Source organism: Homo sapiens, chromosome 1, assembly GCF_000001405.40.
Source record: "Homo sapiens chromosome 1, GRCh38.p14 Primary Assembly".
Lineage (NCBI taxonomy): Eukaryota > Metazoa > Chordata > Mammalia > Primates > Hominidae > Homo > Homo sapiens.
In genome coordinates, this window is record NC_000001.11 from 27,886,982 (window position 1) to 28,138,654 (window position 251,673).

The window sequence follows — 251,673 nt, forward strand, 5'->3', positions numbered from 1 at the left end:
GGATCAAATGAGATAATCTTTGTAAACCATTTAGTACAGTGCCTAGCACATAGTAAACATTCAACAAACATGCATCATTATTGAGCAAGATCGTGTAGCTGTTCTGTCTCCAAAGCCTATACTCTTTCCACCCCTCCACAATGTTTCCTAGTCACGGAATACATCCCAGTGTTAAAAATATACCATATCCCTAGACTGTGGAGATAGAGTATACTGACTGGTTGGTGGGCCTCCCTGTCTTTAGTGGAGATAATACAAGCCTTTGTCCGTGCAGAGACTAACCCAGTTTTCAGAGGCAGTCAAGGCCCGTTCAGTGAGACAAGACCACAGGCCACATTTCCTCTAAGTAGTGGGACTTTGGTTTATGGACTGATGCGGTCACAGACAGCAAAGGCAGGAAACAGACAAAGAGATGAACTGAGACTCCAGCTGAGATGGGAGCCTAAAGAGGGTGAGATGCCCACTTCCTGGTTTCTAGGCATCGCCCCTGGGTGTGTCCTTCCTTTGCTTAACATCTCCCTGGGCTGCCTGGACTCGCTGCACTTTTTAGCCTCCAGGCCTCCATACTCCAGCATGGAGTTCTCCAGGTGACTACTGAGTGGCTCCTACAGGCTGCTGGGCCAGTCACCAGGATCTGACATCCCATCCTCATCTGCCCACCAGCTCCCATGCCCTTCTCCAGAGAAGTCAACCTGCGCTGCAAAGGAGGACCCTGAGGAAGAGAGTACCATAGGGAGAAGCAACAGGCAAGAAAGTCAGACAGAAAGTTCCTCCTTGGCACAGAATCCGGAGGGGCTAGGGTGATGCACAAAATGCCAATAGTTTTCATTTCCACATTTGCATTTACTCTTGGCACAAAATTGAGCAAGATGAGTAACAAAGCCACAAAAGCAGGGGTAAAAGAGGGCTACCAGTTCCTATAAAATGGGCTGAGTAGGCCAGGTGCAGTGGCTCACACCTATAATCTCAGCACTTTGGGAGGCCGAGGCAGGTGGATCATGAGGTCAAGAGATCAAGATCATCCTGGCCAACATGGAGAAACACCATCTCTACTAAAAATACAAAAAAATTAGCTGGGCGTGGTGGCATGTGCCTGTACTCCCAGCTACTTAGGGGGCTGAGGCAGAAGAATCGCTTGAACCCGGGAGGTGGAAGTTGCAGTGAGCCAGGATCGCGCCACTGCACTCCAGCCTGGCGAAAGAGTGAGACTCCGTCTCAAAAAAAAAAAAAAAAAGAAAAAAAAAAAAGGGCTGAGTAGCCAAATGCTGCAGTGAGAAAAATTTCACAGCAGCGAACGCTGGGCTTGAAAGCCACACCTGTGACTGTTTTCTCTTGTTTGTTGAGATGAAGTCTCTCTCTGTGGCCCAGGCTGCAGTGCAGTGGCACCATCTCGGCTCACTGCAACCTCCGCCTCCCAGGTTCAAGTGATTCTCAGACTTCCAAGTAGCTGGGACTACAGGTGTGTACCATACCCAGTTAATTTTTGTATTTTAGTAGAGACGGGGTTTCACCATGTTGGCCAGGCTGGTTTCTTTTTTTTTTTTTTTTTTTTTTTTGAGATGGAGTTTTGAGCCCAGGCTGGAGTGCAATGGCACGATCTCGGCTCACCGCAACCTCCGCCTCCCAGGTTCAAGCGATTCTCCTGCCTCATCCTCCCGAGTAGCTGGGATTACAGGCATGAGCCACCATGCCGGGCTGATTTTGTATTTTTAGTAGACATGGGGTTTCTCTATGTTCGTCAGGCTGGTCTTGAACTCCTGACCTCAGGTGATCCTCCCACCTCAGCCTCCCAAAGTGCTGGGATTACAGGAGCCACCACGCCCGGTCAGCCAGGCTGGTTTCTAACTCCTGACATCAGGTGATCCACCCGCCTCAGCCTTCCAAAGTGCTGAGATTACAGGCGTGAGCCACTGGGTCTGGCCGTTTCGTCAGAACAATGAGGATTAGCAGGGATCCAACTAGAGGTAGATACCAGCCTCAGAGTGCATTTATTTTCTTTACCCCTGGAATAAGCCACAGGGTGGTGGGGTGTTATAATGGGACTAGGGATTCCCCCTAGGCAGTGGTCTCCAAAGTGGGGAGCACACAGCCCTAGGGAAACACAAGATGATCACTGGGAGACAGAAAGTAATTTTTAGCACATCCCTTCACATTTTTTAATTTATTTAGAGATGGCACGTCTTGTTATGTTGCCCAGGCTGGTCTCAAACTCCTGGCCTCAAGTGATCCTCCTACTTTGGCCTCTCAAAGTACTGGGATTATAGGTGTGAGCCACTGTGCCTGGCCCCATATTGATTTTTAATATTCTTTCTCATTTCTACCTTTGAATGATTATATTTAACATACCAATACAGTAGTAGACATAAATAATTGCTAAACAAATGACTATAACCTGGAGATGGATGCTCAAAAACTTATCAATGGGTTGGACTTCCCTTCCGCCAACTGCATTTTTAAAAACAAATCTATTAATCCACACCAGATACTAATTCTTAGTGGCCTTCCTCTAGTTAAACCCAATAAAGTAGTACTATTCTCCAAGGAGCCTCATTTCCCACCTGTATATGTAGGGATTCTCCTATGAGCAGGCTGGACCCATTGCTAGGCCGTGACACTGGTGGTTTCTAAGAACCTGGGTCACACGGCTATCTCAACAATGGGCCAAGAGAACACTGTACATGTGACCTATCAGGTGGACCACAAATGCCCAAGATGCAAGTTTGTCCTGCCTGAGCAGAGCAGAAGCTCTACAAAGCCTGGAGTTTCATTCTGAGAAGTGGCCTGGCTGGCTCTCCTGCCTGTGCTCATCCCACAGGTCCCAGCAGCGGTCAGAAATCACACAACCCCCATGAGACTGTGGAAATGGCAAGATGGCAGGGAATCCAGCACCACTGAGCAACTATTCTGTGCTGCTGGGAATGCTGAACCAGCCTGTCCCGTGACGCCAATCTCTTATTGTGCTTTATATTCCTAGTACCTGACCTACGGGTTGATACAGCAGGTATCCAATAAGCACTAAATTAACAAGCAGTTGTTAATTGCTAAGTCGTCATCTGATTTTTATCAAAAGAAAAAAAAACCGGTCAGGCTCACGCCTATAATCCCAGCACCTTGGGAGGCCAAGGTGGGCGGATCATGAGGTCAGGAGATCGAGACCATCCTGGCTAACACGGTGAAACCCTGTCTCTACTAAAAATACAAAAATTAGCTGGGTATGGTGGCATGCGCCTATAGTCCCAGCTACTCGGGAGACTGAGGCAGGAGAATCACTTGAACATGGGAGGCGGAGCTTGCAGTGAGCTGAGATTGCACCACTGCACTCCAGCCTGGGCAACACAGCAAGGCTCTGTCTAAAAAAAAATAAAAATAAAAATAAAGAAAAAAGAAAACCACTTCCACCTACAAGTACTGCTACCGCTTTGCCCATTTGAGGGCACCCAGCTTCATAACTAGAAAGAGAAGTTTACCAACCATAAAAGTATCCCGTCATATATTCCAAATTCAAATACACGATTTTACTTGTTTTTAGTCATTGTTCTTTGAGAAAATAACCAAGAAGGAACACACTTGCAAATGAACATGCTGGCTGAGTTTTACACATTTGCATAGTTCCGCAGATGTTAACAACTCTGCATGTATAGAAAACAACCATACATTCATCCACTGTTAGAAACCAAGTAGGTGGAGCCTTCTCTACACAGCTGCTAGATCTCATTTAGAAACAGAGTTAAAGCAGAGAATTCTTTTTTTTGAGACAGAGTCTCGCTCTGTTGCCCAGGCTGGAATGCAGTTGTGCAATCTCGGCTCACTGCAAGCTCTGCCTCCCGGGTTCACACCATTCTCCTGCCTCAGCCTCCTGAGTAGCTGGGACTACAGGCGCCCACCACCTTGCCTGGCTAATTTTTTGTATTTTTAGCAGAGATGGAGTTTCACCGAATTAGCCAGGATGATCTCGATCTCCTGACCTTGTGATCTGCCTGCCTCGGCCTCCCAAAGAGCTGGGATTACAGGCGTGAGCCACCGCGCCCGGCCAGAGAATTCTTATTGGGATGTTACGTCTCACTAACTTTATCTCAAAATTGGTTCTTTTATTCAAGATGTAGATTACTTTCAGGAGTTGTCAAAAACATCATTGAACTAGTTTCTTTTTCTGTAAGAAACAGCCAATCAAGTTGGCCAAAAAATGACCATAGGCTTTTGGAAAGTCTCATCTTGAGGCCAAATGGGTAGCTATTTGATTCAGTTACATGATCACACACTGCCAAAGAGTCAACATTAAAGTCCATTATATAATCCCTTTAAATGGCAATACTAGATTTAGACGCTTTACAGACTATGTTTTTTTCAATCTTCACAACAAACCCAGGGGAAATAACGTTTTCTTTTTGTAAATGAGGAAATGGAGGTTCTCAGAGCTGACATAGCCTGCTCAAGATTCTAACTAAAAAGTGGGAAAGCCAGAATTCAAATCCAAGTTTCACTATGTTACACTGCCTCAGATGATAAAGTGGTCATTACACTGCTCAGAAAGAAAAACGAGAATTTTTACAAGTTACTACAATAGAACTGTTTTATTAAACATATGACTGTATTTATTTTGTACAAAATGCAGTAACACTTCTTCTTTTCCTCTGCCCCTGGAGGCACTACCGCAGAACTTCATGTTCACAGAAACACACGTCATGGCAAGTGTGTCAAAAAGTCATGACAAGCAGGAAAGTGCAATTCTGAAAGTAATGCCACACAACCAAAGTGGGAAATGAAAACAGGCAGAGGCCAGCAGGTTTCTCGGCTAGGGCTCTGCCTATAACGCCCTGGTCCTGCTCATCTTTCAGCAGTAAACATTTTAAGAAGAGAAACTCCTGAGCACTATGTAAGTACTCTCCTGGTAGCATCCTTCCAATTCCATCTATCTTGATGTTGTAACAAGCTTATTTGTAACTTCCTCAAGAAATCCCACCCTGGATTGCATCCCTGTCAATTGCCCATCTCCCTCTGAGCTTCAAACAAAACAAAATAAAACAGAAGAGCAGTAAGTTTCAAAAGGAAGTCAGAGGAGACATTTGATAGATGAAACCTACTTCCTAGAAGCCCCCTGGCCAGACATATGCAGAGCTGGAGACAACAGATTGTGAAACTAGGTCCAGCTGTAAAATATCTCAGGTACCCAGTTAGATCCAGTTATTCTGCATCTGTGGATTTAAAATGGTCATCATCCACAGTAGAATAGATGTGCCCCTCATTGCTCAGAAAATCCACAGCTTGCCTAGAAAGAAAGAAGAAAAAAAAAAGGTCATTTTCAGGCCAATTCAGAAGGAAACTGCCTTTTGGATATGGCCAAATATGCAAACTTCGCTTATCTCCCAACTTTCTACCTTAGCTAAGAATTCACAAGTATTCTGCACATAGAAAGCTCTCACAGGGAGAAATGCCAGTAAAATAGCAAAACAGAGCTTATTCATGGAGACAATGGCTATTAGGGCTGTCTTGGATCCCTCTCCCAAATTGTGCAAAGGAAAGACAACAGGGCCTCACTTAAATACAGTCTAAGCAGGAAAACAAGGATCTAAAGCTGTAGTCACACTTGCACACAAAATCTCCTAGTAGAAACCACTGTCTTTAAAAGTCCCCCTTTTCCAGCCACACACTGAAACCCCGTTGGTCCCTCTCAGGGAAGTAAAGTTGTGGGAAGCAAAGGAAACACTCTGAAACCTTCAAACCCTTCAAGGTCCTCAGGGTTAGTGTCAGTAACGTATTTAATAGCCACAATCTACAGAGCACCTAAGTAACAGCAGTTCTCTACCTCATCAGCACGCAACTCTGAGATAGGAATTATTATCCTAATTTTACAGGACAGGAAATGGAATCAGCCCTGAGCATTTCTTATCTATCTAGGCCTGGCAGGTCAATTGATTTATAGTAACAAATAACTATCACAAGCACCATAAGTCAGTTTGTTTGATTGGTTTACTACACTGGAATCAGGAGGCTGCTTGTCTAAGATGGAATCAGGACAAGGGTGTTGGAAGGACTGATTGTTTAATAAGGTACAGATAGCCTAATACACTCATGTCCACAATGGGGACAGTAACAGCAACAGGACTGTACACCTGACGACCAGGAGCTAAGGACTTCCTTCCTCCAGTCTAAATCCCATAATGAAATCAGGTCAACTTTTTGCTCAGAATTATTATATATCCCTCACATATAGTGGTCCTTAGTGCTTGCTGAATGAGTGATGTGATGGGTAGCACCATTTTGGCCCATAGTCTTTTTCCTATTTTTCCATAGCTGAACGATTTCCATTCTGCCAACAGGGTTGCAGTTAAGTTTTTTTTGTGTGTGTGACAGTCTCACTCTGTCATCCAGGATGGAGTGCAGTGGCACAATGATGGCTCACTGCAGCCTTGACTTTCTGGGCTCAAGCGATCCTCCCACCTCAGCCTCCTGGGTAGCTGGGACTACAGACATGCGCCACTGTGCCCGGCTAATTTGTTTTTATTGTTTTTGTAGAGACAAGCGTTTCGCCACGTTGCCCAGGCTGGTCTTGAACTCCTGAGTTCAAGCAATCTGCCCACCTCAGCCTCCCAAAGTGCTAGGACTACAGGCATGAGCTAATGCCTGGCGAACTTTTACTTTTTTTTGAGATGGAATCTCGCTCTGTCACCCAGGCTGGAGTGCAGTGGTGTGATGGTGGCTCACTGCAACCTCCGCCTCCTGGATTCATGCGATTCTCTTGCCTTAGCCTCCGGAGTGGCCGGGATTACAGTTGCGTGCCACCATGCCCGGCTAATTTTTGTATTTTTAGTAGAAACGGGGTTTTCACCATGTTTGCCAGGCTGGTCTCGAACTCCTGACCTCAGGTGATCCACCTGCCTCGGCCTCCCAAAGTGCTGAGATTACAGGCGTGAGCCACCATGCCCGGCTGCCAAGTTTTACTTTTTAAACCCACTTCTCACTATCAGGAAACCCTTGTGAGGTGAAATAGGTACAATGCCAGAGCCTGAGCTCATGAAAATCAAATACTTACTTGATTGAGGATACAGACATGTGTTTCAGCTGGTTCTTGAGATCCTGAAAGTTCAACCCTTCAGGTCTTGGACAAGCCTTAATCAAATTCAACACCTGAAGATTCAAATCAGAAAGATTTTAGCAATTATTTTGGATCAGCCTCCCCTTTGCAAACCTGAGTCCCTTTATAGAAAAGAAATGAACCAGGTACTTAAACAGTCGTAGCTCATTAAGGAAGTAACAAAATTTAAGACTATCTGTGTTTTGTATTTCTGAAGCCACTCTGGTGGAGGTTACCTGGTTTTGGGCCACAGTGAGGCCATTTGCTGGCATGAAGCTATTCCCACCAAAGTTCCCTGCTTCACTCATTCCTGGATTGCTGATAGGTGCTCTCCCTGCTGAGGGCTGAATTAAGAAATAAGTTAGCAATATTAGAAAATCCATCAAGTTAAACAGTCTTTACTACTTAAAATAGCTCGTTAAGCAGCTTACAAAAAACAATTTATAAACAGTTTCCCAGTTTATAACACTGCTTACATTGGAGTGGACAGCTATTATCTAATGAGTATTTCACAGGAAGATAAAGTAACTCCCCGAAGCACATAAATATCAAAAAGAGAAAGATACTCTTGGCTCCTTTTGTTTGTGATGTCAGACGAACCAGAGAAGAGTAGCAGCAAGAAGAAAATTACCCAGAGTCTGCTATTTTGGTATCCATGGAGCCCAATCATTCAAGCATTCACTGAGTGTCAATAGGCATGAAGCACCACAGGCAGAGAAAAGGAGACACAGTCCCTATCGTCCTCTCTTTCTTTCTTTTTTTTTAACCACCAAATTCTTAAAATGCTCTGCAATCACTATTTTCATTTCCTTTCTCCCCAGTCACTCCTCAGCCCACCATATTTGGGTTGTCCCCCAGTACACCTCTGAAACTGTTTTCACCAAAGTCACCAAAGACTTTTCAACCAATTATCCAAAAGTCTCTTTCAGTCCTCCTAATACTTGACCTCTCGGAAGCAGACACTGCTGACCACACTCCTCTTGAAATGTATTCCTCCCTGGGCTTCTTGACACCACATTCTTCTGGTTCTCCATCTGCCTCTCAAACTGAACCTTCTCAGTATCCCTCATTAGCCTCTTCTATCTGTCTCCCAAAAAGCTGACAGTGTCCCCAGGATCTCATCCCAGACCGCCTCCTAGGCCACAAATCCTCATTGCCAGCCGGACTGCTAACCGGATGCCAACATGGTGAAACCCCGCCTGTATTAAAAATACAAAAATTAGCTGGGTATGGTGGTGCGTACCTGTAATCCCAGATACTGGCGAGGCTGAGGCAGGAGAATTGCTTGAACCCGAGAGGCGGAGGCTGCAGTGAGCCGAGATCACGCCATTGCACTCCAGCCTGAGTGACAGAGTGAGACACTGTCTCGAAAAAAAGGGCCAAGCGTGGTGGCTCATGCCTGTAATCCCAGCACTTTGAAAGGAGGCTGAGACGGGCAGATCACGAGGTCAGGAGATCGAGATCATCCTGGCTAACACGGTGAAACCCCTTCTCTACTAAAAATACAAAAAATTAGCCGGGTGTGGTGGCAGCCGGGTGTGGTGGTGGGCGCCTGTGGTCCCAGCTACTCGGGAGGCTGAGGCAGGAGAATGGCGTGAACCCGGGAGGCGGAGCTTGCAGTGAGCCGAGATCGCACCACTGCACTCCAGCCTGGGCGAAAGAGCGAGACTCTGTCTCAAAAAAAACAAAAACAAAAACAAAAAACCCAAATAAACAAAATTTTAAAAATTTGAGTAAAGGTAATCCTTACCATGGCCTCCAAAGCCCCATATAATCTGGGCCCTGCCTCCTTGCCTACAACCCTCTCCCTCTCCCCTGTCATTCACTTCACTCCAGACACTGGCCTTGCTGGTTTCAGAGATGTCATGCTTACTCCACACTCCTGGCTCTTGCACATCCTAGTCCCTCTGGTTTAGAATGTTCCTCATCTAAAATTGTACCATTCTTGTTCCCTCCATCAGCCTCTTCTCCTGTTTTATTTACTTCAGAGCACCTATATAACTACCTAAAATTATACATATATTTTTGTTTATTACTTGTTTCTCCCAAGAATGTAAGTATATAGTGTTCACTGCTATACTCGAATGCCGACTAGAATGATTGGGACTATCAAATCAAAGTAGGCGCAATAAATATTTTTCTTTTTCTTTATTTTTTTTTGAGACAAGGTTGCTCTGTTGCCCAGGCTGCAGTGAGTGGCACGATCACAGCTCAATGCAGCCTTGACCTCCTGGGCTTAAGTGATCTCCCAACCTCAGCCTTCCAAGTAGCCCATCTAATTCTTTAATTTTTTTTGTAGAGACAGGGTCTCCCTATGTTGCCCAGCGTGGTGTCTTGAACTGGGCTCAAGTGATGCCCCCACACCAGCCTCCCAAAGTGCTGAGATTTCAGGCCATGAACCACCACACCTTGCCCTGAGGGCTTTCTAATACTACAGTCAACTCTAGTTTTGCATGGTCCTAGATGGACTTGTCAAAGTGAATTCACACAATGGAAAATACTAGGGAGAAATTTCAATATGAACCAAGAAATATAATTTCAGGGAAAAAATAATAATACATAATTTTTCCTACTTAGCCAGTAAGTTGGAAGGAAGACAGCAAAATGCTGTCCTGAAGGGGACTACTCTCTGAGTATGCACTGACAATCCTGGAGCTAAGAGCTATATAAGAGCTAAGAGCCTATAATTACATGTCTACACCTGAGGGTTGTCACAGGCCTCAGCTGTCCAGGCCAGTGGAGTCAGAGGAACTCCTAATTCTGAGAGAAACATGAGTGTTTCATCTGGAATAAAATACAATGACAAAGCTAATGGAGAAAGTGTTCTGAGGACTTAGTGATGTCTTTCTCTGGCTCGGCCTTCAAAATATCAAGGAAATCAAAGCTGGAACACAAAAGTAGCCTGTGTTCTTCCAGGGAAGAGAAAAAGCTAGGAAAGCGAGACTACTCACCTGGCTGTTGGCTTTGCTTAGTACCATGTGTGCATTGATCACTTCCAGAATATGTGTGGTGAACTCATTCATATCCTCCAGGGGCATGATCTTAAAGGCTACCAGGCTCTTTTTGTTCTATTAAAATGAAGGAAAAAAATGTGAATAAAATATGAACATACATTAATTTCAGGTCAACACTGTGGCTCTTTCCTTGGTTATAATATTAATATTTCACCAATATGAGAAAAATGTTATATACTCTCAGAGGTATTCCAAATATGGTCAAACATGAGGAGAAAAAAAACTAAAACTAATAGCTAAGGGACATTAATAATTTTCCCAAGATTGCATAACCAAGCAAAATCTAGACTCCTGACTCCGAATCTAGTGTTCTCCTTTCTCCAACTAATGAACGCCACAGATAGCAATTGTAGAAGGAGATTCTGTTCTTTCTTTACCATTCTGTTAATTTCATGTTAAGGTTAAAAAAAAAAAAAAGAAAAGTTATTTCCTTTTGAAGAGAGTAAGAAATAACTTCCCATTAAACAGGGAGACTTAAGTATTTTAACTATCCAAAAGCCATGACATGAATCTAGAAACTGCTTCATGCAAAAACACTTTAACTGTTATTTTATTCTGACTTTACCTGAAAAGATCTCAGGTGGCCTGCCACTTTCACATATGTTTCTGGAGGAACCACAGTGTTTTCACTGCTGGTGTCCTAACATAAAATACAAACATGTCATTAAAGTTTTAGTGATGCTGGTAAAAGCCTCTTTAACGTTTCTATATTATGTATAGAAAGAGAAAGTTACGAAGTAGAAGAGTTAAAGGATCCTAAAATGGCATTAAGTAGTTTGCCCTGCCTTTTACAACTTATTTTGTAAAACCAGGAATTAGAATAAAAATATCTCTAAAGGTAATTATCAGTTCCAAAGTTCTGTAGCACATCATAAAAAAGCAAACAATTGTGACACTCTCGTTCAAGCTCTTAGGCACACAATTTTCTTTTTTCTTTTTTTGAGAGGGAGTCTCGCTCTGTCACCCAGGCTGGAGTGCAGTGGCACGATCTTGGCTCGCTGCAACCTCCGCCTCCCAAGGGAGGGTTTGAGTAATTCTCCTGCCTCAACTTCCCCAGTAGCTGGGATTACAGGCGCCCGCCACCACGCCCGGCAGGCACACAATTTTCTGGTGGATATACTTATTGGCAAAGCAATTCTACTTTTAGGAATTTAAGGAAGTAATTAAGAACATGCATTAAGATTTAGATTTATCATAGTATAGAATATTAAAAATTTTAAAACAACCTAAATATCCAACATAAAGTACACATTTCTATATAATAGGATACTCCACACTGTTGCAAATGATAACATAGAATTCTATTTACTGCCTGGAAAAACAAGTCATGATACATGGAAAAAAGCTGATTTCCCATTTGGGACAATACACACTAAACTGTTTATAATGGTTGACTAAGATAATTAAAAACGATTTTAATACTTATCAGTTTCCTAGAATATGCACACATTATTTATAAGAAAAATACATTAGCTGATTTTTTTTTTTTTTTTTGAGACGAAGTGTCTTGCTCTGTCACCCAGACTGGAGTGGAGCGGCATGATCTCGGCTCATTGCAACCTCTGCCTCACAAGTTTAAGTGATTCTCCTGCCTCAGCCTCCCAAATAGCTGGGACTATAGGCGCCTGCCACCACACCTGGTTAATTTTTTTGTATTTTTTTTGTATCTTTAGTAGAGACGGGGTTTCCCCATGTTGGCCAGGATGGTCTCGATCTCCTGACCTCATGATCCACCCGTCGCGGCCTCCCAAAGTGCTGGGATTACAGGCTTGAGCCATCGTGTCCGGCCCATTAGCTGATTTTTAAAGTTCTTTTCTGACTACATAAAATGTATTACTTTAAAAAAAATTGAAAATATATCGGGGTATATGGACTCACACCTGTTATCCTAGCACTTTAGGAGGACAAGGCAGGAGGATCCTTCGAGCTCAGGAGTTTGAAACCAGCCTGGGCAACATAGTGAGACCTCGTCTCTAAAAACAAACAAAAAACTAGAAAATATATGCTTAAAAATAAAAACTCTGGCCAGGTGCAGTGACTCATGCCTGTAATCCTAGCATTTTGGGAGGCCAAGGCGAGCAAGTCACTTGAGGTTAGGAGTTCGAGACCAGCCTGGCCAACGTGGTGAAACCCTGCCTCTGTTAATAATACAAAAAAAAGGGTGGGCACAGTGGCTCACGCCTGTAATCCCAGCTCTTTGGGAGGCTGAGGCGGGCGGATCACGAGGTCAGGAGTTCGAGACCAGCCTGGCTAACAGGGAAACCCTGTCTCTACTAAAAATGCAAAGATTAGCCAGGTGTGGTGGTGGGTGCCTGTAGTCCCAGCTACTCGGGAGGCTGAGGCAGGAGAATCACTTGAACCCAGGAGGCAGAGGTTGCAGTGAGAGACTGTGCCACTGCACTCCAGGCTGGGCAACAGAGCAGGACTCTATCTCAAAAAAAAAAAGAAAAAAAAAAAAAAAAAACCACACAAACAAAACAATTGTATTCCCATATACAACATTTTGAATCCACTTGAGAAAAGATCTCTACCTCAACTCCTTTTATCAAAATATATTCCATGTAGATCATAGGTTTAATTATAATAAAAGAAACCATAGAAATAATATGAACAATTTTTTTCTTTTTTTTTGAGACAGAGTCTCGCTCTGTCGCCCAGGCTGGAGTGCAGTGGTGGGATCTCAGCTCACTGCAAGCTCCGCCTTATGGGTTCACACCATTCTCCTGCCTCAGCCTCCCTAGTAGCTGGGACTACAGGCGCCCGCCACCACGCCCGGCTAATTTTTTGTATTTTTAGTAGAGACAAGGTTTCACCCTGTTAACCAGGATGGTCTCGATCTCCTGACCTCGTGATCCGCCCGCCTCGGCCTCCCAAAGTGCTGGGATTACAGGCGTGAGCCACGGTGCCCGGCTTTTGTATTTTTAATAGACAGGGTTTTGCCACATTGACCAGGCTAGTCTTGAACTCCTGACTTCAGGTGATCCACCCGCCTCCGCCTCCCAAAGTGTTGGGATTACAGGCGTCAGCCACCGAACCCAGCTGAGATTTATTTATTTGGTTTTTTGATAAGGTCTCGTTTTATCATCCAGGACGGATTACAATGGTGGGATCTCGGCTCACTGCAGCCTGTGCCTCCCGGGTTCAAGTGATTCTCCTGCCTCAGCCTCCTGAGTAGCTGGGATTACAGGCATGCACCACTGTGCCCGGCTAGTTTTTGCATTTTTAGTAGAGACGGGGTTTTACCTTATTGGCCAGGCTGGTGTCAAACTCCTGGCCTCAAGTGATCCACCTGCCTCAGTCTCCCAAAGTGCTGAGATTACACGCATGAGCCACCGCACCTGGCCAACAGCTCTTTTTTAATCTGAAGTATATATTGGGTGGCTGCTTAAGATTTTTTTTTTTTTTTTGAGATAAGGTCTCGCTCTGTCACCCAGGCTGGAGTGCAATGGCACAATCTGGGCTCACTGCTACCTCCACCTTCAGTGGGGCAAGTAACAGCAGATGTGGTGGAAATAGCAGGAGAACTGGAATTAGAAATGGAGCTTAAAGATATAACTGAATTGCTGTAACTTTATGGTAAAACTTGAGTGGATGAGGAGTTGCTTCCTTTTTTTTGAGACTGAGCCTCACTCTGTTACCCAGGCTGGAGGGCAGTGGCACAATTTTGGCTCACTGCAACCTCCATCTCTCAGGTTCAAGTGATTCTCCTGCCTCACCCTCCCGAGTAGCCAGGATTACAGGCATGTACCACCATGCCCAGCTAAATTTTTTATTTTTAGTAGAGACGAGGTTTCACCATGCTGGCCAGGGTGGTCTCAAACTCCTGACCTCAAATGATCTATCTGGCCGCCTGGGCCTCTCAAAGGAGTTGCTTCTCATGGATGAGCAAATAAACTGGTTTCTTGAGATGGAATCTCCTCCTAGTGAAGATGCTGTGAACATTGTTAAAACGACAATAAAGGATTTAGACTACTCCATAAGTTTAGTTGAGAAAGCAGTAGCAGGGTTTGAGATTGAATCCAATTTTGAAAGAAGTTATACTGTAAGTAAAATGCTATCAAACAGCATGATATAATATCGAGAAATTTTATGTGAAAAGGAGACTCAGTTACTCAGGCAAACTTTGTTGTCTTATTTCAAGAAATTGCCACAGCCAGCTCAACCTTCAGCCAACTACCACCCTCCTCAGTCAGCAGCCATCAACAGTGAGGCAAGAATGTCCACTAGCAAAAACATTATGAATTGCTGAGGGTTCGGATAACTGATTATTACAATTTGTTAGCCATAAAGTTTTTTTTTTTCTTCTTTTTTTGAGAGACAGTTTCGCTCCTGTTGCCCAGGCTGGAGTGCAATGGCGCGATCTCAGCTCACTGCAACCTCCACCTCCTGGGTTCAAGCGATTCTCCTGCCTCAGCCTCCCAAGTAGCTGGCATTACAGGTGCCCACAACCACACCTGGCTAATTTTTGTATTTTTAGTAGACAGGGCTTCACCACATTGGCCAGGCTGGTCTTGAACTCCTGACCTCAGGTGACCCTCCCGCCTCGGCCTCCCAAAGTGCTGGGATTATAGACGTGAGCCACCGCGCCCAGCCACCATAAAGTATTTTTTAACTAAAACAAACAAACAAAAAAAACAAACTTTGGGACTAGTAGAAGCTTCCGAAAGGTAAACTAGAAAAAACTGCACAATTTATTTTTCAAAATTATTTCTTTTTGAGATAGGGTCTTCCCATGCTGCCCAGGCTGGTCTTGAAATTCTGGCCTCAAGTGATCTTCCTGCCTAAGTCTCCTGAAGTGCTAAAGTTACAGGTGTGAGCCACTGTGCCTGGCCTCATTATAAGAGGTCACTATAATCATTTTCAAGTTCTTGCAAACAAAAACACTGTTAGGGGAAGGGGAATCAAAGAGAAAATTTACAAAAACCCCACAAATTGACATTAAACATAGTAAAAAAAAAAATACATATATATGGCTAAAACCAAAGAAATACACATAAAAAAATGACAAAATTTTCACTGAAAAGACTATTTTTTTCTGAGATGGAATATTGCTCTGATGCCCAGGCTAGAGGGCAGTGACGCAATCTTGACTCACTGCAACCTCCATCTCCCAGGCTCAAGCAATTCTCCTGCCTCAGCCTCCCGAATAGCTGGGACTACAGGCACGTGCTACCATGCCCTGCTAATTTTTTAATTTTTTTTATTATTTTTACGTATACTTTTTTTTTTTTTTGAGACAGTCTTGCTCTGTTGCCCAGGCTGGAGTGCACTGGTGTGAAGATCTCCGCTTACTGTAACCTCTGCCTCCTGGGTTCAAGCGAGTCTTGTGCCTCAGCCTCCCGAGTAGCTGGGACTACAGGCGTGCACCACCATGCCAGACTAATTTTTTTATTTTTAGTAGAGACTGGGTTATACCATGTTGGCCAGGCTGGTCTCAAACTCCTGACCTCAGGTGATCCACTCATCTTGGCCTCCCCAAAGTCCTGGGATTACAGGCATGAGCCACCGCACCTAGTCAAAAAGACTATTTTTTAAAACAACTATCACACTGGCAAAAATTTAAGACAAAAACCCATTGTTATAAAGGGTATGGAGGATAGGCACAGAGGCTCACACCTGTAATCCCAGCACTTTGGGAGGCTGAGGTGGGAGGATTGCTTAAACCCAGGAGTTTGAGACCAGCCTATTTCTTAAAAAAAAAAATGTTAAGGGTATGGAAACTAACTGGGCACTCTCATGCATGACTGAAGCGTAAACTGGTACCTTTAGAGAAGACAGTACAAAAATGCAAAAACTAAGATGTTAAAAAAATGTCAAATGTGTATTTCCCCCCAGAAAACCTACTTTTAGGAATACATCTTATGATTATTTTATTTTTTTGAGATGGAGTTTTGCTCTTGTTGCCCAGGCTGAATGCAATGGCACGATCTTGGCTCACTGCAGTCTCTGCCTCCCAGCTTCAACTGATTCTCCTGACTCAGCCTCCCGAGTAGCTGGTATTATAGGTGTGTGCCACCACGCCCAGCTAATTTTGTATTTTTAGTAGAGATGGGGTTTCACCATGTTGGCGGTGCCGGTCTTGAACTCCTGACATCAGGTGATCCACCTGCCTTGGCCTCCCAAAGTGCTGGAATTACAGGCGTGAGCCACGACGCCTGGCCTTACGATTATTTTATAATCATGAAGAAATGTATGCAAAGATACTCACTGGAGCATTGTATATAATAGCAAACGACTGAAAAGAAGTTAAATGTTGTTCCCTGACTGGGTCCACTGTTAAGTAAGGGATGATGTATTCTTATAATGGAATCGGTGGTCATTTAAAATGATAGATGTAAATCTTTACAGATAACATTAAAAAATCAGTTCTTGGCTGGGCCATGGTGGCTCAAGCCTGTAATCCCAGCACTTTGGGAGGCTGAGGCAGGATCACCTGAGGTCAAAAGTTCGAGACCAGCCTGGCCAACATGTTGAAACCCCGTCTCTACTAAAAATACAAAAATCAGTTGGGTGTGGTGGTGCACGCCTATAGTCCCAACTACTCGAGAGGCTGAGGCAGGAGAATCGCTTGAACCCGAGAAGCAGAGGTTGCAGCGAGCCAAGATTGCACCAATGCACTCCAGCCCGGATAACACGAGTGAAGCTCAGTCTCAAAAAAAAAAAAAAAAATCAGCTCCTCACCAGGCACGGTGGCATCAGCCTATAGTTCCAGCTACTTGGGAGGTTAAGGCCAAAGGATCACTTGAGCCCAGGTTTGAGGCCAGCCTAGGCAGCAAGCCAAGACCCTGTCTCTATTTAAAAAAAAAAAAAAAAAAAAAAAAGGCCAATGGCTCATGCCTATAATCCCAGCACTTTGGGAGGCCAAGGCAGGTGGATCACCTGAGGTTGGGAGTTCGAGACCACCCTGACCAATACAGAGAAACCCTGTCTCTAATAAAAATACAAAATTAACCAGGTGTGGTGGCACATGCCTGTAATCCCAGCTACTCTGGAGGCTGAGGCAGGAGAATTGCTTGAACCTGGGAGGCGGAGGTTGTGGTGAGCTGGAGATCGCGCCATTGCACTCCAGCCTGGGCAACAAGAGCACAGCTCCATCTCAAAAAAAAAAAAAAAAATCAGTTCCACAACATAATTTTGAGTGAAAAGAGCAAATTACTTAGCAGTTGCATAGCATATTATCCCTTCTACAGTAAAAGAGGTATGTGGACACCTGTATGTACATATATGCAGAGACAGATGTCTGAAAGGGTATTTTCCAAAATGTGTCGTAATAGTAGTTCTTTAAGAGACATGAGATGTCAGGTGATTTTTTAAATGGTTTATAAGCAAGCATAGTGCATTTTATATGAACAAGTAGTATTAGGTATCCATAGTATCTACCTCCCTGCTTGATGGCAGGGACTGTGTCTACCTCATTCTTTTTATACCTGGAACCAAGCACAGTCTAGTTCAGAATTGGTACTCCAACAATAACTGCTGAATGAATTATCCTTTATTTTTCTGAGAAGGAAAAAATTTAAAAATTACATAACTACCAAGTTATTTCTCTATAGATAACTTGTGGTTTTTGAAGGAGAACCGCATTTTTTTTTTTGAGTCAGTCTTGCTCTGTTGCCCAGAGCAACAGAGCAGTGCGCAATCTGCTGGAGTGCAGTGGCGCAATCTTGGCTCACTGCAACCTCTGTCTCCTAGGTTCAATCAATTTTTCTGTCTCAGCTTCTGGGTAGCTGGGATTACAGGCACCCAGCTCATTTTTGTATCATTAGTAGAGATGGAGTTTCATCACGTTGGCCAGGCTGGTTTCAAACTTCTGACTTCAGGTGACCCGCCAGCATTGGCCTCCCAAAGTGCTGGGATTACGGGCGTGAGTCACCATGCCCAGCCTAAAACAGTCTTTATTATCCAAATTTTCTGTAATGAATGTATTTCAAAAACAAAATACAAAACACCAAGAGGCCTTCTGCACAATTGAAAAATAAAAGGATAAAAAGTATATACTGTATTTCAGTCTATTTTATCCATGTTTATAAAGACACTTATATATATGCTGCTTTGTAAAAATTGGGTCAAATCCTGCATACCACATTGTAATATGCTTTTCTCAACAATTTATGGCAAACACTTCTTTGTGGCAATACACGCTTTTCTGTATCATTTGTAGTATGTTATAAATGTGTCATGGTTTACTTAATAATCCTTTATTGCTAGTATTTTGAGATTGCTTTATTTTTATTTATTCATTTTGAGACAGAGTCTTGCTCTGTCGCCCAGGCTGGAGTGCAGTGGCATGATCTCGGCTCACTGCAACCTCTGCCTCCCAGGTTCAAGCAATTCTCCTGCCTCAGCCTCCTGAGTAGCTGGGATTATAGGTGCGCAGAACCACGCCCGGCTAATTTTTGTATTTTTAGGAGACGGAGTTTCACCTGTTGGCCAGGCTGGATTCGAACTCCTGACCTCAGGTGATCTGCCTGCCTTGGCTTCCTAAAGTGTTGCGATTACAGGCGTGAGCCACTTCACTGGCCTAAATCTTTGTACCTGTCTTTAATTCTTTCCTTGATGTAAACTCCTAAGCTGTGGAGTTCTGCTAGGTCACCACTGTTTGTCTTTTTTTGTTTTGAGGCGCAATCTTGGCTCACTGCAAGCTCCGCCTCCCAGCTTCATGCCATTCTCCTGCCTCAGCCTCCCGAGGAGCTGGGACTACAGGCGCCTGCCACCACACCCGGCTAATGTTTTGTATTTTTAGTAGAGACAGGGTTTTACCGTGTTAGCCAGGATGGTCTTGATCTCCTGACCTCGTGATCCGCCCACCTCGGCCTCCCAAAGTGCTGGGATTACAGGCGTGAGCCACCATGCCAAGCCAAAAAGGAGCTTTATATTAATTAAAAATTTAAATGTTTGTAATATGTTGCAAATATTTTCCACATTCATTTAAACAATACTTATTCCAGGACCACTATGTGACTAGCACTGCTCTAGGTGCTAAGGCTACAGCGGTGACCAAGATAAAAATCTTTGTTCTAGGCCGGGCGTGAGGGCTCATGCCTGTAATCCAATCACTTTGAGAGGCTGAGGAGGGTGGATCACCTGAGGTCAGGAGTTTGAGACTAGCCTGGCCAACATGGCAAAACCCCATCTCTACTAAAAATACAAAAAATTAGGTGTGGTGGCGGGTGCCTGTAATCCCAGCTACTTGGGAGGCTGAGGCAGGAGAACTGCTTGAACCTGGGGCCCAGAGGCTGCAATGAGCTGAGATTGCGCCATTGCACTCCAGCCTGGGTGACAGCACAAGATTCTGTCTCAAAAAAAAAAACCAAACAAACAAACAAACAAAAAAGCAGGGGCTGGGTGTGGTGGCTCAAGCCTGTAATAATCCCAGCACTTTGGGAGGCCAAGGTAGGTGGATCACAAGGTCAGGAGTTCAAGACCAGCCTGACCAAGATGGTGAAACCCCATCTCTAGTAAAAATACAAAAATTAGCCGGGCGTGGTGGCAGGTGCCTGTAATCCCAGCTACTTGGGAGGCTGAGGCACAGGATCGCTTGAGCCCGGGATGCGGACGTTGTAGTGAGCCGAGATTCCACCACTGCACTGCCTGGGCGACAGAGTGAGACTCTGTCTCAAAAAAAACTTTGTTCTAATGGAACTTAACATTCTACTGTCTCCTGTCATTTGACTTTTAATTCTGTTTTTGGTATATTGGGAAGGTATATAGTCAAATCTACTAACCTTTTACTTTAGAGTATCTGTCTTTGATGTCTTTTTGTATTATTTTTATAAGAAAAAACTTTAAAAAGACTAAAAAAGTTCAACATCTCCACAGTTCCAAAGTAACCCCATCATGATTCAAAAACAGCCACTTACATCTGTGTCAACCCACTGGCGAACGTCCATGGGTGCAGCTGTCATGTCATCTATTTTGTAAACAATGTTGGTTGGAGCCTTCTCTGCATGTCTGATGATCCCCACAATAGTGACCTAGGTTAGAAGAAACAAAGAAAAAAAAAAAAGGTCTGGTTCCCCCTGAAACCAAGGCTACATTTTTGTATTTTTTAATGAAGTCTTATTTCATTCTTTATTATGAGTAAGTGATTCTTTCACAAATTATTTGACATACCTGTGAAATCTCAACATTCCCAATTCTGAACACTTCATCAACCAAAGTGGCAGAAAGCAGCTGAGATATAGTACAGGGCACAATGTGCTGGGCTCGGGCTCTCTGAAAAGAAAAAACATGCAAAATTCAATTAAGAAAGTAATAACTACCACTCATTCAACACCTGCCATGTGCCAAGTACTTTAAATATATTAGAACATTGAATTTCAAAACAAATCTCATTATCCTTGCTTCAGAGAGATGGAAACCAAGGTCATATAGCAAACCAATACCACACTTTTAGAATCCAAACCCAGGTTTGTCTAACTCCAGAGCTCCTGCTGAATAGATACACATGTTGCTCTGAGAATTCACCAAAATGAATAGGTCAGAGTGGGGGACAGGATAAGGAAGAATGACCTGCTGCTGCCAGAACAGACCTTCAAGAGGAAACCCCAGCTTTAGGGTGTAGACAGGCTGGTGCTGCTGTTCAGGTCACTGACAAAATGAGATGGTATTGGGAAAAGGTTTGAGAAATGACTAATGGAGACAGGACTTTGGAATTGCTTGTAGGTCTTGTGATGAACTGTAAAAGGTAGAAGAATAGCTTCTTGTAGGACAGATTTTTTGACTATCAAATGGAGCTCCTGGGGAAATGGAGTAAGAGCTTGGCCATGTTGGACATCTTTTTAAATTTTTTTTCTTTGAGACAGAGTTTCGCTCCTGTTGTCCAGGCTGGCATGCAATGGCGTGATCTCAGCTCACTGCAACCTCCGTCTCCCGGGCTCAAGCGATTCTCCTGGCTCAGCCTCCTGAGTAGCTGGGACTATATGTGCCAGCATTTTGCATTTTTAGTAGAGATGGGGTTTCACCATGTTGGCCAGGCTGGTCTGGAACTCTTGACCTCAGGTGATCTGCCCACCTCAGCCTCCCAAAGTGCTGGGATTACAGGTGTGAACCACTGCCCTCGGCCAAATTTTGTTTTGAGATGGGGTCTTGTTCTGTCACTCAGGCTGGAGTGCAGTGGCATTACAGCTCACTGCAGCCTCAAACTCATGGGCTCAAGCAATCTTCCTGCTATAGTCTCCTGAGTAGCTGGGACTACAGGCACACCACCACATCCAGTCAATTAAAAAAACATTTTTTTTTTTGTAGAGATGGGGTTTTGCTATGTTGCCCAGGCTGGTCTTAAACTCTTGGTCTCAAGTGATCCTCCGACCTTAGCCTCCCAGTGTTAGGATGACACACATAAACCACTGTGCTGGACTCATGTTGGACGTCTTAGGGGGAAGAGGCAGGATAGGGTAGGCAGAACAGTATCTAGTGAGCACACTCAAATTATATCTTTTTTTTTGAGATGGAGTCTCACTCTGTTGCCTAGGCTGGAGTGTGGTGGCGCGATCTCAGCTCACTACAACCTCAATCTCCTGGGTTCAAGCAATTCTCCTGTCTCAGCCCCCCCGAGTAGCTGGGATTATAGGTGCACGCCACCATGCCCAGCTAATTTTTCTATTTTTTTCTAGAGATGGGGTTTTGCCATGTTAGCCAGGCTGGTCTCGAACACCTGACCTCAGGCAATCTGCCCACCTCGGCCTCTCAAAGTGTTGGGATTATAGGCGTGAGCCACCGCGCCAGGCCCAAATCATATCTTAAAGCAGCCAGACAACAGTGTAAACTTATTTTTGCCTACCAGTGGCAAGAGGTAGTCTGGGTAACATGAAGATGAATATGATGGGACAGGATTTACCCTCAACATATTCCTAATCTAGGGGAGGTACAAAGGTAAACAATAAACCTGATCTTGATACACTGTAAAATGAAACATGCCATGTGGGACCTCAGAAAAGCTTACTGGCAAAAGAGGGAGGCTTTAGGCTGAACTCTGAAGCACGAGAATTTCAACAGCGAAAAAGTAGCAGGTAACAGGCTGAGGGCAAGTATGTACTCCCAGTCTCCTAGAGGGAATATGTACAAGGCACAAAAACGATGAGAGCTCTTCCTGTCAGAAGCCAAGAGGAAGTGGACCAATACCTGTACTACATGGAAGACTTAGAACACAGTAGACTCTTGGCCTTCATGGATTTAGCAGTCGCAACTCTGACCTGAACATCCACGACACTGCCAATATTTCATTTTGCTGAAGCATGATTGTGAATGGTGAGTATTGCCACAACAGGATAAAGCAAGCTCAGTCAACCGCTGGCACATATGCCACAAAAGGCAGCAGCCAAGCTTGAGGGTTAAGATTGTGGCTCTATTCTCAAGAGCAGCTGCTTGGCCAGGCGTGGTGGGTAACGCCTGTAATCCCAAGGCCGAGGCGGGCAGATCATTTGAGGTCAGGAGTTTGAGATCAAGCCTGGCCAACATGGCGAAACCCCATTTCTACTAAAAATTTAAAAAAAAAATTAGCCAGGTGTGGTGGCGCATGCCTGTAATCCCAGCTACTGGGGAGGCTGAGGCAGGAGAATCACTTGAACTCGGGAGGCGGAGGTTGCAGTGAGCCGAGATCATACCATTGCACTCCAGCCTGGGCAACAGAGACTCTCCTCAAAAAGAGAAAAAAAAAAAAGAGCGGTCGCTCTTGGTCACATGTATTAACTCATTTGTACCTCGGTTTCCTCATCTGCAAAACTAGGAATGATATTATAAAAATTACATGGTAAAGGACTCAGAATACTACCCAGCACAAAGCACTCAATAACAAATTTTAGCTATTATTATATTAGCTATTGTTCCTCATTCTTTACATTTGCAATAGCTTTTAATAACAACGTTGACAGGATCAACTTTTTCAATTTTACTTTATGGTATTTTATAGGTAAAGTTACATGCTATGTTAATATTTATAGTCTTAAAATTTGCAGGGGTCCCAGGATTTACCTCTCACAAACTACTATATTTCTGTTTTTACCTATCACAGCTGAGATTTTCATTGTATCTTCAGCATAAGAAAACTTAAGAACCAGTAAGGTAAAGTGGCAAGAACATGAGGTTTGGAGCCAGAGAGTCCTGTAGACCCATGCTCAAATCCCAGCTCCAAAGTCCTGGACACATGACCACCTTTTCTGAAAACTGGGGATATACACCTCTTAAGTTGTAAATGAGACACATAACATATATGAAGTGCTAATACCAATCTCTACATGTAGTAGATGTTTGACAAATATTATTACCTCTCAGGTAAAAATGTTACATATAGGTAACAGTTGAGATGTTAACAATGCCTTCAAATTCATCTCAAATCAAGTATTTATTTTTTATTGAGCATATATTTTATGTAGGAATTGATCACAAGGAATTCCTAGTCTGCTCCAAAGAGGTTCACAAAGTGTCAATAAAAATATGCTTAATTTTGGAAAAACAAAAACAAAAACACTTTCAAACTAAAAAAATTTTCATAGCTGACTATGAACCACAGACTACTCTGACAGTACTTCAGGAAAGTACCATTATTACAGATTAAAATTGGGTCGCTATTTGAAACTTCACATGGTTCAATCATATTGAACAAATACATAATCAACAGGAAACATTTTGGATAGAGTTCTTTATCACCCAGGGATGGTGCTGCACACCTGTAATCCTAGCTACTTGGGAGGCTGAGATGGGAGGATCCCTTGACCCCTGGAGTTAAGAGTCTGTGGTAAGCTATGACTGCACCACTGCACTCCAGCGGGGGTGAAAGTGAGACGGTCTCAATTTTAAAAGAAAAAAAGAATAGGGCGTTTACCTAACTTTTAACTGTGGAAAATACTAGATTTAAAAACAAAACAAGGCCAGGCGCAGTGGCTCATACCTGTAATCCCAACACTTTGGGAGGCCAAGAAGAGCAGATCGCCTGACGTCAGGAGTTTGAGACCAGCCTGACCAACGTGGCAAAACCCCGTCTCCACTGAAAATACAAAAATTGGCCAGGAATGGTGGCATGCGCCTGTAGTCACAGCTACTCGGGAGGCTGAGGCAGGAGAATCGCTTGAACCCAGGAGGTGGAGGTTGCAGTGAGCTGAGATTGTTCCACTGCACTCTGGCCTGGGCAACAGAGAGACTGTCTCAAAAAAAAAATAAAAATAAAAACAAAAAGACTGTCCGGGTGTGGTGGCTCATGCCTGTAATACCAGCACCACGGGAGGCAAGGGTGGGAGGACTGCTTTAGCCCAAGAGTTTGAGACCAGCCTGGGCAACATAGTGACACCCTGTCTCCACAAAAAGAAAAAAAAATTCAGAGACTGGGATTGAGTCTCCAACTTACAAGCATTATTCTCTGAAAAGCTATCTTAATACCCAGCTTTTAGGAATTCTGAGATAAAAATTATAATAACCAGAATGGAGAAAAATAGTTAAGCTTGGGAAGAAAAGATGAGAACCAATCATCTACCTTGTTTTCTCCTTCACAACCTCAAGAAAATCAGAATAGAGAATTAAAGTCCCTTGAGATCTTCTAGGAAAGAGAAAACTACAACAGGGAGAAGTTGCTGCTCATCAGATGTTGGATTTGTTCAGCATCATGTGCGTACTGTCTGATTCTAGTTCCTTACTAGCTATGTAAGCTTAGGCAGTCCCTTAATATACCTGAGTCTCTGTTAGTATGCTGGAATAAACAATAAATTCCTTACAGAATTACATAAAATAATTTATATGAAAGTTATAAAGCGGCCGGGCACGGTGGCTCACACCTGTAATCCCAGCACTTTGGGAGGCCGAGGCGGGCAGATCACGAGGTCAGGAGATCAAGACCATCTTGGCCAACATGGTACAACCCTGTCTCTACTAAAAAAATACAAAAAACTAGCCGGGTGTGGTGGCGGGCGCCTGTAGTCCCAGTTACTCGGGAGGCTGAGGCAGGAGAATGGCGTGAAGCCGGGAGGCAGAGGTTGCAGTGAGCCCAGATTGTGTCACTACACTCCAGCCTGGGCGACAGAGTGAGACTCTGTCTCAAAAAAAAAAAGAAAGAAAGTTATAAAGCAATGTCCAAATATACCAGAATATCATTGAGTTTTTTAACTTGCTTACACTGAATCTTAACATATCTGAGTGATTCCTAAAGAGAAGTCAAATTAACCTCACATTTATAAAATGAAATTGCAGTTGTTAAATGCAAACTCAGCTGGGAATGGTGGCTCACACCTGTAATCTCAGCACTTTGGGAGGCTGAGGTGGGTGGATTGCTTGAGGCTAGGAGCCTGAGACCAGCCTAGCCAACATGGCCAAATGCCACCTCTAAAAAAAAAAAAAAACACAAAAATTAGCCTGACACCGCAGTGAACATAGGTAGTACCAGCTGCTAGAGAGGCTGAGGTGGGAATGATCACTTGAGGCATGGAGGTCCAAGCTGCAGTGAGCTGTGATCACACACCACTGCTCTCCAGCCTGGCAGAGACCCTGTCTCAAAAAAAAAGGCAAACTCATTTCAGAGTGACTAAACATTTAGACAGCTTTCTATAGATTGTTTTCCTACACATTGCCTTACTCATCAATTCTCAGAACCACCCCGTGACATGAGTACTACCAGTATCATCAGATGAGAAAAACCAAGGGCCACAGCCTTCAAGATGCTTTCCTGAAGTCACAATGCCAGTTAAAAGGCAAGATGGATTCTGGAGCCCCCATGTTCTGGCTCCATAGCCTGTATTCTTTGTATATAATATTAAGTCTCACAATGACATTTTAAGGTATGTTAGCCCCTCTTCACAGGGGCAAAACTGACTCCCAAGCCAGTTAAGAAATGTGTCCAGTGACACCCTATAAGTAAAGCAGCACGGCAACGGCAGAACACACGTCTATGACTTCAAAGACCACATTTCTTTTTTTGAGACAGTCTGCTCTTGCTCTATCACCCAGGCTGGAGTGCAGTGGCATCATCTTGGCTCACTGCAATCTCTGTCTCCAGAGTTCAAGCGATTCCCCTGCTTCAGCCTCCCTAGTAGCTGGGATTACAGGTGCCTGCCACCACGCCTGGCTAATTTTTGTATTTTTAGTAGAGACGAGGTTTCACCATGTTGGCCAGGCTGGTCAGGAACTCCTGATCTCAGGTGATCCACCCGCCTCAGCCTCCCAAAGTGCTGGGATTACGGGCGTGAGCCACCGCGGCTGGCCCAAAAACCACACTCCTGATGTCGCCTCATCCCATTTAATTTAAAAGCGACTTTGGGCCGGGCTCCGTGGCTCACGCCTGTAATCCCAACACTTTGGGAGGCTGAGGCGGGTGGATTACCTGAGTTCGGGAGTTGGAGACCAGCCTGACCAACATGGAGAAACCCTGTCTCTACTAAAAACACAAAATTAGCCGGGCGTGGTGGCACATGCCTGTAATCCCAGCTACTCGGGACGCTGAAGCAGGAGAATCGCTTGAACCTGGGAGGCGGAGGTTGCGGGGAGCCGAGATCGCGCCATTGCACTCCAGCCTGGGCAACAGAGTGAGGTTCCATCTCAAAAAAAAAAAAAAAAGAATGTAAAAGAGACTATTAATATAAGTTCAGGCCAGGAGCAGTGGCTCACACCTGTTACCCCAGCACTTTGAGAGGCCGAGGTGGGAGGATCGCTTGAGCTCAGGAGTCGGAGACCAGCCTGGGCAACATAGTGAGACCCCATCTCTATTTTAAAAAATAAAAATAAATTTAAAAACCAAGTTGAGGGCGTTCACACAAGACTGATTCATTAGCTACACTGATCAATTTCAAAATAAGGCCAACGACGGGAAAAGCCAGGGAAACAGGAGGTGGAAAATTTGGCAAGATTTCATTTCTGAAACTTACAGCACTTAATTATAAGAGATGCAGATAATAATAGATCATTATCGCATCAGTTCACGTTGAAATCTTCCTTCAAAGCATAAAGTTTCTGTCATAGATGACTCAGGGACTTCAGGACAGGATAAAACAAAACTAAATACTCCTTTCAACCTACTGATTTCTTTTCGGCTTGAGAAGGTGCGGGCGATCCAAAGCCCCCCGGGGACTGCGTGTAGCCGCCGGCTCCCCCGTATGAGGAGCTGCCATAGCTTTCGAATCCACCTGTTTTGAACAACAGGATTAGTGCCTGTGCCACGTCCCACGCCTCCGAGAAACCCGCAGGCTCCCGGAGGCTTCGCCCCTTCAAACACTGCCCGAGTCTCCCTAACCTTCCTCGCCGCCTTCCTGCGGGTGACCCCCAAACGCCCCAGCTCCGCTCCCGCCCTTCCTCTCCCGCTACCACACGCCTCTCGGACCCTAGGCTCGCCCTCTTGCTAAAACCTCCTGCGATTCTCTTCCTCCTCCACCCCGCACCCCCATCATTACTGTTCCACATCTTGGTCACGATTCTCCGCAAAGAGGCCGAGAAGGTGCGGGTCTGGGGGAATAGCGGAAAACCACAGAACGCGGCCGCCACTGCGCCGCTCTGGCTACTTTTCTCTGGCACCACAAACGCCTTCCCGCGAATGGCGGAGCCAGTCAGCTCCCGGGGTGCTCGCTTCAGCCAATCGGTGCTCACGGATGCTACGCTTGTTCCTGTCTCCTCTGCCCATGCTCCAGAAAACGCGTACTGCGCTCCCAGTTGGCTCCAAAAGCCTCCGCGGCCATCTTTACGAAGGGCAAAACCCTCCGCACTAGCGGAAGCAAGGGGCTGGCAGAGCGGTATCGCAAGAAATCAACCAATCAGAACAATACTACCGCGACGCAGCGCCGTGTGATCCCACCCTCGTCAAGTGCGCGACTTCTGCCGTCACTTCCTTTGTTCGGCGTGCTCAGGTTCGCGCCAAACTATCACCAATCAGACGACGCCTTCATCTAAAGGGCTGTAGCGGAGTTTTGGCTTCGGTGTTTCCCACCCACGGTCGTGCGGGAATTGCGCACCTCAGGGACTCGCAGCACTAGCCTCACAGCACCGCGTGGAGTTGCTTGTTCTTTTACATAGGAGGTCACATTCTCTTCGTGTAATGCCACCAATGGTGCCGATTCTCCCCAGTGGGGCTGTGAGAAACCTACGCCCTCTTGCCTATGACAGACTTGTGAAAGATGTGAGGGTGGTGCCCCTCGTCCCGCACCTGTCCCCATCCCAGTCTCATCCAGGCTTGGCCTCTCCAGTCATTTCGACCATTTTTCATAATTCTTCATATAACGTGCCTCCCATAGGGAGTGGAACATTTTGTCAGTTCCTTCCTCAAAATACTCATGCATTGTTAGAATTTTATGTTCATTTATGTATTTAAGAAAAATTAGCAGGTGCTGTGGCTCATGCCTGTAAACCCAGCAAATGGGGTCTGAGGCAGGAGGACCGCTTGAGGCTGGAAGTTTGAGACCAGCCTGGACAACATAGTGAGACCCTCTCTCAAAAAATATTTTTAAAAATTAGTCTGGTGTGGTGGCAAGTGCCTGGGGTCCCAGCTACTGGGGTGGCTAAGGTGGGAGGATCACCTGGCCCTGGGGTGTCCAGGCTGCAGTGAGCTGTGATGCTGCCACTGCACTCCAGCCTAGGTGGCAGAGAGAGACTGCGACTCAAAAAAAAAAAAAAAAAAATAGAATTGTTTATGCCTTCTTTGTTCCTGGCCCTGTGCTGGCCACTGGGATTCAATGGTTAAGTAAGATAGACATGGCCTTTGGGCTCCAGGACTGTGTGTTTTTTTCTTCTCTTCTTTTTCCTTTTTTTTTTTTTTTCGGAAACTGAGTTTTGCTCTTGTTGCCCAGGCTGGAGTGCAATGGTGCGATCTCACCTCACTGCAACCTCCGCCTCCCGGGTTCAAGCGATTTTCCTGCCTCAGCCTCCGGAGTAGCTGGGATTACAGGTACGTGCAACCACGCCCGGCTAATTTTTGTATTTTTAGTAGAGACGGGGGTTTCGCCATGCTGGTCAGGCTGGTCTCGAACTCCTGACCTCAAGTGATCCACCCACCTTGGCCTCCCAAAGTGTTGGGATTACAGGCGTCAGCCACTGCACCCTGCTTTCTTCTTTCTTCTTCCTCCTACTCTTCACTTTGACATTCAGAGCACTGGGCAGAAATCGCATCGCGTGTTTTAATTAAACAGATTTCCCTGGTTGCCTCCTCTCCACCTCCCTCCTGCCCCCTCCCCTTTCCTCCCACCCATCCCCCTTCCTCCCCCAACTCCTTCCCCCTTCCTTTTTTTTCTTTTTCTCTTCTTTTCTTTTTCTTTCTTTCTTTTTTTTTTTTTTTTTTTTGAGACAGAGTTTCGCTCTTGTTGCCCAGGCTGGAGTGCAATTGCCCGATCTCGGCTCACTGCAACCTCCGCCTCCCGGGTTCAAGCGATTCTCCTGCCTCAGCCTCCCAAGTAGCTGGGATTACAGGGATACGCCACCATGCCCGGCTAATTTCTTTTTTGTATTTTTAGTAGAGACGGGGTTTCTCCATGTTGGTCAGGCTGGTCTTGAACTCCCGACCTTAGGTGATCTGCCATCTCGGCCTCCCAAAGTGCTGGGATTACAGGCGTGAGCCACAGGCCTGGCTTTGTGTGTGTGTGTGTGTGTGTGTGTGTGTGTGTGTGTGTAAAACAGGGTTTCACTCTGTCGCCCAGGCTGGAGTGCAATGGCGCGATCTCTGGGATTACAGGCCCAGCTCCCTCCCCCTTCCTTCTTTTTTTCTCCACCTCTCTCCTCCTCCTCCTCTCTCCCCCTTCCTCCTCCTCTTTCCTCCTCCACCCTCCTCCTCCTCTCTCCTCCTCCTCCTCTTTCCTCCTCCACCCTCCTCCTCCTCTCTCCTCCTCCTCCTTTCTCCTGCCTCAGCCTCGTTCGTAATCCTTCTGGGATTACAAACCCAACTCCCTCCCTCCCTCCCTCCCTCCCTCCCTTCCTTCCTTCCTCCTTCCTCCTTCCTTCCTCCCTCCCTCCCTCCCTTCCTTCCTTCCTTCCTTCCTCCTTCCTTCCTCCCTCCCTCCCTCCTTCCTTCCTCCTTCCCTCCCTCCTTCCTTCCTTCTCCCCCCCTCCCCTTCCTTCCTCCTTCCTCCCTCCTCCTCCTCCTGCTTCTTCTCCTCCTTGTCCTCCTTCTCCTTCCTCCTTCCCCTTCCTCCTTCCTCTTTAAAAATAAATCAGATGGTGGCGGGTGCCTGTAGTCCCAGCTACTCGGGAGGCTGAGGCAGGAGAATGGCGTAAACCCGGGAGATGGAGCTTGCAGTGAGCCGAGATTGCGCCACTGCACTCCAGCCTGGGCGACAGAGCAAGACTCCGTCTCAAAAAATAAATAAATAAACCAGAAACAGCCAAGTGCAGTGGCACACCATACAGTCCCAACTACTTGGGAGGCTGAGGCTGGAGGATTGCTTGAGCCCAGGAGTCCGAGGCTACAGTGTGTGATGATCTTGCCTGTGAATGGCCAGTACACTCCAGCCTGGACAAGGGAGCAGGAGCCTATCTCTTAACAAAATAGAAAACAGAAAGAAATTAAAATGTCTTAAAATATAACACAATGCCAAATATCGAAATCAGACTTTCACCCAGGATTTCAAGACCAGGGTGATCTGATAAGTCAAATAGAGGAGTCAGTTCTCAATCAGTGCTAAAGTAATTGGTATGTACTCTGTGTGTGGATGTGGTAGTAAACTCATCTCTTAATTTAGTTTTGTCAAGTTGAAGTCTTCCTGTCACATAAAAGTAATTTCTGGGAGGTCTTCCACTTCCCTCTCCAGGCAGGTTGTACACTTTATTCCCAGACTGGGGGCTGTCAGGGAAATCTAAAGTAAGACTGAGAAGAAGAGAAATCGTCGTCTTTTTTTTTTTTTTTTTTTGAGTCAGGGTCTTGCTGTATTGTCCAGGCTAGAGTGTAGTGGCATGATCACAGCTCACCACAGCCTTGACTCAACCTCCCTGGTCTCAGGTGAACCTCCCGCCTCAGCCTCTTACATAGCTGGGACTACAGGTGTGCACCACCACACTTGACTAATTTTTGTATTTTTTGTAGAAACGGGGTTTTGCCATGTTGCCCAGGCTGATCTCGACCCCCTGGGCTCAAGTGATCCGCCCAGCTCAGCCTCCCAAACTGCTAGGATTACAGGTGTGGTCCAGCTGAGATCATCCTTTAAGACCAATCTGGTGACACACCCATTAGGATTGCCACTATTAAACAAAATAGAAAACAACAAATGTTGGTGAGGATGTGGAAAATCGAAACTTTTGTGCACTGTTACTGGGAATGTAAAATGGCACAGCAACTATGGAAAACAGTATGGTGGTTCCTCAAAAAATTACAAATAGAATTACCATATGACCCGGCAATTCGACTTCTGTGTCTATACCCAAAAGAATTGAATGGGAGAACTTGGAAATATTTGAACACCTGCGTGCATAGCTGCATTATTCATGATATCCAAAGGTGGAAGCAGACACATAAAAGGATAAACAAAACAAAATGTGGTATAGATATACAGTGGATTAATATTCAGCCTTAAAAAGGAAGGAAATTCTGAGACATGTTACAATGTGGAGAACCTCAAAAACTGCAAAGTTAAATAAGCCAGTCACAAAAGGACAAATATTATCTGATTCCACTTATATGTGGTACCTTGAGTAGTCTAATTCATATGCACAGAAAGTCAAAGGGATACAAAATTAACCAGGCATGGTGGTGCCCACTTGTAATCTCAGCTACTTGGGAGACCTGAGGTGGGAAGATGGCTTGAGCCCGGGAGGTGGAGAGATCGCGCCACTGCACTCCATCCTGGGTGACAGAGCCAGACCCTGTCTCAAAACAACAACAACAACAACAACAACAACAACAACAACAGCAACAAAAGAGTCAAATAGTGGTTGTAGAGGGCAATAGATAATTAGTATTTAATGAGTAAAGAATTTCAGTTTGGGAAGATGGAAAAGTCCCAGAGGTGGATAGTGGTGATGGTTGTACAGCAACGTGAATATATTTATTGCCACTGAACTGTACGCTTGAAATGGTTAAAGTCCTAAGTATTAGGTTATATATATTTTACCACAATTAAAAACTTTATTGTTTTAAAGAGAGAGGAAAAATTAACCCAATCTGCTCTTTGTTGAGTACGTACCACCTGCCAGGTACATGCGTTATTTGCTCTGCTAAGTGTTTAATATATGTCTCAATGTTTTAGACCTGCCATTTTAACCTCCAATGTCATTTTGCCTCCATTTCATAAATATACATATTTTAATCAGATCTGACCCAATATTGGTGAATTTCCATTTATACTTAATTCTCTGTTCAATATTCTGTACACTGTAAGTTACCCATTTCCAATTTTTGCCATTTTAATTCTGCAGAAATCATTTTTGTGGAGTATTTCCTGGGCAGAGTTTACAATGAAAATTTATTTCATCAATAAAAATTAGATCCCGATCAAATTTTACAGATTTTTTACATCTGCCACTGTCATTTTATGGGTGCTCCTTATTTGTATGAAGTATAATTTGATTTGGAGTGATTTTTTCTTTTTTTTGAGACAGGGTCTCACTCTGTCACCCGGACTGGAGTGCAGTGGCACAATCTTAGCTCACTGCAACCTCTGCCTCTCATGCTCAAGTGATTCTCCTGCCTCAGCCTCCTGAGTAGCTGGGAGTACAGGCATGTGCCATCACGCCCAGCTAAGTTTTTTTTTTGGTATTTTTAGTAGAGATGGGATTTCACCATGTTGGCCAGGCTGGTCTCAAACTCCTGACTTCAAATGATCTACCCATCTCGGCCTCCCAGAGTGCTGGGATTACAGGCGTGAGCCACCATGCTCGCCCAACTTTTTTTTTTTTTTTTTTTTTTGAGAGGGAGTCTCCTTCTGTCGAGCCCAGGCTGGAGTGCAGTGGCATAATCTCAGCTCACTGCAACCTCTCTCTCCTGGATGCAAGCAATTATCCTGGCCCAGTCTCCCAAGTAGTTGGGATTACAGGTGGCTGCCACCACGCCCGGCTAATTTTTTGTATTTTTAGTAGACACGGGGTTCCACCACATTGGCTGGTCTCACACCCCCAGCCTCAGGCAATCCACCCGCTTTGGCCTCCCAAAGTGCTGGGATTACAGGTGTGACCCACCACACCTGGCCTGGGGTGATTTTTTAAAATAGTTTTCAATGTTAAACACATGTGATTTTCCAAAAATTTTTTTGGTCTAAGGTAATTTTACTAGATGGAGTTTTAGCTGTTTTCAGTTTTAAATTACACTGATTATTTCTACCAGTAATACTCATTATGAATGGATAATACTGATAGAATTACTTTCAATATCAGAGAGTGGAGCAGAACATTTCATTCACAACTACATTTGTTCCTCAGTATACAGAAGGGATCAGTTCCAGGACCCCCAGTATACCAAAATCTGCCCATACTCAAGTCCCATAGTTGGCCCTGTGGAACCTGCTAATATGCAAAGTCAGCCCTCCTATACTAGGTTTCGTGTTCTGAAAATACTATATTTTCAATCTGCAATTGGTTGAAAAAAATCCGTAAAAGTGGGCTGGGGCTGGGAATGGTGGCTCATGCCTATAATCCCAGCACTTTGGGAGGCTGAGATAGGTGCATCATGAGGTCAGAAGTTCAAGACCAGCCTGGCCAACATGGTGAAACCTCGTCTCTACTAAAAATACAAAAAATTAGCCAGACGTGGTGGTGGACACCTGTAATCCCAGCTACTCCGGAGGCTGAGGCAGGAGAATTGCTTGAACCCAGGAGGCAGAGGTTGCAGTGAGCAGAGATCCTGTCATTACACTCCAGCCTGGGCAACAGAGCAAGACTCTGTCTCAAAAAAAAAAAAAAAAGATAATAATAATAATAATAAGTGGGCCAGGCGCGATGGCTCGTGCCTGTAATCCCAGCATTTTGGGAAGCTGAGGCTGGCGGATCACTTGGGGTCAGGGGCTTGAAACCAGCCTGGCCAACATGGTGAAACCCTGTCTCTACTAAAAATACAAAAAGATTAGCCGGGCGTGGTGGTGGGCGCCTGTAATCCCAGCTACTTTGGAGGCTGAGGCAGGAGAATTGCTTGAACCCAGGAGGCAGAGGTTGCAGTGAGCTGAGATTTCGCCACCGTACTCCAGCCTGGGTGACAGAGAGAGACTCCATCTCAAAAACACAAACAAACAAACAAACAAACAAAACCCATATAAGTGGACCTGTGCAGTTCAAACCTGTGTTGTTCAAGGGTCAACTTATTGTTCAATGCTAAATTTATTAAACTCTAATAGCTAATAAAACTTGAAATCAAGGCCGGGCGCGGTGGCTCACGCCTGTAATCCCAGCACTTTGGGAGGCCGAGGCGGGTGGATCATGAGGTCAGGAGATCGAGACCATCCTGGCTAACAAGGTGAAACCCCGTCTCTACTAAAAATACAAAAAATTAGCCGGGCGCGGTGGCGGGCGCCTGTAGTCCCAGCTACTCGGGAGGCTGAGGCAGGAGAATGGCGTGAACCCGGGAAGCGGAGCTTGCAGTGAGCCGAGATTGCGCCACTGCAGTCCGCAGTCCGGCCTGGGCGACAGAGCGAGACTCCGTCTCAAAAAAAAAAAAAGAAATCAAACCTTTGGGTATTTAAACATTGTTTACACATTTAATTAAATATGCTTAAAATTTTAAAGTGCAATTAAAGTTTTAGGATGGCTGATTCTTATAAATACTTCAGATATCTTAAAGAGCAGACAAAACATACAGAAACAATGGTTTACTGGGAAGCTGGTGAGGTTTAAGCTTCAGGGCCCCTCACTTGCACAGCCTCTTCCAAGGGTCTACATTCATACTTACTTTTGTATCTTACTTTGCATTCTTTTTCTTAAAGAAAGCCACCCAAATTATGTAAGCTTCTGGCCACACAAAATCTAGATCCTCATGTCCCATACTTCTTTGGATCCTTGCTTTATTTATTTTGTTATCCTCCTAAGGCTTCTGTACCATTATTTATTTATTTATTTTGAGACAGAATATCACTCAGTTACCCAGGCTGGAGGTGCAGTGGCAGAATCTCAGCTCACTGCAGCCTCAGCTTCGCAGTCTCAAGCCATCCTCCCACCTCAACCTCCCAAGTAGTTAGGACAACAGGTGTGCACCACCATGCCCAGCTAATTTTTATAACTTTTTTGTAGAGATGGGATTTCACCATGTTGCCCAGGGTGGTCTGGGACTTCTGGGCTCAAGCAATCCGCCCACCTTGGCCTCCCAAAGGGCTGGAATTACAGGCGTGAGCCACCACGCCTGTCTGAAAATACTTATTTTTTAAGGTTAGACGTTTACATTTCTTTTTCCAGTTCAACATAGCATGTTGCTATACTTTATATTTGTCACAATGACAGATGAATTGTGGGTGTTTTCTAAGATCTTGGAGTAAAGATCATTACACTGGAAAAGGCATGGGATCTGGGTGTGCCTCTGGCAAAAAGGGTAGGGTCAAAGGTCCTGCTTTATTTACTTAATCTTCATGATCACCAAATGAGGGAAGCAGTATGTCATCCGCATTTTACAGGTAAGGAAACTGCCCCCCAACCTCTTCCACATACAGCCACAAGTAGAAAATAATGTTTGCATGGTACATTGGATTAAACACAAGACACTGGCTGGGGCCAAAGGTACAAGGTGACCATTAGTCCTGGTTTGCCCAGGACTTCCCCAGTTTTGTTTTGTTTTTTTTTTTGAGACAGAGTCTTGCTCTGTTGCCCAGGCTGGAGTGCAGTGGCGCCATCTTGGCTCAGTGTAAGCACCGCCTCCCAGGTTCACACCATCCTCCTTCCTCAGCCTCCTGAGTAGCTGGGACTATAGGTGCCCGCCACCACGCCCGGCTAATTTTTTGTATTTTTAGTAGAGACAGGGTTTCACCGTGTTAGCCAGGATGGTCTCGATCTCCTGACCTTGTGATCCGCCCACCTCAGCCTCCCAAAGTGCTGGGATTACAGGCGTGAGCCACAGTGCCCAGCCAACTTTCCCAGTTTTTAAGTGAAAGTCCCAAGTCCCATATTCCAGAAGCCTCCTCACCACCCAGTCCCAGTTGAACTAAGACGGTTAGTTACCCTGGTCGGGGGTTTCTGGCTGACCTATGGATGAATGTCTTACTGTTCCTGTAACCTTTGGGTGCTGTAATGGTGTGCCTGACCACTCTGGTGAGACTGTCATCAGCCTAAGGTCACAGAGCTAGTAGAGGGAGGAGCTGGAGTTGAACCCAGTTCTGTGTGACTCCTGAGCCCAACTCTTTTTAGAGACGAGGTTTTGCTGTGTTGCCTAGGCTGGTCTTGACACCTGGCCTCAAGTGATCTGCCAGCCTTGGCCTCCCAGAGTGCTAGGATTACAGGTGTGAGCCACTGTGCCCAGCCACTATGTATAATTTTAAAGAGTACTCTAGGAAGAGGTGTACCCAGGAGGACAGATGGTAAGAGAGACACCTACAAAGAAGTGACAGTGCCCAATCTAAATGTCATGCTAAGAACTTAGGATTTTTTTTACCATTTGACCCAGCCATCCCATTACTGGGTATATACCCAAAGGATTATAAATCATACTGCTATAAAGACACATGCACACGTATGTTTATTGCGGCACTATTCACAGTAGCAAAGACTTGGAACCAACCCAGATGTCCAACAATGATAGACTGGATTAAGAAAATGTGGCATATATACACCATGGAATACTGTGCAGCCATAAAAAATGATGAGTTCATGTCCTTTGTAGGGACATGGATGAAGCTGGAAACCATCATTCTCAGCAAACTTGCAAGGACAAAAAAACCAAACACTGCATGTTCTCACTCATAGGTGGGACTTGAACAATGAGAACACATGGACACAGGAAGGGGTACATCACACACCGGGGACTGTTGTGGGGTGAGGGGAGGTGGGAGGGATAGTATTAGGAGATATACCTAATGCTAAATGATGAGTTAATGGGTGCAGCACACCAACATGGCACATGTATACATATGTAACAAACCTGCACGTTGTGCACATGTACCCTAAAACTTAAAGTATAAAAAAAAAAACTATATGGTCTTAGAGAGTCAAGTTAAATAAATTTGAAAAAACTGCATTATTAAAGATTCACTATTCATTTTTGCATAAGAGCTATAAGATGTTTATGCAAAATATAGCAATAATTTGTTTAATGCATAATATCTTTGTTCATAATAAACTTTTATTATATAGGCCTAAAAAGTTTATTGTTTCCTAGAAGACTATATTAAGATGTTTCTGCAACAAAGGTCTGTAACAGATTAGTCTTTCTGACTTTTCTTCTACCATAATGTACATTAATTTAATTTTCATGATCCTTAGAAAAATCTATTTTATGCAACTGTTATTTTAAATTATGTGTGGGATATATTTAATAAATGATAAGATTGTGTTCATTTAAAAATTTATACAAAAACAGGTTTTGGAAAATTACCAGTCAAAAATCAATATAGGCAAATGGCACCAGGCAAGAAAGGCAACACATATTTCTTTAGTCATAGGTTTTCCAAATGAAGTTGCTTAACAGAAGAATCTGTGCAGCTCTCCGGTTGTTAGAATGATAAAATCAAAACTATTTGTCAGAGAAATCCCTGAAAGATCTAATTTTTGAAAATGTTAGAAGAGAAAAAGAATCAAGTTTGTAGCATGATAAAAAAAATTAGCTTAGAACACACAAAATTCACATTCTTAATAGTGAGTTTATAAAATACAAATATATATGTATATAGATGATCTATATTACATCCTTTTTTAAAAGGTATGAGAGATTATTCAGAAATAAACACTTCTAAAGGGTAAAATTTATTTGAAGAAACTATGTAACCTACAACCATATATATCTGTATATATAAAATATAGTTATGCACATTTTATATATATAAATATGTGTGCGTATATATGTAAAGTGAGTGCGTAATGTGAATTAACTAATGTCATAAACAAACTAAAATAAGAAAAAAAAAACAAAAAACTTAGGATTTTTTTTCCCACAGCCATGAGGAGCCACAGGTTTTTGGAGCAAGAGAATTACAAGATCACTTCCAGATTGAGTGAGGCAGAGTGAAGGAGTGTGGAGAGGCCGGGAACTGCCTGAGACTAGAGGTAGGGAGATCTGTTAGGAAGCTGGATTAACAGACCCAGGTAGCAATGACGCGGACCTGCACCACGGCCGAGGGAGTGGGAAAGAAAGGGGCAGAGCAAGCAGAAGGCATAGGAAGGGGCAAAGCTTTGGGTGTCTTCAAGTCATTAATTTTTTTATTCATCCAGACTTACTCATTCCACCATACATTTATTTGATGAATATATATTCAGTGCCAGGAGCTGTGCTAACCCTCAAGTGACTCTAGTTTTGAATCTGGGTGAAATTCTGAAATGGATGAGGAGAAATAGAGTGGAACAGAAGCAGGTTTCTTCAATTAATGTTTGGCCAGGCCAAGTTTGTCAATTGTGGACAACTTAAGAATTTCTGAGATTTTTAAGGACCAGCCATCACAAAAAGCCGAGATAAGAGAAGACACTAATAGATGGTATAATTTGAGGCCTCCCAGGTTTCATCACTACTTATTTTTTATTTTTATTTTTTTTTTTGAGACAGAGTTTCACTCTTGTTGCCCTGGCTGGAATGCAATGGCACGATCTCGGCTCACTGCAACCTCCGCCTCCTGGGTTCAAGCGATTCTCCTGCCTCAGCCCCCCGAGTAGCTGGGATTACAGGCATGCGCCACCATGGCCGGCTACTTTTGTATTTTTAATAGAGACGGAGTTTCTCCATGTTGGTCAGGCTGGTCTCAAACTCCCGACCTCAGGTGATCCACCTGCCTCGGCCTCCCAAAGTGCTGGGATTATAGGCGTGAGTCACTGCGCCTAGCTCACTACTTATTCTTTTGAGCAGTCACTGCTGCTGCAAAGGGGAAAATTTGAGTAATTATTCAGTGATCTTTTCACTTTCTTTTATTTTTTATTTTTTATTTTTTTCGAGGTGGAGTCTCACTCTGTCACCCAGGCTGGAGTGCAGTGGCACAGTCTCGGCTCACTGCAACCTCTGTCTCCCAGGTTCAAGCAATTCTCCTGCCTCAGCCTCCCCAGACCTAGGATTACAGGCGCCTGCCACCACGCCCAGCTCATTTTTTTGTATTTTTAGTATAGACGGGGTTTTGCCATGTTGGCCAGGCTGATCTCAAACTCCTTGACCTCAGGTGATCCACCTGCCTTGGCCTCCCAAAGTGCTGGGATTACAGGCATGAGCTATGGCACCCAGCCTGATCTTTTCACTTTCCTCCTCCAAAACCTTCAGTGGCTCCCCATGAACTGTATGAAAAAGTTCAAGGTTCTTAGAATGGCACGCAAACTGAGCACCATCACAGTTATAATTTTAATTTGTCTGCATGACTCTGTCAAAGCCTGTTTCTCTCACTAATCTATAATCGAGTTTTGTTCACCATTGTATCACCAGCACTTGTCACAGTTCTTGGCACATAGAGGCTGCTTAATAAATGGATGTTGAACAAATGTTAAATGCATGAGTGAATGAATGCAAAAGAGCAAAGTGCCTTTGCCTGGGCTACAGGTCAGCAGTCAGAGATTCTGTCCTGGTCTTCTGTGGACTTGAACCCCAAGTCAACCACAGTTGCAGCCTGGCTTCCCAGAGGCTCTGAGGCCAGGAATGGGCAAAGGTGATCAGCACCTGAGGGCTTTCCCTTCCTTCAAAGGCTTTGCCACCAGGGTGTTTGTTTTATATGATGCAAACTAGAAATAAAATCCTAAGTCCCACCCCGATCGAACGGACCCCTCTTGGCCACGGGGACTCCACAAAAACCTTAAAAACTGAATTCCTGGCCATGATGACACACTTCATTATACCCGCTCCCTTTTGGAGTCAGGCACAACAACTGACCAGCATAAATGTTAAAATAGAGATGGTAAGACTGATGAAACAGACTCTTTGTGGCAATAAGATACCAAATTATAAACAAGATCTAGGGCCATGCCAGTCAAGGGTTAAGTCATGCCAGCATGCCATCAACCTGCTACATAGCATCTTATCATCATTTAAAACATTCCTTTCTGGTGGGGCGCCGGGGCTCACGCCTGTAATCCCAGCACTTTGAGAGGCTGAGGTGGGCAAATCACCTGAGGTCAAGAGTTCAGGACCAGTCTGGCCAATGTAGTGAAACCCTATTTCTACTAAAAATACAAAAATTAGCCAGGCTTGGTGGCAGTTGCCTGTAATCCCAGCTACTCGGGAGGCTGAGACTGGAGAATTGCTTGAACCCAGGAGGGGGAGGTTGCAGTGAGCCAAGATCACACCACGGCTCTTCAGCCTGGGTGACACAGTGAGACTCCGTCTCAAAAAAAAAAAAAAGTAAAACGTTCCTTTTTGCTGACTTCAGGTTTTAGACAGAACCTTACTCCTTTAACCAAGTGCAAATTAAAGAATCTCTGGGCCGGGTGTTGTGGCTCACGCCTGTAATCCCAGCACTTTGGGAGGCCGAGGTGGGTGGATCACCTGAGGTCTGGAGTTCAAGACCAGCTTGGCTAACATGGTGAAACCTTGTCTCTACTAAAAATACAAAATTAGCCAGGCATGGCGGCACATGCCTGTAATCCCAGCTACTTGGGAGGCTGAGGCAGGAGAATCACTTGAATCCGGGAGGTGGAGGTTGCAGTGAGCCGAGATCATGCCACTGCACTCCAGCCTGGGCAATAAGAGCGAAACTCTGTCTCAAAAAAAAGAATCTCTGGGTGGGTTGTGGTGGCTTATGCCTGTAATCCCAGCACTTTGGGAGGCCAAGGTGGGCAGATCACTTGAGCCCAGGAGTTTGAGACCAGTCTGAACAACATTAGTTGAGTGTGGTGGTTTGCACCTGTAGTCCCAGCTACTTGAGAGGTTGAGGTGGGAGGATTGCTAGAGCCTAGGAGGTAGAGGTTGCAGGAGGCAGAGGTTGCAGTAGGGCCACTGCACTCCAGCCTGGGCGGCAGAGTGAGACCCTGTCTACAAATAAATAAATAAATAAAACTATAAGCCCCTGTTTTAAGATATCCTGCCTTTTCAGACCAAATCTATGTATACCTTCCGTGTATTGACTTATGTCTTTGCCTGTAACTCCTGCCTCCCTAATGTGTATAAAACCAAACTGTAATTCGACCTCCTGGGACCACGTACTCAAGGATTCTTGGGTTTGTGTTTCCACTGGGTGTGGTCACTCATATTAACTCAGAAAAAACCTCTTTAAAATACTTTACAGAGTTTGGTTTTTCTACTAACGTGCACTACTGAAGTTATAGGACAAAAAGGGATACAACAAAAACATGAAGAGCCCTTGCTTCTTGTCAGCTTCACACAACATGTCTTTTTTTTGAGACAGGATCTCACTCTGTTGCCCAGCCTGGAGTGCAGTGGTGATCTTGGCTCATTGCAGCCTCAGCCTCCTGGGCTGAATCTATCCTCCCATCTCAGCCTCCCAAATAGCCGGAACTACAGGTGCGTGCCCACAACTGGCTAATTTTTAATTTTATTTATTTATATATTTATTTGTAGAAATGGAGCCTCTCATGTTGTTTAGGCTGGTTTTGAATTCCTGGGCTCAGGCTATCCTCCCTCCTTTGCCTCACAAAGGGCTGGGATTACAGGTGTGAGCCACTGTGCCTGGCCAACATGCTTTTCTCTTAAGAGTGGTGGGGATTTCCTGGAAATTACAGTTGCCAAGAGTCAAACAAGTGGTTTGGGCAATTTGAAGAAGAGGGGCTGTTTTGTAGCTAAGAAGGCAAAGTCCAGACCCCTCGGATTTCCCTCTTCAGTTACCTCTTTCAGCAAACCCAGCACAGGCGCCTCCAGCTGGTCAGGCCCAGGAAGAAGCACTGCCATTGAGTCAAAGGCTCCTGACAGAGCACTGAGTGGGGGCTTAGCTCCCCACCCCCACCCCTGCTTCCACTCTGAGCCCTGGCTGTGTCTGTCTGGGATGGGGGCATCTTTCCTTTTTTATTTTTTTTTTTTAATATATATATATATATTTTGCCCGGGTGCGGTGGCTCATGCCTGTAATCCCAGCACTTTGGGAGGCTGAGGCGGGTGGATCACAAGGTCAGGAAATCGAGACCATCCTGGCTAACACAGTGAAACCCTGTCTCTACTAAAAATACAAAAAATTAGCCCGGCGTGTCGCGGGTGCCTGTAGTCCCAGTTATTCGGGAGGCTGAGGCAGGAGAATGGTGTGAACCCGGGAGGTGGAGCTTGCAGTGAGCAGAGATCGCACCACTGCACTCCAGCCTGGGCCACAGAGCAAGACTCCATCTCAAAAAAAAAAATTAAAATTAAAAAAAATAAATTTTTTAATTAATTAATTTTTTTTTTCGGAGTCTCATTCTGTTGCCAGGCTGAAGTGCAGTGACACGATCTCAGCTCACTGCAACCTCCAACTTCTTGGTTCAAGCGATTCTCCTGACTCAGTCTCCAGAGTAGCTCGGATTACAGCCACCCGCCACCATGCCCAGCTAATTTTTGTAATTTTAGTAGAGATGGGGTTTCACCATGTTGGTCAGAATGGTCTCGATCTCCTGACCTCATGATCCGCCTGCCTCGGCCTCCCAAAGCGCTAGGATTACAGGTGTGAGGTCACCATGCCCAGCCTATTTATTTATTTATTTATTTAATGAGATGGGCTCTTGTTGTGTTGCCTAGGCTGGTCTTGAACTCCTGGGTTCAAGCAATCCTCCCATCTTGGCCTCCCAAAGTGCTGTGATTATAGGTGTGAACCACTGTGCTCGGCTGGAGGCATCTTTTTCTAATTCACACAAAGGCCTAGAGGAGTCCCCTTTTCTACATTCACAAAGATATCTTATTGGTTACTGGTGGTGGTGATGATGGCGTCTTCAGGGGACACTGACCAAAAAGCTGAGGTATTTAAAAGAAGCCCTTGCAGGCCTGGTGTGGTGACTGATGCCTGTAATGCCAGCACTTTGGGAGGGTGAGGTGGGCGGATCCCTTGAGCCCAAAAGTTTGAGACCCACCTGGGTAACCCAGCCAAACCCCCTTTTTGCTAAATATACAAAAATTAGCCAGGCGTGGTGGTGTGCGCTTGTAGTCCCAGATACCTGAGAGGCTGAGGTGAGAGGATTGCTTAAGCCTGGGAGTTCAGGGCTGCAATGAGCCATGATAGTGCCACTGCACTCCAGCCTGGGTGACAGAGCAAGACCCTGTCTCAGAAAAAAAAAAAAAGAAAAGAAGCCCTGCATGCAGTCAAAAGCTGAGTAAGACTCCAGCACCCCTCAGATGGGCTTATGAGGAGCTCCTGTGCCCTCCCAGAACTCTCTCCCTTGTTCCAATTTCAGGTGTAACCATTGCCAACTGCCTGCTCAGCCCTGGGAGCACTGGCTGCCCTAGACTCCTTGCCTGCCCTCCTTCCCCACCAGTCCCATAGGTTACCTTCCACGCATACCTCGACATGCCCTAGATTATAAATCAGGCCACAGGCTCAGGGGCAAGAAAAGTCACACGGCTTTATTTTCATTAAATCAATAGCAGTGGGTCTCTGAGCTTTCTTCCCTCGGGACTGGCAGAAGATTCAGTCTCAGTGATTATTTTGATGCCCCTCATTTCCTTGGGGTGACCTAGGCCCTAAACAGAAATGGGGCTTTAGTCTGTAGTTGTTTGTGGACATAATATACTCATCGGCTAAGGCTACACAGTTCCTAGGGGCTGGAAATTCTGCTGCACCTCTGACCCCAGGGACTTAGCTAGGCCAGGAGCCTTGTGGTTGATTCATTTGTGCAATGCCCATGTTTTCAGCTGAATGTAAGCCCTGTGAAGGCAGAGGCTTTGCATTGTTGCATTGTTCACCACTGTCTTTTTTTTCTTTTCTTTTTCAGACGGAGTTTGCTCTTGTTGCCCAGGCTGGAGTGCAATAGCGTGGTCTCAGCTAACTGCAACCTCCACCTCCCGGGCTCAAGCAAGTCTCCTGCCTCAGCCTCCCGAGTAGCTGGGATTACAGGCATCTGCCACCACATCCAGATAATTTTTGTAATTTTAGTAGAGATGGGGTTTCACCATGTTGGCCAGGCTGGTCTTGAACTCCTGACCTCAGGTGATCTGCCTGCCTCGGCCTCCCAAAGTGCTGGGATTACAGGTGTGAGCCACCGCGCCCAGCCTGTTCACCACTTTCTAGACATCCAATATTTATTGAACCCAAGTAAATGTCCAAGGACTTCCTGTCTGAGAATCTGCTACCTTCCAGGGGCAACCTGAACTCTTAAGATCCAGCAACGTCTGTTTGCTGCCCTGGCTATGCCAGTCTCCCCTCTCTTATGACTGTTCCCTCCCTCCTTTCACTACCCCCTCTAGGAGGTCAGAGGACACACCCTGGAGGTAGCTGTCTCCAAGAAGCTGTGGCTTTCTACTCTGCCACATCCTCCTCCAAGGGAAGGGATCTTTGCTACCTACTTAGAATGGGGTTTAAAAATACAGTTAGAGGCCAGGCGTGGTGGCTCAAGCCTGTAATCCTAGTACTTTGGGAGGCCGAGGCGGGCGGATCATGGGGTCAGGAGTTCGAGACCATCCTGGCCAACATGGTGAAACCCTGTCTCTACTAAAAATACAAAAAAATTAGCCGGGCTTGGTGGCGGGCACCTGTAGTCCCAGCTACTCGGGAGGCTGAGGCAGGAGAATGGCGTGAACCCGGGAGGCGGAGCTTGCAGTGAGCCGAGATGGCACCACTGCACTCCAGCCTGGGGGACAGAGCCAGACTCCGTCTCAAAAAAAAAAAAAAAAAAAATACAGTTAGAACAGGAACTACTCAACCAATTACCCAGCCACAGCCTCTTCAGTTCCTCCCTACTACTAGTTACCAGTTCCTAAGCGTAGCCCCTTACAGCTTTTCACCAAGACTTCTGCTATGGTTTAAATGCTTGTTCGCTCTAAAGCTGGTGTTATAATTGGTTACCATTATGGAGGTATTGGGAGGTTGGACCTTTAGAAGGTGATTGGGCCATCAGGGCTCCACTCTCATGAGTGGGAGTAATGCTGTTACAAAAGGGCAAGTTTGGTCTTCTTTTGTCTTGGCCCTTTGCCAAGACATGCCATGTGAGGACTCAGCCTTTCTCCTCTCCAGAGGATGCAGCATGCAAGGCATCATCTTGGAAGAAGCGAATGGCCTTACCAGACACCCAGCCTGCTGGTGCCTTGATCTTACACTTTCCAGCCTGCAGAACTGTGAGCCAATACACTTCTGCTCTTTATTAAATACTCAGTCTCAGGTATTCTGTTATAACAGCACAGAAAGGACTATGACAACTTCCCTGCCTTAGCCTCCTTGCTTGCTGGTTTCCCCAAAAATCCATCTTCCACAGAGCCAGTGCATCTTTCTAAAATGCAAATTAGGTTGTGTCTCTGCCATAGCTCCCCACAGCTCTCAGCTCAAACAGCTGAGCACAACCTGGCTCCTGCCTGCTTCCCCAGGCTTAGCACCCCAAGCCCAATATCACCCAACTCAGCTCTCTGGGATGATTCAGCTCCTTCTGCCTGGGATACCCTCCTCCCCAGCTTTCTCCTTTTCCTGCTAACTCCTACTTGTAAATTAAGGTTAAGCTGGTGGGACAACCATATCTTACGTGCTTTGCCATGCAAAACAACAGGAAAGACCCAAGACCACCTGAGAAGTCTTCTTCCCCAAAAGTCAAACCTGAATGTCATCAAACCCTTGGCTGTAACTATCAGTTTACAGGAAATATGGGGGACAGAGGAATATGTTAAATGACACCACCAGAAAGGAATCAGCCAAATCCTCCAGAATGTGGGAAATTCACAGGACAAAGAACAAGGAAAAAATGGGGAGAGGGCAGGAGAGCTACAAATTAAGGGAGACTTAAGAGACACATCTACCAAATGCAATGTGTGGACCTTGTTTGGACCCTGATTTGAAAGAACCCGCTGTAAAAAAAAAAAAAAAAAAAAAGAGACATCAGGGAAATTTGGTGACATCAGGGAAACTGACCACATATCTGCCTGGTGGAAGTAAGGAATTACTGTTTTTCTTTTTCTTTCTTTTTTTTTTTGAGGTGGAGTCTCGCTCTGTCGCCCAGGCTAGAGTGCAGTGGCACTATCTCGGCTCACTGCAAGCTCCGCCTCCCGGGTTCAAGTGATTCTCCTGCCTCAGCCTCCCAAGTAGCTGGGATTACAGGTGTGAGCCACCACGCCTGGTGGAATTACTATTTTTTTTTTTAGATCTGATAATGTGTTAGAAAAAGAGAGTCCTAGCCGGGTGCAGTGGCTCACGCCTGTAATCCCAGCACTTTGGGAGGCCAAGTTGGGCAGATCACCTGAGGTTGGGAGTTTGAGACCAGCCTGACCAATATGGAGAAACCCCATCTCTACTAAAAATACAAAATTAGCCAGGTGTGGTGGCGCATGCCTGTAATACCAGCTACTCGGGAGGCAGAGACAGGATAATCACTTGAACCCGGGAGGCCGATTTTGCGGTGAGCCGAGATCCTGCCATTGCACTCCAGCCTGGGCAACAAGAGTGAAACTCCATCTCAAAAAAAAAAAAAAAAAGAAAGAAAGAAAAAGAGAATCCTTACCTTTTAGAGATAAATACTGTTTACGTTCAAGATGATATGATCACTGGAATTTAACATCATACAGTGAGGGCCAGGTATGATAGCTCACACCTGTCAGCCCAGTGCTTTGGGAGGCTGAGGTGGGAGGATCACTTGAAGCCAGGAGTTTGGGACCAGCCTGAGTAATGTAGTGAGATGCTGTTTCTAAAAAAAAAAAAAAAAAAAGCCAGGTGAGGTAGCGAGTGCCTATAGTTCCAGCTATTCCAGAGGTTGAAGCAGGAAGATAGGAAGATAGCTTGAGTCCAGGAGCTCGAGGCTGCAGTGAGCTATTATTATCTTGCCACTGCACTCTAGCCTGGGTGGCAGAGTGAGACAACCCCCTTCTTTTTTTTTTTTTTTTTTTTTTTTGAGACAGAGTCTTGCTCTATCACCCAGGCTGGAATGCAATGATGCAATCTTGGCTTACTGCAACTTCTACCTCCCAGGCTCAAGGGATCCTCCTGCCTCAGCCTCCCAAGTAGCTGGACTATAGACATGTATTACCATGCCCAGCTAATTTTTTTATTTTTTGTAGAGATGGTGTTTCACTATGTTGCTCAGGATGGCCTCAAACTCCTGGGCTCAAGCGATCCTCCTGCCTTAGCCTACCAAAGTGCTGGGATTACAGACATGAGCCACTGCACCCAGCCTGAGACACTTCTCTAAAAAAATACATAAATAAATAAAAGTTAAAATAATAAAAAATTTTAAAAGTTGTTTAAATAGGGCCGGGCGCGGTGGCTCATGCCTGTAATCCCAGCACTTTGGGAGGCCGAGACGGGTGGATCACAAGGTCAGGAGATCGAGACCATCCTGGCTAACACAGTGAAACCCCGTCTCTACTAAAAATACAAAAAAATAGCCGGGCGTGGTGGCGGGCGCCTGTAGTCCCAGCTACTCGGGAGGCTGAGGCAGGAGAATGGTGTGAATCCGGGAGGCAGAGCTTGCAGTGAGCTGAGATGGTGCCACTGCACTACAGCCTGGGTGACAGAATGAGACTCCGTCTCAAAAAAAAAAAAAAGTTGTTTAAATACATAAAATAATCAAAAGTGAGTATAGATGAAATAAGAGTGGCCATAAGTTCATAATTACTGAAGCTGGAGGAAGGTACTTGGGGGTTCATTACACCATTCTCTCTCCTGTTTCTGTTTGACTGTTTCCATAATACAATGTTAAGAAAGGATTAAACGTGTCACCCCCTCCTAGAAGCCCTCTCACATTCCTCAGTCTGAATTAGATCCCCCTTTCCGGGGCTTGCCAATACACCTGATGTGCTGACCGGCAATTCTGTTGTTTGCCCCTCCCTCTTGGGGGCAGGGGCTGCACTGGCAGGAGAGGTGTGGCTTCCACTTAAGGGTCCGGTATGCCTGCCTCCTCGGGCCAGCCCAGATCATACCCTGCTGGGCAAAGGAGGAAGAGCCAGAGGATCCAGACGCCTTGGAGGACTTGGAACACCTGTAACAGGACAAGGAGTTCTGCTCAGGCACGTGGCCACAGAAAACTACTTAGGAAGCCTGTGGTGAGAACAACAACAGTGCCTGAGAATCCCACGGCTCTGGGGAAGTGAGCCCCGAGGATGAGGCTGCTCGCCTGGCTGATTTTCCTGGCTAACTGGGGAGGTGCCAGGGCTGAACCAGGTACAGCACTGGGAATGTCTGCTATGCCTTTGTTTTGTACTGTGAACTCTGGGGCTGCGGGAAGCTGCTCGCAGCCAGCTTGAAGGTGCTTCTAAAGATAGCAAGGCAGGAGCTAGGCAGGGAGGCAGGTGGGGAGAGCTAGTGGGCCTTAGCAAGTGCTGTTTGAGGCTGAAGATTTTAAGTGGAGGCGCCAGCTGGCCAGGGAGGGACACCGACATTGCGAAGAGGTCTGGGTACGTGAGAGCTAGCTAATTAGTAGAGGTAGGAGGTGGCAGGAAAGATTCGTGGACTCATTCAACAAATGAGGTCCTTTCCTGTACCATACGTTATTCTAGGAGCCAGGGATATATCAGAGAAGAAAAGAAAGTCCCCGTCTCAATGAAGAATTCCTTCATCTGGGGAGAAAAAAACAAACCACACGAACAAGTAAAGTACGCAGCATTGGAGGAGATGATAAGTGTTATGGGGAAAATAAAGTAGAACAGGGAAGGCGGGTTGTGGGGAGGGGGTACTTACAAGACGTCCAGAGAAGAGCTGTCAAATCAGGTGACACTCAAGTGGAGCCTTGAGGCAGTGAGTGGGGGAGCCACATGGGTGTCCAGAACATTACAGGAAGAGAGGACAGTGCACGGGGTCTGAGGTGGACACACAGGAGATGTGCATGAGGAACAGCAAGGAAGCCCGCGTGGCTGAAGCAGGGTGGGCAGGACAAGTGGGGGTGAGGTTGGCAGATGGTGGGGTGGGGCAGGTGCCAAATCATGGATAGCCTCGAAGACTCTCTTGAGGACTCAGACATTTTTCTTTCCACGTGCCTGTAGATAGGAAGGACGCAGGCTTTTGCTCAGGGTGAAATGGGATGTCATTGGAGGGTTCTAGGCACAGGTGTAATCTATTCTGACTTCTGTATGTTTAAAAGGACCCTTGAGGCCAGACGCAGTGGCTAACATCTGTAATCCCAGCACTTTGGGAGGCTGAGGAGGGTGGATTGCTTGAGTCCAGGAGTTTGAGACCAGCCTGGGCAACATAGCAAAACCCTGACTCTACTAAAAATACCAAAAATTAGCTGGGTGTGGTAGTGGGTGCCTGTAGTGCCAGCTACTTGGGAGACTCAGCTGGGAGAATTACCTGAGCCTGGGAGGTTGAGGCTGCAGTGAGCTGTGATTGTGCCACTGCACCCCAGCCTGGGTGACGGGAATGAGACCATCTCAAAAAAAAAAAAGAAAATGAAAGAAAAAAATTCTCTTTATAGCCCCTCTGAAGTAGGTGCTAATATCATTATACCCATTTTGCAGATGAGGCAAATGAGTCTCAGAGGGGACATTGCACTTGCTGAAGATCTCCCAGCTGGGAAATGGCAGGACAAAGCCTGTGCCTGGCTGTACTATGCTTCATGTCCTCTTGGGATGGTGGGGTTTAGAGGTACTATTTTTTTCTCTTTTCTCCAAACTTGCTGGAATGTATTCCTTTTAAAGTAAATTTAAAAGGAATTCCGGGCCGGATGCGGTGGCTCACGCCTGTAATCCCAGCACTTTGGGAGGCCGAGGCGGGCGGATCACGAGGTCAGGAGATTGAGACAATCCTGGCTAATACGGTGAAACTAAAAATACTCTACTAAAAGTACAAAAAATTAGCCAGGCGTGGTGATGAGCACCTGTCGTCCCAGCTACTTGGGAGGCTGAAGCAGGAGAATGGGGTAAACCCGGGAGGTGGAGCTTGCAGTGAGCCGAGATTGCACCACTGCACTCCAGCCTGGGCGACAGAGTGAGGCTCCGTCTCAAAAAACAAACAAACAAACAAACAACAACAAAAAAAGGAATTCCGCAGCACCTGTAAGGTTTTTCCAACTCCAGGTGTCTTCCTGAAGCACAGGTGGATTCTGAGACAGGGGATCAGACAGCATCATCCCTGCTTTGCATTAAACTGTGGGATTTCTGCCTCCACTTTCCTTAGCCAGGAGCTTGGGTGGATGCCAACTTGCTGGCTCCTTCTCCTCCTACACATGTCCTGTGTAACATTTCGCTCCTTCCTCAGCTTCTAACTGCAGAGAAGCAGACAGGTTCTTCCCCTGTGGGTTAGCTTGGTAGGAAAACACTCCCTGGAAGGCCAGCCCAGGGCTGAGGGAGCAGGACCAGGGCAGGAATGGTAACACCTACCTCTGGAGCTATTGTGAACAGAGGGTATTCACTGTAGGTGGTCCGTAAATGTAGGTTTTAACAAATGAACTCCATGGGTTTTGGAGGGCCTCCATTTACAAAGGATGAATTACAATTGTGTTTTGGGGCTAATGCTAGCCTTAATAGCAAAGGACTGAAATAGAGACTGAGACCATTGTGTGGTGTGGGTTATAGGCAATAACAGACAAAAGCCACTGAATCACAGGAGTCAGACTAGGAGGGCCTTCAGGGAACCTCTGTTCAGTACTTTCATCTTATACTTGAGGAAACGGAGGCTGAGGGGCAGTGTGGCCCAGGGAATGAGTCCTAAGGCTGCCTTGCTCACCCCACAGCCAGGTGCTCTGTATAAGAGAACTCTTTTACCTGCACAACTGAGGCAGGAGGTGGGACTGGACTCCAGAGGCAGGGCTTTGACACCAGACCAGATTGAGGACTAGCTAAAATACGGCCTGGGCAAAAGCAGTTTTCAAACACACCCAGCAGTGTGGCATGTCAATTTACCTTTGCAATGGCAACACCCAGGAGTTACTGCCCCTTCTATGGCAGTAACCCAATGATTTAAAAGTTACTACCCCTTCCCTAGAAATTTCTGCATAAATGCCCCTTAATCTCCAGGCAATTAAAAGTGGGTATAAATGTGACTGCAAAACTGCCCTGAGCTGCTACTCTCTGCCTCTGGGGTAGCCCTGCTCTGCAGGAGCAGTCATGGAGCTGTACATCACCTGTTCACCAAAGCTGTTTGCTTCAACCTCAAGCTTGCCCTTGAATTTTTTCCTGGGCAAAGCCAAGAACCCTCATGGGCTAAGCTCCACTTTGGGGCTCACCTGCTCTGCATCACAAGCATCCCTCTGCTGGGTGCATTCTAATCCTCATTTTATAGATGAGGAAACTAAGGCTCAGCTCTGAAAATCCCTTGCTTAAGTTGCCACTGCCTGTATGGAAGAGCCAGGATTCAAAATAAGATGTCCCTGATTGCAGGTTTCATGCATGTCCTTGCAGAAATAACTTACTGCCTGAAGCCAGAAAACTTAGGTCCTACCTGTGGTCCTGCCTTTGAATACCTGTGTGACCTGCAACCTTTATTTTACTGTTTATAAAATAGGGATGTTAGCAGAGGAGAGATTAAATGTGATGGCCTTAAGTGAGATCATGCCAGGTACATTGTAAAATGTTGTAAAAGTTTAAGGAGGCATACACACAGATGGTCCCTGACTTACGAAGATTCCACTAAGCTGTATGATGGGGCGAAAGCCTTAGGCATTCATTAGAAACCACACTTCGAGAAGCCATACAACCACTCTGTGTTTCACTTTCAATTCAGTATTTAATACATTGCAAGAGACATTCAACACTTAATTATAAAATAGGTCTGCATCAGATGATTTTGCCCAACTGTAGGCTAATGTAAGTGTTCTGAGCTCCTTTAAGGTAGACTGGGCTAAGCTACGATGCCCTTTGGTAGGTTGGGTGTGTTGAATGCATTTTTGACTTATGATATTTTCAATTTTGGGGGACGTAGCCCCATTGTAAGTCAAGGAAAACCTGTATATATCTCCAAGGCCATGCTGGTAGGTGGTGGCAGAATATAGTGCACTGTGATCATTTCCATTCTGACGTGCTCGGCATCCCCGGTCTGCCGCTCACTCGCTCAGTTTCCTCATCTGTAAAATGAGTACATCTTAGGATGCATTTCATAATGTTGTCATGAGGCTGCATGGATAGAGTGTGTGGCACAGTGTCTGGCATTCAGTAGGTGCTAAATGAATGGCAGATGCCTTCCTGCCCCCCTGTCTCCAACCATAAGGGAACTCACCTTCTAGCCATTTTAAGAACTTAGGTTTTATAAATGACTATGACTATGGGAGTTCTCCCCACCCCTATCACAAATCATACTAAAAAGATCCCATATCATGTATGATTTTAATTTTTTTATCTTATTTTTCTTTTTTGGAGACAGGGTCTCTATCTGTTGCTCAGGCTGGAGTGCGGTGCTGCAATCATAGCTCAAGGTAACCTCAAACTCCTGGACTTTAGGGATCCTCCTGCCTCAGCCTCCCAAGTACGGAGAAATTAAATTTCTTTTTAAAAAGTAGCTGAGTGTGGTGGCATATACCTGCATTCCTAGTGTGGTGGCTCATACCTGTAATCCTAGCACTTTGGGAGGCCGAGGCAGGCAGATCACTTGAGCTCAGGAATTTGAGACCAGACTGGGCAACATGGCAAACCCCACCTCTACAAAAAAGTACAAGAAAATTTGCCAGGCCTGGTGGCACGTGCCTGTAGTCCCAGCTACTTGGGGGACTAAGGTGGGAGAATCAGTTGAGCCCAGGAGGTTGAGGCTGCAGTGACCCAGGATCACACTGCTGCACTCCAGCCTGGGTTTTTGTTTGTTTGTTTTTGTTTGTTTGTTTGTTTGTTTGTTTTTGTAGAGGCACGGTTTTGAACTCCTGGCCTCAAGTGATCCTCCCACTTTGGCCTCCCAAAGCACTGGGATTACCGGTGTGAGCCAATGCATGTGGCCCATGAGATTTTTAATATTGCTTTTGAAATGAATTGTTGATTTTGATGACTTACTTGATATTTGTAATTTTTGTCTTTCCTGCACTTTTAGAGTCAATGCATTTTTTTCCAAGTCTCAGATATTTCTGTGGGCCTTGCAGAGCTATGAGGCCTTGGGCCCTATGTCTGTTGTCCCTAGTGAGCATAAAGGCCTGGTGATCCCCTTTGGTGAAGGAGGAGGCGGGCCAGGACACTTTTTGCCTGCCCAGGGACGCGCTGTGCCCACCAGTCCTCCTCTTAGAGATGGTCATCTGGGGCAGACAGGCTCTATCTTCATCTTGTTTCCCTTCAGATGTCCTGCCTGCCCTGCCCCTGCACTTTACCTGTGGACAGTAGCCAAGGACACGCTGGGGCTGGCTGGGTAGAACGTGGCCACTCCCCACCTTGTCCTGTCTCTCATGGTGAGAGGGGGCCTTGTAGAACCCCCCAGGAACCAAATGTGGAGTAACCACTGCTTCCCATTTATGAAATCATCTCACATTTCTCATTTTAATTCTCACGAGGGCCCCAAGGGGTAGGGGGCGCTGTTATCTTGATTTTACAGAGGAGGAAACGGGCCCAGGGGAAGGTTCCGCTGTTCACACAGCTATGGGGTGGTGCAGTAGGACTCCCTCCCAGGTCTGTGGCCTCAGCTACTCACTGTACTCAATACCAAATTTATTTATCTTCTCAGTAATAAATGAATAATAATGATAGCTGAGATTGGTGTACCTTTCTATAAAACTCAAGTTATAGATGAATACTGTCTTACTGTAAAAGGTCCAAGCAGTGCGAATGTAGAAAGCCTCTTAACTTTAACAAGATCCCCAGTGAAGCATCTGAACAGTAACATTTGAGAAGTTCTGGTCTAAAGGGTAAAGCATTAAAGTACCCAGGCGCCCACACCTCCCCAGTCTCACTCCTGGCCCAAGGGGTAATTGCAGGTAACGGTATGGTGCGTTGGGATTGTCCTCTATGAGCCCTTTCTCCTTCACTATCTTATTTGATGCTCACTGAGAGGCAGGCCAGATGTCAACATCCTCTAGCTCAGTGAGGCCTGGTGGCTTGCCCAAAGCCCCTAGGCAAACACATGGAAGAGGCTGGATTAGAAACCAGATCTCCCACCTCCCCATCCATGGTCCTGACATGCTAATTAGAGCTTAATTATTTTGATGTAGGGCCTGGAAGCTGATGGATCCCATATTCTTATGGAAAGCATGTATTTATTATTACAGCCACCTTCTGGGCGGCGGGGGGTTCCAAGTCAACAGGCATGACGACATTGTGTCTCAGCTTTGGGGTCAGAGAGGTCTGGGTTTGAGCCTTAGTTTGCTTATCTATGCAGTGGGCATAAGAATCCCTATCTCACAGACTGGCTGCCAGGATGAAATAAGACCAGTGTATGAAAGTCTGGGCACCTATCCAACACTGTCTGAGTGCCTACAATTCTAACTGGCCTCCCCACAGCCTTGTTCATTCATCGAATGTGCATTTGCACGTCTTCCACGTCCCAGGCACCCTTCTAGGCACTGAGGACATAGAGGTAAACAAGACGGGCTTGGTGCTCTCATGGAACTGACATTGTAAACAGGGAAGATGGACAATAAGCAAGCCAACAAGGTAAGTTCACATGTGATAGTGCTCTGAGAAAAAGGAAGCTGGGGAAGAAATAGCGACCAGACAGGCAGGAGAGGTGGCACTTGAGATGAGGTGGTCAGGGGAGTCTTCTGAGGAGGTGACCTTGGGGCAGAGGCCTGAATGAGGAGGAGGCAGCCGCATGATGATGTGGGAAGATTGGGCGAGGCCATGGCGTAGTCAGGGAAGAGGCCCTGTGAGGAGAAGCAGCTTGGCTGAGGGTGGTGGGTTGGGCTGAGCTGACAAGGTCGCTGGGATCTGCACTCCCACAATGAGGAGGCTGGACCCCAAGGAGTTGGAGCTGCCCACCTGGACCCCAAGGAGGTGGAGCTGCCCGCCTGGACCTCTGGCTCTCTCCACCATTCTGTCCACTAGCCTGGCCTCTCCTGGAGTCAGCACACACACATGCACACACACAGACACACACGCACACACACATAAACACACATGCATGTACACACACCCTTCAGCAGTATGTGCCAGAGAGGCTGGAAAGTAGTTTCAGTTCTACACACTGGCTGGAAAACGACAACTGACAGGTGAGATGAGGAGTTTCTGGAGTGGAGAAATGTTCCTGAATACTTTGAGGGCTGACGTCAAAGGGGCCAAACTGCTCAGTGTTTGTAGTTAACTGAGAAAGAGCCAGCTTGAGGCAGGGGAATAGCCTCTTTCTCTGTCTGCAGAGGAAGCGCAAGGACCATGTGCCCAAGAGAAAGGCAAAGGGCCTCCCCCAACATCCATCCTGGCCAGCCTGGCTCCGGGCTTGGAAGCAGGTGAGAGCCACTCACGGTCTCAGCTCAGGGACTTGGGATGCCCAGCAACTCTGCCCACCAACTAACTGGTATGAGGCAGTTCATTCCTTTACTCTGGCTTGGGGTTTTGTCACTGTATTCTTTTTAATTTTTTTGAGACAGTCTTGCTGTGTCGCACAGGCAGGAGTGCAGTGGTGCAATCTCGGCTCACTGCAACCTCCGCCTCCTGGGTTCAAGCGATTCTCCTGCCTCAGCTTCCCAAGTAGCTGTAGCTGGGATTAAAAGAGTGTACCACCATGCCTGGCTATTTTTTTGTTTTTTGTTGTTGTGTTTTTTTTTGAGATGGAGTCTCGCTCTGTCGCCAGGCTGGAGTGCAGTGGCACAATCTCGGCTCACTGCAACCTCCGCCTCCTGGGTTCAAGCAATTCTCCTGCCTCAGCCTCCTGAGTAGCTGGGATTACAGGCGTGAGCCACTGTGCCTGGCTGAATTTTATTTTCTGTAGAGACGAAGTCTTGCTTTGTTGCCCCTGCTAGTCTTGAACTCCTGGCCTCAAGCAATCTTCCTGCCTTAACCTCCCAAAGTGCTGAGATTACAGGTGTGAGCCACTGTGCCACCATGCCTGGCAGGAATATATTAGTGATCACAATATGTGTGGAAAGGTTAAATTTTCCCCATTATAAACAAAGGCTCAGTTTGGATAAAAAATAAAAATGTGGGAATATGCTGTCAACAAAAAGACCCATCTAAAATAGAAAGGCACTGGTTTTTAACCCCTTTCACAATCACATCTTCCTGGGAGGGATTGGAGCCCAGAGATCCCCATCATTTACCATGTGATCTTAGGCATGTTGACCTCCAGACCTTAGTTTCCTTATCTGTAAAGTGGGATAATGTTCCCAGGGCTCTGCGGAGAACACTGTAACAATGCATGTGGGAGGGATAATGATTTGCTTAATCAGCCATTTACACTTTAGTATGAATGTGTTTCACATCCTTTCCTGAGACTGTTTAGATCAGGAGAGGTGGGGAAAAGCTCAAGAGCATCTGGGAGGGAAAGTCAAGGAGTGAGGGTCAGGGGCCAGCCTTTATCTGCAGGCTGTCCACTGAATGTCCTGTGGCCTGGGTGGGGCCCTGGCTATCCAACCCTGAGATCAAAAGAAGTCCAGTCTCCCAGGCCCAGACACAGCTTCTTGGGGCCAGTGATGTTGACTTGTGGCTCTAGGTGACACAAGAAATGGGGGAGGAAGTGATTGCAATAGCAGAGGGTGAGGAAATCCTGGGCGTCATTCTTGTTTTATCGAGAAACAGGATGAACAGAGGCCAGATCTGCTCAACCCTCCTTCAGTAAGCAGTCATTGAAACAACTTGTGCTGGCCAGGTGCGGTGGCTCACGCCTGTAATGCCAGCACTTTGGGAAGCTGAGGCGGGCGGATCACCTGAGGTCAAGGAGTTTGAGACCAGCCTGGCTAACATGGCGAAACCCCATTTCTACTAAAAATACAAATACAAAAAAAAAAAAATTAGCTGGGCGTGGTGGCGCATGACTGTAATCCCAGCTGCTTGGGAGGCTGAGGCCAGAGAATCACTTGAACCCAGGAGGCAGAGGTTGCAGTGAGCCGAGATTGCACCATTGCACTCCAGCTTGGGCACAGAGCGAAACTCTGTCTCAAAAAAAAAAAAAAAAAAAAGAAACTACTGTGCCAGGCCGTGTTGGGTTCGCATGAGAAGTCTACTCCATCTCACCTGTTTCTTTGGATTCCTTTCTCTTTATTACACTGTGAAGTTTTTTGCCACTTCAGCCTCCTTTGGTCGGAAACTGAGTCTAGGTTTCGGTCAATCACCTCAGCAAGCAGGACCACTCCCAGCTGCTTGAGCCACACCTTGGATCCAGAATCACCAGCAAATATACCTACCAGAGGAGGTCAGCCCGATCTGAAGTGGCGTTCCTTTTTCCCTGGTCTAGTACTCTTATACTCACTTCCACATGTAGTCCCCAGGTTTTTGCTGTTTTTGTTTTGTTTTGTTTTGGAGACAGAGTCTTGCTCTGTCACCCAGGCTGCAGTGCAGTGGCATGATCATGGCTCACTGCAGCCTCCACCTCCTGGGCTCAGGCGATCCTCTCACCTTAGCCTCCTGAGTAGCTGGGACCACAGGTACATGACCCCACACCCGACGAATTTTCTAAATTTTGTGTAGAGATGAGGTCCGCCTATGTAGCCCAGGCTGGTCTTGAACTCCTGGCCTCAAAGAATCATCTTACCTTGGCCTCCCAAAGTACTGGGATTACAGGCATGAACCACTGCACCCGGGCTTTGCTGGTATTGCTTAGCAAGGTTTTCCAGCTCATTTGGTGTGTAAGCCTTTTCCATCCAGGTCAGACTTTTTTCTTTTTTTTTTTTTTTAATTTTCCAAGAAATTCCAGGACAGGTCAGATTTTCATATGTAGTTATATTTCCCTGCAGCATGAGAGGATATGGCTCTAGTTAATGGGCTTAGAAAAGTGACATAGCCCAGGTCACACAGCTCCTAAGTGGCTCAGAGCCTGAGCACTTAACCCATACCCTCTCCCGCCTTTGCTTTAAAACAAGCCCCCTCATTAGAATGCCTGAGCTCTAATGTTGTGGCTGCCCATCCAATGTGGGGAGGAGGACGGGGCCTTGCCAAAGGTCAGCGCTCAGGGATGGAGCTGAGCCTGTTCTGTGCTCTGCTCAATGTGTCCCTGGGCAGAGCCAGGCCTGTGGGCCTTTTCTCTGAACCCGGGGTGCTCAGAGAAGACTTCCATTTGCCTGTGTAACGCCCCTGCCCCAGCCCAGGGCTCCCCTGGACTTCCTTGCTTCCAGGCTGAGAGAGAGACCAGCTTTGAAGGAGGATGTTTTTTCCCCTGCAGGGAAGTTCTGGCACATCGCTGACCTGCACCTTGACCCTGACTACAAGGTATCCAAAGACCCCTTCCAGGTGTGCCCATCAGCTGGATCCCAGCCAGTGCCCGACGCAGGCCCCTGGGGTGACTACCTCTGTGATTCTCCCTGGGCCCTCATCAACTCCTCCATCTATGCCATGAAGGAGATTGAGCCAGAGCCAGACTTCATTCTCTGGACTGGGTGAGTACAGTTGAGGTGGCAGCTACCCTTTGCCAGGCATCTGCTATGTGCTACATACCAGTCTGGCCCTTTGCCCACATTATCTCCCTTAATCCTCACATCAGTCTCACGTGAGGCTGAGGAACCTAAAGCTCAAAGGAATTTTGTAACTTGCCCGGGGATTCCTGAGTCCAACTGATTCCACAGTCTGTGTCCTCGACCTCCATGTCTCCTGGCTGTGGCAGAACGCAGCTCTCAATCAGGCTTTTGGACGTGGTCCTGGCATGCCTGGGCACCCGGAGAGTGTCCAGGTTTTAAGCTATGGGTGGACACTGGAGCCATTTCCCCTGGGGCTTAGGGACTCTAAGTCTGAGAGGTCCAAGTGCAGGGAGGGAAGAAGTTATGAGGGCTGAAGGTGGCCCAGCCTGGGGTCCTAGTGTCCTGGCCAGCTGCTGGCCACCCCTGGGCTGCCCAGTGGTCCTGGATTTTCTCACCAGTCAGAGCTCTGCTCTACAGAGTGACAGCTTGAGGGCCGATCCCACTCAGCCGCAGAGACCCAGTTTCTGCTTCCTGTCCAAGGTTGCTGCTCTAATTCCTTCAACTTTCCTGGGAACTTGCCTCCTTATCATTCAAGATTCCCCCATTCCGGCTGGGTATAGTGGCTCATGCTTGTAATTCCAGCACTTTGGGAGGCCGAGGCAGTGGATCACCTGAGGTCAGGAGTTTGAGACCATCCTGGCCAACATGGTGAAACCCCGTCTCTACTAAAAATACAAAAATTAGCCTGGCGTGGTAGTGCACGCCTGTGGTTCCAGCTACTCGGGAGGCTGAGGCAGGAGAATCGCTTGCATTTGGGAGGTAGAGGTTGCAGTGAGCCAAGATCACACCACTACACTCCCAGCCTGAGTGACACAGCAAGACTCTGTCTCAAAAAAAAAAAAGAAAGAAAAAGAAAAAAAGATACCCCCATCTCCTCGCTTGCTCCCTCACTTGGCAGGGCAACAAGTCGTGCTCAGTTGTGGGGTAGATGCTAGGGATCTGAGATGATGGACACCCACACTTGGCTCCAAGGAGCTCACGTTCTTGTGGGCAATGCAGACAAACCCATTGACCCTACCCTTACATCCAAGCAAGGAGAGAGAGTCACCTGGGGGGATGTGGGAACTTCACAGGGCACATGATCCCATCTGGCAGGATTAGGGGAAGGACATCCTGCAGGAGGTGGTGGAGCAGGGGAGCTCTCGAGGAAGGCTGGAAGGAATTCTGACTTTGCGCTCCCTCTACCAGCCTCAGTGGACACTTCTATAAGGCAGGGTGAAACCCATGATGCCCCTAGCTGTGATGTGGTTTGTGGGTGTGACCAGGAAGGACCCTCAGATGAACCTGCCAGGCTGGACACATAAGAAGACATGTGACATTGTCTCAGGAGGGGCCTGGACAGCTCTGGCTTCCTTGGGCTCAGGAATCAATCTAAGAAGAGAGTGAGATTTGGTCCATGACCTTGGGCCTGCTCCCTTGAGGGGAGCTTCTGATTTCTCCGAGAAGGGAGAGCATGTGTAGCATTCAGACAGATGGGATCCCTCAGGAAATTCATGATCCTTTAACAGATGCACATTTTTTTTTTTTTTTGAGATGGAGTTTCGCTCTTTTTGCCCAGGCTGGAGTGCAATGGCGTGATCTTGGCTCACCACAATCTCCGCCTCCTGGGTTCAAGCGATTCTCCTGCCTCAGCCTCCCGAGTAGCTGGGATTACAGGCATGCGCCACCACGCCCGGCTAATTTTGTATTTTTATTAGAGACAAGGTTTCTCCATGTTGGTGAGAGTGGTCTCAAACTCCCGACCTCAGGTGATCTGCCCGCCTCAGCCTCCCAAAGTGCTGGGATTGCAGGCGTGAGCCACTGCACCCGGCCACAGTTGCACCTTTTTTTCCTGGGAAATCTCTGAGACCTTGAAGAGGTACACAGCATCAGATGAGAAGATCTCTAGGACCCTTTACAATTCTTCAATTATAATAAAATTTGACTTCTAAGAGAGCTGCAGTCCCTTTGAGGATGGCCATTAGAAATTAGGTATGTTTTACTACTCAGGAGGCTGAGGCAGGAGAATCGCTTGAACCTGGGAGACGGAGGTTGCAGTGAGCCGAAATTGCGCCACTGCACTCCAGCCTGGGTGACAGAGCGAGACTCCATCTCAAAAAAAAAAAAAAAAAGAAATTAGGTGTTTTTTTGTTTTTTTTTTTTAAGATGGAGTCTCGCTCTGTCGCCCAGGCTGGAGTGCAGTGGTGCGATCTCGGCTCACTGGTGCCCCCTACCACGCCTGGCTAATTTTTGTATTTTTAGTAGAGACAGGGTTTCACCATATTGGCCTGGCTGGTCTCGAACTCCTGACCTTATGATCCGCCTGCCTCGGCCTCCCCAAGTGCTGGGATTACAGGCGTGAGTCACCGCCCCCGGCCTAGGTGTGTTTTTTATCAGACAGAATTAGATTCTCTAACCTAGAAATTAAAAATATGAAATTTTGTCCCTGTGTCTTTGGGTTTCCGGCCTGTCCCCAGGGAGTTTTCAGGGCAAAACAGCCCCTCTTGCTGCCCTAATGTGGGTATCAGAGACACTATAGGATGCAGTGGCTGTGAGCATAGACTCTGGGGCCAGGCTGACTGGGCTCAAATCTTGGCCCCACCACTTTCTAGTGGTGTACACTTAGGTACAATTTTTCCCCCGTGTCTCTGGTGCTTGATTTAGGATAGGCAAAATTCTTAACTTTTCTGTGTCTTGGTTTCTTTATCTGTCAAACGGGCCTAAACTAATAATAGAATTTACATTGCAGTGTTATAATGGGGAAAAAATTAGTGGCTGTGGCAACAACACACAGAAAGTGCCTGGCAGAAAGTCAGCCGGTGTGAGCTTCTAGCAGCAGTATTAATACTATTATGCTAATTAGTTTCCCTGGGGGAATACCTGGGCAGCAGAGGCCCCAGGATTTTGACTGTCCGGACGTCTCCCCATCCCTACACTCCACCTGCCACCATTCTCCTCCCCTTGCCAAGCATTTCTAAGGTGGACCCAAGAATTTTGATTCATGGCATGAAGGGCACAGTGGTCCCAGGGCAGAATCAGTATCTGCCCTGGAAAAGATCTGAACCCTACACTTGAAGCCAGCTTCAAACTCCTTTGAACTCTTCTGGAAAGGAACAGAATTCAGAGATGGCTTCTCAACCCTGAGCTCCCTCGGGGTTTGCAGATGGGACTGGAACTCCAGAGCTTTCCTCTCTAAATAATAATATTCATTACAACCTAGCAGCTACTCTTACTGTACTATATTATGTATATAATTTTCCTCCTTGATGGATACCTAACAAACACTCTGTGAGTAAGAACTGTATTATCCCAACATTACAGATGAGTTAATAGAGGCTCAGAGAGGTTAAACAGCCAATCAAGGGACCCACAGCAGGAAAATGGCAAAGCCTAGTTCTCAGCTCTGTCCCATCTGACTCCACTCTAGCCTGGCCATTCCCCCTCAAGGGGACATCTGAGGCCCAGGTCCATAGGTTTTCCTCTCACTGCAGAGCTGTCCCTTCCTTTTCTTCTGCTGCTTCCTGAGTTGCCTGCCCCAAATTGGCTTGGTGGTGTTTTGTAGTGATGACACGCCTCATGTGCCCGATGAGAAACTGGGAGAGGCAGCTGTACTGGAAATTGTGGAACGCCTGACCAAGCTCATCAGAGAGGTCTTTCCAGGTAAGACTGTGCCATCAGTCCCTCCACAGTGTTCTCGGAACTCTAGGCACTGCCTGGCACAGTGGGACAACAGCAGCAGCGAGTGTCCTGGCTGACCTTCATCCATGGACAGCGATGGCTGTTGGCCAGGTCTTCATGGTGACCATTTCTCACCTTCCTAACAAGCCCGAAGGCAACATGCAAGCCCATGGGCCGGTGGATACACACAGAATCCTATCAAAGGAAATGCCCAGCCTTTCACTGACTTCTGCTCCTGCCTATCTCCAGACTCATGAGCCCTTCTCCAGGTGTCTAGAGTTGCACACAGGTGTCGTCCCTGGGTGAGTCTCACACACAGCCCTTGTGTCCTGCTCTGGAGTTGGCATCCATCACCCTCAAACTGTCCTGGCTGCCAGGGCCTCTGGGAAATGCTAATTTCCAGCCAAGGTGCTGTTTCTTGTTGCTTCCAAGGACTTCAGAGTCTGGCAGAGCAGGCAGGGACTGGGGGTGAGTGAGGCAGCAGCCCTACGGGACACTATAGGGTGAATAGGGTCTGCGTGCCCCATCTGATGGCCCTTGCAAATGTTTTAAAGCAGTCTGCACCGAAAACAACATCCTGGAGGCTAAATCTGGCTGCCAGGCTGCCAACTGGGCGCCTGAGAAAGCAGCCCATAGCCCCCACCCCCACCTTTTTTGGGTTCCAGTACCTCTGCCCCCTCTAAAGATCTTCATCATGGGTCCCAGGACACAGATATGGAGTAATAATAAAAATAAATAATGGCACTAGCAGCAGTTACTCTAGATCAAGTGTAAAGGGTCAGGCTGGCTCTAAGAATATTCAAGCCTTAGCTCCTTCACTGTCACCATAAGCCTTGGGGGAGGTGCTGTGACCTCAATTTTACTGATGAGGGAGGTGAGCCTTAGGGTTAAATAAACTAGTGAAGGTCACATTTACTTAAGAGGCCCAAATCCTGGTGTGAGCACTGCCCTTACTGTCTGTTCCCGCTGCTTCCTTTCCTCAACAAAGTCAATCTAGGCAAAGAGATGCCTGGATGCTTCCAGGTTATCTAACCCAGCCAACCCAAGTCAGGCTGCTTGGTTTCCTTTGTCTTCCAGCAGGGGTCAAACCAGGACATTCCCCTGACCCCAACAGCAGGCACCATTATTCCCAATGTATAGAAAAGGAACCTGTGGCTCCGAGCTAGTCGGTTCCGAGGGAGGGACTCAAACTCAGATCCAACTGGGAGTACCTCTCCTTTGCTTCACATGGGGCTTCTGGAACACAAGTCAAATAATGAGTAAGAAAATGCTTCACTGACTGTTTTGTTTTTTGAGAGAAGGTCTTGCTGTCACCCAGGCTGGAGTACAGTGGCACAATCAAGGGTCACTGCTGCCTTCATCTCCCAGGCTCAAGCAATCCTTCCATCTCACTCTCCTAAGTAGTTGGGATTACAGGCACACGCCACCACGCCCTACTAATTATTTTTATTATTTTTTTATTTTTTTAAGGCTGAGTCTTGCTCCGTCGCCCAAGCTAAAGTGCAGTGGTGCGATCTTGGCTCACTGCAACCTCCACCCCCATGGGTTCAAGTGATTCTCTTGCCTCAGCCTCCTGAGTAGCTGGACTCTAGGCATCCACCACCATAGCCAGCTAATTTTAGTATTTTTGGTAGAGATGGCATTTCACTATGTTGGCCAGGCTGGTCTCAAAGTCCTGACCTCAAGTGATCCGCACGCCTTGGCCTCCCAAAGTGCTGGGATTACAGGCGTGAGCCACTGCGCCTGGCCTGTTTTCAATTTTTGTAGAGATGGGGTTCTTGCTGTGTTGCCTAGGCTGGTCTTGAACTCCTGGGCTCAAGTAATTCTCTCTCTTAGCCTCCCAAAGTGTAGGGATTACAGGCATGAGCCACCATGCCTGGCCTATTGACTATGATTTAACACAAATGTAAATTATAAGATTTTGTAGTTTCTACTACACTTGCATGTTTATTGAATTTCCTAATATCCAAGATGCCATTGACTGAAAGATGCATCATTATGTATAACTAAGAAAAAACAGCTACCAATTATAATCTGACACAGCGCTTTCTCATGGCCACACCTCACTTTTAGAGATGGTACTATGAGAACAAATTGGAAGAGATGAAATGAAGGTATTATCTAGCTGAGAATTCTAAAAACACAAGTCAAGCAGAACACTCCCATCTTATAGATAACTAAACTGAAGTACAGAGAGGTCGAGTAAGTGGCCTAAGAAGAGGAAGGGACTGAAACTCGAGATTCAGGGTTCCACATCATGTGTTCTTCCTGCTGTGTTCAACTTTACCCACCAGAGTCAGCTGTGAACACTGGTCCTCACCTCATCAGCACAGCCAAGTGGTTGACAACACAGGCACGCAAGGCAAACAAATCCAGGGCCCTGGGCCAGGTGCAGTGATCATATGCCTGTAAACCCAGCACTTTGAGAAGCTAAGGCTGGAGGATCGCTTGAGGTCAGGAGTTTGAGACTGGCCTGGGCAACATAGCAAGACCCTGCTTCTACAAAAAATAAAAAAAAATTAGCTGTGTGTGGTGCTGTGTATCTATACTCTTAGCTACTTGGGAGGCTGAGACAGGAGGATCACTTGACCCCAGGAATTTGAGGTTACAATGAGCTATGATCGTGCCACTGCACTGCAGCCTGGGAGGCAAAGGAAGACCCTGTCATGCAGGGCCCAATTCTAGCTCTGGTATGGTTTAGCTGGGTAATCTCATAAAGACTCAGTCTGCTCCCTGTGAAAAAGGAAAATAATGGTACCTGTCCACAGGGTTGTTATGAGGATTAAATAAGGTAATTCATTCACTCATTTAGTCAATCAACAAATAGTTATTGAGCATCCACTATGGGTGAGACACCATTCCAGGAGTAGAAGACATGGCAATGAACAAGACACCAGGTCGCACCCTCATGGAGCTTATGTTTGCAAGGAGCTGGGCACACAGAAGCAGTGAAAACACAGGAGTGAGTCCCTCCCTTCTCATAGGGATTTTTTTTTTTTCTTAAATGGATTCTTAATGGCTGCTGGCATTTACTTTAGAGAGGTGAGGTTTTTCTAGGCAGTTACAGTGATGCGTTTTGACAACCTCCTACTTTGGCAGAGTTCTCAGCATTTCCAGGTCTTGTCGGCTGTACAGGGCAAAGGGTGTGTTAGAGATATTTCCCAACTGGAATGGGAGGCTCCAGCCTCCCTCATTTGTTCCAGGTCACTCCCTGTGATAGACTAAGCTCATATAAGGGCCCAGCCCTGTTCTGAGTCCAAGAGTTATTTTTGTTGATTGTCAAATATTTATTGAGCACCGATTAGGTGCCAGACACTGAGCATAAAATAAAAACAGAAATGAGGCTGTTCATGTGGAGGAAATGAGTCTAATGGGTTCCCCTACACCTCCAGGCCTCATTCACAGGCCCCTTCCTCAGGGAGGCCTCCCCAAACCCACTCCTACCCTCTGTTATTACTCCCATAGCAAGTGGCCATTCCCTTTCTGTGACATCCCTTACACCTCTACTCAATACCTGTCAACCCTATTGAACTGCAGGACCTCTGGGGCTGGAAGCCTGGTTTCCAGTTCTATGCATTGGCTCATAGTTGGTGCTCAATAAGATACTTGCTGACTGCATGGATGAGTGAAACTCCTAAGGCCTCCCAGAGTGACGCAGACCCTTTCCCTAACAGTAAGATGATCTGGAATCAACAGGAATTGGGAACACTAAATTACCAAGTGGCTGATGACGATCGGACTCATTTAGACCTAGTTTTCCCCTTCTCATCATCTGCTGCTTTCCTTCTAACTAGGAAACTTTCTGCTGGGAATGGGTTTAGGGACTGTGATGAAAGAACCCACTGCTCTTCCCTCCAAAGTCTAAGCAAAGTTCAGTCAGATTCTATCAAATGTGGGTTTCCTATCTGTGTCTTTTCCTCATCTGTGCTATCGCTCTTCCCCTTGAGCTCTGATGGCCAGTGGCCAACAGAAAATGATTAACTCCCCCGAGTGCTTTTGCATATATATTTTGATATTTCACCCTTTCTTCCTAGATACTAAAGTCTATGCTGCTTTGGGAAATCATGATTTTCACCCCAAAAACCAGTTCCCAGCTGGAAGTAACAACATCTACAATCAGATAGCAGAACTATGGAAACCCTGGCTTAGTAATGAGTCCATCGCTCTCTTCAAAAAAGGTACCAACACCACCTGCTCCTATCAAGAGCACTTACTGTATGCCAGGGTCTGATCTTCGTCTTCACAACAACCTCTTAGAATAAGTACTGATTTTATCCCCAATTTACAGATAAGGAAGCCAGGGTCATACAGCTTAGAAAAGGCAGTCTTGGGAGCAGACTCCAGAATTAACTCCAAAGCCCTTCCTCTAAACCCCACGACACTGATGATGCTCCTAAGTTCATATTTATTGAGCCTTTACTGTGTGCGAGGCACTGCCCTCTCAGCCTGGTCCTAGACACTTCACAACAACCCTTGGAAGGAGTGGTTTCATTTCCAGCAGGTTTGAACCTTGCCACCACTGACACCATGGGCTGGATAACTCTGTCGCAGACAACTGCCACGTGTGTTGCAGAATGTTGCAAACACTCACTAGAGTGATACCCTCAGGAACACCCCCAGCTGTGACAACCAAAAATGTCTCAGACATTGCCCAGTGTTCTCTTGGGCCAGAAGCACCTGGTTGAGAATGACTGGTTCAGAAACACAGCCAGCCCAAGGTGACTTTGACCCTACTCTTCCCTTTCCTCGGTCTCCTGCTGTTGGGACTCCCCAGTGGTTAAAGCCGACCAGAAGCCTGTGCCACAGAAGCCTGTTGATTTAGTCCACATAGATCAGCTCTTGGAAAAGACAGCTGAGCAGTGAAGGGTCGACAGTGGATCTGGATGGGCAAACACACATCACTGTTAGTCTCACTATGCAGATAAGGAAACCGAAGTATAGAGAGGTGAAGTTACTTTCCCAAGTTGCACAGCGAATGAGTTCCAGAGCCAGGAATTGAATCCAGGCCGCCTGGCTCCAGAGCCTCTGATCTTCCAGATTGATGTCCCACCCATGGGAAAGATGGGAGGGGAAGATGCAACGGAAAAAGAAAGTGGGACATTGAGGTGGAAGGGGCGGAAGCCTGTCTGGCCAGAGGTGGGGGCCTCCTTCATATTGTCCCTGGCTGTGACAGGTGCCTTCTACTGTGAGAAGCTGCCGGGTCCCAGCGGGGCTGGGCGAATTGTGGTCCTCAACACCAATCTGTACTATACCAGCAATGCGCTGACAGCAGACATGGCGGACCCTGGCCAGCAGTTCCAGTGGCTGGAAGATGTGCTGACCGATGCATCCAAAGCTGGGGACATGGTAAGAGGCCCTGCTTCTTTCTTTTCTCATCTGGGGTTATTTCCTGCACAAGTCTCCCGCTTGGCACAAACTCACCCACCCACCCAAAGATGCCCATATCCCAGAGGGTCCTTTATCAGCCCGGCACCAGCAGAGGGCTTCCTCCATCCTCACCACAGCCCTGTGTGCTGGGATCTGGAGCCCACTGCAGATGAGGACCCTGAGGCTCATAAAGAGTGGTGACGGTCCCAAGTCACATAATAAGTGACGAAGCCCAGACTAGAAGACCAGACTCCAAGTCCAGTGCTCTTTCCACTCCCACCACATGCACAGCTGCAGCCAGTACTGTGTGCCAGATCTCCAGGGGATGCCCTGCCCTTGAGTGTGTCCAGCTAGCCTGCTGGCCTGACAGCTCCTCAAGGACTGGCTCAGTGTCTCATTTGCCCAAGTCCTTGCACTGACCAGCCCATCCCAAGAGGATCTCACAGCTGGTGCCCATGAGCATGCACTATGCCAACATTGGGCACGTTGTTTAGGACATTATGCGGATGATCTCAGGTAGCAGAACTATGGAAACCCCGGCTCAGTAGCGAGTCCATCATTCTCAAAACCCCACCAGCTATGTGCTATTCCAGATGAGAAAACAGCAGCTCAGAGAGGTGATACACAGCTGGTGTCTAAGCTGCAGTCTGACTCCAAAACTCATACATTTAACTCTGTCCCCTGTTCTAACTCCTGCCATGGTGGCCAAGTGCCCAGGTGTTGTCAGATGAGTGACTCAAGGAATGTAAGAAACGAATGCACATTACCGTGTAGCATATCACACAACCACGCAAGAATGGTTTCGTTGCAGTGTTCAAGCTCTCCAAGAGAAGAGTAGTCTTTGAAGGATTAGGAAAGCTTCATGGGGGAGGTGCTCTTTGAAGTGTGGGGAGGATTTACAGAAGTGAAAAGGAGAAGGGTACTCCAGGTGGCAGGCACAGAGGTGGGAAGGTATGTGGTGCATTCATTGCAGGGCACAGGGAGAAAGTGGGACATGGAATCCGGGAGGCCTTCAGGGAGGAGATACATTTGGGCCTGTCTACCTGCCTTTGGGGCAATTTGCAGGTTTTGAGAAGTAGAAATGAGGGTCTGGAGAGGGCATCTGTGAGCCTCTTCTGGGAACCCCTCCCTTGTAGGTGTACATTGTCGGCCACGTGCCCCCGGGGTTCTTTGAGAAGACGCAAAACAAGGCATGGTTCCGGGAGGGCTTCAATGAAAAATACCTGAAGGTGGTCCGGAAGCATCATCGCGTCATAGCAGGGCAGTTCTTCGGGCACCACCACACCGACAGCTTTCGGATGCTCTATGATGATGCAGGTATTCAACCTGGAGGGCAACTGCCAGCTCCCTCCCTCCTTCTCTCCCCAGACCCGCTCAGTCCTGCTGTCTCTCTCCTGACAGGTGTCCCCATAAGCGCCATGTTCATCACACCTGGAGTCACCCCATGGAAAACCACATTACCTGGAGTGGTCAATGGGGCCAACAATCCAGCCATCCGGGTGTTCGAATATGACCGAGCCACACTGAGCCTGAAGGTCAGGAGTCCTGCGGAGGCCAGAGGAGGAGGGTGGGAGGGGCTTAAATGCATCACCACCTTCCCTCACTCTCAGCTTATCCACCTTCCCCTGACCACTGAGCCTCAGGAAGGTTGAGCTCCTTCCACCCTTCTCCAGCTCAGGATCAGAACCCTGGAGGCACCTGCCACCGAGTCAGGGCAGTGCCTCACCAAGTCACCTTTTCCCCTGGATGACTGTCACAGCTTCATACCTGGTCTCCCTGCCTCTGGCCCTGCCCTGCTATGGCCCATCCGCTACACAAGAGAGAAGAAACTAATCTCCTATAGCACCACTTTCATCTTGTCTCCGTCCTGCTCAAAAACCTTCAGTGGCTCCCCAGTGCCTTCAAGATAAAGTTGTGTCTCCTTGACCTAGTACTCAAGGCTTCCCACAGTCTGACTTCAAGCCCATTGTCCACATTTTCCGTACACAGACGAGGCTCCAGCCCCTAATTCTTTGGGCAGTCCCTCACCTCGTAGGATGAGCTTGTGGTTGTTGAGATGAAAAATATTATTCCTTTATTTATCCAACAAAATGCATTAAGTGTGTGCCATTGGCCAGGCCCTGTTCTAATCTCAGAAGATATGTAAATTTAAAAACAAAGTCACCCCTCTCCTGGACCTGACATCTTACAGGAGAGGGACAATAAATATGTAGAATTAATTATAGTACTGAGAGAAGGGCTAAGGAGAAAATCAAAACAGTGAGGCGACAGGGTGACAGCTATGGGAGGTGTGTACTGTGTTAGATAGGTGGGAAGGGGAAGTGTCCACATAAGGTGCCATTTGAGTTCTGAGTGTATTGAGGGAGGGAGCCCAGTGGGTATCTTGGGGAGGTGGAGGGAACAGCAAGTCAAAGGCCCCGGGGTGGGAATGTGCGTGGTAGGTTAGGGGAAGAGCACGGAGGCCATGTGGCCACAGTAAGAGGCACAAGGGGAGAGTGGGAGGGGAGGTCCGATCTTGCAGGCCTCCATGAGGACTCTGGATTTGGAGGGTTTTGCGCAGAAGAATGAAATCCTGTGACTTATAATTTTATGGAATCATCATGTCTGCTGTGCAGGGAACAGGCTGTAGGGGCAGGTGGGGGAGCAGTGAGGCCGTTTGGAGGGAAGGACAAATCCCAGATGACAGGATAGTAGCTTGCCCAGGGTGGAGGCAGTGAGATGGTGAAAAGTGCCAGGTCCCAGATGAATTCTGGATGCAGGATTTGCTAGAGTGGATATGAGCTGTGAGAAAAAGGGACGAATCCAGGAGGCTTCCAAGGCTCTTGGCCTGTGCAACGGTAGGCTGTGGCTGCCGATTACTGAGATAAGTGGCAGGGTGATCAGGCTTCGGAGGGTCAGTCAGAGGTCTTGTTTTGGACCTGTTACCTTTGGGAGGGCTAAATGGCATCAAGTGAAAGTGGACAGGGAAGGGGCAAGTTGGAGCTTGAAGAGGTGAGGATAGAGATGTGATCTGGGAGTGGAGAGAGGACATTTAAAGCCAACGACTGCATGAGCTAACCCAGGTCCTTGATTCTAGTAAAGGTAGATTAAGAAGAGGTCTGAGGGGTTTAAAGAGTGGCCTGTTGTCCACATGGGCACTCCAAGGGTCTGAGCAAGGGGAATGGCAGGCTGCACCATCACCCCCTAACAGGCCCTCCATTCTCCTCAGGGAGGGAGTCAGCCCTGAGCTTGAATCCTGGCTCCACCACTCATAAGCTTTTTGATCTTTTGACCTCTGTGCCTCACTTGCTTCATCTGTAAAATGGGAGTAACAGAACCTCGCAGGGTTTGAGGAGGACTACATGAAATAATGGAATGTTCCTGGCACAGAGTGGCCATGCATACGGGCAGCTCCTCTTACCCCGTCTGCAGTGGCCTGAAGCAGGTTCATAAATGTACCTGGAACCCGCTGGACTGATGAACCCTGCAGAGTCTAGCCGTGAACATGCACCTGGGTCCTAGGAGTCTACAGTTCATAATCTCTCTCATGCTTAGTGTTGCTCTTTTTATGTTGCTTTTATCTATTCATTATGTAAATATTTACTGAGCGTCTTCTATGTGTACCCTAGCATGGTGGGACCTGGGGTAAACCTGGGGTCCAATCCTGCTACCACTGAATACCTGTATGAATACCTGTATGACCCTGGCCAAGTGAATTAACCTCTTTAGGCCTCAGTTTCCTCATTTGTGAAACCTAGGTAATAAGCGCAGTTACCTCATTCGATTCAGAGGATGTCTGCCAAGCACAATGGGTGCACAGCTAAGTGCTCAATAACTACTAGTGGTCATGGTCACTGCTCTAAAGAACTTGGGGGCAAATGCAAGGTGCAGGATGGGGATGGAAGCAGACAACTGCTCACAGCCGGTCTACCCCAAACCCTTTTTCCAGGACATGGTGACCTACTTCATGAACCTGAGCCAGGCGAATGCTCAGGGGACGCCGCGCTGGGAGCTCGAGTACCAGCTGACCGAGGCCTATGGGGTGCCGGACGCCAGCGCCCACTCCATGCACACAGTGCTGGACCGCATCGCTGGCGACCAGAGCACACTGCAGCGCTACTACGTCTATAACTCAGTCAGCTACTCTGCTGGGGTCTGCGACGAGGCCTGCAGCATGCAGCACGTGTGTGCCATGCGCCAGGTGGACATTGACGCTTACACCACCTGTCTGTATGCCTCTGGCACCACGCCCGTGCCCCAGCTCCCGCTGCTGCTGATGGCCCTGCTGGGCCTGTGCACGCTCGTGCTGTGACCTGCCAGGCTCACCTTCTTCCTGGTAACGGGTAACGGGGGCAGCGCCCAGGATCACCCAGAGCTGGGCCTTCCACCATTTCCTCCGCGCCTGAGGAGTGAACTGAAATAGGACAACCGAATCAGGAAGCGAAGCCCCAGGAGCTGCAGCCATCCGTGATCGCGCCACTGCACTCCAGCCTGGGTGACAAAGCCAGACTCTCTCCAAAAACAAACCAGAAACAGAAAAGAAATGACGACCCAAGACCCCCCTACAAGCATACTTCTTTTGCGTATTATGTTTAACTCACAAAACAAAGCTCATCATGCGTTTGATTCTGTGTTGTGTTCCTTTTCTTTTCTTTTGAGACGGAGTCTCGCTCTGTCGCCCAGGCCGGAGTGCAGTGGCGCTATCTCGGCTCTCTGCAACCTCTGCCTCCCGGGTTCAAGCGATTCTCCTGCCTCAGCCTCCTAGCTGGGACTACAGGCGCGCGCCAACACGCCCGACTAATTTGTATTTTTAGTAGAGACGGGGTTTCGCCATGTTTGCCAGGCTGGTCTCGAACTCCTGACCTCAGGTGATCCGCCCGCCTGGGCCTCCCAAAGTGTTGGGATTACAGGCGTGAGTCACCGCGCCCGGCCTCTATTCCCTTCCGTATGGAAATGAGGTTAACTCATTTGCAGGAACCTAACGCCCGCCCTCCCCCGACTCGGATCGCTGGCGTGAACCCAGCGGCCCCGTGCTCTCCGGGTATCCCTGGATCGAGGCGCACGCGTTGTTGCAAAGTCTCGCACTTAGGGATTAGAATGTGCCTTTGCGTTTCGTTTTGTTTTGCAACAATACAGGTGTGAGGGATCGCAGCCCTGGTCCAGGCTCTAGTCTCCCCGCCCTCTCGCTTTCTTGGGCCTCCGGGCGCCTCAAAGGTAAAACTAGGCCATTTGAAGCCTGCGAAGCGAAGGGCAGTCGGTCTTCAGGCCTAGCGGGCTTGGCTGGGCTGGGTCGGTGGACCCCTGGGCTGGCGGCGGGAGCAGAGCATCGAGCGGCTTTTAGCTGGGGTTCGGGCGGAGGACCTGGGACAACCGCGGGCCTCGCTCCTCCCCGGACGGGGCGGGACGGGGAAGTCCCGCCCACCAGGCCCAGGCCCCGGGCCGCCCCGAGGGCTGCGCCCACCTCCTTCCTGCCTCGGCAACCCCGGGCCCTGAGGGCAGGCCCCAACCGCGGAGGAGCAGGAGAGGGCGGAGGCCGGCGGGCCATGCCCTGGTCGTCCCGCGGCGCCCTCCTTCGGGACCTGGTCCTGGGCGTGCTGGGCACCGCCGCCTTCCTGCTCGACCTGGGCACCGACCTGTGGGCCGCCGTCCAGTATGCGCTCGGCGGCCGCTACCTGTGGGCGGCGCTGGTGCTGGCGCTGCTGGGCCTGGCCTCCGTGGCGCTGCAGCTCTTCAGCTGGCTCTGGCTGCGCGCTGACCCTGCCGGCCTGCACGGGTCGCAGCCCCCGCGCCGCTGCCTGGCGCTGCTGCATCTCCTGCAGCTGGGTTACCTGTACAGGTGAGTGCTTCGCCCCGGGAGGGGAGGAGTGTCGGAGCCCAGCACCTCCGTCAGCTGGGTCACCTGTACAGGTGACACGCCATATGCCGGGAAGGGGACTGGGAGAGGGAACCAAGTCCTGTGGGCGCCTGGCCTACAGGTGAGCGTGCAGCCCTTTACGGAAAGGGAATCCCGGTAGACTGCCTTCATTCTAGCCCTAGCTTTCCTGGCACAGGCGAAGAAACTGAGGCCCAGGGAAGAAAGGGAGGCGCATGGGCTTTGAAGTCGGACCTCTCAGGGATCCACTTCTGGCTTTGCCCCCTCTCGCCTCACTTCTGCATTTCTCTGAGCCTCAGTTTCCTCCTGCGTAGAAAGGAGGTAGTCACCCTGAGACAGGTGTGACGGGCAGGCCTGTTGTGAAGAGTGAGCGAAAGAATGAGAAAGTGCCTCGCACAGTGCCTGGCCTGTAATGGCAGGGGCTGCGGACTCAGTTCAGCATCCCATGTTTCAGCATGGGCAGGGCCTTGGGAAGTCACTGACCTCTCAGTGGGGCTGTTTGGTTGCTGTTCCCATTGGGATGGGGATAGCGCCTGCCCGTTTGGTGAAGATGCAGTGAAATGACATCTGTCCACTGCCCTGGCTCAGAGTGAGCACTCAGCAACCTCAGCTGGCTTCTTGACCTGGGCCTCCCTGGGAGTTTCAGCAGCCCTGACCCCACCACAGCGCTTGCCCCTCACAAAGGCCGCCTCTCACCCTGTCTGCCTGGTTGTATTCTTCCCCCTGAAACTTGGCTTCCCACCCCAGACCCAGCAAGAGGGCAGAGATGGCCTCTGACTCATCCATGCCCATGGAGCCAGCCAGGGCTGGGCATAGGCTGGGTCCTGGAAAATGTGTGTGGATTCTGCTCCTTTTTGGACCTGGTGGAGCCTCGTAGAGATGGGAAAACAAACCCAAGGCTCAGAGGCATGCGACAAAGTCAGGGCAGAGGGTGGTGTGGGTTGGGATGGGGTGGCCAGGGCCAGGATCTGCTCTTGAATCCGTTTTTACAAACTCTTGAGATCTGGCCTTGACAAAGCCACACGGAGTCTCCAGGAGTGGAAGAGAGGAGCTTTGAATGTGGCAGTTTTGCCTGAGGGATTATAGAGACATCAGAAAACCCCGGGTGGGCATGAAGGGGTGCAGTTGTTAAGTCCTGGGCAGGCCTCCATGAGCCGTGAATCTGTAACTACCTTATGCATCTTTGTGGCCAATATTTCTGCTGAGCTTGAGTCAGACAGACTGTACTAGCTTTGGCTTTGGAAATGGGTCTCTGTTCCTGCCTGTGAATTGGCCGAGGCAGGGGTCCCTGCTAGGTCACTGGGGACCATAGGCAAAGGCTCCTGCTGAGGGAGAACCCCAGCCTGTCCTGCCTGCCTGCTCCTCAGTGTGTTCTTGTGTCCTTCCAGGGGAAGTGACAGTACATGTCTGGTGAATGAGCTTGTGATGAGTGAACGGGGTTCTCTCCCAATAGGCAACTGAGAGCAAAGTTCTGGGTGGAGGGTCCTTGGTGCATCCTCCACTTACTCTTCATGCCAGTGGGTACCCCAGACCTGTCTGTCCAAACTCTGGACTCTCTTAACTCCGCCCCAATCTCCATCCTTAACCACTCAGGGCCAGCCTCTTAAATGGGATCCCTCCTTCCAATCTAACCCTCCTCCAGCCCCTCCCCTGTGTGGCCGGGGCAAGGCAGAGTCTGATTCCATCTGGCCTGTGCCCAGAAGTGCCCAAGAGGCAAATGTCCTCTTGCCCACAGGACCCCAGGAGATCTTGGGCACACTAAAGTTTGAGAACTACTGCCTCAGGCAACTTTATAGCATGCCTTTCCAATTCAGGTTTGGATCCAAATCCTCATTCCAGTACTTATTAGCTGCTTATAATTTTTTGTTTGTTTTTTAAAAAGAGGTAGGGTCTGGTCAGGCTTGGTGGCTCATGCCTGTAATCCTAGCAGTCTGGGAGGCTGACGTGGGTGGATCACTTGAGGTCAGGAGTTTGAGACCAGCCTGCTGAACATGGCAAAAGCTCATCTCTACAAAAATTAGCCAGGTGTGGTGGCGCATGCCTGTAATCCCAGCATCCCAGCTACTCTGGAGGCCGAGGCAGGAGAATCGCTTGAACCTGGGAGGTGGAGGTTGCAGTGAGCCGAGTTTGTGCCACTGCACTCTAGCCTGGGCGACAAGCGACAGATGTAGACTCTGTCTCCAAAAAAAAAGAAAAAAAAAAAGAGAGAGAGAGGCAGGGTCTCTGTTGCCTGGGCTGGAGTGCAGTGGCACAATCAATCATGGCTCACAGTGGCCTTGAACTCCTGGGCTCAAGCTGTCCTCCTGCGTCAGCCTCCTGAGTAGCTTGGACTACAGGCTTGTACCACCACGTCCAACTAATTAAAAAAAATTCTTTGTAGAGATGGGGCTTGCTGTGTTGCCCAGGGTGGTCTCAAACTCCTGGCCTCCAGTGATCCTCTTGCCTTGGCCTGTCAAAATGTTGGGATTACAGGCGCGAGCCACTGCACCCAGACCTTATTAGCTTCTTGATCCTGTTTCCCCATCTGTAAAATGGGCTTTTGTGAGAAGTAAACAGGACAAGGTTTGTGATGAGCTTGGGACAGTGCTTAGCCAGCGGGAGTAGAAGGTGTATTGATCCCCATTTTTGCTTTTTTGTTTTTTTTGAGACGGAGTCTTGTTCTGTCGCCAGGCTGGAGTGCAGTGGCACGATCTCGGCTCACTGTAACCTCCGCCTTGCAGATTCAAGAGATTCTCCTGCCTCAGCCTCCTGAGTAGCTGGGACTACAGGCGCGCACCACCACACCCAGCTAATTTTTTGTATTAGTAGAGACGAGGCTTCACCATGTTAGCCAGGATGGTCTCAATCTCCTGAACTCGTGATCAGCCCGCCTCAGACTCCCAAAGTGCTGGGATTACAGGCATGAGCCACCACACCCGGCCTCGATCCTCATTTTACAGATGAAACAAGTTCAGTGAGGTTAGGACATTGCCGAAGGCCCCATAGCATGGATGTGAGGAGACAGGTTGGAGCCTGTGTCCACTCATTAGATGGGTGGGAGGCTGAGGAATTCACAGGACACTAACCTGGCCCTCTGGGCATTTGTGTGTGGTGCCTAGGTGCGTGCAGGAGCTGCGGCAGGGGCTGCTGGTGTGGCAGCAGGAGGAGCCCTCTGAGTTTGACTTGGCCTACGCCGACTTCCTCGCCCTGGACATCAGCATGCTGCGGCTCTTCGAGACCTTCTTGGAGACGGCACCACAGCTCACGCTGGTGCTGGCCATCATGCTGCAGAGTGGCCGGGCTGAGTACTACCAGTGTGAGTGAAGGCCTGTGGCTGGCCCCCCTGTCGTGGCTTGGTGGGGGGTCTCTCAAATGTTGGAACTGTTTTTAGTCTTTTATAAAGGCTGCTTAGAAAACAGGAGAACAGGCTTTAGTCAGGCAGATCTGGCTTGAAACCTAAAGTCACTCTACAGCTGTTTGAGTTTGGACAAATGCCTTGACCTCTCTGAGTATGTTTGTTCTCATCTGAAATATGGGCTTAAATCCTCCTGCCTCATAAGGTTGATGAAAGGATTAAATGAGGTGATGCAAAGAAAGCCCATTTCCTGGTACATAAGTTCCTGGTACAGAGTCTCACTCTGTCATCGCCCGTAGTGGAGTACAGCAGCCTGATCATGGCTCACTGTAGCCTCCACCTCCCAGGCTCAAGTGATCCTCCTGTCTCAGCCTCCTGAGTAGCTGGGACTACAAGTGTGTATCACCATGCTGGCTAATTTTTCTTTCTTTTTTTTTTTTTTTTTTTTGTAGAGACGAGGTCCCACTTTGTTACCCAGGCTGGTCTTGAACTCCTGAGCTCAAGTAACCTCCTACCTCAGCCTCCTAAGGTGCTGGGATTACAGGTGTCGCCCACTGTGCCTGGCCCACAAGTCTTAATTGTAATTTTTATAATTTTGAAGATAATGAAGTGTGTAAGGTGCCTGATACAGCATAGGTAACTTTTTAGTTAAGAAACAATTTCATACGTTGGGAGGCCAAGGTGCACAGGTCGCTTGAGGCCAGAGTTGGAGACCATCCTGGGTAACATAGTGAGACCTCATCTCTTCAAAATTTTAAAAGAGAAACAAGAAACAATATATTGAATGCCTTCATCCAGTCAGGTTTTCATTGTGCATCTCTTCTGTGCCTGTTACTGTGCTGGGGACACAGCAGTGAACAAGATGAACCCAGCCCCTGCCCTGCCAGGATGATAGACTAAAACAAGTAGCTACGGTTGAGTGACTGGAAAAGGGAGAGGCAGGGAGCAGAGGATCACAGGGCCCCCTAAGCATGGGTGAAGTTTACAGTGAGGAGCTTTGGGAGGGTTTTTGCATGAAAGGAAAGTGACTTGCCCATTTCCACAGACCTGGACAGTGGCCAAGCTAAAGAGGGCCCCCACTCACATCCGACTCAGGGTCCAAGCCTTCCCCTTTGCCTTCCTCCACCGCTGCCATAAATGCCACAGCCTCTCAAGAAACCAGTCCTCACTCTACCGTCACTCGCTGTGTGACCTGGAGAGCCTTCCTGTGGAAGATGGAGGTTGGACTCGATCTCCAAGGGCCCTTTCGTCTTGCTAGTCTGAGTCTATATATTGATTGAAAAAACAATAATAGCGGCTGTCACAATCGAGTGCCAGCTATTAGCCAGGCCCTGTGGGAAGCACTTACAGTCATCATTGCTCATGTTCACAGCAGCCCTGTAGGTTTGTGCTATATTGATCTTCATTTTTAAAGAGGTGCAGAAAGGTGAGTGACTTGCCCTGGGTTACTGGGCACTCACTGGGCACACGTCTTTGTCTGTTGAGGGTTGGGGGTGTCTAGAACCAGGGCCAAGTGCAGACAGTCTGCACTGTGAGTGTGGCAGGGGGTAAGGGGGCGAGACAGATTTTCCCTACTTTTTATTTAGCAAACATCTCTTTCGCTGCTGTTATGTGCCAGGTACTGGGCTGCTGGGGGATCCCAAGTGAGCAGAGTCTGTTTTCTACCCTCGAGGAGCCCAGAGATAAGGAAATAGATAATTACTGTGTGATGAGACTCCAGACAGAGGTGGGTGGCATGTTACAGGGATACCTGACACAGCTGAGTGGGTGGCATGGGGTCAGGGTGGGTGACTCCCGGGGCTCTTCAAGCTGGGGCCTGCGGGGTAATGGAGGAGTAGGCCGGGGAAGTGGGGCCTGTGCTTCTGGCGACCTAACATCCTGGGCAGAGCTTGTCAAGGTCACGGAAGGTGGCATGCTGGGCAAACTGGAAGAACATCAGCCCTGCTGAGACCTGGGCAAGGCTAATGAGCACAGATCTGTTTCCAGGCTAGGAGTGGGTTCTGGGCGCCTAATAGGTTCCCAGTAAACATCTGTCGAATGACTGCGGTGGACGGGGACAGGGGAGGAAGCAGTCGGGAGACGTGCCGGTGCCACTTCCATCCCTCCCTGGAGGCCCTTGTGCTTCTGCTCCAGGATTGGCAACCAGGAGGTGGGATAGGACCCCTGTTGTAAACTTCTGGATCTTGGAAAATCAAGGTTAGGGGTCAGTCCGATGGCCTCTGGTCTTGGAGGGGAGGGGAGGGGAGTGGGGAGACCTTCTGTCCACACAGCAGGGACATCTCTCCTGGCCCTGAGGGCAGCTTTAGCCAGAGCCTGTTGCCACCCCATGGGATTTTCTACTCCCTTTTTGAGACTAAGAAAGACGGAACTGAGACTGTTGATTTTTAGACACAAGGAAGGCTTGTGTTCTTCCCAGAAAGAAAGGGTTATGGGGCCCTGGAAGATGCCCAGGATGCAGCCAAGGCCCAGGGGTGCTGAGTGCTGGGTGGGCCACAGGTCACATCCTCTCATCTTTGACAAATACCACCCGGATAGCACCTACGCAGCAAAGCGCTGTGGTGAGGGGCAGGCTCTATATTAGGAGTCATAGCTTTGTTTTTGGTTGTGGGAACTCACTGGGTCTTCTCTAGCTGCAGATTTGCCTTCAACAAACGAGGGATTCTAATACCTACCCCAGGGTTGCTGGGAGGGCCCCCACGGTACCTGTGACCGCTGGGGAGTGCCAAGCAGGCTGGCCCCAGGACTCACTGTTCCCTCCTACTCTTTGCAGGGGTTGGCATCTGCACATCCTTCCTGGGCATCTCGTGGGCACTGCTCGACTACCACCGGGCCTTGCGCACCTGCCTCCCCTCCAAGCCGCTCCTGGGCCTGGGCTCCTCCGTGATCTACTTCCTGTGGAACCTGCTGCTGCTGTGGCCCCGAGTCCTGGCTGTGGCCCTGTTCTCAGCCCTCTTCCCCAGCTATGTGGCCCTGCACTTCCTGGGCCTGTGGCTGGTACTGCTGCTCTGGGTCTGGCTTCAGGGCACAGACTTCATGCCGGACCCCAGCTCCGAGTGGCTGTACCGGGTGACGGTGGCCACCATCCTCTATTTCTCCTGGTTCAACGTGGCTGAGGGCCGCACCCGAGGCCGGGCCATCATCCACTTCGCCTTCCTCCTGAGTGACAGCATTCTCCTGGTGGCCACCTGGGTGACTCATAGCTCCTGGCTGCCCAGCGGGATTCCACTGCAGCTGTGGCTGCCTGTGGGATGCGGCTGCTTCTTTCTGGGCCTGGCTCTGCGGCTTGTGTACTACCACTGGCTGCACCCTAGCTGCTGCTGGAAGCCCGACCCTGACCAGGTAGACGGGGCCCGGAGTCTGCTTTCTCCAGAGGGGTATCAGCTGCCTCAGAACAGGCGCATGACCCATTTAGCACAGAAGTTTTTCCCCAAGGCTAAGGATGAGGCTGCTTCGCCAGTGAAGGGATAGGTGAACGGCGTCCTTTGAAGCAGGATCAGACCCAGCCAGCAGAGATGGAGAGTGACTCTGTTGGCAGAAGGCAGGCGAGGATAAGCTAACGATGCTGCTGTGGCCTCTATGCACTCAGCAAGAGCGGGACGCCTGTGCTGGGCCGGGCACCAGGGATGGTGCTGAGTCGGGCAGAGGCCTCCTTTCAAGGAGTTCACAGTGAACAAGATGAGAAGGGCTGGGCCCTGGAGGGTCAAGAGCCCCAATTATGTACAAGACACTTTGGGAGGAAAGAAGACTACCTTTTCCCCCTGCCATTGGTATAGCTGGTGCCCCAAAACTTCCACCTCCCTCCCTGGCTACCTCTAAAATGACTGGTATAGGTGCTGCCCCACCCCTTAGCTCCCCTATCCTGGGCTAGGAGGCCACAGGGGCTGTCCTCTAGAATTCTTCCTTCCCTCCCCCACACCATTCATTCAATTCATGAAACAAATCTTTGCCAAGAGCAGTTTATGTGCCAGGAACATCATTCTGTCCTTGCAACCTGGAACAAGACCAGCTACCAGCCTAGCTTCATCCGCTACTTGCACCAACCAGTCCCGGGTTAGATCCCAAATGCTAGAAGCCAGGGATGCCCAACTCTGGGTGGCCCCAGTCAGAACCTCTGGGATCTCAGTGAAGCTGGCCTGGCCTCTGCTCCTGCTCTCAAGGGGCTGCTTTTCAACCAAGAGCCTTGTGAGCCTGGTCTGAGCCTTGCACAGCCACTGAGTATTTTTTTTGCCTTAGCCAGTGTACCTCCTACCTCAGTCTATGTGAGAGGAAGAGAATGTGTGTGCCTGTGGGTCTCTACAAGTGACAGATGTGTTGTTTTCAACAGTATTATTAGGTTATGAATAAAGCCTCATGAAATCCTCCAACCTAGTCTGTGTCATCAAACGAAATCCCCTATGGAGTTCAGAGCCTGAACTGGAAGAGATCAGGGACATAAAATCTACCTCTCAAAATCAGTCAAGGTCCACGAACAGAGAGAGGGCTGGCTTAGGTGGGGTTTCTCAACCTCGTGTTTGAAGTTTCAGGAGCTGGTGAGCCAGCGTGGGGTAGACAGCTCAGCTGGAGATCAGAATCCAGATCTGGGCTGACTTAGTGCATCCTCTTCAACACCAGCTCTGCTGCTGGGCCCAGCAGGAGTGGCCACAGACACATTTAGGGCCAAGAAGTGAATATAGTTGCCTGGTGAAGAAAGGTCTTTTTGCTGGGAGCTCTGAGAGGTTAAGTGATGAGGTGCCTCAGGGGATGTGGATGTGGTGGGTGATGGTGCTGGGGAAGTGGAACCTTTTGCTGTTCTAGGAGGTCCATGGTTTGGAGAAACGGGACAGAAAAGTCAATTGAGATAGAGAAGAAAATGTTCTAGTCACTGCTGTGATGGGATCCAGGATAGTCTCAGCTCTGTTACTATTCTGGTGGAGACACAAAAACCAGGATAAGTAAAACATTTAGTATATCAGATAGTGTTAAGAAGTGCTAAAAGAAAAAGGGAAAGGGATAGGGAGAGAGAGTAAGTATTTGTGTGTTGGGGGTGGGAATTACAACTTTGTATAGAATGGCTGGGGAAGGCCTTCCTGCAAAACCGGTAAGCTGGTTAGCAGTGACTTGGGTGTGGCCTATAAATGTCACGAGAAGGAGCAGAACCTGGAGTCACTGGTAGCTTGAACCACTGTGGTGGAAGGAATGATGCAAACAGAATTCCACCGGATGAATAAGCACTTGTAACCACTCTGTTGGCCTGGAACTAAAGATGACCCAGAGATGAAGGGTGGGGGCAGGGAGAGGATCTGAGATGATGCTGGTGACTTTTACATACAAGCAATGGTTAGAGGCAGAAAGGATCCTGCAGATCATCCTGTCTAGTGATTTTCAGGCTTTTGAATATCATGTACCTATAAAATGGCCAACATGGTTGCAACTTAATTTTAACAAAAAAGGGCATTAAAAACTACCACCATTTGGCTGGGCATGGTGGCCCACGCCTGTAATCCCAGTACTTTGGGAGGCCAAGGCGGGTGGATCACCTGAGGTCGGGAGATCGCGACCAGCCTGACCAACATGGAGAAACCCCATCTCTACTAAAAATACAAAATTAGCCAGGCGTGGTGGCGCATGCCTGTAATCCCAGCTACTTGGGCGGCTGAGGCAGGAGAATTGCTTGAACCCGGGAGGCGGAGGTTGCGGTGAGCCAAGATCGTGCCATTGCACTCCAGCCTGGGCAACAAAAGCAAAACCCCGCCTCAAACAAAACAAAACAAAACAAAACAAAAAACTACCACCATTTATTTTCATCATCTCATAAAAGGATGTACCAATCTTAGAACAAAGACCATTCTTCTAATTGAATACATGTAAACATACACACACACCTGAAATTGCAGGAAGAGATGGAGATGTTTATCTACTCTGTGCTTGAAATCAATGCCTCTAATATTTGTATTTATAACTGAGTAGGGATATAGCAGCTAACGCGTTTGCTTCAACTAATGTGCACCTAATGAGGAAAACATTTAATAACTAGAATAGGCAACTTCCTCTTTTCTGGGGAATTTTTGGAAAAATACATCTTATAGTCTGACATGTATGGTACTTGGAAGCTAGAACCCAATTCTGATTTCCTTCATTGGACTAAAAGGCAGAAAGGCTTTGTGACTGTTTTCCAGACCAGAGGGATACAGCCAGACCCAAATCAGAGAAATGAAATGAGAAAAAGTAGTTGATGTGACAGGAAATCAGGGCAAATCAAATGAGGTTTGGTATCAGTTTGTCAGTTTTATCGCTTTTGTGGTTTAAGTGCAGTGCAGCAAGGTACTGATTTCTCTCCTTAATAAATTTCAGCATATTTGGAAGTGAATGAAATCTTTTCTCACTCCAGTTCTAAACTTTAAAAGCAATATATTTTAGAAACAATACATTCTCCCATACAAATTATTTTAAAATATTTTCCCATGTATATTTATACCAAATGGTTTGTTCTTACTTTTTTGGTGAAATGACCCAGTTACTGAAAGGGTGACATCTTTCTAATGAACTCTTAGAATTTTTATGAAGCCATAATTAGGACCCCACACAGCTGGGCAACTGTGCTGATCCTATTCAGAAAAGACACAGGAGCAAACTATAGAAAATAAAAACTTTATTTTTTTCAAGTTTATAAGATAGTTCCCATTACATATAACATTACGGTCACGGATTCTACAGCCACAAATGCCCGCAGTCACATAAATATATCCAATCCAATCAATGCCTTTTCCTGCTAACAGAGGCATCTGAAGTTCAGAGGGAGAGTCGCATTTTGAGTAGAAGTCGTCCTTAATGGGAGGGCTCCTGTCAGTGCATTAGGAACTAGCCAAGGAGCCTTGCTTGCCAGAGCTGTCTGACTCAGAGGAGAGGAAGGGACAGATGGCCTGCTGACTGGGGCTGAGGCAGAACTAGATTTTCTCTCTTGTGGTTTAAGATATTTTAGAATCTCGGAATTCAGATCCTATAGTGTGAATATCTGGGGAGTTCTAACTTCTGGATGAAAAAGGAAACCAATTTAGTGGTAAGAAATAGAAGCCTGCTTAAGAGGGACCCTAACTGCCTCCTTGAGGAGTAAGGAGTCAGAGGAAGACCCTAAGCTCACCATTCCTTGGCCCAGACCATTGCTCTACCCCATACTCCTCTCCCCTGTGGTTCAGTGACACTGACAACCATTCAAGGTAGTAAACATCTAGAAGCTCCACATGCTGCAGCTAGAGTTTGCAAGTCAGATTCTATTTGGAATTTTAAAGCTGAGTTTGTGTAAACTGCGAACAAGCTGTGGCATCAGTCTCTTGGGACAACTCACTAGCTTTACAGAAGACAGGAACGCCGCAAATCAAACAAAAGCCCAGATGGGCATCTAAATCTGGAGCAGGTGTCCATTCTTCTGGACACTACCAGCTGCCCCAGGGGCACTGGACAGGGTGATGCTAAGGCACAGTCAGTTTTACATTCGAAAGTCAAGCCACCTCCTCAACCCAAGACACACCTCACTCCAGATCTACTACTAGAGAGAGCCCTCACCGTGACATTACAGACCCATCCTGTAGAACCCACAGTGCCTGGCCAGGCATGGTGGCTCATGCCTGTAATCCCAGCACTTTGGGAGGCCAAGGTGAGCAGATCACCTGAGGTCAGGAGTTTGAGAACAGCCTGGTCAACATGGTGAAACCCCATCTCTACTAAAAATACAAAAATTAGCCAGGCGTGGTGGTGGGCGCCTGTAATCTCAGCTAATCAGGAGGCTGAGGTAGGAGAATCGCTTGAACCTGGGAGGCGGAGGTTGCAGTGAGCCGAGATCATGCCACTGTACTCCAGCCTGGGTGACAGAGCGAGACTCCATCTCAACAACAACAACAAAAAAAAAAAAAAAAAAAAAAAGAGAACCCACCATGCCCAGCTAGGGAAGGACTCATCATTTGGCTAATTTCATGAGGACTCTAATGAAGAGGGTCTCCCCCTTGATGAATGGACCCACAGTGTCCTTTGGTCCTCAGCTTCTAACAGCTCTTAATCCTACCCACTTATTTTCCTTTCCAGATTTTTGTGTTGGGGTGGAGAAAAAGGCAGGGTAATTACAGAGAGCACTGTGTTCCCTGGACAATTCATTTTGGCAAACAGCCAAGAAGCTCCTGTTTTCTCTCTTCCATTTAAATGAGGGTGGCAACAACCAGGAATGAGCAAAGACTGCTCTGCTCAGCCTCCTTACCTCTCTTGGCCAAGTTCAAGTTCCTTTTGGAAAGAGCTAAGCTAGGAAGTCAGAGTAAGAGGAAAAAGGCCAATGATAAAAGTGAGTTCAAGTTACATTCTAAAATAAAGAGCTCCCAAAAGGGTGGAGAGGGAAGTATCTGTGTGTGTGTGCTTGCGTGCATGGTGGGGGTACCACTCCGCAGCCTCACAAACCTGAAGCGCAGCACAACAGCCGTGGCCTTTGTCCAGGACAAAAACCCAACAGCTATACTGCATAGGGGGAGGGTTTGAGGCCTCAGAGTAAAACCTAGAGCTTCCTAAGATCAACCATCAAACAAGGCAGAGCAGCATCTAGGCAACTATGCTGAATACAGACCAAGGGAAGGCCTACCTCACACTACATCTCCCTCCTCCCAACCCCACAGGAAACAAGGCCAAAGAGGCAGCTAAGTAAAGGAGCACTGACTTCAGCTACTCAGCAAAAACTTACTCCTTAAAATCACGAGTTATGAGCGCTTTTCAATGAGTTCTGAAGGAATGTGTATACCAGCCTCTCTCTCTTGCTATCTGGGTGGCCTGGCATTGGAAGGAGTCTTGCCTCTTTGTGCTGCAACATCTCTGGAAATGGGTATGCAGAATCTCTGGTGACAAGCAATTATAGCTGGGGTTGGTCAACAATGCCTCCTTCTGCGGACCAATCCTGCATCTCAATCTGAGGTGCTTGTATCATCTCTCTCTGTGTAGCCTGGGAGAGGCTGAACTTCCTCAGCTCTAGGGAATTTTATCCTGCCTGAGTAGATGCCCAAATTGCTCTTGGAGGGATGGGGCATCCAACAATCATGGCTGGGCTGGAAGGCTGTGACTAGTGCCTGGGCACCCACCAATCTGCCCAGAGGTCGAGAGATGCTCCTGCATTTGGCCCAGGATTAAGTTTTGGGCCATGAAGTAGGGAATGATGCAGTACTCTCATTTAAATCAGGAAAGTCTGGCTGGGTGCAGTGGCTCATGCCTACAATCCCAACACTTTGAGAGGCCGAGGTGGGAGGATCGCTTGAGGCCAGGTGTTCAAGACCAGCCTTGGCAACAATGTGAAAACCTGTCTGTTTCTCCCTTCCCCCCACAATCAGCAAAGTCTTTCTGGTTTCCTACTTTAGAATGGGATTTGAGAAGCAGGGTTTTCCATGGGAAAATTTAAATACAGCAATCTGCTCTTCAGTTTCAGGCAGAGATCTGGGTAAATACATACCTGGGACATCCTTCATATGGCTTAGGGCTTCCACAAAGGAAGTCAAATACATTGGCAGTTTTGGCCAAAATGTAGTTATAAGCATGTTTTTAGATTTGATTTGAATTCTTGGGTCTAATACCCGGGGACTGGCCAGAGCTGCCTGGAGGTGGACATGAGGTGCAGAGGGCAGGAAAGGGGTAAGAACCTAGCATTATGATGACCAAGAAGGAAGAAGCTGCAGGGACGAGCATCTGATGGGAAATGGGTGCTTCTCTGCAGGGGGAATAGGTAGAACCTTTCGGTCTCAAGAGCCAAGAAGCTGAAATTCATAAGACACTTTAGTTCCTTCTCTCCAGTTTGGAAGCTAAGCCTCCTGTGATACAGTCTGAATGACAGTCAAGCTGAAGGAGTTTTTAGGGTTGTGCCATTTGACTAAAGGGAAAAGGGACTGGAAAGAAGACTAAGGCTTCTAGATGGGAAATGCCAAAGTTTAAGTTACTCAGTGTCCAGTGCCCCACAGTTCACCAGCTAGGAGATAGAAGAACAGGAAAGGTATCATCCTAGAGAGCAGACCACTGGAGCAGCTATAGAGGTGCTACTGCCACAGGGAGGTATTTTAGATATTTCAATTACTATTTTCAAGACTTTAAACACCCCTTCTTGCTAGAAAAAGAAAGTGGGGGAAACCTGCGTCAAAGATCAGACCCTTACCTATAAAAATAACATACACATTCGCTGGAAATAAGTGAGATTCTAAGCTAAGGAGACTCTAAGACTGCAAGAGATGTTATCATAAAAGTCTGCTGCATTTATCTGATCACCACAAGTTATCAGTAATTCTCAATCTGGTCATGGACTAAGAGTGCAACTCTGCCCCAGGAATTTCCTTTTCTTTTTCATTTTTTGAAAACAAAAAAACAAAAACAAAACACAGAAAAATTAAAAGCACTGTAGCTGCAGTGAGTCCATTGTTCTCTCTATCCAACTGTCCCTGCTTCTGTATGGAGATGAACACGGGGCTGCAGCTCACTCTTAGCAAAAATTGCAGCTGTTGGTTCTGATTGTGTTCTCGCCAGCATTCCATGGATAAAGACAGAGAGAGAGAGAGAGAGAGAGGCAGAGAGGGAGGGAGAGAGGAAGGGAGGGAGGGAGAGAGGGAGAGAGAGAAAGAGAGAAAGAGAGAGAGATAGAGACAGAGACACAGAGAGAGACAGACAGAGAAAGTTCTCAGTTGGTTCCAGTCTCCAGCTCCCTTCAGGAGTGAAAAGGAGCTCAAGGGGAAGGCTCCTCATTCCAGTTCTTAGAGAAAATCAAGCTCTAAAGCCTGGTGAAGGGATACTAGGTCTCCATGGTTTGTGATCCTCCAGAAAGGCATGTTGTGCTGGAAGAGAGTGGGAATAGCTGGTTAATCCAACTTCTTCTGAGAGCTTATATAAATATTTGCCCATACTCTTTCCTCAACACACCTCTCCCCAAGGTACATGGTAACCCTATCTATCCCTGCCTCATAGGGCTGTTATAATGATCAAATAATCATATGCATAAGGACCTTGTACATTGCACACTTTAGAAATGTGAGAAATTTTAAATAGGTTTCAGTGGTACTTTGTGCTTTTGAGAGATTACCTGTTCTAGCTATTATTTTGAAGACAGGGTCTTGCTGTGTCACCCAGGCTGGAGTGCAGTGGTGTGATTATAGCTTACTGTGGCCTTGAACCCCTGGTCTCAGGTAATCCTCTTACTCCAGCATCCTGAGTAGCTGGAACTACAGGCATTCCAGTTATCATACAGGGTCTTAAGGATCAAATAAAATGGCCCAGGTGAAAAATTAGTATTTGATATAAGATTATACTGTCTCATGGATGGTCAATTTCTTGTAAGTTTCAGAACTGCAACACCTAAATCTTATCTATGTCCAAGATGGAGAATGTACAGATCTGGGAAATAATAATCCCATTATATTATGTAGTCAAAATCATGTCCAGAAAACTGTGTGCTGTTCTGGAGGCCATATTTTACTTTTTATTTTATTTTGAGACAGGCTCTCATTCTGTCACCCAGGCTGGAGTGTAGTGGTATGAACATGGCTCACTGCAGCCTTGACCTCCTGAGCTCAAGTGATCCTCCCACCTCAGCCTCCCAAGTAGCTGGGACTAAAGGCATGTGACACTATGCCTGGCTAATTCTTTATTTTTTGTAGAGATGAAGCCTCACTATATTGTCCAGGTTGGTCTTGAACTCCTGGGCTCAAGCAATCCTCCCACCTTGGCCTCCCAAAGTGCTAGGGATTACAGGCATGAGCCACTGTGCCTGGAGGCCATATTTTTTTTTTTTTTTTGAGACAGAGTCTCACTCTGTCGCCCAGGCTGGAGTGCAGTGGCACGATCTCAGCTCACTGCAAGCTCCGCCTCCCGGGTTCACGCCATTCTCCTGCCTCAGCCTCCCGAGTAGCTGGGACTACAGGTGCCTGCCATCACACCCGGCTAATTTTTTACATTTTTAGTAGAGATGGGGTTTCACCGTGTTAGCCAGGATGGTCTTGATCTCCTGACCTCATGATCGCCCGTCTTGGCCTCCCAAAGTGTTGGGATTACAGGCGTGAGCCACCGTGCCCGGCCGATATTTTTAAATTAAATTAAATTAATTTTTTATATTTTTTGAGACAGAGTCTCACTCTTTTGCCCAGGCTGGGGTGCAGTGGTGCTATCTCAGCTCACTGCAACCTCCACTCCCAGGTTTAGGTGATTCTCATGTGGAGGCCATATTTTAAAGGAGGGCTTTGATAAATCCAAGTATTGGAAACCATGTTCTATGAAGCTGAGGAGATTAACTTTCCTATCATCTAGTTGAAACTGGTTCCAAGTTACTCAGAATATTGAGGTCCTAGAACACAGTTATTTTGGCATATACCCTAGTTGTTTTTCAAGACAGCTGCTCACACATAATATTTAAAAGGCTATTAACATACAGAAGAGGAAACCGACTTGTTATGTTCAAGAATGCCAGACTAGAGGCCAGGTGCAGTGGCTCATGCCTGCAATCCCAGCACTTTGGGAGTCTGAGGTGGGTGGATCACCTGAAGTCAGGAGTTTGAGACCAGCCTGGCCAAAATGGCAAAACCCTGTCTCTACTAAAAGTACAAAAATTAGCTGGGAGTGGTGGTGTGCACCTGTAGTCCCAGCTACTTGGGAGGCTGAGGTACGAGAATCGCTTGAACCCAGGAGGCGGAGGCTGCAGTGAGCCAAGATCATGCCACTGCACTCCAGCCTGGGCGATGGAGTGAGACTCCATCTCAAAAACAAAACAAAACAAAAAAAAGAATGCCAGACTAGTATGTGAAGGTAGAGAAATTTTTGCTCAGTGGAAGGGGGAACACCCTAACAGCTTGGTTGATCCCACGGTGGAATAGGCTACTGGGAACCAGTGTCCTCATCCTTGGGCATATTCAAGCAAGGACTAGAGAGACTTCTGTCAGAAAGGCTGCAGAAAATATCCTTCACAGAGTATAGGTTGAACTGGATAAAGTGCTAAGGCATTTTCCAATTGGTATATACTTTGTTTGTTTTTTTTGAGACAGGGTCTTGTTCTGTTGCCCAGGCTGGAGTGCAGTGGCACGATCTCGGCTCACTGCAACCTCCGCCTTCAGGGTTCAAGCAATTCTTGTGCCTCAGCCTCCCGAGTAGCTGGGATTACAGGAGTGCACCACCATGCCCGGCTAATTTTTATATTTTTAGTAGAGACGGGATTTCACCATGTTGGCCAGGCTAGTCTCGAACTCCTGACCTCAGGTGATTTGCCTGCCTCAGCCTCCCCAAGTGCTAGGATTATAGGCATGAGCCACCGTGCCCAGCCTCAATGGATGTATTCTGTTGTAGATGATTAAAGACATTAGCTCAGAGTTACCAACTCTGCTGATGAGTTGTTCTCTCCCCCATACCCTTCTTCAGACCAGGAAACATTGATGCCTACACCCACTAGTGTCTTTCCCAAAGAGGGCAACAAGAAGCACTTTAGAATCAAAGCTTCATAACATATGTGAAAAAATAAGGATCCCTGAATTGCTACATAAAGTGACAAATGAAAACATGAGATAATAATGCCAACTGATTACCAATCTCATAGTTTATTATAGTTGCTAAGGTTTCCACTTAACTGGATGAAGAGTATCAGGGCAGTTGGTTCTAGCTGGCAACCCAATGCCTCCATGTCTAAGAAATAGAGTTGCTGGAAGAAAATAAATTGGGATAGGGAGGGAAAGAACTTCTACAGATCCATTTAGCAGATGAGGATACTCAAAGAGGATAATTGTTCAAATTCACATAGCTGAGACACAGATGGGATTTTAAGTTCTATAGCCAAGACTCTTTCATCTATTGTTTCCTATATTAAGAAGGGGTGACCTGGGCCAGGCGTGGTGGCTCAAACCTGTAATCCCAGCACTTTGGGAGGCCGAGGCAGGCGGATCACAAGGTCAGGAGTTCGAGACCAGCCTGGCCAATACGGGAAACCCCGTCTCTACTAAAAATACAAAAATTAGTTGGGCATGGTGGCGGGTGCCTGTAGTCCCAGCCACTTGGGAGGCTGAGGAAGGAAAATTGCTTGAACCCAGGAGGCGGAGGTTGCAGTGAGCCAAGACTGTGCCACTGCATTCCAGCCTGGGAGATAGAGTGAGACTCTATCTCAAAAACAGAAAAAAAAAGAAAAAAGAAAAAAAGAAGGGGTGACCTGAAGTTGGGACCTGTATAGTGGTGGGGTTAACATCAGAACAATCTTTCCAGGGCTCAAAGGCAGGAAAGACTTTCTCTACAGAAACAGCTATTGGTTGTACTGTCTGAGAACTTGAAGCATGGAAAAGAAAGAATGATTAGCCTTTTTGCAGTCAAGTCTGATGCTTGAGAAGGCACTGTCTTTGAAGATGGAAGATGGGGCACATCTCAGGTTTAATGATGGGATCCCTGTAGAAGGGCTTAAAGATTTTAAGATTCTTGAGTGACAGGGAGGAAGAGGAAGGGATGGATCTAAAAACTTAAGAGGAAAAACTCCATCTGGAGAAAAAAAAGACCCTCTTTTTCTTTAAAGAAAAATGGGAGAGGAAGAAAGAGAAAATATTATAAATGCATAATAGATTGCTAAGATTTTGTAGTTTTTCCCATTTTTCTCATTACTCGATGTACAACCACATAGACTATTTTTCTTTACCATGGTTACCTGTTTGGCTGCAATTTCTTCATCTCGTCCATCTCCAATCACTACATATGTGACTTTCTTTCCAAACCTTGACACAATTCTCTCAAAGCAGCTCTCCTTACCTGATGAGAAAAAGAAATTTCCTGTTAGAATACTCTTCTCTTCTTTTCAAAACCAAAGAAGAGGGCTGCTGCTAGGTTCACCTGCCTGTGCTTAGGTGGACTAAGTGACAGCCCATGTAGTTTGCTTGCTGGGGAGTAGGGATGGGAGCTAGAGATCCAGTAGACCCTCTGCCCAAAGAATGTGAAGTTGTGCCATTAAAATAACTTGGCCGGGCATGGTGGCTCAAGCCTGTAATCCCAGCACTTTGGGAGACCGAGGCGGGCGAATCACCTGAGGTCGGGAATTTGAGACCAGCCTGACCAACATGGAGAAACCCCGTCTCTACTAAAAAACAAAATTAGCTGGGCATGGCGGCGCGTGCCTGTAATCCCAGCTACTGGGGAGGCTGAGGCAGGAGAATCGCTTGAACCCGGGAGGCGGAGGTTGCAGTGAGCCGAGATCATGCCATCGCACTCCAGCCTGGGCAACAAGAGCGAACTCTGTCTCAAAACAAACAAACAAACAACCCAAAAACTTATTTTAACCTTCACGTTGAGGGTGAAGTCCCTAAGATCTTAGTGTGAGGGAATTTCTATAAATGGGAAAGATTAATAGGTTTAGTGACTTGCCCCTAGATCACAAACAAGCAAGTAGCTAGAACTTGGGGCCCCTGACTCCAAATCTAGGCTCTGGTCATTGTGTCATAATGAATGAATGATTTTTGGGGTGAAATGTTTTAGGGTAGAAAAGAGAAGTGAAAACACAAGGCCCTGATTTCTTGTTAGAAACAATAACAAACAAAAAGCCATTTCCCTCCAATTCTTCATTTCCCAGAAACAGTCCTGGGTATAGGCCTTACGTCTTTCAGTGAGAGAACAGCCCCAGAATAGAACTGAGAACAGTGACCAATAAATATGGCATCAACATTTGTCATATCTGGAACCTCCTTACTTACTATACCTTGTAGTTGTAACCAAGATACTGCATCACTGAAATTGACCTTGGGAAATGGGTGATTTAAATCCATTTCTCAGAACTGCAGACAGTTTTGAGAAACATGGCAGTGTATCAAAACTCAAATCCCATCTGCAACCAACACCTAAAACATACACAGATCATACTGCTGTGGGAAAGATACTTTATTTGTATAAATAAAAAGAAGTTATATCCCTTGCTCTTTTTATCTCCCTGCTTCTGCCACCTTCTTCAGTTAAACAAGGTCCTAACTTTGGCTTTCTTCTTCATCCTGCTCTATTAACCTTCTTGTTCTTTCCCCTTGCCCAACAGAGTGACTTAGCACCAGGGTTCCTGTGTAAATAAGATAAAGCTGCCTCTTCCTCAAGACATTTGACTGCCATCTGCTGGAAAATCACTGTAATATATAAATATACAAATCTAAGATAACTGTAACATAATTGGCCAGAACTTATACTTCCATACGCAGAAGTCCTACTTGGCACAGAAGTTGTGCAGATATGTAACTGCAAATCTTTGACATCCTTAACCCAGTGGCACTTCAAAACAGACGGACTAGTCAACTGGACCAGACACTAGATCACTCTGGGCTCAGCTGGCCACTTACAATACAAGGCTTGGCTTAGGTGCACTTGGGTCTCTTTTAGTGCTAATATTTTACAATAGAATTGTCATGCCTTACATTCATATGAGGGATTCAATCAATGTTTGCTGAGTAAATTCATATTAATCTCACAAATGATTCAGTGGAGGACTGTAGTCCAGGTCTTATGCCTCAATTCAGTTCAAACATTAAACCATTCAACTAATAATAAATTCTTATTATGTTCATGGTGTTGAAGAGTTCTTTAATTCCATTTCACCCATTACAGCTTTACAAACTAAGCCAACCTCCACCAGATGCACAGTCTACTATGATCTGTCTGTAGCAAAAAACTTTTTTAAGTGAGTCAGTTTGACTTTCTTGTAAGACTCAACAAAGGCAGTAACTCATATTTTGAGGATAAGAACACAGACATTTTCACTGTCCTGGCATGCAATGATCAAGGATGAAATATACTCTGTAATGTCTCCTTTAAAAGGATTAAGAGGCCAAGAGAGTTATTAACAGCTCAAAGTAAAGAAGCAGCTCCATGAAAACAGGACTCACTCCAATACAGTTGGTAAAATACTTCCATTTCTGGATATGAGCTTTCCTGTTCAGGAGGATGAGGCCAATGATTAATCAGTTTACCATATGTCAAGCAATTGAAGCTGGTGAACTGTAAGATCAGCCAAATCTTTGGAGAATATTAGTCCCTGGGTTTTCTCTATTAAAATATTTCTAGCCAGGAGCGGTGGCTCAAGTCTGCAATCCCAGCACTTTGGGAGGCCTAAGGCAGGAGGATTACTTGAGCACAAGAGTTTGAGATTAGCTTGGGCAACACAGTGGGACCTTTTCCCTACAAAAAATTAAAAAATTAGCTGGGTATGGTGGTGGAACACGCCTGAAGTCCTGGCTACTCAGGAGGCTGATGTGGGTGGATCGCTTGAGCGTGGGAAGGTTAAGGTTGCAATGGGCTATAATCGTGCCACTGCACTCCAGCCTAGGTACCAGAGTGAGACCCTGTCTCAAGAAAACCCCCCAAAACAAAAAAAACTTCTGACATTTTCAGAAATTATTTTGAGAATTCTCTTTAATGTCCCCAAATCACAGAATGGCCATTAAGAGAACCATATTTTGCTATCATTTCAGAGGAAGTGAAAAAGTATTTCTTCTCCTTGCTCCCATTTCACAGTTCTGTGAAGAAAAGCCTCAAGCCTCCTACTGTGGTTACCATAGCACCAGATCCCACTGCAGCTTTGCAAATTAGCTCTGGATGAACTGAGACTGAGGAAAAATACCAAATAAGCACACTTACTGACAGAGGGAATGAGATCATTTCCATTAGCCTGATGAGCCTGCGGGTGCCAGGTCTCAGTATAATAAGCACTACAGAAAATCTGTCTTTCAGATGTGGGAGGCTCAGTGAGTGCTCTGGGTTCCTATGATATACATAAAGCAACCGGCAGCAGGAACAATATCTGAAGGGAGCGCTTTCATATATGTTCCCTTCCACCCAATCCCTTGTAAATGAAATAATTCAACCATACAAAAAAGCATGGAGAATTACCAGCCTTGACAACAAAGTGAGACCCCATTTCTACAAAAAATAGGAAAAGTTAGGCATGGCGGTGTGCATCTATAATCCCAAGCTACTCGAAAAGCTGAGGTGGGAGGGTTGCTTGAGCCAGGGAGGTCGAGGCTGTAGTGAGTCGTGATCACTGAACTCTAGCCTGGTGAGACCCTGTCTCAAAAAAAAAAAAAAAAGAAAAAAATGCCTACCACCAACGAAGCTTTGTAAAATCTTAACACTTCACAGTTGCTGTATTTATTTACTTATTTATGAGACAAAGTCTTGCTATGCCATCCAGGCTGAAGTACAGTGGCACAATCATAGCTCACTGCAGCCTCAAACTTGTGGGCTGAAGTGCTCCTCCCACCTTAGCCTCCAGAGTACCTAGGATTGTAGGTACAAGCCATCACACCTGGCTAATTTTTTTTTTTTTTTTTTTGAGACAGAGTCTTTCTCTGTTGCCCAGACTGGAGTGCAGTGGCGTGATCTTGGCTCACTGCAACCTCCGCCTCCCAGGCGCAAGCAATTCTCGTGCCTCAGCCTCCTAAGTAGCCAGGACTACAGGTGCCCGCCACCATGCCCAGCTAATTTTAGTAGAGACTGGGTTTCACCGTGATGCCCAGGGTGGTCTTGAACTCCTGAGCTCAGGCAATCCACCTGCCTCGGCCTCCCAAAGTGCTAGGATTACAGGCATGAGCCACGGCTCCTGGCCACACCTGGCTAATTAAAAAAATTTTTTTTGTAGAGATGGGGTCTGACTATGTTGTCCAGGCTGATCTCAAACTCCTGGTCTCAAGTGATTCTCCCACCTCAGCCACCCAAAGCCCTGGGATGACAGGCGTGAGCCACTCCACCTGACCCTTATAGTTGCTCTAGATTAAAAAAAAAAAAAAATCAAGACATTACAGAACAAAACTTTTCAAGTACTCCTAAAATGTAAATATTTTAAATCTTTATATAGATATTACATACTGTACATTTATCTGTCTGCAATGTTTTTTGTTCATCAGTTTTTCTTTTTTTTTGAGACAGAGTCTTGCTCTGTTGTCCAGGCTGGAGTGCAGTGGTGCAATCTTGGCTCACTATAATCTCCGCCTCCTGGGTTCAAGCTATTCTCAGGCCCCCGAGGAGCTGGGATTACAGGCGCACACCACCATGCCCAGCTAATTTTTGTATTTTTTGCAGAGATGGGGTTTCACCATGTTGGCCAGGCAGGTGATCCACCCACCCTGGCCTCCCAAAGTGCTGGGATTACAGGCGTGAGCCACCGCGCTTGGCCTATTGTTTTTAATATTAATCCTTATGAGTATATGTAATTTTACTTAATCCACTTTTAACTGCAATATAGCATTCTGTTGTTTGAATATATCTATCAATTTTCTGTTCATGGACAGGTTTACAGACCAATTATTTTCTATGATAAGCAAGTGTGCATCAAAAAAATCCTTGTACATGTCTCCTTGTACATGTAAGAATTACTCAAAGGTAGAGGTTAGCAAACTTTTTCTGTAAAGAGTCAGAGAGTATATAGTATATATTTTAGGCTTTGCAGGCCCTATGGTCCCTGTTGCAACTATTCAGCTCTGCTACTGTAGTGTGAAAGCAGCTATATAAATAAGTGGGCACGGTTTCAATAAAAACTTACACAAACAGCCAGAGGGTAGGATTTAGCCCATGGACTGTAATTTGCAGACCCCTGCTCTAAAGTATATATATATCTTAAAAGTGGAATTGCATGATCATAGGGTTATGTACACCTCAAACTTCATTAGACATTAACGTTCTCCAAAGCAGGTTATATCCATTTTCAATCCCACTTGCAGAGGCAGAGTTCCCATTACATTGTTAGATTTAAGTTTTTGTCTATCTGATGGTTGGAGAATGTACCACATTTAAATTTGCATTTTCTTGATTTGCAGTTCCTTAATTTGTGAGGTTAAGGACTTATTCATATATTTACTGACAGTTTTGTTTTCCTCTTCGGCAAACTGGTTGTTTCAAGGTTTTTGCCTATTTTTCTATATTCAAAATTGTCTCTTGCTTACTGATTTGCAGGAATTCTTTATAGATTCTGCATTCTTTTTCTTTTGAGATGGAGTTTCGCTCGTTGCCCAGGCTGGAGTGCAATGGCGCAATCTTGGCTTACTGCAACCTCTGCCTCCCCCACTCAAGCGATTCTCCTGCCTCAGTCTCCCCAGTAGCTAGGATTACAGGCGTGTGCCACCACGCCCAGCTAATTTTGTATTTTTAGTAGAGACAGGGTTTCACCATGTTGGTCAGGCTGCTCTCAAACTCCTGACCTCAGGTGATCCACCCACCTCGGCCTCCCAAAGTGCTGGGATTACAGGCATGAGCCATTAAGCCTGGCAGTTCTTCATAGATTCTGTATTCTAACTGCCAATTAAATGTGTTGTAAATACCTTATCCCAAAATGTGGGCTTGTCTTGTTACCTTTTTTCAAGAGACAAGGTCTCCTTCTGTTGCCCAGGCTAAAGTGCAGTGCAGTGGCACAGTCACAGCTCACTGCAGCCTCCTTGAACTCTTGGGCTCAAGTGATCCTCCCGCCTTAGCCTCTTGAGTAGCTGGGATTACAGGCACTCACCACCACACCCGGCTAATTTTTATTTTTATTTTTGTAGAGATGGGGCCTCACTATGTTACCCACGATGGTCCTGAACTCCTGGCCTCAAGTGATGCCTTGGCCTCCCAAAGTGCTGGAATTAAAGGCATGTGCCCAGCTTGTCACTTTGTTATATTTAACTGTATGTAAAATTAAAAGTTCCATGCAATCAATGATTTTTTTTTTTTGCTTTTTATACTATCTTTTGATTCTTAAAAGAGGCCCATCCTCACCTTAAGATCACACAGATACTCTTCTATATTTTCTCCTAAAAATTAAAAAACTTACCTTTTGCGGTAAGTTTTTAATCTACCTGTAATTTATTTTTGCATATAACATAAAGAAGGAAAACAATTCTGCCTTTTTTCCTATATGGATAATCCAGTTATCTTAGCACCACTGATCGAAGGTAAGTTCCATGAGGACAGAGGACTTTTGTCACTGCTGTATTCCTAGTGCCTTGGCGTTGCCTAGCACACAATAAGCACCGTTATTATTTTTCCTCATCTAGTGGATCGTTTCCATCTGCATATAAAATAGATATAATTTCTCTTATGAATCTTATAAATCCTCTGAAGTCCATATAACTCTAGAGCCACTACTTCATTTTTCTGTTCCTCTCCAAACAAACCTCCTCTAAAGAGTTGTATAGTTCCCTTCTCCAACTCTCCTTCCATTCTCTCTCATTTACTAATAAGTTAGTAAAAATATTAGAACAGGCCTAATAAAAATATTGTTAGACCAGTTCTATAAAATTTCAATTCTCTCTTAAACTACTTCCAATTAGGGTTTAATCCCGATCACTCCCCTATTCAAACTGCATGTCAAAGCTATTAATGATCTTCATGTATCTAAAAACAATCTTCAATTCAATTCTCAAGTCTTTTTTTGAGACAGGGTCTCACTGTGTTGCCCAGACTGGAGTACAGTGGCATAATCACGGCTCACTGCAGTTTTGACCACCTGGGCTCAAGCGATTGTCCCACCTCAGCCTCCCAAGTAGCCGGGACTACAGACATGCACCACCACTCCCAGCTAATTAAAAAACAAAAAAAACAAAAACAAAAACAACTATGTAGCCCAGGCTGGTCTTGAACCCCCGGGCTCAAGCAATCCTTCTGCCTCAGCCTCTCAAAGTGCTGGGATTACAGGTGTGAACCACTGTACCTGGCCCTTGGGTCTCATTTGACCCATCAACAACATTAGAAGGAGTTGATCACTCTTCCTTCATTCTTTCAAGACACCATTCTTCTCATTCTCCTCCTGCCTCACAGGTCAATCTTCCTGACACATTTTGCTGGTTCTTCCTCATGATCCAAACATTAGAGGACCCCAGGGCGTAGTTCTTAGACCTCTATTCTTCTCTATCTCTACTCACTTCTTTTTTTGTTGTTGAGGTGGAGTCTCGCTCTGTCACCCAGGCTGGAGTGCAGTGGCGCCATCTCGGCTTACCGCAACCTCCACCTCCCAGGTTCAAGCGATGCTCCTGCCTCAGCCTCCCGAGTAACTGTGATTACAGGCGCCTGCCACCAAGCCCAGCTAGTTTTTGTATTTTTAGTAGAGAGGGGGTTTCATCATGTTGACTAGGCTGGTCTTGAACTCCTGGCCACAAGTAATCAGCCCGTCTTGGCCTCCCAAAGTGCTGAGATTACAGGTGTGAGCCACTACACTTGGCCTGTACTCACTTCTAAGATCTCATTTTACTTGAGAAAACTGAGGCTCAGGAAAGAAGATAATCTGCCTAAGGTGAGAGCTAGTAGTAGGGAGGCCAGGACTTAAATCCTTGTCCTTGATGTTTATTTTCTTTTTCCTTTAAAAAAAAAAGCTGGTAAAATATGCATAACATGAAATTCACTAATCTTTAAAACAAAAAATTTTGGCGAGGTGCGGTGGCTCATGCCTGTAATCCCAGCACTTTGGGAAGCTGAGGCAGATGGATCACCTGAGGTCAGGAGTTCAAGACCAACCTGACCAACATAGTGAAACCCCGTCTCTACTAAAAATATAAAATTAGCTGGGCATGGTGGTGCATGCCTGTAATCTCAGCTACTTGGGACGCTGAGGCAAGAGAATCGCTTGAACCTGGGAGGCAGAAGTTGCGGTAAGCCAAGATCGCACCATTGCACTCCAGCCTGAGCAACAAGAGCGAAACTCCAACTCAAAAAAAAGTAGCATAAAATTTACTCTCTTAACATTTTTTTTTTTTTTTTTGAGGCAGAGTCTCACTCTGTTGCCCAGGCTGGAGTGCAGTAGCGCGATCTCGGCTCACTGCAACTCCACCTCCCAGGCTCAAGCAATTCTCCTGCCTCAGCCTCCCAAGTAGGTGGGATTACAGGCTCACGCCACCATGCCCGACTAATTTTGTATTTTTAGTAGAGACAGAGTTTCACCATTGTGGCCAGGCTGGTCTTGAACTCCTGACCTCAAGTGATCCACCTGCCTTGGCCTCCCAAAGTGCTGGGATTACAGGCGTGAGCCACTGTGCCTGGCTTCTCTTAACAATTATTATTATTTCGAGATGGAGTCTCACTCTGTCACCCAGGCTGGAGTGCAGTGGTGCAATCTCGGCTCACTGCAACCTCCGCCTCTCAGGTTCAAGGGATTCTCCTGCCTCAGCCTCCTGAGTAGCTAGGACTGCAGGCGAGTGCCACCACGCCCAGCTAATTTTTTGTATTTTTAGTAGAGATGGGGTTTCACCGTGTGAGCCAGGATAGTCTCGATCTCCTGACCTTGTGATCCACCCACCTGAGCCTCCCAAAGTGCTGGGATTACAGGTGTGAGCCACTGTACCCGGCCTCTTAACAATTTTTAAGTGTAAAGTTCTGTCATGTTAACTATTATTTAACAGATGTCTGGAACCTTTTCATTTTGCATGACCGCAACTCTATACCCGTTGAACAATTCCCATTTCCCTTCCCCTCCAGCCTCTGGCAATTATCATTCTACTTTCAGTTCTATGCATGTGATTACTTTAGAAGCCTCATATAAATGGAATCATAAAGTATTTGTCTTTTTGTGATTGTCTTATTTTCACTTTCATTTAGCATGTCTTCAAGGTTCAGCCATGATGTAGCCTGTGACAGAATTTCCTTCCTTTTTAAGGCCAAATAATATTTCACTGTACGTGTATACCACATTTTGTTTATCCATTCATCCACATTTGACATTTGAGCTGCTTCTAAGCTCTGAACTATTGTCAATAATGCTGCTATAAACATGAGTGTGCAGGTATCTCTTTGAGACCCTGCTTTTGGATATTTGGATATATTTCAAGAACCTGAGACCCAATTCTCTCAGATATTTACGCAGAAGATTACCCAGGCTGAACTCAAACTCCTGGGCTCAAGTGATCCTCCTGACTCAGCCTCCCAAATACCTGGGACTACAGGTATGCACCACCGTGTCTATCAACAGTTGCATCATTTTATAATCTTACCAACAGTGCACAAAGGTTCCAATTTCTCCACATCCTTGTCAATACCTTTTATTTATTTATTTAGAGACGGAGTCTCGCTCTGTCACCCAGGCTGGAGTGCAGTGGCGCGATCTCAGCTTACTGCAAGCTCCGCCTCCCAGGTTCATGCCATTCTCCTGCCTCAGCCTCCCAAGTAGCTGGGACTACAGGCGCCTGCCATCATACCCAGCTAATTTTTTGGTCAATACCTGTTATTTTATTTAAGACATAGGGTCTCATTCTGTCACCTAGATTATAGCACAGTGGCAAGATCACATAGCTCACTGCAGCATTGAACTTCTGGCTCAAGTGACCCTCCCACCTTAACCTTCCAAGTAGTTAGGACTACAGCTGCGTGCCACCACACCCAGCTAATTAAAAAAACTTTTTTGTAGAGACGGAGGTCTGCCATGTGGCTCAGGCTGGTGTTGAACTCCTGGCCTCAAGTGATCCTCCCGTCTCAGCCTCCCAAAGTGGTGGTAATACAGGTATGATTCATCTTGTCTGGCCACCATTTTTAGGTATATAGTTTAGAAGCTTGATTTTTAACCTAGTGCTTTTTCTATTATACTACATACTCTCTGTGAAAAAGAGAAACTTGAAATGAGGCAAAACTAGATTTCTAAGCTAGATATTATGTTCTTTCAAATATTATCAAAGAGCATGCTTATGTAACTTACTAGCTGTGAGAACCTGAGCAAGCTATATAACTACTAAGCCTCAATTGCATTACTGAAAATATTAGAAGACTGTTGTGAGGACTGTAGGTATTACAAATAAAGTGTCTAACAAGAGGGGCTAGAAAATAATAGGTGCATCATGAGTAGAAAGTTTTATTGCAAGGCCAGTGACAAGAAACAGCATAGAAACCATACCAATTTTGGTAGCACTATAGATGTTCTCAATAGGAAATATTTCTCCTAGTCCATATAGGAGAACCTTGGCCAGGGCTGGAACCAGCTGGGTGGTAGTGATCAGAACATTCACACAATTCTTTCTATAAGGGAGTAAAAGGGAAAAGAAAAGGTGAAACTAAACCAACCTGGGAGCAAGAATTCGTATGTGCCAACTCTTTAGAATTTAATTATTAAAAATTAACTTTAAAGGACCTGGTATTATACTGTTCAGAGCCAATGTTCAGCTACTACTCATTATTTCATGTTCATTTACTTTCTATATTAAAGGGCAGAGATTCTACTCATTTTTGTTATCTTAGTGGACACACAGCAACAACTTAGTTCTTGCCTTCTTTCCCCTCTGACCATTCTAGTCACAAGTACTTGATAAATACCACCAACCCATGTCACTGATAGCATATTTTAGAAAACAAACAACAAAAAGCTCTGAGCTGTACTCTTTCATCTGAATGCAAGTCAGTCCATAAATGAGATATGATTTGTGTTCGCTTTGCTCTTCACACAATAGCAACATAGATTCTAGAATACACATTAATTTTATATGTCCTTTACCTTCACCAGATATCCACTCCTTGGTGTCAGCTTTACTGTTTACTACGTTGTGGATCTGGAATTACTGCTTTGCGGGAGGGAGTAATAGGGTATTGGTGCAGACACAGACTGGTGCATTTATTTCCCAGTCTAAGCTTCACGTTGAAATCTCCTTAATCTGCTTAATGTACCCTTTTTCTTTTGAATCTTGCCTTCTTTAGTGGGTTTGGATACATTTCTTGGAGCTTCCTGTACCTAGGACATTGTAATAACATCTCCTCCATGTATTCTTTGACGTCACCAGGTCCAACTTATGGACAAGAGATTATGGGTTACTGAGTTTTAATTTCGTGAGCAAAAAGTAAGGAGAAAGAAAAAGGATTTCATATATAAATATTCTCTTAAAACTAGAAGTTGTGCTGTTAACATAAAATGACCTTGCTTCTCACCTAACACAAATACTTCCCTACATCATTTAAACTCCTCTCTACCCCTATCCCAAACCCTATTTTAGAGAATGGCTTATCCTGAACTGGAGTAGAAGAATATGTCGCTGAGAGGATGAGACCTAAAAGAACCATTTCCATACCTGGACTGGATGAGAAGTAAGGACTTTAATGCAGTTCCTAACCAGGAATCTGTTAAAACTTCAATTTCTGCTCTTAATCTCTGCAGTGCTTCCTTCCTCTGGGGACTGAGGAGACCTTTAGGAATAAAAGCAGACACATTTATCATTTGACAACATATATTTGCTGACAGTGAGAAAGCAACTTCTAAATTCAATTTAAAAAGTGTGAGTCACTGAAATATTCTACTGAGTATGTTTATATATATATATATACATATACGTATTTTTTTCCCATGAACACATGTGCTTTATTGAATTCCATTGTAGACAGGTGAATATAAACTGCTGTATATAGGGGTGGGGTCAAAAGGGCAGGACCAACAGCCCCAGGGTGCAGGGTCAGCAGTGGAGTACATGGGCTCTACTACTGGCCTTGGAGATCCTTTATCTTCTGAGAAATTGCTTGGAAGATTATCACTGAGCTAGTGGTGAAAAGCATGATGAGTGCAATGACCACAGGGATGTCGAGGAACAGGGTACAGATGTTCAAGCACTTGGTGGTGGAGGCACAGGCCTGCGCCCCGGTCACATCACCCACCATCTTCCTGTCCCTAGACTTCATGCAGTACACTAATGCTATGAAGCCCAGGAAGCACTAGTTTATGAAGAGCATTTTGAACAGGGTTTGGGCATGGAGGTCTCACTGCAGATGTGGATCACAGAGGACATCAAGGGAGCAGAGCTATGGGGTGCCCCTAGCATGGCAACCTCGTGTTTCTCCTTGAACATCTCCTAATTTGTCGGGAGGCCAGTGTTGGCGTGAGTGAACAAGGATTTGGAAGTGTGGTTCTTGGTGTCAAGATAAGACCAGTTGTCCTTTTTTTTTTTTTTTTTCTGAGATGGAGTCTTGCTCTGTCGCCCAGGCTGTAGTGTAGTGGTGCAATCTCAGCTTACTGCAACCTCCGCCTCCCAGGTTCAAGCAATTCTCTGCTTCAGCCTCCTGAGTAGCTGGGATTATAGGCAGCTGCCACCACACCCAGCTAATTTTTGTATTTTTAGTAGAGATGGGGTTTCATCATATTGGCCAGGCTGGTCTTGAACTCCTGATCTCATGATCCACCCACCTTGGCCTCCCAAACTGCTGGGATTACAGGTGTGAGCCACCGTGCCTGGCATTTTTTTTTTTTTTAATTTCTCTTCTTGGAGAAACCTTAGAGTAGTGCTACCCAGAATGCCATTTTTACTTTCTTTATCACAGTGTTTTGGGGATGTTCAGGCAAAGATAAATTTTTAGAAAAATCTTGTTACGGGGACACAATAACAACAATAAAATCAGCTGACAGAAATAATTTAGATTCTGGTGCAAGCTCCTTCTTTCATCACCAACCAATAGCATATCTTTTGCAGACTGGTTGACCACACTTTGAATTGCACTGCTTAGAACATGACATCAAGAACCAAAGTGCGAAAAATTAGTGTTACAGCTAGAAGAGTCCTTAGCATTTCTAATCTCTCTGTAAAGAAACGAAACCCAATGAAAAAAAGGGCCCTAAGATTACACAGTAAGTTTGCAGCTTTTGGTCTTAAGAAGTCTTTCCACTACTCCACAGAACTTCCATGGTGACTACTTGTCCACTTGCTTCAGAACATGTTGACATGAAATTCCAGGTTGAATGACTAATTCTCCATACTGTACTTCTGAAACAACTCCAACTGATAAGACACTAAAACACTACCCAAGACTAGATATCTAAGCACAAAAGAGAGCTCATATGATGGGAGCCTGCTCTCAGACACTTCAGTTAAAATATTCAAGCAGTAAATCTGGATCTGAATTTTCTACAGTGAAGGTTAAAAAAAAATCCTGTATTCTATTAGTAATACTCCATAAAAGCAGATGGCATTTTTGTGAGGAGGAGAACTGGAGTATAATTTGTTTTCAGATTGATGGTTCCACAATGTAAGCCTAGAATTAGATGACTCTTAACATTTTGGATAAAACAAAACGACAACAAAACCAGTACCTATATATGATATACTCAACTAATACATGATGTGGCGCTTTCATCAATTCATATTGTACAAAACATACAGCTGGCCATTAATTTTAATCTATTCTCCAAAGTAGGCTCAGAGGATTCTCACACAGGGTTACATCGCTTTGTTCAGGAAACCAGGTCCAGGCATTGGGCAGGGAAAAGATAAAGAGACTCAGGCTGTATATGAAAACTAACAAAAGAAAGGCTAATGTTTGTGAGAAAGAAAATGCAAAAAGATGTGGAGTTACCAAAATAAAAAATACTGGCTTTGAATCATGAGAAGAAATAAGCAACAAAAAGGGGAATCTGAAAAAAGTAAATTAGATTCCTGAAGTCTGGAAGCCCATGATTTTTATCTGGTATTAGAGAGCTGTAACTGAAATGAACCAAATTGATCTGTAAAGTCTTGTTCCTACTTTCTGCGCCATATTGTAAGGCAGCATAGTATAGTACAAGGGCTCTTGACCTTGAGTAAAATACCTCTAGGCCAGCAGTCCTCAACCTTTTCAGCACCAGGGACCAGTTTCGTAGAGGACAATTTTTCCATGGACCTGGGTGGGGGGCGAGAGGTTTCGAGATGAAATTGTTCCACCTCAGATCATCAGGCATTAGTTAGATTTTCATAAGGAACATGCAACTAGATCCCTTGCATGTGCAGTTCACAATAGGGTTTGTACTCCTATGAGAATCTAATGCCGCCACTGATCTGACAGGAAGTGGAGCTCAGGCAGTAATACTCACTTGCCGGCCTGCTCACTTCCTGCTATGTGGCTGTGCTGCCTGGTTGCTAACAGGCCGCTGACTGGTATCAGTCTGAGGCCCGGGAATTGGGGACCCCTGCTCTAGGCAGGCTATGTAATCCCTGAATCTTTGAGCAACATTTTGTATGTATTTGTATCTTTGATGGTGATGGTTTACAGTTTTAAATATTTTCTCAAAAGAGTACCTCACTATAAAAGGAGCTGCATGAAAGTGCACTGGACCAAAAAGTTAGGGAATGTGAATTTCAAACATGGTATGGTTACAAATTTGCAATGTGACCATGAATAAGCTGCCCCCACTACCCCTATGATGGACATCACTTTTCTCAACTGTAAAATGAGGAATTCAGATTAGACTTCTGTCTCTTTTAATTCAAACAATCTATGATTAATTAATTCTAAATAATAGAATTTTAGGCTTAGTGGCATCTGGCATTTGAAATATTTCTGGTCAGAAAGAATTTCCAAGATTCTTTAAATCACAACACATTGATACTACCAACCTACAATCCTGGACCTAGATTTCTGTCCACGAAAAGTTACTAGCTAGTTCTACTTAACTTGTCCTGATAGTTATATAAACCAGCCAAAAAAAAAAATGTGGCACCCTATTAACTAGCGTTGACAGCAGTTGTGATACATGTCATCAAACATAATCTACAGAACATGTTTCCTTTAAAAAGGCATTTGTCCAAAGACAACAAGAGAACTTTCCAAAATTATGCTTAGAGAAGCCCGTTAGAAATATAGAGCTTCCTCCCAAAAGGTTTCAACCAAACCTCTATTTTTTTAAATACAGAGTTTAACATATAACTGTGGCATAATTTATAAGCAGTTGTCATGGGGAATCTAAGGAATCCCTGGAAAGAAAAGGAGGAAACCAGGAAGAAACAGAGAATCAGACTGGTTATATGCCACACTTACCACCCACGTTGCTTTTATGCTTATCATAGATTTCTCTCACTTTCCGGTAGCGGAAAGCTAGTTTCCTCATCCAGTCCACACCTCCCTGAACACCCACAGATGAACCATGGCTGCCACTACCTCCTGAGCCACTGAAACCATCTGTTGAGAAACTGTAGTTGCTGCAAGGAGAGAAGATAATAAAAATTAAAATTTATACAGCATAAAGTTTTTGTTTGAGTGCTATTTGGTTGGGTTCTTGGTATCTGATAAATAAGGCCAATGGCTTTAAGGATCTTCTTCCTTAATCTCTGTATGTCAGAGTCTATCTTTCATTAGTTCTCTATCTCACACTTATTACTTCTATCAAAGAAAGGACTGAAATGAGAGAGGGAATGAAAGGTAGAAACAATTCAAGCACCAGCATTCCTTAGAGGTTGACTTGGGATAAGGCATCTTTTTCACTAATGACAGAAAATAACCACACAGTGAAAAAAGCAGAATATAAAATTTTGTGAGTACACTTACACACACAGTGATTGCAACTATGTAAAAAGGAGAAACATGAAAAAATAATGAAAGGAAATAGGCTAAAATGCTAACAATGGTAAGATAATGGCAGATATTTCCTTAAGTGATCTGCTGGCTGGTTTATGTTCATAGGTCACTGTGGTAGCTTCAAAATATATCTACAAATTCTTTGATATTCCTCTCTTCTAATTCTGCTCCCCTTGGGTATGGACTATACTTAAAATATAAATAGAAAGTGATAAAACTGATAGTGTTAGGCTTCAGAGACTAGGCTTCTTCTGCTCTCTCTTGGAGCACTTGCTCTGGAAGAAGCCAGCTGTCACGTGAGAACATTCAAGCAGCCCCATGGAGAGGTATGTGTAATGAGGAACTAAAGCCTTCTGTCATCAGCCACATGTCAGAGATTGGAAGCACATTCTCCAGCTCCAGTTAAGCTTTCAGATGATTAGAGCTCTAGCCAACATCTTGATTTCAACCCCAGAAACTCTAATTGAGAACTACCTCTGGGGCTGAATGCAGTGGCTCATGCCTATAATCCCAGCACTTTGGGAGGCCGAGGCGGGTGGATCTCCTGAGGTCCCGCCTCGGCCAACATGGTGAAACCCTGTCTTTACAAAAAATACAAAAATTAGCTGGGTGTGGTGGCGCATGCCTGTAGTCCCAGCTACTCGGGAGACTGAGGAAGGAGAATCGCTTGAGATTGGAAGGCAGAGGTTGCAATGAGCCAAGATCACGCCACTGCACTTCAGCTTGCGGGGGGAAAAGAACTACCCCTGGCCAGGTGCAGTGGCTGGTGCCTGTAATTCCAACTATTTGGGAGGCTGAAATGGGAGGATTGCTTGAGGCCAGGAGTTTGAGACCAGCCTGGGCAACATAGCAAGATCCCATCTCTAAGAAAAAAATTTTTTAATTAGTCAGGTATGGTGGTGTGTACCTGTTATCCTAGCTACTTACGAGGCTGAAGTGAGAGGACCACTTGAGCCCAGGAGGCTATTGGGAACTATGATTGCACCATTGCACCTTAGCCTGGGCAACAGAGCAGGCCCCGTCTCTTTGGAAAAAAAAAAAAAAGGAACCACTTCTGTACACTTAAAAAATGATAAAGATGGTAAATTCTATATGTATATGTATATTTTACCTTGACAAAATAAAATTTGTAACAGTGAAAAAATAAATTAACAATAGATTTTCTAGATTTAAAATCCTTTAAGTAGGCTGGGTGTGGTGGCTCATGTCTATAATCCCAGCACTTTGGGAGGCCAATGAGGGGGGATCACTTGGGTCCAGGAGTTCGAGACCAGCCTGGGCAACACAGGGAGACCCCCATCTCTAAAAAAAAAAAAAATGGAAATATTAGCTGGGTATGGTGGCATGCGCCTGTGGGCCCAGCTACTCAGAAGGCTGGGGTGGGAGGATCATTTAAGCCTGGGAGGGTGAAGCTACAGCAAGCCATATATGATCACAACACTGCACTCCAGCCTGGGTGCCAGAGCGAGACCCTATCTTAAAAGGAAAAAAAAAAAAAAAAAAAAGACAATGAGTACAAGCTGGGTGTAGTTGCTCACACCTGTAATCCCAGCACTTTGAGGGGCTGAGGTGGGTAGATTGCTTAAGCTCAGGAGTTCGAGACAAGTGTGGGCAACATGGCACTCTTGCCTCTACTAAAAATACAAAAAATTAGCCAGGAGTGGTGGCATGCGCCTATGGTCCTAGCTATTTTGGGGGCTGGGGTGGGAGGATTGCTTGAGGGAGGCCAGGGACAGGGGTTACAATGAGCCGAGATGGTGCCATTGCACTCCAGCCAAAAATAAAAAATAAAAATGAACAAAGAAATTGAGTAAATATTAATAAAATGAATAAATTAAAATAAAATAAAAAATATTAAGTATTTCTTAAAAAGAAAAACTAGCTAGGTCACTTTTAAGTTCCTCACCTACAGAAGCTGTGAGAGGATAAATGTTTCATTATTTGTTTGTTTTTTAAGACGGAGTCTCACTCTGTCACCCAGGTTGGAGTGCAGGGGCGTGATCTCGGCTCACTACAACTTCTGCCTCCCGGTTTCAAGCAATTCTCCTGCCTCAGCCTCCCAAGTAGCTGGGACTACAGGCGCATGCCACCACGCCTGGCTAATTTTTGTATTTTTAGTAGAGACGGGGTTTCGCCATGTTAGCCAGGCTAGTCTCGAACTCCTGACCTCAAGTGATTGGCCCGCACTGGCCTCCTGAAGTGCTGGGATTACAGGCGTAAGCCACTGCATCTGGCCATTTAACTGTTTTAAGGTACTAAACTCTGGAGTAATTTGTTGCATAGCAACAGATAATACAATTATACAAACTAGGAAGGATTAATATTTCATAAGTAAAGATCTAAAAATGACTGAACAACTTGGTTCAATCAAAAGTTAAAATAGATCCCAATATGCTAAGAGTGAGATTCTGTGCTTAAGAAAATATAGCTGCTAAGACATGATAAGTAATTACTGGTTAGCCACACGTATAAGAGGAAAAAAAACAACTGGGGTTCAGAGCAGAATATAAACTCTTCAGACCAGACTTTTCCCTGAAAAGAACAGTAAAGTGTCATAAGAATTGTGCCCTCCATGACCATGTGACACCACAACATGTACAACTGGATGCTGTACCTGAAAGTGAAACCTTCCAATATTCTCAGCTCTACCTGACTAGGTCCTTATTAAGGTGGTATGTCCAGTTCTACTCCGTATTTGAGAACTGGTGGATAGAACACTGAATTTTGGGGTAGTTACTGGGAAGAACATTTTACTTATAAAAAGGGATAAACATTCAAACAAACTAATATGAAAAGATGTGACAGGTTTTTTTCTTATAAGTCTTTAAGCTAGATAAATTTTTGGATCTTTCTTAGCTAAGGCTAGTGGGCCAGAACAAAGAGGAATGAGGAGCCTGAGCAAGCATTTTGCCACTGAGATCTCCTTGGTTTAACTTTCACTATAATAAAATGTGGAAGACTACCTTACAGAGATGGGATCTCCCTGTGTTGTCCAGGCTGGTCTTGAACTCCAAGACTCAAGTGATCCTCCTGCCTCGCGCTTCTAAGATGCTGCAATTACAGGTGTGAGCCACTGTGCCTGGCTTGCTACCCATTCTTTAATGTTCTGCTTTAATGCTACTCCACTGAGAAACCTCTCCAGTGTTGGCACTACCCACTCCCTATCCCAACAGAATTCTTTCTTCTCGTGCTCCACGGCATTTTCTATTGTCACCTTCTCACACTATACATCACGGTTAACTATGTTTGTTTCTATGTCCTCTAACAGGTTGTGAGCTCTTTCAGAGATATATTCTATTTATCTTTGTTTTCCTCCAAACCTAGACAGACAGATCTTGCACATAACAGGTGTACTGGTGTTCAAGAATCATTATGTTTATCACCTCAAGTCTTGGCCATTGTCATCAGAAGCCACATCTTCCACATGTACCTGGTCACACTCCTGTTAAAAGACAAAACATATTACTTCAGTCCAGGGAGTAGAAGTGATATTACCATCATGACATACTATAAAAAGACCATATACAGTGGCAGGATAATGAAATGCCTTATGGAATCTCTTATGTGTGGGTGATCACTCTCACACCCCTTGCTGTCCAATTCCTCTTAAGACCTGATTCACATCCCAGTCTTCATGAGTTCTGTAACTATCCCATCCCTTGTTTCTACTCCTATCTCAATATTTCATTTCTCCAACAGCTCATGGGAATAAGCACAAGCTCCCTTACACTTCAAATGTTCTTATGTCCTACACCAGACTGTAAGTCCTATTACAATGCAGGTCTCTTGGGGCAGGAGCCACATCTCACATCTCCTTTGCATCTCTCTGATCTAGTCCAGTATCCTTACGTAGGTTGTGCCCAATAAATTTTTATAGACAAAACAGACGCTGGTAGTGTGGTATCAAAACCGAGAATGACTGAAATTTCTAACTTCAAAGTCAGGAGTTAGAAGAGGTCATCTAAATCAATCTCCTCATGTTTTAAAAGTGAGGTGAAATGATTTTCTCAAAGTCATACAATTAGTGAGTGGCAGAAAGAGACTAGAAATAACCCAGGTTTTCTGCTTCTTTTTTTCCCCCGCTTCTAATCCAAGGTTCTTTCCACCAAGCCCATGCTACTACTGACATAAAATGCCGCCCACTACCTAACTGATGGATGTACTCCTCTGATACCACTTAGGGTACCTGCATCAGAATCCTCTGGGGAAGTTTTTTAAAAATGCATATTCTTGGGTCCATCCCAGACCTACTTGAATCAGAATTTCTGAGAGTGAAGTCCTAGAATCTCCACTTTTAAGAAGCTCCCCAGGTGATTCTTATGCCCCCTAAAGTTGAGAAGCACTGACCTGGGGGGCAGGAACACATTCAGGTCAAATTCTTCACAGAACTTTCAGTTCCTGAGTGAGGACTATGTCTAGAAAATCATTACAAATACAATTGGCAATAATTATTGGCATGTAGTAGGTTTTCAATAAATGTTTGCTGAATAAAAACTATGATGTCCTAATTTATCAACATATGAAGTTGAGGGAAGATTAAAGCATTATGGAGTTTAGACAAAAGTACTGGAGCTCGGGGCACTATTAATTTATTGAAGAATTGTCTGTTGAGTAGAACAGACGTTTATTTTAAAAGAGATGGGATTACTTTGTGTTGGCTGGGTGCAGTGCTCACGCCGGTAATCCCAGTACTTTGGGAGGCCAAGGTGGGAGGATCACTTGAGCTCAGGAGTTTGAGACCAGCCTGGGCAATACAGTGAAACCCCATCTCTATTACTAAAAAAAAAAAAAAGATTAAAAAAATGATTACTTTGTGTTTATAAAATACTATCTTTTTATTTTTTATTTTAAAGACAGAGTCTCTCTCTGCTGCCCAGGCTGGAGTGCAGTAGTGCAATCTTTGCTCACTGCAACCTTCCCCTTCTGGGTTCAAGCAATTCTCCTGCCTCAGCCTCCTGAGTAGCTGGGATTACAGGTGTGCGCCACCATGCCCGGCTAATTTTTGTATTTTTGGTAGAGACGGGGTTTCACCATGGTGCTCAGGCTGGTCTCGAACTCCTGACCTCAAGTGATCTGCCCGCCTCGGCCTCCCAAAGTTTTGGGATTACAGGCATGAGCCACCACGCCCAGCCTATAAAATCCTATATTACTTTACTTTAAAATTTTCACTATTTTTAAAACTAGGTAAAACATGTACTACACAGCTCAAAATTCAAAGGACATGAAGTGAAAAGTGTGCTCCCTCCCACCTTTGTGTCCTGGCAACTCATCCCTCTCCATAGATGGTAATCAGTGTTGGTAGTTTCCTGTGTAGGATGACTGCATAACTGAGGCCCAGAATGGGAACATAACTTTCCCTATGTGAGATTCACATTCTGGTCTTCTGACTCCCTGTCCTGTGCTCCTTCTGCTACACCATGTTCACCTTAAAGGTGAACTCAAATGTCAAAGCCAAAAAATTTCACCATGAAGCTCTTAGTGTTTCCTGGTTTTTCTGGCACCTAACTATAAAATTATTCTGAATATCAAGGTTAACCTACATATGAACAACAAATATGTATAAAATATGATGGGTTAGAGTAACCATTTATAGATTCGACAAATCAGGAGACTATCCTTTAAGAATGTAAAATGGAAGAAAAGTCAAAACATAATTGAGAGTACAAATAATCAAACTCACTTTATATATATTATTTAATATAGATTATTAAGTTAGAATATTGGTTTATATGTCAGTGTTTTGCCTGATGGGTTGGCCTTTCCCCTAGTGCTAGATCACCTCCAAATAAACTAACAAAAATCAAATTTTTGAGCCAATAAAATTGAATGTCAGAACCAAAACTGTGGTGACCCAACCACAAGTACTATTTCTCTAAGACTATGTATGTATGCCTTAGTGGCCAGCTGGCCTCTCCATATCCACCCTATCTAAACACATATCTTCTAATATAATAAGCAAAAGCTCTAAATAGTTATTGAATGAAGTGTCTCAGTGAAGCACAGAAACAATTTAAAATGCTTACCTCTAAGTCATTGAAAAATAGATGAGTATCAGCCACTTCAAAAATCATTTCTTCCATTGTTAAACCTGAGCCAATCACTACTGTTGGGTCCTAGAAGACAATAAGAAAAAATCAGCTTGACTTGGTAGTCACAGTCCTGGTTCTAATCTTCAAATTTCAAAATTATTTTAGGTCAAGGCCAAAACACACGAGCTCCCAACTGTGCTTCAAACTATCATTGATGCAATTTCATTCACAGTTATGAGAATCCAGGATTGTAAAATAGAGAAGATATGGACAGTTAAAAATTTCAGGACTTTAGTTTCTAGAAATTAGTAGTTTCATAAAGATAAATGAGGACAGAAAATATGATTTTTTTTTTCTTTTTTTTTGAGACGGAGTCTCACTCTGTCGCCCAGGCTGGAGTGCAGTGGTGCAATCTTGGCTCACTGCAAGTTCTGCCTCCCAGGTTCATGCCATTCTCCTGCCTCAGCCTCCCGAGTAGCTGGGACTACAGGCATCCGCCACCACGCCTGGCTAATTTTTTGTATTTTTAGTAGAGACAGGGTTTCACTATGTTAGCCAGGATGGTCTTGATCTCCTAACCTTGTGATCCACCCCCGTCGGCCTCCCAAAGTGCTGGGATTACAGGTGTGAGCCACCGCACCTGGCCAGAAAATATGTTTTTAAAAAGATACAATGCTGACCAGGCAAGGTAGCTAGCTCACACCTGTCATCTCAGCACTTTGGGAGGCTGAGGCGGGAAGATTGCTTAAGGCTAGGAATTCTAGACTAGCTGGGGCAACAAAGCAAGACCCCCGTCTCCACAAAAAATAAAATTTGGCCGGGTACAGTGGCTCACGCCTGTAATCCTAGCACTTTGGGAGTCCAAGGCAGGTGGACTGCTCGAGCCCAGGAGTTTGAGACTAGCCTGGGCAACATGGTGAAACCATGTCTCTACAAAAGTAAACACAGAAATAGCTGGGCATGGTGGTGCACACCTGCAGTCCCAGGTACTTGGAAGGCTGAGGTGGGAGAATCACTTGAACCCAGGAAACAGAGGTTGCAGTAAGCTGAGACTGCACCACTGCACTCCAGCCTGCGTGACAGAGTGAGACTCTGTCTCAAAGTGTGTACGTGTGTTTGTGTATTTATACACATATCTATATCACTGTATATATTTATATAAGATATATACATTATATATACACAGTAATATATAATTTATATAAACTATATCACTATGTAAATATATTCACATATTATATGAATATACTTATTACATTATTTTAATATATATTTTATATAATAATATATATGATACAAGATATATACATTGTATTTTCACGTTCAGGTCTTCTGACTCCCAGTCCTGTGCTCTTCCCATTATATCTTCTTCAGCTCAAAGGTGAACTTAAATGTCAAAGCCAAAAATTTCACCATGAAGCTTAGTGTTTGTTTATAATGTAAAAAACTGTTTTTCATGAAATAATATTATGTGTATATGTAAATATATAAAATTTTTTTTTGCCAGGCGCAGTGGCTCACGCCTGTAATCGCAGCACTTTGGGAGGCCAAGGCAGGTGGATCATGAGGTCAGGGGATCAAGACCATCCTGGCTAACGTGGTGAATCCCCATCTCTACTAAAAATTAGCTGGGCATGGTGACGGGCACCTGTAGTCCCAGCCACTCAGGGGACTGAGGCAGGAGAATAGCGTGAACCTGGGAGGTGGAGCTTGCAGTGAGCAGAGATCGCACCATGGCACCCCAGCCTGGGTGACAGAGCGAGACTCTGTCTCAAAAAAAAAAAAAAAAAAGTCTCGCTCTGTCACCCAGGCTGGAGTGCTGCGGCGCGATCTCGGCTCACTGCAACCTCCACCTCCCAGGTTCAAGTGATCCTCCTGCCTCAGCCTCCCTAGTAGCTGGGATTACAGGCATGTGCCACCATGCCCGGCTAATTTTTGAATTTTTATTTTATTTTATTTATTTTTTTGAGACGGAATTTCGCTCTTGTTGCCCAGGCTGGAGTGCAATGGTGCGATCTCAGCTCACCGCAACCTCCGCCTCCCAGGTTCAAGCGATTCTCCTGCCTCATCCTCTCTAGTAGCTGGAATTATAGGCATGTGCCACCACGCCCAGCTAATTTTGTATTTTTAGTAGAGACGGGGTTTCTCCATGTTGGTCAGGCTGGTCTCGAACTCCTGACCTCAGCTGATCTGCCCTCCTCGGCCTCCCAAAGTGCTGGGATTACAGGTGTGAGCCACCGCACCCGGCAATTTTTGTATTTTTAGTAGAGATGGGGTTTCACCCTGTTGGCCAGGCTGGTCTCGAATTCCTGGCCTCAGGTGATCCACCCGCCTTGGCCTCCCAAAGTGCTGGGATTACAGGCGTGAGCCACCATGCCTGGCCAATATATAAAATTTTTATACACATTTTGGGATTACAGATGAGAGCCACCACGCCTGGTCTTATTTTATAAATATATATATAATTTTTTTAATTTTATATATTTTTATAATCAGTTTAGTTATATAGCTTATGTCAGCATGCCAGACTAGACACTAAAAGCCTGTAGAAAATACTAACAGAGGCTGGGTATAGAAGCTCATGCCTATAATCACAGCACTTTGGGAGACTGAGGCAGGAGAATCACTTGAGCCTCAGATTTCAAGATGAGACTGGGCAACATGGCGAGATCCCATCTCTACAAAAATAAAACAAAATTAGCCGGGTATGGTGGCATGTGCCTGTAGTCCCAGATACCTGGAGGACTGAGGCAGGAGGATTGCTTTAGCTCAAGAGATCGAAGCTGCAGTGAGCTGTGTTTGCGCCACTGTACTCCAGCCTGCATGACAGAGCGAGATATTATCTCAGGAGAAAAAAAAAACACAAACCTCCTGGCCAAGCACAGTGGCTCACACCTGTAATCCCAGCACTTTGGAAGACCGAGGCAGGCGGATCACTTGAGGCTGGAGTTCGAGTCCAGCCTTGCCAACATGGTAAAACCCTGTCTCTACTAAAAGTACAAAAATTAGGGCTGGGCGCAGTGGCTCACGCTTGTAATCCCAGCATTTTGGGAGGCCGAGGTGGGCGGATCACGAGGTCAGGAGATCAAGACCATCCTGGCTAACACGGTGAAACCCTGTCTCTACTAAAAATACAAAAAAAAAAAAAAAAAAAATTAGCTGGGCGTGGTGGCAGGCGCCTGTAGTCCTAGCTACTGGGGAGGCTGAGGCAGGAGAATGGCGTGGACCCAGGAGGCACAGCTTGCAGTGAGCTGAGATCACGCCATTGCACTCCAGCCCAGGTGACACAGCGAGACTCCGTCTCAAACAACAACAACAACAACAACAACAACAACAACAACAACAACAACAAAATTAGCCAGGCATGGTAACGGGCACCTGTAATCCTAGCTACTTGGGATGCTGAGGGAGGAGAATCATTTGAACCCGAGAGGCAGAGGTTGCAGTGAGCAGAGATCATGCTACTGTACTCCAGCCTGGGTGACAAGAGCAAGACTCTCTCTCAAAAAACAAACAAACAAACAAACAAACAAAAAAACCCACACCTACTAACAAAAACATTAGTAACCATATGAAATAACTGGAAGTAACAGGACAGGTAAAGGAGGCAAATATTTTTATTTTTAGAGATGGGGTCTCGCTAAGTTGCCCAAGCTGGATTCGAACTCCTAGGCTCAAGCAATCTTCCCACCTCAGCTTCCTGAGTAGTTGAGACTACAGGTGCATGCCACTGCACCTGGCTGGGGTGCAGATATTTGTATAAAATTTATTCATATAAACTGAAAAACATGAGCTTGGAGGTAATTTAGAATAGAAATACACAGCCTAATAGTCTCAAAACAGCCCATCCTTCTGTTAAAACTGATATGTACACTGAAGATATAACAAGTTTTGCTTGGTGTATTTAGTTTAAAAAGGGATTAATCTATTTTAGAAAGATATTTTATCTATATATTTTACTTATATATATCTGGCATATATTTGGCTAAATAAAATGCTCAATTTGGGCTGTTAAAAGTGTGTTAAGGAATAAGACATCAGCCTCTGGAATTTATTAATATAATCTTGAGACTCTGCTCTATTTTGAGCCTCATTTCTATACTTTAATCTTCACAAAATGCCATTCTCCTACAACTTCAGCTTTCAGCATTGGTTCTAGTAGTTTCTAACTTTACCACTTTACCATCAATTCTGCCTGACCATGTAGCCTGCCTAATACAAGCCATTTGCAAGCCATTTGTTGAAGTTTTACATGGAAAGTGAAAAGCCAGCCAACAGGGGTAGCAGAGAAATAATTTGTTATGTGTCAGAAGAGGGACTGACTATATAGTCAGAAGAGGGACAGTTACAACAAAGAAGACTCAAATTACCTTTCCATATTTCTGGGCATAGGATCCAGTAAGAAGTGAGTGGAAGATGATGATGGTTTCATCCAAGTCCCACAGAAATACCCGCTGAGGAAAGAAAATATAAAAAATGAGTATATTTTCCAATTACAATGGAATGAAACCAGAAATCAATAACAGAAAGAGAACTGGGAAATTCATAAATATGTAGGAATTAAACAATACAATCCTAAACAACCAATGCGTCAAAGAAGAAATCATAAGTGAAATCAGAATATACCTTGAGTTGAATGAAAACAGAAATAAAACATTAAATTTGTGGAATACAGTGAAAGCAGTGCTAAGAGGAAAAATTATAGCTTATTTTATATATATGTATTACATTTTACATATATATATGTATTTTATACATACATTAAAAAAGACAAATGATCCCAAATCTATGACCTAATTGCATATCTTAAGAAACTAGAAAAACAGCAAAATAAACATAAAGCTAGCAGTAGGAAGGAAATAACAATGGCTAGAGCAGAGATAAATAGAAGAGAGACTACAAAAACAACAGAGAAAAATCAATGAAACAAAAAGTTGGTTCTTTGAAAATATCTATAAAATTCACAACCTTTGGCTAAATTGACTAAGGGAAAAAAAAGAAGATTCAAATGACTAAAATCAGAAATGAAAGTGGGGACATCACTACCAGTTTTATAGAAATAAGGATTACAAGAGAATACTATGCACAGTTGTATACCAAGAGATTGGATAACCCAGGTGAAATGGTCAAATTCCTAGAAATACATAGCATAAAGTACCAAAACTGTCTCAAGAAGGAATACAAAATCCGGTAAGAGCTATAACTAGAGTAAGGAGATTGAATGCATAATTAAAAACATCCCAACAAAGAAAAGCCCAAGACAAGATGGTTTTAATGGTGAGTTCTTCCAAACATTTACAGAATTAACACGAATCCTCCTTAAACTCTTACAAAAAAAGGAAGAGGAGGGAATACTTCCTGACTAATGCAATGAGGCATTATCCTGATACCAAAGTCAGACTAAGGCACTGTAAGAAAACTACAGACCAACATCTCTTGTGAAAATCAATATAAAAATACTCAACAGGCCAGGCACAGTGGCTCACACCTGTAAACCTAGCACTGTGAGAGCCTGAAGCAGGCAGATCGCTTGAGCCCAGGAGTTTGAGACCAGCCTGGACAACATGGCAAAACACCGTCTCTACAAAAAAACACAAAAATTACCCAGTTCCGGTGGTGCATGCCGGTAGTCCCAGCTACTTGGGAGGCTGAGGCGGGAGGATCACTTGGGCGTGGGAAGTCAAGGATGCAGTGTGCAGGGACCACACCACTGCACTCCAGTCTGGGCAACGAAGTGAGAACCTGTCTCAAAAAAAACCCAAAAAACAAAAAACCCCCAAAAAACCACACATCTATAAAACTAAACAAAATAGAGGTAAACCAAATTCAGCAGCATATTAAAAGAATTAAACATCATGGCCGGGCATGGTGGCTCATGCCTATAATTCCAGCACTTTGTGAGGCCAAGGCAGGAGGATCACCTGAGGTCAGGAGTTCGAGACCAGCCTGGCCAACCTGGTGAAACCTCGTCTCTACTAAAAATACAAAAATTAGCTGGGTGTGGTGGTGCACACTTGTAGTCCCAGCTACTTGGGAGGCTGAGGCAGGAGAATCACTTGAACCCAGGAGGCAGAGGTTGCAGTGAGCTGAGATTGTGCCACTGCACTCCAGTGTGGGCAACAGAGAGAGGTTCTGTCTCAAAAAAAAAAAAAGAATTAAACATCATAACCAAGTGAGATTAGTTCTCAGAACATAAGGATGTAAGGATGGTTCATTCAACATTAAAAAATTAATTAGGAGTGCAAAAGGCTTATTGGAAAAAAAAATTATGCAAAGTAATGCATCACATTAATAGAACAGAGGGGGAAAAAGCTACATGATAATCTCAACTGATGCAGAAAATGCATTTGACAACATTCAACACCCTTTCTATTCCTAGTTTATTATTTTTTCAATAAATGAGGGATAGAAGGGAATGTTATCAATATGATAAAGGCCATATATAAAAAATCCATAACTAGCCGGGCGCGGTGGCTCACGCCTGCAATCCCAGCACTTTGAGAGACTGAAGCAGGTGGATCACAAGGTCAGGAGATAGAGACCATCCTCGCTAACATGGTGAAACCCCATCTCTACTAAAAACACAAAAAATTAACCGGGTGTGGTGGCACGCGCCTGTAATCCCAGCTACTCAGGAGTCCGAGGCAGGAGAATCGCTTGAACCTGGGAAGCGGAGGTTGCAGTGAGCTGAGATCATGCCACTGCACTCCAGACTGGGTGACAGAGCATGACTCCATCTCCAAAAAATAAATAAAAAATAAATAAAAATAAAAATAAATCCATAACTAGTACCACACCTAGTGGTGAAAGACTGAAAGTTTTACTCCTGAGACAAGGATGTCTGTTTTTGCCACTTCTATTCAACATAGTACTGGAAGTTCTAGCCAGAGAGATTTGGCAAGAAAGGGGAAAAAGACATCCAATTTGGAAAGGAAGAAGCAAAATTATCTGTTTGCAGATGACATAATCTTTTTTTTTTTTTTTTTTTTTTTTGAGAAAGAGTGTCGCTCTGTCACCCAGGCTGAAGTGTAGTGGTGCAATCTGGGCTCACTGCAACCTCCACCTCCTAGGTTCAAGCGATTCTCCTGCCTCAGCCTCCCAAGTAGCTGGGATTACAGGTGTGCACCACCAGGTCCGGCTAATTTTTTTTTATTTTTGTACTTTCAGTAGAGACAGGGTTTTGCCACGTTGACCAGGCTGGTCTCAAATTCCTGACCTCAGGTGATCTGCCCACAAAGTGCTGGGATTAGAGGCGTGAGCCACTGTCCCTGGCCGATGTGATCTTATATGTAGAAAACCTTAAATAACCCAGAGAAAATTGTTAAAGCTAATAAATAAATTCAGATATCAGCTGTATTTCTTTCTTTCTTTCTTTTTTTTTTTTTTTCCGAGACAGTCTTGCTCTGTCACCCAGGCTGGAGTGCAGTGGTACGATCTCGGCTCACTGCAACCTCCGCCTCCCAGGTTGAAGCAGTTCTCTTGCCTTAGCCTCCCGAGTAGCTGGGGTTACAGGCGCCTGCCACCATGCCCGTCTAATTTTTGTATTTTTAGTAGAGACGGGGTTTCACCATGTTGGTCAGGCCGGTCTTGAACTCCTGACCTTGTGATCTGCCCACCTCAGCCTCCCAAAGTGCTGGGATTACAGACTGAGCCACTGCGCCCGGCCAATCAGCTGTATTTCTATATACTTGCAATGAATAATTTGAAAAGGAAATTTAAAAACCTTTTGTGATAGCATCAAAAAGAAAATACTTAGGAATAAATTTAACCAAGTAGGCATAGCTAAATAAACGGAAAGACATCCATGTTCATGGATTAGAAGACTTAATATTGTAAAGAAGACAATACTACCCAAACCAACCTACAAATTCAACGCAATCCCTATCAAAATCCAATAGTAGTTTTTTAAAAAAATAGAAAATTGCATTCTAAAATTCTTATGAATCTCAAGGAACCCCAAATAGCCAAAACTGTCTTGAAATAGAACAAAGTTGAAGGATTCACACTTCCTGATTTCAAAACTTACAGTAACCAAAACAGTGTGGTACTAGCATAAGGATAGACATAGAGACGAATGAAATAAACCGAGAGTCTAAAAATAAAGCCTTACAAATATGATCAATTTTTCTTTTTCTTTTTTTAGTTTAGTTTTTTACCTTCTTTTAGTATTTAACCTACAGCCAACATCATAAGTTAATTTTTAATAGGATGCCAAAACCATTCAATAAGGAACGTCTTTTCAACAAATAGTGCTGGGAAAACTGGATATCCATATGCAAAATAATAAAGTTAGACCATTATCTTACACCATATACAAAACTAACTCAAAATGGAGAACAGCCTAAATTTAAGAGCTAAACGATGAAAATCTCAGAAAAAATACATAAAAATCTTCATAACCGTGTATTAAGTATTACACCAAGAAAACAAAACAAAACAAAAAGAAACAACAAGTATTAGACCAAAAGCACAGCAATAATAGAAATCAGACTTCCTAAACATTAAAAATTTTTGTGCTTCAAAGCACAAAAATTGAGAGAGTGAAAAGACGACCTACAGAATGGGAGAAAATATTTGAAGATTATATATCTGATTAATATAAGGGATTAATAATCTAGAATATTCTAGAATATTAATATAGAATATACAAAGAACTCCTACAACTCAACAATGAAAAACCAAACAACCCAGTTTAAAAGTGGGCAAAGGTTCTCATGCTTGTAATCCCAGCACTTTGGGAGGCTGAGGTGGGTGGATCACCTGAGGTCAGCAGTTCAAGACCAGCCTGGCCAACATGGTGAAACCCCGTCTCTACTAAAAATACAAAAATTAACCAGGCGTGGTGGCATGTGCCTGTAATCCCAGCTACTCAGGAGGCTGAGGCACAAGAATTGCTTGAACCTGGGAGGCAGAGGTTGCAATGAGCCGAGATTGTGCCACTGCACTAGGGAAATGCAAATCAAAGCCACAATAAGATACCACTTCACATCCATTAGAATAGCTATTATCAAAAAAATGGGAAATAACAAGTGTTGGCGAGGATGTGAACAAACTGGAACCTTTATGTATCGCTGGTAAGAGTATAAAACCGTGCAGCCACAATGAAAAATAGTTTGGTGGTTTCTCAAAAAGTGGAGCACAGAATTACAATAGCATCCAGCAATTCCACTCCTACATATATACCAAAAAGAATTGATAAGATGAACTCAGATAGATAATTGTACACCAATGGTCAAAGCAGCATTACTCACAATAGCACAAAGGTGACAAACCCCAAGTGTCCATCAACAGATGAATGGATAAACAAAATGTGGTATATACATATAATAAAATATTCAGACATAAAAAGGAATGAAATTCTGGTATGTGCTACAACATGGATGAACCTTAAAAACATTATGGTAGGCAGGGCATGGTGGCTCACGTCTGTAATCCCAGCACTATGGGAGGCCGAGGCAGGCGGATCACGAGGTCAGGAGTTTAAGAACAGACTGACCAACATGTTGAAACCCTGTCTCTACTAAAAATACAAAAATTAGCCAGGCATGGTGGTGTGCACCTATAATCCCAGCTACTCTGGAGGCTGAGGCAGGAGAATCACTTGAACCCGGGAGGCAGAGGTCACGGTAAGCCGAGATCGTGCCACTGCACTCCAGCCTGAGACTCCATCTCAAAACAACAACAACAACAACAACAACAACAAAAAACCATTATGGTAAATGAAATAAGTCTGGCACAAAAGGATACATTTTCTGTGATTCCACTTATATGAGATATCTAGAATAAGAAGTCAAAGACAGAAAGTAGAATAGAGGTTACCAGAGGTTAGAAGAAGGGGAGAATGGGGAGTTACTGCTTAATGGGTACAGAGTTTTCATTTGGAATCATGAAAAAGTTCTAGAAATATACAGTGGTGATGGTTAGACAATATTGAGAATGTATAATGACACTAAATTGTACACTTAAAAATGGCTAAAATGGTAAATTTTATGTATATTTTAGACAATTAAAAAATGAGTTATCAGTTTTTCCTAAGAAATATATCAGAAATTTACTTTTTCTTTCTTTCTTCTTCACTCCAAACCTCTGAAAAAAGAGAAAAGGCTTCAAATACAGGCTCAGTTCACCTATGTCTTAAGAGCACTTATCAATGGATTCATAGTTAAATATGTATTTTCCCCTCAGTACATAATAGCACTATAGAAAAACGGAAAACAGAAAACAAAAAGATAATACAAAAACTCCACTAATTTTAGCACTCTGCATGACCTTTATGTCTTTAATGATGAAGTCAAATGTATGTCCATAATAAACTCATATAGTACTTACACTACAGAATAAATCAGCACCAGTCTCATTAATAAGTTACCAGATCTGTTTGCGCCTTACAGAAACTTGGCTAAAAGCACTCTAGTCCTTTCCTTTTAAATTTCTTTTCTTTTTGAGACAGAGTCTCACTCTGTTGCCCTGGCTGGAGTGCAGTGGCCCGATCATAGCTCACTGCAGCCTCAACCTGCCAGGCTCAAGTGATCCTCCCATCTCAGCCTCCCAAGTAGGTGGGACTACAGGTGTGCAGCTAATTCTTGTATATATATATTTTTAGAGATGGGGGTCTCACTATGTTGCCTAGGCTGGTCTCAAGCGATCCTCCCGCTTCAGCCTCCCAAAGTGCTGGGATTACAGATGTAAGCCACCGCACCTGACCCTTTTAAAATTTTAAATAGAGAACAGTATGACTTTACTTGTAACTCCCTCTGCTTTCTGAATATGATGAATTGTTTCTGTTCTCTTCTGGAATATACAGAATAATTTGTTCTTTTTACATTTTTCTTTTAACGTGGCCAATTTAGTTTATTTTGCTCAGGAATTAAAGGGCACATAACATAGTGCACATTATCTCTGTGAGCTTCAAAAACATGTTTGATAAACTTAAGAAGTGAGAAAGAACAAAGTAGGTAACTAAATCAGTTTCTTCTCATACTTCTAATTCACTGTCTTGGGAAGAAGTGGCATCAGCTTTCCTCTTGCCCCGGTTCTTGCTAGTCATGTTTTTCCTGGACTGATCATCAGTATCTTTACTTGGTGTAGTCTGGGACAAAGATGGACTTGTAGAAGGGTCTCCTGGAAAGAAAAAGTGAAACATATGTTGTCAGGAGTCACAGGCTATAAGAATCAGGGCAGGAAGAGGGTTAGTGGACTCTCTGCCCTTGTGAGTCATAATGCAGGGATAAAGGTTGGAAAGCTAAACCTTATGTAAGCAATTATGAAGTGTACATCTAGGCATTGAGCATCAGCACTGGCTAACATCAGAAAAGTTATAACCAGACTTTATATGCTTACCCCATGATAGAAGAAAATATCAATGAAGTTGTTTTGCCAAGAAAAAGCTGAACCTGAATCTTCATGGTCAAACTTGTAGATTAGAGTTTCTCAACCTGGCACAACTGACATTTTGGATCAGATAATTATTTGTTGTGGGGGGATGTCTTGTGCATTATAGGATGTTTGGTTAAGCAGTATCCTTAGCATCTACCCACTAGATGCCAGAAGCACCGCCCCACCTAGTGTAACAACCAAAAATGTTTCCATACATTGCCAACAGTTGAAAACAACTGTTCATTCACCAATTTACTATAAAATACAGAAGGCAGCAGGACATGTTAAACCACCTTATGAGGATATAACTGTCAAAATTCAGACTGGGAAACAGTATGGGATCAACACTCCAGTTTCTTCAACAAACAAACTACAAGGGGGAGAAAAAGAGACGGGAGGATTTATAGGTTAAAATAGAGATGAAACACAAAATACCCATAATTACCAATCACAATTTATGGACCTTATATTTGGATCCTAATTTTCCCTCCTCAAATTTTCTATTTATTTATTATTTCTATTTACTAATGCGATAAAAACTGTATATGCTTTATGTTGTTTTGAAATATGTATACACTGTGGAATGGGTTGGATCCTACTTTAAACAAAAGGGAAACAAAACTCATAACATTTATGAGAAAGCTGGAAATACAAATACATTTTGGTACTTGATAATACAAAATTAAGACATTATTAATATTGAACTTTTAAAGATGGGATAATGCCATTGTGGTTATGTTAATAAGTACCATACTTATCTTTTAGAGAACAATGCCTGGAATCTGGGGAGGGAGCTAGATGATGTATAGCTGAAACAAAATTGTCTATAAGTTGATAACTGTTGAAGATGAATGATGGATATGTAAGTGTTCATCACACTAGCCTTGCAACTTTTCTCTATGTTTGAAATTCTCCAATATTCAAAAGTTAAAATTGTTATAACAAAGATATTTAGAAAAATGACTTTAAAACCTTAGTTTTTAATCAACACTTGTAATTATTTCAAATTTATGTAAGTTTGAAGTGGCGACCATTTGTATGTCCACTTATTAGACTGGTAGGGTGACCGCACAGAAAACTGTTCACTTGTTATATAGTACTGTTTCTAAACATGCATCAGTGCCAATGATAAACAGTGCTTTCCTCGAACCACATGATGTGAAAGCCAACTACCAAATTTTCATTAAATATAAATAAAAAGTGTGTGTATATATATGTTTATTAAATGTGTGTCTAATCTTTTATGTCAAAGGTTTTTAAGTTGGACACTGTAATTCATTGATACACTTCAGAGCTGTGAGCATACTGAAATTGTAGGTTAAATTGTATATATTTCTCTGAGGGAAAAGGACCATGCTTTCCTCAGAATCTTAAAGGGATCCTGGACATAGAAAGAACTATGGCTCTGAGGCCTTAGCAGCAGTTCAAAACCTGCGCAAGACTAAAACTGGAGTCCTCCAACTTTTACAAAATATTATAACATGCTGAAGCTCCCTGTGGCAAGTGGGTTAAAGCTACAGGGAGGGTAGAGTACGAGTCAGAAAGAGTCTTTTAGTTCTTGATACTTTTCTGTTCCGTTCTCAGCATCAGGTATACATTCAGCCTACCAATGACTCACAGCCTGCTTCCAATACTCCTCACCTCAGAGGGAAAGCCAAAAGCATGGTAACAATGACTTAAGACAGAACAAAATCATCCTTACCATTGCCTAAAAACAACTGTTGGATGAAGTGACCTTAAGCCAAAGTTTTCAGAGCTGCGGTGCTTACCAGAGGAAAGTCTCTGTGCTGCAGGTGCAGGCGCCATGACACTAGGCTTCTCCGACTGGTATGTGGTTGCTGCTAATGTGGTGCTCTCTGCATCACTGTTAGTCTGACCTGTGACTCCAAAGCTGGAGCTGGGGTAGCAGGCCTGGTACTGATTCTGACCAAGAATAGTATAGGTGGGATAATCCTGCAGGCCAAAGGAAATAAGAAAACAAGACTCTTATAGCATACATTAATCTCAACACAAGAGGCTTTCTTCTCCCTCTTTCTTATTCATAATTATTTTTCTAAAACATTAATTTGACTTCTCATTTACCTACCTAAAAGTCTCCAATCTAAATCAATGATTTTCAAAATGCATTCTGTGGAAACCTAAGTCAAGAGATGTCCCAGGAGCAGTCTTGGAATGAGGAAATGCTGAGAGGGAAGGGTCTTCTGTACTCTCATAAACATACACATGGTGTCCCTTTTTGTACTCTAACAGCCTCTTCCCCCAGTTTTATGTACCGAATTTCTGCACAGAATTTGAGGGAAAGATTCTACTCTAAGAGGTTTACAAACTGTTGCACTAGATAATAGCACTTCTAAGGACAACAAAACAAAACTTAAACTTAAGCAAACAAAAAAAGCACATATCCTACATTAAAATGTCTTAATTTAAAAACTGATTATCAGCTGGGTGCAGTGGCTCATGCCTGTAATCTCAGCACTTTGGAAGGCCAAGATGGGTGGATCACTTGAGGTCAGGAGTTCAAGACCAGCCTGACCAACATGGTGAAACCCTGTTTCTACTAAAAATACAAAAATTAGCCTGGCGTGGTGGCACATGCCTGAAATCCCAGCTACTTGGGAGGCTAAGGCACAAGAATCGCTTGAACCTGGAAAGCGGAGGTTGCAGTGAGCCGAGATTGCATCACTGCACTCCAGCCTGGGTGACAAAGCGAGACCCTGTCTCAAAACAAAACAAACAAAAAACAACCTGATTATCTACCTAAAACAATCAAGTTTTCTTTAAAAATAGTTTCCTGGCCGGGAACAGTGGCTTACGCCTGTAATCCCAGCACTTTGGGAGGACGAGGTGGGAGGATCGCATGAGCTCAGGAGTTTGAGACCAGCCTAGCCAAAATAGTGAGACCTTCTCTCTACTAAAAATACAAACAAACAAACAAAAATCCAGGCATGGTGATGCACGCCTGTGGTCTCAGCTATTCGGGAAGCTGAGATGGGAGGATAACTTGAGCCCAGGGGGCAAAGGTTGCAATGAACCAAGACTGCACCACTGCACTCTAGCCTAGGTGACACACTGTCTCAAAAAAAAAAAAAAAAAAAAAAAAAAAAGGCCAGGCACGGGAGCTCACGCCTATAATTCCAGCACTTTGGGAGGCTGAGGCAGGCAGATCACATGAGGTCAGGAGTTTGAGACCAGCCTGACCAACATGGCGAAACCCAGCCCCTACTAAAAATACAAAAATTAGCCAGGTATGGTGGCATGCACCTGTAGTCCCAGCTACTAGGGAAGATGAGGCAGGAGAATCGCTTGAATCTGGGAGACAGAGGTTGCAGTGAGCTGAGATCATACCACTGCATTCCAGACTGGGCAACAGAGCAAGACTCTGTCTCAAAAAAAAAAAAAGGTTTCTTAAAATATTGGGATAAAACTTTTGGTTTCATAGGCACATATATGGCAAAACTTACTAAACTGTACAATTTAAATCTGTGTAGTTTACTGTATGTCAATTACTCCCTAATAAAGCTGTAAAAAAACTAGGTATGACAGTTCAAATACGCAGCTAAAAAAATTCCATTGACACTGATAATGATGGCAAGTAGGAAAAAGCTAACTGATCAGATACATTATTTCTAATTAGTCATTGGGTATCTCTACCATAAACCAAATATAATTATATGTATGTGTGTATTTGTGCATGGGCAGAAGAAGGAAATATTAAAGAAAAGAATAAGTCACACTAGCAGAACTCAAGGGAGTTAAAAATCTAGCAGGAGAGAAGACAGACAACAAAATGGCAATAAAATATATGTCAAATGACTGAAATACAGAACAGACAACTATCATTGTAAAGTATGATGGTGAAGAAGCTTTCTGAGATTAATAGGCAGAGAAAGTAAGAACATGAATAGGCTCTGAGGAGATTTTATTCAGGGACCACAGATGCTGAGTCTGGTTGAAACAAAGGACCTCTGTAGGCCTGAATGATTGGTAAAGCAATAAGACTTGGATTCTTTAGGCAATAGTATATAGCCTGTGGGCTAGGGAATAGGGAATGGGGACTCTCAAATTCAAACCAACGAATAAAAACATGAAAAGAAGGAGAATGGCGTGAACCCGGGAGGCGGAGCTTGCAGTGAGCAGAGATTGCGCCACTGCACTCTGGCCTGGGTGACAGAGCGAGACTCTGTCTCAAAAAACAAACAAACAAACAAAAAACATGAAAATATTCTGAGCAGGTCAGTAACATGACAAAAAGTGGGATTTAGAAAAAATTAATGAGATAGTATTTTAGAGAATGAACAGGCACAAGGGGGAAAAAACTGGAAATAAAATGAGCAATTAACTATGGTAATTCAGGATTAAAAGGGAAAATACCAAAACATTGGAGACGATAGCAAAAAGCAAAAGAAATTCTTCTCAAAGATTTTGAGAAATGACCAGATTGGGTAAGGTTGTGAGAAAAATAATGGAAGATATCTGGTCTGGTTTTAGGCCTAGGTTTATTAAGAAAAATGTAGTATCACTAATAAGAATTAAGAAGTCAGGGAAAAGTGGTTTTACTTCTGGAAGACAAAGAGACATAAAAAGGGCTGGAATAAAAGTCTGATTTTACATATGTTGAACTTAGGGAAACAGCAAGACATTAAAGAAAAAAATGTCAATCAGTTGGAAGCTGTAATTATCATGAGGGAGGATTAGAATCTTTGGTGACAGTAAATGGACATTATGTGGTTAAACATCCCTGTGGATGAAGTAATTAACATGTGGAAAAACCAAATAGAGACTGTCCACGTTCAAAGACAGGGTCAAAAAGAAGAGCTATGAGAGAGAAAGAGACAGTCCTTAGAAAAATACCAGGTACACAGGTGGGAACTCAATAAATATTTGTGGACTAAAAGAATAAACAAGGCTGGGCGCGGTGGCTCACACCTGTAATCCCAGCACTTTGGGAGGCCAAGGCGGGTGCGGTTCACTCTAAGTCAGGAGTTTGAGACCAGCCTGGCCAACATGTGAAACCTCATCTCTACTAAAAACACAAAAATTAGCTGGGCATGGTGGCACATGACTATAGTTCCAGCTACTCAGGAGGCTGAGGCAGGATAATCACTTGAACCTGAGAGGCAGAGGTTGCAGTGAGCCAAGATCGCACCACTGTACTCCAGCCTGGGCGACAGAGTGAGTGAGACTCCATCTTAAAAAAAAAAAAAAAAAAAGCAAAACCAGTATAATAACCAGAATAGTAATGTTAACTGTAGCCAGGAAAAGATCCAAGGAGACAGTGGTGATGATAATTGCTGTAGAGAAAACAAATCAAAACAAAAATAAAAAACTCTAGAACACTGAAGGTGTTACCAGTGATCTCCTAAGCATAGTTAACATAACAGTGATCAAGAATAGACCACAAAAAATTCATAAAGAATGAGTTGTTCATTCCATAAATATTTATCAAGTGCCTTTGATGTAAGTGGCAGGCATTTTTCTATACTCTGGGAATATGTAAATGAACAAAACAGAAAAATAAATCCCTACCTTCATGCAGCTTACATTCTAGTAGGGGCAGAGTAGGAAGTGAAGACAAATACAGTAAAGAAACAGACATAACCATATTCTAGAGAGACCCAGCAGAGGAACAACAAAAACTAGACAGTAACCTAAGATGCCATCCAGGGTCCGAGTTCTGAAGGTATCCAGAAAAAAGTCTCCACAGCCCATACTATTCCTGGTTGTTTCTTAGATAGGCAAATTGACCATGGAAAGAAGAAAGAGCAAGCTGGATGAACTCTATCAAACAGGATGAACAAAGGTAGCATCATACCTGGTTTGAGATGCTGGCTACTGCTGCTGCTGGAATATTGGCAATTGTAGAAGAAGTAGATATCAGGCTGGCATTTGTGCTTGAAGCTAGAGGATTGATGGGGTTAAAAGATATTAAAGATATTATGTAAAAGGTTAGAAGAAACTGAAAATAGATGTGTTTTAAGTGAACAGATTTATAAGGAGATAAACAACATTGGCAAAGGAAACAAACACTCGTTTTGCTTTTTTGTGTGGGATAGCTACATTTACACTTGGTTAAAAACAAAACATTTGAAACATCTTTCTGTTTCAACTTGAGTCTTCAATTCTTCTTATTAAAGGCCTAAAAGGATATATATTCAATTCACAGCTCATACTAATAATATCAATGAAATCACAGCTAAATCCAATTCCTCCAGCCCATCTTCTCCAGAGGCTGAAAAATGACTCACCTGCAATGTGACCTACTGTAAAGCAGTAGAACTCTGGTAAATCTTACACTGTGATATTGTTTGCTGTCACTTGCCCCAAGTTACGCCTTTCCTAATACAACATAATTACATGAGAAATAGAGCTGGTCCTCCAAATTCCAAAGCATTTAGAATTGCTTCTTGAGTTCTACTCAAATAATAGATTACTAATGTGGATCAATAAACACAATGACATAGCATTTAGAGACTTTAACAATGAGCCTGGAAAAACTCAGAAAATATTAAATATTACTCTGGTCAGATAAAAATGTACCTTATATGATACTTGGGCTGTCTTAAGTAATTTGAGGCCAGGTGTGGTGGCTCATGCCTGTATCCCAGCACTTTCGGAGGCCGAGGCAGGCAGATCATTTGAGGCCAGGAGTTTGAGACCAGCCTTGCCAACGTGGTGAAACCCCATCTCTACTAAAAATATAAAAATGAACTGGGTATGGTGGGCACGGGCCTGTAATCCCAGTTACTCAGGAGGCTGAGACATGAGAATCGCTTGAACTCAGGAAGTGGAGGTTGCAATGAGCCAAAATCGCATGACTGCACTACAGCCTGGGTGACAGAGCAAGACTCTGTCTCAAAAAAAAAGAAAAGAAAAAAGAAAAAAAAGAAAGAAAATGCTGATTTCCATTCACATAAAACAATAAAAATAAAGACAAGTAATTTGGGTTAAGTTTTATACTTCTTCTGTCATAGGTTCATTCTACTAGGGTTTTAATCAAAATCTCAATGACTAGCACTAACCAGTGACTTTTCTCAGGTGAACAATGTAACTGATATTATCAGTACTGTTCTCAAACTCCTTGTCCTCATTTATCATAAACACACTTAGACATGGTTCCTACTGCAGGTACACACACCATATGGGTTCACCATCAGGTAGACCTGACTAACTGACTACCTGCCCCATTAACAAAGTCCCCCAGAGAGAAAATTAGTAAGAAAACTTCCATTGAGAACAGGGCAGGAGAACAAATGCAATAGAAACTTAAGTGCTCTGGTCAAAATTAGATAATTTTCATCCCTTTCCCTAAGGGTACTCGGCTTAGAAGACAATCCAGAAGACAGTAAGTTCAGTTACAGCTATTGCTGCAACCCCAGCTTTAAGATGAAGAACCTAGGACAAAGAAGAATTAAAGTAACTTGTCCACAGCAGCAAAAATAATGGAAGATAACCAAAATGACAACTTGGATCTCCCAATTCTTCATCCAGTGCTTCTTCCTCAGGGTCAGCAGCTAAGCTAGGGTTCAAATTCCCTAACTATGGCCAGGTGCGTGGTGGCTCACGCCTGTAACCCCAGCACTTTGGGAGCCTGAAGTGGGTGGATCACCTGAGGTCAAGAGTTTGAGACCAGCCTAGCCAACATGATGAAACCCCATCTCCACTAAAAATACAAAAATTAACCAGGTGTGATGGTGTGCACCTGTAATCCCAGCTATGCAGGAGGCTGAGGCAGGAGAATCACTTAAACTCGGGAGGCAGAGGTTGCAGTGAGCTGAGATCGCGCCACTGCACTCCAGCCTGGGCGACAGAGTGACTCAGTCTCAAAAAATAAATTAAAAAAAATTAAAACAACAAAAACAAAAACAAATTTCCTAACTATCCAGAGTAACTTTATTTTCTATAGCACGTTTTGCTTCAGGGGAACTAAAGGACTCTTAAGGGCTTACTTTCCTAAACATAACAACTAAATGAAATAGGTTTTATAGCTTTACAGAAGGTATTTTCTTTCAACCAATATTCACCTTCTTTCCTACTGTGGCTTAAGCCATCCTTTTTCCTAAGAGGAAGCATCAAAACATGACAATATACAGGGTAACTGACTCTGTAAATGGTTTTAACCATTCTTGTAGGAAAAGAATTTTGAATGGTTTCCAGATTTTGTTATCAGTACATTATCCTAGGCAGGCCTGCAATAAAACTGAACACAGGTGATTTAAGGTGGGAAATAAAATAAAGAATTGATTTAATCATTTATCTTCCCCAGCAAGTCCATTTTTAGTTCAGTTTTCTTCTGGCCCTGGTCCTGGCATACAATCCTCTTTTTCACCTATTGATCTTTAATTCTGTCCTACCTTCTCCATATCCTTTTTTTCTTTTTTTTGAGATGAGTATCACTCTTGTTGCCCAGGCTAGAGTGCAATGGTAGTCTCGGCTCACTGCAACCTCCGCCTCCCGGGTTCAAGAATCCTCCTGCCTCAGTTTCCCAGGTAGCTGAGATTACAGACATGCACCACCAAGCCCGGCTAATGCTGCATTTTTTTTAGTAGAGATGGGTTTCACCATGTTGGTCAGGGTGGTCTTGAACACCTGACCTCAGGTGATCCACCCACCTCAGCCTCCCAAAGTGCTGGGATTACAGGCATGAGCCACCACGCCCGGCTACTTCTCCATAACTTAATAATGGTGGGAGGTACAACTCAGTCATATCTGATCTCTATGGGGGAAAATGTACTCTGATTGACAAGGTGGTTTTACAAATCTAACAATTTTCAAACCACTTAATGAATTGTACTGGAGGTAAAATGGTAGACCTTAAAAACAACTAGCCATAAACTCTTATTATATCCCGGCTAGAAAGTTTAATGGCTTGATTAGCTAGTTGATAACTCTGAGTTTTTAACAAGTACTGTATTAAAATCACAAATTTCTCTGAGCAATAGTTGGCTTTTATTATAGGGGAACTTGGTCTGCTGACCCAGAAAGTTCATAGGGCTTAATAACACTTTTTTCTCCAACTAAGCCAAATTATTTCTAACATGTGCCACTCATTCATTCAGCAAACCCATTAAGTATATCAGGGTCAACTATGTGCCTAGAAACCATTTCAGCCACTGAAGGATAAAATAGTAAGACAAAGTCCTGGCCCTCAAGGAGTTTAAATTCTAGTGAGGGAAGTTAGTCAATAATTAAGTAATTTTTTTAGGCTCTTATAACCACCATAGAACCCAAGGCAAACTCGCCTAAAAATGTATACAACCACTGCCTGCCCTACCCCACATACAGCTATGACTAAAAAGCCAGGCACTTTTAAAAAAATACAGATCATCGTGTGTGTGTGTGTGTGTGTGTGTGTGTGTGTGTGTGTGTGTGTGTGTGAATAAAAATAATATTCAATTGCAGGTTTAAAAACAAAAGCAGCAACAATGAACTATGCAACAAAAACTACAAATTTAGAGAATCAAATAAAACTCAAGTGCTGGCTCCTATTATTATGTATCTAAAGGCTGCTAGCTCTCCAAATGCTAATGGCATGGTCAACTGTTTTTGGACAGCCTTCACTCCTGTTTTGACAATGGAGCTGCAAAAACTTGAAAGACACCACTTTTGAGAACCAGGCCCCACTAGATGTCCGCTTAAAACAGACAATATACAGATAAAGCTTTGAACAGAAGACCACGGTTACAGAATGGTAAGTGGCACAGCTGCACCAAGTGATAGTGCTACAAAGTTAAAAGTTTAATTCAAGCATTAATGGCACATAAAAGTTTGTGCAAGATTTAGTTTTTACCCACCTCTCTAATTTTAGATCATGTCACTTCACCTCCTTTGCTCACACTGTCTTTCTTTAAGTTACTCAAAACCGGACAAGCTCTTTATCATTTGAGGACTTTTGCAATATTGTTCTCTCTGCCTAGACTGTTCTCTCCAACCCCCTTGCCTTCCCAGCATGATGGCTCCTCAGCATGACTCACTTCCTCAAAGAGGGTCTTTTTGACCTATTAAAACCAAGACCTTTTCTGTTTTCTTAATCACAGTGATCAATTTTTTTTTCAGAGCACTGTTCAAAATCTGTTATGTATTTACTCACTTGTTTTCTCCCCCGCACCCCACTAGTCTGTAAGCTCCAAAAAGGCAGAATCCTGCTGTCTTATAATCTCCAGCATCTAGCAAAGCACCTGACATACAGCAGGTGATGGTCAATAAATATTTGTGGGATTCATATACATCTATCTTGTGTGCACTAAGTGTGAAGGGCAAAATCATTCTTCTTTTTTTTTTTTTAGATGCACTCTCACTCTGTCACCCCGGCTGGAGTGCAGTGGTATGATCTTGGCTCACTGCAACCTCTGCCTCCCTGGTTCAGGCGATTCTCGTGCCTCAGCCTCCCCGAGTAGCTGGGATTACAGGTGCCTGACACTACTCCCAACTAATTTTTGTATTTTTAGTAGAAACGGGGTTTCACCATGTTGGTCAGGCTGGTCTCAAACTCCTGACCTCAAGTGATCTGCCCACCTCAGCCTCTCAAAGTGCTGGGATTACAGGCATGAGCCACCGCGCCCAGCCTAAAATCATTATTTTCTGCTAAAGGCTGACAGGTGGGTTCCTAAAACTTACTCTCATTATGTGACTAATATAACTGACAATTCCTGATCCAGTAGAAGCTGTACATATTTTGGTTAAAACTGATTGCCTAAGTGGGTCATTCGTTCACTTAATCCTTTATCAAATATTTATTGAGTGCCTACTATGTGCAAGCACTGCTCCACACAAGGAGCTTAGTAAATCAAAATAATAAAAATCTCCTAATAAAAGATTATTATTTTTTGAGACAGAGTCTCGCTCTGTCGCCCAGGCTGGAGTGCAGTGGCGCGATCTCGACTCACTGCAAGCTCCGCCTCCTGGGTTCACACCATTCTCCTGCCTCAGCCTCCCAAGTAGCTGGGACTACAAGCACCCACCACCACACCCAGATAATTTTTTGTATTTTTAGTAGAGACAGGATTTCACCATGTTAGCCAGGATGGTCTCGATCTCCTGACCTCGTGATCTGCCTGCATCCACCTCCCAAAGTGCTGGGATTACAGGTATGAGCCACCGCGCCCGGCCTAAAAGATTCTCATTGCTGGAGTGGAGATTTTCAGATCAATAAGGGACAGGGTTTAGAATGATCTATGTAATAATGGATCAGAGCTCAAGAAATCAGTAAGAATTCATGTTTAACTCAACACAGATACAGATTACGACATACAGAAATATTTATAGATATGTGTATTTACATAGGTTAGTATACCTACATATATTTGTTTGCTCTGTCAGCTGAGAAAGCCTAAAATAAATGTCACCTGACACCTCAGTAGCAATTAGCACCCCTCAAGCTCAGATCTTTTTTTTGAGACAGGGTCTCACTCTGTTACCCAGGCTGGAGTTCAGTGGTGCGATCACAGCTCACTGAGGCCTCGACCTCCTAAGGCTCAGGCGATCCTCCCACCTCAGCCTCCCCAAGTAGCTGGGACTACAGGCACGCACCACTGCACTTGGCTAATTTTTATATTTTTTGTAGAGATGGGGTTTTGCCTTGTTGCCCAGGCTGGAAGCCCAAATCTTGGTTTTGAATACCATTTTTTCCAATAAAAGGAACCAGGATTCCTTAAAAAAAATGGTTGATAATAGGACTTGAATAAGTAATATACAAGATGAGCCTGGAGCATCTTGTAGTGCCAGGAAGTAAGAAAGTGCTGGGTGGGGGGGGGGGGGAAAACCAAAAACTAAAAAAATGGGAGTATGTCAAAAGGCATAGGAGCCAACTGAAAGAGCTCCCAGTGGCCAAACTGGAACAAAATAAATAAAGTAGTATTGGATTATAACCCAAAGTATAAATTAAATATCTAGGAGTCCACAAAAAAATGACTGAATAAATCAACAAACTGGGGAGAAGAGACAAATCTGGGCAGAAGAATTCCAAATACATTATGTAGATATTCTACCCTAAAGAAGGGGCAGCATGATTCCTTAACTGTGGGCTGTACATAGTGAATTCTATCTAAAGAATACAGTACAGAAAGGGAGGAAAGAGTAACTTTATGGAGAAAACTGACAAACACTACTTCAATTAGGTAATCAAGGTCAACATCAACAGTCATAAATAATGATGATAGTATGGCACCTTGCCTTTGTGACCTTCCTCCTTAAAATCCATAACCCCAGCGTAATAATGAGAAAAACATCAGATAAATTCTCTAAGAGTGGGGCATCTTAAAATATACCTGGACCAGTACTCCTCAAAACTGTCAAGGTCATTAAAAGCAAGGAAAAGCCTGAGAAACTACAAAGTCTAGAAGAGCCTAAGGAGACATAACTAAATGTAATTTGGTATCCTGGATGGAATCCCGGAACAGAACAAGGACATCATATAAAAACACAGGAAATCTGAATAAACAACGGACTTAGTTAATAATAACATACTAATACTGGTTCACTAATTGTAACAAGTGTAATATACTAACGTAAGATGTTAATAATGGGAAACTGTGCAGGAGGAGGGATATATGGGAACTCTCTGTACTGTCTGCTCAACTTTTCTGTAAATCTAAAATTATTAATAAAAAATAAAGTCTAGGCCAGGCGCGGTGGCTCACACCTGTCATCTCAACAGTTTGGGAAGCCGAGGCAGGCGGATCACTTGAGGTGAGGAGTTTGAGACCAGCCTGGCCAACATGGTGAAACCCCATCTCTACTAAACATACAAAAATTAGTCAGGCATGGTGGCATGTGCCTGTAATCCCAGCTACTCAGGAGGCTGAGGCAGAAGATGCGCTTAAACTCGGGAGGTGGAGGTTGTATTAAGCTGAGATCACGCCACTGCACTCCAGCCTGGGTGACAGAGCAAGACTCCGTCTCAAAAAACAACAAACAAGCAAACAAACAAAAACATCTATTAATAAAAATTTTTTTAAAAATCTCCTGGTCAGAGATAGATTATTGTGTGTTACCAATGATACTAGAGTACAAAGACACTCATTAAAAGATTGAATTAGGCTGGGCGCAGTGGCTCATGCCTGTAATCCCAGCACTTTGGGAGGCCGAAGCAGGTGGATCACTTGAGGTCAGGAATTCGAGACCAGACTGGCCAACATGATGAAACCCTGTCTCTACTAAAAATACAAAAATTAGCTGGGCGTGGTGGTGGGTGCCTCTAATCCCAGCTACACGGGAGGCTGAGGCACAAGAATCCCTTGAACCCAGGAGGCAAAGGTTGTAGTGAGCCGAGAGCATGCCACTGCACTCCAGCCTGGGCGACAGAGCAAGACTCAGTCTCAAAATATATATATAATTAAAATTAATTTTGAAATTTCTGAAATTAATTTTGCCACTTGAATATTATTTAACCAATTAAAACATCTCAGCTGAAGAAAATGACCAAAGATAGGGCCACATAGTCACAAGATACTCTAGGAAAAGGATGATACTACAGAAGTCAGATCTACTCATTCAAAACATTTTTATGAGCAAACAAAGGCAGTCTCTTCTCATTATGGTACCACTGAAGTACAAACTAAAGAAAAGGTTCTGCTTAGAGTTAATCAAGCCAGAAGCAGATTAGGTTTTTGAGATAATTTCCCTAACTCCCCCAGGGAGGATGGGCTGCTGTCAACTGCAGAATGCTTGGGGTGTTTTGAACACTTAAAAAAATTGGGTAGTTATGCAGGGGGAAAGAAACAGCCCTGGATAGCTAACATTCACTATCCATGCTAAAAGGAAAGGGAAAAGTAGGAGCGAGGAGAGTAATATTGATAGTGGTGAACTTAAGTAATTTAATACCAATAATACCCACGTTTCATTTTAGCCCATTGTTTTCCTAACAATTTTTTCATCAGAATAAATGGCAAAAATTGATAACTTAATGGTTAACTTCTGCCTTAATTTCTACCCTGTGCTAATGAACAATAAAATGGGCCAATAGATTAACCACAAAAAGGGAGGAGAAGTGAATTTAGATATTTGTTAGCAAAGGTTCTCAATTATGGGAGAGTTGATATTGATACTATGACCTCAATACTGAAAAGCATAAATATTGTACTCATGCTCTGGAGTCAGAATGCCCAGCTAATGTCCTGCCTTAATTATTTGCTAATACTGTGACTATGGATAAGCTACTTAGCTTTTCTGTGCCTCAGGCTCTCCCTCTCTAAAATGAGGTTTGGGTTGTTGTGAGGATTACGTGTGCAACATCTATCCACTGCTTAGAAAAATGTCAAGAGCACAGTAAGCACTTCATAAATACCTGCAATTGTCATTAATAGCAAAATGAAGGAAACCGGGTTAGCCAATCCAAAGGAAAAAATGTTCTAACAGATAACAAATAAGAATGGTGGTTAGTGAAGTTTAAGGGATATTTTCATGACTCTTCCATTTTTTTAAATTTCTATTTATTTTTTTGAGACAGAGTCTCACTCTTGTTGCTCAGGCTGGAGTACAATGGCACAGTCTCGGCTCACTGCAACCTCCGCCTCACAGGTTCAAGCGATTCTCATACCTCGGCCTCCCGAGTAGCTGGGATACAGGCATGCGCCACCACACCCGGCTACTTTTGTATTTTTAGTAGAGACGGGGTTTCTCCATGTTGGTCAGGCTGGTCTCCAACTCCCAACCTCAGGTGATCCGCCTGCCTCGGCCTCCCAAAGTGCTAGGATTACAGGCGTGAGCCACCACGCCCAGCCTCATGACTCTTAAAGCAATGGGTCCTAACAGACCCCAAAGAGGTGATTCCTCTTGTTTTACAAGGGAGAAATAAGCACAGCTATCACATTCCTCAAATTCTAGACATAACTACAGAGGAATGGTGGTTTTACATTTTGGTAGAGCATTAAGAGAACCCTTGGTCTTCTTTCACAACCTAGGTGTAAGTTATCAGATATACCTGTTTAGAAGAGACTTGGCAACTAGACTTACCTGTGGTTGAACCCAAAAGGCCTATCAACATAGAGAAATACTAGGCCAGGTGTGGTGGCTCACATCTATAATTTCAACACTTTGGGAAGCTGGGGTGGGAGGATTGCTGGAGCCCAGGAGTTCAAGACCAGCCTGGGCAATATAGTGAGATCCCACCTCTAAAAAAATATAGAATACATTAGCTGGGTGTGGTGGTGTGCACCTGCAGTCCCAGCTACTGGAGAGGCTGAGGTGAGAGGATCACTTTAGCCCGGAAGGTGAAGGCTGCAGTGAGCCATGATCGCGCCACTGCATTCCAGCTGGGCAACAGAGTGAGACTCTGTCACAAAACAAAACAAAAAACCATAGAGAAATACTCTATAAAAATGAAAGGGAGTGGTGGAGAAGACAGGCAAAGCCATTCTTTCAAGTTTCTCCCTCCTGGTTTGTTCCCATCTTAGAAAGAAAGAAGGGGGAGAGGACAAGGGGAGAAAAAAAAAAAAGAAGAGGAAACAAGTGAAGAAAAGAGGAGACTTGGTAAACAACAGGAGGTAAAGGTAGCTCAGAGTAAGGTCTCAGAACATAGAGACCAGTTCTGTTTCCACTAGACCAAGGAGAAGTAGTTTTCAAACATTTCTGAAAACAGTTAAAACTGAAAATCAAAATCTAATTAACCTATATTAAAACTTTTTTTCATCACCAAAGTTTATACATTAAGAGTACTTCAGATAGGTTTTTGAGGTCCCATACTAATCCCTCTACTATCTATTTTATAAGAAATAAAATTTAAAAGCTGGGAAATATCAGGAGAAAAGAGGCAGATGAGAAGCCAGGTACAAGGATACTAGTCCCAGTCTGAAGCAATGACAAATTGCCTGCCCTGGATTTGGAAGAATAGGCAATTAACTCCATAGTGCCTTTTGAGTTTTTTGTTTTCTTTCCTAATAGTCCTGTCATAATTCTAACTCTGTTAGAGGAAGAACTTGGAAGGTAAAGATGTTTAGAGCTTAAGCTTTAATACTATGCTTTTTATCCTGAAAGAGAAATAAGAATGAACTTCTTGAGCAAGAGAAATGCTCTCATCAAGTAGTAAATGGGGTATAAGTGTGACAAAAGACACAGCAGAAAAGCAGCACACACCTCACATACTGCTATGACAATTCATACAGGTCAGCAAAATTCCAACCCATGGAGTCTTCTGCTCATTTATAGGACAAAATGCCACTGAAAATAGACTAGAACAAAATCAAGGCGTTTTCTGGACACCAACATGCAAAAGGGAAGGCTTCAATTCTATTAAGCAGCTCACATTCAAAGGCTAAACTACTTATAAACCACACTCCTAAGCTGTGGTTTGCCTAACACAAAAAGCATGCACAAATCCAAGTATCACCCCCTTTCTACTTTAGAAGACAGAGCTCCTGTATTATCCAATTTGTTTGTTTGGAGATACAGGTAGATTAAAAACAAGAAACAATAATAATAATTTTAAAACACACACACAACCATGCCTATTTACCTTGAATGGGATAAGAATAATGTGCTGGGCTTGGCTGGCTTGTGGTTAACCCTGTAGTGCAGGTAAGAACACTGTGTTGACTTGGAGATGGAGTCTGAATTAAACCACTTTCAGGTTTCATACCTGGCCACAATGCACCTGAATCAGATAAATTGGACCAATTACAAACAATACACTGGGACTGAGGAGCATGGTTATGCTTTCAAATATCAGCCAGTAGGTTTAAAATCTAAATCTTAAAACAAAAATAAATTTGCTTGTAAGAGAAAATTATTGAATCTCCCACTTGTAATATATCACAAGCAAATAACACTTTCAAAGAATTAGGGGATGAGGCTAAAGAAACAAAAAGCTTGCCACAAATCCCAATATGTATATAAATTCATTTCAATGACTGGGGGAAATTGACCAGGATTCAGAAAAAAAGAGTTATTGACACCCAACTGGAGTATCTGTTATAAAGAGTGCCTGATGTTCATGTACAGTGATAAATAATTTATCCAAACTGTCAAGGTAGGAGACATTCCATATAAGTTTAAAATTCACTTACCCATTAAACAAGGACCAAATTTTTCTAAAATATATTAAATACTTCTCTGCCTTCTTAAGCTGGTTATTTTGTTACTTTTGTTTCTTCCGATTAGGAAAGACATACCTGCTTATTTTTATAAATTAAAAACATTACAGAAATACATAATTTAGAAAAAAAATACAGTCATATATAATCCCATCATCCAGACTTAACCACTATTAACAGTTTGCAGAAGAGTCACCCAGATGATTTCTTCTTCTTCTTTTTTTTTTTTTTAAATAAGATAGGGTTTTGCTTTGTTGCCCAGGCTGGTCTTGAACTCCAGGCCTCAAGCGATACTTTTGCCCCAGCCTCCTTTAGTGCTGGGATTATAGGCATGAGCCACTACACTCAGTCCAGATTTCTTCTATGTATTCACTAATCTTCTTTTTAACAAAAATGGGATTGTGATTTTTTGTTGTTGTTGTTGTTGTTAAGAGACAGGGTCTTCCTCTGTCACCTAGGCTCAAATAATCCTCATGCCTCAGCTACAGGAGTAGCTGAGACTATGGGTGTGTGCCACCATACTTGACTAATTTTTTGTAGAGGTGGGGTCTTGCTATGTCGCCCAGGCCAGTCTTGAACTCCTGGCCTCAAGCAATCCTCCACCTTGGCTTTTTAAAGTGTTGGGATTACAGGCATGAGCCACTGCCAGCCAAGGACTGTGTTATACATAGTGTACATAATTTGCTTTTCCACATAATACCTCTAAGATTCATCTTTCCAAGTCAGAACATATAAATCTATCTCATACTGACAAACATCATAGCTGTTCATTTTTATTTTCTTTTTATCATAATGCTCCTGAGTAACAATCTTTCTAAAATATATTTATATCCCTTCCTGCCTTCTGAGCAAGGAGGAAATAGCACACATACCTTTAGATTTTCTCAGTTACTGTTTCAAAAATAAAAACTGTGCTGTGCTACATATATTACAGAGATACCGCAGAGGCTACTGTGATGTGTAAAGACAATTGTTTAGTACTAAATATAACTTAATTATAGTTCTGATTTTTAGGTTCTAATTTCACTGTTTTTCCTCTGTGGTCTGTCACTTCTTGACTTCCTTAGCAGTATCTGCCTTTTAATTTGCAATAAACTAGGCAACCATAAACAAAGCTTTGCATCTGCATGAGAGTCCAAGGATATTCTTTATGAGTGAAACACTCTTAAGTGCATGGTTTTGGTGATAATTTTGGCTACACAAAAGCCTACTTTTAAAAAGAAAATCCTTTTTTTTTTTTTTTTGAGATGGAGTTTCGCTCTTGTTGCCCAGGCTAGAGTGCAGTGGCACGATGATCTCAGCTCATTGCAATCTCCTCCTCCCGGGTTCAAGCGACTCTCCTGCCTCAGCCTCCCTAGTAGCTGGGATTACAGGTATGTACCACCATGCCTGGCTAATTTTGTATTTTTAGTAAAGATGGGGTTTCACTATGTTGGTCAGGCTGGTCTCGAACTCCTGACCTCAGGAGTTCCACCCACCTCAGCCTCCCAAAGTGTTGGGATTACAGGCACAAGCCACCATGCCAGGCCCCAAAAATCTTAATGCCTGGTTGTTCACTGTGTTCTGAATAGCTATGGTTACTGGGTTAGTGTAGTTGAAGCTGATAATTAGGTCTAAGAAGGTTCATCAACCAAACACATTCCATGTATGATATCAATACTAAGGTTAGCCATGACTTCAAACTCAACATTAACTCATCTCATTTATTTGCTCCTACTCTGATAAACTAGGAGTGATTGAATTTATAGCCAATGAACACATATATGCAATTAAAAATACAATACTTTGAGAATGAGAACCTCTGCTTCACCAGGGCACTGAGATACTTCAGTGCAACTCAGATTTGTCCAATTTGTTGATAAGTACATTTAGGAATAGTAAAGAGAAATATGAAAGTCTTAAAAAGACCAACAGTGGGATATGATAATCACTTCTTAATTTTTTTGAGACAAGGTCTTGCTCTGTTGCCCAGGCTGGAGGGCAGTGGTGCAATCATAGCTCACTGCAGCCTCAACCTCCTGGGATCAAGGGATCCTCCTGCCTCAAACCCCCGAATAGCTGGGACCACAGGCACACTACGCCTGGCTACTTTTTGTATTTTTGCAGAGACAAGGTTTTGTCATATTGCCTAGGCTGGTTTCAAACTCCTAGCCTTAAATGATCCTCCTGCCTTGACCTCCCAAAGTGCTGGGATTATAGGTATGGGTCACCGTGCCTGGCTTTGCCCCAAACTCTTAATGCATAAAAAGAAAATGTAATATTCTTTTCTCATCTATTAATCACATGAAATAACTTATTTTAAGAGACTGAGGAATACTGACATCGCTAGCATGAATTAGAAGCGTTTGCCCCATCATAATTCATGATCATTTAAATGTCTTGTCCAGATTAGCCATAATTAAGATTCTTGCCATGTCTGATTTTCAACAATAAAAATATTTGAGAATGTCATTTTTAAAACATTTATGATGTAAAATGTGAGTATCAGTGCTATGATTCCTGCTGATTGTATATCACACTTTTTGGTAAACAAATTGCTATTTCAATGTCACAATAACTTTCAGATTTATTGTCATCACTGTGATTTCTTTTTCCAAATAGGTTTTGACCCTAAGGTGGTAGATTTATAAACATGTTTATTTTTACACTATATGAAAATAATACCTTATTAATAACAATAGTATCAACTGAGAATGTTTTGATAGTCTCCCTCTTATAAGATCAAAAATTAGAACACAAATGTCCAAAATAAGTAGGAGATAGCTAGCTAGTTTTGAATATCTTTGGCCAGAAACATAAAGTAGATGTCTAATATATAATTATTTTATGAGGAATAAAAAACAATACAGACAGTACCTCCAGCATCACTGTAGACCTGGCTCTTCAGACATGCAAATCATCTTCCTCTAAAAGCAACCCTCCCAGAATTCCAGATAATAGGCAGCATGATCCAATGGTTTGACTCCACAGCACTATTGCTCATAGTAAACAAGGAAACCAAACCCTAATTACAGGACTCCCAGTCCACTGCTCTATGCCAACAACTACCAAGTTTCTCAAGTACTTTTAAGCATCAAGAGCCTGCTGCAGAGAAACTGTCAAGCTAACAATGGGTAAGTAAGTCTGTCTCTGAGTGCCTTCCTGATGCCCCCAGAATGGGGTCTTATCACAAACTCTACCCAAGTTTCTCAGCACAAGTACTTCACTATTGATTAGTCACTATCCAAACTAATCTCATCAGTTCAATTTATAGTAACTCGTATAGTGCTCTTTAGAGATTAGTCTGGTGAGGAACTGAAGTACACACCAATGCTAGAAAAAGCACATGAAAGGATATTTTGGCTTGTTGATTCAGCAGCTCATTTGGATAGGCTATTATAAATAGTAAGTAATTTAATGTAAGTACTTTTCCTGATTATAAACAAAGTATATGTATATATTTTTTAAAACGTCTGTAGGAAAAACAGCCACTTTTTTTGCTTCCAATTATTCTTTACGCACATTTTTTTTTTCTTTTTAGAGGCAAGGTCTCACTACATTGTCCACGCCGGAGTGCAGTGGCTATTCACAGGCATGATCCCACTACTGATCAGCAATGGGGTTTTAACCTGCTGTTTCTAACCTGGGCCAGTTCACCCTTCCTTAGGCAACCTGGCGGTCCCCCACCCCCAGGAGGTCACCACATTGATGCTGAACTTAGTGAAGATACCCAATCAGCATAGCGCACTACAGCCCAGGACTCCTGGGCTCAAGCGATCCTCCTACCTCAGTCTCCCAAGTAGCTGGAACTACAGGCATGCACTACCGCACCTGGCTATACACATATTTTTAAAAATACTAAATTGGTATTACAACATTGTGTTTTTGCTATTACATATTGCTTTTTTCAATTAATAATACACTGTTTTCTCAAGACCCTAAATATTTTTTAAGAAGATGATTTATAATGGCTATGCAGCAGCCATATACAATTTAACACATACCTTAATATTCAAGTTTTAGGTTTTCAGTTTTTTCATATTATAAATAATGCTTCAATGAGTATGTTGGTCAGCACATTTTTGTGGGTATCTCTAATTAGTTCCATAGGATACATTCCCAGAAGTGAAATTACTGAGGGAAATGAAATGAACATCCTTAAGGCTCTTAATGCATATCACCCACTCCTCCAACTCACATTAAAGTTCTTTTAAAAGAAATCAGAACAGTGGCACCTAAAGGCATATTTTATAACTCCCACTAACATTAAACAAGTACCCTTTTCCTTACACATACTCCTTCAGATTCCTAGAAGTTAAACTTCTAATCCCCTTTCTGCCATCCCACCCCATTTGTATACAGCTCTGGGAAGAATATGATCAGTATTTCTTTACTTTAAAAGATTACTCATCATATAGCCTTCTTAGATTTCTTCTAGTCTTTTCTCCTTTCTTCAAGAGGAGGAAGCTTTTTAATTTCAAACTCAACTCTGAGACCATCTTTTTGATATAGACCTAAAGTTATGAGCACTTCTAGAATGAAACAATCCTGGGTTCAATTATAATCCCAGGCTTTTACTAATTGTATGAACTTTGGGCACATGATTTAACTCTGCTTCTCCCCTATAAAAAGGGATAAAGCTAGCTTACCTCTTAGGGCTGTTCTGAGGATTACATGAGACAATACTATACAGCGTGAAATACTTATTCTTAGTATACAGCTTATTATAGTAAATAATAGAGACAAGGTAATATTATTATAATGAATTTTTCTGAAGCCCTATTTGCATCTGAAATAAAACGAATTAGCTAATCTGAAAACAGGCAGCACTAAGATGACACAATGTATCAAAATCTTGATTTCGAAAGAAAGAAATCAAGTGTTTTCTCCTACTTAATTTAACACATTACCAAAAAAAGCCACATGATAAAACACAAGAAAACATCTTTTCAAAATACAGTCACTTTTAAAAGTTTTACAAACCTCTCTTATAATTTCTCTGGTAAATTCTGAGAATATGCCATCTCTATCATTCACATTACCCCAACCAAAATCTCTCTCCAGTAAGTCTCATACATTACTTAAAGTCAAATTTAAGCTAATGATTATCTCTTTCTGAATTACTGATAGAAGAAATTGGGAAACACAAGTCTTCCTTGCCCTCAAATATTAAACAAAACCAGATTATTAAAGGAGCCTATTATTAACAATATTACCAGCATACAATATAAACATGTATCCTTCAAGGTTTTAATAGAGATCTATTTACTTTACAGAATTTTTTTCTTTTTTAATGTATTATTATTATTATTATTATTATTATTATTTTTGAGACAGTCTTGCTCTGTCGCCCAGGCTGGAGTGCAGTGGCACCATCTCGGCTCACTGCAACTTCTGTCTCCCAGGTTCGAGTGATTCTCATGCCTCAGCCTCCTGAGTAGCTGGGATTACAGGTGCCCACCACCATGCCCGGCTAATTTTTTTTTTGTATTTTTAATAGAAACAGGGTTTCACCATGTTGGCTAGGCTGGTCTCGAACTCCCGGCCTCAAGAGATCTGCCCAAACGGGGCCGGGCGTGGTGGCTCATGCCTGTAATCCCAGCATTTTGGCAGGCCAAGCTGGGCAGATCACTTGAGGCCAGGAGTTTGAGACCAGCTGGCCAAAATGGTGAAACCCTGTCTCTACTAAAATACAAAAATTAGGCAGGCTTGGTGGTGCACACAGCGAGACTCTGTCTCAAAATAATAATAATAATAGTTTAAGGGAAATATAGTGATCATTTAAAAAATTAATTATATCTAGGATCCATATGCACACAGAATTATCTGAGGTATTCCATAAATCATGCTCAGAGATGTAATAGGAGTTGTATTTAATATTGAACAGCAGGAATGATCAACTGTTGTAAAGGGCTAATAATAATAATTCAAATCAAAACAGAAGATTTAAAAAACTGTAATTTAAAAATTATAATTGCTAGCCTATTATTAGTCAACTGTTGAAAAATCAGCTTTAAATAACCAAAAAGAAATAAACACAAACATATTCACAGAGGGGTCTTTCAAAAGGTCCATTCAGTGTTGGCTGGTTAATCATATCATAAATATAAGATCTGAGTACCCTGGCTGGTACTAACAGGCATGGAAACATGGATATACAAATGGGGAAACAAGAAAATTTGTTTCCCATTTCATATGAAGTTATCAACCCCACTATTATTAAACATAATTCCCAATTCTTATTTCTAGCAGTTACCAGGAGCCAAAGAATTCTAACAAGCCTAAAAGTAAGAAAGCTGCCAATATCATAAAAGAGTAGCCAAACAGGTCAGGAGAAACAGGAATGCAGAAACTAGATGCAGGTACATTAATACATCCAGAATCTGTGTGGTCATCTGTCTGGAAAATTTTTCTAATTCGTAGCTTGATTAAATAAAGCCTATAGAAATATAATTTTGTTACATATTACATATTTTTAAATAATATAGTATTCTTTTAATTTTCTGGCACCCATTTCAGGAAAGCAGGGAAGGAGCAATGAAGCACACTGCATTTACACACATAGAAAAATAAGCACAGATATTAAGTGCCCAAAGAACCTTAAAGTGACTTCTGATAAATCATTTTAATTTATAGTTCATGTCCAAGACACCTAAAACCAATGAAAATAACTCCCTAGGCACATAAGGTTATAAGAAAATTGGGGATTTCCGGTATTCTAAAATGACTTTTTGGTTCAGCAGAACAATATCTGATCAGTTTTGGGTGGGGTTAGGGGAGAAAGGAGAGGGAGAAGTTGGCAAAAAAAACCCCACAGAGCAAACTATGATACATATTCAGACTACCTGGTGTTAGCAAGAAATTGGCCACCTCGAAATATATTTATTATGCTTTCCTAATGATAGTACCATACTACATTGTATATAAAGTAAGTCAAATCAATAGCAAATCCTCAAAGAATTTACCAAACACTTAAAGATTCCAAGCTTCAGGGTCAAGACTTAGTACATACAAAATAGCTAAATGAGTACTGAAAAACTATGATTTTTTTATTACATGCATCAAACATACTGTTGCAAAGTTGCATACCCAACCACATATGTAACTAAGTGCTTTGTAAAGAATGATGCATGGCTGATCAAAGTTTCTGCGGAATAAAATCAACATTCTTAGAAATTGTTTACAATACAGTGCCTTACCAAAAGGAGGTAGTCCATACGTTTGGGTTGCCTGAGGGTAGACAGCATAGGGTTGAGTCTGCTGTAGTGTCTGGTATTGAGTCTGTCCAGGGTAAGCAGTTTCCGAAACAGGAACTGAGAGAATATGTGCATAAGGTCTGGAAAATTTCATGAAAACAAAAACTTTTGTGTGATTTACTTTAGTAACGAAAAATAGGTAAAATAGCTACCACCACTAACAGCAAAGAATCTGCAACAAGGAGACTAATCTTCCACATAAAATGGCTCTTTTCAAAAATTTTTTATTTTTGAGACAGAGTCTTGCTCTGTCGCCCAGGCTGGAGTGCAGTGGCATGATCTCAACTCATTGCAGCCTCTGCCTCCCCGGTTCAAGCAATTCTTCTGCCTCAGCCTCCCAAATACCTGGGATTACAGGCACCCACCACCATGCCTGGCTAATTTTTGTATTTTTAGTAGAGACGGTGTTTCACCATGTTGGCCAGGCTGGCCTCGAACTCCCGACCTCAAGTGATCCACCCACCTTGGCCTCCCAAACTGCTGGGATTACAGGCGTGAGCCACTGCGCCCGGCCTAAAATGGCTCTTATGATCAGAAAGTAGAAGTCTTTCCTCCTTTCTACGTTCTCCTATCATCAACCCAAGGAACAATTTTATGAAAAATTTAATAGTTCCAAACATCCCTCCAAGTTCCAATTATCCTACAAACATTTCTAGTGTGCTACATGCATGGCCCTATGTGAGACACAAGGATGGATTAAACTTATTCATGCTCTTATGCCTACATCTAGAATAAAATCCTAATATAATAGAAAACTAAGAGAACAAGATTGGCAATTGGCTCTCATTCTCCACCCTGCCCCTTGAACCAAACTAAAGTTCTGAGAGGGAAAGTGAGACTGGAAAAGCGGGTGAGGCTGGTGGAGAAAAGGCAAGCAAACACATCAAAAAACGGAAGTAGAGATGGGTTCCAATATCCTCAAATCAAGTCTACAAAACAGAACCCAGGTAAGTAACAAAATCTGGGAAGTTCCAGACAGGACTCAATCTCCTCAATGATATTTAAGTCAGGGCATACTGCCACTAGTTGGTGCCACCATATCAGGGATAGCTAGAGATTTCAGCAGTGAAACTCCTGGGACTTTACACTAGCTAGCAGATATAATTGTTTCATCCATGATATTGCACTGAATTTTTAGATACCAATTATCTCATTTGGTGAGTTACACTGTATATATAAGTAAAAAAGAAAATGCTATTTGTACCATGTAAGCATAATAAAATATAGCAGGGGGTGTTTTAAAGGGGAAATTTTTTTTTTCACCTTTGGGGGAAGAGGAAAATGAAGAAAGGCCATAAAGAAGTGATATACTAGCTGAGCAGATAAGAGGCACAGAACTGGGAGAGAAAGGGTGTTCTAGGACAAGAAAAAAGTCCTGGAGGGTATAGAGTAAGGAAAGCAAGGGCTTCGGCCTGCAAAGAGCACAGATAACTGAGGGAAGTATATTAAGAGAAGTAGCGAGAGAAAGGAAGCAAAGACCTTGAATGCCAGGCTAAAAGGCAAATCTGAAACTGAGAGCCACTGAAATTATTGAGCAAAGAGTGACAAGATCAGAGCTGTTCTTTAATAAAGATTATTTTGACACTGCTTTGTAAAATGGTTTAGAAAGGGAGGAGAAACTGGAAATGGAGATCCAGTTAAAAAACAGTTCAGATAAGTAATAAAGAGGTCTGAATTAAGATAGAATAATTAAGATAGCTAATAAGGAATTCTGAATGTAGCAGGTATGCAAATACTTTCTGAATGAATAAATGAATTTGGAATCTGCAACATATTAACATCTCAGTACATTCTAAAAAACTGAATTTAAAAATAACTATTCTTCTTAGCCAGATCTGAGTCCAGGAAATAGCTCAGGTTAGAGTTGTTACTCAAGTCACATGGGAATGATTTAAATCTTAGTGACCTTAAATGGATTAATCTCCAGATATGGTAAAGACCATAATGTCCTTTTTCATGCAGAGTCTTTGTAGCCCAAAGCTCAAATGTGTTTTCACATTTAGTATCTAATTTCTTCATAATAATCTCAGAGAATAGGTTCAGTTATTTCACAGAAGAAAGTCACATGAAAATGATTAGCCCAAGGACACCATTAGTGTTAATACCAGATTAAAAATTAGAAGAACTCATTGGGTTGACTTTTTAATTAGTTTATTTTTTAATTAATGAAAATTCAAAAGGTAAAAACAGATATAACCAGGGAAAAGAAAGACAGTTTCCTTTTTATAACAGCCCCATAAAGTATCTCTTGCTTTTGTTACCAATTTCTTTATGTATCCAGCAGCTGTAAGCACATAAGCACATATCCTGGCTTAATAAATGCACTTGTATGTGTCTTTGTATGCATAGGTCCACTCTTTATTACGCACAATAGGTAGCTTGGTATACACACTGTTCTGCACCTACCCACTTTGGAGATGAAAAACCTGGCTGATATTAATGCTGATCTTACCCCATGAAGGCCCAAAACATAACCTCTTAGTGACTAACCCACCAAACCTGTCTAACTTCAAGCCCGGTTCTACTCTGAGGACATTCCTCAATCAAGAAACTGAACACAGGCTGGGCGTGATGGCTCACGACTGTAATCCCAGCACTTTGCGAGGTAGGCAGATCACCTGAGGTCAGCCGTTTGAAAACAGCCTGGTCAACATGGTGAAATCCCATCTCTACTAAAAAATACAAAAATTAGCTGGGCGTGGTGGCATGCCTGTAGTCCCAGCTATCCGGGAGGCTGAGGCAGGAGAATCACTTGAACCCGGGAGGTGGAGGTTGCAGTGAGCCAAGATCGTGCCACTGCACTCCAGCCTGGGCAACAAACAGAGTGAGATTCTATCTTAAAAAAAAAAAAAAAAAAAAAAAAACCGAACACAGATTGGACTGAGAAATTCAGTCTTGTTTTTATTAATCTGTATGCTATATGTCAAGGTACAGGACAGAGAAAATGATCAGAGGTCAATCAATGATATGGTTGATCACTAACACTATTTTGCATGTTCAGTGCCTACTCATTTTAGAGTAAGCTTTTGTGTAAAATGATCCATTGCAGACACCATCTACTTTTTAAAAGGATACTACATAGACTATATTTAGAGGGAATTAAAAATTGGAATGACGATAGAATAAGAGAGGTAAAAATAATTTAAATATCTATTATTTTAGAGGAAAAATAATATTAAATTTTGCAATGAATCTACAGAAAAAGCATATGCATTTTGGAAATAATTATTCAACTTACTTTGCAGAATACATTTGTGAGGTATAATCATTGGATGAGCGAGGGATGTAATCGGTGCATGTCATAACTGAAAGAAAGATAATATCACCAGGTTAAAAAGTTAGAACATTTCGAAAATGGAATGGGAAAACTGCACATCTCACTGTATAGTCTTTCAAACTAATTAACAGAATACAGCTTGGACACCAGATAGAAAGACTATGTGGTAGAAAATATCTCACTTTTTTGTTTATACATGTGTTTATAGACTTCCAGAGGCAGTTAAAAAAAGAAGGGTGGGGTATGGAAAAGAGCTGAAGGTTGGTAAGGATCTCTACCTTTACCCATTACTGATCTAAAATAATAGATGAAGCAACCTTCTAAGCTTTCGGCTATGCTGATAGGCAAACTTAAAAAGCAAGCTTTATGTCTGGAAAACCACATTATTCTACTTCAGCTTATTTGTTCTTTGAGTGCTTACTATATTGAGTAAAAGCCTTAAGAATGACTTGCAGGAAAACAGATTTGGGGGAGGCACCCAATCTTATTTTAAAACCACTGCTACTGCTATGCATAATCAACAGCAGAATAGATGCAAGTATGCTTCTATACTATTATTTTTTCTGTTTTGTAGTGAAGGCTTTAAGTTTGGCAAATCACAGACAGACGTGAGGAACTGATGTGATACTCTGATGAACTCTCAAAGACTTTTCCAGCTATTGTCCTCTTGACCCCCATGACTTCATCTGGAATAGCTGCTATGAAGGCTTGACTCTCATGATTACTACTTCTGGTATGAACGCTGTAAATATCTGATTAAAAGTGAACCAATTAACTTTATGTCTAATTAGGTTCCCTGGAAGAGTACCTGACCCAAAAAGAGAACCTTGATCAAAAGTAGATGAGGGGCCAACTCAAATGCTCAAGAGTAAGACAAATCAACACCTGTGAGTTTATTACAGAAGAGCTTGTCCAATGCTATTGTTTGAGGTATTTAAAAATAATTATTGGAGATCACATTCACCTCTAATCATTTTGACAAAAATGAAGATGTCAATTAGATCTAAAGTTTTGACAATCCATTGCAAAGAATGTAAGGTAAGTTTATTTGAATTCTACATAATGGTTCTCAGTTGACACATATATTAAAAAACCCAAACCCTTATCTTCCTCCAATTTAATTTAATTCTGGAAGGAATCAACAACATCCTAGGAGACTGAGGCCAATTTTCACTTCTCTAGAGAATGAATGAGACTTGATCTTCACAGTACTTGGGAACCACAAAATGATTATAAAGAGTCAAGATATAATATCCATTATACTATAGAAGAATCAAGTAAGTAATATGCTGGCTTGGACTAGAATAGCAACAGTGGGGATGAGGCAAAGACTTTGAAATATATTCTGAAGGTAAAACTAACAGGACATTCTGATGGATTTGATGTAGAGAATGAGGAAAACAACTAGACGGAGAGTGATACCACTTCCTAAGATGGGCAAGTTTGGGAGAAGAGTGTATGTCACGGGGGCTAAAGGAATCGAAAGTTCTTTTTTGAAGATCTTAGGTATGATTTTCCTTCCAGTAAAGATGTCAAACAGGCAGTCTGATACACAAATGAAATCAGGGGAGAAGTCAGACTGGAAATATCAATATGGAATTCATTAACCATGTACAAGATATTTAAAGTAATGTAATGGATCGGAGAATCCCAAAAGAGGAAACATGGTAGCCTAGAATTAAGCCCTGAGGCCCACCAAAGAAGGGCCATCAAAGGAGAAAGGTGGGAGGAAAAGTACTGAGAGGGAGAATGTGAGGAGAAACGTATTCTAGAATTTGCAACATGAAAATAACTAATGGCCTTGACGACAGCAGTTTCACTGGAAGAGTGAGGATAGAAGCTAAATTTGAGAGGCTGGAAAAGTGAATGGGAGGTGAAAAAGCAAGTGAGGGCAACTCTTGCAGAAGTTCTGATATGTCACAGAACAAAGAGAAGGTCCATAACTAGTAAGAGATGTGGAGCCAAGGGCGGAGGGGCAGGGGGGGGTCGGGGGAGCAGTGTTTATGTTTTAAAATGGTAAGATGTTTCTTTACTGACAGGAAGGATAAAAAGGGAAGACCGTGATGACACACAAGTGGTGGCAAGAAAACTATAGTACCAAAGTCCTTGGGGAAGGTAAAAACAGATAGCATATGAAACACAAATAATAGCCTCTATATCTGACAAGAGCAAGTATGCTGCTTACATCCTGACAAGAAGGAAATGGCTGGGTGTGGTGGCTCATGCCTGTAATCCCAGCACTTTGGGAGGCTGAGGCCGGCAGATCACTTGAGGTCAAGAGTTCGAGACCAGCCTGGCCAACATGGTGAAACCCCATCTCTACTAAAAATACAAAAATTAGCCAGGCGTGATGGTGCGTGCCTGTAATTCCAGCTATTCGGAAGGCTGAGTCAGGAAAATGGCTTGAACCTGGGAGGCAGAGGTTGCAGTGAGCGGAGATCTTGCCATTGCATTCCAGCCTGGGTGACAAGAGCGAAACTCCACCTCTAAAAAATACAAACAAACAACAACAAAAAAATACAAAAAATAGCTGGGCATGGTGGCATGCGCCTGTAATCCCAGCTACTCGGGAGGCTGAGGCAGGAGAATCACTTGAACCCGGGAGGCGGAGGTTGTAGTGAGTCGAGATTGTGCCACTGCACTCCAACCTGGGCAACAAAGCAAGACTCCATCTCAAAAAACATAAAAAAAAAAATAAAGAACAGAATGAATAGGATGACAGTCTAAAGTAAAAATAGAAAGGTAGGGGAAGGTATAGATGTAGACTTCAAATGAACCAAAGTTTTTATTTATTTTATTTTATTTTATTTTTTGTAGCGAGGAGGTCTCACTTTGTTGCCCAGGCTGATCTCAAACTCCTGGCCTCAGGTGATCCTCCTGCCTCAGACTCCCAAAGTGTTGGGATTACAGACAAGATCCACCATGCCCAGTTGAACCAAAGTATTTGAAGGAAAAAAGGAAATTATTTGGAAGGAGCAAGAATACTCAACTTACTTCCTGACCCTGAAGTATGTAAAGTATAAGATTTTAGGGAACAGGTCTTTTTCTTGGGGATGAGTGGGAAATTCAAGAAATTAGAGGAGACACTTTACAAATTAGAGTGGTTTTCCACAAAATGGACAGTTTCCCAATGGACCAGAATCACCTGGCTAACTTGTCAAAAATGCAGATTCCCTATCCACATCAGATCTACTGAATGATAATCTTTGGAGGTGAAACTAGAATTCTACATTACAAACAAGTATTCTAGATGATTCTTATGTAGGCTAAAGGTCTGAGAACCACCAGAATAGAATCACCTTTGAGGAAACACTATATAGAACTCAAGACACACCTTTTAAAAAAAAGTTACACCTTTTTAAAAAATATACATGGGAAGTATATATGGTTAAGTATAGTTGTCTCTGATTTTCTGTAAGACACTATTACCTTTAAAACATCCAATCTCAAAACAAAAATAAAATCACGGCGTGTGACTCCTTGGGTGAGTGGACTCCATGTGATCTTTTCTCAGCTGGTCTGTCAATAAAGCTTACAGGAGGGCTCAAGGATAAACACACACAAAAACAAGGATGGGAGAGCCTTCAGGATATTTTGGGACAAACAAGGCAATTACGAAAAACCAACTCTATAAGAAAAGCATTACTAGTTATAGGAATATCTGTTCAATCATGCACAGAATATGGTACTTACTTTCCTCTGACATGGGAAGGTTTGAAGCAAGGCTTGATGTTTCAGGCTTCTGATCACTGACATCTGGATTGCTTACTTGACTGGGAGAACCAAAATGAATACATTAGCCCCTGATTGATTTGCTGCATTGCTAAAAAGTGATGAGTTCAAACCCATTTCCTCCTAGGCTATATAAGTAAGAGGCAAAGTAAATCTTCGTGATATCCTTATTGTTGATTTTTAACAACTACTTGAAGAGAGCTCGGGCCAGGGCTAGTACCCTCAGCATTCTACCGCTCTTTCTTTTTTTTTTGAGATGGAGTCTCACTCTGTCACCCAGGCTCGAGTGCAGTGGCACGATCTCGGCTCACTGCAACCTCCGCCTCCTGGGTTCAAGCAATTCTCCTGCCTCAGCCTCCTGAGTAGCTGGGATTACAGGTGCATGCCACCATGCCCAGCTAATTTTTGTATTTTTAGTAGAGACGGGGTTTCACCATGTTGGTCAGGCTGGTCTTGAACTCCTGACCTTGTGATCCACCCACCTCAGCCTCCCAAAGTGCTGGGATTACAGGTGTGAGCCACCACGCCCAGTCTACTGTTCTTTCTTATATCTCTAGATCCCTTTAGTTTTTATATAATTCAGAAATTCCAGCTAAGTCACTGGCAAGTCAGATTTTTCTTTAACACCATATGGTAAAACATTGCTCTGCCACTTTTTATTATATGTTTATGGGGTACAATGTGATGTTTTGATATATAAAACACCTTTTGCTTTTTTGTGAAAAAAAAAAAAAAAACGTGAAAACACTTAAGTTCTATGCTTTTAGCAATTCTGAAATATACAATGCTATATTATTTATTACAGTCACCATTCTGTGCAACAGTGCTCTGTTACCTTGCTCCCAAAGTACCACAGGAAGGTAGGGAGACGTTTGATTTCAGACAGTGGTTCTTGATCAGCTACAAACCATAATCATATGAGAAGTGTTTTCAAATTACACGTTTGGGCCAGGTGCGGTGGCTTACACCTGTAATCCCAGCACTTTGGGAAGCTGAGGCGGGCGGATCACTTGAGATCAGGAGTTTGAGACCAGCCTGACCAACATGGTAAAACCCCGTCTCTACTAAAAATACAAAAATTAGCCAGGCGTTGTGGTGCACGCCTGTAGTCCCAGCTACTCAGGAGGCTGAGGCCTGAGAATTACCTGAACTCAGGAGGCAGAAGTTGCAGTGATTGGAGATGGCACTACTGCACTCCTGCCTAGGCGACACAGTGAGACTCTGTCTCAAAAACAAAACAAACAAACAAACAAACAAACAAAAATTATACGTTTGTTTCCAAGCGGGGGTTCTAAACCCTTAAGATTCATTCTACTATATTTCTCTTATCTCCCAGTTAAATAAAACACAAACACCTCATTTTCTATTTGTTATATAGCCAGGACTAAGCAACATCATTTTTTTTAACTTATAAGGAAAATTAAGAGAAATTGAGAATGATAAGTCACATAAACTGGGAGGACAAGTCATTATGTTAGATAGTTTAATGCTGGGGAGATTCCACAGAAATTCTGGAATGAAGATTGTTCTAACTTTCATTCTTCAAAATGTTCTCTCTTTTCCATCTCCTCTACTTTTCATTCTTCAGTTATTATGTCCCATTATAGCACAGTGGTTAGGAGTGTTGATTCTAGAGTCAGAGGCTGCTCAAGTTCATATTCTATTCTGCCAATAACTAGCCCTATGACCTTGGACAAGTCACTGAACTTATCTGTTCCCCGCTTTCTACATCCGTCAACGAGAATAAAAATGAAACCTACCTCATAGGGCTGTCAGGAGGACTAATAAGTTTACATTTAGAGCAAAGCTAGAACACAGTAAGCACACTTTAACTGTAACTGTTATTATATTACAACTTCTTCAAAGCCCAGGCATCATTCCTACATTCATGCACCCTAGAAAGAAGCTTGCTTTGTTCTTCTACTCTCTAGGGAGAGGTGGAAGACACTGTACCAGAGGTTCTATATATCTGGAAAGATAATGCTGACTAATCAAAGGTAAGAGTAGTTTCTACACAGCAAAATTGTAAAAAGAAATGTTGCTTATATAAAAAATATATAGCACAAAATTTATAAAGTTCTCGTATCATTTCTGAAACTGACTTCTAATATTCAAGTATAATAAGGGTTTTTTTTAAATGGTATATATTTTTTGTTTGGTTGGTTTTTGTTTTGTTTTTTTGAGTCAGGGTCTCACTCGGTCACCCAGGCTGGAGTGCAGTGGCTCGATCATGGCTCCTGCAGCTTTGACCTCCCGGGCTCAAGTGATCTTCCTACCTCATCCTCCGAAGTAGCTGGGACTACAGGCATGTGCCACAACACCCAGCTAATTTTTGTAATTTTTGTAGAGATAGGGTTTCATCATGTTGCCCAAGCTGGTCTCAAACTCCTGGTCTCAAGCAATCCGTCCACCTCAGCATCCAAAGTGCTGGAATTACAGGTGTGAGCCACAGTGTCCAGCTTTAATGGTATATTTTGAATGTTCAAATAATTTTTCCTCATTTGTAATTAATTTTAAAGCTAAATCCCCAAGTAAGGTTCATTTTTATCTTGTTACTCAAATGTTTATATTTTTGTAATAGAACTTAATGTACTAAGATGTGATTATGGAAATTGAAGGGTAAGGGCAAGAAATTATATGGAATAGTTGTGTCAGTTTCCCAAACTGGGTGATTTATTATAATTACCTGAATAGTTAATAAAAATAGACTTCTGGACCCCATCTCACACCTACTTACATAGAATTACCAGGGGAAGGGCATAAAACTGAACCAGAATTTTCCTGACATCAATAACTAGTTTGACTTCTACATGTACCTGGTTAAGTATGAGGTTCACTGTTATACCCACTGTTGAAGACTATTTGTAGATCTTATATTTTAGAAGTTGGTGATATTGCTATGATCCAGTATCCACTGGACCAGTTCCTAAAACCCAATGGTCCTAGAATATTATGTTATAGCAACATCCCCTACATACTCAACTGAGCATCTAGAGAATAAATAGAAACAACAGCACCAAGACAGTGAGTTAACTCTAGCACTTGTTAAATATTTAAATTATTATCCTTAGAGAAATGACATACTGCCTCAAAATATAATTATTTTCAAAGTTATATAAACATAAATTTTGCTTAACAATGAATACACCATGAAAAAACAACTGCTCTAAAATAAAATGACCAAAAAAACCCAACAACATCCAAGTCCATAAAGTGGCACAACAAATACCTCCTTCTCATTCAACAGAACTATTAACAACACAAACAACAGATGAATGGATAAAGAAAATGCGGAACAGACATACAATGGAGTATTATTGAGCCTTAAAAAGAGGAAATTCTGACACATGCTACAAATGGATAGACCTTAAAGACATCATGATGAATCACAAAAGGACAAATACTGTATGACTCCATTTCTGTGAGGTACTTAGAGCAGTCACAATCATGCAGACAGAAAGTAGAATGGTGGTTGCCAGGAGCTGGAGATGGGGGAGTGGAGAATATTGTTTAGTGAACATGGAATTTCAGTTTGGAAAGATGAATAAAGTTCTAGAGATGAATGGTAGTGATGGTTGCAAGACAAAGTGATTGTACTTAGTGCCACTAAACTGTACACTTAAAATGGTAAATTGTATATTGTGTGTATTTTATCATAGTAAAAAAATTGCTGAAGGTAAAAGAAGAGATAATTGCAGGAAAAGATGAAGGTGATGGGTTCTTTCAAACAACTGGAGAGGTTAGCCTTCGATAAGAGCAAGGGAATTTCAGAGGAAAGATAAACAATATCCAAGAGAAGCAGATTAAGTAGGTTGATTTGGTGAGAGAAGGGAGATGTTCCTAATCTCTCTTTGAACTAGGGAGCAAGATCCACAGCTGAGTGAATGGAAATAGCAGGAAAGGGAGGGAAAAGGGAGAAGGTAGGGGGCAAGGAGGGAGGGAATAAAGGAATTAAGATGATTTTAGAGGCTGGGAAATCAGACATACCAGGAAGGGGGACTAAGTGCCTGTTTTAGATCTTATCATGAATAGAAACTAGGAACAGTTAGCACAATTTTGTGTTTTTCTCTCACGATGTACAAGTGATTGGGAATAAGTACAGAATAGGTGGATAGTTGGGTTTAATCAGGGTTGTGGTTTTGCTAGGCAAGTATGACAGAAAAAAGTGAGGAAGTTAAGAATGTTTGTAAGGGACTAATTACAGTAGATCTTATAGTTAAGTTTATTTTTCTTTCTTTTTTTTTTTTTAAATGAGACAGCATCTTGCTCTGCCACCAACCCAGGATGGAGTTCAGTGGCGCAATCTTGGCTCACCACAACTTCTGGCCCCTGGGCTCAAGCAATCCTCCTGCCTCAGCCCCGAGTAGCTGGGACTAAAGGTGTGCACCACCATTCCTGGATAATTGTTTTTGTGTTTTTTATAGAGACAGCATCTTGCTATGTCGCCCAGGCTGGTCTCAAACTACTGAACTCAAGCGATCTGCCCACCTGGACCTCCAAAAGTGGAGCCACCACACCTGGCCAGTTAAGTTCCTTTTTTTTTTTGAGACAGAGTCTTTGTCGCCCAGGCTGGAGTGCAGTGGCGCATTCTTGGCTCACTGTAACCTCCGCCTCGTGGGTTCAAGCCATTCTCCTGCCTCAGTCTCCCAAGTAGCTGGGATTATAGGCTCAAGTCACCACGCCGAGCTAATTTTTGTGTTTTTAGTAGAAACAAGGTTCCGCCATGTTGGTCTCTTATAAGGAAGAAACTAAAGTTCTTTTTAAGGGGTGATGGTGAAAAGATGACAGATGATTTAATTGATAGTTTAAGACATCATATGGCTAGCATGGCAGTTCTAGAATAAATGAGCCGGGATGATAGTGTGTGGAGGTAAAAGTGTAGGATTCTTGAAATTAATGTGGTAGAGGTGATGCAGTTACTGGCTCATATGGTTGGTGCACAAACGACAGAAGGTAAGAACTGTGGAAAACTGAAAACCATGGTATGAAGAAGCCAAACTGTGAGGTGCAAACAAGCTGCCTCTTTTCTCTTTTTTTTTTTTTTTTTGAGACAGAGTCTCGCTCTGTCGCCCAGGCTGGAGTGCAGTGGCGCGATCTCAGCTCACCGCAAGCTCCACCTCCCAGGTTCACACCATTCTCCTGCCTCAGCCTCCTGAGTAGCTGGGACCACAGGCGCCCGCCAACACGCCCGGTTAATAATTTTGTATTTTTAGTAGAGACGGGGTTTCACCGTGTTAGCCAGGATGGTCTCGATCTCCTGACCTCGTGATCTGCCCGCCTCAGCCTCCCAAAGTGCTGGGATTACAGGCGTGAGCGACCGTGCCAGGCGCAAGCTTCCTCTTTTCTATAAGAGGAGTGGGGTTAATGACTAAGTCATTTCATAACCATTTGGTAATTAATACCAAATCTCTTGGATTTTATTTATTTCGCTTATGCTTCCTATTCTGTATATTGTACGTCTGACTGAAGAATATGGTGCTTTTCATCTTTACCATTAAGTCTCCTCTATGTAGCACAGTGCCTGATATACAACATGAGTTTGGTACATATTGTTGAATAAATAATGAATGCATAAGAACAAATCAGTGCACAAGTTTCAGGAAAAAACTATTTGGAAAGGAAATTTTAATCTTAAACCAAATAATTTCAAAATGTAACAGCTGATGGTAAGAACCAAAAAGAGGGCAAAGCATGCCCATACGCTAATCAGCATGTGAAAAAAAAAAACAAAACTTATGAGTAGTTCATTAAAAAGAAAGCAAACTTTACATACCTTATAGTTTGCTCTCCTGATTCCTGCATCTTGGCTTTTTTCACCTGCAAAAATAAATATACAAAGGTATCAATGTACTTGATCTGTTTTTTAAATCATTTAGCTACTCAAACAACAGGCTATTAACTATTACAGGATAACTGTTTAATTTTGTTTAGTCTAGATTTAATTAACCCTTGTTATATTTTAGAGCTAGAAATGAAGTTTGTTTTTTAAATGGAGCTCTTCTTTTTAATGAAAAAAGTGTTCTTCTGATTAAAAAAAAACTGTTTACCAGAATTTTTACTCAAGGTAGACAGAATGTTTACTAGGATAAAGTATCCAAGCTTTGATACAAACTAGTTGGTTTTATACTGTAACAGGCAAATTATATTTAAACAAACAGTAAAGATGGGAATCTAAGTATCATCTACTCATTTATTTAACAAAAATGGCTTTATACTTAAGTTAGTTTAGTGTCAAAAATTAATATGAATTCTTATCAGGTTACCAGTAATTTAGAAAATATTGTTAACCCTGTATTTTTTCTTTTCATATTTCACATTTTCTATTTCCTTCTGGGGAGAAGGCACTTCCATTGAAACAGTGTAAGAATCCACAAATGAAAGATAATGGTTAATACTAATGGATTTTTCTGTTTTCATATTACAGAGAATCTGATTTTAGAACTCTCTGGTTAGAACTGGTTGTAGTAGAAACATGTCTAATATGCTTAGCCATTCAAATTATGAATATTTAAAAGTATTTCAAGCTAATAGAAGAAGGCAGAAACTCTCCTAGATAATTTGAAGCAAGCGTATCAGGTGGAATCATAGATATTTAATATTACATTGACTATTTCAGACAAGGTAAATAATACAGGCAAGCCCCATAAAATTTGTCGTGGCCATATACTCCTCATGAGAATACACAACCATGACCAGACATTCTTGGTTCCTTGCTTATGGCATGTCAAAATGTGTTCCATTCAATGTTCTCTTAATTTTCATAGTTACCAAAAAGGAGAAAATAAAGAAACAAAGGCAATTTAAAAAAACATTTCTAAATTTGAAACAAAAATTACATTAAAGCATTTGAAGCAAAAACAAAAAACGAAACCTTGAGGTGGGCAAATCCTGATTAAGCATGACATTAAATCCAAAAGCCATAAAGGAGAAAATAGATATGATTACACAAAAATTTTAAACTTCTATATGATAAAAGACACCATAAAACAACCAGGAGGTTGAGGGATTCCAGGATAGTATGCAGACTGTGACAAAAAAATCTAACTGTATTACCAATGTATACGACTATCTCACTGAAAGAGGTGAGGGAAATATGATCTGACCTAGATAATATAGGAAAACAGTGTTTTGCCTGGAAACTATAAGGCTAAAGACAAGAAAAATTCAACTATCTAGTTTATCTGCCTGCCATAATTTCACAAATGACAAAATATAGCCTTTTTTTATAAAATGTTCTGCCCTTCCTACCTAAAGATGATAGTAGTTACATATGGTCAGATAATAATATATTCTTCCAATAGTGGAGATGAATTTATGCTTAGCTCATCCAAAGACTCTTTGCTATCAAAGAAATGTAATTACGAGCTGGTTGGCTGAGTAACCAAAACAGTCTATACTCTTCAAACAGTAATTTAAACAAAGAAAATTAGAGCACTGAGGAGTCTAACTTATCATAGTCTTCATTTTATTAGAGGTATAGAGCAACAAATTTAGTTAATCAACTCCAAAAGAAAAAAGGATTTAAAAAAAAGGTCCTGGAGCAACATTTTTAAATTTACTTTTTATTTATTATTATTATTATTATTATTATTATTTTTTTTGAGACAGGGTCTTGTTCTGTCACCCAGGCTGGAGTGCCATGGCGTAATCTCGGCTCACTGAAACCTCTGTCTCCCGGGTTCAAGCAGTTCTTGTGCCTCAGCCTCTCGAGTAGCAGGGACCACAGGTGCACACCACCATGCCCAGCTAATTTTGCTATTTTTTCTATTTTTAGGAGAGACCGGGTTTCACCACATTGGCCAGGATGGTTTCGAACTCCTGGCCTCAAGTGATCCGTCCACCTTGGTCTCCCAAAGTGCTGGGATTACAGGCGTGAGCCACTGCGCCTGGCCAAAAATTTATTTACTTTCAAGGAAGAATTATGCTTCTTTACGCTCCTTCATTTTTAATTTATTACCGTGCCAACCCAGTGCAGAGTATATATTCATAAATAGAAAGGGAGAAAATGTATCTAAAGTCATATCTACCAAGCAGAAAAGTCTGGGGAAGGAAAGGGTGTTACAATGTTTTTTTTGTTTTGTTTTGTTTTTAACCTCATATGGCCCATTGTTTGTCTTGATTTGAGCAATTATGCCCCCCTCTAAGGCAGGGATAGGAAGCATGTACTAACTAGGCAGTAGAGGCAGGTAAATTAACTAAAGAAGACAGACAGATTTTACTCAATTATAGAAGTATCAGTTCAAACAATACAAGCTAGAAACTGACAGAAAATGATTCCTGGTTGTTAAGAGAAATAGCAAAGATTGAGCAACAATTTTCTGGAGAGTTTACAGAGTAACATAGTACTTGCAATAATGAATACTGAAAACTACACAGCAAAGTGAGCAAAGATTCAAGTAGCAACCAGTCCTACAGAGAACAATTTTCATTAACAAAACCAGTATAGATTATACAAGCAGCTGGTATCCAAGGAATTGGGGCCATACCAGGACAGTAGTAGGACAGTAATACAAGCTGCCAGGAAGTAAGAAAGCAATAAAGCTGAAAAAGCTCCGTTAGGGTTAAAAGTGAAAAAATCAGAATCTCTTTTTGCATGACATAATTTTGTATACAGAAATCCTAACGAATCCATTAAGAAACCACTAGAACTGATAAACAAGTTCAGCAAGGCAGCAAAATACAAGACAAACATACAAAAATCAATTATATTTCTATATACTTGCAGTGAACAATTCAAAAATGAAAAAAAAAATCCATTCACAATAGCATCAAAAGGAATAAAATACTTAGGAATATGGCCGGGTCCAGTGGCTCACGCTTCTAATCCCAGCACTTTGGGAGGCCAAGGCAGGTGGATCACCTGAGGTCAGGAGTCCGAGACCAGGCTGGCCAACATGGTGAAACCCCATCTCTACTAAAATACAAAAATTAGCTGTGTGTGGTGGTGCACGCCTATAATCTCAGCTACTCAGGAGGCTGAGGCAGGAGAATCGTCTGAACCTGGGAGGTGGAGGTCGCAGTAAGCTGAGATTGCACCACTGCACTCCAGCCTGGGTGACAAGGCAAGACTCTGTCTAAAACAAACAAACAAACAAAAAAACTTAGGAATAAACCTAACAGAAGAAGAAGTACAATACACGTTAAAAGAAATTTAAGAAGAGCTAAATAAATGCAAAGACACCCCATATCCAGGGAAAGAAGAATTCATCTTGTAAAGATGGTAATACTCCCCAAATTGGTCTACAGTCAATCCAATCAAAATCCCAGCTGGCTGCATTAAAGAAATTCACAAATTGATCTTAAATTTCATATGGAAATGAAAGTGACCCAGAATAGCTAAAACAATCTTGAAAAAAAAAAAAAAGAACAAAGTTAGAGGACTCACATTTTTCCATTTCTTTTTTATTTTTATTTTTTAAGACAGAGGCTCACTCTGTCACCCTGGCTGGAGTGCAGTGGTGCGATCTCGGCTCACTGCAACCTCCACCTCCTGGGTTCAAGCATTTCTCACGCCTTGGCCTCCCGAGTAGCTGGGACTACAGGTGCGTGCCACCATGCCTGGCTAATTTTTTTGTATGTTTAACGGAGATGGGGTTTCACCATGTTGGCCAGGCTGGTCTCAGATCTCAGGTGATCTGCCCACCTCGGCCTCCCAAATTGCTGGGATTACAGGCATGAGCCACTGCGCCCAGCCCCATTTTTCAATTTCAAAACTTACTATAAAGCTAGAGTAATCAAGACCGTGTGGTACTGGCATAAGGATGGATATATGGATCACTGGAACAGAATTGAGAGTCCTGAAATAGACCTCTACATTTGTTGGGTCAACTGATTTTCAAGAAGGGTACCACATTTACAGTCAAATTATTTTCAGCAAAAGTGCCACGATGATTCAACGAAGGAAGAATAGTCTTTTCAACAAATAAAGCTGAACTCGTACCTCAAGCCATATGCAAAAATTAACTGAAAATGGATCAAAGCACTAAATGTAAAAGCTAAAGCTATAAAACTCTTAGGAGAATATGTATGCTCTCATCACTTGTAAAAATATAGGCCGGAGGCAGTGGCTCACACCTGTAATCCCAACACTTTGGGAGGCTGAGGCAGGTGGATCACGAGGTCAGGAGTTCAAGACCAGCCTGGCCAAGATGGTGAAACCCCATCTCTACTAAAAATACAAAAATTAGCCAGGTGTGGTGGCAGGCGCCTGTAATCCCAGCTACTTGGGAGGCTGAGGCAGGGAACTACCTGAACCCGGGAGGTGGAGGTTGCAGTGAGCCGAGATAGTGACACTGCACTCCAGCCTGGGCAACAGAGTGAGGATTGCTTAAGGTCAGGAGTCTGAGACCAGCTGGGCAACAGAGTAAGACCCCATCTCGACAAAAAATTTAAAAAACAATTGGGTGTGGTGGCTCACACCTGTAATCCTAGGTACTCAGGAGGGTGAGATGGGAGGATTGTTTGAGCCCAGGAGTTCAAGGATGCAGTGAGCCACGATTGTGCCACTGTACTCCAGTCTGGGTGACAAAATGAGACCCCGTCTCAAAAAAAAAAAAAAAAAAAAAAAAACAGAAAAAGAAAAAAGGAAGATGCCTTAAAATTTATTCTGGTAATGGTTACAAAACCATTTTAGAATAGACTAAAAACTACTGCACTGTATACGCTAAAAGGGTGAATTGTAGGATATGTAAATTACATGTCAATAAAGCTGGTATCTTAAAAAATGACATAATCCTATGGGCATATAATGGCTAATGATAACACAAAAAGAAAGAAGCACTGACAAATTCATAAATCAGCATTCTATTTTTGCTTCTGCTACAATGTATAATCACACTTTAAATATAACACAGCAAGGAAACAAAAAACCCAGTATACAAATTCAGAATATCCAGGCTCAAGGCTAAGTTCTGAGAGTTAATTCACTGCGTGTCTTTTCTGTATCTGTTTCTTCACCTGTAAAAAAGAAGATACAACTACCTACTTCATAGGGCTCATGTTTCAACAGCAGGAAACAGCAGCATTAACAGTACAAGGATGCTGGCTGAATAAACTTAAGGATGTGCACTGTTAACATAATATGTAAAGATGAAATTTAAACAGGAAAAGAGTGAACTGCTTATGAAAAACAAAGCGCTATGTAATTGTTAAATTTTAGTGTTATTACCATAGACAGCAAGAACAAAGTTGAATCCCAGAAATTTCAAGACAGGCTTAAGAAACAGGACTCTCTAGTTAAGAAAATTGTATTAAGCATCTCAAATGTCATTCTGAAATTACTCTGTGATGACTTACAAGTAATGGCTATGAAGGTTTAAACAAGAGGCAAAAGCATGCTAGTGCTAGGTAAATTGTAATCTTGGCAATAATAAATATAATGGTAGGGTAAAAGTCGTCATGGAGACTATAAAAAGGATGTTTATGTCAAGATTTATCCAACACTGTCCAACAAACAGAAGGACACTGTTCTGTTTACTAAAAAGTCATATTCCATATGCTAGAGGGGTAAAGGGTTTGATCATAACCTAGATGAAATTTCACACAAAAAACAATTTAATGCCATTTTCATTGACTGTGCTTACTAATAGCTATCTAATTATTAATTTGACTTCAAGAACTTAACATAAGGAAAGCAGGACCTAGAGAGGGAGGTAAGCATTCCAAATTATTAGAGAGGTAAATATTTATGGCAGAGACAACTTCCTGTTCTACCACTGCATGTTAGGTGTGACTTCTGATGGAGGCAAAAAAATCTTTTTGTCTTCTCTATCAAGAAGAGTAATCTACAAAATGTAAACAATAGCATACCTAAATTTTTCAAAAAGAGTTTATTCCCATATTTATAAGCAAGCACCTCAATTATTTTAAATAAGTTCTAACCCTCCAGATTCACAGAAGCTTTATCCCATAGACCTGTAACTTAACAAACATGATTGCTAAACCAGTGTTTATCATCTCTGAAAAATCACAGAGAATAAGAGAGGTGCTTGAAACAGAATATAAAGAAATGAGGACAAGGTGGGGGACCTGCTTGAGCCCAGGAGTTCGAGACCAGCCTGGGTAACAGGGCAAAACCCCGTGTCTACTGAAAATACAAAAAAATTAGTTGGGTGTGCTGGTAGTCTCAGCTACTTGGGAGGCTGAGGTGGGAGCATTGCTTCAGCCTGGGAGGCGGAGGCTGCAGTAAGCCAAGATGGCACCACTGCACTACAGCCTGGGCGACAGGGTGAAACCCTGTCTCAAACAAAACAAAAAGAAATGTTTCACTACTTGGTTTGTTTGTTTGTTTTAATTTAAAGGTGATGGTAGAGAGGAATTAGATGCTGGAAACTATAAACTAGTGCTAACTTAATGCTGATTGATGACAGTGTTCTAAAACAGATTACTGAACAGACCTTTGTAGACACCTAGAAAGGATATGACAATCACCTGGAGCTATTATATATTTTCTCTAAGAACACTCAACATCTTTATTGATAGCTTAAAAGATTTAGGCTATAAATAGGTAAAGTATATGACGGAAAGCTGGAAAGACTAAGATTTTTAATTAAGGTATCAAAGGGTGATGATGTTACTTCTTCAGGGACTCTCAGTGTGTAAACTGTAGTGTGAGGTATTTCTTATTCTCAATCCACTGCTGTTCTTTATACTCTATTCTCCAAGTAGAGGCTGTACAATAATCAGTCAAAAGGATCCCCTCATCTGTGGATAAGATTCTTGCATTTTTAGAAGGTGATTTATAGTAATATAACAAAGTTATTTACAACTCAGTTGAAGATTGATAAGCAATAAAGGGAAAGTGAAAGAATCTGAAGTTAAAATTTATTGCATTGTGAGTTATCTAAAGAAAATCTTTTTTTTTTTTTTTTTTTTTTGAGACAGAGTCTCACCCACTCTGTTGTCCAGGCTGGAGTGCACTGGCACAATCTCGGCTCACTGCAACCTCCACCTCCTGGGTTCAAGCGATTCTCCTGCCTCAGCTTCCCAAGTAGCTGGGATTACAGGCAAGTGCCACCACACCTGGCTAATTTTTGTATTTTTAGTAGAGATGGGGTCTCCCCATGTTGGCCAGGCTGGTCTCAAACTCCTGGCCTCAAGTGATCCACCCACCTCCACCACCCAAAGTGCTGGGATTACAGGCATGAGCCACTACGTCCAGCCGATCTGAACAAAATCTTGAGGTAGAGCTAGCAATTAGTGGAGAAATAAGAGAAGGGATAATTCAATAAGGAAGAGTCAAGAAGAGACAATGGGATTAAAATAACTTCAATAATAACGACCATCAGTAACATCTCTAGGATTAAAAATATTGGCTTTATCATCAACTTGGGATGGGACCATTCTTTCCACTCATATTTTAGATCTCCACTACAGCCTGTGAAAAGCTTTTTTTTTTTACCTCAAAATGTGTCATTACTCTTCCTGTTCTATTTTAAACATTAATAAGTATTGTGTTTTCATAGATTCTGTATTTGTCTGTTTGACATCCATTAATTACAGAGCCAAACTCAAGGCCAAACTTGTTTTTTATCTCCCCTGAGATCCAGTGCCCATACTCTGAACCACCTCCTTTATCTAACTCTCACACACTAAGCCCCTATTTCTCCTGCCCTAAATCATAAATCAACCCAGGACAAAGTACCACCAGAAAACCAGGGATAGTCCACAGGCCACAAAGCCTGAAGAATTATTCAAACTAGTCAACGCTAAGCTGTTTACCCTGCCTACCTTGCTTTTCCTGTGGAAACCTCATTAAGTCTGTGGCCCGTGCCTTCCTCCCACTCTTTTTTGCCTCCTGACCAACAGTGGTACTTCCCCCGTGTGGCATGCTATGCCTCTTGTTTCAAGGGGAACTATGAGTAAACACTCAACTTTTCTTTCAGTGGCACTGATCTCTCCATGTCGTCATTCAATCACCTTTTTATATTAAGATCTGGGCATAAATCAATAAGGAAATAATGCCCTGTGACAACCATTTATAGTCAGCAGAAATTTTGGTTTTAAAGTGCTTCAATTTCTTACCTTTCTCTGAAGTAATAATCAGGTTTTGCACATCATGTTACAGAAGTTCAAGAGAATGACAAGGAAATGAAGCAGGGCAGAAGAGATAGATGACTTGTTAGCAGGTCAGCCTCACAATTCTCATTACCTTAAATAGGTAAGGAGTAACTAACAATACCCATATTTCAACAGTATGTCAACACTTACATAAGTCTTTTAAAAATATGACTAGACCTTTGTCTTACCACATTAAAAACTCAATGGCATAATTTTTCCTGGTACATATAGTATCTATAATTCAGCTATTTGTTCCAGTAGTGTAAATCCTAAACACACTGCTCAAGATAATTTTTAACCCTACCATTTCCCTGATAATTAAAGTCCCACCAGGGATAGGGATCACACTTCAAATGTTTCAAAAGGTCTTTTTACCAGTTGCTAATGTCTTCCTAGTTTTATACTTACCTCAACTGAGAGGGCTAGAAGAATAATGACAAAGTAATCATCAATATGCATTTCTCAATATAAAGAAAAATATTTAAAATATATTAAAGGACTTTATCATTTAAATGGGAGCTAGTATACCTAAAGAATACAACTAGAACACGAAAAACATATCCTATTATTTGCTTTCAAAATTCAAATTTTTATAGGTTAGATTTTCATAAAGTAAACATGTACCATGCTGTATCCTCTCTTAATATGAAATGTAAGAGGCCCACTCAGGATAGCAAATTGAATCGGTATTTACCAAACTTCAGAGAAAGAAACTGAAGACAAAAGGAAAAGACCCTCTAGCATAAAAGTTATCTTAAAAGAATGACACTATTGCTTTTGTTTTTTAAATATTAAGGGCCAAAAACCAAAAAGAAGATAAACCCATATCACCTGGGGACATTTAAAATTATTTTATTATGTTCAATATTTAAAAGAAATTAAGAATTCAATATAGTCTCTAGGGTTTTATCTGTTTTTAAGAATTAGCTAGTGGTCAAATTATAACTTCCTCACTACTACTACTTTTTAAAAAATTAACTCTCAAGGAAATTTAGGTAAAAACAAAACTAAATTTTCTGGTAGAAATGGTGATATACTGTCAGATCAGTAAAGAGACGTCCTCTTTTATTTTCTAAAAACTGTAACACTAGCCACTTATTTTTTTAAATGACATTTCTAAATGCAATATTCATTTCGTAATGCTAAATTTTCCTTAGACTCCTTAGAATTAAGTTAGAAAAATATAACATTGTTTTCTTGAAAGGAAACAAGGAATCTTTTCCTTATTTTTATTTCTAATTTGGAATCTATAACTGAATAATAATTAAAATCTCTTAAGATTAGCTCTTCTACAATCAACTTTAAACTGTTAAAGGAAATACTTACTGGTTGCTCTGGTAAATCTTGCTCTTCTTCCATGAGGACCAATATTTCTTTATTATACTTATGTGACTGGATTGCAAGTCTCTCTCAGCAGTTTTCACAATCTGTTTTTAAAAAGGAGGATTCAAAGCTTTATACACTCTTAAAGTATTATCATTGAGGCCATCAGAGAATGATTTTTTAGTATCTTGCTACCCCAAGCTTTCTACGTGAGTTCCAATCACAAAATCTCAAACCTGCACGTGGCTTTTCAAAAATGACATGCTACACCAAATCAAGAGAGGTGTACACAATGACTTTTATAATACCTTGCAAAAGCCAACATGTGGAACCACTTCTGCTGGTTACTATGGTGCCTAATGCATTGAACATTTTACAATGACAGCCACGTGCAGATAATAAAATATTTTTTTAAGGATTAGAGTTACACTAAAAATGATAGGGACTGGCCTAGCAAGTCAGCAAGTTATGATAACATCTAACCTGCTTTAATGTGGAACATTTACATAACTGTTAACACAGACACACAGAATCACTTTAAATAGGACAAACCGGAATATCAACTAAATGCATTCACAACCAACTATCTGTCTATATGTCATCAATTTCAAGGAAAACTCAATTCTTCTGCATCTCAATAATAAAAATAAATAAGTAGAGTGAAACCTTGACTTTTAGAACTAAAGAAAATAATCATCCAAAGATAGGACCTAATTTAATTCTGAAATAATGAACTTCTACTAACTGTACTGCCCAATTATTTAAGCAAAATCTTTACGTTCTCAGACCCTGCTCTTTCTGTCCTGATTTTCAAACAAAAAAGGAAAAATGGGATTCTAAGTCCACCTTACCATGTCCTACTGACAGGAGACAAAGAGACAAAAATTAGAAAGCTGCATACATTATAAAAATGAAATACTCCATTTCTATCTAACAAAAGTGAAACCAGCACTTCTCCCAAAAGATGTGATTGCTTGTATATTTAATTAAAGTCACAGCTGTTTTTAGCTTTTCTACCAACCACTGTACCTAACTCACATACAAAGCTAAAGTAAGTATATAATCTTATCACACAAGTACTGAAAATAGACAAATAACAAGAAAACCAAAAACTTGTTATGCCAGTATACCACCACTCTACTTCTATTACTCTGTCGTGTTGCAATACAACACAACTTTATTTTAGAGCCACACTCCAGAATGTGAAAAGGAGAGAAAACACACATAAGGTTACAATTAGATGCAAAGTTGTCCAACTCTAACACAGCTTTATTCCCTACCCCAATTTAGAATATCAAAAGAAAAAAGAAGTTTAAAGGTCAGAAGCACTTGATGCTCAATGCTCTCACTGTAGCTCATACACAGAGCCTCAAAAGCTAAGTTCTCCTACTACATGACACAGGTAACTAGTGATACAGAATTACAGAGTGCAATAAGTAAAGCTCATAGGAGCTATCTTCCCTGCACTTGTTTTGCTCAGCTTAGAACAACACAGTCAATGTGACCTAAAACTGATTCACAGCTATGAAAGATCAAACATTTTTGGTTTTACTAGTTTATGTCTTAGTTTCAAATTGAAGTATCTTTTCTTTAAGGGACAATCCTTTTCATTTTATACTGTCTAAATGTACATTATGTACATATATTATTTCATCCCATTAGAAACAACAAAATAGGACCACATCATTAGAGAAATGGAATACCTTCAATACCTCATTTGTTGGATTTTTTTTTTTTTTTTTTTTTTTGAGATAGGGTTTCGCTGTGTCACCCAGGCTGGAGTGCAGTGGCGCAATCTCGGCTAACTGCAACCTCCGTCTCCCGGGTTCAAGCAATTTTTCTGCCTCAGGCTCCCAAGTAGCTGGGACTACAGGCGCGCCACCATGCCTGGCTAATTTTTGTATTTTTAGTAGAGATGGGTTTTTGCCATGTTGGCCAGCCTGGTCTTGAACTCCTGACGTCAGGTGATCTGCCTGCCTCAGCCTCCCAAAGTGCTGGGATTACAGGCATACACCTGGCCAAGTTGTTGATTTTTTGTGTGACCAGTTCTCATCCATAGAAAACTTACAACATTACATGTTTTCCCTAATTGAAGGCCATGACTATAAAACTACAATCTCTAGTATATTTTCAGCAAGGGAGATAAAAGGGATATCCACTCCACCATGGGGGAAGAGTTATAAATTTCATCTCTGATAGGAGGAAGGTAAGAATAATTGTTAAAAAATATTTATGTGTATACACACTCAATAATGTGGTTTAATTTTGTTTTTAAACACAAAAACTAATTCGTTTTAAAAATCTGAATTACATTAAAGGAGAACATAATACTACTTACAGGTCAAAAGGGGTCATGGGTTTTAAAAAGTAAGAAAACGCTCTATCAAGTTGAATAATGAAGAATCATTTTAAAAGAAAAAACATAGAAACATTAGTATAAATGGTGGGGATATAAATTATCAATAAATGTTAAAATATTGAATTTTGCTTTTTAGAAATATGGTAATATTAAATTGATTTTATAATAGAAAAAGAAGAATCTACTATTTCTTGACATAAATTCTGTAAGCTGCAAGAAAACCTTCTTTAAGGGAAACATTTAAAGACATTCCTTTCTACATCTATTCTGTGAAAATAAGCACCCTTTGTTGTTTCCATCTTTAAAATTCTCTGTCTTCTTGGCTTTTCAATCTAGGAGAATAAAAAGTACACAAATAATTTCTACATTTAGAAGAAAAGAACTGGCCAGGCATGGTGGCTCATGCCTGTAATCCCAGCACTTTGGGACGCCGAGGCAGGCGGATCACAAGGTCAGGAGATCAAGACCATCTTGGCCAAGATGGTGAAACCCTGTCTCTACTAAAAATACAAAAATTAGCTGGGCGTGGTGGCGCAAGCCTGTAGTCCCAGCTCCTTGGGAGGCTGAGGCAAGAGAATCGCGTGAACCTGGGAGGCGGAGGTTTCAGTGAGCTGAGATCGCACCACTGCACTCCAGCTTGGTGACAGAGTGAGACTCTGTCTCAAAAAAGAAAAGAAAAGAAAAGTTTAAAAACCAGGCTTGCTATCTCAAAATAACTGGTCAATGACCACGAATAATTTTGATCATTTTAAAACAAAAAGCTGCCTACAAGGAAAGAATAGATTACAAAATCCCCCGGGATTCTACTGGCAACATACAATGTGTGGGAAGTTTGCAAACATACATTCTGGTACATTCTGTATAAAATGCACTAATGACCACAAATTATGTAATTCTACCAAAACATTCATCTAAATACTAGTTTCCATCAATACAGTATTCTCCTGCCTTCCAATAATTTGTACCCTGAAAGACCTGAAATATCAGAACATACTAAATATAAGAATGCAAGTATTCATCACAGTCCCAGCATTTATCAATGTTTAAAACTTTTATTAAGACTTCATACCATTTTCCACAAGTGGTGCATGCTATACAATCAAAAGTCATACTTACTAGCAAGAGATGAAAATACAGTATAACTAAGACACAATATTGCAAAACTTGGTAATAAAAGAAGTACAGAATTACTGTAAAAATCTTAGTATTAGTTTCCTTGTATTAGTTCTAGAATTTAACGTGTTTTTTTTTTTTGTCTTTTGTTTTTTGAGATGGAGTCTCGCTCTGTCGCCCAGGCTGGAGTGCAGTGGCGCGATCTCAGCTCACTGCAAGCTCCGCCTCCCAGGTTCACGCCATTCTCCTGCCTCAGCCTCCTGAATAGTTGGGACTACAGGCGCCCGCCACCACGCCCGGCTAATTTTTTGTATTTTTAGTAGAGACGCGGTTTCACCGTGTTAGCCAGGATGATCTCGATCTCCTGACCTCGTGATCCGCCCACCTCAGCCTCCCAAAGTGCTGGCATTACAGGTGTGAGCCACCGCGCCCGGTCAACGGTTTTTTTTTGTTTGTTTGTTTGTTTTTACCATTAATGTAACCTGACATTATTTTACATTCAGTGAGATTCATCTTTTAAAATATCAAGTAATACAACAGTTGTAACACAGAAGTGAAAAGTGGATTTTTAATGTAATTAAAATAAATTAAAACTTAGTCAAACAGCTGATGAAATTACAAGACATGCCCCGAGTTAATCTTTTAAGTACCTTTAGAACATTTGGAAAGTAATGTCTTTTCACAATTTTCTAATTTCAATTCTTACTACTGGTTTCTAAATACACTTGTTTTATCACCTTTTTTGGAAATAGAGCTTGTCAGTATTCATTTGCCTTCATGGACAGAATTCTGAGAAAATTTTAAATTGAGAATAGAAATAGTATTTCCTAAGACTTTACACTTCTCTACCTGTGAATGCTGACAGTGAAAAAATAGAAACTTTGGTTTGATTCAAGAGCCACACAATTTTGAATACTATTGAGATTTTGCATGCTTAAAAATAAAAGCAGGATCTTTCTGTAATATGGCAGCCATAAATTTTATTTTTACTCTTTAGAAGTTAGAAGGGAAATAATTAGTAACAAATATTTTATTTCAAAATTCAAATTAGATTCCTACCTCATAGTTTCTGTTTTGTCCCAAGTTCAACATACTATGTACCCTGTAAATGTAAATGGCCATAAGCAAGAAATTAGGTTGCTTCAATGTGTTATTAAAGCTCTTAGGCTTAGGAAGAGAAATTAAATATATGTAGGTGTGTGTGTGTGTGTGTGTGTGTGTGTGTGTGTGTTCTGTTTGTTTAAAAGCACAGAATAGGCTGGGTGCAGTGGCTCACACCTGTAATCCCAGCACTTTAGAAGGCCAAAGCAGGCGGATCACTTGAGGTCAGGAGTTTCAAACTAGCCTGGCCAACATGGTCAAACTCTGTCTCTCTTAAAAATACAAAAAATTAATCTGGCGTGGTGGCACGCGCCTGTAATTCCTGCTACTCAGGAGGCTGAGGGAGGAAAACTGCTTAAACTCAGAAGGCGGAGGTTGCAGTGAGCCGAGATTGCACCACTGCACTCCAGGCTGGGCGACAGGAAACTGACTAACGCTCCATCTCAAAAAAAAAAAAAAAAAGCACAGAATAAAGGTCAAATTGTTTTCCATGAAAACAAGGCATATATCACTCTTAATTACAACTTCAAAAGAAGTGTCTAAGTAAGGCAAAGTCTGATTTATAGGTCCTAGAAAGAGAATTTGCATGCAGCTAAGTATGTACAGAGATATTCAGGAGTTAACTGGATATCTATGACACAGTCCCACATAGAAAAAAGGTAGTCCATAGATTTGCTCACTGACTACATTGTATTTTAAGTTTATTTACTACACTTTCCAAAGTGCCTTATATATATATATATTTTTTTTTATTTTTAATTTTTTTTGGGGGGGGAAATAACTAAAACCTTTTTTTTTTTTTTTTTTTTTGGAGACAGCATCTTGCTCTGTCACCCAGGCTGGAGCACAGCGGCGTAATCTCGGCTCACCGCAACTTCCACCTCCCCAGTTTAAGCAATTCTCATGCCTCAGCCTCCCAGGTAGCTGGGATTACAGGTGTGCGCCACCACACCTGGTTAATTTTTGTAGCGATGGGGTTTTGCCATGTTGGCCAGGATGGTCCCAGACTCCTGGCCTCAAGTGATCCACCAGCCTCGGCCTCTCAAAGTGCTGGGATTACAGGTGTGAGCCACCACATCCGGCCTAAAACCTTTATTAGATATGATTTTCCAATAATAATAATGTGCAAATTTGAATTATGAATTCAAAGAGCAGTGAAGTCTGAAATTTTAAAAGGTAGAATAGGTATTAGGGAACAAAAGGTAAAGGAAGATGAGAACGTTTAATACTATTCATTATCTCCTCTGTACACAATGTTGCATATACACAACTATTTCATTTTTATCTTATTGATTTAACAATAGTGAAATCACCTTAAGCAACCTACGGTATATAGTTGGTGTCCAACTTTGGGGGGGAAGGTAGAAACATACATGATTAACATTTTTCACCCACACATTTTAGACAATTTTTTTTTTTTGGCCAAGATTTTAGCAGCAAATTCATAAATATAAGAAGTACTTTCACTCATTCAATGTTAAAACAGAAAGCCAAATAGTGTCAACAGTAGTGGCTTAATTATTGGTATACAAGAAAAACAAAACACCAATAGGTTTTCTTAATTATGCACTTTAAATATTAATATGTGCATTTATTTTTAGTTATACATTTTTCACGTTTTAGACAATAGCCTTTAATAGTTTCAAATCCATTGAGACGTTGCTTTCAATTTCAAATAATGTGTGCATACACGTATATAAAAAACAACCCAGTGTATGACTCATGTGACAGATGTTTAAGATTAACAAATGCTTATTTTTCAACATGCAGTTAGGTAGAGAGGGAAGCAAGCCATCCTCTCTCTCTCTCTCTCTCTATATATATATATATAAATATATAGAGCCTGCGAGACAGCGAGACTCTGCCTCAAAAAAAAAAAAAGAAGTGAACAAAGGTTTACTCCAATACCTACAAATTTCTTAATGAAAATTAGACAAAATTAATAATGAATATTTTGGGAGAAAGGAGAACAACAGAGGCCATTTAAGGAAAACCTGTCTACACCATTCTTTAAAACCAATAATAGTGGGAAAGATAAGAGAACTATCATTTACTGAGCATATATAATACACAAAGTTTTTAGTTTTTATTTTTTTTATTTTTTTAAGACATGAGGGTCTTATTATGTTGCCCAAGCTGGTCTCAAACTCCTGGGCTCAAGCAATCCTCCCACCTCAGCCTCCCAAGCAGCTGGGACTACAGGCATGTGCCACTGCATCCAGCTCCAAGTAATTTTTATATTCACTATCTCATCAAATTTTGTCTCCACAACTAAGACGCAGGTGGTATTATCATCCTCATGCTACAAACAAGGAAACTGGGATTCAGAGATTTAAACAATTTGTCCAAGAGTAACAGCAATAATGTTGCAGGTTGAAGTGAAAATACCTTAAATAAAGAGACTAGATAATAGTGATGATGACTGCAGATCATTGTAAATGTACTTAATTCCACTGAATTGTATACAGTAGTCTCCCCTTCCAAGGGGGGGATACACTGCAAGACCCCCAGTTGACCCCTGAACCCACAGATGGTACCCATATAGACTGTCTTTTTTCCTATACATATATACCTATGATAAATTTTAACTCAGCAGTTTTCACACACTGTGTGGCCAAAACCTGGAGTTTGAGGTGTGACAGAAAAACTAGCATGAATTTCTTTTCCTTCTTCAAAAGTTCATGGACAGAAGATTAGTTCTTACCATAGATTTTTTTTCTTTCTTTTTGAGATGGAGTCTCTCCCTGTCACCAGGCTGGAGTGCAGTGGTGAGATCTCAGCTCACTGCAACCTCCGCCTCCTGGGTTCAAGCGATTCCCCTGCCTCAGCCTCCTGAGTAGCTGGGACTACAGATGCGTGCCACCACGCCCAGCTAATTTTTGTATTTTTAGTAGAGACGGGGTTTCAGCATGTTGACCAGGATAGTCTGGATCATGATCCGCCCGCCTCGGCCTCCCAAAGTGCTGGGATTACAGGTGTGAGCCACAACACCCAGCCCTACCGTAGATCTTAACAATCTCAGCATATGATTTTTTTTCTTTCCTTATTTAGTGGAGAACTTTTACCTTTTCACTTAATGCACTTCTCTTTGGTGTATCTGTATTGCCAGCAACACTACTCTTGCTCTTCAGGGCCATTAAGTAAAATAAGAGTTACTCAGGCTGGGTGCAGTGGCTCATGCCTGTAATCCCAGCACTCTGGGAGGCCGAGGCGGGCGGATCATGAGGTCAGGAGTTCAAGGCCAGCCTGGCGAACATGGTGAAACCCCATCTCTACTAAAAATACAAAAATTAGCTGGGCATGGTGGCGCATGCCTGTAATCCCAGATACTCAAGAGGCTGAGGCAGGAGAACTGCTTGAACCAGGACCCGGGAGGCGGAGGTTGCAGTGAGCTGAGATCACGCCATTGCACTCCAGCCTGGGCAAGAGTGAAACTCTGTCTCAAAAAAAAAAAACAAAAAAGAGTTACTCGAACACACAAGTACTGCAGATACCTCAACAAATGATCTGATAACCAAGACGGCTCCTAAGTGAGTAACAGGCGGGAAGTGTCTACAACATGAATATGTTGGATAAAGGGATGATTCATGACCCAGGCAGGAAAGAGCAAAATGGAGAGAGACTTCATCACACTACTCAGATCAGTGCACAATTTTAAACTGATGAATTATTTGCCTGTGAAATTTTCCATTTAATATTTTCAGACCAAGGTTGATAGAAGGTAACTAAAACCGCCAAAAGCAAAACTACAGATGGTGGGGGTACTACCTTACTTAAAAATGGTTAAAACAGTTAATTTTATCTTACGTATATTTTACAATAAAAAATACAAAAAAAACCCTAAGAGATTAGAAATGCCAAAAAAAGATCAAATCTATAAAGTATTTAAAATATGAAATAAATGGAGAAAAAATCAGTATTTAGAAAACATTGTCAGAAAAACTGAATACCAACATGCAAAAAATATCCACATCAACATATGCTGTAAGTAATTATAAATATATTAAAAAACTAAACATTCAAAAAACTTTGGAGAAAACAGAACAGTAAGCTTATCTCACTATGGAAAAGAGATGAATTTATGGTCAATTCAAAGAAAGCATAAACAAGAATTTGACAAATCCAATTATGTAAAATAAACTTTCATGCAATGAAAAAAACAAATCTAAGATTAAAATATTATAAATTCAGGCAATATCTGCAAGAATTATGATAAATAAAACAATGTTTATAATATAAACCAAACCAATTCAACATTTCCCGATCATCTATTATTAGGGAGCAAACAATGACTAACTCATAAACCTGTCAAAGGATAAAAACAGGCAGTTTAAACCACAGAGATTCAATCGGCACTTGAGAAAAAAGACTGTCTCACTACTAATTGGAGAAATATAAATTGCAATATTCTTAAGATACGACTTCATACATATTAAGCTACCAAAAAAAATCTAAACAATAAAACCAAGTGTTATCTGGGTTATGAGAAGATAAAGACATATTCAGTCAGGCACAGCTGTAAAATCATATGTGTCTTCAGACTGTTCCTGGATAAAGTATAAAAGAGGTCATAAGATTGGCCACAGCCTAATCTGAATAATTTTTCTTAGGTGCTCACCCAAGAATTACATACAGGGGGGAAAGAAGCAAACTCTACTTTTAAAAATAGTATAAGTTTGTTGTCTACAGAAACGAAAAATGAGAAACAAACAACATGTGAACAATAAGTTTAACTACACTGTAACTGTAAACTATTTCAATACAAGCTTATTTAAAAGGTGAATACATGTTTTTATGTTAGTTTAATAATAGCTTACATATAATTTGATAAGAATCAAAAGCAGATACAAAGCTTACATTTAAAAGTATAGTAAAATGTTTAAATACATATTTTTAAATGCTTATATAAAAAATGTTCAAGACATTAAGCTAAAATTAGACACAAATTCTTCATTCTTGCCCCCAACTTTTTCCATTAGAAAAAAAATTTCAGTTTTGAGGGAAAAGCATTTCAAATCACAGTGATCTTGCCTTACCTAAAAAATCTTACCCTGTTTGTGACAACAGTATAGGCAGAAAGATTCATTTGATTTTCTGGCTGTGTCATCTCTTTCCTAAGAAGTTATTTAGACACTGTACACAAACTCAGGGTTGGTTCATTTTACAGCTCTAAGCAAAAGCAACGAACTTCCAATAGTTAAAGAATTTGCTATTGGAAGAGACTTCACATTTGGTTTCACTCTATTGGACAGACACGATTCTCTCTTGGAAATGCAAGAAAATATATAACAAAAGATGCTACAAAGGATAGAGTATCACAGATCATTAAATGTAATCCTTATTTTAAAGTTGAGGAAATTAAACAAAAGAGAAGGCACTGCCTCATGAACCTGTAAGCAGCAGAAACAGTGGTGGAATCCAAAACTCTGAACTCCCTTGTCTGAAGTTTTTTGTCCTCTTTATGTGGAATTGAGCATAAAACCCTCCCTTTTAAAATTACATTCCTTTATGCCTGTAATCCCAGCACTTTGGGAGGCTGAGGCAGGTGGATCACCTGAGGTCAGGAGTTCGAGACCAGCCTGGCCTACATGGTGAAACTCCGTCTCTACTAAAAATAAAAAAAATTAGCGTGGTGGTAGGCACCTGTAATCCCAGCTACTTGGGAGGCTGAGGCAGGAGAATCGCTTGAACCCGGGAGGTGGAGATTGCAGTGAGCCAAGATCGCACCACCGCACTCCAGCCTGGGCAACAAGAGTTAAGACTCCCATCTCAAAAAAAAAAAAAAAATTACATTCCTAATATTATTACCTTAGGCTACTTATTCCTTTTCTTTCATTACATCTCTATCCTATGTTACATTACTTTGATCTTATGATATAACATCATGTTCTTAACGTTTTTAAATATTTTAAATTTAAACTCAAAATTTCTTTTTCAATGTATGGATTGGCACTTTAAGGACCTCCTAAAAATCCAAAAATAACATTCCTTTTTTTTTTTTCTTTAGAGGAATAAAGAGCTTAGTTGAACAAAGAGCTACTTCTGAATCTGGCAGCCCTCAGAATCAGAAAAGATTCAGACTCAGAGAGCTCCCTGACATTCTTTTTATGCTACGTATTAACTCCCTGTACAGGCTAGCAAAAAAACCCACAAAAACAAATTGATTTCTCTTTATAACCGTAAGTCCTTAATTTAAAATGTACAGACTTTGATTTACTGGGTTTTTTTGTTTGTTTGTTTTTTGATTTTTTGAGACAGGGTGGAGTACAGTGTCACAATCTCACCTAGCCTGGAGTACAGTGGCACAATCCTGGGTCACTGCAACCTCCGCCTCCTGGGTTCAAGCGATTCTCATGCCTCAGCCTCTGAAGTAGCTGGGACTACAGGTGTCCACCACCATGCCTGGCTAATTTTTGTATTTTTAGTAGAAACAGGGTTTCACCATGTTGGCCAGGCTGGTCTCGAACTCCTGGTCTCAAGTGATCCGCCCGCCTTGGCCTCCCAAAGTGGGATTACAGGCTTAAGCCACAGTGCCCAGCCTGACTTACTGTTAATTAAACAGGTAATTTTATTTATTTATTTATTTATTTTTGAAACAGAGCAGTGACACAATCTCAGCTCACTGCAACCTCCACCTCCTGGGTTCAAGCAATTCTCCTGCCTCAGCCTCCCAAGTAGCTGGGACTACAGGCACATGCCACCACACTCGGCTAATTTTTCGTATTTTAGTAGAGACAGTCTCACCATGTTGCCCAGGCTGGCCTCAAACTCCTGAGCTCAAGTGATCTACCCACCTCGGCCTCCCAAACTGCTGGGATTACAGTCATGAGCCACCATGGCCGGCCAAAACAAGTAATTTTAACTGGGGCTGGGGTCAAAGTGGGAAGGGGCGGCTGAGGTAGGAGGATCCCTTGAGCCCAGGAGTAATCTGGTAATCTGGTATGTTGACCAGCCTGGACAACACAGCAAGAGACCCAATCTATTTAAAAAAAAAAAAAAAAGAGAGAGAAGAAGAAGAAAAAAAAAGAGGGTGGGAGGGAAAGGAGAAAGGGAGGGAAGAGGAGAAGGAAGGAAGGGAAAGAGGGGGTAGAAGAGGAAGAGAGGAGGGGGGAAATCCCCTTTCCCAAACACATATACACACAGTTATCATGAAATAGATTTCTAGCCAAAGATGGGTCCATAGCCTAATACCCAGATCCTGTGAATGTTCACTTATTTGGAAAAACAGTCTTTGCATATGTTATTAAGGATTTTGAGATGAGATTATACATAGGCCCTAAACGCCATCACAAATATCCTTATAAGAGAAAAGCAGACATTTAACACACATACAGAGAAGACGGCAATGTGAAAATGGAAGAAGAGACTGGAGGGTTACGGTCAAGGAATGTCAGCAGCCACCAGAAGCTGGGAGAGGCAAGGGATGATTGCCCCTAAAGCCTCTGGAGCAAGTTCAGTCCTGCCAACACCCTGATTTCAGACTTCTGGCCTCCAGAAGTGAAAGAATAAATTTCTGTTGTTTTAAGCCTCAAAGTCTGTTTGGGGTAATTTGTTATGGCAGCCACAAGAAACTAATACAAATAGCAAAGTTTATGTTTTTTGTTTGCTTGGTTTTGCTATTACCTCTCTGTTTGGGCTTGTTGACCATCTCCTGACCACTGAATGAAACAGACAAACTGAAAACGAAAGTGGGAAATGAAGAAATCTAAGTAAGGGGCCGGGTGCGGTGGCTCACACCTGTAATCCCAGCACTTCGGGAGGCCAAAGCAGGTGATCACCTGAGGTCAGGAAATCGAGACCAGCCTGGCCAACATGGTGAAACCCCCCGTCTCTACTAAAAATACAAAAATTAGCCAGGCGTGGTGGTGGGCACCTGTAATTCCAGCTACTCCGGAGGCTGAGGCAGAAGAATCACTTGAACCCAGGAGGCAGAGGTTGCAGCAAGCCGAGATCATGCCACTGCACTCTAGCCTGGGCTACAGAGTGAGACTCCGTCTCAAAAAAAAGAGAAAGAAATGTAAATAAGATAAGAGAACACAACTGTACATACAGCTGAAAAAAAAATGCTTCCAGACATTAAAAATAATAAACATAAAACACTTAAAAACTTTCCAAATAATTGTCAAGTTTGCCTCTCTAATGAAAGTGTTACATAATTCCAAAGTTAGCATTCTCCTGCTGTCACTCTGGGATAAACTTTAAATTTATATAGTGGAAGAAATACCCAGGTAACAATAACACTGACAGTCCCAGGTACTTCATGGATCTTGAGAAATCTTACAAGATCTTTCCAACGCCTTAACAAACTCAACACTAGTATTTGCAAGACAGCACTTAAAGTCTGCATACATTCACTATACTGTTTTTTGTTTGTTTTGAGATGGAGTCTCCCTCTATCACCCAGGCTGGAGTGCAATGGCGCACTCTTAGCTCACTGCAACCTCAGCCTCCCAGGTTCAAGCAATTCTCCTACTTCAGCCTCAGGAGTAGCCGGGATTACAGGCGCCTACCACCACGCCCAGATAATTTTTGTATTTTTTAGTAGAGATGGGGTTTCACCATGTTGGCCAGGCTGGTCTCGAATTCCTGACCTCAAGTGATCTGCTTGCCTCAGCCTCCCAAAGTGTTGGGATTACAGGCGTGAGCCACTACGCCTAGCCTCACCATACTGTTTGATGTGTTCTGCTTAGGGAAAAAAATTACTGCTAGAGTTAAACCTGAAATATATAAAAGTCCTCCTTTCCAATTTATCTTAAATAACAATCTTACGTAAACTATGCCTCAAGACTGAGCTCATATTTTTCTGTTTTGATTGAAGTTCCTATTTTGCATTTCTCTCATGTAATAGTTATACAGTAATATGCTCCTCCATAAATCATTTACTAAATATTTAATTTTTAACTTTGTAACACTGTGCTTAGCACTATATCAAGAACGTTGATAAACACATCATAATATGGTACTAAATGATCAGAAATTTTTTTCATTGGAAAAACGTGACTTTTCTAACTCAACAATTACTTTTTTGCATGTATTTTTCTTTGGGATTTCTTTTTTGTTTGTCTTGAATAGAGCCCTGAAATTCTTTCTAAACATATTCATAGAATATTTCAAGCTGGAAGAAAAACACTGAAATAGAATCCAGGATAAAATATGCCAGGTATTAAAGACATATTCTGAAAGAAATCATAATTACTTTTGGCTGCTGCATCAAAAGTTCATGTCAGTGTTGAATATGCCATTTAACTACCCTTTACAAAAATGTACAGATCAAACAGAATGAAACTATAAAAGCTCAGCTAATTTAACCAAGTAAAGTTGTTAATTCCAACTTCAAGCAACAAAGTAAATAAGGGTAAAATTTAGGAACTTAATCATTTCTTGATAAAGACTCTTAATTGAAACAATTTTCCCAGGGGCCCTCTGTACTAGTCTCTGCTTAGCCTAAATGAAAGGATCTAATCTACAGAGACCAATAGTCCCAAACTTTAAGAATCTCCTCTGAATGCAACTCAAAATGATGACACACAAATTGAATTCATTCCCCCCAAAAAAATTATGTGACATATAAAGCATTTTGGGACAGATAGGAACTGAAAAAATAGTCTTGCAAAAAACAGAACCAAAACTAGTAGCAGTATCTTATAAACCAATAACATGTTAGTTACAGCCAGAAATAAAAATTAAACTATATAAATGCAAAGTGGTATCCTGAATTGGATCCTTGAGTAGAAAAAAGATATTAGTAGAAAAAGTAGTAAAATCTGAATGAAGTCTGGAATCTAGTAAACAGTAATGAGCTGCATTCAGAGGAGATTCCAAAAGTTTGGGACTGTTGGCCTCTGTAGATTTAGATCCTTTCGTTTAGGCTAAGCAGAGACTAGTACAGAGAGCCCTGGGGGAAGGGTGGGAATATATATGTATATATGATACCAGCACACACTTACTAGAATGTCTAAAATAAAAATAAAAAAACTGGCCAAATGCTGGCAAGGATGTGGAACAACAAGAACTCTACAACTAGAACAATGTACAATTAGAAATTGCACACTGCTGGTGGGAATGCAAAATGGTACAGTTCAGCCAGTCATGGAAAACAGTTTGGCAGTTCCTTATAAAGGTAAACATACACTTACTATACAATCCTTCAATCCCATTCCGAGGTATCTACCTAAGTGAAAAGAATACTTATGTTCACATAAAAACCTGTATATAAATGTGTACAGTAGCTTGTTCATATATATGCCAAAGACTGGAAACAACTCAAATGCCCTTCAAACTGGCACATGAATAAACAAACTGCAGTATACCCATACAATGGAATACTGTACAGTAAATCACAGAACAATCTGGATGAAACTCAAATGCATTATGCTAAGTGGACAAAGCCAGACTCAAAAGCCTACATATTGTATAATTCCATTTATATCACATAACTACAAGGACAGAAAACAGATTAGTGGTTGCCAGTGTTGGGGATGGGAAAAAAGGTTGACTATAAAGAGGCACAAGGGATCCTTTTTGGGATTGATGAAACTATTATATATATATATATATATATATATTTTTTTTTTTTTTTTTTTTTTTTAGATAGAGTTTCACTCTGTTGCCCAGGCTGGAGTGCAGTGGCGTGATCTTGGCTCACTGCAAGCTCCACCTCCCAGGTTCATGCAATTCTCCTGCCTCAGCCTCCCAAGTAGCTGGGACTACAGGCACGCACTACCACACCCAGCTAATTTTTTTTTTTTTTTTGAGATGATGTCTTCCTCTGTCACCCAGGCAGGAGTGCAGTGGCGCGATCTTGGCTCACTGCAACCACCACCTCCTGGATTCAAGCAATCTTCCCACCTCAGCCTCCCGAGCAGCTGGGATTACAGGCATGTGCCACCATGCCTGGCTAATTTTTTTGTATTTTTAGTAGAGACAGCATTTCACCGTGTTGCCCAGGCTGGTCCTGAACTCCTGACCTCAAGTAATCCAACTGTCTCACCCCCACAAAGTGCTGGGATTACAGGTGTGAGCCATTGCACCCAGCCTAATTTTTGTATTTTTAGTAGAAATGGGGTTTTACCATGTTGACCAGGCTGGGCTTGAACTCCTGACCTCAGGTGATCCACCCGCCTTGGCCTCCCAGAGTGCTAGGATTACAGATGTGAGCCACCGCACCTGGCCCTCTGTATCTCGATGTGGTTTTACAAAATTGTATGCATCTGTAAAACTTACAGAACTGTATGTTTAAAAGAATTAAATGTATGTAAATTATACCTCAAAAGTTATAATAGGATCTACTTAGATTTTTAGACAAAATCACATATGAAACTGCATAAAATTCTATGACTGTAATACAAACAAATGAAATTATAAACACAGACCACAGTTTTTTTATGAGTACAGAGATCTGAAATGTTGGCTAACAAAATTATAAACATAGTTGGAACAATAAATAGTTTATTTATTAGTAACGAGATCTGAAACACTGGCAGATAAAACTATAAAAACAGTTGGATCAACAGTTTATTTATGAGTACAGAGATTGAAATGTAGGCTCTATTACCTGTTACCATCATAACAGAAGAATTTTTCCATTACATAGATAACTTAAGGTCAAATTGTATAAATTCTTATTTTTATTCTAAATGTGACTACCTTCAGATACCCTTTCCTTATTTAAATTGAAATGGTGGAAGAATTCTACCCTATCTTAAACACTAGAGGTAGAACTATACAACATACAATTATTCAGAAGCAATTATACCTAAAATAGAAGTTAGTACTCATTTAAAAGAGATCTTAGACTTTCAATTTCCATAACTGTGAGAAAATACATGTTATTTTAGCCACCCAATCTATAGTATTCTGTTAGGGCAAACCAAGTGGACTAATATAATATAGTTCACAAAACCTTACTTTAGTTATTTAGACATGGTTTTCTTTAGTTCTTTGAACTTTCTTTTTTTTTTTTTTTTAAAGAAATGAGGTCTTGCTCTGTCACCCAGGCTGGAGTGCAGTGGCAATTGTCCCTCCTCAGTAAGTGCAAGCCACCATACCAGGCCCTTTGAACATATTTTAAATGGCTGATTTAAAGTCTTTGCCTAATACTAAAGTCTAACATTTGGGCTTCCTCAGGGAACATTTTCTAATTTACTGCTTTCTCTCCTATGTGTGGACCATACTTAAGTGGTTTTTTGCATGCTTTGTAATAACAGTCTCTTGAAAACTAAACATTTTAAATAAGGTAATGTGACAACTCGAAAAATCAGATTCTTCCCCTACCAGGTATTTGTTGTTATTACTGTTTACTGTTGTTACTGTTTATTGTTGTTTCTTTTAGTGACTTTCCTGAACTAATTATCTAAAATATTAATTTTCTATCATATGTGGTCACTAAAGTCTCTGCTGTTCATTTGTGATCAGCTAATGACTGGGCAGAGACTTCCTTAAATGCTTAAAACCAGTATAAGACTCAGTGTGTATTGACAGCCTAACTACATGTGTTAGGGCATACCTTTCACATTCAGCCAAGCAGTTTACAACCCTTCCTTAGCCTTTACTTCTTGCTTGCACAAAGTCTAGAGATTAATCAGAACTGACAGCTTAGGACCTTCTTAGTTCTTTCCTAAGCATGCAGCACACAACCCTACACATGCACATAGCCTTCTAGATTCCCAGAAATATACCAGAGCTTCTTAAATTTCCTTATGAACATCTCATTTCCCAGCTTTTCCTTTTAAGCTTCTTGGTTAGCCTATTATTCGATCTAACTATTCACTGTCACTCAAGATGGTGAGCACTCAAGTTGTTCAACAACTGCCTTTAACTGTTTTCAATAAACACTGCAAGGGGAAAGGTTGTTTGTACTAAGTGAGCTTCAAGTCAGGTCAAATACAGATGGTCTTGTGAATGAGGTTTTTCAAGGAACTACTAGCTAGGTAAAATAATGACAACTCTGGGAATGGAGTTTTGAAGAACTCTAAACTCGATCTATCCCTTCCAGTGGCTGGTTTTCACCATGATTGGAGGCTGTTGGTTTTCAAGGCTACTGAGGAGCTAGAGGGAAAAGCACAAATTAAAATGCCACAAAGTTTGCTGTTTTTGCCAAGATTCAGCCATTTCTCTTGAATAAATGCTCACAGATTGCTGCCATTGATAAATATTCCAGGTACCCTTCAGTTCTTCATATTTGTTTACCTGGAGTCTGCTACATTTCTGAAACTTCTACATATACTTTTCGCTGTGATTTCTTCTCCTATTTTTTCCAACAATTTGGTCTCACTGTTTCCTATCTTTCAGAAATCCATTAAAGTCTCATCAGCTGAAAGCCACCTTTCTTGATTTAATACCTTTAAAAAAATATCTAACATACTTACTAACATATCCACTCAGAATCCTTTGTATTCAGAGCCCTGCTAAAGCAGACACAAATATCCAGCAGACCTACACTCAGCTAACCTCTCTTAAGGCTCCCTTTAGTGTGATCCTAAGAGAGTCTTTCAGCTCTCATAACTTAGGCAACAGCACAAATCACATTTCTGTAACCAGAAAAACTGCAACCACCTACACCTCCCTGATGGGACTTTCTGTAGACAGATAAAAACCATCACCATACTGGTCAATACCTTCCATAAATAAATAGTGCAGCCAACTGACTGCAGTAAATTTGGTGAATTCTTCTGGCTACTTTGTTCTGGAGGCATGACTAACATATCATAGTATTATCAGCTGTAGGACTATTTATAGTAACTTTACACTTAACAAAACACTGTCAGAACTTACTGAGAAAGTTGCTTTTTAAAATATATACATATATTTAGGCTCTAACAAATTCTTAATAGAAAAAAATACTAGTTTACCAGAAATAGAATCTCGGCCAGGCGTGGTGGCTCACACCTGTAATCCCAGCACTTTGGTAGGCCGAGGTGGGTGGATTACTTGAGGTCAGGAGTTCAAGACCAGCCTGGCCCACATGGTAAAACTCTGTCTCTACTAAAAATACAAAAATTAGCTGTGTGTGGTGGCACATGCCTGTAGTCCCAGGTGGAGGTTGCAGTGAGCTGAGATCGCACCACTGCACTCCAGCCTGGGTGACACAACAAGACTCTGCCTAAAAAAAAAAAAAAAAGAAAGAAAGAAAAGAAAAAAAATGTCTCTCTAAGAATAATTGCTTTTATAATTTCTTTTTTTTTTTTTTTTTTTTGAGACAGAGTTTCGCTCTCATTGCCCAGGCTGGAGTGCGATGGCGTGATCTCGGCTCACCTCAACCTCCGCCTCCAGGGTTTAAGTGATTATCCTGCCTCAGCCTCCTGAGTAGCTGGGATTACAGGCATGCGCCACCACGCCTGGCTAATTTTGTATATTTTTAATAGAGACGGGGTTCTCCATGTTGGTCAGGCTGGTCTCGAACTTCTGACCTCAGGTGATCCACCCGCCTCAGCCTCCCAAAGTGCTGGGATTACAGGTGCAAGCCACCACGCCCGGTCTGTTTTTATAATTTCTAATATTACTTAACAAAAATCATCCTTTGAAATTGTTTACAAAACAATCTTTTTTTTTTTTTTTTTTTGAGACAGTCTTATTCTGTCACCCAGGCTGGAGTACAGTGGCGCAATCTCGGCTCACTGCAACCTCCGCCTCCTGGATTCAAGCGATTCTCCTGCCTCAGCCTCCTGAGTAGCTGGGATTACAGGTGTGCATGACCATACCCAGCTAAGTTTTTTGTATTTTCAGTAGAGACGGGGTTTCACCAGGTTGGCCAGGCTGGCCTCGAACTCCTGACCTCAGGTGATCCGCCTGCCTCAGCTTCCCAAAGTGCTGGGATTATAGGCATGAGCCACCGTGCTTCCCCAACAAGTTCCTAATGAAACAGGAAGATGTGTTCCAAAGGAAAAATTTCAAAACCATAGTAAAAAGTATTAAGAAGGAGGAGGTTAACCTGAATTAGCTATGTCAAAGTGAGCTTAATAACAGTACAATGGTTCTTCTATATTTCTTCCAACACTCCTTGGATCTCTCTCCAATTTTAGTAACTTGTCAGCATAAGAATTTCTCTGTTTGTAGTGGGTGTTAACAAGTGACATGAAAAAAAAACAAGAAATCAAAAAGAATAAGAATATGATAAAAGAAATTTTTTAAAAAATCTGTTTGAAGATCCAGACTCAAAGACTCTAAAACTTTATCTTCATCCTTCTTTAATCTGTGCAGTTAAAATTTCTGAGAATCACAACATGAATATTCTATAAATGTGCTGCTTCCAGTTATACAAAGTTGTACCCTATGTCATCAATTCTCTAACATTCTACATACCTATATATCTCATCTATACATCAGTCCTATATATCAGCTTATCAGTGTTTGGATAACACTGACTATACACTATACTAACAGAACTAAGTCTTTTGAAATCTATGTCTTTAGCTGTTAGAAGAACTGTAAAATCTAGGTTCAGTTTTTTTATTAATGTTTTATTTCTCCAAATTTATTTACCCCTTCAAAACTCCATCAGACAGGATAATATAAGTGTTTGTTAAAGAAAAATAAAATAAATAAATATCTTACACCAAAGATAAAAAGGAAAGAAATCTGGTCTTGAATGAAAGTCAATTCACTAACTAGCTCCACTTAAGTTTTCCCAAATAGCAAACCATTAAAACTATTAAGATTACGGCCCAAATAACAAGTGGTTCCTAAGAGAGATTTTAAAAGTTGGGCCTGTAGCCTTGATAACCTTTAGCTTTAAATCCAACACGCTACACAAGAACTTTCCCTACAGGTCCTCAAGACAAGATATTTTCAAGCTCCTGAGCAATATAACATTAAATGTCAATCATGCCCTGTTACTCAGCAAATATACAGAACTCATCATAGTCACAAACACTCTCAGGAGCTCCAACTGTGAGTTGATACTATTAATAGCAAACATTTATGGAATGCTTCTTATGGGTCAGGTACCGTTCTAAGTACTTTTAATATATTAACTATTTCTTTTTCTTCTTCTTTTCTTTAATTGAGACAGTCTCGCTCTGTTACCCAGGCTGAAGCGCAGTGGCATGATCTCAGCTCACTGCAACCTCCACCTCCCAGGTTTAGCAATTTTTATGCCTCAGCCTCCTGAGTAGCTGGGATTATAGGCATGCACCACCATGCCCAGGTAATACATTAATTATTTTAATCTTTCAATAAGTCTATAAAATAGAAGCTATTTGTTATTATCACCATTTTACAGATGAGAAAACTAAGGCACAGAGAGTAACTTCCCCAATGCTATACACATAGTAAGTCACCAACCTGGTATTCGAGCCCAGGCAGGCTAGCTTCAAAGCCTGAGTTCTCAAACCACAGCTATGTGTCTCATAATGGAACAATGCAGACAGGACTGGTGATATTTAAAAGCTGACTGAGCTTAAAATGTATGATATGCCATACTATAGTCATCAACAGCCAGAATTCTTAAGCCAAGTAATGAGAACATACGAGAAGATGGCAAGTCTTCTTCTTTATCCTTTACCATTCTCATTTTTTTTCCCCAGGCCTCCCAAGTATGAGTATGAGTTAACACAAGTGAAGTGCTTTAAATAGTGCCTGGCACATAGTAAGTGCTCACTAAGTGTTAAGAGCAGGTAGTGGTATAAAAATAGTAGAGTATGTCTGCTGACCCTGTTTCACTCTACCAGCTAGGATAGGCAAGGAACTGTTGATATTTCTACGCCCTTTCCCCCTTTGTGATTACAGGAAACGAATTGGGACAATACATAAATGTAATCCACTGTCGCAAACCCTAATTACTCTTCAGTCATGTTATTTCACCTGACCATATACACATGAGCAAACTGCTTCATTCCTCAGTCCTCTTTTTTTGGTTTACAAAGACTGGACTTGGGCCAGAAGAGAGCAGAATAAAGCAGCTTTGTAACCTTTTGACTAGTTGCCAAGAACAGAAGCAAGGTTTGTGAAAACCAACTGAAAGGACCTAAACTTTGGACTGTTAGATGGAAACTAGCAAAGGATTCTAACGATAGAAGCTCAGCATACAACCGAGCATTTTCAACCTCACGATTCCAAAATAAGTTTTTAAAATAATGTGCCTAGAAATGGTAAAGAACAGGGATGACAGTAATGGTAATCAGGGCAACAGGACCTCCCTCTCTCAATGATTGTTCTGCAGCTATTTAGGTTAAGTTTTACAGAATCCATCCACGTACATTGCAGAGAAAAAAACTAGCAAACCTAAACATTTTCTTTTTTTTTTTTTTGGTAGAGACAGGGTCTCGCTATGTTGCCCAGGCTAGTCTTGAACTCCTGGGCTTAAGTGATCCTCCTACTTCAGCCTCCCAAAGTGCTGGGATTACAGGCATGAGCCACCACACCTGGCCCCAAACCTAAACATTTTCCATTACAAAAAGACAATATTAGGGGAAAGATCTAGCAGTCACTAAAATTTTGCAAACTGCAGGTACATTGCATTAACTACGGAAACTAAAGAAAAAATTCAATTTCACCTAAAAGCTAATCATTCTAATGTATTCCCGTAGTAACGGCACTGATATCAACTTAGTGAATGGAAACCAGCAGTTTGTTTTAAATTAAAAACAATAAAACAAATAGAGGCCAGGCACAGTGGCTCACACCTATAATTCCAGCACTTTGGGAGGCTGAGGCAGGAGGATCACTTGAGCCCAGGAGTTCAAGACCAGCCTGGGCAATACAGTGAAACCGCATCTATAAAACACAAAACAAACAAACAAAAAAAATTAGTGAGGCATGGTGGCACACACCTGTAGTCTCAGCTGCTTGGGAGGCTGAGGCAGGAGGATCACCTGAGCCCAGGAGGTCGAGGCTGCAGTGAGCCGTGATAGCGTCACTACGCTTCAGCCCAGGTGATACAGGGTGAGATCCTGTCTCAAAAAACAAACAAACAAACAAAATAGAATAGAAAATATTAATATTACAATGCATCACCAGTAGTAAAGATACTGTTTCAAGAAACTTCTGTTTCGATTTCAAATATTAATATGTACATATATGTGTCTGAGTACTGGATAGCAATGTAAAATGTATTTTATAGTGGGTCATGATCAGAAAAGTTTAAAAGCCACTTTATCAGAAAAAAAAAAAAAATGGCCAGTCAAAAAGGGAAGAAAATAACCACTTCATACTACAGAGGAAACAACATTCAGAGTTTGATGGTTCTCTTTTTTGTTTGTTTGTTTTGAGACGGAGTTTCGCTCTTGTTGCCCAGGCTGGAGTGCAATAGCGTGGTCTCGGCTCACTGCAACCTCCGCCTCCTGGGTTTAAGCGATTCTCCTGCCTCAGCCTCCCAAGTAGCTGGGATTATAGGCGCCTGCCACCATGCCTGGCTAATTTTGTATTTTTTTTTTTGGTAGAGACGGGGTTTCACCATGTTGGCTAGGCTGGTCTTGAACTCCTGCCTCTCAGGTGATCCTCCCGCCTCGGCCTCCCAAAGTGCTGGGATTACAGGCATGAGCCACTGCGCCCGGCCGATGGTTCTCTAAATTGTAGTTTTATATAAGCAAGCCTCTGAAAGAGAACAAAAAAGATAAAGGAAACCACTGAGTTACTTCCAAAAATTTTTTTTTGCACAGAATGTGAGGTACCTACAGTAAATAAATACATACTAACAAAAAATACATAGAAATGAAAGCAAAAATTTTCAGTTTATCTACCTATTAAATGCCCCACTAAATATGAGAGATGGCCTATTCTCTTTGTGAAGCTCTAGTTCTCACTCTCAAGAATATTATTCATTAGTGTTGCCTAACTACTGCTTCCTAACCTATAGCAGAAGAACACCTGGTGAAAAGCAAAAGCAGATTTCAAAAATTATTCTTTAAATTATCACAGATGTTTCCTAAATTTGACATTTTTAAATTTAAAAGAGAAAAATTCAGTGATGTAATAAAACACTGATTTTTATAAGATATTTAGGTACTATTTTTTATCCTATAATGTTCTCTAAAGTCTGAAATATTCCCCCAAAATTCATACATGTATATATTGGATTATTCTTTTGGTAAAGAGAGTGAGATTATCACATTCATTTCATCAATCTACTAGGAAAAAATTAACATCATTGTGCTAAATTAAATGTTCCTCTTATTTTGAAAAGGGGGAGGGGCACAACAGGTGAAGCTGACCTAAATCGTTTTCAGTCACTATGGAAACTAAAGAAAAAATTCAATTTCACCTAAAAGCTAATCATTCTAATGTATTCCCGTAGTAACGGTGCTGATAGCAACTACCTACCAATTTTCCTAAATTCAGTAATTGCTACAATATTAAATTTCAGGTGAAAGAAAACTATTGAAATGTTTAAATACACTGATTATCAGACCCACATTGCTTTGAATGTGGAAGCCATTAAATTAAATTAAATTGCAGAAGCAATTTAAAAGGGAATTGCTTTGAATCAAAAATTAAATGTTTAACTAAAAGTAAAGAACATTCTAAATATCAACAAGTATTATCATCATAGCAAAGCTTACTCTGTTCAGCTCCATAACAATACTTTCCCACCAAGTGGAAAAAGGACAAAAGCTACTATAAAAAAACAGTATACTTAATGTCTCAATTAATAAGAGTTAACATGAGAATTAAAATTAGTATTCCTAATCAAATGTCACTTCTTACCAGAAATATTTATACTTTTTCTGTAAACCAGATTCTACGATTCTCGACTGTTTTCAAAATATTCAGAAAAATAATATCATTATCTGAGTACAAGACTCCTGCATTAAGGTGCACCTCAACTTATATAAAATAATCTCCTTCCCCCAGATATTTGATTAAATTTTTTTATTTGGGCTTAATAAAGGAACAAAAGAATCATCTTAATATGATCAATAATATTCTAAATGACTATTATTTGCATCTTCTCATTTAGAAAGTAATTTGTTTGTGAAAGTTCCCCTCATCTTTTCTAAAGTAAAAATAAAATCACTAATTTAAATATACTACTCTAAACATGATAGCCCTAAAGAGATGAATGTACTCTAAACATGATAGTCCTGAAGAGATGAATGTCCTTAATTTCACATAAATTTCCAAATTTGGAAATGAGACCAGTGGCAAATCAGATGTTTCAGTTTTAGTCTTCTGTTTTATATTTCAAAGTTGTTAAATTCATATGGGAATGGTAAGATTTAAGTATTTTAAGACTATTACATAAATTTGTTTAATACTCTGAAGGTAAAAGAAAAAAATTAACTTCGAGGGGCCATTTTATAAAAAATAGTGACTTATCTCCAAGTAACTCCAAAGTAATTAACTTCCATAAGATAATTTTTCTAACGGGGGAGGAATTTGATCCCTTATTGCTTTCTTAATATATGGTTTTGCCATCTGAGAAACATCGGTAGTAAAAGGTTTGCAATTTGCCTTAAGCCAGCATTAGTAAAAAGGCCAAGTAAAACCCTCCTTAAGGTTCCTAACCAAAAGCAGTATTCTTTTGTGTTTCAGACAAACTAGATTTTTAACCTCAACCTATAAAGAAAGAAATCACTAAAGTAGCAGACCCTTGTACAAATAAGATTAACTCAGGAGCCAAAAAGACTAAGTTCAAATCCAGCTCTTTGATAACTAGTTGTGTTACTTTGGGCAAGTTACATAACTTCTGTACCTCAGTTTCCTTATATGTAAAATGGAGATAGTAAGAAGAGTACCCTTGGCTGGGCACGGTGGCTCACGCCTGTAATCTCAGCACTTTGGGAGGCTGAGGCAGGCAGATCACGAGGTCAGGAGTTCAAGACCAGCCTGACCAACATGGTGAAACCCCATCTCTACTAAAAATACAAAAATTAGCCGGGCTTGGTGGCACACGCCTGTAATCCCAGCTACTCAGGAGGCTGAGGCAGGAGAATCACTTGAGCCCAGGAGGCAGAGGTTGCAGTGACCAGAGATTGTGCCACTGCACTCTAGCCTGGGCGACAGGGCAAGACTCCGTCTCAAAAAAAAAAAAGAATAGTACCCTTATTTCATAGGGTTGTAAAGATTAAAGAGTTAATACATGTAAACTACTTAAAATAGTTCCTGGTACATAGTAAGTGCTGTATAAAGTTCACTTTTATTTTTACTGTTTTACCACTACAGAGTTTCATGGTTCAGTTGTGAAAGTTTCCCAAGTGAAAATTATTTGATTGTATCTATAACGAAAGAACATGATTTTATGTTAATTAAGTTTATTTAATTCTAATTATGTTGTCTTACGTTTAATTCAGAAATGTACAAATAAGATCAAATTCAGAATTTAAGTGTACATATCAGCCTGGTACAATATTACCTAGCCACATAAATAGCCTAAATATGTATTACTGTAACTGTACACAGTAGGTGCCTAAACAATATTTGCTGAAATAAATGTATTACAAAGAGTATTGCTAATTATTTTCTAGGGAAGAAAATGAAAACCATCTAACTGCTACAAACATTAACCACAGCTAATAAGTTAAAGTGCATCCAAAACAATCTGTAGTAAGATCTTCACGATATTAAGCACTGACTGCCTTGGGCTGATCTGTTAACTTATTTACAGTAAGTTGGCACTATTTAAACTACACATTCCTTTTCTGATTCAAAATACTATTGCATACTTAAATGGGAAAACAGCAAAGACAAATTTTAGGAAGCCCATATTTTAAATGGCTGTTTTTAAATATACTACTATAAAGAACAGAGAAAATGCCTAAATTACTTCTACATTTAATAATTAGCTACCCTGGAACTTAGGTTGATGGAACTAAATAAAAATATCAAGGATGATATGTTCCATTATTTGCTATGTTATCTGACAGTAAAAGATACCAGTATCAACAGGGTAGTTTAGAGCTTAAGCCATACACTTTGTAAAAGAATATGCACTTGTATTTTTAAGTTAATTAGAAAACAGAAAGTCCACCTATTTTCCACCTTACTATCAATATAACAATTCAACCTTTTGGTATAAACCAATTAGATGAACATCTGGGAAGCATTGACTATTCCAAAATATATATATATATATATATATATATATATATATATATATTTTTTTTTTTTTTTTTTTTTTTTTTTTTTTTGAGATGAGTCTCGCTCTGTCGCCTAGGGTGGAGTGCAGTAGCACGATCTCAGCTCACTGCAACCTCCGCCTCCCTGGTTCAAGCAATTCTCCTGCCTCAGTCTCCCGAGTAGCTGGGACTACAGGCATACGCCGCCACGCCCAGCTAATTTTTTGTATTTTAGTAGAGATGGGGTTTCACCGTGTTGCCCAGGCTGTTCTCCAACTCCTGAACTCAGGCAATCTGCCTGCCTTGGCCTCCCAAAGTGCTGACTATTCCTAATATTTTAAAATACACATTTCTATTTTGAACTATTCTTCCTCCATTTAAATCATACATGAGCTAAAGTATCCTGTTGTTACATGCAGAACAGAAATATCTTTTGGACAAACCGCTACCTAAAAAGAAGTTCCATGAGGCTTTTATTTATAATCAAAACAAAATAAATGAAGTCATGAAACAGCTTAGGCACAGCACAGAAACCATAATGCTACAAGGTACAAGTGACAAGGACTTGTTGGAGGTATACTTTGTTTCTTAAATTTTCAAAACTACATCAGCCGCCTGTGGGTGGTGGCTCACACCTTTAATCTCAGCACTTTGAGAGCCCGAGGCAGGCAGATTGCTTGAGTCCAGGAGTTTGAGATCAGCCTGGGCAACATGGTGAAACTCTGCCTCTCCAAAAAAATTTCAAAATTAGCCAGGTATGGTGGCATGAACCTGTAGTCCCAGCTATTCTGGAGGCTGTGGGAGGATGACTTCAGCCCAGGAGGTCAGGGCTGCAGTGAGCCGAGATCGTGCCACTGCACTACAGCCTGGCCAACAGAGCAAGGTTTTGTTTTGTTTTTTGTCTCAAAAAAACAAACAAACAAACAAAAAACTACATCTCCGTAAACACAGGATTCAAGGACCAAAAAACAAACAAACAAAACAAGTAAGACAAAGTACATTAGCAAATAAAATGACAAAAAAGAACCAAAAATAATCAAACCAAACCAAAATAAGAAAACTTGGTAAGCCTAAAACTAATATGCAGAAACATATTTTAAATTGAGCCCTTAGGGCTACCAACTAAAGTAGAAATTTTTGTAGAAAATCAACGGTAATTTTTTTTCCTGAGCTTTAAAAACAAACACACATTAAGCTGTCTCTGGGTTTGTTTGTTTGTTTGTTTGTTTGTTTTGGTTTGGCAGCTAGGTGGAGGGTCAGGCTTGAAGATCAGCAGCATGGAACACAACTGCTCCAATGACTACACAGGATGCTCATTTCATTTAATGGCTTCAATGCAGAATATACAGGCCAAAGTCATTTTAGAAGAACAAAAGACTCCTAAAACTTTTCAACTTCTACTTCTGCACAAAACAGTTTCTTTCTCTAGTCACTCTTTGAAGGCAAAATGACTTCGGCTTTGGATTTTAAAATCCATGTCACAGATTTCTTATCCTAATAGTCTCATTCATATATGACATATACTGAAATGACCCACTAAATACTATATTGTGCTTTCCAGCCTACAGCTTTAATGGAATTAACACTCGCTACTCTTGAGAGCATGTATAGGACTTCTTGACTTAAAAAAAAATGACCTTGGAAATTAACTGTTTAAGTTGTAATTTCTTTTTTTTTTTTAAGAGAGTCTCACTCTGTTGCCTTGTGGAGCGCAGTGATGTGATCACAGCTCACTGTAACCTCAAAATCTTGGGCTCAAGCAATCCTCCAACCTCAACCTCCTGAGTAGTTGGGACTACAGGCGCACACCACTACACCAAGCTAATTTTGTCTATGTTGCCCAGGTTGGTCTCGAACTCCTGGCCAATCCTCTGGCCTTGGCCTTCCAAAGTGCTGGGGATTATAGGTGTGAACCACCATGCCAGACCTAAACCCTAATTTCTTTATGTTTTGTAAATAAGAGTGCCACTTCTTACTAGTGACAATGGTATATAATCTTTATAACTAGATTTTATTATTTTCTATTGTTTTGAAGACAGAGTGATTTCCCATCATTTTTGGGGTTTAATGTTCTTATCTTAATCTGCATTAATTAAGCTGGCATTCCCATGGCTTAAATGAAGCCCACAAACCTGAAGGTAAGGAAGCAGCTGGAGTAAGCCATACACATTGGGGTTTGTTTTGAAGGATGGAAAATAGGCCAGGTTGGACAGAAGCTAGAGCTAGGTAGTGGGGAGGAGGTACACATAAGAAACTTTCAAAGAGGCTTCACTTAGCAGTTAGATAAGTCCTGAAAGCCAATCAGAAGGGTCCTTCTCCGTGGCTTCTAGGACTAACATGGCCAAGCTCCAAAGTCCTTTGCTAAAAACAGCTGAAGAGAGCCCAATTTTGGAATAAGCCAAGGACTATACACTCTTATATGTATATGTATCATATAATGAAGATTTTTCTATAGCTAATTAGCCAAAAGATAAGCAGGTGCTCAAAGCTGTATTTAAGTTCATACTGAAGTACTACATTTTAAAGCACAATTTATAGATTACAGAAACTGATGACACAAAAACCGCTGCAATCAAGTGCTAGATATACACTATAAACATCGGGAAAAAATAAAGATTACCCAAGCCTATACTCTAGATCACAAAATTTGGGAAAGGGAGCACTAACCATTATTAAATGCAATTCCTTCATGTTATAAATGACTTTAAACCTCTAGGGAAATTTAAGAAAGGTGCCCTAAATCTCAAAATGAGAAAATGATAGTTTTACTACAAAGGTGGAAATGGTAAGGAAAAAAAAATACAAAAGTTAGAAGAATATTCTAAGTAATGTACTTCTAAGTAATGTAATTCTAAGTAAAGTCTGGCTAATGAAGGAAGAGGAAGACAAATAGAAAACTTAATACAGTAAAAATGAAAAAATGCATATGTGCATACTAAGTTTAAAGATTACTTTGAAATTACTATAGTGAACTCTTCAGCAGACCACTTTTCGGAAACAACACAATAAATTCATAAATCTGGGGCTAATGATCTCTCCACAAATTCTGTCCTCTATCATCACAAGTGTCCTGTAAGAAGCGTCCATGCCGAAAACAGAGCTGAACGTCCCAAAATATTGGCGTTTTTGCCTCAGCTGTGCACATCCATTCTCATGGGAACACAAAACTGACAGAACTTCTTCATGACTTGTCAATTAACAAGATCGCGCCAGCCCAACTGCTAGCAGTACCGTGTGCCTGCCACCTGTTAGCTGCTCTTGAGAGAGCCCCAAAACTGAGGTAAAGCGAAGAACTAGGAACGCCTTTGTTGTACCCTAACTATGGAAGCTACCAGAGTTCAGTCTAACCCGGCGCCTTAAGGCAAAACTTCCCCCAGGCTGGGGAAGTCTTCCCATTTCGGGGCTTTGGCAAAGCTCTCCTCTAGCTAAGGACAGGCAGAAGAACCCCAGGAGAAGCACTGTCACCTACTGGTCCCAGGAGGAAGGATCAAAGCTGAAGAAAGTTGGGGGACAAGGAACTAGGACCCTAGGGAGAGGCTCAGTTTCTCGTGGTGAAGAGTGAGCACAATGAGAAGCTGGGCCGTCTCGCTAGGTGAAAGAACGCTGAGATCCCAGATCAGGGGTAGGGGAAAAGAGGTTCTAAAAGAAGGGAGGAGGAGAAAAAAGGAGAGGCAGTGGCTGAGAGAAGCGCTGAGGCGTAAGGCAAGAAACCGAGGTTGGAAAAGGACTGATGAGGCTGAGGAAAAACAGCGAGGCGACAGAGGCACGGAAGCGCGAGAAGGCTAAGCTGAGGTGAATAAGGCGAGGCCAGCGTGAAGGAAAGGGCTGAGGTGAGTGAAGCACTGCAGTGACAAGGGACAGGCGAAGAGACTCCCACCCACAAGGACCGAGGCAGAACTCTAGACCCATCCCCCTTCACGCTGTGCTCGCCCGGCTGCGCTCAGACCCTGTTGGCAGCTGAGACTCACCCAAAGGCTGTAAAAGCCCCACAACAGGACATGGAGATCAGTCCAGACCCACAGTAGAACCAATCGAGCGGAGGAAACCGCGGCGTTAGCGTGACCCGGATGCGCATCGCTAGGAACCGGAAGTAAGCGGCCAGAGTCACCTCACAATCCACACCTCGTTCCACTAGAAACCTCTGGGCGCATGTGTTGAGTCTGACCGGGCGGGGAAGCTTTTAGGCTCCGCCCACTCCGCCGGCCCGGCGAGCCACGCCCATGGCCACGCCCCTCTTAGTGCCTCGGAGACAAGCAGCTTCTGGGTGAGCGCTAGGCAGTCCTGACGGTACTACAGCCTTCACTTTTAAGGAGGTCTTTAAAAATGCGCGTAATCCCTACCTGGCTAAAAGGAACGTAAGAAGTGTTGGGTGCATTTGGTAGATTTAGAAAAACTGGGAAGGAGAATGAGTGGGAAGTTTTGGAAGACATTTGGGAGGCTAGCCCAAGGTGATCTTTTTTTTTTTTTTTTTTTGAGACGGAGTTTCGCTCTTGTTGCCCAGGCTGGAGTGCAATGGCGCGATCTCGGCTCACTGCAACCTCCGCCTCCCGGGTTCAAGCGATCCTCCTGCCTCAGCCTTTCGAGTAGCTGGGATTACAGGCATGTGCCACCACGCCCGGCTAATTTTGTAGTTTTAGTAGAGACGGGGTTTCTCCATGTTGGTCAGGCTGGTCTTGAACTCCCGACCTCAGGTGATCCGCCCGCCTGGGCCTCCCAAAGTGCTGAGATTACAGGCGTGAGCCACCGCGCCCATCCCTTTTTTTTTTTCTTTTTTTGAGACAGAGTCTTGCTCTGTCGCCCAGGCTGGAGTGCAGTGGCGCGATCTCGGCTCACTGCAACCCCCGCCTCCTGGGTTCAAGTGATCCTCCCACCTCAGCCTCCCGAGTAGCTAAGACTACCGGCGCGCACCACCACGCCCGGCTAATTTTTGTATTTTTCGGTAGAGACGGGGTTTCGCCATGTTGCCCAGGCTGGTCTCCAACTCTGGAGCTCGGTTGATCCCTTGGCCTCCCAAAGTGCTGGGATTACAGGCGTGAGCCCCAAGGTGATCTTTTTATCCCCAAATTTAGTTTATTCTTAATATTATATTAGGCTTACAATTCACTTCGTGCACACTGTTTTCGGAAGCAAAATTCTTAAATGTTTCGTTAATTTTAAATTACAACCCAAGTATGGGCTAGAAGCAAGGTTGAATTCAGGCTTTGTGGAGACTTGACGTTTATTCAATTTGGGGGCCCTCTTTAAAATAATCAAGGCCAGGCACAGTGGCTCATGCCTGAAATCCTAGCACTTTGGGACGCCGAGGTCGACCGGTTGCTTGAGCCCCGGAGTTGGAGATCACCTGGGCAACAAAATTAGACCCTGTCTCTACAAAACAAACAAAGCAAAACAACAACAAAAAAAACCCAGAAAAATTAGCCAGGTGTGGTGGCACGCACCTAACTGAGCCCAGGAGGTAGAGGCTGCGGTGAGTTATGATTATGCCACTGCACTCCAGCCTGGGCAACAGAGCGAGACTGTCTAAAAAAAAAAAAAATCCAAAATTACAAATACAATATTAGATATAAAAGTGAACCTTTTATAATGAGAAAAATTACAAACATTTTTATTAGCTCACAAATACCACGAATAACAAAATCCAGAAAAAAAACTATTTTTTCTACATTTTTTGACTGTATATTTGATCACCTCTTCCGATGACAACAATGTACTAAGCAACATCATTTACTAAGATCCTTAACTCCTCTCTCATATCCCACATGTACTCCATCAGCAAGTTCTGCAAGATTTGCCTTCAAAATCTGTCCAGAACCTGACCATTTACTGCCTCCGTTGGTATAAACCAGTCAGTCAGTGACTGTGAGTGCCCTATTTATACTCTTGCCTTCCCACAATCTTTTTTTTTTTTTTTTTTTCAGACAGAGCCTCCCTCTGTCACCCAGGCTGGAGTGTACTGGCCTGATCTTGGCTCAGTGCAACCTCTGCCTCCTGGGTTCTCCTGCCTCAGCCTCCTGAATAGCTGGGATTACAGGGGCCCGCCAGCACGCGCGGCTAATTGTTATATTTTTAGTAGAGACGGGGTTTTGCCATGTTGGCCAGACTGGTCTTGAACTCCTGGCCTCAAGTGATCCACCCGCCTCAGCCTCCCAAAGTGCTGGGATTACAGGTGTGAGCCTCCACGCCCGGCCCCCACAATCTATTAATATAGTAGCAATGGGCTCCTGTTAAAACCCTAATTAGATCATATCCTTCCTCCAATGCATTCCTATTTCAGAGTAAAAACCAAAATCCTTACATTGGTCTACAGGACCCTCAAGATTTGACACCTCCAGTACAGCTCTGCTCTAACCTCAACTCCTACTCCTTCTGTCATCCTTCCCCTTAAAGCACATTGGCCTCTGCCATTCCTCAAAACTACAGGTAGGCCCAGGGCCTTTGTGCTTTTTAATCCATCTGCCTGGAGTGCTCTTCCCCCAGATACCTGCATCATTCATCCGCTCACCTCATTTACATCTTTATTCACATGTCACTTTCTCAATGAGATCTTCCCTGACACTACATTAAAAATTGGAACACTACCATCCTCTTTGTACTTTCCCATCCAACAAGTTGCTTGTAAATTTGGCTTAGTGTCTCTCTCCCCCTGCCAGAATGTAAGTTCCATGAGTCCATGGATGTTTGTCCGATTTGTTCACGGATGTTTTTTCAGCACCAGAATGGAGCCTGGCACACTGTAGGCACTCAGTAAATGTTTGTTGAATGAAGGGCTAAATTGCTCATTTACTTTGGTTTTCCTGATCTGAAACCCTGCAAACTGAGCCACCACCTCCACCAGAGGGAGCCCATGAGTAATCAATGCAATAGCTCCAGAAAAGTTATGCCTAAAGCATTTACATACATATACACTCTGTTTAAGGACAGGAATATGTTCTGAGAAATCCCTCGTTAGGTAGTTTCATCATTGTGCGAACATCGTAAAATGGACTTATACACACCTAAGCTATATGGTATAACCTATTGCTCCTAGGCTATAAATCTGTATAGCATATGACTGTACTGAATACTGTAGGCAATTGTAACACAATGGCAAGTATTTGTGTATTTAAACATATAAAAACATAGAAAAGGTACAGTAAAAATATTAAATAATCTTATGGGACCACCATCATATATGCATTCTATCATTTACCAAAATATCATTATGTGACAGCTATGATTCTAAAACAGAGCTACAAGAAAGCATGCAAATTCCTCCCCAGAGCAGAAGCTGTACCTTGCTGGTGCTCTAGTGTCTTTACAGTCATTTAAGAATAAAATCCAGGCTGGGCGTGGTGGCTCACGCCTATAATCCCAGCACTTTGGGAGGCCGAGGCAGGTGGATCATGATGTCAAGAGATCGAGACCATCCTGGCCAACATGGTGAAACCCCGTCTCTACTAAAAATACAAAAATTAGCTGGGCATGGTGGCATGTGCCTGTAATCCCAGCTTCTCGAGAGGCTGAGGCAAGAGAATTGCTTGAACCAGGACCTGGGAGACGGAGGTTGCAGTGAGCTGAGATCGTGCCACTGCACTCCAGCCTGAGCTACAGAGTGAGACTCTGTCTCAAAAATAATAATAATAATAATAATAATAATAATAATAAAATCCAAAGGCCGGGCACGGTGGCTCCCATCTGTAATCCTAGCACTTTGGGAGGCCGAGGCAGGCAGATCACCTGAGGTCAGGAGTTCAAGATCAGCCTGGCCAATATGGTGAAACCTCATCTCTACAAAACATACAAAAATTAGCCAGGTGTGGTGGCAGGCACCTGTAGTCCCAGCTACTTAGCAGGCTGAGGCATGAGAATCACAGGAGGCAGAGCGTGCAGTAAGCCGAGATGGCACCACTGCACTCCAGCCTGGGTGACAGAGTGAGAGACTCCATCTCGAAAAATAAACAAATATATAAAATAAAATAAAATAATAAAAATAAGACCTCTAATTTATATATTTCCATTTTGAAAAGACATGATGAATGTATGATCAGTGTTTTATAATAGCTATTAATTTAAACCCTCCTGATTGACATATATGAAGTACAATGGTCTGGATTTTATTTCTGTTGATGTTCTATATTGTACTTGAGGCAATTTCTTATGATATACATGATCGTTGACCTTCTAAAAGCAATCAGTAGTTGGTAGGATTGTAAAATGGTGCAACCTTATGGAAAGCCATATGGTGGTTCCTGAAAAAAATTGAAAATAGAACTAACGTATGATCCAGGAATCCCCTTCTGGGTATATATCCCTAAGAATTGAAAGCAGGATCTCCAAGAGATATTTGCACACCCATGTTCATGACAGCACTATTCACAATAGCTAAGAGATGGAAGCAACCCAAATGTTCATTGATGGATGAATGTATAAACAAATTTGGTATACATACAATGGAATACTATGCAACCTTAAAAAGGCAGGAAATTCTGTCTGGGTGCAGTGGCTCATGCCTGTAATCCCAGCACTTTGGGATGCTGAGGCGGGTGGATCACGAGGTCAAGAGATCGAGACCATCCTGGCCAACATGGTGAAACCTTGTTTCTATTAAAAATACAAAAATTAGCTGGGCATGGTGGTGTGCGCCTGTAGTCCCAGCTACTCAGGAGGCTGAGGTAGGAGAATCGATTGAACCCAGGAGGCGGAGGTTGCAGTGAGCTGGGATCACACCATTGCACTCCAGCCTGGTGACAGAGCAAGACTCCACCAAAAAAAAAAAGAGCATGTACACATGCTACAACATGAATAAATCTTGAGGACATTATGCTAAATGAAATAAGCCACTCACAAAAGGACAAATACCATATGATTCCACTGATATGAGTTATATAAATTAGTCAAATTCATAGATATGGAAAGTAGAATGGTGGATATAAAGGGTTGGGGAGAAAGGACAAAAGGGAGTTTCTTTAATGAGTATAGAGTTTCAGTTCTCCAAGATGAAAAGGTTGAGATCTGTTTCATAGAAAGCAAATATACTTAACACTACTAAACTGTATAATTAAAAATGGTTAAGTTGGTAAATTTTATGATATGTGTTTTTACCACAAATAAATAGATTAATAATGTTTAAAATCTGTAGGAATCTAGTCATCACTGTAAAAAAGACATGGGTCACTTTTGCCTACTTGACCCTGCATGGAGATTACTAAAGTCTTTTTCACAGTTTTGTTCAAACTTTCACCAGCAAAACGCCTTTGGAATAGAATAAATTCAAATTTGTAAGATATTTAGTAACCATTGCTACCTTCAGAGCAAAGCATTTCCAGTTTCCTGAGTATAGTATCTTTACCTACAGGCATCTTTTCCATATCATCATTACTACTGTTCATATTTTTCCAGCAAATCAATATCATTTAGCAACATCCAAGATCTCTTGCTTGCTTTATAGAGAATGTGTCTTGAACAAAACTTGAGTGTTTTAGGAACACCTTACGGAATGCATGCTATAAAACCGTAACCATGTGCCAGGTGCAGTGGCTCACGCCTATAATCCCAACACTTTGGGAGGCCAAAGCGGGTGGATCACTGGAGACTGGGAGTTTGAGACCAGCCTGGGCAACATAGTGAGACCCCCTGTCTCTACTAAAAATACAAAAATTAGCTGGGCATGGTGGCATGCGCCTGTAATCCCAGCTACTCAGGAGGCTGAAACACAAGAATCGCTTGAACCCAGGAGGCGGAGGTTGCAGTGAGCCGAGAATGCACCACTGCACTCCAGCCTGGGTGATGGAGCCAGACTGTCCAAACAAACAAACAAAAAACCTGTAACCATGGAGTAAAACTATAACTGTGGAAATCGACATGAGACGTAAATAGGACATTTTCTCCATCCTTACCACAGTCAGCTTTGTATTCACCAAGACCACACTAAGCATGCACTCTGGTGATCTGTAAATACATAACGAACTATCCCAAAACTCAGTGGCTTAAAACAACAACCACTATATTATATCTCACACTTTTTGAGTCAGGAATTTGGGCAGGGCTCAGCTGGGTGATTTCTCTGTTCCATACTGTATCAACCAGTCAGTTGATGGCATTCTAGCTTGCAGCCAGGTTAGTCTGGAGGGTCCAACACATATGCCTGACACTGAAAGGCTGGGTTCAGCTCGCCCCAATGCATGTAGTCTCAGAGCCTTTCCACGTGGTCTATTAGGGTAGCTGAACTTTTCACATGGCAGCTCACGGATCCATAAAGACAGGTTGTGGAAGCTGCCATTCTTTTAAGTCCAGCCTGGAAAGAGGCACAGCATCACTTCCATTTTAGTCTATTGGTCAAAGCAGTCATAGAAATCTCCTAGATTCAAGGGAGGCAACATAGACTCCACTTTGTAATATGAAGAATGTCAAATAATTTGCAGCCAAGTTTAATTCACTACAGTGTAGTAATTTGCAGCCAAGTTTAATTCACTACAGTGTAGTTTATTTACACTCTGTATCTGACTTTTTTTTTTTCACATCTTCCTTCCTTTTATTGAAAAAAATTTTAGAAAATGGCAGTTAATAAAAGGCACAAACAAATCAACAGGGATATACTAGTGGGAAACACAATATAAAACTAAAATGCCATTGGCTTCTTTAATTGGTTAAAAGCACAAAATGTAACAGGCAGAAAGTCTGTTTCAAACAAATTAAAAAGCTATGTGTTTTTTAAATTCTTCCCAAATCAGATATATACACACCCACAAAAATAGTGTGTGAAGGAAAGCTGTCATACACAAGAAGTTGTATCCTGAATTCTTCAAGGAAACACATATTGAAATAGGAATTAAGAGTCAGCAACAGATTAATAATTTTTTAAAATTGAGTCTTAAAATGCTACATGGCCCAAAGCTATACTATATAAAGTACTGCTAGGTACAAAAGAAAAAGTCTGTACAGCTTTTAGCAAAACTGCTTTCCCAGAAAAGCAAATTAAAATAATGCAATCAGCAGATCAAGGAGACTACAGCTAGACATCAGAGCTACAACTTCTCATATCTGTGTCAGAAAATCCTATTTATCCAGAATAGACTAAAATTTCAGGACAAAACAGGGACTTTTTAACATTTCTTACTTTACCCATTTTAAGTTCTTTTTATCTCCCCCACCCCCCAAGCCACTAATTCAGCAAGATCCAGGAGAAAGAGGGCTACTTTTAGAATTGGCTACTTTATTTTTCTTTCTATGGCAAGACTGTCATGGAGCCTGGATATTTCAGGCTCATATGCATCCATGACCAGTGTCCCACTGTGGTCAAAAAACTTAGCAATGGACTTTGTGAACTCGGCTTCCCGCTGCTGCTTTGTTCTCCCACTGATGAAGGTCAGCTTCAAGGTGTATTTGTCATCAAACCCTTTAAGACTGGAGGACAGCTGCCAAATATCATCAGGATCCATTCCTGTAGGATCTTTCCTGTGGGCCACGAGAAAGATGCTCTTCTCCTTATATGAGGTATAAATGGTCAGAATCCCCATCATCACAAAATAGGATATGACACACAAAGCCAAAACGGGTTTGGACTCTGGAAAGGGGTGCATATAATCCCAAATCAAAGCCACTATGGCAAAGAAACAGGAGATTGTACAGATGGTGAGGCGACCATCAATTAGACCAAAATTCTCCACATATTTGTATTTTTCCAGAAGTACCTTTTTGGCAGAATCATCCAAAGAGTTTTTCACAGCTGATCCATCCCACTTGTCAATTTTTACAGGCTTATCATCTATCTTCCACTTATCCAACAAGCCGCTACGGCCACTCCCTGTCCCGCAGTTGGAAGCACCACCAGCCCCACTACAGCCTCCGCTACCACCGCTTCTCTCGCCCTGTACAGCTGCCGCCGCCATCTTGTCCGCCTCTGCGTCTCCCTCCGTATCTGACTTTTTTTTTTTACCTCCCCAAAACTATTGTTCGAGTAACTGTTATCTGTCTGATGTTCATGATAAGAGCTCCTGCGGAAAAGTTCATCTTGATTTGTATCTACCTGTTTACTCAGCAACTACTTTGTAAAATTCCAGACTCTGAGGACATGGTAAAAAAACAAATCAGCTGCGTGTAGTGGCTCACACCTGTACACAACACTTTGGGAGGCTGAGGCAGAGGGATTGCTTGAGGCCAGGAATTCATGATCAGCCTGATCAACATACTGACACAAAAAAGAAGAAAAAAAAAAAAAGCAACTCCACAAAAAAGAAGAAGAAAAAAAAAAAGCCAGGCATGGTGGCACATGCCTGTAGTCTCAGCTACTCAGGAAGCTGAGGTGGAAGAATTGCTTGACCCCAGGAGTTCAAGTCTGCAGTGACCTATGATTGCGTCACTACAGTCCAGCCTGGGTGACAGAGTGAGACCGTGTCTCAAAAATGAAACAAAACAAAAACACCATAAATCAGGCTAAACTCCCTGCCCTCATGGAGCTCACATTCTAATCAACCCGTAGACAGAAATGTGTGTTGAATGTGTTCAACTGGGACTTAACACTCTTTCCTACTTCATTCTAGTGAACCTTCCCATACTGCAGAGGTGGAAGTTTATAAATGGCATTTCACAGGCTTCCATCCACGTAGGATTCTGGGTGAGAACTAGATATGGTCCATTAGATATACTTAGGTAAGATTTGTAAGGTAGAAATGAGGAAGAAGCCATTTTCCTGCAGTTGGCTGTTTCTGTTGGCCAATATGATCATTGCCGGAGACATGGGGTTTTTCTGAGGCAGAATATCAGTTTGTTTTGTTTTGTTTTGTTTTGTTTTGAGAAGGAGTTTCACTCTTGTGTCCCAGGCTGGAGTGTAATGACACGATCTCAGCTCACTGCAACCTCCACCTCCCAGGTTTAAGTGATTCTCCTGCCTCAGCCTCTCAAGTAACTGGGATTACAGGCACCTGCCACCACACCCGGCTAATTTTTATATTTTTAGTAGAGATGGGGTTTCACCATGTTGGCCAGGCTGGTCTCAAACTCCTGACCTCAAGTGATCCACCCACCTCAGCCTCCCAAAGTGCTGGGATTCCAGGTGTGAGCCACCAAACCCAGCCCAGAATTTCAGTTTCTAGTCTCTCTGAGTCTTGAAAGGTAGTAGCAGCAATAGGCCGGGTGCAGTGTCTCACAACTGGAATCCGAGCACTTTGGGTGGATCTCTTGAGGCCAGGAGTTCAACACCAGCCTGGGCAACATGGCAAAACCCTGTATCTGCTAAAAATACAAAAATTAGCCAGGCGTGGTGGCAAGCGCCTGTAATCCTAATTACCCGGATGGCTGAGGCACAAGAATCACTTGAACCTGGGAGGTGGAGGTTGCAGTGAGCCAAGATAGCGCCACGGCACTCCGGCCTGGATAACAGAGTGAGACTCTGTCTTCAAAAAAAAAAAAAAAGAAAAAAATGAATGAATGAAAGTTACTAGCAGCAATGATGGCTTGCAAAAACAGTACTTACCCAGTCTTCTTCTTCTTCTCCTTCTCCTTCTCCTTCTTCTTCTTCTTTCTTTTTTTTTTTTTTGACAGTCCCACTCTGTTTCCCAGGCTAGAGTGCAGTGGTGCAATCTCGGTTCACTGCAACCTCCACCTCCCAGGTTCAAGCGATTCTCCTGCCTCAGCCTCCTGAGTACCTGGGACTACAGGCATGCACCACCATGCCCTGCTAATTTTTGTATTTTTAGTAGAGATGGGGTTTCACCATCTTGGCCAGGCTGGTCTTGAACTCCTGACCTCATGTGATCCGCCCGCCTCGGCCTCCCAAAGTGCTAGGTGGCGCCCAGCCTACTATATATTATTTAGACCAGTAGTTCTCAAAGTATGGTCTGGGGACCTCCTGGAGACCTCCAAGACAGTAACAGGGAGTAAGTGAAATCAAAACTACTTTAAAAATGACACTAACTCATTATTTGCCTTTTTCACTCTCATTCTTTCAAAAGTGTGGTGGAATTTTCCAGGGGCTATGTGCTAATTCATTGCTAATGGCTAATGGAATGTGTGCTGGTATATTCTTGCATTTTCAAAATTCCTCAATTTTAATCTCTAAAGGAGAAAATATAAATAGCTGTAATCATATAAACAAAAGCTCTTTGGGGTCACCAGTAATTTTTTTTTTTTTTTTTTTTTTTGAGACGGAGTCTCCTTCTGTTGCCCAGGCTGGAGTGCAATGGTGCGATCTCAGCTCACTGCAACCTCTGCCTCCTGGGTTCAAGCAATTCTCATGCCTCAGCCTCCTGAGTAGCTGGGATTACAGGCACATGCCACCGCATCCAGCTAATTTTTTGTTTATTGTTTTTTGGTTTTTTTTAGTAGAGATGGGGTTTCACCGTATTGGCCAGGCTGGTCTCAAACTCATGACCTCAGGTGATCCACCCACCTCGGCCTCCCAAAGTGCTGGGATTACAGGCGTGAGCCACCACATCCAGCCATCAGGGTCACAAGTAATTTTTAACAGCATTAAGGGATCCTGATATCAAAACATTTGAGAACTGCTGACCTAAGTCATTGTGTATATTCATTCTTGTACTATTTGCAGTGGCTCCACTTTGGCCATTTCTGGATGCCTGATTCCCACACACGGCTATACCCATGCCATGTTCAACACCCTCCTACCAGGATGCCTTTCTATTTTGATTAAAACACTTGAGACAGTATCTTCTTGCACATGACCAGTAACAGCTGTTTTGGCACAGCCTTGGGACTCCACATAACTGTGAATTGTCCTCATGGCCAACACAAGACCCACAGACCAGCCCTTTGCCCTGCTGGTGCTGGATTATCTTTTCTGGCTGACTCATCTGGGATACCTGGTTTCTGCCCCTGCCTTTGCCCTGTTGAGCACTAGACTGACCCACTCTTGCCTCCCGTTCCTACTCTTGGTTCCCCTCCTGTTCAGGTGGCCGCTGCTGTGCGGAGCAGTTGTCAGCTGCCCATAACTAAGCTGAGTTAGTTGGGTTAGCAGGGGCCTGTATCCCTGTCCAATTCCAGAGTGAGCTGTGTCAAACTTAGGTTGCCTGGAAGTTTCCTGCCAACCAGATGATGGATTCATATTTGCTTTTAATCATGGCTATACTGGCCGGGTGCCATGGCTAATGCCTGTAATCCCAGCACTTTGGGAGGCCAAGGTGGGTGGATCACTTGAGGTCAGGAGTTTGAGACCAGCCTGGCCAACATGGTGAAACCCTGTCTCTACTAAAATTACAAAACCTAGCCAGGCATTGTGGCACACGCCTGTAGTCCCAGCTACTCTACTTGGGAGGCTGAGGCAAAAGAATCACTTGAACCCAGGAGGCGGAGGTTGCAGTGAGCAGGATCGTGCCACTGCACTCCAGCCTGGGCAACAGAGCGAGACTCCATCTCAAAAAAAAAAAATTATGGTTATACCTTCCCCCAAGAATGCCATTATCTGTGTATTTGTACTCTATAATTAGATTTAAAGTTAAAACATAAACTGTTGGCCAGGCATGGTGGTTCACACCTGTTATCCCAGCACTTTGGGAGGCTGAGGTGGGTGAATCACCTGAGGTCAGGAGTTCAAGACCCACCTGGCCAACATGGTGAAACCCAATCTCTACTAAAAATACAAAAACCAACCAGCCATGGTGGCGCATGCCTGTAATCTCAGCTACTCAGGAGGCTGAGGCAGGTGAATTGCTTGAACCCAGGAAGCAGAGGTTGCAGTGAGCCAAGATCACACCATTGCACTCCAACCTGGGCAACACAGCAAGGCTCTGTCTCAAAAAAACAAAAAACAAGAACAACAACAACCAAAAAAAAACTGTTAATAATAGATGTTTCTTGTGGATAGAAGGGACCATGTCATATATTCTGTCAACTTCACTTTTTTTTTTCTTTCTTTCTTTTTCTTCCCCCATAGTAAGAATGTATAGACTTTCAAGGGCTCTGGAAACAGATTGTGTTTGAATCCTGACTCTCCCACTTACAGTTGTGCGCACTTGGACAGGTCAAGTATTGCTCAGTGCCTCAGTTTTCAGTATTTCTTTCTTTTTTTTTTTTTTTTTTTGAGACTGAGTTTCACTCTTGTTGCCCAGGCTGGAGTGCAATGGCATGATCTTGGCTCACCGCTCACCGCAACCTCCGCCTCCCGGGTTCAAGCAATTCTCCTGTCTCAGCCTCCCGAGTAGCTGGGATTACAGGCATGTGGCACCACACCCAGCTAATTTTGTATTTTTAGAAGGGACGGGGTTTCCCATGTTGGTCAGGCTGGTCTCGGACTCCCAACCTCAGGTGATCTGCCCGCCTCGGCCTCCCAAAGTGCTGGGATTATAGGCATGAGCCACAGTGCCCGGCCAGTGCCTCAGTTTTCATACATGTAAAATGGAGATTTAAAACAGCACTGGCTGTGTGCAGTGGCTCACGCCTGTAATCCCAACACTTTGGGAGGCCAAGGCAAGTGGATTACATAAGGTGTGTTGGCTAGACCAGCCTGGCCAACACAGTGAAACCCCGTCTCTACTAAAAATACAAAAATTAGCTGGGTGTGGTGGTACATGCCTGTAATCCCACCTACTCGGGAGGCTGAGGCAGAAGAATCTCTTGAACCCAGGAGGCAGAGGTTGCAGTGAACTGAGATCGCTCCACTGCACTCCAGCCTAGGCGACAGAGCAAAACTCTGCTCAAAAATAAATGAATAAAAATAAAATTTCAAATAAAATTTAAATGCACCAAAAAAAGAAAAGCCTTTATCTCATAGAGTTAAATAACAAATACATGTAAAGTGTTTAGAATTATGACAGATACATACATATGTAAGTGATTAAAAATCAGAAAACAATGGACTTATAAAAGCTGCTATGGGCCGGACATGGTGGCTCATGTCTGTAATCCAACTCTTTGGGAGGCCAAGATGGGTGGATTTCTTGAGGCCAGGAGTTCAAGACCAGCCTGGCCAACATGGTGAAATCCTGTCTCTACTAAAAATACAAAAATTAGCTGGGCTTGGTGACAGGTGCCTGTAATCCTAGACTGAGGCAGGAGAATCGCTTGAACCTAGAAGGCAGAGGTTGCAGTGAGCCGAGATCGTTCCATTGCCCTCCAGCCTGGGCGACAAGAGCGAAACTCCGTCTCAACAATAACTACAACAAAAAATCTATACTATGAAGCTTTCATGAGTATAGAGATGTAGAAAAAAATTATAATAAACCTCAAAGTCCTGATCTTTATCAAGAAACTTGAGATGCTATTCACCTAAGTGCTTTAGAGAATGCCAAGCACTAAATTATCCAGCCTGCTTTGTTTAGAAAGACAAGGCTGAGGGTAAGGCCGGGCACGGTGGCTCATGCCTGTAATCCCAGCACTTTGGGAGGCCGAGGCGGGCAGATCACGAGGTCAGGAGATCGAGACCATCCTGGCTAACACGGTGAAACCCCGTCTCTACTAAAAATACAAAAAATTAGCCGGGCGTGGTGGCAGGCGCCTGTAGTCCCAGCTACTCGGGAGGCCGAGGCAGGAGAATGGTGTGAACCCGGGAGGTGGAGCTTGCAGTAAGCCGAGATCGCGCCACTGGACTCCAGTCTGGGCAACAGAGCAAGACTCCTTCTCAAAAAAAAAATAAAAAGACAAGGCCGAGGGTTAGTGAATTTCTACATAAGAGTTACCATAAAATTTAAGATACATCTAAAAGAATTCTGAACTATGTCATCATAAAAATAGACTAAGTCTTTTAATTAAAAAGACAAAGAGCTTTTCTATACTATTGAAATGCTTGTTTTAATAATCCCAGGGAGTATTTACTTGTAATCCTGAGGCTATTAATTTTTATTACAGCAAACTACATTTTTAAAAGAATGTTTAGTATAGGAAATGGTGGTTATTCATTCAAAGCTATAAACTATGTTTGTTTTGGAAGGTTAATTTTACTGCAACCTGGTGATAAATTAACCCACTCACTATGAGCTCACTAATCTAAATCTAATTAGCTTGGCCAGCGTAAAAGTCTAGACAGATTTTCTTAAATTTGGGAATACATCTAAATGCATTCCTTCATGTTAAAAAAAAAGTTTAAAAAGTTATAAGAAAATAAATATAAGACTCAAATAAATTAACTTTAAAGAGCAATGCAGGCCGGGTGCAGTGGCTCACACCTGTAATCCCAGCACTTTGGGAGGCCAAGGCAGGTGGATCACTTGAGGTCAGGCATTCAAGACTAGCCTGGCCAACACGGTGAAACCCCATCTCTATTAAAATACAAAAATTAGCTGGGCGTGGTGGCGCATGCCTGTAGTCCCAGCTACTTGGGAGGCTGAGGCAGGAGAATGGCTTGAACCTGGGAGGTGGAGGTTGCAGTGAGCCAAGATCACACCATTGCGCTCCAGCCTGGGCAGCAGATGGAGACTCTGTCTCAAAAAAAAAAAAAAAAAAGCAATGCAGAGAATGAAAGTCTGATACATGCTACAACACGGCTGAAACTTGAAAACATTCATTATGCTAAATGAAATAAGCCAAATACAAAGGGACATATATTACATGATTCCACTTACACGAGGTACCTAAAATAGGCAAATTCATAGATACAGACGGTACAATAAAGGTTCCCAGAAGCTAGAGGTAGGGAGTAATGGAGGGTTATTGTTTAGTGGTACAGAGTTTTAGTTCGTGATGATAAAAAAAAGTTCCAGAAATTGGCCGGGCGTGGTGGCTCACATCTGTAATCCCAACATTTTGGGAGGCCGAGGCAGACAGATCACGAAGTCAAGAGACTGAGACCATCCTAGCCAATATGATGAAACCCTGTCTCTACTAAAAATACAAAAATTAGCTGTGTGGTGGCGCGTGCCTGTAGTCCCAGCTACTCAGGAGGCTGAGGCAGGAGAATCGCTTGAACCCGGGAGGTGGAGGTTGCAGTGAGCCGAGATCACACCACTGCACTCCAGCCTGGCGACAGAGCAAGACTCCATCTCAAAAAAAAAAAAAAAAAGTTCCAGAAATTGATAGTGGTGATGGTTGTACAACATTGTAAATGTACTTAATGCCATTGATTTGTACACTTTAAAATAGTTAAAACTGTAATCTTATGCATATTTTACCACAATAAAAAATACTATACCAAAAAAATGTAAAAATTTTTTACATGACAGCTAGCCTAAACTCTTCAAAATGTCAATATCATGAAAAATCCACAAATGGAGGGGATTTAGACTAAAAGAGAGTAAAGAGACCCAATAACAAATTGCAATGAGTGAACTTTGATACAATCTTGATTTGGGAAAAAGTCTACAAAATACATTCTTAGGCCGGGTATGATGGTTCACGCCTGTAATCCCAGCACTTTGGGATGCTGAGGCGGGTGGATAACGAGGTCAGGAGTTCGAGACCAGCCTGACCAACATGGTGAAACCCTATCTCTACTAAAAATACAAAAATTAGCCAGGCGTGGTGGCGCATGCCTGTAATCCCAGCTACTCAGGCAGCTGAGGCAGGAGAATCGCTTAAACCCAGGAGGCAGAGGTTGCAGTGAGCCAAGATTGCGCCACTGCACTCTAGCCTGGGCGACAGAGCGAGACTCTGTCTCAAAAAAAAAAAATTCTTTTATCAATTGAGGAAATTTGAAAATGAACTAGCAATTAGAAGATATTATGAGGCAGGGTATGGTGGCTCACCCCTCTAATCCCAGTATTTTTGGAGGCCAAGGCTGGAGGATTGCTTGAGCCTAGGAGTTCGAGACCAGCCTGGGCAACATAGCGAAACCCTGTCTCTACAAATAATACAAAAGAAAAAAATTAGCTAGACATGGTGGCACCTGTGGTCCCAGCTACTCAGGAGGCTGAGGCAGGAGGACCACCTGAACCTAGGAGGTTGAGGCTGCAGTGAGTCGTGATTGCACCACTGCACTTCCAGCCTGGGCGACAGAGTGAGACCCTGTTTCAAAACAAAACAAACAAACAAACAAAACTTCCTGCTACCTAGATCCCTGGAGCTACCCTGTATGCTTTTTCTGAGGCTTGACGTTCAGCTTTCCTTCGGTAAGCTATCCCATATCTTTCCAATAAAATATTTTTGTTGTTGTTGTTATTAAGACCAGAATTGGTCACTGATGTTTTCAATCAATGAACCATGGCTGATCCAATGTCTTATCTATAAAAGACATAGAAAATCGGCATAGTGAAAATTCCTAGCATAAAAAAACTATTGCTTTTATGTAACAGTTTAATATTCTCCAGGCAAGAGGCAAATTACAACTTTGTGAAATGGGCTGTGAGCTACAAAACTAATAAAAATCATTCAGAGGTGAAAAGAATGAAAGGTGAGAGAGGCATTACATGTACTCTGCCTCTGGAATACAATTCCACTTCCCTACCAAAGAAGGCAATGGGAGGAGAAGGAAGCGGAAAGTAGAAAAAGCTTCTCCGGCTCCCCTGAATAGGAATCTGGCAATAATCTGGCTGCTATTTACTAGCATGCAGCATCCGAGGCACTGTGTTAGTCCTTCATATGCAGCGCCTCACTGACTTCTCCCAAGGGCACAATTATTATCTATCATTTGGCTATATATATTCTGATTCTCTCCACTTTACAGAAAACTGGGGCTCAAGGTTGTTAAATCATTAAGTCGAAGTCCCAGAGGTGGGAAGGGCGGGATCCAAACACAAGTGTGTGACTCCAGCGCTGGGGTAGGAGCACCTTGAAGGTGAAGGAGCCCAGCGAGCTGCAGCTTCCTAGTCCAGCCTCACGTCATCATCCCTGAGACCTAAGCTCCTCCCACTCAGATTCCTGAGCCAATCCGGAGAGAGGCCAATGGATATTGATAGACTCTGCATCTCTCCACCCTCTCTGAACCCAAGAGCTTTGTTTGCAAACTTGGTACAAAGCACTCAACTGCTAGCTTCCGAGGTTCCCATGAGTCACCTCTGCTGCCTGCAAGATCTGGGTCTGGATGAGCCCTAGCCACCCCTATACCCCACCCTCCCAAGTTATGGCACTTTGTAAGCCCTGCTTCTCTCTGTTTGTGTCATTTACCAGGGCTAGATTTCTCCCACTCCCATTCTCCGAGACTTAGTAAAGCCTAGTGGTTACATTTAGTAGGGTTACACAACAACCCTACTAAAAAGGCATGGTTATCATTTGTATTTTTAGGTTGAGGAGCCTGAAGATGAAGACTCTTACACACAGAAGCACAGACTTTGGTCTGCTTCACCACTGCTTCTGTGTATAAGATTTAGTTGGGGTTGCTGTGAGGATAAAATGCACTAACCTATATAACGTGTGTGTGTGTGTGTGTGTGTGTGTGTGTGTGTGTGTGTGTATTACAGTGCCTGGCACCTCGTAAGCACTCAGTAAACAATAGTTGCTATTCTCATTACTTTCATTGTTCATTGTTATCCCCATCCTATAGTCTGTCCAGCCTAACTTTCATCCCCATCTTCTGGTTTGGGGCCTAGATCTCCTGCCTCTTCTTGTCAATACATATTTTTTTTCTCTCTAGAAGTGAATCCCAACTCTGGGAGGACTCCCAGGTCACTGATGAGTCTTCTTCTGTTATACAGATCTCCCAGAATCAGGAGTTTGGCCTGCCTGACTTTTTCATTTATTAAACTTATTTCCAAGTGGATTTTTGTTGTGATGCTCACCAATTTTCATTTAGGACTTGAATGTAGGTAGTAGCCCCTGGGAGAATCAATAAAGGATGGGGGTACATGGGCTGGGGTTAGAGGCTGGACTCTTAAGTTAGCTGGGCCTGACCTGGCCCTTGCTGGCTGTGCTTCAGTTTCCTCAGCTACAAAATGGGGAGTTTTGGTCAGGTGCGGTGGCTCACGCCTGTAATCCCAACACTTTGGGAGGCCAAGGCAGGCACATCACTTGAGGTCAGGAGTTCGAGACCAGCCTGACCAACATGGTGAAGCCTTCCATCTCTACAAAAAATAATAAAAAAAAAATTAGCCAGGCATGGTGGCTCATGCCTGTAATCCCAGCTATTCGGGAGGCTGAGGCAAGAGAATCAATTGAACCCGGGAGGCAGAGATTGCAGTGAGCCGAGATCATGCCAGTGCACTCCAGCCTGGGCAACAGACCGAGACTCTGTCTCAAAAATAAATAAATAAAATAAAATAAAATGAGGAGTCTCTCTCTTTCAGGGATGTAGCAAGGATTCCATGATATAGTGTCTGGAAAGCCCATGTGCCTGGCACAGTGTAGGTATGAATGATGTCAGTTTCCTTCCCTCTTGGGCCCATCAGCAGCTTGAAATACTGCCAAAAGCATCTTAAAAGAGAGGTCCCATCTCTAAGGAAGTGGAAGGGTACCCTCTCTCCTGTTGCCCCCTCTCCTGTTGCCCCTTCTACTTTCTCCCCAGCCACTCCCTCCTTTCATCAGATGAAACTTTGTCATTCTGAAGTTGGGGGTGGGAGGTAGGGAAACAATGGGCAGAGAGGCTGTTCTGAGGGCCCCACGTGGCCCTCCCTGCTCGAATGCCATTTGGTCAGGAACCAGGCTTGCCATTTACAAAAACACATCCGTTCTGGAAACTACCACTTAAGGAAAAACTTTTTTGAGTCTTCAAAAACAGCAGTAAAAGGCAGGGCATGGTGGCTCACGCCTGTAATCCTAGCACTTTGGGAGGCCAAGGTGGGCGGATCACCTGAGGTCAGAAGTTAGAGACCATCCTGACCAACATGGAGAAACCCTATCTCTACTAAAACTACAAAATTAGCCTGGCGTGGTGGTGCATGCCTGTAATCCCACCTATTCGGGAAGACTGAAGCAGGAGAATTGCTTGAACCTGGGAGGCGGATGTTGCAGTGAGCTGAGATTGCGCCATTGCACTCCAGCCTGGGCAACAAGAGCAAAACTCCATCTCAATAAAATAAATAAATAAAATAAAACAAAAACAGCAGTAAAGATGATTAAAGAGGTAGAGAACAGGGCCTGTAGGGAAAACTCCAGAACCTGGATTGTTTAGGTTAAGGAAGTAAAGGCTGAAGGGCTAGGATGAGCTGCTGAGAAACAGTATTTGAGGAGGCAGAGCCAAATAGGACTGGTAAGTATATGCTATAGATTGAAAGGGGCGAGAGGAAGGGCGTTAAAAGGGTCTTGGCAAGTCCATTGATGCAGGGGCCTAAATTAGGTGGCTCTCCTTAAGAAAAAGAATGCAGAATTATAAATACAACATTACTAGGACCCTTCTTGGGCTTTAAAAGGAGTTTGTGCAGGTGAGGGGCCCTGGGGCTTAAACTCTGCTAACTTCACAGTGAATTTACCTCTAGCCAAGGGTGCAACAAGTGATCTGGTAACACAGGTTAGGGAAATGGTCTCAGAGCTTGATTGTTCTGGAAACTTCTTCTCTTCCCCTAATTCCTTCTTAGCTTGCAAAATGCAATGCAAGCCTGCCCTCCACTCAGAACTCCTATCAGACGTGGCCCTTCCCCACCATGGCGGTTTCATGCTTCTCCTTCATGCCTGCACCTATCACACACTCATTTGTACCACTCTGCTTGTGTATTAGTCATCTACTGCCATGTAACAAATTCTCCAAAATGTAGGGGCTTAAGACTATATCAATTCATTCTCTCAGTTTTAATGGATCAGGCATCCAGGCATGGCTTGGCTAAGTCCTTGGTCAGCGAAGGCTCAATGGAAAAGATCTGCTTCCTAGCTCACATGATTGTTGGCAGAATTCAGTTCCTCACAGGCTGTTGGACTGAGGCCTCAGTTCCTCAAGAGCTGCTAGCGGGAGGCCTCCCTGGGTTCCCTGCTACATAGGCCTCTCCATCAAGTAAGTGTGGCAGCTGGCTTCATCAGACCAAGCAAATGAGAGGGCAAGGAAAAGAGAGAGAGAGCTACCAAGATGGAAGTCACAGTTCTTTGTAACCTAATCACAGAAGTGACATCCTATCACTTTTGTCATATTCCATTCATCAGAAGCAATTCACTAGGTCCAGCCCATATTCATGGGTAGGGAATTACACAAGGGCATGAATATCAGGAAGCAGGGATCACTGGAAACCTTGTCGAAAGCCGCCACCACAACTGTCACTCCTTCTCATTAACTGTTGCCCTGCCTGCCTCTGCCATTCCATTATGAGCTCCTTGAAGACGAGGACCACATTTTACTCTGTGCTTCTTGTGCTTGTTAAGTGAATGGATGATGAATAAATGAGTGATTACTTACTCAAAGTAGCAGAAACAGAACCAAAAGCAAGTGCATCATTTTACTTAAAAGAGATTGCTATTTATTGTCTTCTGACCCAGCCATTTCACTTCTGGAAAGTTAAGAAAATAATCAAGAATGTAATTATAAGAGTATATTAAGAAACTTAGTTAAGGCTGGGAGCGGTGGCTCACTGTAATCCCAGCACTTTGGGAGGCCGAAACAGGTGGATCACTTGAGGTCAGGAGTTCGAGACCAGCCTGGTCAACATGGCAAAACCCCATCTCTACTAAAAATGCAAAAAAAATTAGATGGGCATGATGGCACATCCCTATAATCCCAGCTACATGGGAGGCTGAGGCACGAGAATAGCTTGAACCCAGGAGAAGGAGGTTGCAGTGAGCCGAGCCTGCACTCCAGCTTGGGCAAGAGTGAGACTGTGTCTCAAAAAAAAAAAAAGAAGAGGCTTAGTTAAAAGGTAGTCCGTTACAGCATTGTTTACAATAGCAAACTGCCCTCTCAAAAACAAAAATAAAAACAGCTAAACTGTAAACTAACTGAATGTCCAATGATAAAGGATTGATTAGCTGCTAAGCTATACACATACAGTGGATATTCTGCAGTCATCAAAATGAAAAATGCCTTGTCTTGCTCTGTCGCCCAGGCTGGAGTGCAATGGTGTGATCTCAGCTCACTGCAATCTCCGCCTCCCAGGTTAAAGCAATTCTCCTGCCTCAGCCTCCCGAGTAGCTGGAATTATAGGTGCACACCACCACGCCCGGCTAATTTTTATATTTTTAGTAGAGATGGGGTTTCACCATATTGGCCAGGCTGGTCTCTTGGCCAGGCTAGTCTTGAACTCCTGACATTGTGATCTGCCTGCCTCGGCCTCCCAAGCTGCTGGGATTACAGGCGTGAGCCACCACACCTGGCCAGTACTTCTTTTTTAAGTTACAAAGCAGCGTATGCATTTCATCTTTATACAAAGTGAATATACATGTTAAAATATCTGGGGCAGATACTACTTAGTCCAGGGCCTGATAGCTAGGCTGGTTCTCTCCTTTCGAATGGGAGACCTCTGCTGCAGACAAGCTCCAGCAGATCCTCAGTCAGGCCAAGAAGCATCTGAGCTTGATCCCTTCTTTGTATTTATTGGATTTAGAGGTATTAGAAAAGCATTGTATGTCTTAAGTCTGGCATTGTTCAATCCGGATGTTAGGACAGAAAGAATTACCCAGAGGCCTGGTGTGGTGGCTCATGTCTATAATCCCAGCTTTTTGAGAGGCCAAGGTGAGCAGATCACTTGAGGCCAGGAGTTCAAGACCAGCCTGGCCAACATGGTGAAACGCTGTCTCTACTAAAAATACAACAAATTAGCTGGATGTGGTGGCATGTGCCTGTAATCCCAGCTACTCGGGAGGCTGAGGCAAGAGAACTGATTGAACTTTGGAGGCAGAGGTTGCAGTGAGCTTAGATCGTGACACTGTGCTCCCGCCTGGGCGACGAAGCGAGACTCAGTCTCAAAAAAAAAAATAAATAAAAAGGAAAGAAAGAATAACCCAGAGCCCTGTAACAAACTGGGTCCCAACAATCCATCCAAGTTTTACTCAGTGAATGTGGATTATAGCAAACTGAAGAAAGAAGGTCCAGATTTGTAAATGAAGTGTTTCACTATTAAAGCTGCTTTCGAATGAAGGTCTTTCTGAAGCCATCCGCACAATTTTCCATTTAATCAGGAAATATTTGTCCTCTAAATACATGAAATCATGTTGATGTAATGTGTTGGAGATTACCCTGATTAATAAATAATTGAAACTTGAAAAATAAATCTGGAAGGATTAGATCAGTTTTGAACGGCCATGAAGTTCAGATAAGCCAATTTTAAGTTTCATTAAACAAATAGGTGTTTTGGTTTTTTGTGTTATTCACATGACAAGATGTCTGGAGTCAGGCAGGTTCTGGCCCTAGTTCTTTCTAGCTCAGTATCACCACAGTTCTTTTGGTTTTCCCCTCTTGCTTGCCACCCCAGGTCATATGATGGCTGCCCCAGCTCCAGGCATCTCACCCACATTCAAATCAGGAAGAACTGGTATGGGAAAGCTCCAGTCATGGCTGACTCTTTACTAGGAAAACAAAAGCTTTCCTAGAAGTCCCCCGCCAGACTTCCTTAACTCTCCCATTGGCTGAGTCATATGGAGATTCCCAGACACAGGGGAGGCTGAAGACACTAGAAACAGAATTTCATGATTGATAATAGAAAATTATGATTTGTGCTCCAAGGCTGGGCACTCAAACAAGCTTGGAATTCTGTTAATGAAGAAGGGGAAGGGATCAAGTAACTGTTACCCCCTTTAGACAGGACACAGTGCATCCTACTTTGTCACAGTCACCTCACTCCTTTTAGATTGCTTTACTCAGTTAATCACCTGCCTAGCCCCTGTGAAGGCATTTGAACTTTCAACACTTGGATACAAGGCTCAGAGTTAGAAAGTGTGAAAAGATTGCTAACTGTCTCCATTATCCATTACTTCCCCCTTTCTTCTAGTAATAAAATAATTTTCACCCCAAGATATAGCAGGGTATATGGCTGCCCAGATCCAGATCATAGTTCATGGTCACCGCTGCCATGGTAGCTAGCTGGGTGTGACCATGTAACTAAGTACTCACCACTGGAAAATGTATAGATTCATGTGATCATCACTTCTACATCATTTCCTAAAGTGAAATTGTTAGCCATTTACTTCCTCTTTCCCCCACTTACCACAGGCTTGTATATAGATGCTTCAATGATGTCCTTGGAGACGGCAGAGCAACAAGATAGAGGGAACCTGTATCCCCAAATGACTACCTGAAGCAGAGCCCCTTACTCACCTCTGGACTCATCCTGAATCACCCATATGCTTAAAGGGATAAAACAACAACAAAAGACAAAATAAGAACAACAAACAAAACCTGTAAAACAAGAGATTCAAAATAAATTTGCTCTAGCTGGGGCATGGTGGCTCATGCCTGTAATCCCAATACTTTGGGAAGTGGAGGCAGGAGGATCACATGAGCCCAAATGTTCAAGACCAGCCTGGGCAAGATAATGAGACCCTAAAGTAACTGGGCATGGTGGCCCATGCCAATAATCCCAGCTACTCGGGAGGCTGAGGTGGGAGAATCACTTGAGCCCAGGAGGTTGAGGCTGCTCTGAGACATGATCCAGGCATGGTGGTGAGCACCTGTAATCCTAGCTACTCAGGAGGCTGAGGCAGGAGGATTCCTTACACCCAGGAGTTTGAGGTTACAGTGAGCTATGATCATACCATGGTACTCCAGCATGGAAGACAGAATGAGATCCTGTCTCAGTAATAAATAAGTAAATAAATAAATTTATTCTGTATTTTTGAGCCTCTTTACTAAAGCAGCTTATTCTGTTCCTTAACTCATATAGGAAAGAAAAAAACAAACTTCATTATGCCATTGGTGTGTTGTTAATAGTTAAAAAAAAAAAAGAAGAAGAAGAAGATTGGGAGCTAAGACGAAAAAAACAGAGATGTCAACTAAATGGAGGAATAAGAGATGTTCTTATAAAGACTTGCATTACTGGGGAGGCAACTGAATAAACAGGCAGGACAGTGAAAGAGCCTAATCAGATGCCCACTGAGCTCTGCTTTGGAGTTAATATGGTTTGGCGTTGAAGCAAAATACAAAGACCAGGGTGAAGTCAAACCATTGCAGTCTACATACGGCAGGAAGGCCCATGGTTCAAGAAGGGTCTGTGTAGATATGAATTAGATGGGAGGACCATTAGTCAGGGTCCTTAGGTTGCAAGCAACAGAAAGCAACTCTGAGTTGCTCAAACAAAACAAAGAATTTACTAGAAAGACATTGGGAAGACCAAAGAATCTAAGGAAGATCTCAACAGCCAAGGCCAAGAAAAGGATAAGGTGCAGGTAAGCTCTGGGAATCCCACTTACAGAAACTTGTGGTTTCCCTAGTATGCAGCAGAATCACCTGGAGGGGTTTTTAAAACACAGATTGCTGGGGCCTACCCCTAGAGTTTCTAATCCAGTAGGTGTGGGTTGGGGCCCGGGAATCTGTATTTCTAACAGGTTCCCAGATGCTGTTGCTGCAGGTCAAGGGACCCCCTTATGAGAAGCACTGCTTTAGGGGAAACACATCAAATGACTCAGCTCCCACTTCCTTCCATCCCTGAGTGTCTCCACAGTTCCAAAGTCCTGAGAAAGTCCAGTTGACCCAGGATTGAGTCACTCTTGTGGTCAGAGAGGTGGCGTTCTGTGATTGGCAGCCATGTGAGTATCACTTGGTGTGGGGATGGGGGAAGTTCCTCCAAGGAAGGAACACTGGACACAAAACTAGACGATGTCCTCAAAATGGTAGTTGGGCAAGCTAAATGCACAACTCTCTCCATCTGGAGCAAGATCTTCAGCAGCAGCTTCTCCTCTCAGGGCAGAAGTTCCAGAATAGAGAACTGGAGGCGGGTGGGGTGGTAGGGAGAGGGAGAAGGTGGACTTCTACAGACCATTATCTCTATTCTAACCTCATTTCGTTTCCTGTCAAGAGAAGACACTCCTGCCCCCTAGAGACCAGTGATCAATTCCACAGCAGCTTTGGTGGCTATGAAAGCCCTGAGGAGTCAGTAGACCTTGCGCTGAGACCCATTTTGACCAGTTAGGCCACAGCTCAAGACAACATTTTACCGTGCATGTTGTAGCTTTTTTCAGCTGCAGAGAAATCAACAGAGATAGTTCCTGAAAAGCCTAAGCATCTCATTTTTGCATCATACTGTATATGCTCCTACAGGGGAGAAGAAACTTCCATCTACCCTCTTAGGTTCTATGGCTGGCCTAAGTTTTTTTTTTTTTTCTTTCTTTTTTTTGAGACACAGTCTCACTCTGTCGCCCAGGCTGGAGTGCAAAGGCACGATCTCGGCTCACCACAACCTCCGCCTCCCGGGTTCAAGTGATTCTCCTGCCTCAGCCTGCCGAGTAGCTGGAATTACAGGTGCGCACCACCATGCCTGGCTAATTTTTGTATTTTTAGTAGAGACGGGATTTCACCATGTTGGCCAGGCTGTTCTCAAACTCCTAACCCCAAGTGATCCACCTGCCTTGGCCTCCCAAAGTGCTGGGATTACAGGTGTGAGCCACCACGCCCAGCCTGGCCTAAGTATTAATATTAAACAGACATAAGACAGAATAACATGAGAAAAGCATACAAAGTTTTTAAATATTTTATCTATACACAGGAGTCGTCAGAAGGAAAGTGAAAACCCAAAGAATTAATTAAGCCCAAATGCTTATATACCTTTTTACATAAAGAATAATAAATCGGTGGGTGATGTGAACTGGAGTCTGAGCCGGCTATAAAGAGAACAACAACAACAAAAGAATGACAGGCCAGGCTTGGTGGCTCACACCTGTAATCCCAGCACTTTGGGAGGCCAAAGCTGGTGGATCACCTGAGGTCAAGAGTTCAAGACCAGCCTGGCCAACATGAGGAAATCCCGTCTCTACTAAAAATACAAAAATTAGCTGGGCTTGGTGGCGGGTGCCTGTAGTCTCAGCTCCTCGGGAGGCTGAGGCAGGAAAATTGCTTGAACCTGGGAGGCAGAGGTTGCAGTGAGCCAAGACTGTGCCACTGCACTCCAGCCTGGGCAACAGAGACTCTGTCTAAAAAAAAAAAAAAAGAATGACAAATTGTGGGGATGTGACAAGACAAAGAGGCTTGAGCTAAAGGCAGTTAGTTGTGGGACAATGACTAGGAAATACATGGGGTTATTTTAGTAGGTTCATTTGTACAGGCCCACTGCGCCATCAACCCTCAGTCTCCGGTGATGGGAATGTGCTTCTCTTCCTGGTACAGAGAGGGCATCTTTCTCATGGGAAATTTTATGAACTGTATTTAGGTAAAAAGATGGAATTCAGAGGGTTCTTCCTGCACCGGCTGTTTCTCAAGTGGCTTCAGCTCAAAATAATATGCCAGAGTGGCATATTTTGGGGTGGCATGTCCTGAACCCCTTCACTAACAATGAATTTTCTTCTTCAGAAAAACTTGGTAGTGGTCAGGCACAATGGCTCACGGTTGTAATCCCGGCACTTTGGTAGGCCGAGGCAGGCGGATCACCTGAGGTCAGGTGTTCAAGACCAGCCTGGCCAGCATGGTGAAACCCCATCTCTACTAAATAAAAATACAAAAATTAGCTGGGTGTGGTGGCACATGCCTGTTATCCCAGCTAGTTAGGAGGCCAAAGCAGGAGAATTGCTTGAACCTGGGAGGCAGACGTTGCAGTGAGTCAAGATGGTGCCACTGCACTCTAGCCTGGGCGACAGAGCAAGACTTTGTCTCAGAAAAAAAAAAAAAGAGAAAAGAAAAACTTGGTAGAGAAAAAAAAAATCTGTTAACCTAATTAAACAAGCCTACAGTTGTGTAAGCTGGATTGTCAGCTATCAGATGCTCTTATAATGTGGCTCACCTGAGCTTACAAATGAATATCATTATTTCAAGGAGTGTGTTGAACCATTATGTTAATATTTACACAGCAATTAATGTAATACACCATATTAATTGAATAAAGAACAAAACCCACCCCTCCAATAGATGCCTAAAAACATTCGACAAAATCTAACAGTTTAAAAGCATTCAACAAACTAGGGAGAGAAGGGGACTTTCTCAACCAGATAAAGGATATCTACAAAAACCCCCAGCTAACATCATACTTCCTTGTGAAAGACTGGACGCTTTCCCCGAAGATCCCTTGTTAAGATTAATGGTTGCATGCGGTGGTGGGGGGGAACAGGAAGTGACTGCTAGTGGGTATGGGGTTTCTTTTTGAGGTGGTGAAATTAGTGGTGATTGTTGCACAACTTTGTCAATGAATACACTAAAAATCAGTAAGGGTATGGTGGCTCACACCTGTAATCCTAGCACTTTGGTAGGCTGAGGCAGGAGGCTCACTGGAGCCCAGGAGTTCAAGACAAGCCTGGGCAACATAATGAGACTTCATCTCTACTGAAAAAAAAAAAAGAAAAATTAACTGGGCATAGTGGTGCACATCTGTAGTCCTGGCTACTCAGGAGGCTGAAGCGGGAGAATCTCTGGAGCCCAGGAGGTCGAGGCTTCAGTGAGCCATGATTGCACCACTGCACTCCAGCCTGGTCAACAGAGTGAGACCCTGTCTCAAAAAAACAAAACAACAACAACAAAAAAAGCCACTGAAGTGTACACTTTAAAAGATACCTGAATTAAATCTCAAAACTGCTTTTTTTTTTAGTAGGGGACAGGGTCTCACTCTGTTGCTCATACTGGAGTGCAGTGGCTCGATCTTGGCTCACTGCAACCTCCACCTGCGCAAGGATGACACAAACATTCATAAAGCATTCCATATTTAATTTTTAAAAAAAAATCAAAATTACTTAGTAAGGAAATATTCACTTAAGAAGTCCTAAATTAGATGGGATCCAGAGTTAATTAATTCAGCAGCTGGCTGGTGTCATCAAGGACCCAAGTTCTTTTTTTTTTGAGACAGACTCTCGCTCTGTCACCCAGGATGGAGTGCAGTGGCTTGATCTCGTCTCACTGCAACCTCCATCTCCCAGGTTCAAGTGATTCTCCTGCCTCAGCCTCCCGAGTAGCTGAGATTACAGGTCCACACCACCATGGCCAGCTAATTTTTGTATTTTTAGTAGAGATGGGGTTTCACCATGTTGGCCAGGCTGGTTTTGAGCTCCTGATCTCAGGTGATCTGCCTGCCTCAGCCTCCTAAACTGCTGGGATTACAGATGTGAGCCACTGTGCCCGGCCCAAGGGCCCAAGTTCTGTGCTCTTGCCACTCTGCTATCCTCAACTTGCTGGCTCATCTTCAGGCTGCCTTAGATCTAGCCACCCTGTCTGCTTTTTTTTAAGAGATATGGGTCTCGCTATGTTGCCCAAGCTGGTCTCAAACTCCTGGCCTTAAGTGATCCTCCCATGTTGGCCCTTTGAGTAGCTAGGATTACAGGCGGGAGCCACTATGCTAGGCCTGTTTACATATTAAAGTGAACCCATGTATTGGTCAGGATTCTTTTGGTTGCAAATGTCAGAAATCTAACCCAGACTAGCTGAAAAAAAGTAGTTCAAAGGGACTTCAGACATGTCTGGATCAAGGAGAGCATCAGAACTCTCTTTCCATCTTTCGGGGTTTATTTGATTTTGTTTGGCTTCATTCTCAAACAGGTAGCAAGATGGCTGCTGGTAGTGCCAAGCCATCACTGCTGTGTATCTTTTTTTTTTTTTTTTTTTTTTTGAGACGGAGTCTTGCTCTTTTGCCCAGGCTGGAGTGCACTGGCATGATCTCGGCTCACTGCAACGTCCGCCTCCTGGGTTCAAGCAATTCTTGTGCCTCAGCCTCATGAGTAGCTGGGATTACAGGTGCCCGCCACCATGCTCGGCTAGTTTTTGTGTTTTTAGTAGAGACAGGGTTTCACCATGTTGCCCAGGCTGGTCTCGAACTCCAGGGCTCAAGCGATCCACCCACTTCGGCTTTCCAAAGTGCTGGGATTACAGGCGTGAGCCACCGCACCCGGCCCACTGCTGCGCATCTTATAATGAGACAGAAAGAAAAAAAGATGGTGAGCGGGAAGGAAAAGAGAGAGAGACCGTCTTTCCTCTAATGTCCATATAATAAATATGAAGGATCTTATTAACTCACAGGCCTATCCCTGGACCAATCACCGGGGCCAAAAGAATACAGACTTTGGATTGGCCAGTCCTGGGTCTTCTGCCAAGACCCAAACCACAGGGACTGAGCTGGACTGGGGAGAGGAGGAACAATTTCCCATAGGAAGACAGGTCAAGCAATGAAAATGTGCCTGCCACACCCTAGAAGGCTGTAGAACATGAGGACATGAGCCATGTAGGACGTGAGGATGATGCCAGGGTTCCAGTGCAAGCTGAGACTTAAGGGTACCTTCCAAGAAACCAGGAGGAAAGAGCGCAAGGAACTGGAGTTTTTGGAGGGCTTAGTATGTGTGGACCCAAGAGCCCAGAGCTACTTGGAAGTGGCAGAAGCTGGGCTTAAACAATGTGTTTTTTAATTCCAAAGTCCATGCTGTTAGCACTGGAAGGACTAATCAAAGACAGTGGGGCTGAGACAGAGAGCAGCTTTATTCTTGTAATAGTGAGAGATGTCCGGGAGGCACTGTGGAGGGGGCACTTATCCCAGCCTGGGAACAGAAATCAGAGAAGACTTTCTGATCCCACTACTGGGTATCTACCCAGAGGAAAGAAAGTCATTATATGAAAAAGATACTTGCACACGCATGTTTATAGCAGCACAATTTGCAATTGCGAAAATATGGAACTAGCCTAAATGCCCATCAATCGATGAGTAGATAAAGAAAATGTGGTATATAGGCCGGGCGCAATGGCTCACGCCTGTAATCCCATCACTTTGGGAGGCTGAGGCGGGTGGATCACCTGAGGTCGGGGGTTCGAGACCAGCCTGACCAACATGGAGAAACCCTGTCTGTACTAAAAATACAAAATTAGCCAGGCGTGATGGTGCATGCCTGTAATCCCAGCTACTCGGAAGGCTGAGGCAGGAGAATTGCTTGAACCTGGGAGGCAGAGGTTGCGGTGAGCCAAGATTGCGCCATTGCACTCCAGCCTGGGCAACAAGAGGGAAACTCTGTCTCAAAAAAAAAAAAAAAGAAAAGAAAAAGAAAAAAGAAAGAAAAGAAAAAAAATGTGGTATATATATAATCCTAGCACTTTGGGAGGTTGAGGCAGGAGGATCACTCGAGCCCAGGAGCTGAAGACCAGCATAGGAAACGTGGTGAGACCCTGTCTCTACAAAAAAAAATTTTTTTACATTAGCTGTGTGTAGTGGCTTGTGCCTGGTGGTTGCAGCTATGGGGGAGGCTGGGGCAGGAGGATCACTTGAGCCTGGGAGGTCAAGGCTGCAGTGAGCCGTGTTCATGCCATTGCACTCCAGTCAGGGTGACAGAGTGAGATTCTGTCTCAAAAAAAAAAAAAAAAAAAATTGGAGTCAATCTTCTCGAACCTTGTTGGTGATTTATCAACTAAGTGTATGTAATATTTTAAATTCTTCATTGTCATTTCAACAGTGTTCACAGTATCTTCACCAGGAGTAGATTCTATCTTAAGAAACCACTTTCTGGCCAGGTGTTGTGACTCATGCCTGTAATCTTAGCATTTGGGGAGGCTGAGGGGGGCAGATCACTTGAGGTCAGGAGTTCAAGACCAGCCTGGCTAACATGGTGAAATCCCATCTGTACTGAAAATACAAAGAAATTAGCTTGGTGTGGCGGTGCACATCTGTAGTCCCAGCTCCTCAGGACGCTGTGGTGGCAGAATCTTGAACGTGGGAGGCAGAGGAAGAAACCACTTTCTTTGCTCATCCATAAGAAACAATTCCTCAACTGTTCAAGTTTTACCATGGATTTCAGCAATTCAGTTGCATCTCAGGCTCTACTTCTAGTTCTAGTTCTCTTGCTATTTGTACCACATCTGCAGTTACTTCCTCCATTGAAGTCTTGAATCCCTCAAAATTATCCATCAATTGACACATAAAATTAACAACAAAAATCATCCATGAGGGTTGAATTCAACTTCTTCCAAAACCACTGTTTACGTTGATATTTTGACCTCCTCCCATGAATGACAAATGTTCTTAATGGCATCTAGAATGGTGAATCCTTTCCAGAAGTTTTCAAATTTCCTTTTTTCCCAGATCAGGCCAGGTGCGGTGGCTCATGCCTGTAATCCCAGCACTGTGGGAGGCTGAGACCGGCAGATCACCTGAGGTCAGGAGTTCAAGACCAGCCTGGCCAATACAGGGAACCCCCATCTCTACTAAAAATACAAAAATTAGCCAGGCATGGTGCCACACGCCTGTAATCCCAGCTACTTCTGAGGCTGAGGCAAGAGAATTGCTTGAACCCAGGAGGTGGAGGTTGCAGTGAGCTGAGATTGTAACACTGCATTCCAGCCTGGGCAACAGAGCAAGACTCTGACTCAAAACAAAACAAAAACCCCAAAAAACAAATCCATCAGAGGAATCAGTATCTATGGCAGCTATAGCCTTATGAAATGTATTTCTTAGGTAATAAGACTTGAAAGTCAAGGCTGGGTGCGGTGGCTCATGCCTGTAATTCCAGCATCCCAGCACTCCGGGAGGCCAAGGTGGGTGGATGGCTTAAGCTCAGGAGTTCAAGACCAGCCTGGACAACAAAGTGAAACACACCGCTCCCCGCCGACCCCCCACGCCACCGCCGTCTCTACAAAAAAAAAAAAAATTAGCCGCTAATTTTTTTATTAGCAGGCTTAAAGGTTTTCTAAATACTGTGTGTGGCACTAGAAACTTCATGCTGTATCAAGTCAGTGTCAGTATTAAGCTACTGGACTCTATAATGAAATATTATAGATAGATATTTACTGAAAACCAATATAAAAATCTGGCCCAGAAAGACCAGAACAGAAATATGCAATTTTCTTGATTTAAGATGGTCAAAAGTGTGTGGGTTTTTTGTTTTTTTTTAAAGCTCTACACATGGCTTAAGACAGGTATGTGTAAGAAGCCTTTTTGTGTGTGCTGACTTTATCATGACAACTCTAGCTGATTCTTTATGAAGGATTACGGATACTCATCTTCAGCAGTGCACATGAGAAATAAACTCTGAAAAAGGCAATTTCTTAGGTTTAGGCAGGACCGTATTCTGGGAATTACTTCAGAGGAACGGACAGTAATTCTAGGATTATAGTCAAGAAGGACTTGAAGACTTCAGGAGATGCTTCAGCTTCTTCCAGATTTTGAATGCTGAATAAGCCACTGAAGTGTGATATCTATATTATCCTTTTCTTTGCAAGAAATTGAGGCTGGGCGCAGTGGCTCACACCTGTAATCCCAGCAGTTTGGGAGGCCGAGGCGGGTGGATCACGAGGTCAAGAGATCAAGACCATCCTGGCCAACATGGTGAAACCCCGTCTCTACTAAAAATACAAAAATTAGCTGGGCGTGGTGGCGGGTGCCCCTAGTCCCAACTACTCGGGAGGCTGAGGCAAGACAATCGCTTGAACCCGGGAAGCGGAGGTTGCAGTGAGCAGAGATCGTGCCGTTGCACTCCAGCTTGGTGACAGAGCGAGACTCCGTCTCAAAACAAACAAACAACAACAACAACAAAAGAAATTGAATAGCGGCAAACTTCTCTATCCTCAATAGCACACAGGCTCATTTTTTCAATTAGCTGTTTCTCATCCAAGGCATTAGGAAGATCTCCCTTGTTTCCAAGCACTTAGCCCTGGAATTCCTCGCAACTGTGGTTTCTTAGAAGATTATGTAGCTCATTTCGGGAAGCTTCTATCTTTTCACGATCTGCAGCATCTGTCATGTAAACAATAGCATTGACTTCTCTGCAATACCGCTCCCACATGCTTCGAAATCGGGCTTGTCCTCCTATGTCCTAGATCTTTATTGTGACGTTACCTTGTTACTTCCCTCATGTTGAAGCCCACTGTGGGTATCATATCTTCACTGAATTGACCTGACGCGATGACATTGACAAAGGTGGTCTTGCCCGAGTACTGCAGCCCCACGAGCATCAGCTCCATCTCCTCCTTCCAGAAGAGCGAACGGAACCAGTCCAGCAGGCGGGAGATGAGTGCCAGCATGATGGCGGCCGGCAGCGAGGACGGACGGGAGGACGGAGAGTGGAGGCGACCACGACTTCCACACGAGCAGGCCTCCGCCCAGACCCCCCAACGGCTCCTTCGGGTCCCAGAGCAACACGGGCGGACCCCAGGGGGCGGCAGCTGCCTAGGGTTTTTTTTGGTTTTTTTGAGACGGAGTCGCGCTCAGTCGCCCAGGCTGGAGTGCAGTGGCGCAATCTCGGCTCACTGCCAGCTCCGCCTCCCGGGTTCCCGCCATTCTCCTGCCTCAGCCTCCCAAGTAACTGGGACTACAGGCGCCCGCCACCACGCCCGGCTAATTTTTTGTAGTTTTAGTAGAGACGGGGTTTCACCGTGTTAGCCAGGATGGTTTCAATCTCCTGACCTCGTGCTCCACCCGTCTCGGCCTCCCAAAGTGCTGGGATTACAGGCGTGAGCCACCGATCCCGGCCTCGATTTGTTAAAAAAAAAAAAAATCTACAGGCTGAGCACGATGGCTCATGCCTGTAATCCCAGCACTTTGGGAGGCTGAGGCAGGAGGATTGCTTCAGGCCAGGAGTTCAAGAAAAGTCTAGGCAACAAAGCGAGACTCTTGTCTCTACAAAAAATAAAAAAAATTAGCCAGGCGTAGTGGCATGCGCCTGTAGTCCCACCTAATGGGGAGGCTGAGCTGGGAGAATCACTTGAGCCCAGGAGGTGAAGGCTGCAGTGAGCTGTGTTTGCACCACTGCACTCCTGCCTGGGTGACAGAGGGAGACCCTATGTTAAACAAACAAACTCTACAAAGCGCAATAAAGTAAAACACAATAAAACAAAGTATGCCTGTATACAGAAGGATGTGTGTCGGTTATATGCAAATATTGCACTATTTTACATAAGATATTTCAGCATCCACATATTTTGGAATCATGGAGGCGCTAGAATCAATCCCTGGTGGATATCGAGGGATGACTGTGTATTCATTCAAGCAACAAAAAGAAAGCCTCATGGCTGGAGTAAGAGTCAGGGACAGTAGTGATTGGGCAAGAGCCAAATAACCATGGGGCTTGGTAAGGAATTTGGATGTTATTTTAGGCATAATAGGAAACTGGAAACTACTGAAAGGTTTTTTTGTTTTGTTTCATTTTGTTTTGAGACAAGGTCTCACTCTGTCACCCAGGCTGGAATGCAGTAGCACAATCACAGCTCACTGCAGTCTTCACATCTTGGGCTCAAGTGATCCTCCCATCTCAGCCTCCCGAATAGCTGGGATTACAAGCATGTACCATCACACCTGGCTAATTTTTGCATTTTTAGTAGAGATGGGGTTTCTCCATGTTGGTCAGGCTGGTCTCGAACTCCTGGCCTCAAGTGACCTGCCCGCCTCGGCCTCCCAAAGTGCTGAGATTACAGGCGTGATCCACCACGCCCCACCATGGAAACTACCAAAAGGCTTTGTACAGAGAAACAACACGATATTTTTTATTTATTTATTTTTATTTTTTGGAGACAGGTTCTGGCTCTTCCACCCAAGCTAGAGTGCTGTGGTGTGATCAAGGCTCACTGCAACCTCATTCTCCTGGGCTCAAGTGATCCTTCCACCTCAGCCTCCCAAGTAGCTGGGACCAGAGGCATGTGCCACTGTGGCCCACCAATTTTTTCTTTTTTATGGAGATGGGGTCTCACTGTGTTGCCCAGGCTTACAATCTATGATTTTTTCAAGACAGGGTCTCACTCTGGGCTGGAGTGTAGTCCCATGATCAAAGCTCACTGCAGCCAGGTGCGGTGGCTCACGCCTCTAATCCCAGCACTTTGGGAGGCTGAGGCGGGCAGATCATAAGGTCAGGAGATCCAGACCATCCTGGCTAACACGGTGAAACCCTGTCTCTACTAAAAATACAAAAAATTAGCCGGGCATGGTGGCAGGCACCTGTAGTCCCAGCTACTCAAGAGGCTGAGGCAGGAGACTGGCGTGAATCCGGGAGGCAGAGCTTGCAGTAAGCCGAGATCACACCACTGCACTCCAGCCTGGGCGACAGAGTGAGACTCTGTCTCAAAAAAACAAAAACAAAAACAAAAACAACTCACTGCAACCTGGAACTCCTTGGCGCAAGCAATCCTCTCGCCTCAGCCTCTGGAGCAGCTGGGGTAACAGGCACAAGTCACTGTGCCTGGCTCAACAACACAATCTTATTACATTATTAAAAGATCACTCTAGCCGCTGTGCTAAGAATGGATTGTGTAGGAGGTAAGGGGAGAAGTGGAGAGAATGTTGCAATAGTCCAGGCGAGAGAGAATGATGGCTACAACAGGAGCAGCAGTGGAGGGGGTGGTGAGGAGGAGCAGGAGTCTGGATTTATTTGGAAGGTTCCATTTCCTGGTTTTAGTTCCTCATCAGACCTGTCTACTTCCTGCCCCCGTGTTCATCCAAATTTCCCCCTTTTTCCTCCCTCTAAATGTCCATTCTGCTTAGGCTAGCGTATGGGAAGGATTCTGCTATTTGCAACCAAACCATCCTGACTAGGCACCTTGGCTCTCCAGACTGATCTAATTCACCACTCCCCATGACATGACCTGGTTTCATGCTCCCTGTGTTAAGCAAAGTGTTTTCTGTTGTGAGTAATACACACAGGAATTAACAAACCTCCTGTGGGTAACATTTCTTCAGGAGAATTTTCAAAGGAAGCAGTCCAAGATTTTGTTTGTTTTTTTTTTTTTGAGATGGAGTCTCGCTCTGTCCCCCACGCTGGAGTGCAGTGGCGTGATCTCGGCTCCCTGCAACCTCCGCCTCCCGGGTTCAAGCGGTTCTTCTGCCTCAGCCTCCCGAGTAGCTGGGACTACAGGCGCCCGCCACCATGCCTGGCTAATTTTTTGTATTTTTAGTAGAGACGGGGTTTCACCATGTTAGCCAGGATGGTCTCGATCTCCTGACCTCGTGATCCGCCCGTCTCGGCCTCCCAAAGTGCTGGGATTACAGGCGTGAGCCACCGCGCCCGGCCAGCAGTCCAAGATTTATTTTATGATGTGGGAAAAATGCTTAAATCATATGTCACCTCCAGTTGTACCTACAACATTAGATAAGAGGTAGAGATCATAGTAAGAGGTGCCAGCTGGGCACGGTGGCTCATGCCTGTAATCCCAGTGCTTTGGGGGGCTGAGGTGGGTGGATCACCTGAGGTCAGGAGTTCGAGACCAGCATGGCCAACATGGCAAAACCTCGTCTCTTCTAAAAATACAAAAATTAGCCAGGTGTGGTGGTGCACGCCTGTAATCCCAGCTACTCAGGAGGCTGAAGCAGGAGAATCTCTTGAACCCAGTGAGCCAAGATCCTGCCATTGCACTCCAGCCTGGGCTATAAGAAGAAAACTCCATCACAAAAAAAAAAAAAAAAAAAAAAAAAAGAGGTGCTAAAATATATAGCCAATACTCGGCGGGTGTGGTGGCTCAGGCCTATAATCCTGACCTCAAGGGATCCACCCACCTCGGCCTCCCAAAGCACTGGGATTACAGCAAAGTGCTGGGATTACAGCAAAGTGCTGGGATTACAGGCATGAGTCACTACACCTGGCCTCCATTAATATGTATGTATGTATGTATGTATTTTTTTTTTTTTTTTTTGAGACGGAGTTTCGCTCTTGTCGCCTAGGCTGGAGTGCAATGGCACGATCTCGGCTCACTGCAACCTCTGCCTCCCAGGTTCAAGTGATTCTCCTGCCTCAGCCTCCCGAGTAGCTGGGATTACAAGTGCCCGCCACCACGCCCAGCTAATTTTTGTATTTTTAGTAGAGACAGGGTTTCACCATGTTGGCCAGGCTGGTCTCAAATTCCTGACTTCAGGTGATCCATCCACCTCGGCCTCCCAAAGTGCTGGAATTACAGGCATGAACCACTGCTCCCGGCCTAATATTTCTTAAACACCTAGCATCTGTCAGAAGCTAGGGATACAACAATGACAGAGACAGATATGTTCCCCGCCTCCATGGAGTTTATATTTTAGTAAGAAAGACAGACAGTAACAAGTAAAAATGCCAAAGAAGAAAAACGCGAAGCAATGCAAGTGATAATCTAATGAAGGAAAAAAGCAAGGAGTTGCTAAGATGGAAAAAAAGACTAATTCTTGTGAAGTTAAATACAATTAGCTTGAACTCACAGCCCTTGGAGAGTGAGAAACAAGAGTCCCTCTAGTATTTCAGCATGTAGTTGAGGATGGAGGGCAATGAATCTCTGGCTTCTGGTCTACTCTGGCTCCAGTTCCCGTCTCTTGGATTCTTAACTCCCTGCCATCAACCAGATTCCTGGGATGAACAAGCAAGACATTGAGAATCGTATAGTACCACCTGGTTCTGTACTCGAGCCCATTATCAGCATTTTTTTTTCCTGGCAGATCATTTTCCACCATTCCTTTCCATCAGTGGGCTTCCTAGGGTTGATGGCATACTGAATCCTCCCTAAGCCAGCCACACCCTCTTGTCTAGAACTGTCCTCAGAGTATGGGCAGAATAGTATAGGGGTTCAGAATCCCCACCCTGCCACTTACTAACTATGTAACCAGAAGCAAGCGACTTAAGTCTCTCTATGCCCCAGTTTTCTAGTCTTTTTTTTTTTTTTTTTTTTGGAGACGGAGTCTTGCTCTGTCACCCAGGCTGGAGTGCAATCGTGTGATCTCGGCTCACTGCAACCTCCGCCTCCCAGGTTCAAGCAATTCTCTGCCTCAGCCTCCCAAGTAGCTGGGATTACAGGCGCCCGCTACCACACCTGGCTAATTTTTTGTATTTTTAGTAGAGACGGGTTTTCACCATCTTGGCCAGGCTGGTCTTGAACTCCTGACCTCATGATCCACCCTCCTCAGCCTCCCAAAGTGCCAGGATTACAGGTGTGAGCCACTGCACCTGGCCTTTCTGGTTTTAAAATGGGATTATTAATATTCCTAACCTCATAGAGTTAATAGATGTAAAGCATTTAGAGTCGTGTCTGGCTTATTAATAAATGTTAGCAATCATTCTTATTTAGCACTTTTCCATGGAAGGCACTGCAATAGCTACCTTATGTACTATAGCTCATTGAATCTTCTCAAGGTCATGCAAGGCAAGTGGTATTACCCCATTTGCAGATTGGAACACTGAGGCTCAGAGTGGTCAAGGCATTGTTTTGCTCAAGTTTCCACAACCAAGAAGTAGCTGACCTGGGATTTAAACCTGGGAAGGTGACATTGAATATTTCCCCCTCCTTCCTCCACATTATTCTGCCTACCCCGGAGACGAGTTTCACACCTCCTTTCCTCAGCCTCTCTTGGTCTTGGGTGAATTCATCCTCTTTCCAAGACATGTTTTGCCAGTCAAGCCCTTGAAGGTCCTTTCAGGTCCATGAAGCTGATTGCTTTTAAATGTAGGTCCCTTAGGAGATGACTTCATCTCAATCTTCCAATCCTCTCATTTTATATATAGAGAGAAACTTAGTCTCACCATCTTTTATAATTTTCTACAGAAATTAAAGTTTCTCTTCTGAATTATAAAGTCATGATAAAACGTATCTTCCAAAGGACGTAGGAATTGATCTGAAATTTCATCAAAAGTTTATCTCAAACGTTAAATCATGATCATTCTGGGGCACTTCCACATTCCAGATCTACAAGTGTCAAAGCTAAGGGAACTGAACAAAATATATAGAACTGTATATCTCAGAAAAGAGAAGTAGCAGCAGTTGACAGGAAGAGCAACATCCTCAATTTTCAAGATATTTACAAAGTTTGTGTGTGTTTTTCTCTTCCTAAGTTCCCTCTTCAAAGAAAATTATTCCTCCCCAGTTCCAATAAACTTTTGCTGACCAGCACAACCTGTCCACCTTTGCTATTAAAGGGACAAAAAGTAAGTCAGCTATGAGGCACCTTATATATTAGTAAAAACTAAAAATAATTATAACAGTCAGTGCTGGCAAGGATATGACAAAACTAGTATTTACATAATTTGCTGGTGGTGGTGTAACTGTCACAACCCTTCAAAAAGAACTTTGGCAATATATTTCACCGGGTGGTAATTCCTTTCCCAGAACTTTATTATAACTAAATTATAATAAAGGGGAAACAAAGTAGCAAAAACCTGGAAATGACTTGCATGTCACGTGTTTTGAGCACTTACTTTGTAGCAGGTTCTATGTTATACACTCAACACAAATAATCTCATTTAATCCTCAAAACAATTCTAGGAGGGATATGCTATTTTACTCCTTGTATTCTGAATGGGGAAACTGGGACTACAAGGAATAAAGTAATTTTCCCATGGCTCAACAGCTGTAGGGCAAGGGAGGGTTTAAATCATTGAGGAACAATGAAGATACAGAATTCTTCTTCCTTCTACAGTAGTGTATGGAGAAGGGGCATGGATGGCCACTTCTCAAGCCTCTACAATGTGCTAGTTACTGTAGATTGGTTGTCTCATTAAAGCCTCTCATCTTCAAGATAGGAGATCAATAGACTCTTTGACAAGTGTGGAAACTGATACTAAGAAAGGGGAAGTGGTCAACTCAGTCAGACAACAAGTGATCACTGTCCCAGAATTCTAGCCCAGCATGTCTGATTCTAGAGTCCATGCTCCTTCCTCAGGCTGTCTCTTTAAGAAAGACTCAAAATATAGTAACTGAAGTCAATTCAGGCATGGGGAATGTTGGGCTGGTGGAGATGGGGAGGATGTTTGACCGCTGAGCCTAGAGGACACTGACCTATCTCCAGAGGCACTTTCTGGGAAATCAGACAGCCCTAGGTTTGGGATCCAAGGAGGAGTGGGAACATGGTATAGCCTTAGCAGGTCTTTAACCGAGGCAGCTAAGAGGCAGGTAATATGCAAAGTCTGAGGCTATGTTCAGTCACAACTGGAGAACTAAATAGAAAAATTGAGGCAGAATCTCAGTCAAGGACCATAGCAGCATGGGAGAAGAAGAAGACGGCAGCATTGTGATTTGTGGGTTTCCAGAAGTACCCTCCAATACTCCATGGCCTTTTCCTTTTTTTTTTTTTTTTTTTGTAATTCAACTTTAAGTTCTGGGGTACATGTGCAGGATGTGCAGGTTTGTTACACAGGTAAACATGTGCCATGGTGGTTTGCTGCATAGATCAAGCCATCACCTAGGTATGAAGCCCCCCCTCCATTAGCTATTCTTCCTGATGCTCTCCCTCCCCACTCCATGGCCTTTTCTGTGTCCACAACGGCTTTCCCCACAGGAGAAAAGGGGCAAGATCACAGACCATGACAATATCTTGCCCCTTTCTAGGGATCACCCTCCTGTCCACCAGACCAGAAGCAAATGGATACAGGAGGCAAAACTGGTCCTGGGGCCGGGCGCGGTGGCCCACATCTGTAATCCCAGCACTTTGGGAGGCCAAGGCAGGCAGATCACGAGGTCAGGAGTTCAAGACCAGCCTGACCAACATGGTGAAACCCCGTCTCTACTAAAAATACAAAAAAAATTAGCTGGGTGTGGTGGTGTGTGCCTGTAATCCCAGCTACTCAGGAGGCTGACTCAGGAGGCTGAGGCAGAAGAATCACTTGAACCCGGGAGGCGGAGGTTGCAGTGAGCTGAGATCGCGCCACTGCACTCCAGCCTGGGCGACAGAGTGAGACTCCATCTCAAAAAAACAAAAAATAAAAATGGTCCTGGAATCTCCCACCCCACCTAACCACACCCACGCCCTTGCTGGGCTTGGTCCAGGATGTAAACTGGGTGGGCTGACAGGAGAGACCTCGAAGGAAGGGGCTGGGAAGGCTGAGGAAGCAGACTCAGGGGAAGAAAACTCCTCATCACGGACTTGTTCTCTGCCCTGGGATGTTAGCACATGAAACAAGAGGCTCCATTCACATCTCCAAGACTCTTGCCCTCTGTTCCCTTAAGCCCATAGCACACCTTTCCTTCCTTCCTGTGTAGATCACAAGGGGACCAGGGAAGGGATTGCACAGCAGGATACAAATGAGGAAAACTGGGCTCAAGCTTCTGTTCCACCCACAAGGGCCACTGTGCCCTGAGTCATGTTCCCAGCAACGAGAAAACCTAGAGTGCATCCAGGGGTGAAATCTTCCTGGGGAAAGGCACTCAAGATGGATGATTCACTCTCCTGAGTGCAGAATGAGGTGTCAAGGTGTGTGGTTCTAAGAACCTTGTCAAACAGATCAGACTCACCTTGGAAAGACAGTGCCTCCACCCCAGAGGCACCATCTCCCATAGTCAGCCCCAGCCCAGCCAAGGTGGATGAAGATGACCAGATTCTGGGGAACAGAGGGCAAGAAGAATGGGAAGTATGAAAATACCCAGTACTGGCTGGCCGCGTTGGCTCACACCTGTAATCCCAGAACTTTGGGAGGCCAAGGCGGGCAGATCACCTGAGGTCAGGAGCTCAAGACCAGCCTGGCCAACATGGCAAAACCCTGTCTCTACTAAAAATGCAAAAATTAGCCAGGCGTGGTAGCACATGCCTGTAATCCCAGCTACTCGGGAGGCTGAGGCAGGAGAATCGCTTGAACCCGAGAGGCAGAGGTTGCAGTGAGCCAAGATTGTGCCACTGCACTCCAGCCTAGGTGACAGAGCCAGACTCCATCTCACACACACACACACACACACACACACACACACACAAAAGATAATGTTTACTTAGTACTCACTGTGTGTCAGGTATTATTCTATGCCTTTTACTTAATCCTTAGGGCAACCCCATGCAGTAGATGATAATGTCACTCCCATTTTACAGATGAGAACCAGGTCACAGAGAAGTTCAATGACTCACCCAGGGTCACACAGCTACTAAGTGGCAAGGCCAGAATCTGAACCAAGGTAGTCTGGCGCCAGAGACTGTGCCCATAACCATTTCACCAGTGATTACCTAGCTATGCCTAGCTGGTCATCTAGTGATTACCTAGTTATGCCTAAGGAATAACCTGGAATGGGGGTTTTATCCTTCTCTCTTGCTGCATATCAGCACTCTGTGGCAGAAAATGGTCATAGGCAGCTCCTGAGTTCCTATCTCCCCTATTTAAGACTGAACCTGGAATTCCAGATTCCCAGGAAAGGGACTCTGATGGGCCAGTGCGAGTCAGATCCATCCATACCCCTAATCCAATCAGTCGGGCAGGGTTGAGGGACACAGATTCACATAGTTATAGAAGCCCCATCGTATCAATCATGTGACAACGGCAGGGACGATTACCAGAAAGATGGGGAGGATGCACTGAAAAGTCACCGCAAAAGGTTTCCACTGTAGGAAACTGAGGCTCAGGGAGTTGAACAATTTGCTCAAGATCACCCAGAGTTAATGAAGCCCAGATTCTAACTCATTTTGTTTTTTTCCTCCAAATCTAGGTCCTTTTCTCCATACCACCCAGCCTCCCCACAAAAAGGGAGATACCTTGGTTAGATGCCTAAGGTAAGTTCACAAGTTAATTTTCATTTAACCAGTGTTCTTTAAGCACCTGTTATGTATCAGGCACTGTTCTAGGCACTGAGGTTACATAAACAGATAAAATCTTGTCTGAAATAAAGGCAAGGTAAAAAACAAAAAACGACAACAGAGAATGAAGGCGCCAGCTCTCGTGGAGCTGACATTCTACTGAATCCCTTGAGTGAGGACAGAGGCCTCTCCTCAAGAACTGCTCCTTCAGCTGGGTCCCAGGTGGTGTGAAACATGGAGAGAACTTGGGTTTTGATGTCTGTTGTAGACATTGGCTCCTTTTATTGGCATGAACTATTCCCTTGTAGATTGCACAAGTGGCACCGATTCTTCACCTTTCTCTGTATCCACACCCTTTGTCACAAAACTTCGCGGTGCTCTGATTCTGGGCTTAGTCATGTGACTTGCAGTGGCTCGTGCCTGTAATCCCAACACTTTAGAAGGCTGAGGTGGGAGAATCATTTCAGCGCAGGAGTTCAAGATCAACCTGAGAAACAAAATGAGACCCAGTCTCTACATATAATAAAGTTTAAAAAAAAATTAGCTGAGCCCTGCGTGGTGGCTCATGCCTGTAATCCCAGCACTTCGGGAGGCCGAGGCAGGCGGATCATGAAGTCAGATCGAGACCATCCTGGCTAACACGGTGAAACCCTGACTCTACTAAAAATACCAAAAATTAGCCGGGCGTGGTGGTGGGCGCCTGTAGTCCTAGCTACTCGGGAGGCTGAGGCAGGAGAATGGCGTGAACCCGGGAGGCAGAGGTTGCAGTGAGCCGAAATCACGCCACTGCACTCCAGCCTGGGTGACAGAGCGAGACTCCGTCTCAAAAAAAAAAAAAAAAAAAAAAAAAATTGGCTGAGCATGGTGGTGCATACCTGTAATCCTAGATACTTGGGAGGCTTAGCCAGGGGTGATACCCGTGGGCTAAGGGAGGTCCCCAAATGTCAGTGGGACCTCAACCCCGGCCAGTGTCCAGGTTCTTGACCCCATCACAAGAAGGAATTAAAGGATGAATCAAAAAACAGTGAAAGTAGGCTGGACGTGGTGGCTCATGCCTGTAATCCCAGCACTTTGGGAGGCTGAGGCAGGCGGATCACTCGAGGCCAGGAGTTCAAGACCAGCCTGGGCCAGATGGTGAAACCCTGTCTCTACTAAAAATACAAAAATTAGTTGGGTGTGGTAGTGCACACCTATGGTCCCAGCTACTCAGGAGGCTGAGGTGGGAGAATTGCTTGAACACAGAAGGTGGAAATTGCAGTGAGCCAAGATAACCCCACTGCCCTCCAGCCTGGGCAACAGAGGGAGACCCTATCTTAAAAAAACAGTGAAAGTAGGGCGATTTATTGTAAAGTGAAAAGTACACACCCAGGAGAGGGGAGTAAGGGTGGACTCAAGAGAAAGTGCCACACAGTAGAGTTTGAGGTTTCTACCTTTATGGGTTTCTTTAACCAAGAGGTTGAATATTCATTAAGATTCCTGGAAAAAGGTGAAGATTTCTTGGAACTGTGGTGCCACTCATTTTTACACCTAATATGGGTGTTCTCAGAACTGTCACAGCGCTGGTGGGTGTGTAATTTGTATGTTAATAAGCATATAATGAGGTCCTGGGAGAAACCTAGGTCAAATCCAGTTTCACGTTGGGTCCAGTTGGTCTCAGCCAGCTTGGCCCACACCCTGGTTTTTCAGGGTCTTATCCCCTAGCTTCTGCAGCTATTTCAACGGTTTCATTTTGCTAGTCATGTGAAACTGCTGCCTGGAGTTTTCTATTCTCCTGTGACCACCGTGTATTATTCTTGTCTCAGGAGGATTGTTTGAGCCTGGGAGGTCAAGACTGCAGTGAGCTGCCATCGCACCACTGCACTCCAGTCTGGGCGATAGAGCAAGCAAGACCCTGTTTCAAAAAAAAAAAAAAAAGGCATGCAGTTCATATAGCGTTTTTACTTAGCAGCCTCCACCTAGTGAAACCGTCTTTGCAAAAATTATAACAGTGAAAGCGATCTGATCTAACCAACCTCCCTATCTTGCCTTTAACCTCCAATCTGCCCTTGGTCATTCCTGGACTTGGGCCAAGCTAACTTTGGGAGAAATTTAGTTTATAGCTTAAATGATAATAGCCCTTCTCCCAAACGAAATCACCTTGGTAAAACTAATGAAAGACCACCAGGTTAGGAGGATAAGAGAAGCCTGAATTCGGCTAAGATGTAGGCATAAATGATTACCAGCCATTACTCCAGAGGTCACAAGATTTGCAACTTCCTCAATTACTCCTGCAGATAACATCATTATTGTAGAACCTAAGATTGGCTTTGAGTTGTCTTTTCAGGCCTTTGCATTTCTTTTCTCTCTCTCTCTCTCTCTTTTTTTTTTTTTTTTTTTGTTGTTGTTGTTGAAACAGGGTCTTGCTCTGTTATCCAGGCTGGAGTGCAGTGGCATGATCATAGTTCACAATAGCCTCAACCTCCTGGGCTCAAAGGATCCTTCTGCCTTAGCCTCCCCAGCTGGGACTATAGGCATGCACCACCACACTCCGCTAATTTTTTTTTATTTTTAGTAAAGATAGGGTCTCACTATGTTGCCCAGGTATGTCTTGAACTTCTGAACCCAAGCTATCCTCCCACCTTGACCTCCCAAAGTGCTGGGATTACAGGCATGAGCCACTGCACCCAGCCGGCTTTTGCATTCCTGATGACCCGATGGCCCCACTGGACCCACCGACTGGATTTTGGCCCCCACCCATAAGCAGACTCAGCATGCTAGGACCATTTTCCACACCTCTATAATTGCATCCCAGCCAATCAGCAGCACCCATTCCCTAGCCACCCACCTCCCTGCCAAAGGTTATCTTTGAAAAACCTTAGCCTCCAATTTTTCAAGGATACTGCTTTGAGTAATGATAAAACGCTGGTGTCCTGTTTAGCCAGTTCTACATGTGTGAGACTCTTCCTCTATTGCAATTCCCCTATCTCGATAAATCAGCTCTATCTGGGCAGTGGGCAAGAAGAAACCACTGGGCAGTTAAACTAGCAACCTCCATTTAACCCAAAACAAAGGGCCTCCATCCCCCGCACAGTCTGTGTTCCAAGGGATGGGCCAGGGGTTTCAATGTCCTTCATAGATAAGGAGTGAATCTCTGGCTTGGCCACTCCCAGATCCCTCTTGGATCATAGGGTAATTCATAGGGTATGCTTATATTATGACTGTCAGGTGTGTCTGCCATACAACCCTTCTCACACCCCTGCCATCACCCATGAGAACATGCCAGACTTTCCTACTGAAGGAACAGACCCAGATGCCCTAGTCTTCCCAGCCAAGGTCAGACTAAATCAATCAACAGCCAGCCAACCTCCAGATGTGTAGCATGTCCAAAGCAGAACAGCAGAGCTGTCTAGCTGATCACCAGATGTATGAGTGATCTGTGATGAACGATGAATGTTTAAATGCTTCCGAAGCATGTGATTATTTGCTATTTATCACTGTTGTGGAAATAGATAACTGAAATAACCTCCTCTATCCCAATAATGTGTTAATTTCCTTTGTAGCCTTGATTGAAAAGTAACTCCAGATGACCCATTTCATTAAATAATCCATGGAGGACAGGGCCAGAGTTGATTCCATCAGACACCCTCTCCTGAGAATCTGAATTTTGAAACAGTGCGGGCAGGATAGGAGATCTTGTTGGAAATCATTCATCATGGTGGTAGTGGCAGCACTCAGGTGAAAATGTGCCTGCAACCTGATCCTAGGCCTTCCAACTCTCCTTTGGTTCCTGTGTATCCCCAAGCTTGCTTCTCCAGCTACCTACAACTTATTTGAGCCCCACCCACATCCTTCCAATAAATTCTATTTTGCTAAAAATAGGCAGAGGCGATGTCTGTTGCTTGCAACCAAGTATCCTAACTGCTACTCCACCATGTAGACCCTAATTCAAGTCCCAGGCCTGCTATTATACTTAGCAGCTGATCCTTGTCCAGGAATTGTACCCCGCCATTATCATGGGCCCAGGTTCCTTCTATCACTGTTCTACTATTGTGGCCCATAGCTTTCACCTTCAAAGTCACTTCAAGGCATAAGATGGCTGCAGGAGCACCAAATTCCAGGCAAGGAAAAAAAAAGGAGGGAAGAGCAGAAGGGGATTATAGCTGAGTAAGCTTCTTTGAAGCACTATTTCCAGATGACCTATCAACTCTTTCACTTTTAGGAGACCAGAATATTCTACCTCCCCACCTCCAAATATGCCTCTTTTGCATAAGGACTATTCTGAGCTGAAGGCAATTGAGAAGAAGCAGATACAACAAAAGGTCTCTACCCTCCCCCATTAGCCTAAAAGCAAGACATAAGTTTACAAAGGCAAAGGTGTCCTTCCTCCCCTCCCAACCACGAGAAACAGAGGTTGATCTCTGAAGACAACTTTAGACCCTCATTTGCTGGAAGAAGACACCAAAGGAATCTATGTGACAAACTTTACTAACTAGCCTTTACCTACTATTTATTTGCCTTCCCCAAATTTGCTTCCCCAGGGGACTCAAAAGTCCTTTTCTGGCCAGGCACGGTGGCTCACACCTGTAATCCCAGCACTTTGGGAGGCCGAGGTAGGTGGATCACCTGAGGTCAGGAGTTCGAGAGCAGCCTGGCCAACATGGTGAAACCTCGTCTCTACTAGAAATACAAAAAATTAGCCAGGCGTGGTTGTGGGTGCCTGTAATCCCAGCTACTCGGGAAGCTGAGGCAGGAGAATCACTTGAACTCGGGAGGCGTAGGTTGCAGTGAACCAGGATTGCGCCACTGCACTCCAGCCTGGTCAACAAGAGCGAAACTCCGTCTCAAAAAAAAAAAGTCCTTTTCCTTTGCCTTGTCACTTTTCCAAAACTTTACTGTTCTTTGTTGAAAATTCTCCATAAGCCTGAATTCAAAGCCACCTCTTTGCGACTTACTCAACCCCTGGGTAGCTCTCTTGTGAACATGAGGTATGCATGTTAATAGACTTCTGTTTATTTTTCTCGTCTTCTGTTACCAGGTTGTGTCCTAGTTAAGAACTATGAAGGGTAAAAGAGGAAGTTCTTTTTCCTCCCCTACAACTTACAGCTCATTGACCATAACTTAGTCACAGGGCTACACCTAGCTATAAGGAATGTAATCTTTCGGCTAGGTGCATTGCCAGCACCTAGATTAAAAACAGGGTTCTTCTACTTAGGAACAGGGAGACAATAGATATTAGGCAACACGCCTTCTTGCTGCAGCTAATTGCTCATGTTCAACAGTATGTATAATAATTCTTAACAGATTATAAAATGATTTCCTCTCCATTACCTTCCCAAGTTGGGCGGTGGTTTGTGCCTGTAAATCTCAGCTACCCAGGAGGCTGAGGCAGGAGGATCATTTGAGGCCAGGAGTTTGAGTCTATTACCTCCCCAGAGCCTCCTAACATATTCGTGCAGTAGTTGCCATTATCTTCATTTTTACAACTGGGGAAACTGAGGTTCAGAGATAGACAATCAGTTACCTAAGGCCAAACAACTAGTGACGTCAGAACTAGGAGACAAATCCAGCTCTAACTCCAAGGTCCATGGTCTTCCCCATTGCCCCTCTTGCCCTCCTGAGCTTCTTTTGGCTGCTGCTGTAGTTAAAGGTCATTTATTGTGAAACATCCCTAATGTTAGGAGCCATTAACAGGCCACACATAAGATCAAGTGTAAGCAAATTGACTATGGAGAGCTGTCGTCTTCTCTTTCCTTTCTAGTGCTCCTCTCTCTCTCCCCAGTGCCCACAGAATACATGAATGTATGTGAAGTTACTTCTGGAATGCTGCCCTCTCCGGCCAACCTGTAGCCTGGGGCAACATTTGTGCCCACTGGGCTGATAAGGGAGGGACATCAGCAGTTACCTAAGGAGAGACAAGCTCTCTGTAATTCAAGAACAATCAATGACCCATCCCAAGTGTTAAATTATCCACATCTTAGAAGAGTGAAGAGAAGGGAATTGACATTATACCCATTTTACATATAAGGAAACTGAGGCAAATGCCCAGGATCACATAGCCAGCAAGTGTCAGGCCTGAGATTCAGGATGATCTCGATCTCCTGACCTCGTGATCCTCCTGCCTTGGCCTCCCAAAGTGCTGGGATTATAGGCGTGAGCCACCGCACCTGGCCCAGAGTTTTATTATTACTCAAATCAGTCTCCCCGAGCATGTGGGGATCAGAGATTTTAAGGATAATTTGGTGAGCTGGGGAAGGCCAGTGAGATGAGAGTGCTGATTGGTCAGGTCAGTGATGAAATCATGGGAAGGTGAAGCTGTCCTCTTGGGCTGAGTCAGTTCCTGGCGGGGGGGCCACAGATCAGATGAGCCAGTTTATAGATCTGGATGGTGCCAGCTGATCCATAAAGTGCAGGGTCTGCAAAATATCTTAAGCACTGATCTTAGGAACAGTTTAGGGGAGGTCAAAATCTTGTAGCCTCCAGCTGCATGACTCGTAAACCATAATTTCTAATCTTGTGGCTAATTTGTTAGTCCTACAAAGGCAGTCTAGTCTTCAGGCAAGAAGGAGGTTTGTTTTGGGAAAGGGCTGTTATTGTCTTTGTTTTAAACTATAAACTAAGTTCCTCCCAAAGTTAGTTCAGCCTGTGCCCAGGAAGGAACAAGGACAGCTTAAAGATTAGAAGCAAGATGGAGTCGGTGAGGTTAGATCTCTCACTGTCTCAGTCATAATTTTGCACAGGCAGTTTCAATCCCCTCTTCCCTTTGTGTAAGTTTTTTTTTAATTGTGGTAACATATAATGTACCATTTTAACCATTAAGTATACAGCTCAGCACATTAAGAATATTCGTATTGCTGTGCAACCATCACCACCATGCATTTCCAGAACTTTGACCTTTCCAAATTGAAACTTTGTACCCATTAAACACTAACTCTCCATTTCCCGTTCTCTCCATGGCAATCATTGTTCTACTTTCTGTCTCTACAAATTTGACTACTCTGGGTACTGTATATAAGTGGAATCATACAATATTTGTCCTTTGTATCTGGCTTATATTATTTAACATAATGTCTTCAAGGTCCTTCCATCTTTGTAGCAAATGTCAGAATTTCTTTCCTTTTTAAAACGGATTAATTTTTTGTTGTTGTTGTCAGAGTGGTGCTCTGTCACCCAGGCTGAAATGCAGTGGCGTGATCTTGGCTCATTGCAACCTCTGCCTCCTGGATTCAAGCAATTGTCCTGCCTCAGCCTCCTGAGTAGCTGGGATTACAGTTACACATCAACATGCCCAGCTAATTTTTTTTTTTGTATTTTTAGTAGAGATGGGGTATCTCCATGCTGGCCAGGCTGGTCTCAAACTCCTGGCCTCAAGTGATCCACCTACCTTGGCCTTCCAAGATGGTGGGATTACAGGCGTGAGGCACAGCTCCCACCAATTTTTTTTTTTTTTTTTTGAGACAGGGTCTTGCTCTGTCACCCAGGCTGGAGTGCAGTGGCACAACCACAGCTCACTGCAGCCTTGATCTCCTGAGCTCAAGTGATCCTCCTGCCTCAGCCTCCTTGAGTAACTGGGACTACAGGTGCATGCCACTTTACCCAGCTAATTTTTTTTTTTTAAGTAGAGATGAGGTCTTTCTATTTTGCCCAGGCTGATCTCAGACTCCTAGTCTCAAACGATCCTCCTGCCTTGGCCTCCCAAAGTGCTGGGATTGAGTCATGAGCCACCACTCATGGCCTGAATAATGTTTAATTGCGTGTCTATACCATATTTTGTTCATTCATTCCTCAGTGGACATTTGCGTCACTCCCACCTTTTGGGTATTGTGAATAATGTTACTACGAATATCTGCTTGAGTCCCTGTTTTCAATACTTTGGGGTTTGTACTCAGAAGTGAATCACTAGATCAAATTAACTGGGTGTGGCGGCACACACCTGTAGTCCCAGCTACTGGGG

At 43.3% G+C, this 251,673-nt stretch overlaps 4 protein-coding genes and 3 pseudogenes across 33 annotated transcripts, besides 17 other annotated features; 2 read left to right on the plus strand and 5 right to left on the minus strand.

Annotated features, from left to right (window-relative positions):
* Nucleotides 3,784–3,853: a silencer, noted in NCBI's record as "silent region_532". NCBI's record gives its function as "represses an Ori minimal core promoter by ATAC-STARR-seq in GM12878 lymphoblastoid cells {active_cell/tissue: GM12878}" and the evidence as "EXISTENCE:reporter gene assay evidence [ECO:0000049][PMID:35858748]".
* Nucleotides 4,543–27,816, minus strand: RPA2 (replication protein A2). 7 transcript variants are annotated; one of them, NM_001297558.1, is made up of 9 exons: nt 27,646–27,816; nt 27,082–27,188; nt 20,200–20,301; nt 19,947–20,060; nt 10,652–10,726; nt 10,024–10,140; nt 7,309–7,416; nt 7,031–7,125; nt 4,543–5,266 (listed from the first exon to the last, which is right to left on the minus strand). In NM_001297558.1, exons 1-9 carry the CDS (start codon nt 27,677–27,679, stop codon nt 5,182–5,184), a joined length of 837 nt encoding a protein of 278 aa, NP_001284487.1. In that variant the 5' UTR covers nt 27,680–27,816; the 3' UTR covers nt 4,543–5,181. The 7 variants fall into 7 exon arrangements, with proteins under 7 accessions (NP_001284487.1, NP_002937.1, NP_001273005.1 ...); NM_002946.5 differs by lacking the exon at nt 27,646–27,816 and adding an exon at nt 27,453–27,594; NM_001286076.2 differs by lacking the exon at nt 27,646–27,816 and adding an exon at nt 27,453–27,594 and having other exon boundaries at nt 26,931–27,188.
* Nucleotides 27,347–27,851: an enhancer, noted in NCBI's record as "NANOG-H3K27ac-H3K4me1 hESC enhancer chr1:28240839-28241343 (GRCh37/hg19 assembly coordinates)". NCBI's record gives its function as "activates a minimal SCP1, AML or CMV promoter by ChIP-STARR-seq in naive H9 embryonic stem cells {active_cell/tissue: H9 hESC(naive)}" and the evidence as "EXISTENCE:reporter gene assay evidence [ECO:0000049][PMID:30033119]".
* Nucleotides 27,711–27,770: an enhancer, noted in NCBI's record as "active region_579". NCBI's record gives its function as "activates an Ori minimal core promoter by ATAC-STARR-seq in GM12878 lymphoblastoid cells {active_cell/tissue: GM12878}" and the evidence as "EXISTENCE:reporter gene assay evidence [ECO:0000049][PMID:35858748]".
* Nucleotides 47,653–48,554: an enhancer, noted in NCBI's record as "H3K27ac-H3K4me1 hESC enhancer chr1:28261145-28262046 (GRCh37/hg19 assembly coordinates)". NCBI's record gives its function as "activates a minimal SCP1, AML or CMV promoter by ChIP-STARR-seq in naive H9 embryonic stem cells {active_cell/tissue: H9 hESC(naive)}" and the evidence as "EXISTENCE:reporter gene assay evidence [ECO:0000049][PMID:30033119]".
* Nucleotides 47,881–48,146: a silencer, noted in NCBI's record as "fragment chr1:28261373-28261638 (GRCh37/hg19 assembly coordinates)". NCBI's record gives its function as "represses an EF-1alpha promoter that drives an FKBP-Casp9 reporter gene in an ReSE screen in K562 erythroleukemia cells {active_cell/tissue: K562}" and the evidence as "EXISTENCE:reporter gene assay evidence [ECO:0000049][PMID:32094911]".
* Nucleotides 48,019–72,171, plus strand: SMPDL3B (sphingomyelin phosphodiesterase acid like 3B). 4 transcript variants are annotated; one of them, XM_011541259.3, is made up of 9 exons: nt 48,019–48,263; nt 55,294–55,383; nt 58,251–58,464; nt 62,084–62,181; nt 66,234–66,377; nt 67,373–67,545; nt 68,703–68,883; nt 68,968–69,101; nt 71,495–72,171. In XM_011541259.3, the coding sequence occupies exons 1-9, from the start codon at nt 48,203–48,205 to the stop codon at nt 71,855–71,857; spliced, it is 1,458 nt and encodes a 485-aa protein (XP_011539561.1). In that variant the 5' UTR covers nt 48,019–48,202; the 3' UTR covers nt 71,858–72,171. The 4 variants fall into 4 exon arrangements, with proteins under 4 accessions (XP_011539561.1, NP_001291508.1, NP_055289.2 ...); NM_001304579.2 differs by lacking the exon at nt 55,294–55,383 and having other exon boundaries at nt 62,013–62,181; NM_014474.4 differs by lacking the exon at nt 55,294–55,383.
* Nucleotides 53,437–53,731: an enhancer, noted in NCBI's record as "tiled region #12823; K562 Activating DNase matched - State 8:EnhW, and HepG2 Activating non-DNase unmatched - State 13:Ctcf". NCBI's record gives its function as "activates a minimal TATA promoter and a strong SV40 promoter by Sharpr-MPRA in K562 cells, with weaker activity in HepG2 cells {active_cell/tissue: K562 | HepG2}" and the evidence as "EXISTENCE:reporter gene assay evidence [ECO:0000049][PMID:27701403]".
* Nucleotides 56,312–56,812: an enhancer, noted in NCBI's record as "H3K4me1 hESC enhancer chr1:28269804-28270304 (GRCh37/hg19 assembly coordinates)". NCBI's record gives its function as "activates a minimal SCP1, AML or CMV promoter by ChIP-STARR-seq in naive H9 embryonic stem cells {active_cell/tissue: H9 hESC(naive)}" and the evidence as "EXISTENCE:reporter gene assay evidence [ECO:0000049][PMID:30033119]".
* Nucleotides 56,813–57,313: an enhancer, noted in NCBI's record as "H3K4me1 hESC enhancer chr1:28270305-28270805 (GRCh37/hg19 assembly coordinates)". NCBI's record gives its function as "activates a minimal SCP1, AML or CMV promoter by ChIP-STARR-seq in naive H9 embryonic stem cells {active_cell/tissue: H9 hESC(naive)}" and the evidence as "EXISTENCE:reporter gene assay evidence [ECO:0000049][PMID:30033119]".
* Nucleotides 72,863–73,252: a silencer, noted in NCBI's record as "silent region_533". NCBI's record gives its function as "represses an Ori minimal core promoter by ATAC-STARR-seq in GM12878 lymphoblastoid cells {active_cell/tissue: GM12878}" and the evidence as "EXISTENCE:reporter gene assay evidence [ECO:0000049][PMID:35858748]".
* Nucleotides 72,863–73,496: a biological region, named in NCBI's record as "H3K27ac hESC enhancer GRCh37_chr1:28286425-28286988".
* Nucleotides 72,933–73,496: an enhancer, noted in NCBI's record as "H3K27ac hESC enhancer chr1:28286425-28286988 (GRCh37/hg19 assembly coordinates)". NCBI's record gives its function as "activates a minimal SCP1, AML or CMV promoter by ChIP-STARR-seq in naive H9 embryonic stem cells {active_cell/tissue: H9 hESC(naive)}" and the evidence as "EXISTENCE:reporter gene assay evidence [ECO:0000049][PMID:30033119]".
* Nucleotides 72,992–81,112, plus strand: XKR8 (XK related 8). Of its 5 annotated transcripts, XM_011541679.4 has the most exons (5): nt 72,992–73,381; nt 76,516–76,712; nt 78,370–78,477; nt 78,738–78,900; nt 79,522–81,112. In XM_011541679.4, the coding sequence occupies exons 1-5, from the start codon at nt 73,198–73,200 to the stop codon at nt 80,217–80,219; spliced, it is 1,350 nt and encodes a 449-aa protein (XP_011539981.1). In that variant the 5' UTR covers nt 72,992–73,197; the 3' UTR covers nt 80,220–81,112. The 5 variants fall into 5 exon arrangements, 4 of the variants coding, with proteins under 4 accessions (XP_011539981.1, XP_047279782.1, XP_011539982.1 ...); XR_007061341.1 differs by lacking the exon at nt 79,522–81,112 and having other exon boundaries at nt 78,738–78,828; XM_047423826.1 differs by lacking the exon at nt 78,738–78,900.
* A 2,250-nt stretch (nt 81,113–83,362) lies between these two features.
* EYA3 (EYA transcriptional coactivator and phosphatase 3) lies at nt 83,363–201,629 on the minus strand. Of its 17 annotated transcripts, XM_024453987.2 has the most exons (20): nt 201,543–201,629; nt 193,351–193,470; nt 171,013–171,113; nt 169,651–169,656; nt 161,402–161,445; nt 155,590–155,669; nt 151,858–151,924; nt 148,563–148,699; nt 140,808–140,945; nt 130,173–130,258; nt 126,130–126,313; nt 123,966–124,105; nt 117,355–117,438; nt 112,979–113,068; nt 110,339–110,397; nt 106,419–106,579; nt 102,716–102,830; nt 101,554–101,675; nt 91,393–91,493; nt 90,289–90,408 (listed from the first exon to the last, which is right to left on the minus strand). In XM_024453987.2, the coding sequence occupies exons 3-20, from the start codon at nt 171,043–171,045 to the stop codon at nt 90,301–90,303; spliced, it is 1,755 nt and encodes a 584-aa protein (XP_024309755.1). In that variant the 5' UTR covers nt 171,046–171,113; nt 193,351–193,470; nt 201,543–201,629; the 3' UTR covers nt 90,289–90,300. The 17 variants fall into 17 exon arrangements, 15 of the variants coding, with proteins under 15 accessions (XP_006710512.1, XP_047305372.1, NP_001981.2 ...); XM_006710449.4 differs by lacking the exons at nt 90,289–90,408; nt 193,351–193,470 and adding an exon at nt 83,363–87,565; XM_047449416.1 differs by lacking the exons at nt 90,289–90,408; nt 169,651–169,656 and adding an exon at nt 83,363–87,565.
* Nucleotides 96,063–96,263: a silencer, noted in NCBI's record as "peak136 fragment used in MPRA reporter construct". NCBI's record gives its function as "represses an SCP1 promoter by STARR-seq MPRAs in K562 erythroleukemia cells {active_cell/tissue: K562}" and the evidence as "EXISTENCE:reporter gene assay evidence [ECO:0000049][PMID:32103011]".
* On the minus strand, nt 144,903–145,199 carry RN7SL559P (RNA, 7SL, cytoplasmic 559, pseudogene; annotated as a pseudogene).
* Nucleotides 201,229–201,288: an enhancer, noted in NCBI's record as "active region_580". NCBI's record gives its function as "activates an Ori minimal core promoter by ATAC-STARR-seq in GM12878 lymphoblastoid cells {active_cell/tissue: GM12878}" and the evidence as "EXISTENCE:reporter gene assay evidence [ECO:0000049][PMID:35858748]".
* Nucleotides 201,499–201,568: an enhancer, noted in NCBI's record as "active region_581". NCBI's record gives its function as "activates an Ori minimal core promoter by ATAC-STARR-seq in GM12878 lymphoblastoid cells {active_cell/tissue: GM12878}" and the evidence as "EXISTENCE:reporter gene assay evidence [ECO:0000049][PMID:35858748]".
* Nucleotides 208,054–209,461, minus strand: SPCS2P4 (signal peptidase complex subunit 2 pseudogene 4; annotated as a pseudogene).
* Nucleotides 226,358–226,417: an enhancer, noted in NCBI's record as "active region_582". NCBI's record gives its function as "activates an Ori minimal core promoter by ATAC-STARR-seq in GM12878 lymphoblastoid cells {active_cell/tissue: GM12878}" and the evidence as "EXISTENCE:reporter gene assay evidence [ECO:0000049][PMID:35858748]".
* Nucleotides 226,468–226,517: an enhancer, noted in NCBI's record as "active region_583". NCBI's record gives its function as "activates an Ori minimal core promoter by ATAC-STARR-seq in GM12878 lymphoblastoid cells {active_cell/tissue: GM12878}" and the evidence as "EXISTENCE:reporter gene assay evidence [ECO:0000049][PMID:35858748]".
* On the minus strand, nt 233,853–234,486 carry ARL8BP2 (ARL8B pseudogene 2; annotated as a pseudogene).
* Nucleotides 247,917–247,966: an enhancer, noted in NCBI's record as "active region_584". NCBI's record gives its function as "activates an Ori minimal core promoter by ATAC-STARR-seq in GM12878 lymphoblastoid cells {active_cell/tissue: GM12878}" and the evidence as "EXISTENCE:reporter gene assay evidence [ECO:0000049][PMID:35858748]".

Bases quoted from the DNA above. Each gene is read 5' to 3' on its own strand.
- RPA2 (NM_001297558.1), bottom strand. From the start codon at position 27,679: ATGGGCAGAGGAGACAGGAACAAGCGTAGCATCC. The intron at 7,417-10,023 runs GTGAGTAGTCTC...TTCTTAATTCAG, and splicing joins TAAGCAAAGCCAACAGCCAG to CCCTCAGCAGGGAGAGCACC. The intron at 7,126-7,308 runs GTAACCTCCACC...TTGAATCTTCAG, and splicing joins TCACTGTGGCCCAAAACCAG to GTGTTGAATTTGATTAAGGC.
- SMPDL3B (XM_011541259.3), top strand. From the start codon at position 48,203: ATGAGGCTGCTCGCCTGGCTGATTTTCCTGGCTAACTGGGGAGGTGCC. The intron at 55,384-58,250 runs GTGAGAGCCACT...TTTCCCCTGCAG, and splicing joins GGCTCCGGGCTTGGAAGCAG to GGAAGTTCTGGCACATCGCT. The intron at 69,102-71,494 runs GTCAGGAGTCCT...CCCTTTTTCCAG, and splicing joins GAGCCACACTGAGCCTGAAG to GACATGGTGACCTACTTCAT.
- XKR8 (XM_011541679.4), top strand. From the start codon at position 73,198: ATGCGCTCGGCGGCCGCTACCTGTGGGCGGCGCTGGTGCTGGCGCTGC. The intron at 73,382-76,515 runs GTGAGTGCTTCG...TGTGGTGCCTAG, and splicing joins CAGCTGGGTTACCTGTACAG to GTGCGTGCAGGAGCTGCGGC. The intron at 78,478-78,737 runs GTGGGTGGCATG...ATCTGTTTCCAG, and splicing joins TGATGAGACTCCAGACAGAG to GCTAGGAGTGGGTTCTGGGC.
- EYA3 (XM_011540999.3), bottom strand. From the start codon at position 171,045: ATGGAAGAAGAGCAAGATTTACCAGAGCAACCA. The intron at 151,925-155,589 runs GTAAGTACCATA...TCTTTCTTTCAG, and splicing joins CCTTCCCATGTCAGAGGAAA to TTATGACATGCACCGATTAC. The intron at 148,700-151,857 runs GTAAGTTGAATA...GAAATTTTCCAG, and splicing joins TCACAAATGTATTCTGCAAA to ACCTTATGCACATATTCTCT.